A 288,358-nucleotide genomic window follows, 5' to 3' on the forward strand; every position below is an offset into this window, starting at 1 on the left:
GAAACCGAAGTACCAATTGCATCTACCGCAGAATCGGTGATATTGGAAGCAGACGAACCAAACAATGACATTGATCCCGACTCAACCTTGCCAGAAGAACCTGATATCCCAAAGAGGCGTTATCCTGACAGAATCAGGAAGCCTCCTCAAAGACTGAACTTATAATTGCTTAACTTCAACTAATGTATCTAGCAACCGTAATTGTAATTGTAATTAGTTATTATGTGGTTGTTAAATAAATTTTATGTACTGTTTATCTAAAAGGGGAGGAATTGTTGTGTATGTCCCTTTAAGGGAATAACTGGTCTCAGACTGCAGTACCGGCAGTGACCACCCCTGTATAAAAGGCCCTAGCACGCTTCTGTAGTTTCAGTTTCCAGATTGTCTCCATTCAGTAAAGACTTGTTAAACCAACTCCTGCATTCCGTGTCTCCATTAACACACGGATTTAATACCAGGGACACCCTGTATATACAGACACACTCCCAATGACCCCCTTTAAATATTGACACACTCCCGGGGACTCCCTGGAAATACTGACACACTCCCGGGGATCTCCTGTAAATACTGGCACACTCCCGAGGACCCTCTGTAAATACTGACACACTCCCGGGGACCCTCTGTAAATACAGACACACTCCCGGGGACACCCTGTAAATACAGACACACACCCAATGACCCCCATTAAATATTGACACACTCCCGGGACACCCCTGTAAATACTGACACACTCCCGGGGACTCCCTGTAAATACTGACACACTCCCAGGGATCCCCTGTAAATACTGGAACACTCCTGGGGACCCCCTGTAAATACTGATACACTCCCGGAGACGCCCTGTAAATACTGACACACTAGTGGGGACCCCCTGCAAATACTGACACACTCCTGGGGACCTCCTGTAAATACTGACACACTCCCGGGGACCCCCTATAAATACTGGCACATTCCCAGGGACCCCCTGTAAATACTGGCACACTCCCGGGGACCCCCTGTAAATACTGACACACTCAAAGGGACCCCCTGTAAATACTGACACATTCCCGGGGACCCCCGGTATATACTGACACATTCCCGGGGACTCCCTGTAAATACTGACACACTCCCAGGGACACCCTGTAAATACTGACAAACTCCCGGGGACTCCTTGTAAATACTGACACACTCCGGGGACCCCCTTTAAATACTGACACACTCCCGGGCACAACCTGTAAATACTGACAAAGTCCCGGGGGCTCCTTGTAAATACTGACAAACTTCTGGGGGCTCCCTGTAAATACTGCCACTCTTCCGGGGATGCCCTGTAAATACAAACACACTCCCGGGGACACGCGGTAAATACTGACTCACTACCAGGGATCCCATGTAAATACTGACACTCCCGGGGACCCCCTGTAAATACTGACACACCCCTGGGGACACCCTGTAAATACTGACACACTCCCGGGGACCCCCTGTAAATACTGAAGCACTCCCGAGGACCCCCTGTAAATAATGACACACTCCCGGGGACGCCCTGTAAATACTGACACACTCCCGGGGAACCCTTGTAAATACTGACACACTCCCGGGAACCCCTGTAAATGCTGACACACTCCCGGGGACCCTCTGTAAATACAGACACACTCCCGGGGACACCCTGTAAATACAGACACACTCCCAATGACCCCCTTTAAATATTGACACACTCCCGGGGGATCCCCTGTAAATACTGATACACTCCCGGGGACCCCCTTTAAATACTGACACACTCCCAGGGACACCCTGTAAATACTGACAAACTCCCGGGAACTCCTTGTAAATACTGACAAACTTGTGGGGGCTCCCTGTAAATACCGCCACTCTCCCGGAGACGCCCTGTAAATACTGATAAACTCCTGGGGCTCCCTGTAAATACTGACACACTCCGGGGACCCCCTGTAAATACTGACATACACCCGGGGACTCCCTGTAAATACCAACACACTCCCAGGGACACCCTGTAAATACTGACAAACTTCTGGGGGCTCCCTGTAAATACTGCCACTCTCCCGGGGACGCCCTGTAAATACTGACACACTCCCGGGGACATCATGTAAATACTGACACACTCCCGGGTACACCCAATAAATACTGACTCACTCCCGGGGACCCCCTGTAAATACTGACACACTCCCGGGGACACCCTGTAAAGACAGACACACTCCCGGGGACACGCGGTAAATACTGATTCACTACCAGGGACCCCATGTAAATACTGACACTCCCGGGGACACCCTGTAAATACTAACACGCTCCCGGCGACCCCCTGTAAATAGTGACACACTCGCGGGGACACGCATGAATATTGACTCACTCCCGGAGACCCCCTGTAAATACTGACACACTCACGGGCACAACCTGTAAATACTGACACACTCCCAGGGACCCCTGTAAACACTGACACACTCCCGGGCACAACCTGTAAATACTGACACAGTCCCGGGGGCTCCTTGTAAATACTGACAAACTTCTGGGGGCTCCCTGTAAATGCTGCCACTCTCCCGGGGACACCCTGTAAATACTGACACACTCCCGGGGACCCCCTGTAAATAGTGACACACTCGCGGGGACACGCATAAATATTGACTCACTCCCGGAGAGCCCTGTAAATACTGACACACTCCCAGGGACCCCTTGTAAATACTGGAGCACTCCCGAGGACCCCCTGTAAATATTGACACACTCCCGGGGACTCACTGTAAATACTGACACACTCCCGGGGAACCCCTTTAAATATTGACACACTCCCGGGGACTCCCTGTAAATACTAACACACTCCCGGGGATCCCCTGTAAATAATGGCACACTCCTGGGGACCCACTGTAAATACTGACACACTCCCAGAGACCCCCTGTAAATACTGACACACTAGTGGGGACCCCCTGTAAATACTGACACACTCCTGGGGACACCCTGTAAATACTGACACACTCCCGGGGACCCCATGTAAATACTGACACACTCCCGGGGACACCCTATAAATACTGACACACTCCCAGGGATCCCCCTGTAAATACTGGCACACTCCCGGGGACCCCCTGTAAATACTGACACACTCAAATGGACCCCCTGTAAATACTGACACACTCACGGGCACACCCTGTAAATACTGGCACACTCACAGGGAACCCCTTTAAATACTGAAGCACTCCCGAGGACCCCCTGTAAATACTGAAGCACTCCCGAGGACCCCCTGTATATACTGAGACACTCCCGGGGACTCGCTGTAGGTACTGACACACTCCCGGGGAACCCTTGTAAATACTGACACACTCCCGGGGAACCCCTGTAAATACTGACACACTCCTGGGGACCCTCTGTACATACAGACACACTCCCGGGGACACCCTGTAAATACAGACACACTCCCAATGACCCCCTTTAAATATTGACACACTCCCGGGGACTCCCTGTCAATACTGACACACTCCCGGGGACTCCCTGTCAATACTGACACACTCCCGGGGATCTCCTGTAAATACTAACACACTCCCGGGGACCCCCTATAAATACTGACACACTCCCAGGGACCCCCCTGTAAATACTGGCACACTCCCGGGGACCCCATGTAAATACTGACACACACCCGGGGAATCGCTGTAAATACTGACACACTCCCGGGGACCTCCTGTAAATACTAACACGCTCCCGGCGACCCCCTGTAAATAGTGACACACTCGCGGGGACACGCTTGAATATTGACTCACTCCCGGAGACCCCCTGTAAATACTGACACACTCACGGGCACACCCTGTAAACACTGACACACTCCCAGGGACCCCCTGTAAACAATTCACAATTCACAATTCACAATTCAAATCGCTTTATTGGCATGATAAGGTACATCTTATGTTGCCAAAGCATCAAAATACATTTATGGTTGAACACATAAACGCGGTTCTATTCATACAGTTTATAAATATACATTCGCCTTGTTTGTATATATTCTTGTCTTAGTTTACTGGTTGTCCCTCTGTTCATGGCAAGCTGTAACATAGTGTGCCGCCAGTGTTACACAGCTTCTCTCCTCCCCCAGTAGGAAAGGGAGTTTTTGGTTGTCATTCAGATTTCTGAATTCAGGGCATATTTGGGAGAATTTTTGGTAGAAATTCTCCCTGATGTCCTGATATTTTCCACAGGCTGTGAGGAAGTGCATCTCTGTCTCAACTACTCCCAGACTGCAGTGAGAGCATATCCTGTCTTCTCTTGGCAGCCTGGTTTGCCTGTGTCTGCCTTTTTCGATCGCTAGGCTATGTTTGCTAAGTCTGTACCTTGTCAAGGTTCTTCTCAGTTTGTTATCCTTTACCATGGTCAGGTAATCAGCTATGTTGTATTGTCTGTTTAGGGCCAAGTAGCAATTGAGTTTGCTTTGGGTTTTTGTTGTTTCTGCCCAATATGTCAGATATTTTTCCTTTTGCTTAGCGACGATTGTGTTGGGTCGAATTCTTTGTGTTACCCTGTCACTGTCCTGGGACTGGTTATTGTTAGTATTGTTAGTAGTTACTTCACTGAGTCCCAGGACTAGTTGACTGAGGGTATTTTTCTTTATGGTCAGCTCTTGGCATTTCAGGGCGTCGTAGTGATAGCATTGGGGGTTGCTCATTTGTAGGTGATTCCAAAATTTGGTGGCTCTTTTTTGGATAGTGATTATTAATGGATATTGGCCCAGTTCCGCCCTGCATGCATTGTTTACTGTTTTCCTTTGAGTCCGGAGGATACTTTTACAGAATTCTGCATGTAGGATCTCAATTGGGTGTTTGTCCCATTTTGCAAATTCTTGTTGTGTTAGCGGTCCCCATACCTCACTGCCATAGAGTGCAATTGGTTCAATTACTGATTTGAAAATTTTGAGCCAAATGCTAATTGGGATTTCTATTTGGATTGATTTTTTGATGGCATAGAAAGCCCTTCTTGCTTTCTCTTTCAGTTCATTCACAGCCAGTTTGAAATTTCCCGTAGAACTGATTTTTAAGCCCAAGTATGTGTAGTGAGTGGTTTGTTCAATTTTGGTTGTTCCTACTGTGAAATTTATTTTGGGTCCCTGATGTTTGGATCTTTGCTGGAACACAAGGACTTTGGTTTTTTGGGGATTTATTGTCAGGGCCCAAGTCTGGCAGTACGACTCCAGCAGGTCCAGGTTCTGCTGTAGCCCCTCCTTAGTTGGTGACAGCAGAACCAGGTCGTCTGCATAGAGGAGGAATTTAACCTTGGATTCATATAGGGTGAGGCCAGGTGCTGTAGATTGTTCAAGTAGTTTTGCCAATCCATTAATGTAAATATTAAAGAGTGTCGGTGAGATTGGCGAGCCCTGCGTCACCCCCCGCCCCTGTGGGAAGTATTTTGTTTGTTTGTCTCCAATTTTAACTGCACATTTATTGTTTGTATACATTGATTTAATTACATCATATGTTTTCCCTCCTACCCCGCTTTCGATAAGTTTCAGGAATAAACCGTCATGCCAGATGGAGTCGAAAGCCTTCTGGAAATCTACAAAGCATGCGTAGATTTTGCTTTTGTTATGGTGAACGTGTTTGTCAATTAGGGTCTGTAGGGTGAAGATATGATCGGATGTTCTATAGTTTGGCAGGAATCCAATTTGGCTTTTACTCAAGACATTGTGCTCCTCAAGGAAGTTTATAAGTCTTTTGTTTATGATGCTACAGAATACCTTCCCCAGGTTACTGTTCACACAGATGCTTCGATAGTTGTTTGGGTCGATTTTGTCCCCACTTTTGTATATGGGTGTTATGAGTCTCCCGGGCACAACCTGTAAATACTGACACAGTCCCGGGGTCTCCTTGTAAATACTGACAAACTTCTGGGGGCTCCCTGTAAATACTGCCACTGTCCCGGGGATGCCCTGTAAATACTGACACACTCCCGGGGACCCCCTGTAAATAGTGACACACTCGCGGGGACACGCATAAATATTGACTCACTCCCGGAGACCCCCTGTAAATACTGACACACTCACGGGGACACCCTGTAAATACTGACACACTCCCAGGGACCCCCTGTAAATACTGGAGCACTCCCGAGGACCCCCTGTAAATACTGACACACTCCCGGGGACTCCGTGTAAATACTGACACACTCCCGGGGAACCCCTTTAAATATTGACACACTCCCGGGGACTCCCTGTTAATACTAACACACTCCCAGGGATCCCCTGTAAATACTGGCACACTCCTGGGGACCCACTGTAAATACTGACACACTCCCAGAGACCCCCTGTAAATACTGAAACACTAGTGGGGACCCCCTATAAATACTGACACACTCCTGGGGACACCCTGTAAATACTGACACACTCCCGGGGACCCCATGTAAATACTGACACACTCCCGGGGACACCCTATAAATACTGACACACTCCCAGGAATCCCCCTGTAAATACTGGCACACTCCCGGGGACCCCCTGTAAATACTGACTCACTCAAATGGACCCCCTGTAAATACTGACACACTCACGGGCACACCCTGTAAATACTGACACACTCACAGGGAACCCCTTTAAATACTGAAGCACTCCCGAGGACCCCCTGTAAATACGGACACACTCCCAGGCACACCCTGAAAATACTGACACACTCCCAGGGACCCCCTGTAAATACTGAAGCACTCCCGAGGACCCCCTGTATATACTGAGACACTCCCGGGGACTCGCTGTAGGTACTGACACACTCCCGGGGAACCCCTGTAAATACTGACACACTCCCGGGGAACCCCTGTAAATACTGACACACTCCCGGGGACCCTCTGTAAATACACACACACTCCCGGGGGCACCCTGTAAATACAGACACACTCCCAATGACCCCCTTTAAATATTGACACACTCCCGGGGACTCCCTGTCAATACTGACACACTCCTGGGGATCCCCTGTAAATACTGGCACACTCCTGGGGACCCCCTGTAAATACCGACACACTCCCGGGCACAACCTGTAAATACTGACACACTCCCGTGGACCCCCTGTAAATAGTGACACACTCGCGGGCACACCCTGTAAATAGTGACACACTCCCAGGGACCCCCTGTAAATACTGACACACTCCCGGGGAACCCCTGTAAATACTGACACACTCCCGGGGACCCTCTGTAAATACAGACACACTCCCGGGGACATCCTGTAAATACAGACACACTCCCAATGACCCCCTTTAAATATTGACACACTCCCGGGGACTCCCTGTAAATACTGACACACTCCTGGGGACCTCCTGTAAATACTGACACACTCCCGGGGACCCCATGTAAATACTGACACACTCCCGGGGACACCCCATAAATACTGACACACGCCCAGGGATCCCCCTGTAAATACTGGCACACTCCCGGGGACCCCCTGTAAATACTGACACACTCAAATGGACCCCCTGTAAATACTGACACATTCCCGGGGACCCCCTGTAAATACTGACACACTCAAATGGACCACCTGCAAATACTGACACATTCTCGGGGACCCCCGGTAAATACTGACACATTCCCGGGGGCACCCTGTAAATACTGAAACACTCCCGGGGACCCCCTTTAAATACTGACACACTCTGGGGACCCCTGTAAATACTGGCACACTCCTGGGGACCCGGTGTAAATACTGACACACTCCCGGGCACAACCTGAAAATACTGACACAGACCCGGGGGCTCTTTGTAAATACTGACAAACTTCTGGGGGCTCCCTGTAAATACTGACACACTCCGGGGACCCCCTGTAAATACTGACATACACCCGGGGACTCCCTGTAAATACTGACACACTCCCGGGGACCCCTTGTAAATACTGACACACACCCGGGGAATCGCTGTAAATACTGACACACTCCCGGGGACCTCCTGTAAATACTAACATGCTCCCGGCGACCCCCTGTAAATAGTGACACACTCGCGGGGACACGCATAAATATTAACTCACTCCCGGAGGCCCCCTGTAAATACTGACACACTCACGGGCACACCCTGTAAATACTGACACAATCCCAGGGACCCCCTGTAAATACTGACACACTCCCGGGCACAACCTGTAAATACTGACACAGTCCCGGGGGCTCCTTGTAAATACTGACAAACTTCTAGGGGCTCCCTGTAAATATTGCCACTCTCCCGGGGACGCCCTGTAAATACTGACAAACTCCCAGGGAACCCCTGTAAATACTGAAGCACTCCCGAGGAACCCCTGTAAATACTGACACACTCCCGGGGACTCCCTGTAAATACTGACACACTCCCGGGGAACCCCTTTAAATACTGACTCACTCCTGGGGACCCCCTGTAAATACTGACACACTCCCGGGGACCCTCTGTAAATACAGACACACTCCCGGGGACACCCTGTAAATAAAGACACACTCCCAATGACCACCTTTAAATATTGACACTCTCCCGGGGACCCCCTATAAATACTGACACACTCCCAGGGACCGCCTGTAAATACTGGCACACTCCCGGGGACCCCCTGTAAATACTGGCACACTCAAAGGGACCCCCTTTAAATACTGACACACTCCCAGGGACAACCTGTAAATACTGACAAACTCCCGGGGACTCCTTGTAAATACCGACACACTCCGGGGACCCCCTGTAAATACTGACACACTCCCGAGCACAACCTGTAAATACTGACACACTCCCGGGGACGCCCTGTAAATACTGATAAATTCCCAGGGGCTCCCTGTAAATACTGAAACACTCCGGGGACCCCTTGTAAATACTAACACACACCCGGGGAATCGCAGTAAATACTGACACACTCCCGGGGACCCCCTGTAAATACTGACACACACCCGGGCAATCACTGTAAATACTGACACACTCCCGGGGACCCCCTGTAAATACTGACACACTCCCGGGGACATTATGTAAATACTGACACACTCCCGGGGACACCCTGTAAATACTGACTCACTCCCGGGGACCCCCTGTAAATACTGACATACTCGCGGGGACACCCTGTAAAGACTGACACACTCCCGGGGACACGCAGTAAATACTGACACACTCCCGGGGACATCATGTAAATACTGACGCACTCCCGGGGACCCCCTGTAAATACTGACACACTCCTGGGGACACCCTGTAAATACTGACACACTCCCGGGGACCCCCTGTAAATAGTGACACACTCGCGGGGACACGCATAAATATTGACTCACTCCCGGAGACCCTCTGTAAATACTGACACACTCACGGGCACACCCTGTAAATACTGACACACTCCCAGGGACCCCCTGTAAATACTGAAGCACTCCCGAGGACCCCCTGTAAATAATGACACACTCCCGGGGACTCCCTGTAAATACTGACACACTCCCGGGGAACCCCTGTAAATACTGACTCACTCCCGGGGAACCCCTGTAAATACTGACACACTCCCGGGGATCCCCTGTAAATACCGGCACACTCCTGGGGACCCCCTTTAAATACTGACACACTCCCGGAGACACCCTGGAAATACTAACACACTACTGGGGACCCCCTGTAAATACTGACACAGTCCTGGGGACCCCCTGTAAATACTGACACACTCCCGGGGACCCCCTGTAAATACTGGCACACTCCCGGGGAACCCTGTAAATACTGACACACTCAAATGGACCCCCTGTAAATACTGACACATTCTCGGGGACCCCCGGTAAATACTGACACATTCCCGGGGACTCCCTGTAAATACTGACACACTCCCGGGGACCCCCTGTAAATACTGACACACTCCCGGGGACACCCTGTAAATACTGACACACTCCCGGGGACCCCCTGTAAATATTGATACACTCCCGGGGACCCCCTTTAAATACTGACACACTCCCAGGGACACCCTGTAAATACTGACAAACTCCCGGGGGCTCCTTGTAAATACTGACACACTCCGGGGACTCCTGTAAATACTGCCACTCTCCCAGGGACTCCCTCTATATACTGACACACACCCGGGGAATCACTGTAAATGCTGACACACTCCCGGGGACCCCCTGTAAATACTAACACGCTCCCGGAGACCCCCTGTAAATACTGACACACTCACGGGCATACACTGTAAATACTGACACACTCCCAGGGACCCCCTGTAAATACTGACACACTCCCGGGCACAATCTGTAAATACTGACATAGTGCCGGGGGCTCCTTGTAAATACTGACAAACTTCTGGGGGCTCCCGGTAAGTACTGCCACACTCCCGGGGATGCCCTGTAAATACTGACACACTCCCGGGGACCCCCTGTAAATAGTGACACACTCGCGGGGACACGCATAAATATTGACTCACTCCCGGAGAGCCCCTGTAAATACTGACACACTCACGGGCACACCCTGTAAAGACTGACACACTCCCAGGGACCCCATGTAAATACTGAAGCACTCCCGAGGACCCCCTGTAAATACTGACACACTCCCGGGGAACCTCTGTAAATACTGACACACTCCCGGGGAACCCCTGTAAATACTGACACACTCCCGGGGACCCTCTGTAAATACAGACACACTCCCGGGGTCAACCTGTAAATACAGACACACTCCCAATGACCCCCTTTAAATATTGACACACTCCCGGGGACTCCCTGTAAATATTGACACACTCCCGGGGGAACCCCTGTAAATACTGACACACTCCCGGGGACTCCCTGTAAATACTGGCACACTCCCGGGGACACCCTGTAAATACTGACACACTCAAAGGGACCCCCTGCAAATACTGACACATTCCCGGGGGCCCCCGGTAAATACTGACACATTCCCGGGGAATCCCTGTAAATACTGACACATTCCCGGGGACCCCCGGTAAATACTGCCACATTCCCGGGGACTCCCTTTAAATACTGACACACTCCCGGGGACCCCTGTAAATATTGATACACTCCCAGGGACCCCCTTTAAATACTGACACACTCCCAGGGACACCCTGTAAATACTGACAACTCCCGGGGGCTCCTTGTAAATACTGACACACTCCGGGGACCCCCTGTAAATACTGACACACTCCCGGGGGCTCCTTGTAAATACTGACAAACTTCTGGGGGCTCCCTGTAAATGCTGCCACTCTCCCGGGGACGCCCTGTAAATACTGACACACTCCCGGGGACCCCCTGTAAATAGTGACACACTCGCGGGGACACGCATAAATATTGACTCACTCCCGGGGGCTCCCTGTAAATGCTGACACACTCCGGGGACCCCCTGTAAATACTGACATATACCCGGGGACTCCCTGTAAATGCTGACACACTCACGGGGACCCCTTGTAAATACTGACACACACCCGGGGAATCGCTGTAAATACTGACACACTCCCGGGGACCGCCTGTAAATACTAACACGCTCCCGGCGACCCCGTGTACATACTGACACACTCCCGGGGACACCCTGTAAATACTGACACACTCCCGGGGACATCATGTAAATACTGACACACTCCCGGGTACGCTCTGTAAATACTGACTCACTCCCGGGGACCCCCTGTAAATACTGACACACTCCCGGGGATCCCCTGTAAATACTGGAACACTCCTGGGGACACCCTGCAAATATTGACACACTCCTGGGGACCCCCTGTAAATGCTGACACACTCCCGGGGGCCCCCTATCAATACTGACACACTCAAAGGGACCCCCTGTAAATACTGACACACTCCCGGGGACCCCCGGTAAATACTGACACATTCCCGGGGACTCCCTGTAAATACTGACACATTCCCGGGGACTCCCTGTTAATACTGACAAACTCCCGGGGACTCCTTGTAAATACTGACACACTCCCGGGCACAACCTGTAAATACTGACACGCTCCCGGCGACCCCGTGTAAATACTGACCCACTCCCGGGGACACCCTGTAATACTGACACACTCCCGGGGACATCATGCAAATACTGACACACTCACGGGGACACCCTGTAAATACTTACACACTCCCGGGGACACCCTGTAAAGACTGACACACTCCCGGGGACCGCCTGTAAAGACTGACACACTCCCGGGGACCGCCTGTAAATACTGACACACTCCCGGGGAACCCCTGTAAATACTGACACACTCCCGGGGACAACCGGTAAACACTGACAGACTTCCGGCGACCCCCTGTAAATATTGGCAAACTCTGGGGAACCCCTGTAAATAGTGACACACTACCGGGGACCCCATGTAATTACTGACACACTCCCGGGGGGTCCCTGTAAATACTGACACACTCCCAGGGACCCCCTGTAAATACTGACACACTCCCAGGGACATCTGTAATACTGACACAATCCCGGAAACCCCCTGAAAATACTGACATACACCCGGGGACTCCCTGTAAATGCTGACACACTGCCGGGGCACACCGTGTAAATAGTGACACAAACCCAGGGGACCCCCTATAAATAATGGCACACTCCCGGGGATCCCCTGTAAATACAGACACACTCCCGGGGATCCCCTGTAAATACAGACACACTCCCGAGGACCCCCTGTAAATACTGACACAATCCTGGTGACTCCCCGTAAATACTGACACACTCCCGGGAAACACCCTGTAAATACTGACCCAATCCCGGGGACCCCCTGTAAATACTGACTCACTCCCGGGGACCCCCTGTAAATACTGACACACTCCCGGGGACTGCTTGTAAATACTGACCCACTCCCGGGGACCCCCTGTAAATACTGACCCACTCCCGGGGACCCCCTGTAAATATTGACACACTCCCGGGGACCCCCTGTAAATACTGACACACTCCCGGGGACTGCTTGTAAATACTGACCCACTCCCGGGGACCCCCTGTAAATACTGACACACTCCCGGGGATCCCCTGTAAATACTGACACACTCCCAGGGACACCCTGTAAATACTGACACACTCACAGGGTCAACCTGTAAATAATGACACACTCCCGAAGACCCCCTGTAAATACTGACACAATCCCGGGGCTCCCTGTAAATACTGACACACTGCCGGGGACTCCCTGTGAATACTGACACACTCCCGGGAAACACCCTGTAAATGCTGACCCACTCCTGGGGCCTCCCTGTAAATACTGACCCACTCCCGGGGACCCCCTGTAAATACTGACACACTCAAAGGGACCCCCTGTAAATACTGACACATTCCCGGGGACTCCCTGTAAATACTGACACATTCCCGGGGACTCCCTGTTAATACTGACACATTCCCGGGGACTCCCTGTAAATACTGACACTCTCCCGGGGACGCCCTGTAAATACTGATAAACTCCCGGGGGCTCCCTGTAAATACTGACACACTCCGGGGACCCCCTGTAAATACTGACACACTCCGGGGACCCCCTGTAAATACTGACACACACCCGGGGAATCGCTGTAAATACTGACACACTCCCGGGAACCCCCTGTAAATACTGACACACTCCCGGGGACATCATGCAAATACTGACACACTCCCGGGGACACCCTGTAAATACTGACTCACTCCCGGGGACCCCCTGTAAATACTGACACACTCCCGGGGACACCCTGTAAAGACTGACACATTCCCGGGGACCGCCTGTAAATACTGACACACTCCCTGAGACACCCTGTAAATACTGACCCACTCCCGGGGACACCCTGTAAATACTGACACACTCCCGGGGACATCATGCAAATACTGACACACTCCCGGGGACACCCTGTAAATACTGACTCACTCCCGGGGACCCCCTGTAAATACTGACACACTCCCGGGGACACCCTGTAAAGACTGACACACTCCCGGGGACCGCCTGTAAATACTGACACACTCCCGGGGACACCCTGTAAATACTGACTCACTCCCGGGGAACCCCTGTAAATACTGACACACTCCCGGGGACCCCATGTAATTACTGACACACTCCCGGGGGGGTCCCTGTAAATACTGACACACTCCCGGGGACCCCCTGTAAATATTGATACACTCCCGGGGACACCCTGTAAATACTGACACACTCACGCTGGCTCCCTGTATATACTGACACACTCCCAAGGACCCCCTGTAAATGCTGACACACACCCGGGGACCCCCTTTTAAATACTGACACACTTCCGAGGACCCCCTGTAAATACCCGGGGAGTCCCAGTAAATACAAACACACTCCCAGTGACGCCCTGTAAATATTGACACACTCCCGGGGACCCCCTGTAAATACTGACACACTCCCGGGCACAACCTGTAAATACTGACACACTCTTGGGGACCCCCTGTAAATACTGACACACTCCCGGGGACACCCTGTAAATACTGACACACTCCCGGGGACCCCCTGTAAATACTGACACACTCCCGGGGACCCCCTGTAAATATTGACACACTCCCGGGGACCCCGTGTAAATACTGACACACTCCCGGGGACCCCCTGTAAATACTGACACACTCCCGGGGACCCCCTGTAAATACTGACACACTCTTGGGGACCCCCTGTAAATACTGACACACTCCCGGGGACACCCTGTAAATACTGACACACTCCCGGGGACCCCCTGTAAATACTGACACACTCCCGGGCACAACCTGTAAATACTGACACACTCCCGGGGATCCCATGTAATTACTGACACACTCCCGGGGACCCCCTATAAATACAGACATACTCCCGGGGACCCCCTGTAAATACTGGCACACTCCCAGGGACACCCTGTAAATACTGACACACTCCCAGGAACCTCCTGTAAATACTGACACATTCCCGAGGACCCCCGGTAAATACTGACACATTCCCGGGGACTCCCTGTAAATACTGACACACTCCCGGGGTCCCCCTGTAAATGCTGACACATTCCCGGGAACTCCCCGTAAATATTGACACACTCCAGGGGACACCCTGTAAATACTGACACAATCTGGGGGACCCCCTGTAAATACTGACACAGTCCCGGGGATCCCCTGTAAATATTAACACACTCCCGGGGACCACTTGTAAATATTGACACATTCACGGGGACCCCCTGTAAATACTGACACACTCCCGGGGACCCCCTGTAAATATTGACACACTCCCGGGGACCCCCTGTAAATATTGACACACTCCCGGGTGTGCCTGTAAATACTGACACACTCCTGGGGATACCCTGTAAATACTGACACACTCCCGGGGATCCCCTGTAAATACTGACACACTCCCGGGGACACCCTGTAAATACTGACACACTCACAGGGTCACCCTGTAAATAATGACACACTCCCGAGGGGGCCCTGTAAATACTGACACAACCCCGGGGACTCCCTGTAAATACTGACACACTGCCGGGGACTCCCTGTAAATACTGACACACTCCCGGGAAACACCCTGTAAATACTGACCCACTCCCGGGGACCCCCTGTAAATACTGACTCGCTCCCGGGGACCCCCTGTAAATACTGACCCACTCCCGGGGACCCCCTGTAAATATTGACACACTCCCGGGGACTCCTTGTAAAGATTGACACACTCACGGGGACACCTTGTAAATATTGACACACTCCCGGGGACTCCTTGTAAAGATTGACACACTCCCGGGGGACCCCCTATAAATAATGGCACACATAGAAACATAGATACATAGAAGATAGGAGCAGGAGTAGGCCATTCGGCCCTTCGAGCCTGCTCCGCCATTCAATGTGATCATGGCTGATCATCCAAATTCAGTACCCTGTCCCTGCCTTTTCCCTATATCCCTTGATCCCTTCAGCCTCAAGAAACATATCCAACTCTTTCTTGAATATATTTAATGAACTGGCCTCCACCGCCCTCTGTGGCAGAGAATTCCACAGGTTCACCACTCTCTGGGTGAAGAAATTCCTCCTCATTTCAGTCCTAAATGGCTTACCCCTTATCCTTAGACTATGACCCCTGGTTCTGGACTCCCCGGCCATCAGAAACATCCTTCCTGCATCTAGTCTGTCTAGACCTGACATAATTTTATAGGTTTCAATGAGATCCCCTCTCAATCTTCTAAACTCCAGTGAGTATAAGCCCAATCGACACAATCTCTCCTCATACGTCATTCCTGCCATCCCAGGTATCAGCCTGGTGAATCTTCGCTGCACTCCCTCCATGGCAAGAACGTCCTTCCTCAGGTAAGGTGACCAAAACTGCACACAATACTCAAGGTGCGGTCTCACCAAGGCCCTGTACAACTGTAGCAAGACATCCTTGTTCCTGTACTCGAACCCTCTTGCTACGAAGACCAACATACCATTTGCCTTCTTAACCGCCTGCTGCACCTGCATGCTTACCTTCAGCGACTGGTGCACAAGGACACCCAGGTCTCTTTGCACTTCCCCTTCTCCCAATCTATTGCCATTCAAATAATAATCTGCCTTCTGGTTTGTGTCGTCTGCAAATTTGGAGATATTACATCCAATTCCCTCGTCCAGATCATTAATATATATTGTGAACAGCTGGGGTCCTAGGACCGATCCTTGCGGTACCCCACTAGTCACTGCCTGCCACTCGGAAAACGACCCGTTTATTCCAACTCTTTGCTTTCTGTCCGCCAACCAGTTCTCTATCCAAGTCAATACCTTGCCCCCAATCCCATGTGCCTTAATTTTGCACGCTAATCTCTTGTGTGGGACCTTATCGAAAGCCTTCTGAAAGTCCAAATACACCACATCCACTGGTTCTCCCTTATCTATTTTACCAGTTACATCCTCAAAAAATTCCAGTAGATTAGTCAAGCATGATTTACCTTTTGTAAATCCATGTTGACTTTGTCCGATCCTGTCACTGCTTTCCAAGTGCTCTGCTATTACATCTTTTATAATAGACTCTAGCATTTTCCCCACTACCGATGTCAGGCTTACCGGTCTATAATTCCCCGCTTTTTCTCTACCACCTTTTTTGAATAGTGGGGTAACATTAGCTACCCTCCAATCCATGGGTACCGTTCCAGAGTCTATCGAGTTCTGGAAGATGATCAGTAATGCATCTACTATCTCTAGGGCCATTTCCTTAAGTACCCTGGGATGTAGACCATCAGGCCCTGGGGATTTATCGGCCTTCAGTCCCATCAATTTTCCTAAAACCATTTTCCTACAAATACTGATTTCTTTCAGTTCCTCGCTTTCATCAGACCCTATGTTCCCCGGCATCTCTGGGATGTTATTTGTGTCCTCCTTTGTGAAGACTCCCGGGGACGACCTGTAAATACTGACACATTCCCAGGGACCCCCTGTAAATACTGACACACTCCCGGGGACCCCTTGTAAATACTGACACACACCCGGGGACACCCTGTAAATACTGACACACTCCCAGTGAATCCCTGTAAATATTGACACACTCCCGGGGACCCCATGTAAATACTGACACTCTCTCGGGGAAATCCTATGAATACTGACACACTCCTGCGGACAACTTGTAATTAATGACACACTCCCGGGCACAACATGAAAATACTGACACACTCCCGGGGATCCCCTGTAAATACTGACAGGCTCCCGGGGACCCCCTGTAAATGCTGACACACTCCCGGGGACCCCCTGTAAATATTAACATGCTCCCGAGGACCCCCTGTAAATACTGACACACTCCCGGGGACACCCCTGTAAACACTGACACATTCCCGGGGACTCCCTGTAAATAATGACACACTCCCGGGGATCCCCTGTACATACTGACACACTCCAGGGGACACCCTGTAAATACTGACACAATCCCGGGGAGCCCCTGTAAATAATGACACACTCCTGGGGATCCCCTGTAAATATTGACACACTCCCGGGGACGGCCTGTAAATATTGACACACTCCCGGGGATCCCCTATAAATAATGACACAGTCCCGGGTCCGCCTGTGAATATTGACACACTCCTGGAGATACCCTGTAAATATTGACACACTCCCGGGGATACCCTGTAAATAGTGACATGCACCCGGTGGACCCCCAATAAATAATGGCACACTCCCGGGGTTCCCCTGTAAATACTGACTCACTCCCGGGGACTCCCTGTAAATACTGACCCACTCCCGGGGACTCCCTGTAAATACTGACCCACTCCCGGGGACCCCCTGTAAATACTGACCCACTCCCGGGGACTCCCTGTAAATACTGACACACTCCCGGGGACCCCCTGTAAATACTGACACACTCCCGGGAACCCCCTGTATATACTGACACACTCCCGGGGACCCCCTGTAAATGCTGACACACTCCCGGGCACAACCTGTAAATACTGACACACTCCCGGGGACCCCTTGTAAATACTGACACACACCCAGGGACCCCCTGTAAATACTGACACACTCCCGGGGACACCCTGTAAATACTGACACACTCCCGGGGACACCCTGTAAATACTGACACACTCCCGGGGACACCCTGTAAATACTGACACACTTCCGGGGACCCCCTGTAAATACTGACACATTCCCGGGGACCCCCTGTAAATACTGACACACTCCCGGGGACCCCTTGTAAATACTGACACACTCCCGGGGACCTCCTGTAAATACTGACACACTCCCGGGGACCCCCTTTAAATACAGATACACTCCCATGGACACCCTGTAAATACTGACACACTTCCAGTGAATCCCTGTAAATATTGACACACTCCCGGGGACCCCCTGTAAATACTGACACACTCCCGGGGACGCCCTGTAAATAGTGACACACTCCTGGGCAGAACCTGTAAATACTGACACACTCCCGGGGAGCCCCTGTAAATACTGACACACTCCCAGGGAACCCCTGTAATACTGACACACTCCCGGGGACCCCCTGTAAATACTGACACACTCCCGGGGACCCCCTGTAAATACTGACACACTCCCGGGGACCCCCTGTAAATAATGACACATTCCTGGGGAGCCCCTGTAAATACTGACACATTCCTGGAGACTCCCTGTAAATAATGACACACTCCTGGGGATCCCCTGTACATATTGACACACTTCCGGGGACACCCTGTAAATACTGACACATTCCCAGGAACTCCCTGTAAATTCTGACACACTCCAGGGGACACCCTGTAAATACTGACACAATCCCGGGGACCGCCTGTAAATATTGACACACTCCCGGGGACTGCCTGTAAATATTGACACACTCACGGGGACCCCCTGTAAATACTGACATACTCCCAGCGACCCCATGTAAATACGAACACACTCCCGGGGACACCATACAAATACTGAGACTCTCCCAGGGACTCCATGTAAATACTGACTCACTCCCGGGGACCCCCTGTAAATATTGATACACTCCCGGGGACCCCTTGTAAATACTGACACACTCCCAGGGACAACCTGTAAATACTAGCACACACCCGGGGACTCTTGGTAAACACTGACACACTCCCGGGGATTCCCTGTAAATACTGACAAACTCCCGCGGCTCCCTGTAAATACTGACACACTCCTGGGGACCCCCTCTAAACACTGACACACACCCGGGGACCCCCCCTATAAATACAGACACACTCACAGCAAACTCCCTGTAAATACTGACACACTCCCGGGGATCCCCTGTAAATACTGACACACTCACAGGGATACCCTGTAAATACTGACACACTCCCGGGGACCCCCTGTAAATACTGACACACTCCAGGGGACTCCTTGTAAATACTGACATACTCCGGGTACCCCCTGTAAATACTGACACACTCACAGGGGCACCCAGTATTATTGAGAAGCTCCCGGGGACACCCTGTAAATACTGACATACTCCCAGAGACACCTTGTAAATACTGACACACTCCCGGAGAACCCCTGCAAATACTGACACAATCCCGGGTAAACGCTACAAATACTGACACACTCCCGGGGACTCCTTGTAAATACTGACACACACCCGGGGACACACTATAAATACTGACACACTCCCGGGGACCCCCTGTAAATACTGACACACTCCCGGGGACCCCCTGTAAATACTGACACACTCCCGGGGACCCCCTGTAAATACTGACACACTCCCGGGGACCCCCTGTAATTACTGACACACTCCCAGGGACCCCCTGTAAATACTGACACACTCCCGGGGACCCCCTGTAAATACTGACACACTCCCAGGGACCCCCTGTAAATAATGACACACTCCCGGGGACCCCCTGTAAATACTCACACACTCCCGGGGACCCCCTGCAAATACTGACACACTCCCGGGGACCCCCTGTAAATACTGACACACTCCCGGGGACCCCCTGTAAATACTGACACACTCCCGGGGACACTCTGTAAATACTGACACACTCCTGGGGACCCCATGTAAATACTGACACACTCCCGGGGACCCCTGTAAATATTGACACACTCCCATGGACGCCCTGTAAATACTGACACACTCCCAGGGACTCCCTGTAAATACTGACACACTCCCAGGGACCCCCTGCAAATACTGACACACTCCCGGGGACCCCCTGTAGATACTGACACACTCCCGGGGGACCCCCTATAAATGATGGCACACTCCTGGGAATCCCCTGTAAATATAGACACACTCCCGGGGATCCCGTGTAAATACTGACACACTCCCGGGGATCCCTGTAAATATTGAGGCACTCCCGGGAATCCCCTGTAAATACTGACACACTCCCAGGGACCCCCTGCAAATACTGACACACTCCCGGGGACACCCTGTAAATACAGACACACTCACAGGGACTCCCTGTAATTAATGACACACTCCCGAGGACCCCCTGTAAATACTGACACACTCCCAGGGACTTCCTGCAAATACTGACTCACTCCCGGGGACCCCTGTAAATACTGACTCACTCCCGGGGGGTCCCTGTAAATACTGACCACCTGAAAATACCGACATACACCCGGGAACTCCCTGTAAATACTGACACACTCCCGGGTCACCCCCTGTAAATACTGACACACACCCGGGGAACCCCTGTAAATGCTGACACACAACCGTGGACCCCCTGTAAATGCTGACACACACCCGGGGACCCCCTGTAAATACTGACACACTCCCGGGGACTCCTTTTAAATACAGGAAACTCTTTATTATCCGGCACCAACGGGACCGGCGTGGTGCCGGTTTATCAAAAAGTCCGGATTACAGAGAGGTATAGTAAAAGGTATGAGAGCTCCGTACACAGCAACAAATCCAGGCTTCCCTGTTGCTTAGCAACATGCGCAGGAACTCAGGCCACAGACCAAGCGTCCCTGTTGCTTAGCAACAAGTGCACGAACCCCAGTTACACAGCCACAGATCTATGGAACTGCCACTAATATGAAGTAAAACTTACCTGAACCTACTCCTGAATTTTGCCGGTTAACAGAGATTTCCGGTTATTTAGGTGCCGGTTAAAAGAGAGTTTCCTGTACTGACACACTCCCGGGGATTCCCTGTAAATACTGACACACTCCCGGGGACACCCTGTAAATACTGACACACTCCTGGGGACCCCATGTAAATACTGACACACTCCCGGGCACAACCTGTAAATACTGACAAACTCCCGGGGACCCCCTGTAAATACTGACACACTCCCGTGAACCCCCTGTAAATACTGACACACTCCCGGGGACCACCGGTAAATACCGACACACTCCCGGGGACACCCTGTAAATACTGACACACTCCCGGGGACACCCTGTAAATATTGATACACTCCCGGGGACCGCCTGTAAATCCTGACACACTCCGGGGACCCCCTGTAAATACTGACATACACCCGGGGACTCCCTGTAAATACAGACACACTCCCAGGGACCCCCTGTAAATACCGACACACTCCCGGGGACACCCTGTAAATACTGACACACTCCCGGGGACCGCCTGTAAATACTGACATACACCCGGGGACTCCCTGTAAATACAGACACTCCCGGGGACCCCCTGTAAATACAGACACACTCCCGGGGACTCCTTTTAAATACAGGAAACTCTTTATTATCCGGCACCAACGGGACCGGCGTGGTGCCGGTTTATCAATAAGTCCGGATTACAGAGAGGTAGGCCTAGAAATTCGGTAGGCTTAGCGCCGCATTTGAGGCGCTAGAGGGCCTAGCGCCGGAGTTATGGCCAGTTGAGAAATTCCCTGGGGCCCTAAATCGGCGTTGCACCGGTAGCGCTGCGCCGGCACCGATGACGTCATCGGTGTGCGCAGCGTCCCGGTTGCCGTGGTAACCCGGCCCCAAGCCGAAATTCAGTTGCGCCCGCCTCGCCCGTGGCAGGCGCAACTAAGACTCTGGCAACAGAGTCTTCCCCCAGTGTGCGCCGGCGCATAAAGGTGGAGCGGCGGCCGGCCGCGTTCCCGGCGGCCGCCTGCCTGCACCTCCCTTCCCGGACTCCTGCATTCCCCCCCCCCCGCGGCCCTGATCAGTGTCTCATGTGAGCCCGGCACTTCCCCGAGGTGCCGGGCTCAGATGTCGGGTCAATCCGCCGGACAGTTGTCGGCTGCAGGCAGCTCCTCCTTGACAGGAGGAGGAGGCCTGCAGTTCCCCCGCCTGCCGCACCGCATCGGGTGCCGCAGCGGGGGATTAGCGCCGGGAAACCCAAGTTCACGCCCGTTTTGAGGCGCTAAAGGAGGGTTTTAGCGCCCGCCGCCGTCTGGGCCCGGCGCACCCGAATTTTCGTTGCGCGCTGCCGCATTACCGCTGGCGCAAACTTTCTAGCGCTACAGCCCTGGCAAGACCAGAACCCAATTTCTAGGCCGTATAGTTTAAAAGGTACCAGAGCTCCGTACACAGCAACAAATCAAGGCTTCCCTGTTGCTTAGCAACATGTGCAGGAACTCCGGCCACAGACCAAGCGTCCCTGTTGCTTAGCAACAAGTGCACGAACCCCAGTTACACAGCCACAGATCCATGGAACTGCCACTAATATGAAGTAAAACTTACCTGAACCTACTCCTGAATTTTGCCGGTTAACAGAGATTTCCGGTTATTTAGGTGCCGGTTAAAAGAGAGTTTCCTGTACTGACACACTCCCGGGGATTCCCTGTAAATACTGACACACTCCCGGGGACCCCCTGTAAATACTGACACACTCACGGGGACACCCTGTAAATATTGATACACTCCCGGGGACTCCCTGTAAATATTGATACACTCCCGGGGACCCCCTGTAAATACTGACACATTCACGGGGACTCCTTGTAAATACAGGAAACTCTTTATTATCCGGCACCAACGGGACCGGCGTGGTGCCGGTTTATCAAAAAGTCCGGATTACAGAGAGGTTAAGTTTAAAAGGTGCGAGAGCTCCGTACACAGCAACAAATTCAGGCTTCCCTGTTGCTTAGCAACATGTGCAGGAACTCCGGCCACAGACGAAGCGTCCCTGTTGCTTAGCCTGTAAATACAGACACACTCCCGGGGACCCCCTGTAAATATTGACACACTCCCAGGGATCCCCTGTAAATACTGACACATACCCGGGGACACCGTGTAAATACTGACATACTCCCAGCGACCCCATGTAAATACGAACACACTCCCGGGGACACCATACAAATACTGAGACTCTCCCAGGGACTCCATGTAAATACTGGCTCACTCCCGGGGACCCCCTGTAAATATTGATACACTCCCGGGGACCCCTTGTAAATACTGACACACTCCCAGGGACAACCTGTAAATACTAGCACACACCCGGGGACTCCTGGTAAACACTGACACACTCCCGGGGATTCCCTGTAAATACTGACAAACTCCCGCGGCCCCCTGTAAATACTGACACACTCCTGGGGACCCCCTCTAAACACTGACACACGCCCGGGGACCCCCCCTATAAATACAGACACACTCACAGCAAACTCCCTGTAAATACTGACACACTCCCGGGGATCCCCTGTAAATACTGACACACTCACGGGGATACCCTGTAAATACTGACACACTCCCGGGGACCCCCTGTAAATACTGACACACTCCAGGGGACTCCTTGTAAATACTGACATACTCCGGGTACCCCCTGTAAATACTGACACACTCCCAGAGACACCTTGTAAATACTGACACACTCCCGGAGAAACCCTGCAAATACTGACACAATCCTGGGTAAACCCTACAAATACTGACACACTCCCGGGGACTCCCTGTAAATACTGACTCACTCCCGGGGACCCCCTGTAAATACTGACACACTCCCGGGGACACACTATAAATACTGATACACTCCCGGGGACCCCCTGTAAATAGTGACACACTCCCGGGGACCCCCTGTAAATACTAACACACTCCCGGGGGCCCCCAGTAAATACTGACACACTCCTGGGGACCCCCTGTAAATACTGACACACTCCCGGGGACCCCCTGTAAATACTAACACACTCCCGGGGACCCCCTGTAAATATTGACACACTCCCGGGGACCCCCTGTAAATACTGACACACTCCCGGGAACCCCCTGTAAATACTGACACACTCCCAGGGACACTCTGTAAATATTGACGCACTCCCGGGGACCCCCTGTAAATACTGACACACTCCCGGGGACCCCCTGTAAATACTGACACTCTCCCATGGACCCCCTGCAAATACTGACACACTCCCGGGGACCCCCTGTAAATACTGACACACTCCCAGGGACACTGTGTAAATACTGACACACTCCCGGGGACCCCCTGCAAATACTGACACACTCCCGGGGAACCCCTGTAAATACTGACACACTCACAGAGGCACCCAGTAAATATTGAGAAGCTCCCAGGGACACCCTGTATATACTGACACACTCCCAGAGACACCTTGTAAATACTGACATAATCCCGGAGAACCCCTGCAAATACTGACACAATCCCAGGGACTCCCTGTAAATACTGACTCACTCCCGGGGACCCCCTGTAAATACTGACACACTCCCGGGGACACACTATAAATACTGACACACTCCCGGGGACCCCCTGTAAATAATGACACACTCACAGGGACCCCCTGAAAAATACAGACGCACTCCCGGGGACACCCTGAAAATACTGACGCACTCCCGGGGACACCCTGTAAATACTGACAAACTCCCGGGGCTCCCTGTAAATACTGACACACTCTGGGAACCCCCTGTAAATACTGACATATAACCTGGGATCGCCTGTAAATACTGACAAACTCCCGGGGACCCCCTCTATATACTGACACACACCCGGGGACACCCTGTAAATACTGACACACTCACAGCGAACTCCCTGTAAATACTGGCACACTCCCGGGGATAACTTGTAAATACCGACACACTCCCGGGGGACACCCTGCAAATAATGACACACTCCCAGGGATCCCCTGTAAATTGTGACACACTCCCGGGGATACCCTGTAAATATTGACACACTCCTGGGATCCCCTGTAAATATTGACATCCTCCCGGGGATCCGCTGTAAATATTGACACACTCCCTGGGATCCCTAGTAAATACTGACACATTCACAGGGGCACCCTGTAAATACTGACACACTCCCGAGGACCCCACTGTGAATAGTTACACACTCCCGGGGATCCCCTGTAAATACTGACACAATCCCGGTGATCCCGTGTAAATATTGATACACTCTCGGGGATTCCCTGCAAATACTGACACACACCCAGGGACACCCTGTAAATACTGGCACACTCCCGGAGACTCCATGTAAATACTGACACAATCCCAGGGACTCCCTGTAAATACTGACGCACTCCCGGGGGCGCCTTGTAAATACTGACACACTCCCGGGGACTCCCTGTAAATACTGACACACTCCCAGGGACATCCTGCAAATACTGACACTACCGGGGACCCCTGTAAATACTGACTCACTCCCGGGGGGTCCCTGTAAATACTGACACACTCCCGGTGACCACCTGAAAATACTGACATACACCCGGGGACTCCCTGTAAATACTGACACACTCCCGGGTCGCCCCCTGTAAATACTGACACACACCCGGGGAACCCCTGTAAATGCTGACACACACCCGTGGACCCTTTGTAAATGCTGACACACACCCGGGAAATCGCTGTAAATACTGACACACACCCGGGGGACCCCCTGTAAATACGGACACACACCCGGGGACCCCCTGTAAATACTAACACACACCCGGGGACCCCCTGTAAATGCTGACACACCCCCAGGGACCCCTTGTAAATACTGACACACTCCCAAGTACCCCATGTAAATACAGACACACTCCCAGTAACTCCCTGTAAATATTGTGACATTCCCAGGGACACCCTGTAAACAATTACACCCTCCCGGGGACCCCCTGTAAATACTGACACACTCCCGGGGACTCCCTGCAAATACTGACACACTCCCGGGGACCCCCTGTAAATACTGATACACTCCCGGGGACCCCGTGTAAACACTGACTCACTCCCGGGGACTCCTTTTAAATACTGACACACTCCCGGGGCCCCATGTAAATACTGACACACTCCCGGGGATCCCCTGTATATACTGACACACTCCCGGGGACCCCCTGTAAATACTGACACACTCCCGGGGATCCCCTGTAAATACTGACACACTCCCGGGGACACCCTGTAAATACTGACACACTCCCAGGGACACCCTGTAAATACTGACACACTCCAGGGGACCCCATGTAAATACTGACACACTCCCGGGGTCACCCTGTAAATACTGAAACACTCCTGGGGACCCCATGTAAATACTGACACACTCCCGGGCACAACCTGTAAATACTGACAAAGTCCCGTGAACCCCCTGTAAATACTGACACACTCCGGGGACCCCCTGTAAATACTGACATACACCCAGGGACTCCCTGTAAATACTGACACACTCCCGGGGATCCCCTGTAAATACTGACACATTCCCGGAGACCTCCTGTAAATACTGACACACTCCCGAGGATCCCCTGTAAATACTGACACATTCCCGGAGACCTCCTGTAAATACTGACACACTCCCCGGGATCCCCTGTAAATACTGACACATTCCCGGAGACCTCCTGTAAATACTGACACACTCCCGGGGACCACCGGTAAATACCGACACACTCCCGGGGACACCCTGTAAATACTGACACACTCCCGGGGACACCCTGTAAATATTGATACACTCCCGGGGACCGCCTGTAAATCCTGACACACTCCGGGGACCCCCTGTAAATACTGACATACACCCGGGGACTCCCTGTAAATACAGACACACTCCCAGGGACCCCCTGTAAATACCGACACACTCCCGGGGACACCCTGTAAATACTGACACACTCCCGGGGACACCCTGTAAATACTGATACACTCCCGGGGACCGCCTGTAAATACTGAAACACTCCGGGGACCCCCTGTAAATACTGACATACACCCGGGGACTCCCTGTAAATACAGACACACTCCCAGGGACCCCCTGTAAATACAGACACACTCCCAGGGACCCCCTGTAAATACAGACACACTCCCAGGGACACTGTGTAAATACAGGAAACTCTTTATTATCCGGCACCAACGGGACTGGCGTGGTGCCGGTTTATCAAAAAGTCCGGATTACAGAGAGGTATAGTTTAAAAGGTACGAGAGCTCCGTACACAGCAACAAATCCAGGCTTCCCTGTTGCTTAGCAACATGCGCAGGAACTCCGGCCACAGACGAAGCATCCCTGTTGCTTAGCCTGTAAATACAGACACACTCCCGGGGACCCCCTGTAAATATTGACACACTCCCAGGGATCCCCTGTAAATACTGATGCATTCCCGGGGATTCCCTGTAAATATTGACACACTCCCAGGGATCCCCTGTAAATACTGATGCATTCCCGGGGATTCCCTGTAAATATTGACACATACCGGGGGACACACTGTAAGTACTGACACACTCACAGGGGCACCCTGTAAATACTGACACACTCCCGGGGACACCCTGTAAATACTGACACACTCCAGGGGACTCCTTGTAAATACTGACATACTCCCAGCGACCCCATGTAAATGCGAACACACTCCCGGGGACACCATACAAATACTGAGATTCTCCCAGGGACTCCCTGTTAATATTGACTCACTCCCGGGGAACCCCTGTAAATACTGACACACTCCCAGGGACACACTGTAAATACTGACTAACACCCGGGGACCCCCTGTAAATATTGATACACTCCTGGGGACCCCTTGAAAATACTGACACACTCCCAGGGACAACCTGTAAATACTAGCACACACCCGGGGACTCCTGGTAAACTCTGACACACTCCCGGGGATTCCGTGTAAATACTGACACACTCCTGGGGACCCCCTCTAAACACTGACACACACCCGGGGACCCCCCTGTAAATACTGACACACTCACAGCGAACTCCCTGTAAATACTGACACACTCCCGGGGATCCCCTGTAAATACTGACACACTCACGGGGATACCCTGTCAATACTGACACACTCCCGGGGGACCCCCTGTAAATAATGACACACTCCTAGAGATCCCCTGTAAATACTGACACACTCCCAGGGACCCCCTGTAATTACTGACACATTCCCAGTGATCCCCTGTAAATATTTACACACTCTCTGGGATCCCCTGTAAATACTGACACACTCCCGGGGAACCCCTGTAAATACTGACACACTCACAGGGGCACCCAGTAAATATTGAGAAGCTCCCAGGGACACCCTGTATATACTGACACACTCCCAGAGACACCTTGTAAATACTGACACAATCCCGGAGAACCCCTGCAAATACTGACACAATCCCAGGGACTCCCTGTAAATACTGACTCACTCCCGGGGACCCCCTGTAAATACTGACACACTCCCGGGGACACACTATAAATACTGACACACTCCCGGGGACCCCCTGTAAATAATGACACACTCACAGGGACCCCCTGAAAAATACTGACGCACTCCCGGGGACACCCTGAAAATACTGACGCACTCCCGGGGACACCCTGTAAATACTGACAAACTCCCGGGGCTCCCTGTAAATACTGACACACTCTGGGAACCCCCTGTAAATACTGACATATAACCTGGGATCGCCTGTAAATACTGACAAACTCCCGGGGACCCCCTCTATATACTGACACACACCCGGGGACACCCTGTAAATACTGACACACTCACAGCGAACTCCCTGTAAATACTGGCACACTCCCGGGGATAACTTGTAAATACCGACACACTCCCGGGGGACACCCTGCAAATAATGACACACTCCCAGGGATCCCCTGTAAATTGTGACACACTCCCGGGGATACCCTGTAAATATTGACACACTCCTGGGATCCCCTGTAAATATTGACATCCTCCCGGGGATCCGCTGTAAATATTGACACACTCCCTGGGATCCCTAGTAAATACTGACACATTCACAGGGGCACCCTGTAAATAATGACACACTCCCGAGGACCCCACTGTGAATAGTTACACACTCCCGGGGATCTCCTGTAAATACTGACACAATCCCGGTGATCCCGTGTAAATATTGATACACTCCCGGGGATTCCCTGTAAATACTGACACACACCCAGGGACACCCTGTAAATACTGGCACACTCCCGGAGACTCCATGTAAATACTGACACAATCCCAGGGACTCCCTGTAAATACTGACGCACTCCCGGGGGCGCCTTGTAAATACTGACACACTCCCGGGGACTCCCTGTAAATTCTGACAAACTCCCGGGGACCCCCTGTGAATACTAGCACATTCCCGGGGACACCCTGTAAATACTGATACACTCTCAGCGAATCGTTGTAAATACTGACACACTCCCGGGGACCCCCTGTAAATACAGACACACTCCTGTGGACACCTGTAAATACTGACAAACTCCGGGAACCCCCTGTAAATACTAACATATAACCTGGGACCGCCTGTAAATACTGACACACTCCCGGGGACCCCCTCTAAATACTGACACATTCCTGGGGACCCCCTACGTACTGACACATTCCTGGGGACACCCTGTAAATACTAACACACTCACAGCGATTCGCTGTAAATACTGACACACTCCCGGGGACCCCCTGTAAATACTGACACACTCCCGGGGACCCCCTGTAAATACTGACACACTCACGGGGACCCTCTCTAAATATTGACACACTCCCGAGGATCTCCTGTAAATACTGACACACTCCCGGGGACTCCCTGTAAATACTGACACACTCCCTGGGATCCCCTGTAAACACAGACACACTTCCGGGTTCCCCCTACATACTGACACACTTCCGGGGACCCCCTGCAAATACTGACACACTCCCGGGGACCCCTTGTAAATACTAACACTCTCCCGGGGACTCCCTGTAAATACTGACACACTCCCGGGATTCCCTGTAAATACAGACACACTCCCGGGGACACCTTGTAAATACTGACACACTCCGGGGTTCCCCTGTAAATATTGACACACTCCCGGGGACACCCTGTAAATACTGACACACTCCTGGGATCCCCTGTAAATATTGACACCCTCCCGGGGATCCCCTGTCAGTACTGACACACTCACGGAGACCCCCTGTAAATACTGTCAGACACCCGGGGAAACCATGTAAATACTGATACACTCCCCGGAACTCACTGTAAATGCTGACACACTCCCGGGGACACCGTGTAAATACTGATACACTCCCGGGGACACCCTGTAAATACTGACAAACACCCGGGGTAACCCTGTAAATACTGACACACTCCCGGGGTGACCCTATAAATACTGGCACACTCCCGGGGATAACTTGTAAATAACGACACACTCCCGGGGACCCCCTGTAAATACTGACACATTCCCGGGGATACCCTACAAATATTGACACACTCCCTGGGATCCCTAGTAAATACTGACACACACACAGGGGCACCCTGTAAATATTGACACACTCCCGAGGACCCCCTGTGAATAGTGACACACTCCCGGGGATCCCCTGTAAATACTGATACACTCCCGGGGATTCCCTGTAAATATTGACACACACCCAGGGGCACCCTGTAAATACTGGCACACTCCCGGAGACACCATGTAAATACTGACACAATCCCAGGGACTCCCTGTAAATACTGACGCACTTCCGGGGGCGCCTTGTAAATACTGACACACTCCCGGGGACCCCCTGTAAATACAGACACACTCCTGGGGACACCTGCAAATACAGACACACTCCCAGTGACTCCCTGTAAATAATGACACATTCCCGGGGACCCCTTGTAAATACTAACACACTCCCGGGGACTCCCTGTAATACTGACACACTCCCGGGGACCCCCTGTAAATACTGAAACAATCCCGGGGACTCGCTGTAAATACTGACACACTCCAGGGGACCCTGTCAGTATTGACACACTCCCGGGACCCCCTGTAAATACTGACACACTCCCGGGGACTGCCTGTAAATATTGAAACACTCACGGGGACACCCTGTAAATATTGACACACTCCCGGGGACACCCTGTAAATACTGACACACTCCTGGGATCCCCTGTAAATATTGACACCCTCCCGGGGACCCCTTGTAAATACTAACAGACTCCCGGGGACTCCCTGTAATACTGACACCCTCCCGGGGACCCCTTGTAAATACGAACAGACTCCCGGGGACTCGCTGTAAATACTGACACACTCCAGGGGACCCTGTCAGGATTGACACACTCCCGGGGACTGCCTGTAAATATTGAAACACTCACGGGGACACCCTGTAAATATTGACACACTCCCGGGGACACCCTGTAAATACTGACACACTCCTGGGATCCCCTGTAAATATTGACACCCTCCCGGGGATCCCCTGTCAGTACTGACACACTCACGGAGACCCCCTGTAAATACTGTCAAACACCCGGGGACACCGTGTAAATACTGACACACTCCGCGACTCCCTGTAAATACTGACAAACACCCGGGGTAACCCTGTAAATACTGACACGCTCCTGGGGTGACACTGTAAATACTGACACACTCCCGGGGATTCACTGTAAATACTGACACACTCCCAGGGACCCCCTGTAAATATTGACAGACTCCTGGGGACCCCCTGTAAATACTGACACACTCCCGGGGATTCACTGTAAATACTGACAGACTCACAGGGACACCCTATAAATACTGAAACACTCCCGGGGACACCCTGTAAATAGTGACACACACCCGGGAACCCTCTGCAAATGCTGAAACACACCTGGGGAATCGCAGTAAATACTGACACTCCCGGGGGACCCCCGTAACTACTGACACACACCCGGGGACACCCTGTAAATACTGACACACTCCCAGGGACCCCTTGTAAATAGTGAAAAACTCCCGAGGACCCCATGTAAATACTGACACACTCCCGGGGATCCCCTGTAAATACTGACAAAATCCCGGGGACCCCCTGTAAATACTGACACACTCCCGGGGACTCCCTGTAAATACTGACACACTCCCGGGGACCCCTGTAAATACTGACACACTTCCGGGGACCCCCTGTAAATACTGGCACACTCCCGGGGACCCCTTGTAAATACTAACACACTCCCAGGGACCCCCTGTAAATACTGACACACTCCCGGGGACTCCCTGTAAATACTGACACACTTCCGGGGACCCCCTGTAAATACTGGCACACTCCCTGGACCCCTTGTAAATACTAACACACTCCCGGGGACTCCCTGTAAATATTGACACACTCCCGGGGACCCCCTGTAAATAATGAGACATTCCCGGGGACTCACTGTAAATACTGACACACTCCCGGGACCCCCTGTAAATACTGACGCACTCCCGGGGATCCCCTGTAAATATTGAGACACTCCCGGGGACTGCCTGTAAACATTGAAACACTCACGGGGACTCCCTGTAAATATTGACACACTCCCGGGGACCCCCTGTAACTACTGAAACATTCCCGTGGACGCGCTGTAAATACTGACACACTCCCGCGGACTCCCTGTAAATACTGACACACTCCCGGGGATCCCCTGTAAATACAGACACACTCCCAGGGGCCCCCTACATACTGACACACTTCCGGGGACCCCCTGTAAATACTGGCACACTCCCGGGGACCACTTGTAAATACTAACACACTCCCGGGGACTCCCTGTAAATATTGACACACTCCCGGGGACCCCCTGTAAATACTGAAACATTCCCGGGGACTCGCTGTAAATACTGACACACTCCAGGGGACCCTTTCAGTACTGACACACTCCCGGGACCCCCTGTAAATACTGACACACTCCCGGGGATCCCCTATAAATATTGACACAATCCCGGGGACTGCCTGTAAACATTGAAAGACTCACGGGGACACCCTGTAAATATTGACACACTCCCGGGGACACCCTGTAACTACTGACACACTCCTGGGATCCCCTGTAAATATTGAACATAAGAACATAAGAACATAAGAAATAGGAGCAGGAGTCGGCCAATCGGCCCCTCGAGCCTGCTCCACCATTCAATAAGATCATGGCTGATCTGATCCTAACCGCCAATCCACTTCACAGAACCATCTCCTGAATCTAACAGAATTAGACACATGAAATAGGAGCAGGATCAGGCTACACGGCCCCTGGGCCCGCTCCGCTACCCACAGGGCCATGACCGATCCGAACCTAGACTCATGTCCAAATTCCTGCCCGCTCCCCGTAACCCTTAATTCCCTTTACTTCTAGGAAACTGTCTATTTCTGTTTTAAATTTATGTAATGATGTAGCTTCTGCAGCTTTTTGGGGCAGCATATTCCATGGACCTACCACCCTCTGAGTGAAGTAGTTCCTCCTCATCTCAGTTTTGAAAGAGCAGCCCCTTATTCTAAGGCTATGCCCCCTAGTTCTAGTTTCACCCATCATCGGGAACATCCTCCCCGCATCCACCCGATCCAACCCCTTCACAATCTTATATGTTTCAATAAGATCGCCTCTCATTCTTCTGAACTCCAATGAGTAGAGTCCCAATCTACTCAACCTCTCCTCATAGGTCCATCCCCTCATCCCCGGGATTAACCGAGTGAACCTTCTTTGAACTGACTCGAGAGCAAGTATGTCCTTTCTTAAGTATGGACACAAAAACTGCACGCAATATTCCAGGTGCGGTCTCACCAACACCTTGTACAACTGAAGCAATACCTCCCTATTTTTATATTCTATCCCCCTAGCAATGAAAGCCAACATTCCATTGGCCTTCTTAATCACTTGCTGCACCTGCATACTAACCTTTTGAGTTTCGTGCACCAGGACCCCCAGATCCCTTTGTACTTCAGTACTTTCCAGTTTCTTGCCATTAAGATAATAACTTGCTCGACGATTTTTCCTGCCAAAGTGCATAACCTCACACTTTCCAGTATTGTATTCCATCTGCCAAATCTCTGCCCACTTACTTAGCCTGTCTATGTCCCCTTGCAGGTTTTTTATGTCCTCCTCACTCACTACTTTCCCTCCCATCTTAGTATCATCTGCAAACGTTGATATGTTACACTCGGTCCCCTCCTCCAAATCGTTAATATAGATTGTAAAGAGTTGGGGACCCAGCACTGACCCCTGCGGAACACCACTAGTTACTGATTGCCAGTCTGAGAATGAACCATTTATCCCAACTCTCTGCCTTCTGTTAGATAGCCAATCCTCTATCCATGCCAGAATATTACCCCCAATCCCATGATTTTTTATCTTAAGCAGTAATCTTTTGTGTGGCACCTTGTCAAATGCCTTTTGGAAGTCTAAATACACTACGTCCACTGGTTCCCTTTTATCCACCCTATATGTTACTTCCTCAAAGAACTCCAGCAAATTTGTCAAACATGACTTCCCCTTCATAAAACCATGCTGACTTTGTCCTATTAAATTATGATTATCCAAATGTCCTGTTACTGTCTCCTTAATAATGGACTCCAAAATTTTACCAACCACAGATGTTAGGCTAACCGATCTATAGTTTCCAGCCTTCTGTCTACTGCCCTTTTTAAATAAGGGTGTTACATTGGCAGTTTTCCAGTCTGCCGGGACCTTTGCCGAGTCCAGGGAGTTTTGGAAAATTATTACCAATGCATCCACAATCCCTACCGCCACTTCCCTCAAGACCCTAGGATGTAAGCCATCAGGTCCAAGTGATTTATCTGCCTTGAGTCCCATTATTTTACCGAGTACCACTTCCTTAGTGATTTTGATCGTGTTTAGCTCCTCCCTCCCTTTAGCCCCCTGTTTGTCCAGTGTTGGGATATTCTTAGTGTCTTCTACTGTAAAGACTGATATAAAATATTCATTCAGTGTTTTTGCCATCTCCATATTTCCCACCATTAATTTCCCGGTCTCATCCTCTAAGGGACCAACATTTACTTTAGCCACCCTTTTTCTTTTTATATAACTATAAAAACTCTTACAATCTGTTTTTATATTTTTTGCTAATTTACTTTCATAATCTATCTTCCCTTTCTTAATCAATCTTTTTGTTATTTTTTGCTGTCTTTTAAAGTTTTCCCAATCCTCTATCCTCCCACTAGATTTGGCTACCTTATATGCCCTTGTTTTTAGTCGAATACTATCCTTAATTTCTTTACTTAGCCACGGATGGCTGTCTTTTCTTTCACACCCTTTTCTTCTCAGTGGAATATATATTTTTTGGAAGTTGTAAAATAACTCCTTAAATGTACACCACTGATCATGTATCGTCTTACCCTTTAATCTATTTTCCCAATCCACTCTACTCAATTCCGCTCTCATACTTTCATAGTTTCCTTTATTCAAGCTTAGCACGCTTGTTTGAGATCCAACCTTCTCACCCTCTAATTGAATATGGAATTCAACCATGTTATGGTCACTCATTCCAAGGGGATCCTTTACTAGGACAATTTTAATTAATCCTGTCTCGTTACACAGGACCAGACCTAAGGTTGCTTGCCCCCTGGTCGGTTCAGTTACATACTGCTCAAGAAACCCATCCCTAATACACTCAATGAACTCATCCTCAAGGCAGCCCTGCCCAATTTGATTTGTCCAATTAATATGATAGTTAAAATCCCCCATAATTATAGATGTTCCCTTATTACAAGCCTCAACTATTTCCTGATTGATACTCCGTCCAACAGAGTTGCCACTGTTCGGAGGCCTATAGGCTACGCCCACTAGTGTTTTATCCCCCTTATTATTCCTTACCTCCACCCAAACTGTTTCATTATCCTAATCTTTTGACCCAATATCATTTCTCTGTATTACAGTGATTCCTTCCTTTATTAACATAGCCACCCCACCTCCCCTTCCTTCCTGCCTGTCCTTCCTGATCGTTAAATAACCTGGTATGTTTAATTCCCAGGCATTGTCACCCTGCAGCCATGTTTCTGTAATGGCCACAAGATCATACCCATATGTAGTTATTTGTGCCATTAACTCGTCTATTTTGTTACGAATGCTACGTGCATTCAGATAGAGAACTTTCAAAGATGTTTTGTGACACTTAGTTCCTGCTTTTGCCCTTTTTATTACTTTACCTTTTACTCCATACCTTCTGCCACCCTCCCGGGGATCCCCTGTCAGTACTGACACACTCCCGGGACCCCCTGTAAATGCTGACACACTCCCGGGGATCCCCAGTAAATACTGACACACTCACAGGGACACCCTGTAAATACTGACACAATCCCGGGGACACCATGTAAATACTGACACACTCCAGGGAACTCCTTGTAAATACTGACATACTCCCGGAGACCCCCTGTAAAGACGAACACACTCCTGGAGACACCATACCAATACTGAGACTCTCCCAGGGACTCCCTGTAAATACTGACACACTCCCGGGGACTTTGTGTAAACACTGACACACTCCCGGGGACCCCTCTGTAAATACTGACAAACACCCGGGGACCCCCTGTAAATACTGACACACTCCCGGGGACAACCTGTAAATACTGATACACTCACGGAGACCCCTTGTAAATACTGTCAAACACCCGTGGTAACCCTGTAAATACTGACACACTGCCGGGGGCACCCTGTAAACACTGACACACTCCCGGGGATTCACTGTAAATACTTACACACTCCCAGGGACCCCCTGTAAATACTGACACTCTCCCGGGGACACTCTGTAAATAGTGACTCACTCCCGGGGACCGCTTGTAAATATTGATACGTTCCCGGGGACCACCTGTAAAGACTGAGACACTCCCAGAGACTCCCTGTAAATATTGACACACTCCAGGGGACACCCTGTAAGTACTGACACACTCCCGGGGATCGCCTGTAAATATTGACACACTCCCGGGGACTGCCTGAAAATATTGAAACACTCACGGGGACACCCTGTAAATATTGACACACTCCCGGGGACACTCTGTAAATACTAACACACTCCCGGGGGACCCCCTATAAATAATGGCACACTCCCGGGGGTTCCCTGTATATACTGACACACTCCCGGGGATCCCCTGTAAATATTGACACACTACAGGGAGCCCCAGTAAATACTGACACACTCCCGGGGACACCCTGTAAATACTAACACACTCCCGGGGACCGCCTGTAAATACTGACACACTCCCGAGGATCTCCTGTAAATACTGACACACTCCCGGGGACTCCCTGTAAATACTGACACACTCCCGGGGACCGCCTGTAAATACTGACACACTCCCGGGGACACCCTGTAAGTCGTGACTCACTCCCGGGGACTCCCTTTCAATATTGATATGCTCCTGGGGACCACCTGTAAATACTGACACACTCTCAGAGACTCCTTGTAAATACTGGTACACTCCCGGGGACTCCCTGTAAATAGTGACAAACTCCCGGGGGCTCCCTGTAAATACTGACACCCTCCCAGGGACCTCCTGTAAATACTGACACACTCCCGGGGATCCCCTGTAAATACTGACACAATCCCGGGGACCCCCTGTAAATACTGACACACTCCCAGGGATTCACTGTAAATACTGACACACTCCCAGGGGCCCCCTGTAAATATTGACACACTCCTGGGGACCCCCTGTAAATACTGACGCACTCCCGGGGACCCCCTGTAAATACTGACACACTCCCAGGGACCCCCTGTAAATACTGACACACTCCTGGGGACCCCCTGTAAATACTGACACACTCCCAGGGACCCCCTGTAAATTCTGACACACTCCCGGGGACCCCCTGTAAATACTGACACACTCCCGGGGACCCCCTGTAAATACTGACACACTCCCGGGGACCCCCTGTAAATACTGACACACTCCCGGGGACTCCCTGTAAATACTGACACACTCCCGGGGACTCCCTGTAAATACTGACACACTCCCGGCGACTCCCTGTAAATACTGACACACTCCCGGGGATCCCCTATAAATATTGACACATTCCCGGGTCCGCCTGTAAATACTGACACATTCCCGGGGATCACTTGTAAATACTGACACACTCCCGGGGACCCCCTGTAAATACTGACACACTCCCGATGACCCCCTGTAAATACTGACACACTTCCGGGGATACCTTGTAAATACTAAAACACTCCCGGGGGACCCCCTATAAATAATGGCACACTCCAGGGGACCCCTTGTAAAGACTGACACACTCCAGGGGACTCCCTGTAAATACTGACGCACTCCCGGGGACTCCCTGTAAATACTGAAACATTCCTGGGGACTCCCTGTAAATACTGACAAACTCCAGCGGACAATCTGTCAGTACTGACACACTCCCAGGACCCCCTGCAAATACTGACACACTCCCGGGGACACCCTGTAAGTCGTGACTCACTCCCGGGGACTCCCTTTCAATATTGATACGCTCCCGGGGACCACCTGTAAATACTGACAGACTCCCGGGGATCCCCTGTAAATACTGACACAATCCCGGGGACCCCCTGTAAATACTGACACAATCCCGGGGACCCCCTGTAAATACTGACACACTCCCAGGGATTCACTGTAAATACTGACACACTCCCAGGGACCCACTGTAAATATTCACACACTCCCGGGGAGACCCTGTAAATACTGACACACTCCCGGGGACCCCCTATAAATACTGACACACTCACAGGGACACCCTGTAAATACTGACACACTCACAGGGACACCCTGTAAATACTGACACACTCACAGGGACACCCTGTAAATACTGACACACTCCAGCGGCCCCCTGTAAATCCTGACACACTCCCAGGGACCCCCTGTAAATACTGACACACTCCCGGGGACCCCATATAAATACTGACACACTCCCGGGGACCCCTTGTAAATACTGATCCACACCCGGGGACACCCTGTAAATATTGACACACTCCCGGGGACCCCCTGTAAATACTGACACACTCTCGGGGACTCCCTGTAAATATTGACACACTCCCGGGGATCCCCTGTAAATACTGACACACTCCCGGTTACTCCCTGTAAATACTGACACACTCCCCTGGGACCCACTGTATATACTGACAAACTCCCGGGGACCACCTGTAAATATTGACCCACTCACGGGGATCCCCTGTAAACAGTGACACACTCCCAGGGATCCCCTATAAATATTGACACACTCCCAGGGACCGCCTGTAAATATTGACACACTTACAGGGACCCCTGTAAATACAGACACACTCCCAGGGACCCCCTGTAAATACTGACACTCTCCAGGGGACTCCCTGTAAATACTGACACACTCCCGGGGACCCCCTGTTGATACGGACACACTCCCAGGGACCCCCTGTAAATAATGACACACTCCAGGGGATTCACTGTAAATACTGACAGACTCCCAGGGACCCCCTGTAAATACTGACACACTTCCGGGGAGACCCTGTAAATACTGACACACTCCCGGGGATCCACTGTAAATACTGACACATTCCCAGGGATCCCCTGTAAATACTGACACACTCTCGGGGACACCCTGTAAATACTGACACACTCCCGGGGACCCCCTGTAAATACTGACACACTCCCGGGGACCCCCTGTAAATACTGACACACTCCCGGGGACCCCCTCTAAATACTGACACACTCCCGGGGACCCCCTGTAAATACTGACACACTCCCGGGGACTCCCTGTAAATATTGACACACTCCTGGGGACCCCCTGTAAATACTGACACACTCCCGGGGATCCACTGTAAATACTGACACATTCCCGGTTACTCCCTGTAAGTACTGACACACTCCCGGGGGCCCCCTGTAAATACTGACACACTCCTGGGGACCCCCTGTAAATACTGACACACTCCCGGGGACACCCTGTAAATACTGACACACTCCCGGGGACCCCCTGTAAATACGGACACATTCCCGGGGTTCCCCTATAAATACTGACACACTCCCGGGGACCCCCTGTAAACACTGACACTCTCCTGGGGACCCCCTGTAAATACTGACACACTCCCGGGGACACCTTGTAACTACATACACAATCCAAGTGACTCCCTGTAAACATTGACACACTCCCGGGGACCCCCTGTAAATACTGACACACTCTCGGGGACCCCCTGTAAATATTGACATACTCCCGGGGATCCCCTGTAAATACTGACACACTCCCGGTTACTCCCTGTAAATACTGACACACTCACGGGGAACCCCTGTAAATACTGACCCACTCCCGGGGACACCCTGTAAATACTGACAAACTCCCAGGGACACCCTGTAGCTACTGACACACTCCCGGGGACACCCTGTAAATACTGACACACTCTCGGGGACCCCCTGTTAATGCTGACATACTCCCGGGGACTCCCTGTAAATACTGACACACTCCAGGGGACACCCTGTAAATATTGACATACTCCCGGGGACCACCTGTAAATACTGACACACTCCCGGGGAACCCCTGTAAATATTGACACACTCCCGGGGAACGCATGTAAATATTGACACACTCACGGGGACCCCTGTAAATACTGACACACTCCCGGGTACCCCCTGTAAATACTGACACACTCCAGGGGACACCCTGTAAATACTGACAAACTCCCGGGTACCCCCTGTAAATACTGACACTCTCAAGGGGACTCCCTGTATATACTGACACACTCTCGGGGACCCCCTGTTAAAACTGACATACACCCGGGGACACCCTGTAAATACTGACAAACTCCCGGGGACCCCCTGTAAATACTGGCACACTCCAGGGGACCCCCTGTAAATATTGACCGACGCCCGGGGACTCCGTATCAATACAGAAAAACACCCGGGGACACCCTGTAAATACTGACACACTCCCGGGGACCCCTTGTAAATACTGACACACACCCGGGGACTCCCTTTAAATACTGACACACTCCCGAGGACTCCCTGTAAATACTGACACACTCCCAGGGGCACCCTGTAAATACTGACACACTCCCAGGGACTTCCTGTAAACACTGACACAATCCTGGGGACACCCTGTAAATACTGACACACTCTCGGGGACACCCTGTCGGCGGGAATCTCGAGTGGCGGAGCGGGGTTATAAAAGGCCCCAGAGACTAGGTAAGGCCTCAGAGCGTCGGCGGGAAACTCGAGCGGCAGAACGGGGCTATAAAAGGCTCCAGAGACCAGGTAAGGCCTCACAGCGTCGGCGGGAATCTCGAGCGGCAGAGCGGGGCTATAAAAGGCCCCAGAGACCAGGTAAGGCCTCAGAGCGTCGGCGGGAAACTCGAGCGGCAGAACGGGGCTATAAAAGGCTCCAGAGACCAGGTAAGGCCTCACAGCGTCGGCGGGAATCTCGAGCGGCAGAGCGGGGCTATAAAAGGCCCCAGAGACCAGGCAAGGCCTCACAGCATCGGCGGGAATCTCGAGGGGCAGAGCGGGGCTTTCAAAGGCCCCAGAGACCAGGTAAGGCCTCACAGCATTGGCGGGAATCTCGAGCGGCAGAGCGGGGCTATAAAAGGCCCCAGAGACCAGGTAAGGCCTCAGAGCGTCGGCGGGAAACTCGAGCGGCAGAACGGGGCTATAAAAGGCTCCAGAGACCAGGTAAGGCCTCACAGCGTCGGCGGGAAACTCAAGCGACAGCGGGGCTATAAAAGGCTCCAGAGACCAGGTAAGGCCTACCAGTCTCCGAACTCGGAACTCGGAGGGAAGGAGAGAGGTAAAAAGTAATCCAAGTGTGACGTCACCAGAAAGTGGGTAAGTGATTGGTTGGTAAGTATTTCTCTCTTTTTTAAGCTTAAACTCTGTGGTTTATAGTTTGTAAGGTGTGATATTCATCATCTAGAATCGGGGCAGAGGGTATTTAAAAATAATATTAATAAATTTAATTAATTACATAGAATGGGAGATCAGGTGATGTGTTGCTGCTGCAATATGTGGGAGCTGGTGGACACCATTGATGCTCACGGTGATCACATTTGCAGTAAGTGTTGGCTGCTCGAGGAATTCCGGCTCTGTGTTGAAGAGCTGGAGTCCGAGCTTCAAACACTGAGACACATCAGGGAGGGGGAGAGTTACCTGGACTCTGTGTATCAGGAGGTAGTCACACCAATTAGATTAATTAATTCAGATGTAGTCCGTGGCCAGGGTCAGGATGGTGTGACTAGAAGTGAGGCAGGTACGGGGATCCAGGAGGTAGTGTTGGAGGAGCCGCAGCCCTTGCTCTTGTCCAACAGGTTTGAGGCTCTTACTCCCTGTGAGGATGGGAACAGGGACTGCAGAGAGGATGAGCAACCTGGCCACAGCACCGTGGAGCGGGGGGCCATTCAGGTGGGGGGAGTTAAAAGAAATGTTGTAGTGGTAGGTGTTAAGTCTGTGTGTTCTAGTTGTATTTAAGATTAATTACTGACACAGACTACAAGAATAACGTTTCAACAGGTCTTTACTAGTTGGAGGTCAGGGCTATACTAACAGCAATATCACTACACAGTACTTATATACCGGTGGTCACCACCGGTATTACGTATACAGCAGCCAGAGAAAGTAGTACATCTCTTAAGGTGGAACAGGCTTAAGTTCTCTTAAGGTGGAACAGGTTACATACACCACAATCCTCCCTTTTTAGCTTAACAGTCATATCCCCATTTAACATAACATAATAACATATATAACTTCAGGTATAAACAGTTCAAAGGTTCAGTCTCTCAGGAGGCCTTCTGATTCGGGTTGGATAACGCCTTTCAGTGGTCTCTGATTCTTGTTGCTGAGGTGACTCCTCTAGTTGGTTTCCTATGTATTGGACGTCATCATCAGGTACATTCCCTGCCGAGGTAGATGCTTCAGGTTCATTAACGTCTTCCACAGTTGTCTCTGTCGCAACCATGGGTTCGACCCTTGCTCTCGATTCTACCAGTTGATCCGCATGACGCCTTATCACATTGTTACCAATATCTACTGTGTACATCAGAGGTCCTTGTCTGGCCCGAATTGTTCCGGACTGCCATTTTTCGTTTCCATAGTCCCTTGCCAACACTGGTTGTCCTACGTTGAAACTTCGAGTGGTCTTGTTATTAATATGCCGGAACTGTTTGTTTTCCACTTCCCTCCGCACATTTGGTTTTAACAAGTCCAACCTGGACCGCAACCTCCTGTTATAAAACATCATGGCAGGACTTTGGTTAGTTACTGCATGAGCGGCCATTAGGAAATTGTCCACCTTGTGTTGTAGCGGAATCTGATCATCGTTCATGGCCTTTATTGCCTTTTTGAATGTTTGGACAAATCTCTCGGCCAACCCGTTTGTCGCCGGATGATATGGGGCAGAGGTATAATGTTTCACCCCATTCTTCTTTAAGAATTTTTGGAATTCTTCCGACACGAACTGTGGTCCGTTGTCCGAACATATCTGTTCTGGCAATCCGTTCCTTGCGAATATTGTTCTTAACACCGCAATTGTCTTTTCTGAAGTAGTGGTATTCATCTTGATCACTTCTGGCCATTTGGAATGTGCGTCCACCGCAATTAGGAACATGGAGTCCATGAATGGACCAGCAAAGTCAATATGTACGCGTTGCCATGGGGCTGAAGGCCATTCCCATGGGTGTAGCGGTGCGATCGGAGGTGCATTTTGCACTTTTTGGCACCCAGCGCAGCTTTTCGTCAACTCCTCTATCTGTTGGTCAATACCCGGCCACCATACATAAGCCCTAGCAAGACTTTTCCTCTTAACTCCCCCCAGATGACCTTCATGCAGTTCCTTTAGAACTCTTTCCCTTAACTTGGGAGGAATAATCACTCTTGTCCCGTACATCAAAGTACCATGGCAGACGGACAGCTGGTCTCGCCTTGCCGAGAATGCCAGTAACAGAGGATCACCATGTGTTGGCCATCCCTTCACTGTCACCTCGTAGACTCGGGACAGTGTCGGGTTGTTCCTGGTTTCTCTTTCAATACTTGCATTGGTGACTGGTAAACACTCGATGATGGTCGAATGAAATAACTCAACAGGGTCAACTTTCATCGTCTCTTCTTCTTCAGGTAGTGGCAGGCGCGACAGCCCATCAGCATTGCCATGCTGCTTTGTACCTTTGAATTCTATTTGATATTGATGTGCCCCTAGGAAAAGGGACCATCTCTGGAGTCTCTGTGCTGTCATCACCGAAACACCCTTCTTAGGGTTAAAAATGGATACCAACGGCTGATGGTCTGTCAGAAGTGTGAATTTTTGGCCCTGCAGGTAATGATTAAACTTCTTCACTCCCCATACAAGGCTGAGAGCCTCCCTATCGATCTGCGCATAGTTGCGTTCAGCGGAGGTCAATGATCTGGATGCAAACGCGACTGGCCTTTCCGTGCCATTTGGCAACTTATGTGAGAGTACTGCCCCAATACCATATGGAGAAGCATCACAAGCCAACCGAATAGGCAGTGTCGGGTTGAAGTGAGCCAACACTTCCTCTGAGGTGATCAATTCTTTGCTTTTGCGAAATGCCTTCTTACAGTTTTCGTTCCATTCCCATGGTACCCCCTTCTGTAAAAGAGCGTTCAGCGGGTGCAGTACCGTGGATAGATTCGGTAGAAACTTATGGTAATAGTTAATCAATCCTAGAAACGACCTCAACTGAGAGACATTGTCCGGAGCAGGAGCCTTTACAACTGCCTCTATCTTGTCAGGAGACTTATGAAGCCCCTCCCGGTCAATGACATGACCACAGTACGAGATCCGCTTCTGAAAGAACTCACATTTCTGCCGATTAACTCGAAGTCCATACTCTTTCAGTCTGTTGAGCACCAGTTCCAAGTTTGCGAGGTGTTCTTCATCACCATCTCCTGTAATCAGAATATCGTCCAGGTAACATTGTGTGCCTGGAATTCCCTGTAATACCTGCTCCATGGCCCTCTGCCAAATTGCTGGAGCCGATGCCACTCCAAAAACCAGCCTATTATACCGGTACAAATCTCTATGCGTGTTGATCGTGAGGTACTGGCGTGACTCTTCTTCAACCTCCATCTGCAAGTACGCCTGCGCCAGGTCTATCTTGGTGAAGTGTTTCCCGCCAGACAACGAAGCAAAAATATCCTCAATCCGCGGAAGCGGATACTGCACCGTGTGAAGCACTGGATTAACGGTGATCTTGAAGTCTCCACAGATGTGAACATTCCCTGGTTCTCCTGGCTTGTTGCTCGAAGGACGTTTCATAACGGGAACAATGGGCGTAGCCCACTCACTCCAATCTACCTTAGACAGTACACCTGAATGTTCTAGCGCTTCCAGTTCCGCTTCTACAGCAGGTCGTATTGCATAGGGTACCGGTCTGGCTTTGAAAAATTTTGGGTGTGCATGTTCATCAATCTTGATGTTTGCCGTAATTCCTCTCAGTGTTCCCAGTCCCTGCTGGAACGCCTCTTTAGCATCATCCAATATTCTGGACAATCGTTTAGGTTTGATATTTGTTTCCCCGGAATCTACCGTTAGTGCCTTTAAGGAGTGCCAGTCCATATTCATTTTCCTAATCCACTCCCGTCCCAGTAGTGGTGGACCTCCTTCAGGTAGCACATATAAGTCCATTACTTGGCTTTCTTTGCCCTTGTGGACCACTTTTACCTCTATCTTTCTGATGGGGTACACTCTTTGCCCCGTGTATGTTTTCAATATAATCTCCGTATCCCGTAGGGGAATATGTTGGAATAACCTTTTGTAATCTTTCTTATTCATGACCGTCAATGCCGATCCAGTGTCCAATTCTATCTTTACTTGGACTCCTGCTATCTGAAGAGTGACCCAAATTGTCTGGAGATCTGCATCCTTACCAACGTTGTGTACTCTTAAGCTACCCAGTTCATTACTGCTAGCGTCTGAATCTGACTTCTGTTCGTTTGAACTGGTCTTTGTCACCTTGTGCACCTTTAAGTATTTTCCTTGCGGTGACTTTTTGTTGCTGGTCTTCTTTCCTGACCGGCATACTTTAGCTATGTGGCCAAGCCTGGCACACGTTCTGCATTCTTGGTTTTTAAACCAACACTGGTTCTGATCGTGCGTTGTCTTTCCGCAATGATAACATTTTACAGTACTCAAAACCAATTGATTTGTACTGAGTTCTGGTGACCGTAGCTGCATTACTGCCGTGCCTCTCGCTGCAGCTTCGTGTGATGCTGCCATAGTGACCGCTTTCTCAAGCGTCAGCTCATTCTCCTCGAGCAGTCGCTTTTGTGTATCTTCTTTTAATAATCCACACACAAATTTATCTCTTAGCGCATCTGTTAGTCCCGTTCCAAACTGACAGTACTTTGCTAGCTTACGCAATTCCATTAAATATTCAGCATTGCTTTCATCTTTCAGCTGCTTTCTGCTGTAAAATTTAAATCGTTCCGCTAGCATCAGCGGCGTGGGGTTTAGATGATTTCTCAGGACAGTAACAATCTCCTCGAACGTCTTCTTCGCTGGTTCATCTGGTGATAAAAGGTGTTTCAATTGCCCGTATGTCTTCGCACCCATTAAGTTTAATAAAGTTAGTGCTTTCTCATCATCTGGGATTTTATTTGCTTTACAATAATTTTGTATGCATTCTACATACGTGGCCCAATCTTCGATGTCACTATCAAAGGTATTAATGTTCCCATGTTTAGGCATCGTTGCAATTTTTTTTTTTTTTTTAGTGATTTCCCTTTTTCCAAGATGGCGGCTTCCCGCTCTTGTCTTCGTCCTCTGCCTACAAAATGGCGGTTTCCCGCGCTTGGCGGTCTTTCCCGCGCTCACCTTCTTCACCCGCTGGCTGCAATGGCGTTTGGCGTGCCGCTGCTGCTCCCCTTTCCCAGCGGTTAGTAACTCCCCCGACGCTGTCTCCGCTTCACCGAGGCTCCCTCGGGCATTCGCGCTTCCCCGATGTCGCGCCTCGCAGCCCTTCTTGCAGCCCGGTTATTAGCACCGGCTGCGTTCGCCTTCACCGCGGCTCTCGCGCCTTCAGTCGCCCCAGACGCTGCGCCTTTTTGGCCCGAATGCGGCCCGGCCCTTATCACCAGCCGCGATCGATGTCCCCGCGCTGCGCCTTTCGGCCCGAATGCGGCCCGGCCCTTATCTCCGGTCGCGATCAATCTCACCGCCCTTATTCCTCCGTCTTCCCTCCCCGTCTGTACAGCCAACGCGGCCGACTTTCTGCTCGCGTCGCTGACCGGCTTACCCACCACCGAGGTAGAAGGAAGATAGCTGACTGCCGCTGATGGAGGCTTCGAGTTCAGGATATCTTCTGCACTCCGGGTTCTTGATGCCTGCCGCGCGACGTGTCTTCCAGCAGGGTGATGAGGGTGGATGCCTCTCTTCGACGCCCGTTCTGTGGACGAAGCCGCCGTGGATATAAACTGCCGCAGGGTAAGAATCGGACTCGTCGCCACTGTTAAGTCTGTGTGTTCTAGTTGTATTTAAGATTAATTACTGACACAGACTACAAGAATAACGTTTCAACAGGTCTTTACTAGTTGGAGGTCAGGGCTATACTAACAGCAATATCACGACACAGTACTTATATACCGGTGGTCACCACCGGTATTACGTATACAGCAGCCAGAGAAAGTAGTACATCTCTTAAGGTGGAACAGGCTTAAGTTCTCTTAAGGTGGAACAGGTTACATACACCACAGTAGGGGATAGTATCGTTAGGGGGATAGATAGAGTTCTTTGCAGCCGAGATGCGAGAGTCCCGAAGGCTGTGTTGCCTGCCCAGTGCCAGGGTTAAGGACATCTCCTCTGGGCTGGAGAGAAACTTGGAGTGGGAGGGGGAGGATCCAGTTGTCGTGGTCCATGTTGGTACCAACGACATAGATAGGACAAGGAAGGAGGTTCTGCTGAGGGAGTTTGAGCAGCTAGGGGCCAAATTAAAAAGCAGAACTACAAGGGTAATAATCTCTGGATTACTACCTGAGCCACGTGCAAATTTGGCTAGGGTAAATAAAATTAGAGAGTTAAATGCGTGGCTCAAAGACTGGTGTGGGAGAAATGGGTTTTGCTTCCTAGGACACTGGCATCAGTACTGGGACAGGAGAGAGCTGTTCCGTTGGGACGGACTTCACTTGGCCAGTGCTGGGACTAGAATCCTGGCGAATCGAATAACTAGGGCTGTAGAGAGGGCTTTAAACTAATTAGTGGGGGGGAGGTTTTAAGAGAGCGAAAAATAAAAATGACAGCGGAGAAGGCAATAGAGCAAGGTAGCAGTGGGGGAATTAAAAACCAGAGCGTGTCAGGAAGGGACAGAATGTATAATGATAAAGGTAAAGTAGTAAAAGGGGTAAAAGCAGGAATAAATGGTCAGAAAACATATTTGAAAGTTCTTTATCTGAATGCACGCAGCATTCGTAACAAAATTGACGAGTTGACGGTACAAATAACTACACATGGGTATGATCTGGTGGCCATTACGGAAACATGGCTGCAAGATAATCATGACTGGGAACTAAACATACAAGGGTATTTGACAATTAGGAAGGACAGACAGGAAGGAAAGGGAGGTGGGGTTGCTATGTTAATCAAGGATGGAATCACTGCAATAGTCAGAAATGATATTGGGTCAAAGGATCAGGATAGTGAAACAGTTTGGGTGGAGATAAGGAATAATAAGGGGAAAAAGTCACTAGTGGGCGTAGTCTATAGGCCTCCTAACAGTTGCAACTCTGTTGGTCGGAGTATAAATCAGGAAATAGTTGGGGCTTGTAATAAGGGAACAGCTATAATCATGGGGGATTTTAACTTTCATATTGACTGGACTAATCAAATTGGGCATGGCAGCATTGAGGAAGAGTTCATAGAGTGTATTAGGGACGGGTTCCTTGAGCAGTATGTAACTGAACCAACCAGGGGGCAGGCAATCTTAGATCTGGTCCTGTGTAATCAGACAGGATTAATAAAAAATGTCCTAGTAAAGGATCCCCTTGGAATGAGTGACCATAATATGGTTGAATTCCAAATTCAGTTTGAGGGTGAGAGAGTTGGATCTCAAACTAGCGTACTAAGCTTAAATAAAGGAGACTATGAAGGTATGAGAGTAGAATTGACTAAAGTGGACTGGGAAAACAGATTAAAGTGTAAGACGGTACAAGAGCAGTGGTCTACATTCAAGGGGATATTTCACATCTTTCAAGATAAATAAATTCCACTGAGGAAAAAGGGGAGCAAAAGAAAAGACAGCCATCCGTGGCTTAGTAAAGTAATAAAGGATAGTATTCGACTGAAAACAAGGGCATATAAATTAGCCAAATCTAGTGGGAGGATAGAAGATTGGGAAGCATTTAAAAGCCAGCAAACAATAACTAAAAGATTAATTAAGAAAGGGAAGATAGATTATCAAAGTAAACTAGCAAAAAATATAAAAACAGATAGCAAGAGTTTCTACAGTTATATAAAAAGAAAAAGGGTGGCTAAAGTGAACATTGGTCCCTTAAAGGATGGGACCGGGAACCTAGTGGTGGGGAACATGGAGATGGCAAAGACGCTGAACAAATATTTTGTATCAGTCTTTACAGTAGAGGACACTAAAAATATCCCAACACTGGACAAACAGGGGGCAATGTGGGGGGGAGAGGAGCTAAACACGATTAAAATCACTAAGGAGATGGTACTCAGTAAAATAATGGGACTTAAGGCGGATAAATCCCCCGGACCTGATGGCCTACATCCTAGGGTCTTGAGAGAAGTGGCGGTAGGGATTGTGGATGCATTGGTGATCATTTTCCAGAACTCCCTGGACTCAGGAAAGGTCCCGGCAGATTGGAAAACTGCTAATGTAACACCCTTATTTAAGAAGGGAAGTAGACAAAAAGCTGGAAACTATAGACCAGTTAGCCTAACATCTGTGGTTGGCAAAATGTTGGAGTCCATTATTAAGGAAACAGTAACAGAGCATTTGGATAAACATAATTTAATAGGACAGAGTCAGCATGGTTTTACGAAGGGGAAGTCATGTTTGACAAATTTGCTCGAATTCTTTGAGGATGTAACATACAGGGTGGATAAAGGGGAACCAGTGGATGTGGTGTATTTGGACTTCCAAAAGGCATTTGACAAGGTTCCACACAAAAGATTACTGATCAAGATAAGAAATCACGGGATTGGGGGTAATATACTGGCATGGGTGGAAGATTGACTATCTAACAGAAAACAAAGGCCTAGAAATTGGGTTGGGGCGCCAAAGTGGCGCAAAAGTCGCCTGAGCGCAGGATTTAGTGCAGCGATTGGAGTAATACCGATCACCAGAAATTCAGTTTCAGTGCCCGTCGAGGGACACGGGGCGAGGCTCGAGGCGCTCCGCGTCCCTCTTAGGGCGCTGAAACTGATTATCGCAGCGCAACGTGCCGCAGCGCCACACTGCAGGCCTTCCTCCCACTGTTAAGGGGGAGGTGCCTGCAACAGCGCAATCCCCGCTCGCAAGTGCCGGAAAATGAGCCCGGCACCAAAGAGAAGTGTCGGGCTCTCGGGAAACAGCTGGCAATGCCGGGGGGGGGGGCGGCTCGGGGGGTTAGGAGGCCGGGGACGGAGGTGCTGGCAGGTGGCCGCCGAAAAAGGCGGCTGCTCGCACCTCCACCTTAACTTGCGCCGCTGCCGGCACAGTAATGCCCCGTGACCCGGGCGCGGGTAGCGAACGGCACAACTGTGGCGTTCGCTACCAAATATCGCGAACGGGGCACGAATGGGGCGCTGCGCACACCGATGACGTCATCGGTGGCGGCGCAGCGCAACAGGCTAACGCCACCATTAGCGCCCCTCCTGAATATCGCGGGAGGCGCAGCCAGTGGCGCTACAGCCACTGCCTGCCTCTTTAGGCGCTAACAGGTGGCGCTACTCACCCAATTTCTCCCCCATAGAGTTGGGATAAATGGTTCGTTCTCGGGCTGGCAATCAGTAACTAGTGGTGTTCTGCAGGGGTCAGTGCTGGGACCCCAACTCTTTACAATCTATATTAACGACTTGGAGGAAGGGACCGAGTGCAACATATCCAATTTTGCCAACGATACAAAGATGGGAGGGAAAGCAGTGAGTGAGGAGGACATAAAAAACCTGCAAAAGGACATAGACAGGCTAAGTGAGTGGGCAGAGATTTGGCAGATGCAATATAATGTTGGAAAGTGTGAGGTTATGCACTTTGGCAGAAAAAATCAAAGAGCAAGTTATTATCTAAATGGAGAGAAACTGCAAAGTGCTACAGTACAAAGGGATCTGGGGGTCCTGGTGCATGAAACACAAAAAGTTAGTATGCAGGTACAGCAGGTGATCAGGAAGGCCAATGGAATCTTGGCTTTTATTGCAAGGGGGATGGACTATAAAAACAGGGAAGTCTTGCTGCAGTTATACAGGGTATTGGTGAGGCCACACCTGGAATACTGCGTGCAGTTTTGGTTTCCATATTTAAGAAAAGATATACTTGCTCTCGAGGCGGTTCATAGAAGGTTCACTCGGTTGATTCCAGAGATGAGGGGGTTGACGTATGAGGAAAAGTTGAGTAGGTTGGGACTCTACTCATTGGAGTTCAGAAGAATGAGAGGCGATCTTATCGAAACATATAAGATTGTGAGGGGGCTTGATCGGGTGGATGCGGTGAGGATGTTTCCACTGATGGGTGAGACTAGAACTAGGGGGCATAATCTTAGAATAAGGGGCTGCCCTTTCAAAACTGAGATGAGGAGAAACTTCTTCACTCAGAGGGTAGTAAATCTATGGAATTTGCTACCCCAGAGAGCTGTGGAAGCTGCAACATTAAATAAATTTAAAATGGAGATAGACAGTTTCCTAGCAGATAAGGCAATTAGGGGTTACGGGGAGAGGGCAGGAAAGTGGACGTGAGTCTAGATTCAGATCAGCCATGATCCTATTGAATGGCGGAGTAGGCCCGAGGGACCGTATGGCCTACTCCTGCTCCTATTTCTTATGTTCTTATGTTCTTAATACTGACACACTCCTGGAGACACGCTGTAAATACTGACACACTCCCGGCGACCCCCTGTAAATACTGACACACTCCCGGCGACCCCCTGTAAATACTGACACACTCCCGGGGACACCCTGTAAATACTGACACAATCCCGGGGACAGGCTGTAAATACTGACACACTCCCGGGGTTATCCTGTAAACACTGACACACTCCCGGGAACCCCTCTGTAAATACTGACAAACACCCGGGGACCCCCTGTAAATACTGACACACTCCCTGGGACCTCTTGTAAATACTGACACACTCCCCAGGACTCCCCTGTAAATACTGACACACTCCCAGGGACAACCTGTAAATACTGATACACTCCCGGGGACACCCTGTAAACACTGACACACTCCTGGGGACCCCCTGTAAATACAGATACACTCCCGGGGACACCTTGTAACTACAGACACACTCCCAGTGAATTCCTGTAAATATTGACACACTCCCGGGGACCCCCTGTAAATACTGACACACTCTCGGGGGCCCCCTGTAAATATTGACACACTCCCGGGGATCCCCTGTAAATACTGACGCACTCCCGGTTACTCCCTGTAAATACCGACACACTCCCGGGGACCCCCTGTAAATATTGACACACTCCTAGTGACACCCTGTAAATACTGACACACTCCCCGGGACCCACTGTAAATACTGAAATACTGACACACTCCCGGGGACCCCCTGTTAATAGTTACATACTCCCGGGGACCACCTGTAAATACTGACAAACTCCCGGGGACACCCTGTAAATACTGACACACTCCAAGCGACTCCCTGTAAATACTGACACATTCCCGGCGACCCCCTGTAATACTGACACACTCCCGGGGACACCCTGTAAATACTGACACACTCCAAGCGACTCCCTGTAAATACTGACACACTCCCCGGGGACACCCTGTAAATACTGACACACTCCAAGCGACTCCCTGTAAATACAGGCACACTCCCGGGGACACCTTGTACCTACAGAAACACTGCCAGTGACTCCCTGTAAATATTTACACACTCCTGGGGACACCCTGTAAATACTGACACACTCTCGGGTACCCCCTGTAAATACCTACACACTCCCGGTTACTCCATGTAATTAATGACACACACCCGGGGACCCCCTGTAAATACTGACACACTCCCGAGGCCCACTGTAAATACTGACACACTCCCAGGGACCCCCTGTTAATACTGACATACTCCCGGGGACCCCCTGTAAATACTGACAAACGCCCGGGGAAACCCTGGAAATACTGAGACATTCCCGGGGACACCCTGTAAATACTGACACACACCCAGGGAAATCCTGGAAATACTGACACACTCCTGAGGATGCCCTGTAAATACTGACACACACCCGGGGATTCACTGTAAATACTGACACACTCCCGGGGACCCCCTGTAAATACAGACACACTCCCGGGGACACAATACAATACAATACAAATCGCTTTATTGGCATGATAAGGTACATCTTATGTTGCCAAAGCATCAAAATACATTTATGGTTGAACACATAAACGCGGTTCTATTCATACAGTGTATAAACACCTTGTAAATAATGACAGACTCCAGGGGACAACCTGTAAATACTGACACACTCCCGGGGACGACCTGTAAATACTAACACACTCCCGGGGATCCCCTGTAAATATTGACACACTCCCGGGGAACGCCTGTAAATATTGACACACTCACGGGTACCCCTGTAAATACTGACACACTCCCGGGTACCCCCTGTAAATGCTGACTCATGCCAGGGGACACCCTGTAAATACTGACAAACTCCCGGGTACCCCCTGTAAATACTGACACTCTCAAGGGGACTCCCTGTAAATACTGACACACTCCCAGGGAACCCCTGTTAAAACTGACTTACACCCGGGGACATCCTGTAAATACTGACAAACTGCCGGGGACCCCCTGTAAATACTGGCACACTCCAGGGGACCCCCTGTTAATACTGACACACTCCCGGGGACCCCTTGTAAATACTGACACACACCCGGGGACTCCCTTTAAATACTGACACACTCCCGAGGACTCCCTGTAAATACTGACACACTCCCAGGGGCACCCTGTAAATACTGACACACTCCCAGGGACTTCCTGTAAACACTGACACAATCCTGGGGACACCCTGTAAATACTGACACACTCCCGGGGACACCCTGTAAATACTGACACACTCCCAGGGACTTCCTGTAAACACTGACACAATCCTGGGGACACCCTGTAAATACTGACACAATCCCGGCGACAGGCTGTAAATACTGACCATCTCCCCTTGACATTCAATGGCATTACCATCGCTGAATCCCCCACCATCAACATCCTGGGGGTTACCATTGATCAGAAACTGAACTGGACCAGCCATATAAATACTGTGGCTACAAGAGCAGGCCAGAGGCTGGGAATTCTGCGGCGAGTGTCTCACCTCCTGACTCCCCAAAGCCTTTCCACCATCTACAAGGCACAAGTCAGGAGTGTGATGGAATACTCTCCACTTGCCTGGATGAGTGCAGCTCCAACAACAGTCAAGAAGCTCGACACCATTCAGGATAAAGCAGCCCGCTTGATTGGCACTCCATCCACCACCTTCAACATTCACTCCCTCCACCACCGGCGCACTGTGGCTGCAGTGTGTACCATCTACAAGATGCACTGCAGCAACTCGCCAAGGCTTCTTCGGCAGCACCTCCCAAACCCGCGACCTCTACCACTTAGAAGGACAAGGGCAGCAGACGCATGGGAACATCACCACCTACAAGTTCCCCTCCAAGCCACACATCATCGTGACTTGGACCTGTATCGCCGTACCTTCAGTGTCGTTGGGCCAAAATCCTGGAACTCCCTTCCTAACAGCATTGTGGGTGTACCTACACCATATGGACTGCAGCGGTTCAAGAAGGCGGCTCACCACCATCTTCTCGAGGGCAATTAGGGATGGGCACTAAATGCAGGCCTAGCCAGCGACGCCCACATCCCATCAATGAATAAAAAAAAAACACACTCCCGGGGATATCCTGTAAACACTGACACACTCCCGGGGACCCCCTGTAAATACTGACACAATCCTGGGGACCCCCTGTAAATACTGACACACTCCCATGGACCCCCTGTAAATACAGACACACTCCCAGGGACACCTTGTAAATAATGACACACTCCAGGGGACCACCTGTAAATACTGACACACTCCCGGGGACCACCTGTAAATACTAACACACTCCCGGGGATCCCCTGTAAATATTGACACACTCCCGGGGAATGCCTGTAAATATTGACACACTCACGGGTACCCCTGTAAATACTGACACACTCCCGGGTACCCCCTGTAAATGCTGACACACTCCAGGGGACACCCTGTAAATACTGACAAACTCCCGGGTACCCCCTGTAAATACTGACACTCTCAAGGGGACTCCCTGTAAATACTGACACACTCCCGGGGAACCCCCGTTAAAACTGACATACACCCGGGGACATCCTGTAAATACTGACAAACTCCCGGGGACCCCCTGTAAATACTGGCACACTCCAGGGGACCCCCTGTAAATACTGACACCCTCCCGGGGACTCCCTGTAAATATTGACCAACTCCCGGGGACTCCGTATCAATACTGATAAACTCCCCGGGACACCCTGTAAATACTGACACACTCCCGGGGACCCCTTGTAAATACTGACACACTCCCGGGGACCCCTTGTAAATACTTACACACACCCGGGGACTCTCTTTAAATACTGACGCACTCCCGAGGACTCCCTGTAAATACTGACACACTCCCAGGGGCACCCTGTAAATACTGACACACTCCCGGGGACTTCCTGTAAACACTGACACAATCCTGGGGACACCCTGTAAATACTGACACACTCCCGGGGACACCCTGTAAATACTGACACACTCCCGGGGGCACCCTGTAAATAGTGACAAACTCCCGGGGACCCCCTGTAAATACTGGCACACTCCAGGAGACCCCCTGTAAAAACTGACACCCGCCCGGGTACACCCTGTAAATACTGACACACTCCCGGGGATCCCCTGTAAATACTGACACCCCCCCGCGGGCCCCCTGTATATACTGACTCACTCCCAGGGACCCCTGTTAAAACTGACATACTCCTGGGGACCTCCTGTAAATACTGACACACTCCTGGGGACCCCTGTAAATATTGACACACTCCTGGGGACCCCCTGTAAATACTGACATACTCCCGGGAGCCCCCTGTATATACTGACACACTCCTGGGGACCCCCATGTAAATATTGGCACATTCCCGGGGTCTCCCTGTAAATACTGACACACTCCAGGGGATACCCTGTAAATATTGACACGCTCCCGGTGACCACCTGTAAATACTGACACACTCCCGGGGATCCCCTGTAAATATTGACACACTCCCAGGGACCGCCTGTGAATATTGACACACTCACGGGGACCCCTTGTAATTATTGACACACTCCCAGGGATCCCCTATAAATATTGACACACTCCTGGGGACCCCCTGTAAATACTGACACACTCCTGGGGATACCCTGTAAATACTGACACACTCCCAGGGATCCCCTATAAATATTGACACACTCCTGGGGACCCCCTGTAAATACTGACACACTCCTGGGGATACCCTGTAAATACTGACACACTCCCAGGGATACCCTGAAAATATTGACACACTCCCGGGGATCCCCTGTAAATACTGACACACTCGCGGGGATACCGGGTAAATACTGACACACTCCCGGTGACCCCCTGTAAATACTGACACACTCCCGGTGACCCCCTGTAAATACTGTGATGTGCCAAATAACTGCCCGAATCCGAAGTTAAAGCTTAAGACTGAAGCCTTTTATTAAATATGAATCATGGCAGAGTTAACAGAGTCCATCATCGACCGAGCCCTTGGTAGAACATACCAGAAGAGGGGCGGGGCCAGGGAGGAGCATTAGTGGTTCCCCCTAGTGGAACATTCCAGACATTACAAGTGCAAGTACAAATATCAGAACACAGTTATTTCATCACATTCACCCCCTGCTATAGATTCAGTCTGTCAGGTGGTCTGATAGTCCTCTGGGAACGACGTAACTCTTGCTGAGGCTCCTCCCGGTGTACTAACTCCGGTTCATTCGAATTCCCAGAATCATCAGTATTTTCCACACTGAGGGTTTGTGTCTCTGAAGGTCCAATACCACGATTGAAAACTCTACTCTCAGAGTCGAACTCTTTTCGAGCTCCAGCAGGTGCAAGATCTTTAATAGAGACCGTAGCCTCTCGCCCATCCGAATATTGAATATACGCATACTGGGGATTAGCATGGAGGAGTTGTACTTCCTCCACCAGTGGATCAGTCTTGTGGCCTCTCACATGTCTGCGCAACAACACAGGGCCCGTGGTCGTCAACCATGTGGGTAACGATACTCCATTAGTAGCTTTTCTTGGAAAACTAAACATCCTTTCATGAGGGGTGGCATTCGTCGCTGTACACAAAAGAGACCTTATGGAATGCAGCACGTCTGGCAGGACATCCTGCCAGCGAGAGGTCGGCAGGCCTCGTGACTTCAGAGACAGTACGATAGCCTTCCACACTGTCGCATTTTCTTTCTCGACCTGCCCATTACCACGAGGGTTATAGCTGGTAGTTCTACTCATTGCAATCCCCTTCGATAGCAAAAACTGTCGTAATTCTTCGCTCATAAAGGAAGAACCCCTATCACTATGTATATAGTTAGGCATGCCGAACAAGGAAAACAGTTGGCAGAGGCATTTAATTACAACAGCACTAGTCACATCCGGACAGGGGATAACAAAAGGGAACCAAGAGTACTCGTCTATAATATTAAGAAAATAGACATTACGGTCGCTCGATGGAAGGGGACCTTTAAAATCGAGACTCAAACGCTCAAATGGTCGAGTTGCTTTAATAAGATGAGCTGGCTCGGACGGCTTATAGAAGCGGGGTTTGCATTCAGCACAAAAATGACAGGTTCTGGTCATTGTCCGGACCTCCTCAATAGAGTAGGGTAGGTTGTGGGACTTAATGAAGTGGTTCATTCTGGTAACCCCAGGGTGGCAGAGTGTGTCGTGGAGACTTTGAAGCTTATCTGTACCTAGACTAGCACATACTCCTCGTGACAAAGCATCCGATGGCTCATTAAATACTCCAGGCCTGTACTGAATATCATAGTCATATATTGACAGTTCTATTCGCCATCTTAAAATCTTATCATTTTTGATCTTGCCTCTCTGCTTAGTGTTGAACATAAAGGCCACAGATCGCTGGTCAGTAATGAGCGTAAAACGTTGGCCAGCGAGATAATGTCTCCAATGCCTGACTGCTTCAATAATTGCCTGTGCCTCCTTTTCCACTGAAGAATGTCGAACTTCTGGTCCTTGCAATGTACGAGAGAAGAAGGCTACTGGTCTACCAGCTTGGTTAAGAGTTGCTGCCAACGCAAAATCAGATGCATCACTTTCCACTTGTGTGCTGTCTCTCTGTAGCAATTTATGTTAGTTTTCCAGTTAATTCAGGGGTTTGAGTAAGTTGGGTCGATTCCCATTGTGTGCTGCCACCTAGTGGCTATTTGGTACCTAGCAACTGCAGTAAAAGTGCAGTAAAGTGCTGTAAAGCACAGTAAGTGCAGTAAAGTAAACTACAGACCTGCAGCGGCACATGCTCTGAGAAGTTGTATTGTTCCCATGCCTGAGTCTTGGATATTATTTGTCTGTAAGTACTTGAGAATGTTATAGATGATTAGTGTACACTGTATGTTGCAGAAAATGTTTAGTTTGTAACTTTTCTCTGTAAGCAAACTTACACAGCTAGCCGTGAAGTGCTCGCTCTCTGTCTAGCTGGTTAACTAGTAGCTGTATTTTGATGCACTATGTACAGGGCTAATTTAAATAGAATGCCTTCCAGTTTGCTAAATGTATATTCACAGTAAGCTGTGTTTCCACGTGTTTGGTAATTTACATGCCAAATGTACTGTGTTGCTCAGGCGTACCTAAATTTGTGTATGCATATCAGTTATGCGCTTGTATACTAATGTGTGCTTCCATTTCTGTGTTGTATTTCAGTTTTACAATGAGAATCTTTCAGTAAAGCTTTACAAGAAAAGTCAAGCCTTGTGATTTTTATGGGAAGATATCAAGTTGTTAGCTATCTGTCTAGCTCTGCATAGGAAAGCGCTGCGAGGGCAGAAAAACTTGAAATGGGATCTTCTCATCCACGGCACATACCACTGCCTTCTCAATGTCCCGTTTGATATGAAGGAAAGCCTCCTGAGCTTCCGCCGATAGCGGAAAAGACGTCGACTTAATAAGAGGTCGGACTTTATCTGAGTAGCTAGCCACCCACTGGGCATAGTACGAGAAGAATCCCAGACACCTTCTTAAGGCTTTTACAGTGTGAGGTAAAGGTAATTCCTTAAGTGGGCGTAATCTTTCAGGGTCTGGCCCGATTACCCCATTCTCCACAACGCAACCAAGAATACACAAACGTGTAGTATTGAAGGTACACTTGTTTTCGTTGTAGGTCAGGTTTAACCTCTTTGCAGTCTCTAGGAACTTGGCGAGATTTTGGTCATGCCCACAGATGGTAACATTGTCCAGGTACGGGAATGTTGCTTCCAACGCGTATTCATCCACCATACGATCCATCTCCCGTTGGAAGACAGATACCCCATTCGTCACTCCAAAGGGCACCCGTAGGAATTGGAACAGGCGCCCATTAGCTTCGAAGGCCGTATAAGGTCGGTCTTCTATTTTGATGGGGAGTTGATGGTAGGCAGACTTTAAATCAATGGTGGAGAACACGCGGTACTGAGCTATCTGGTTCACCATCTCAGAAATACGAGGCAAAGGATAGGCGTCTAATTGGGTATACAAGTTTATAGTCTGGCTATAATCGACCACAAGTCTTTTTTTCTCATTAGTTTTAACCACCACCACCTGGGCACGCCATGGGCTACCACTGTGTTCGATGATTCCCTCCCGTTGAAGCCTTTCCACTTCCTCTTTTATAAATGTTTTATCTTCTGAACTATACCGTCGACTCTTAGTCACTATAGGTCTACAATTAGGAGCAAGGTTCGCAAACAAAGAAGGCGGGCTTACGTTTAAAGTAGAAAGGCCGCAGACTGTGAGCGGAGGCTGGGATCCACCATACTTAAGGGTAACGCTCTCATGCTGACACTGGAAGTCCAAGCCTAATATTAAGTTCACACACAACTGAGGTAATATGAGGAGTTTAAAATCCTTATACTCCGTATCCTTAACGGTCAATGTGACTTTACAATATCCAGTTACCTCCGAAGTAAGGGATTTGGACGCCATCACAATTTCACTTCGAGTAGGATACACCTTCAATGAACAGGAGTTAACAAGGTTGGGGTGTATAAAACTTTCAGTACTGCCACAGTCTATCAAACACCCAGTAGGATGACCATTAATCTTAATGTCCATCATAGATTTTGACAAGGAACACGGTATGGTCTGGTCAACCGTAGCCGAGGCTAGAGTAAAACGATAGGTGGCAGCAGAGAAGACATCGGGTACAGGATTACCCTTACACACTTTACTAAAATGTCCCCGTTTCTTACATTTAAAACAGGTAGCCTCTCTGGCTGGGCAACTTTGCCTGGGGTGTTTAGATTGGCCACAAAAATAACACTTAGACCCATGGGGCACAGCCGCAACAATAGGATTAAGTGGGGGCTCTGTAGTGTATGTAACGTTCCACCTTTAAGAGAACTATTTTAAGGGTTGCACTACTTTATCTTGGCTGCTGTATACTGTAATACCGGTGGTGACCACACCGGTATATAAGTGCTGTGTAAGGATTTATCGGGCAGTTCCGCCCTGACCTTCAACCAGTAAAGTCCTGTTAAAGTTTACTCTTGTGGTCTGTGTAGTAATTCGCAATACAACACACAGACTTAACAGGCTCCATTGGTGTTATGGATGCCTCCATACTCGGAACACACGAGGCTGAGAGAGGTGCATGGGCTGATGCATACACTTCTGAATTCTTCTGGGCTACATCTAACGATCGAGCAGCAGCGACAACCGTTTTTAAAACTAACAAGTCGTTCTCGAGGAGTCTCTGTCTAATATAATTAGATCGGAGGCCAGATATGAAAGAATCGCGGATGGCTTCTTCCTGATACACTATGGCAGAGACAGCCTTGTAGTTGCAACCCTTAGCCAAAGCCTTAAGGTCCTGCAGGAAATCGTCCAGAGATTCCTCAGGTAATTGCCTGCGAGTAGACAGGAGATACCTGGCGTATACTTCGTTAACCGACTTATGGTACTGGGCTTTAAGAGCTGCGAGGGCCTCTTCATATGTAGTAATATCTTCAATTATAGAGTAAATTTGATGACTTACCAAGTTGGTTAGAAGACCCAACTTGTTAACTGTCGGATCGGTCGATGATGCGATGAAGTGTTCAAAACATCGGAGCCAATGCGTAAATTTCTTCGACGCATCTGCCGAATGGGGATCGATATCCAGACGCTCTGGTTTCAAAAATCGATCCATCTTCCAAAAGTTGTTATTTAATAAAATTGATGTGCCAAATAACTGCCCGAATCCAAAGTTAAAGCTTAAGACTGAAGCCTTTTATTAAATAAGAATCATGGCAGAGTTAACAGAGTCCATCATCGACCGAGCCCTTGGTAGAACATACCAGAAGAGGGGCGGGGCCAGGGAGGAGCATTAGTGGTTCCCCCGAGTGGAACATTCCAGGCATTACAAGTGCAAGTACAAATATCAGAACACAGTTATTTCATCACATACTGACACACTCCCGGGGATCCCCTGTAAATGCTGACACACTCCCGGGGACCCCCTGTAAATACTGACACACACCCGGGGACCCCATGTAAATATTGACACACTCCCGGGGATCCCCTGTAAATACTGACACACTCCCGGGGATCCCCTGTAAATACTGACACACACCCGGGGACCCCATGTAAATATTGACACACTCCCGGGGACCCCCTGTAAATATTGACACACTCCCGGGGATCCCCTGTAAATACTGACACACTCCCGGGGATCCCCTGTAAATATTGACACACTCCCGGGGACCGCCTGTGAATATTGACACACTCACGGGGACCCCCTGTAATTATTGACACACTCCCAGGGATACCCTATAAATATTGACACACGCCTGGGGACCCCCTGTAAATACTGACACACTCCCGGGGATACCCTGTAAATACTGACACACTCCCAGGGACTCCCTGTAAATACTGACACACTCCTGGGGTCACCGTGTAAATACTGAGACACTCCCGGGGACCCCCTGTAAATACTGACAACTCCCGGGGACCCCCTGTAAATATAGACCAACTCCCGGGGACTCCGTATCAATACTGACAAACTCCCGGGGACACCCTGTGAATACTGACACCATCCCGGGGACACCCTGCAAATACTGACTCACTCCCAGGGGCACCCTGTAAATACTGACACACACCCGGGGACCCCCTGAAAATACTGACACACTCCCGGGGACAGGCTGTAAATACAGACACACTCCCGGGGACCCCCTGTAAATACTGACTCACTCCCGGGGACCCCCTGTAAATACTGACTCACTCCCGGGGACCCCCTGTAAATACTGACTCACTCCCGGGGACCCCCTGTAAATACTGACACCCTCCCGGGGACCCCCTGTAAATACTGACAAACTCCCGGGGGCCCCCTGTAAATACTGGCACACTCCAGGGAACCCCCTGTAAATACTAACACCCTCCCGGGGACCCCCTGTAAATACTGACAAACTCCCGGGGGCGCCCTGTAAATACTGACTCACTCCCGGGGAACCCCTGTAAATACTGACTCACTCCCGGGGAACCCCTGTAAATACTGACTCACTCCCGGGGAACCCCTGTAAATACTGACACACTCCCGGGGACTCCCTGTAAATACTGACTCACTCCCGGGGACCCCCTGTAAATACTGACACACTCCCGGGGACACCCTGCAAATACTGACACACTCCCGGGGACCCCCTGTAAATACTGACACACTCCCGGGGACTTCCGGTAAATACTGACACACTCCCGGGGACTTCCGGTAAATACTGACACACTCCCGGGGACTTCCGGTAAATACTGACACACTCCCGGGGATTCACTGTAAATACTGACACACTCCCGGGAACCCTCTGTAAATACTGACACAATCCCAGGGATTCACTGTAAATACTGACACACTCCCGGGGACACTCTGTAAATACTGACACACTCCCAGGGATTTACTGTAAATACTGACACACTCCCGGGGATTCACTGTAAATACTGACACAATCCCAGGGATTTACTGTAAATACTGACAAACTCCCGGGGATTCACTGTAAATACTGACACAATCCCAGGGATTTACTGTAAATACTGACACAATCCCAGGGATTTACTGTAAATACTGACACACTCCCGGGGATTTACTGTAAATACTGACACACTCGCAGGGATTTACTGTAAATACTGACACAATCCCAGGGACCCCCTGTAAATACTGACACACTCCCGGGGCGACCATGTAAATACTGACACACTCCCGGAAACCTCCTGTGATATACTGACACACTCCTAGTGATACCCAGTATATATTGACACACACCTGGGGACGCCCTGTAAATACTGCCACACTCCCAGATCACCCTGTAAGTACTGACACACTCATAGGGACACATTGTAAATATTGACACACTCCTGGGGACCCCTGTAAATACTGACACAATCCCGGAGACAGGCTGTAAATACTGACACACTCCCGGGGACTTCCTGTAAACACTGACACATGCCCAGGGACCCCCTGTAAATACTGACACACTCCCGGGGACAACCTGCAAATACTGATACACTCACTGTGACCCCCTGTAAATACTGTCAAACACCTGGGGAAACCCTGTAAATACTGACACACTCCTGGGGACACCCTCTAAATACTGACACACTCCCGGGGACTCCCTGTAAATACTGACACACTCCCAGGAACCCCAAATAAATACTGACAAACACCCAGGGACACCCTGTAAGTACTGACACACTCTCGGGGCGATCCTGTAAATACTGACACACTCCCAGAGACCTCCTGTATATACTGACACACTCCTAGTGACACCCGGTACATATTGACACACCCCCGAGGACTCCCTGTAAATACTGATACACTCCCGGGGGCTTCCTGTAAATACAGACACACTCACAGGCACACCTTGTAAATATTGACACACTCCTGGGGACCCCTGTAAATACTGACACACTCCTGGGGACACCCTGTAAATACTGACACACTCCCGGGGACACCCTGTCAATACTGACACAATCCCGGGTATCCTTTTGTAAATACTGATAAACACCCAGGACTCCCCTGTAAATGCTGACACACTCCCGGGGACAACCTGTAAATACTGACACACTCACGGAAAGCCCCTGTAAATACTGACAACTCCCGGGGACCCCCTGTAAATATAGACCAACTCCCAGGGACTCCGTATCAATACTGACAAACTCCCGGGGACACCCTGTGAATACTGACACCCTCCCGGGGACACCCTGCAAATACTGACACACTCCCAGGGGCACCCTGTAAATACTGACACACATCCGGGGACCCCCTGTAAATACTGACACACTCCCGGGGACCCCCTGTAAATACTGACACACTCCTGGGGACCCCCTGTAAATACTGACACACTCCCGGGGACTCCCTGTAAATACTGACACACTCCCGGGGACACCCTGTAAATACTGACACAATCCCGGGGGCAGGCTGTAAATACTGACACATGCCCGGGGACTTCCTGTAAACACTGACACACTCCCGGCGACCCCTCTGTAAATACTGACAAACACCCGGGGACTTCCGGTAAATACTGACACACTCCTGGGGACTTCCTGTAAACACTGACACACTCCCGGCGACCCCTCTGTAAATACTGACAAACACCCGGGGACTTCCGGTAAATACTGACACACTCCCGGGGACTTCCTGTAAACACTGACACACTCCCAGTGACCCCCTGAAAATACTGACAAACACCCGGGGACTTCCTGTAAATACTGACACACTCCCGGGGACAACCTGTAAATACTGACACACTCCCGGGGACTCCGTGTAAATACTGACACACTCCCGGGGATTCACTGTAAATACTGACACACTCCCGGGGATTCACTGTAAATACTGACACACTCCCAGGGATTCACTGTAAATACTGACACACACCCGTGGATTCACTGTAAATACTGACACACTCCCGGCGACCCTCTGTAAATACTGACACACTCCCGGGGATTTACTGTAAATACTGACACACTCCCGGGGATTTAATGTAAATACTGACACACTCCCGGGGATTCACTGTAAATACTGACACAATCCCAGGGATTTACTGTAAATACTGACACACTCCTGGGGATTTAATGTAAATACTGACACACTCCCGGGGATTCACTGTAAATACTGACACAATCCCAGGGATTTACTGTAAATACTGACACACTCCCAGGGATTTACTGTAAATACTGACACAATCCCAGGGATTTACTGTAAATACTGACACACTCCCAGGGATTTACTGTAAATACTGACACACTCCCGGGGATTCACTGTAAATACTGACACCATCCCAGGGACCCCCTGTAAGTACTGACACACTCCCGGGGCGACCATGTAAATACTGACACACTCCCGGAGACCTCCATGCGATATACTGACACACTCCTAGTGATACCCTGTATATATTGACACACACCTGGGGATGCCCTGTAAATACTGCCACACTCCCGGATCACCCTGTAAGTACTGACACACTCACAGGGACACCTTGTAAATATTGACACACTCCCGGGGGCCCCTGTAAATACTGACACAATCCCGGAGACAGGCTGTAAATACTGACACACTCCCGGGGACTTCCTGTAAACACTGACACACGCCCGGGGACCCCTCTGTAAATACTGACAAACACCCGGGGACCCCCTGTAAATACTGACACACTCCCCGGGACTCCCCTGTAAATACTGACACACTCCCGGGGACAACCTGCAAATACTGATACACTCACTGTGACCCCCTGTAAATACTGTCAAACACCCGGGGAAACCCTGTAAATACTGACACACTCCCGGGGACACCCTCTAAATACTGACACACTCCCGGGGATTCACTGTAAATACTGACACTCTCCCAGGGACCCCCTGTAAATACTGACACACTCCCGGGGACACCCTGTAAATACTGACACCCTCCCAGGAACCCCATATAAATACTGACAAACACCCAGGGACACCCTGTAAGTACTGACACACTCCCGGGGCGACCCTGTAAATACTGACACACTCCCGGAGACCTCCTGTATACACTGCCACACTCCTAGTGACACCCTGTACATATTGACACACCCCCGAGGACTCCCTGCAAATACTGACACACTCCCGGGGGCTTCCTGTAAATACTGACACACTCACAGGCACACCTTTTAAATATTGACACACTCCTGGGGACCCCTGTAAATACTGACACACCCCCGAGGACTCCCTGTAAATACTGACACACTCCCTGGGACACCCTGTAAATACTGTCTCACTCCTGGGGGCACCCTGTAAATACCTACACACTCCCGGGGACACCCTGTCAATACTGACACACTCCCGGGGACACTCTCTAAATACTGACACACTCCCGGGTATCCTTTTGTAAATACTGATAAACACCCGGGACTCCCCTGTAAATACTGACACACTCCCGGGGACACCGTGTAAATACTGAGACACTCCCGGGGACCCCCTGTAAATACTGACACTCTCCCAGGGATTCACTGTAAATACTGACACACTCCCGGAGATTCACTGTAAATACTGACACACTCCCAGGGACCCCCTGTAAGTACTGGCACACTCCCGGGGCGGCTATGTAAATACTGACACACTCCCGGAGACCTCCTGTATATACTGACACACTCCTAGTGATACCCTGTATATATTGACACACACCTGGGGACGCCCTGTAAATACTGCCACACTCCCGGATCACCCTGTAAGTACTGACACACTCCTGGATCACCTTGTAAATACTGACACACACCCGGGGACACCCTGATAAATACCGACACTCCCTTTTTGAAGTGTAATTTAGGAAACGCAGTAGCCAATTTGCACACAGCAAGCTCCCACAAACAGCAATGTGATAATGACCGAATAATCTGTTTTTAGTGATGTTGGTTAAGGTATAAATATTGGCCAGGACACCGGGGAGAACTCCCCAGCTCTTCTTCGACATATCACACAGAAATCACACAGAAACCCCACAGTGCAGATAGAGGCCATTTTGGCCCATCGAACTTGCACCGACACATATCCCACCCGATCCCCGTAACCCCTACATCAACACATATCCCACCCTATCCCCGTAACCCCACGTATTTAATCCCCCTAACACTAAGGGTCAATTTATCATAGCCAATCAACCTAACCCGCACATCTTTGGACTGTGGGAGGAAACCGGAGCACCCGGAGGAAACCCACGCAAACATGGGGAGAATGTGCAAACTCCACACAGACAGTCACCCGAGGCCGGGTTCGAACCCGGGTCCCTGGCGCTGTGAGGCAACAGTGCTAACCACTATGCCACCGTGCTGCCACATAGTGCCATGGGATCTTTTACGTCCACCTGAGAGAGCAGACGGGGCCTCGGTTTAACGCCTCATCCGAAAGACGGCACCTCTGACAGTGCAGCACTCCCTCAGCACTGCACTGGGAGTGTCAGCCTGGATTTTTTGTGCTCACGTCTCGGGAGTGAGACTTGAACCCACAACCTTCTGACTCCGAGGCCAGCAACTGAGGCATGGCTGATACATATGAGCATAACTTTCTATTCCTTTCTCCCTCATGTGTTTATATAACTTTCCCTTAAAGGCATCTATAAGATTCAGAGACAAGACAAATGCATTTTGGTGCCGTGGTAAAGGCTGACTATGCTTGGGCTTTGGGTGCGATGTGGCAAAGAATGATCAGCAACAATCCAACAATGTCTGGGACATCCCGTTGCGCTCTAGACTGCAGAGAAGGGGCTGCCTTCATCCATGGTCACTGAGCTGGTACACACCAGCTGCCTGGTTTGATCTCGCCCCGAGCTGTCATTCGGAGCAGTGGTGAGATTATTACAATTGGCCTGGGTCTTAAGGGAGGGCAGAAATCAGCCAAGGTTTTTACATTGAATTACACAGAACTTGCAGCACAGAAACAGGCCATTCAGCCCAACTGGTCCGTGCCGGCGTTTATGCTCCACACCAGCCTCCTCCCACCCAACTGCATCTCACCCTATCACCGTATCCTTCTATTCCCTTTTTCCCTCGTGTGTTTGTCCAGCCTCCCCTTAAATGCATCTATCCTGTTTGCCTCAACCACTCCCTGTGGTAGCGAGTTCCACATTCTCACCACTCTCTGGGTAAAGAGGTTTCTCCTGATTCTTTATTGGATTTATTAGTGACTCTCTTATATGTTTAGGTTCCTGCTCCTTATGTAGAGGCTAAAAATCTGACATATAGACTGGAAAAACCTGGCATGTCCGATGGCGTCTGAAGGGGTAGGGACTGGTTAGCGTTTTGGGTGTAGTTCCTTCATCGACTATGGGTGGTCGAAATCTGGAACTCTCTCCCTAAAAGTTATTGAGGCTGGGGGTTAATTGAAAATTTAAAAACAGAGATTGATAGATGTTTGTTAGGCAAGGGTATTAAGGGTTACAGAACCAAGGTGGGTAGATGGAGTTAAGGTTCAGATCAGCCATGATCTGATTGAATGGTGGGACAGGCTCGAGGGGCTGAATGGCCTGCTCCTGTATCTGTGGTAACAGGCTCGAGAGGCTGAATGGCCTGCTCCTGTATCTGTGGTAACAGGCTCGAGGGGCTGAATGGCCTGCTCCTGTATCTGTGGTAACAGGCTCGAGAGGCTGAATGGCCTGCTCCTGCATCTGTGGTAACAAGCTCAAGAGGCTGAATGGCCTGCTCCTGTATCTGTGGTAACAGGCTCGAGGGGCTGAATGGCCTGCTCCTGTATCTGTGGTAACAGGCTCGAGAGGCTGAATGGCCTGCTCCTGCATCTGTGGTAACAGGCTCGAGAGGCTGAATGGCCTGCTCCTGTATCTGTGGTAACAGGCTCGAGAGGCTGAATGGCCTGCTCCTGTATCTGTGGTAACAGGCTCGAGGGGCTGAATGGCCTGCTCCTGTATCTGTGGTAACAGGCTCGAGAGGCTGAATGGCCTGCTCCTGCATCTGTGGTAACAGGCTCGAGAGGCTGAATGGCCTGCTCCTGTATCTGTGGTAGCAGGCTCGAGGGGCTGAATGGCCTGCTCCTGTATCTGTGGTAACAGGCTCGAGAGGCTGAATGGCCTGCTCCTGCATCTGTGGTAACAGGCTCGAGAGGCTGAATGGCCTGCTCCTGCATCTGTGGTAACAGGCTCGAGGGGCTGAATGGCCTGCTCCTGTATCTGTGGTAACAGGCTCGAGAGGCTGAATGGTCTGCTCCTGTATCTGTGGTAACAGGCTCGAGAGGCTGAATGGCCTGCTCCTGTATCTGTGGTAACAGGCTCGAGAGGCTGAATGGCCTGCTCCTGTATCTATGGTAACAGGCTCGAGGGGCTGAATGGCCTGCTCCTGTATCTATGGTAACAGGTTCTACTCCTCGTCGCTCTCCCATTCCCCCTTCTGAAAGGTGTGTGTGTGCCCATGTCGGTTGAGGGCAGGATCGGGCCTGGCTCTGGGTGCTCCCTGCCCGCTCCCCCACCCCAGCCCACCCCACCACGGTCAACTAGCTTGCCGAGTTCACTGTGGTAGGCCCGGGCCTGACAAGGATGGCCATTTGGGCAAGCTGCCAACGGGATGCCCAGCGTTTGCGGAAGTGTTTCCCTGGCTGGTCTCCAGCAAAGGAGAAACGTGTGGGTCGCGGGAGAGAAAACCGGAAACAGTCAGTGGGGAAATATTTGGTTCCGGTTTTTGTACAAACCCCTGCAAAGGGGAGGCGTTAGCAAGACATGCTTTTCAGGCGCTCGGCATGTGACTCAAGCGCAAGTCAAATCACAAGGAGGAAAGCCCCCTGCTCACAGCCAGCTCAGTTACAGAGGAACATCTGTGCGAGCTCGGGGAGGAGGGCCGCACGCTGGGATGTATAAAGTTTGGTTAATTATACACGGGGACAGGCCAGAGAGGTAGCTGGCATTTTGTCAAGTCTTTGTCACGCGCATTCAGCCTCCAGTGGGCACGAACCTCATCAAAGGATGGCCGCCTTGCTGGAGGAGACAGCTATTAAAGCAATGTAGTTAGCGCCCATTCAACGGCAGGCTTTGCCTCATGCTTGGGTGGTTGTGCGTCTCCAGGGATGTGCCCGTGCATGCGTGCCGCCCTTGTTGTTTGTACCAGGCTCGCCAACACCGGCTCGCGCTACAGTTGGGGTGGAGAGCGGGCACAGCATGGCGCGTGTCAGAGCGAGCTGAATGGACCGAGGGTGGGTGTTGAATTCGTGATTCTTAAAGTATGATGTTTTCCAATAACTAGACGGAGGCTGTAAATTAACAATCAACAGGTGTTTACTGGAGGAGGGTAGTCTAAAGACTAACAGTACAGAGGCATGCTCAAGGCTTATATACAGGTGTGGTCACTGCCGGTACTACAGTATACAGGAGCTGTAAAAGTAGTTCTCTCTTAAAGGTACATACACTACAATTCCTCCCCTTTTAGATTAACAGTACCCATAACATTCAAATAACAGTTAACACTTTAACATGCACATTAAACTGAAATAGTCCATTTATAGATTCAGTCTTTGGGGCGGCTTCCTGATCCTTTCTGGATAGCGCCTTTCCTGAGGTTCTTGTTCTTGGTGCGGAGGCGATTCTGGCCCCCTTTCGTCGGTTAGTTCATCAGGTTCCGCTGCTACTGTTTCTGAGGTAGATGCTACCGGTATGTCGGGTTCATCCCCAGGTACGCGAGACATGGGGTTGACTCGTTCCTGTGACGCTAGTATCTGGTTGACGTGGCATCTCACAATGTTCTCTCCGACATCCACTGTGTACATTAATGGCCCCTGCCATGTGCATATCGTTCCGGGTTGCCATTTCTCTGTTCGGTAGTCGCGGGCCAAGACTGGTTGTCCTACATTGAAGCTCCTTGTCGGCATCTCATTGATGTGCTGGAATTGCTTATCCTCAACATTTCTTCGCACATTTGGTCTGAGCAAATCCAGACGAGATCTCAACCTTCGGTTAAAGAACATCATGGCCGGGGTCTGGTTGGTAACTGCATGTGTCGCATTTCTGTAGGCTAACAGGAAATTGTCCACCTTATGCTGTAGTGGAATTTCATCATCGCACATGGCCCTTATCGCCTTTTTAAAGGTTTGTACGAACCTCTCAGCCAATCCATTTGTGGCTGGATGATACGGGGCGGATGTGTAATGCCTTACCCCATTCCTTCTCATAAATTTCCGAAACTCTTCGGACACAAACTGTGGTCCGTTATCAGAGCAAATCTGCTCTGGTAAGCCATTCCTGGCAAATATGGTCCGTAGGACTGCAATCGTTTTCTCTGTAGTGGTTGAGGACATTTTTATCACCTCAGGCCATTTCGAGTGCGCATCCACTGCTATTAAGAACAATGAGTCCATGAATGGACCAGCAAAATCAATATGCACCCGTTGCCATGGAGAGGAGGGCCACTCCCATGGGTGTAGAGGGGCATGTGGTGGTGCATTTTGGACCTTCTGGCATCCTGAGCAGCTCTTTGTTAGGTCCTCGATTTGTTGATCGATCCCCGGCCACCACACATAAGCCCTAGCAAGGCTTTTCATTTTCACCCCTCCCAGATGGCCTTCGTGAAGCTCATTGAGCACTCTCTCCCTTAACTTGAGTGGAATTACCACTCGGGATCCACACATCACTGTCCCCTGGCATACTGACAGCTGTTCTCTTCTGGATGAGAATGCTGGCAACAGTGAGTCGCCATGTGTTGGCCATCCCTTCACCGTCAAATCATATACCCGAGACAGTGTCGGATCATTGCGGGTCTCCTTCTCTATATCCGCGTTAGTTACTGGCAATCGTTCAATTATCGACGAATAAAATATTTCGATAGGGTCCACTGCTGGTGCTTCCTCCACAGTAGGCAGTGGCAGGCGTGAAAGCCCATCAGCGTTTCCATGCTGTTTCGTGCCCTTATACTCTATTTCATATTGGTTCGCCCCTAGAAAAAGGGACCATCTTTGTAACCGTTGCGCAGTCATCACCGGAACGCCCTTCTTTGGATAAAGATGGAGACAAGTGGTTGGTGGTCAGTCAGCAAGGTGAACTTCTGCCCATGCAGATAGTGGTTGAATTTTTTTACTCCCCATACTAAGCTGAGGGCCTCCCTGTCGATCTGGGCGTAGTTGCGCTCGGCTGAGGCGAGTGACCGAGACGCAAAGGCTACTGGCCTCTCCAACCCATCTGGGAATTTGTGTGACAGCAGCGCTCCAATACCATAGGGTGATGCATCACATGCCAACCGAATTGGTAGTGCTGGGTTGAAATGGGCCAACACCTCTTTTGATGTGATCAATTCTTTGCACTTCTGGAAAGCTCGTTTACATTTGTCATTCCACTTCCATGGAACCCCCGTTTGCAGTAGGGTGTTCAATGGGTGTAATACTGTAGACAAATTTGGTAAGAACTTATGGTAGTAGTTCACCAGCCCGAGGAACGACCTCAGTTGTGACACATTTTCCGGTGCTGGAGCCTTGACTACTGCCTCAATCTTTTCAGGGGACTTATGTAACCCCTCTTCATCAATAACATGGCCACAATACGAGATCTGCTTCTGGAAAAACTCGCACTTGTGGCGATTAGCTCGTAGCCCATATTCCTTTAATCTAGTGAGCACCTTCTCCAGGTTGGCGAGGTGATCACTGTCATTTTCGCCCGTGACCAGGATGTCGTCCAAATAACACTGGGTCCCTGGAATCCCTTGCAGGACTTGATCCATTGCCCTTTGCCAAATAGCCGGAGCCGATGCTACCCCGAACACCAGCCGGTTGTATTGGTAGAGACCTTTATGAGTGTTGATTGTGAGGTATTGTTTCGAGGCTTCTTCTACCTCCATTTGCAGGTACGCCTGGGCCAGATCAATTTTGGTGAAGCGTTTAGCTCCAGATAGCGAGGCGAAAATATCCTCAATCCGTGGAAGTGGATATTGTAGCATGTGAAGGACTGGGTTCACTGTCACCTTAAAATCCCCACAGATGCGGACCTTCTTTGGTTCCCCAGGCGTGTTACTCAACGACCTCTTCATTACAGGAACGATGGGTGTAGCCCACTCGCTCCAGTCTACTTTGGACAGTGCTCCTGAACGTTCCAACCCTTCCAGCTCTGCTTCGACGGCTGGTCGGATCGCATAAGGCACCAGTCTGGCCTTAAAAAACTTTGGGCTTGCATTTTCCTCTATTTTAATCGTTGCTGTTATGCCTTTTAGTGTTCCGAGTCCCTCCTGGAACACTTCTTGTGCGTCAGTTAGCATTTTTGACAGTCGTCCAGGTGTGACGTCGTCATCCTTTTTGGCCTCAACCTTCAGTGCCTGTATGGAATGCCAATCTAATTGTATCTTCCGGATCCATTCACGTCCTAGTAGTGGTGGTCCTCCATCTGGCAATACATATAGGTCCATTTTTGGTATTTCCTGGCCTTTGTATATCACGTTCACCCTTATTTTTCCTTTGGGGTAGACTTTTTGCCCCATGTACGTCTTCAAGACAATCTCTGTAGCTTTCAAGGGTATATGTGAAAATAGCCGCTTGTAGTCCCTTTGGTTTATGACTGTTAGGGCTGATCCTGTGTCCAATTCCATTTTCACTTGGACTCCGTCTATCTTGAGCGTGACCCAGATAGTCTGGTGATCCTCCATTTAGATTACCTTATGTAGTTTCAGACAACCTAGCTCCTTGCTTCCGGAGTCTGTATCACTTTTCTGTTCATCTGAACTACTGTCCATCACCTTATGTACATTTTTGTACTTCTCCTGTGGAGATTTCATGCTGCTGGTTTTCTTCCCTGACCTGCAGACTCTTGCTATGTGTCCTGCTTTTCCACACTGTCTGCACACTTGGTCCTTGAACCAACAATCCTTCTGGTCATGTGTTGTTCTGCCACAGCGATAACACTTCCCTGCCCCATATGACATTTCATTGGTGCCATATTCTTGCGGTCTCCGTTGTATTTCTGCAGCGCCCCGTGCGGCTGCTTCGTGTGATACTGCCATGCTGAAAGCCTTGCCCAGCGTAAGATCCTTTTCTGATAGAAGCCGTTTCTGGGTTCTTTCACTTTGAAGCCCACACACAAACTTGTCCCTTAACGTATCTGCTCATCCCAATCCAAACTGGCAGTGTTTCGATAGCTTGCGCAGTTCCGTTAAGTACTCAGCATTACTTTTGTCTTTATGCTGGTTCCTTTTGTGGAACTTAAATCTTTCTGCTATCAGCAGCGGTGTGGGGTTTAAGTGGTCCTGTAGGATTTCCACTATGTTTTCGAAATTCTTATCCACGGGCTTCTCTGGGGTTATTAGGTTTCGCAGTAAGCCATAAGTTTTTGCACCCATGGAATTCAACAAAACCAGTGCTTTCCTAGCATCTGGCACTTCATTCGCCTTGCAGTGCACCTCAATGCGTTCCACATATGTCGCCCAATCGTCGACTTCATTGTCGAACGCAGTGATACTGCCACTCTTCGGCATCCCTGGGTGTGATTAAACTGTCTAAAATGGCGTCTCCCGCGCTCTCCCTTCTTCTCCGCTGGCACAAAATGGCGTCTCCCACACTTTCCTTTCTTCCCGCGCTCGCCCTTCTTCTCCGCTGCGGCTTCTAAAATGGCGTCTCCCGCGCTCTCCCTTCTTCTCCACGGCTCAATGGCGTCTCCCACGCTTCCTTTCTTTCCCCCGCGGATGCTGTTCAGCCCTTGAGCCCTGGCTGTGCTCTGCACGTTCTCCTGTGCGCCTCTCTCGTTGCCGCCGCTCGGTCCTGAACCCGGCTGCTGCTTTACCCTCTCTCTCTTTTTGTTTTCCGTCGACGCCGCTCGGTTTTCAACCCCCGGCTGCGCCCTGTGCGCTTCACCCTCTCTCTTACCCCGTCGACGCTGCTCGGCCTTTTCTGTGCCGTCGGTCGGCTCCAGCCGCCGCTGTCCGGGAAGGGTCTGTGCTGTACCTGTTGCCAGTCTGTTGCTGGATCGTCGTGGCTGGAGAACCAAGCCCAGCTCTCAACAGCCTCCCCTGCGATGTTCACTCTCTGCCGGATGACTGGGCGGTTGCTCGTGGTCGATGCCCGTGCTTCTGGCCTCGACATTCTTCCACCGTCCTCCCGGAGCGAATCCTCAAAAGGAAATGCAGAGTAGCAGGTAGATTCGAATCGACCTCATCGCCACTGTTGAATCCGTGATTCTTAAAGTATGATGTTTTCCAATAACTAGACGGAGGCTGTAAATTAACAATCAACAGGTGTTTACTGGAGGAGGGTAGTCTAAAGACTGACAGTACAGAGGCATGCTCAAGGCTTATATACAGGTGTGGTCACTGCCGGTACTACAGTATACAGGAGCTGTAAAAAGTAGTTCTCTCTTAAACGTACATACACTACAAAAGGCATTATATAAATTCATATATATATGTTCGGATGAAAGGTCATCGACCTGAAACGTTAACGCTGTTTCTTTCTCCACAGATGCTGCCTGACCTGCTGAGTGACTCCAGCAATTTCTGTGTTTCTATAAGTTCAAGTCTTTCTTTTCTCAGGATGTCTGATGAATAGTCAATGAATTACTTTTGAAGTGTAGTCACTTGTTTTTGGAGTTAATCAATTTGCGCACAGCAAGGTTCCACAAACAGCAATTAATGTGTTTATGATGGTGTTGGTTGAGAAAGAAACATTAGCCAGGACATCAGGAGAACTCCCTCCTCAGCTTTGAATTATGCCATGGGATCTTTCCATCGATTGAACAGCTAGACAAGGCCTCAGTTTAATATCTCCCTTGAAAAGCAGCTCTACTGACAGTACGGCACTCCCTTAATACTGCATTGAAGCTTCACCCTAGCTCATGTAATACAAAGTATTAACAGCACAGGAACAGGCCATTCGGCCCATGCTGGTGTTTGTGCTCCACACGAGCCTCCTCCCACCCTTCTTCATCTCAGCCCAGCAACATATCCTTCTGTTCCTTTCTCCCTCCTAAGGTCTTGAAGTGGGACTACGAACCCACGACCTCTTGACTCGGGGGCAAGAGTGCTACTGACTGAGCCAAGCTGGCACCTGAAAGGCACAGCAGAGGGAACCTGAGATGAGAACATACGAACATAAGAAATAGGAGCAGGAGTCGGCCATTCGGCCCTTCGAGCCTGCTCCGCCATTCAATAAGAGCATGGCTGATCTGATCTTGGGCTCAGCTCAATTTCCCTGCCCGCTCCCCATAACCCTTATTGTTCAAAAATCTGTCTATCTCCACCTTAAATATATTTAATGACCCAGCCTCCACAGCTCTCGGGCAGAGAATTCCACAGATTTACAATCCTCAGAGAGAAGAAATTCCTCCTCATCAGTTTTAAATGGGTGCCCCCTTATTCTGAAACTGTGCCCCGAGTTCAAGATTTCCCCCATGAGGAGAATCATCCTCTCTGCATCTACTCTGTCGAGCCCCCTCAGTATCTTATATGTTTCAATAAGATCCCCTCTCATTCTTCTAAATTCCAATGAGTATAGGCCCAGCCTGCTCAACATTTCTTCATAAGTCAACCCCTTCATCTCCGGAATCAACCTAGTGAACCTTCTCTGAACTGCCTCCAATGCAAGTATATCCCTCCTTAAATAAGGAGACCAAAACTATTACCCCCAACCCCCTTGAGCTCTTATCTTGTGCAGTAACCTTTGATGTGGCACCTTATGAGCACTGATGATAAAACAGTGAGACACAAGAAAAGTTGTGAGATGGAAAGGGAGAGGAGCAGGAGTTTGGAAGGCCTACCTGTGAGATGGTAAACTTGATGGGCTGTGGGTTTCTGGTAGAAGAAAGATGGTTAGATTGGAGCTGAATGGCGGAACAAGCTGAGTGGGCAGGATCGTGGATGAATTAGCTGCGCAAATAGATGTAAACGGATATGATATAATTGGGATTACGGAGACATGGCTCCAGGATGACCAAGTCTGGGAATTCAACATCCAGGGGTATTCAATATTCAGGAAGGACAGGCAAAAAGGAAAAGGAGGTGGGGTAGCATTGCTGGTTAAAGAGGAGATTAACACAATAGTAAGGAAGGATATTAGCTCTGATGATGTGGAATCTGTATGGGCAGAGCTGAGAAATACCAAGGGGCAGAAAACGTTAGTCGGAGTTGTATACAGACCCCCAAACAGTAATGCTGAGGTTGGGGATGGCATTAAATGGGAAATTAGAGACGCGTGCAATAAGGGCACAGCAGTTATCATGGGTGACTTTAATCTACATATAGATTGGGCTAACCAAATTAGTAACAATACTGTGGAGGAGGAATTCCTAGAGTGTATACGGGATGGTTTCCTGGACCAATATGTCGAGGAACCAACGAGAGATCAGGCCATCTTAGACTGGGTATTATGTAATGGAAAGGATTAATTAGCAATCTTGTTGTGCGAGGTCCCTTGGGGAGGAGCGATCATAATATGATAGAATTCTTCATTAAGATGGAGAGTGAAGTAGTTGACTCAGAGACTAGGGTCCTGAATTTAAATAAAGGAAACTACGATAGTATGAGGCACGAGTTGGCTAGGATGGATTGGGGAACATTACTTAAAGGGTTGACGGTGGATAGGCAATGGCAAACATTTAAAGATCGCATGGATGAACTACAGAATTTGTTCATCCCTGTTTGGTATAAAAATAAAACAAAAAAGGTGACTCAACCGTGGCTAACAAGGGAAATTAGGGATAGCATAAGATCCAAGGAGAGGATATATAATTTGGCCAGAATAAGCAGCAAACCTGAGGATTGGGAGAAGTTTAGGATTCAGCAAAGGAGGACAAAGGGATTAATTAAGAGGGGGGAAATAGATTATGAGAGTAAGCTTGCAGGGAACATAAAAACTGACTGTAAAAGCTTCTATAGATATGTGAAGAGAAAAAGATTGGTGAAGTCAAGCGTAGGTCCCTTGCAGTCAGAATCAGGGGAATTTATGATGGGGAACAAAGAAGTAGCAGACCAATTAAATACATACTTTGGTTCTGTCTTCACAAAGGAAGACACAAATAACCTCCCAAAAATATCGGGGAACATAGGGTCTAATGAGAGGGAGGAATTGAATGAAATCAGTATTTGTAGGGAAATGGTGTTAGGGAAATTGATGGGATTGAAGGCCGATAAATCCCCAGAGCCTGATAATCTACATCCTAGGGTATTAGGGAAGCGGTCCTAGAAATAGTAGATGCATTGCTGGTCATCTTCCAGAACTCGATAGACTCTGGAACAGTTCCCATGGATTGGAGGATAGCTAATGTAACCCCACTATTTAAAAAAGGTGGTAAAGAGAAAACAGGGAATTATAGACCGGTAAGTCTGACATCGGTAGTGGGGAAAAGGCTAGAGTCCATTATAAAAGATGTAATAGCAGAGCACTTGGAAAACAGTGACAGGATCGGACAAAGTCAACATGGATTTACAAAAGGTAAATCATGCTTGACTAATCTACTGGAATTTTTTGAGGATGTAACTGATAGAATAGGTAAGGGAGAACCAGTGGATGTGGTGTATTTGGACTTTCAGAAGGCTTTCGATAAGGTCCTGCATAAGAGATTAGTGTGCAAAGTTAAAGCACACGGGATTGGGGGTAAGGTACTGACTTGGATAGAGAACTGGTTGGCAGACAGGAAGCAAAGAGTTGGAATAAACGGGTCTTTTTCTGAGTGGCAGGCAGTGACTAGTGGGGTACCGCAGGGATCGGTGCTAGGACCCCAGCTATTCACAATATATATTAATGATCTAGACGAGGGAACTAGATGTAATATCTCCAAGTTTGCAGACGACACAAAGCTGGGTGGGCGTGTGTGCTGTGAGGAGGATGCAGTGAAACTCCAGTATGATTTGGACAGGTTGGGTGATTGGGCAGATGCATGGCAAATGCAGTATAATGTGGATAAATGCGAGGTTATCCACTTTGGTGGCAAAAACAGGAAGATAGATTATTATCTGAACGGCAATAGATTGGGAGAAGGGGAAGTGCAACGAGACCTGGGTGTCGTTGTGCACCAGTCGCTGAAGGTAAGCATGCAGGTGCAGCAGGCGATTAAGAAGGCAAATGGTATGTTGGCCTTCATAGCGAGAGGGTTCGAGTACAGGAGCAAGGATGTCTTGCTGCAGTTGTACAGGGCCTTGGTGAGACCACACCTTGAGTACTGTGTGCAGTTTTGGTCGCCTTATCTGAGGAAGGATGTTCTTGCCATGGAGGGAGTGCAGCGAAGATTCACCAGACTGATACCTGGGATGGCAGGAATGACGTATGAGGAGAGATTGGGTCGATTAGGCTTATATTCGCTAGAGCTTAGAAGAATGAGAGGGGATCTCATTGAAACTTATAACATTCTAACAGGACTGGACAGACTAGATGCAGGAAGGATGTTCCCAATGGTGGGGGAGTCCAGAACCAGGGGTCACAGTCTAAGGATAAGGGGTAAGCCATTTAGGACTGAGATGAGGAGGAATTTCTTCACCCAGAGAATGGTGAACCTGTGGAATTCTCTACCACACAAGGCAGTTGAGGCCAATTCATTAAATATATTCAAGAAGGAGTTAGATATATTTCTTGTTGGGGGGTCTGAGGGTGCTGGGAATGGCCCCCGGATGTTGTGGGGGGGGGCGTTGGGGTTCTGAGGGTGCTGGGCTATAGCTCCCAAAGTGCCAATCACCCTCTGGTTTCTAGCCCAACTGGCCAATCTCCATACATCTGCTGAGTATCAGCAGGCTATTTAATCCTGAGGGTCATCACAGGTGCACCTCACCTTATGTCCACATGTAAAATCATCGAATGATGCAGCACAGAAGGAGGCCATTCGGCCCATTGTGCCTGTGCCGGCTCTCTGAAAGAGCTCCCCAATCAGTCCCGCTCCCCCCTGCTCTCTTTTCCCCATAGCCCTGCAAATTATTTTCCTTTTTAAGTATTTCTCTGATTCCCTTTCGAAAGTTATTATTGAATCTGCTTCCACCGCCCTTCGAGGCAGCGCATTCCAGATCACAACAACTCGCTGCATGAATAAGCATTCTCCTCATCTCCCCCTCCGCCCCCCGGCTTTTTTACCAATTATCTTAAATCTGTGTCCTCTTGTTACCGACCCTCCTGCCAGTGGAAATAGTTTCTCCCTATTCAGAAACTCCTCATACTTCTGAACTCCTCTAGGTTAATGAGGGGACCACTCCCCATCATCCGTCCAGCAGCACTGAGGCTAACTGGCGCTCTCCTACACAAAGCACCACAAGGCGTTCTCCCCCCTGCTCCGGATCACTTTGTTTGAAGGACATGTTCAACGAGCATTCCCAACGGGCTGGTGCTTGGTGGATCCGTTCACTGTAGACCAATTTCTTTCTGGATGCTGTGTTTTTTGGCGCAGACATCATCATCAAGCCATAAATTAATAATTTATAGAGCCTGCGCTAAGAATTCTTCAAAAAAGAAAGGGTGAGGTGAGCAGTGTTTGGCTGCTTTTAATACAATCAATGCCTTCTGATTGTCAGCCGCGGCTCAGTGGGGTAGCACTCGCTCGCCCCTGAGTTAGACGATCGTGGGTTCAAACACCGCTCCAGAGACCTGAGTCCACAATGCTAGGCTGTCAGAGATGCCGGGTTTCAGAAGAGGCCCCACCTGCTCCCTCAGGTGGACGTCAAAATACCCATGTCCCTACTTTGAAGAAGAGCAGGGGAGTTTCCCCCCGGTGTCTATTGGATGAGACGTTAAACCGAGGCCCCGTCTGGCCCTCTCAGGTGGACGTAAAAGATCCCACGGCCACTATTGGAATAAGAGCAGGGGAGTTCTCCCCGGTGTCCTGGGGGCTAACATTTATCCCTCAACCAATATCACTAAAAAAGAGATTATCTGGTCATTATCACATTGCTGTTTGTGGGAGCTTGCTGTGCGTAAAATTGGCCTGCGTGTTTCCTACATTACAACAGAGACTGCATTTTTTTAAAAAGTACTTCATTGGCTGTAAAGCGCTTTGGGACGTCCTGAGGTGGTGAAAGGCGCTATAGAAATGCAAATCTTTCTTTCTCCTTAAGTGATGGGAAAGATGGGGGAGGGGATGATGGTTTGATACCAGAATGCTTTGCTGTCCATGGTTCAATTCTAATCAACCCATACAGCCTAGAGGAAACCCACTTGGAACAGAGTGCTACAAAATGTGGATCAAAATCTCCAGCAAGATATATAATTCATTCAGTGACTGGATTTAAACAAAAACAATCGACACACCGACAAACAACCTCAATTATACAATGAGCAGGGTGTCTATTAACACAACTGTGTTAGCCAATGACTTGAAGGCAGAACAGGACTAATGGCAGGGTGCACAGCAAAAAGTCTATTTACTGTACTCAGCAAAGAGAGTCTGTTTCAACAGTGCACTACAGCAAACAGTCTACAGAGTCTATTTAAAAAGAGTCACTACGAAATAGAGCAAACAGAACTCATGGCCGAAACTACAGCAACGTCTCCCGATAAAAGCAGGGTTATTTATCCAGCAAAATGCAGTGAGTGCAGGACAGTTACATTACACAAAGGATGTGTGTAAATTCAAACCCAGTCACTTACAGCAGTGTGGTCTCCAGGCGTGATTGACGGGGGAATTTACCCAATCATCTCCATTCTGCAAATACTGACAGACTCCCGGGGATTCCCCGTAAATACTGACACACTTCCGGGGACTCCCTGAAAATACTGACACACTTCCGGGGAATCCCCTGCAAATACGGGCACACTCCCGGGGACTCCCTGTAAATACTGACACACTCCCGGGGACCCCCTGTAAATACTGACACACTCCCGGGGACTCCCTGTAAATACTGACACACTCCCGGGGACCCCCTGTAAATACTGACACACTCCCGGGAGCCCCCTGTAAATACTGACACACTCCCAGGGACTCCCTATAAATACTGACACACTCCCAGGGACCCCCTGTAAATACTGACACACTCCCGGGGGCCCACTGTAAATACTGACACACTCCCGGGGACCCCCTGTAAATACTGACACACTCCCGGGGGCCCACTGTAAATACTGACACATTTCCGGAGATCCCCTGCAAATACTGACACACTCCCGGGGACACCCTGTAAATACTGACACACTCCCGGGAACCCCTGTAAATGCTGATACACTCCTGGGGACCCCCTGTAAATACTGACACATTCCCGGGGACCGCCTGCAAATACTGACACATTCCTGAGAACCCCCTGTAAATACTCATCTTCTCTCCTAGTAGTTGCAGCCTCAGTGATGTCCATCACTAAGGCCCTGGTTCGACTGAGGTTTTCCAAAAGGCATTCGATATGTTGCCACATAAAATGTTATTACACAAGATTAGGGATCATGGGAGTGGGGTTAATGGACAGAAAACAGAGAGTAGGGATAAACGGATCTTTTTCAGGTTGACGGGCTGTAACTAGTGGGGTGCCGCAAGGATCAGTGTTGGGTCCTCAGCTACAGGAAACTTTGGTTTATCCGGAGGTTGTATGTCCGGAATACTCGATCTAACGGCAAAAATCAGGAGCCGTTTTCTATAAGTTTTTTTAGTTCTCGTTGCTTTTTTTTCCCAGTCAGGCACTGCAAGGTCTGTAGCTATAGCAACAGCTTCAGCTAGAGACGCTTGCAGCTGCAGCCGACTGTTTAGAAGCTGTTGCTAAGCAACAGTGTTTGTTGTCAGATACGGAGATGAAAACCTCTGTATGCTTCAACAATGGCCCAGAAATTCGTGTCGGGGGCTTCCCGCGGGTGCAAGCCCCCGACCTACACTTACCTAGCGCGCCGGCAGTTGAGGCCTGGGCCTGCGTGCATTTCCTCTCTGTGGCCCGGTCCAGCTCCCGGCGCGCTGTGCTTGCGTGATCCAGCGGCGTAGTTAGTGCGATGCGTCGGCTGGGATCACGTGAGCACTGGGCAACTAATCGGAGGTTGCAAAAGTTCATTCATGAGTTTGACAGAAAGAACTGTCAAACTCATGAAAACTCCGGGCGCCCAAAACAGTACTTAACCTTAAAATAAATTTGAAAAAAAATCACACTATTTAAATCAACTATAAATAACATTAAATAACTATTTTAAACAATAATTTAAATTTTTGAAAAAAATAATTTTATAAAAAATCGGGGCTAAAAATACACTTACCTTACTGTAAAGTATTTAAAAATAATAAACCTGTGGAAAAAATGTTCTAATTTTAATTAATTGACCACTTACCTTTTAAAATGAAGTCGTTACGTCTGGTTTTTTAATGTGTAAAATGTAGAGGCGTTCACGCACGGGCAAACCTGTAAAAAAAGAGGAAGTTCAACGCGCACGCGCAGACTCCTGCGCGCACGTGTTCGACCCCTGAACCCCTTGGTTCAGAGGATCGGAAATGCCGGTTTCCCGTGCATGCGTAGTGCATGCAAGAAACCGGCACTTCCATCGGGTCCACGCGTGAGTACTCCGTCCGTACTCACGCGTTGGGACGCGAATTTCTGGGCCATTAACTTTGCATGTCCGGCAGTTTTGATAGATCGGCAACAGCTCAGTCCTGTCGGTGCCGGATATCACAAAGTTTCCTGTATTTACAATCTACATTAATGACCTAGATGAAGGGACTGAGTGTATTGTATCCAAGTTTGCTGATGATACAAAGCTAGGTGGGACAGTAAGCTGTGAGGAGAATACAAAGGGCTGGATTTTAATTCAGGGGCGGGTTGGGGTCGTGTAATCCGCATTTCGTGTTATCCACACGAATGTACATCGATGTGGGAGATTGATGCGAATTTAACTTATTTGCCCAATTGAGTTCCAACGTGTGGGAACCCTTGTCAAGTGAGTTTTTCCAGTCTGAAAGTCGCCTCCGATGACGTCATCATTGCTGCTGCACTTAAGGTCTACAGCAAGCTTCTGCAGACTGTCAACCTTTTGGCCTTGGGTGTGGGGGGGACCTGGAGGCACCATGAGCAGCGGGAGAGCTACGTCTGCTCCCAGATTTGATGATATAGCCCTGCAGGCATTAGTTGATGGAGTTAGAGCACATAAGGAGGTGCCCTTCCCTTCTACAGGGAGGAAGAAGCCTCCCCAGCAGACCAAGGCCGTGTGGATCCAGGTGGCAGAGGAGGTCAACTCCTTAGCAATGACCCGCAGAACCTGGATACAGTGTAGGAAGAGATTTCATGACCTTCTGCGCACTGAAAAAGTGAGTATGAATTTCCCATCACCCTCAATCTGATCCCCATTGCCGCTCCTCACCAGCACTCAGCTTTAGCAATCTCTTCCTCCACATCCCACTTGACACTGACATCCAGGCATAGTGGTTAGCACTGTTGCCTCACAGCGCCAGGGACCCGGGTTCAAATCCGGCCTCGGGTGACTGTCTGTGTGGAGTTTGCACATTCTCCCCGTGTTTGCGTGGGTTTCCTCCGGGTGCTCCGGTTTCCTCCCACAGTCCAAAGATGTGCGGGTTAGGTTGATTGGCCATGATAAAAATTGGCCCTTAGTGTTAGGGGGGATTAAATACGTGGGGTTATGGGGTTACGGGGATAGGGCTTGGGTGGGATGGCTGTCGGTGTAGGGACCGGGTGCTAGGGTTTGGATGATCAGCCATGATCTCGTTGAATGGCGGAGCAGGCTCGAAGGGCCGAATGGCCTACTCCTGCTCCTATCTTCTATGTTTCTATGTTTCTATGTTACCCATTCCCACTCTCTATGGTCACATTCACCTAACTGACTATGCAGCCCTCACACTCCCTATCACTGTGATACTATGTGAGAAGTCACACAACACCAGGTTATAGTCCAACAGCTTTATTTGAAATCACAAGCTTTCGGAGCGCTGCTCCTTCGACTTGACGAAGGAGCAGTGCTCCGAAAGCTTGTGATTTCAAATAAAGCTGTTGGACTATAACCTGGTGTTGTGTGACTTCTCACATTTGTCCACCCCAGTCCAACACCGGCATCTCCACATCATGACTGTGATACTATGCAGACAACTGACAACACACAGGGAGGGCCCTTGGTCATGCCACCTCACTCCATCTTTGTCTCCTTCTAAGTATCTCTATGGAATCTCTACACCCACTCTTTCATTCTCACTCAACCTCCATTTGTCTCCCTCATTGCAGGAAAAGAGAGCTCACAATAAAAGAGAACGAGCGAGGACAGGAGGAGGGACACCCTCAGTAGCCCACCTCACCCCCTGGGAGGAGGCTGTCCTGGAAATAGTTGGAGTTGAGGAAGATGCGCATGTGGGGGACGGACAGACGGATGCATCACAGCAAGCTGGTGACAGAATAGTTTACCATCTCTCTCATGGACATTGCATGAGTCGCTGATAATGATTCTGAAGCTCTAACAGATGGACTTATGAGCATCTGCAATATGCAATGTGCATGTAACCTTGGCATCACATCTCTGACTCTTTCCTTTACTCCCCCACAGAACCATCACAAGCAGCCATCCCCACTAGCCAGGAGGAACAGCCTGAGCAGCCAGACTCCTCAGAGGAAGCTGCAACCTCTGAGGGTGCAACGTCAGCAGAATTCAGCGCACCCAGCACCAGCGCAGACACTCGCACATCGGTGGGACCTTCGGGACATAGAGTAGTGTTGTCACCTGGTGTATCACAACTCACAAGTGAGCATCAGCAGATTGTGGAGACAGGGACAGCAGTGGAGAGTCCTAGTTGGAGAGCGCAGGACTCTGCCAGCTCGGCTCAGCTGCATGTCGACCCTCTGCCTCTGGGTCCATCCACAAGATCAGCGGTGCTGGAACTCCAGGAACAGATGCAGCACTCTCTGGCAGGTTTTGTCTCCAGGGTCGCTGCGAGTGTGGAGCGAATGGAGGAGTCCATAGCGAACATGAGCAGAGCCTTTGTGGAGTCATTGGCGCATGAGCGCATCACCATGGAAAGGATGGCAACCTCCGTGCAAATGATGGCAACCTCCGTCGAAAGGATGGCTACAGTAGACGAGAGGATGGCTGTGGCCATGGAGGAGATGAGTCGCCAGAGTGCAGAAAACATGGTGAGTGTTCAGAATAGAATGACATCTCTGGAGGAGCGATGGTCATCTATTGAACAGAGAAACCAGACCTTCATAGAAATCCTTCTGAGTAGGACTGCCAGTGCAGATACGGGTCCCCATGGCCCCCCTGATGTGCAGCAAGGTGCTCTCAAGCCACTTGCAGGCACTGAGGGGGACCTGGCCCATGAGAGGGAAGTTGGTGGCAGACATCAAGGAAGTGGGGGCTCCTCTCCAAGCGCTCACACTTCCATGCCACTCCAGAGCCCTCGGTCAGAGCCCCACCAGAGTCCACGCCCAACTGTGATCGGAGTCTCAACCCCTGCACAGCCGCAGGAGCAGCAAACTTTTGACGAGCCCTCGCAGGCTCGCAACCCCAGAGGACGCCCGCCAAAGGTGTCGAGACAGGAGCAGCAGGAAAGTGAGCAAGGGGCCTCCACATCTGCTGAAGCCACAGGGGAAGCACCACGTAGGAGCACGCGTAAGAGAAAGATACTGCACAAAGTCACAAGAGTAGTCACTTGGGTGAAATTTGATGTATTGTTAGAAAAAGCCATCAGATTAATAATGTTAATAAAAAATCTGATGGCTACTGCAGTAGTTGTGGCGTGTGTCATTTCGCAAATGGGTCTTTCACATTGAGGGCTTAGGATTACTTGCAATTGTCAGTATGCTGGTCAAATAGCTAGGAATCCACAGGGTCTTGGCCATTGTCGATGCTCAGGTAAGAAGCTGTGAGACAAAAGTGCTTGATCGGCTAGGCTAAGCAAATCTGGCCAAGATGAGTGCGTTCCTTGCATCCCGAGCAGCAATGTTCTCGCGTAATGCTGCCGCTGGTTGATGGGCCTCTGCAGGATGTTCGTTTTCGCTTTCCTCCTCCTGCTCCTCCTCCTCCTCCTCCTCCACCTCCTCCTCCTCCTCCTCATCATCTGAGGAGGATATGTGAGGAGCCACTTGGTCCTCAGGAATCTGCAAGCCACGACGCTGTGCCATCTTGTGAAATGCACAGCAAACCACGACGATTCTGGAGACCCTGGCTGCTGAGTACTGCAGGGCTCCACCGGATCTATCCAGGCATCTGAAGTGCATCTTCAGCACACCGATGGTTTGCTCAATTATGGCTCTGGTGGACATGTGGCTGGAGTTGTAGCTCTCCTCTGCTTCGTTGGATGGTCTTCTCAACGGTGTCATTAGCCACATCCTCAGAGGATAGCCCTTGTCTCCAAGTAGCCATCCGTTAAGTTGGTCTGGCGGACTGAATAGCGGAGGCACAGTAGACTGGCGCAGTATGAAGGAGTCATGGCAACTGCCAGGGTACTTGGCACAAACATGCAAAATTTCCTTCTTGTGGTTAAGGCTGAACGTTAAGGGAGTGGAAGCCTTTGCGGTTGACAAAAGTAACTGGATTGCGATGGGGTGCCTTAAGGGCCACATGTGTGCAGTCAACGATGCCCTGCACCCTTGGAAAGCCTGCCAGATTAGCTAATCCAACCGCTCGCGCCGTGACACTAGCTTGATCCTTGGTGAAATGGATGTGATTGTGCACGATGGCAAAGAGGGCATCGGTTACCTGCGTGATGCAAGTGTGTGCGGCCGCCTGGAAGATGCCGCTGATGTCTGCTGCTGATCCCTGGAATGAGCCTGAGGCAAAAAAGTTGAGTGCGGTGGTGACTTTGACGGCCACTGGTAAGGCTTGTCCACCTGGTCCTCTGGGCTGCAGGTATTGTTGCAGCATTGCGCAGATGTCAGTCACTACCTCTCGCGAAAGTCGGAGCCACCTTTGGCACTGCTGCTCAGACATGTTGAGGTAGCTGACCCTGTGTCTGTAGACCATGTTTGGGGGGTATCTCCTGCGCTGACGGGCTTCTAAGCGCTGGCCCCTTCTGGCCTGTGCAGCTTCAGGTGGGTGAGCAGCAGCCTGGTGCTCCTGTTGCTGCTGCTGTTGATCCTGGTTCTGCTGGTGCTGTGGCTGGTGCTCGAGCTCCTCTAATGTCCAGATGGGAAGGAAATAAATGGCTCCCATGCTTCTGGTATATGCCTCAGTTGAGGAAGCGCTGAGTGAAGGTGGCGAGAGGGGTTTCCCAGGAGGTCACACTGGAGATGTGTGTGAGGCTCCAACCTTCCACAGGTGTGGTTAAGCCTGGTAAAAGTTGCCCCAGGCCTGAAACAACAAGGTCCTGCCACCTGCAAATGATGGCTGATCAAATCTCCTCTTTAATGGTTGACCTGCAGCTGATAGTCAGCAAGCCAATTGTGCTCCCGCCAGGTTTCACCGGTGTGTTGCACATCAGGCATGTTTCATGTGGGAAAAGGGTTAAAATCGCAAAGGCCTTTCAAAATGGTGATTAAAGAGACAATTTCGTGCTTGTTAAGGGCCTTAACGGCCTATCCCGCCTCTTGGAGGTGGGACGGAGACGGGACCATTAGACACGAATGAATTAAAATTGCTCGGAGGCGGGATGGAGGCGGGGTTGGTCCCGCCCGCCAGTTTTCACGATTTTAACCCCTCACATGCCTCCAATCCTGCCTCCACGGCTCAATGAAAATCCAGCCCACAGAGTCTGCAAAGGGATATAGATAGACTGAGTGAGTGGGCAGTAAGGTGGCAGATGGAGTATAATGTAGGGAAATGTGAGGTTATTCACTTTGGTAGGAAGAATAGAAAAACAGAATATTTTTTAAATGGTGAGAAACTTTCAAATGTTGGTGTTCAGCGAGATTGGGGTGTCCTTGTGCAAGAAACACAGAAAGCTAGCATGCAGGTACAGCAAGCAACAAGGAAGGCAAATGGCATGTTGGCCTTTATTGCAAGGGGGTCGGAGTATAAGAGTAAGGAAGTCTTACTACAATTGTACAGGGCCTTGGTGAGACCACACCTGGAGTACTGGGCACAGTTTTGGTCTCCTTATCTGAGGAAGGATATACTTGTCTTGGAGGCGGTGCAACGAAGGTTCACTAGATTGATTCCTGGGATGAGAGGGCTGTCCTATGATGAGAGATTGTGTAGAATGGGCCGATACTCTCTGGAGTTTAGAAGAATGAGAGGTGATCTCATTGAAACATACAAGATTCTGAGTGGGATTGACAGGGTAGATGCTGAGAGGTTGTTTCCCCTGGCTGGAGTGTCTAGAACTAGGGGGCACAGTCTCAGGATAAGGGGTAGGCCATTTAAGACCGAATTTAGGAGGAATTTCTTCACTCAGAGGGTTGTGAATCTTTGGAATTATCTGCCCCAGAGGGCTGTGAATTCTGAGTCTTTGAGTATATTCAAGGCTGAGATCGATAGATTTTTGGACTCTAGGGGAATCAAGGGATATGGAGAGCGGGCGGGAAAGTGGAGTTGAGGTCGATGATCAGCCATGATCTTATTGAATGGTGGAGCAGGCTCGAGGGGCCGTATGGCCGACTCCTGCTCCTATTTCTTATGTTCTTATGTTTACAATGGAACAGAGAAAAAAATCGGCTGAATGATCCCAGCCCTGTGTTTCCGGCATTCGTTCTCCAAACTTGGCCCAATCCTAGCACTGAGTGCGTCACAAGTGACAGTGATAGCATTTCATTTTCCCCTCGGGAAATGATCCCAAAGCCTTGATTATAAGTTGTGAATGGGTAAACATCGCCATGAACTAAGCCTTTTATTTTCCGATTTCCTGTTGACTGTGCGAAAGAAGCCATTGGTGAGTGCAGCTGTTTGATGTAATGACAGTGTCGGCTGTGTTCCGGTCAGAGTCATTAACAGGGGCAGCGGGGAGCAGCCAGGGCTGATTGGACTCCATTACACTGATGGGGAGGGGCTACCACAGACACTGAAGTAATCGTGTTGGACTTATTCACAGTCTAAGGATAAGGGGTAAGCCATTTAGGACTGAGATGAGGAGGAATTTCTTCACCCAGAGAGTGGTGAACCTGTGGAATTCTCTACCACAGAAGGCAGTAGAGGCCAATTCATTAAATATATTCAAGAAGGAGTTAGATATATTTCTTAAGGCTAAAGGGATCAAGGGATATGGGGAGAAAGCAGGGACAGGGTACTGAGTTTGGATGATCAGCCATGATCTCATTGAATGGCGGAGCAGGCTCGAGGGGCCGAATGGCCTACTCCTGCTCCTATCCTCTATGTTTCTATGTGGATTTTCTGCCCCAAGGGAGGGGGCAGATAGGCTGTAGAGCAACAACTTGCATTTATATAGCGCCTCCAACGCAGCGAAACGTCCCAAGGCGCGTCACAGGAGCGTCAACAGACAAAAAGTGACAAGGCCAAAGACGGAGATATTAGGACAGGTGACCAAAAGCTTGGTCAAAGAGCTAGGTTTTCAGGAACATCTTAAAGGAGGAGGGAGAGGTAGAATTAGAGAATCATAGAATGGTTAGTGCACAGAAGGAGGCCATTCGGCCCATCGAGCCCGTGCCGGTGGTGAGGTTTGGCCCTGAGTAGGGCCATTTCAGTTGGCCTCAGCTCTTCTAGGCCAGGGAGGGGAATATTCAGCTCAGGTCTCGCTCCTGATCGCCAGCCATTGATAGTGTGTGTATGTGGGTGTCCAATGAGGGTAGGCTGCCTCTCTGATGCTACGCATGGTCAAAAAGCCACTGATATTCATTGTCCAGTTTACATGGAAGAGAGACCTGCTGACCAGTCCAATTAAACCTGAGCAGGAGTCTGCACCTTCAGGAGAGGGAAGGGACAACACTAACATTACAAATATTAACAGAAGATCAGATACTGCATGGCCCTCAGACACAGAGATACTAGGCCACAGACACTGAGATACTGGGCCTCAGACACTGAGATACTGGGCCTCAGACACTGAGATACTGGGCCTCAGACACTGAGACACTGGGCCTCAGACACTGAGATACTGGGCCTCAGACACTGAGATACTGGGCCTCAGACACTGAGATACTGGGCCTCAGACACTGAGATACTGGGCCTCAGACACTGAGACACTGGGCCTCAGACACTGAGATACTGGGTCTCAGACACTGAAATACTGGGCCACAGACACTGAGACACTGGGCCTCAGACACTGAGACACTGGGCCTCAGACACTGAGACACTGGGCCTCAGACACTGAGATACTAGGCCACAGACACTGAGATACTGGGCCTCAGACACTGAGATACTGGGCCTCAGACACTGAGATACTGGGCCTCAGACACAGAGATACTAGGCCACAGACACTGAGATACTGGGCCTCAGACACTGAGATACTGGGCCTCAGACACTGAGATACTGGGCCTCAGACACTGAGACACTGGGCCTCAGACACTGAGACACTGGGCCTCAGACACTGAGATACTGGGCCTCAGACACTGAGATACTGGGCCTCAGACACTGAGATACTGGGCCTCAGACACTGAGATACTGGGCATCAGACACTGAGACACTGGGCCTCAGACACTGAGATACTGGGTCTCAGACACTGAAATACTGGGCCACAGACACTGAGACACTGGGCCACAGACACTGAGACACTGGGCCTCAGACACTGAGATACTGGGCCTCAGACACTGAGACACTGGGCCTCAGACACTGAGACACTGGGCCTCAGACACTGAGATACTGGGCCTCAGACACTGAGACACTGGGCCTCAGACACTGAGATACTGGGTCTCAGACACTGAGTCACTGGGCCTCAGACACTGAGATACTGGGCCTCAGACACTGAGACACTGGGCCCCAGACACTGAGATACTGGGCCTCAGACACTGAGATACTGGGCCTCAGACACTGAGATACTGGGCCTCAGACACTGAGATACTGGGCCTCAGACTCTGAGATGCTGGGTCTCAGACACTGAGACTCTGGGCCTCAGACACTGAGACACTGGGCCTCAGACACTGAGATACTGGGCCTCAGACACTGAGACACTGGGCCTCAGACACTGAGATACTGGGCCTCAGACACTGAGATACTGGGCCTCAGACACTGAGACACTGGGCCTCAGACACTGAGATACTGGGCCTCAGACACAGAGATACTGGGCCTCAGACACTGAGATACTGGGCCTCAGACACTGAGATACTGGTCCTCAGACACTGAGATACCGGGCCTCAGACACTGAGACACTGGGCCTCAGACACTGAGATACTGGGCCACAGACACTGAGACACTGGGCCTCACTCACTGAGATACTGGGCCTCAGACACTGAGATACTGGGCCTCAGACACTGAGATACTGGGCCTCAGACACTGAGATACTGGGCCTCAGACACTGAGATACTGGGCCTCAGGCACTGAGACACTGGGCCTCAGACACTGAGACACTGGGCCTCACACACTGAGACACTGGGCCTCAGGCACTGAGACACTGGGCCTCAGACACTGAGACACTGGGCCTCAGGCACTGAGATACTGGGCCTCAGACACTGAGACACTGGGCCTCAGACACTGAGATACTGGGCCTCAGACACTGAGATACTGGGCCACAGACACTGAGATACTGGGTCTCAGACACTGAGTCACTGGGCCTCAGGCACTGCGATACTGGGCCTCAGGCACTGATACTGGGCCTCAGACACTGAGATACTGGGCCTCAGACACGGAGATACTGGGCCTCAGACACTGAGATACTGGGCCTCAGGCACTGCGATACTGGGCCTCAGGCACTGAGATACTGGGCCTCAGACACGGAGATACTGGGCCACAGACACTGAGATACTGGGCCTCAGACACTGAGATACAGGGCCTCAGCCACTGAGATACTGGGCCTCAGACACTGAGACACTGGGCCTCAGACACTGAGACACTGGGTCTCAGACACTGAGTCACTGGGCCTCAGACACTGAGATACTGGGCCTCAGACACTGAGATACTGGGCCTCAGACACTGAGATACTGGGCCTCAGACACTGAGACACTGGGCCTCAGACACTGAGTCACTGGGCCTCAGACACTGAGACACTGGGCCTCAGACACTGAGACACTGGGCCTCAGACACTGAGACACTGGGCCTCAGACACTGAGACACTGGGCCTCAGACACTGAGATACTGGGCCTCAGACACTGAGGTACTGGGCCTCAGACACTGAGATACTGGGCCTCAGACACTGAGATACTGGGCCTCAGACACTGAGATACTGGGCCTCAGACACTGAGACACTGGGCCTCAGACACTGAGATACTGGGCCTCAGACACTGAGATACTGGGCCTCAGACACTGAGATACTGGGCCTCAGTTAGTGAGATACTGGGCCTCAGACACTGAGATACTGGGCCTCAGACACTGAGATACTGGGCCTCAGACACTGTGATACTGGGCCTCAGACACTGAGATACTGGGCCTCAGACACTGAGACACTGGGCCTCAGGCACTGTGATACTGGGCCTCAGAGACTGAGATACTGGGTCTCAGACACTGAGATACTGGGCCTCAGACACTGAGATACTGGGCCTCAGACACTGAGATACTGCGCCTCAGACACTGAGATACTGCGCCCCAGACACTGAGATACCAGGTCTCAGACAATGAGATACTGGTCCTCAGACACTGAGATACTGGGCCTCAGACACTGAGATACTGGGCCTCAGACACTGAGATACTGGCCCTCAGGCACTGAGATACTGGGCCTCAGACACTGAGACACTGGGCCGCAGGCACTGAGATACTGGGCCTCAGACACTGAGACACTGGGCCTCAGATACTGAGATACTGGGCCTCAGACACTTAGACACTGGGCCTCAGACACTGAGATACTGGGCCTCAGACACTGAGATACTGGGCCACAGACACTGAGATACTGGGTCTCAGACACTGAGTCACTGGGCCTCAGGCACTGCGATACTGGGCCTCAGGCACTGATACTGGGCCTCAGACACTGAGATACTGGGCCTCAGACACGGAGATACTGGGCCTCAGACACTGAGATACTGGGCCTCAGGCACTGCGATACTGGGCCTCAGGCACTGAGATACTGGGCCTCAGACACGGAGATACTGGGCCACAGACACTGAGATACTGGGCCTCAGACACTGAGACACTGGGCCTCAGACACTGAGATACTGGGCCTCAGACACTGAGACACTGGGCCTCAGACACTGAGATACTGGGCCTCAGACACTGAGATACTGGGCCTCAGACACTGAGATACTGGGCCTCAGACACTGAGATACTGGGCCTCACTCACTGAGACACTGGGCCTCAGACACTGAGACACTGGGCCTCACTCACTGAGATACTGGGCCTCAGACACTGAGACACTGGGCCTCAGACACTGAGACACTGGGCCTCAGACACTGAGATACTGGGTCTCAGACACTGAGATACTGGGCCTCAGACACTGAGACACTGGGCCTCAGACACTGAGATACTGGGCCTCAGACACTGAGATACTGGGTCTCAGACACTGAGTCACTGGGCCTCAGACACTGAGATACTGGGCCTCAGACACTGAGATACTGGGCCTCAGACACTGAGATACTGGGCCTCAGACACTGAGATACTGGGTCACAGACACTGAGTCACTGGGCCTCAGACACTGAGATACTGCGCCCCAGACACTGAGATACTGGGTCTCAGACACTGAGTCACTGGGCCTCAGACACTGAGATACTGGGCCTCAGACACTGAGACACTGGGCCTCAGACACTGAGACACTGGGCCTCAGACACTGAGACACTGGGCCTCAGACACTGAGATACTGGGTCTCAGACACTGAGATACTGGGCCTCAGACATTGAGATACTGGGCCTCAGACACTGAGGTACTGGGCCTCAGACACTGAGATACTGGGCCTCAGACACTGAGATACTGGGCCTCAGAGACTGAGATACTGGGCCTCAGACACTGAGACACTGGGCCTCAGACACTGAGATACTGGGACTCAGACACTGAGATACTGGGCCTCAGACACTGAGATAATGGGCCTCAGTTAGTGAGGTACTGGGCCTCAGACACTGAGATACTGGGCCTCAGACACTGTGATACTGGGCCTCAGACACTGAGATACTGGGCCTCAGACACTGAGACACTGGGCCTCAGACACTGTGATACTGGGCCTCAGACACTGAGATACTGGGTCTCAGACACTGAGATACTGGGCCTCAGACATTGAGATACTGGGCCTCAGACACTGAGATACTGGGCCTCAGACACTGAGATACTGCGCCCCAGACACTGAGATACCAGGTCTCAGACAATGAGATACTGGTCCTCAGACACTGAGATACTGGTCCTCAGACACTGAGATACTGGGCCTCAGACACTGAGATACTGGGCCTCAGACACTGAGATACTGGGCCTCAGACACTGAGATACTGGGCCTCAGACACTGAGATACTGGGCCTCAGACACTGAGATACTGGGCCTCAGACACTGAGATACTTGGCCTCAGACACTGAGATACTGGGCCTCAGACACTGAGACACTGGGCCTCAGACACTGAGATACTGGGCCTCAGACACTGAGATACTGGGCCACAGACACTGAGATACTGGGCCTCAGACACTGAGATACTGGGCCTCAGACACTGAGATACTGGGCCTCAGACTCTGAGATACTGGGCCTCAGACACTGAGATACTGGGCCTCAGACACTGAGATACTGGGCCTCAGACACTGAGATCCTGGGCCTCAGACACTGAGATACTGGGCCTCAGACACTGAGATACTGGGCCTCAGAGACTGAGATACTGGGCCTCAGACACTGAGATACTGGGCCTCAGACACTGAGATACTGGGCCTCAGACACTGAGGCACTGGGCCTCAGACACTGAGATACTGGGCCTCAGACACTGAGATACTGGGCCTCAGACACTGAGACACTGGGCCTCAGACACTGAGACACTGGGCCTCAGACACTGAGATACTGGGCCTCAGACACTGAGATACTGGGCCTCAGATACTGAGATACTGGGCCTCAGACACTGAGATACTGTGCCTCAGACACTGGGCCTCAGACACTGAGATACTGGGCCTCAGACACTGAGATACTGGGCCTCAGACACTGAGATACTGGGCCTCAGACACTGAGGCACTGGGCCTCAGACACTGAGACACTGAGCCTCAGCTACTCAGATACCTGACTCTGCCACAACTATAGGCAAAACTCACTTTCAAGCTTGCTGTCACTAGGATAAATGGTGTTGCCTTCCTCTGCCAAAGTCTGCATGCATTATACCTCAGCCTGGATTCCCACCGTGTCTCCAATTGCCTCACACTGACTCACCAGTGGGAGAGAATGAGAGAGGGACAGTGAGAGGAGGAGAGAGGTAAAGAGGAGCAATGACATTCCGCTGACCTCTTTCTCCTCTGTGTGTCGAGGTTTGCGTCACTGAGCTGCCAGTTAAAGTCTCCACCTTGAATGAAATACCACCCCCTTGATGTAGAACTTGTTGAGCCTGTATGTCCTGTTCAGCCAAGCCCCCTGCCAGGCACATTGAATGAAAACCATCTGTCACAGGAACAAGAAATGCCTGAGCCAATCCTAATGAATGTCATTGTCTCAGATTCAACATAGCATGCAGAAATAAACAATCTGATGTCTGGACTATCTGGTGTCCCCACCCAGGAGCAACCTCAGCAACATTATAAACGGCTTTAGATTTTAAATAAAGACAAAAGTTGTATAATCTCGGAGTTGACCCTTTGTAAGAGGAACCTAACCTTTATCGCAGTATCATAACATGAACTAAACAAAATCTCTTCCAGGATCTGCAGGTAAAAGTCCTATAGGTAGTCAGTATGATGCGCCTCGCACAGTTTCAGGGAGCAAAACGGGCGGCATGAAGATAAATACAGGAGCGTGATGTTACGCGACGTGAGTGCGGTGTCACCATATTGGTCCAGGTGTCCGGCATCTGTCCCCGGCGGCTGCCAGGTAACAACCAAAGGCATCATTTAAATATTATAATCAGGGTCCTGCACCAGAATGAGGGCCCTTTCCTGGATTTGGTGTCCCTGTGTGCCTGGAATTTCACTTCCTTAACCCACCCGGCACATCATGAAGGCGTACAGAAAGGGTTAATTAAATTGTCTTGCAGGTCCTTTATATTAACGTTTAGCTTTTGCCTGTTAAGTGAGTTTCAGTGTTCAGTTCAGTCAGAGGGAATTAAAAGAAATACCAGGCAGAGACAGTGTTCGGCTGATAAGCAATTACTAAGGTAGGCACTTGCCTGAGAAACACCAATGATCTGAAAATCAGGGATAGTGTGAGTCAAGTTAAGGGAGTCTGATCTGTGTGCTGCAAGGACAGGATAATCAAATCAGTGTTGTGTGATAAATGTGGATTAGGTAATGTAGAAATATGTAGAAACTTAACTGGATAAATACTGTGGCTACAAGAGCAGGTCAGAGGCTGGGTTTTCTGCGGCGAGTGTCTCACCTCCTGACTCCCCAAAGCCTTTCCACCATCTACAAGGCACAAGTAAGGAGTGTGCTGGAATACTCTCCTCTAGCCTGGATGAGTGCAGCTCCAACAACACTCAAGAAGCTCGAAACCATCCAGGACAAAGCAGCCCGCTTGATTGGCACCCCATCCACCACCTTAAACATTCACTCCCTCCACCACCGGCGCACCGTGGCTGCAGTGTGTACCATCTACAAGATGCACTGCAGCAACTCGCCAAGGCTTCTTCGGCAGCACCTCCCAAACCCGCGACCTCTACCACCTAGAAGAACAAGTTTCTCCTGAATTCTTTATTGGATTTATTAGTGACTAACTTATATTTATGGCCCCTAGTTTTGGATTCCCCCATAAGTGGAAACATCTTCTCTACATTTTATGTAATGGTTTTCACTTAATACAACTTCAGTCACTCATAGTAAATAGGGAAAAGAATTAAATCATCCCACTAACCTGGTTAGTAGTCACTTTCATTTGGCCAGCCATACTTTATATTTCCTAAAATTAATGGATGGAAAATGGTCTACATTGAGCCCGTGATTTCCCCATATTGGTGACTGCCTGCTGAGGTGGCCCACCGGTCACTCAAGATCGGAAAACCATCCCCATTATCCCAAGGGAACACTAGTCTGATCGGTTGAAGGACAATCTCAAGTCAATGGTTTCGGGACTTGACAACAGGAGAGAGTAAGCACAACGCAGCCAGTGGTTCTCCCTACACTGGGCCGAGGGAGCGTTCTGGAACCTGTGACCCCGGCAGCTCACCTTGATACAGGAGTCAGCTTGCTGTCAACCTCTGAACCTTAACCTCAGGCACCTGCTCGGCCATCCGGCAAGGCGGGGGTGGGGGTTACCTACCAGTGCTGTTCCTTGACGACCTTGGCGTCAGGCCGTCGGTGATGGGCACCTGAACTGTTCCAACGTTCCCGTCACGCTCGATGTAATCCATGGTGGGGTGTCCCTGCTGCTTCAGCAGATCAGTGAGGGCTCTGGAAAGAGAAGAGAGAAAAACTCAATAGATTGCTCCGACCATGGTATTTTTTTTTTGTCCGCTCCTCTCCTGAAGTCTCTGACTCCCGGGGAATGGTTCCCCAGGTGCTGTGCAATACTACACCTTAGTGGCCAGTTCCTCATGTGCGAGACTAGACAGTGAGTGTCGGCAGACTATTCCACTGTGGGGCACAGCACAGCAGACCCTGATCTGCTCCCCACTCAAATTCCTCCTACAGCCTTTCCAGTAGGTCACTGAAAAGCCATTCGGAGTGGCGACCCTGTCTGATTTATCCACTCCCGAGGCCAAGGGCACTGATGTAGCATCCCTTACACCACCGGCAAACCCAACACAGACTGAGGGCAGAACCTGGGACACTCTTGTCTGCAAGGCTTGTAGCTACACTGGGCCGTGCCTTTACTCACCAGGCCAGTGGGACAGAGGCTCATCCAATCATTCTTAACCTGTATTAACACCACGGACAATGTGGGGTGGAATTTCCTCGTGGATTCGGCTGGCCATCATCCATAACTCCGATGGTGTTGATACCGTGGGGCACCTGTCCTTCGCCAGTGGCATTTAAATGAGGCTTGTACCAGGGGCTGTACCAGGGTCTGTACCAGGGTATGTACCAGGGGCTGTATCAGGGTCTGTATCAGGGGATGTATCAGGGTCTGTATCAGGGTCTGTATCAGGGTCTGTATCAGGGGCTGTATCAGGGTCTGTATCAGGGGCTGTATCAGGGTCTGTATCAGGGGCTGTACCAGGGTCTGTATCAGGGTCTGTATCATGGGCTGTATCAGGGTCTGTATCAGGGTCTGTACCAGGGTCTGTATCAGGGTCTGTACCAGGGGCTGTATCAGGGTCTGTATCAGGGTCTGTATCAGGGTCTGTACCAGGGTCTGTATCAGGGGCTGTATCAGGGTCTGTATCAGGGTCTGTACCAGGGGCTGTATCAGGGTCTGTATCAGGGTCTGTATCAGGGGCTGTACCAGGGTCTGTATCAGGGTCTGTACAAGGGTCTGTACCAGGGTCTGTACCAGGGGCTGTATCAGGGTCAGTATCAGGGTCTGTACCAGGGGCTGTATCAGGGTCAGTATCAGGGTCTGTACCAGGGGCTGTATCAGGGTCTGTATCAGGGTCTGTATCAGGGGCTGTACCAGGGTCTGTATCAGGGTCTGTACAAGGGTCTGTACCAGGGGCTGTATCAGGGTCAGTTTCAGGGTCTGTACCAGGGTCTGTATCAGGGTCTGTACCAGGGGCTGTATCAGGGTCTGTATCAGGGTCTGTATCAGGGTCTGTATCAGGGTCTGTATCAGGGGCTGTACCAGGGGCTGTACCAGGGTCTGTATCAGGGTCTGTATCAGGGTCTGTATCAGGGTCTGTATCAGGGTCTGTATCAGGGGCTGTATCAGGGTCTGTATCAGGGTCTGTATTAGGGGCCGTATCAGGGTCTGTATCAGGGTCTGTATCAGGGTCTGTATCAGAGTCTGTACCAGGGTCTGTATCAGGGTCTGTATCAGGGTCTGTATCAGGGTCTGTATCAGGGTCTGTACCAGGGTCTGTATCAGGGGCTGTACCAGGAGCTGTATCAGGGTCTGTATCAGGGTCTGTATCAGGGTCTGTATCAGGGGCTGTATCAGGGTCTGTACCAGGGTCTGTATCAGGGTCTGTACCAGGGTCTGTATCAGGGTCTGTATCAGGGAGCTGTATCAGGGTCTGTATCAGGGGCTGTATCAGGGTCTGTATCAGAGAGCTGTACCAGGGTCTGTATCAGGGTCTGTATCAGGGTCTGTATCAGGGAGCTGTATCAGGGTCTGTACCAGGGTCTGTATCAGGGTCTGTATCAGGGTCTGTATCAGGCTCTGTATCAGGGTCTGTACCAGGGTCTGTATCAGGGGCTGTATCAGAGTCTGTACCAGGGTCTGTATCAGGGTCTGTATCAGGGTCTGTACCAGGGAGCTGTATCAGGGTCTGTATCAGGGTCTGTATCAGGGTCTGTACCAGGGTCTGTATCAGGGTCTGTACCAGGGGCTGTATCAGGGTCTGTATCAGGGTCTGTATCAGGGTCTGTATCAGGGGCTGTATCAGGGTCTGTACCAGGGGCTGTATCAGGGTCTGTATCAGGGTCTGTATCAGGGTCTGTATCAGGGAGCTGTATCAGGGTCTGTATCAGGGTCTGTATCAGGGTCTGTATCAGGGGCTGTATCAGGGTCTGTATCAGGGTTTGTATCAGGGTCTGTATCAGGGTTTGTATCAGGGTCTGTATCAGGGTCTGTATCAGGGGCTGTACCAGGGTCTGTATCAGGGTCTGTATCAGGGGCTGTACCAGGGGCTGTATCAGGGTTTGTATCAGGGTCTGTATCAGGGTCTGTATCAGGGGCTGTACCAGGGGCTGTATCAGGGTCTGTATCAGGGTCTGTATCAGGGTCTGTATCAGGGACTGTATCAGGGTCTGTATCAGGGTCTGTATCAGGGTCTGTATCAGGGTCTGTACCAGGGTCTGTATCAGGGTCTGTATCAGGGACTGTATTAGGGTCTGTACCAGGGTCTGTATCAGGGTCTGTACCAGGGGCTGTATCAAGGTCTGTATCAGGGAGCTGTATCAGGGTCTGTATCAGGGTCTGTATCAGGGTCTGTATCAGGGTCTGTATCAGGGTCTGTACCAGGGGCTGTATCAGGGTCTGTATCAGGGAGCTGTATCAGGGTCTGTACCAGGGGCTGTATCAGGGTCTGTATCAGGGTCTGTATCAGGGGCTGTATCAGGGTCTGTATCAGGGTCTGTATCAGGGGCTGTATCAGGGTCTGTATCAGGGTCTGTATCAGGGACTGTATCAGGGTCTGTACCAGGGTCTGTATCAGGGTCTGTATCAGGGAGCTGTATCAGGGTCTGTATCAGGGTCTGTATCAGGGACTGTATCAGGGTCTGTATCAGGGGCTGTATCAGGGTCTGTATCAGGGTCTGTATCAGGGACTGTATCAGGGTCTGTATCAGGAGCTGTATCAGGGTCTGTATCAGGGGCTGTATCAGGGGCTGTATCAGGGGCTGTATCAGGGTCTGTATCAGGGTCTGTATCAGGGGCTGTATCAGGGTCTGTATCAGGGGCTGTATCAGGGTCTGTATCAGGGTCTGTATCAGGGTCTGTACCAGGGGCTGTACCAGAGTCTGTATCAGGGTCTGTATCAGGGTCTGTATCAGGGTCTGTATCAGGGTCTGTACCAGGGGCTGTAACAGGGGCTGTATCAGGGTCTGTATCAGGGTCTGTACCAGGGGCTGTACCAGGGGCTGTATCAGGGGCTGTATCAGGGTCTGTATCAGGGGCTGTATCAGGGTCTGTATCAGGGTCTGTACCAGGGTCTGTATCAGGGGCTGTACCAGGGTCTGTACCAGGGTCTGTATCAGGGTCTGTATCAGGGTCTGTATCAGGGGCTGTATCAGGGTCTGTATCAGGGGCTGTATCAGGGTCTGTATCAGGGTCTGTATCAGGGGCTGTATCAGGGTCTGTATCAGGGGCTGTACCAGGGTCTGTATCAGGGTCTGTATCAGGGTCTGTATCAGGGGCTGTATCAGGGTCTGTATCAGGGTCTGTACCAGGAGCTGTATTAAGGTCTGTATCAGGGTCTGTATAAGGGTCTGTATCAGGGTCTGTATCAGGGGCTGTATCAGGGTCTGTACCAGGGTCTGTATCAGGGTCTGTATCAGGGTCTGTATCAGGGAGCTGTATCAGGGTCTGTATCAGGGGCTGTATCAGGGTCTGTATCAGGGAGCTGTACCAGGGTCTGTATCAGGGTCTGTATCAGGGTCTGTATCAGGGGGCTGTACCAGGGGCTGTACCAGGGGCTGTACCAGGGTCTGTATCAGGGTCTGTATCAGGGTCTGTATCAGGGTCTGTACCAGGGTCTGTATCAGGGTCTGTATCAGGGTCTGTATCAGGGTCTGTACCAGGGTCTGTATCAGGGGCTGTATCAGAGTCTGTACCAGGGTCTGTATCAGGGTCTGTATCAGGGTCTGTATCAGGGTCTGTACCATGGAGCTGTATCAGGGTCTGTATCAGGGTCTGTATCAGGGTCTGTATCAGGGTCTGTACCAGGGTCTGTATCAGGGTCTGTACCAGGGGCTGTATCAGGGTCTGTATCAGGGTCTGTATCAGGGTCTGTATCAGGGTCTGTATCAGGGGCTGTATCAGGGTCTGTACCAGGGGCTGTATCAGGGGCTGTATCAGGGTCTGTATCAGGGTCTGTATCAGGGTCTGTATCAGGGAGCTGTATCAGGGTCTGTATCAGGGTCTGTATCAGGGTCTGTATCAGGGTCTGTATCAGGGGCTGTATCAGGGTCTGTATCAGGGTCTGTACCAGCATCTGTATCAGGGTCTGTATCAGGGTTTGTATCAGGGTCTGTATCAGGGTTTGTATCAGGGTCTGTATCAGGGTCTGTATCAGGGGCTGTACCAGGGTCTGTATCAGGGTCTGTATCAGGGGCTGTATCAGGGGCTGTACCAGGGGCTGTATCAGGGTTTGTATCAGGGTCTGTATCAGGGTCTGTATCAGGGTCTGTATCAGGGTCTGTACCAGGGGCTGTATCAGGGTCTGTATCAGGGTCTGTATCAGGGTCTGTATCAGGGACTGTATCAGGGTCTGTATCAGGAGCTGTATCAGGGTCTGTATCAGGGTCTGTATCAGGGTCTGTATCAGGGTCTGTACCAGGGGCTGTATCAGGGTCTGTATCAGGGTCTGTATCAGGGTCTGTATCAGGGTCTGTATCAGGGTCTATATCAGGGACTGTATTAGGGTCTGTACCAGGGTCTGTATCAGGGTCTGTACCAGGGGCTGTATCAGGGTCTGTATCAGGGAGCTGTATCAGGGTCTGTATCAGGGTCTGTATCAGGGTCTGTATCAGGGTCTGTACCAGGGGCTGTATCAGGGTCTGTATCAGGGAGCTGTATCAGGGTCTGTACCAGGGGCTGTATCAGGGTCTGTATCAGGGTCTGTATCAGGGGCTGTATCAGGGTCTGTATCAGGGACTGTATCAGGGTCTGTACCAGGGTCTGTATCAGGGTCTGTATCAGGGTCTGTATCAGGGTCTGTATCAGGGACTGTATCAGGGTCTGTATCAGGAGCTGTATCAGGGTCTGTATCAGGGTGTGTATCAGGGGCTGTATCAGGGTCTGTATCAGGGGCTGTATCAGGGTCTGTATCAGGGTCTGTATCAGGGGCTGTACCAGAGTCTGTATCAGTGTCTGTATCAGGGTCTGTATCAGGGTCTGTATCAGGGTCTGTATCAGGGTCTGTACCAGGGGCTGTATCAGGGTCTGTACCAGGAGCTGTATCAGGGTCTGTATCAGGGGCTGTATCAGGGTCTGTATCAGGGTCTGTATCAGGGTCTGTATCAGGGGCTGTATCAGGGTCTGTATCAGGGGCTGTATCAGGGTCTGTATCAGGGTCTGTATCAGGGGCTGTATCAGGGGCTGTATCAGAGTCTGTATCAGGGGCTGTATCAGGGTCTGTATCAGGGGCTGTATCAGGGTCTGTACCAGGGGCTGTACCAGAGTCTGTATCAGGGTCTGTATCAGGGTCTGTATCAGGGTCTGCATCAGGGTCTGTATCAGGGTCTGTACCAGGGGCTGTATCAGGGTCTGTACCAGGGTCTGTATCAGGGTCTGTACCAGGGGCTGTATCAGAGTCTGTATCAGGGTCTGTATCAGGGTCTGTACCAGGGGCTGTATCAGGGTCTGTACCAGGGTCTCTATCAGGGTCTGTATCAGGGTCTGTATCAGGGGCTGTATCAGAGTCTGTATCAGGGTCTGTATCAGGGTCTGTACCAGGGGCTGTATCAGGGTCTGTATCAGGGTCTGTATCAGGGTCTGTACCAGGGGCTGTGCCAGGGTCTGTATCAGGGTCTGTATCAGGGTCTGTACCAGGGGCTGTATCAGGGTCTGTATCAGGGTCTGTATCAGGGACTGTATCAGGGTCTGTATCAGGGGCTGTATCAGGGTCGGTATCAGGGTCTGTACCAGGGGCTGTAGCAGGGGTCTGTATCAGGGTCTGTATCAGGGGTTGTACCAGGGTCTCTATCAGGGTCTGTATCAGGGTCTCTATCAGGGACTGTATCAGGGTCTGTATCAGGGTCTGTATCAGGGGCTGTATCAGGGTCTGTATCAGGGTCTGTATCAGGGACTGTATCAGGGTCTGTATCAGGGTCTGTATCAGGGTCTGTACCAGGGGCTGTATCAGGGTCTGTATCAGGGTCTGTATCAGGGTCTGTATCAGGGGCTGTATCAGGGTCTGTATCAGGGTCTGTATCAGGGTCTGTACCAGGGGCTGTATCAGGGTCTGTATCAGGGGCTGTATCAGGGTCTGTATCAGGATCTGTATCAGGGTCTGTACCAGGGGCTGTATCAGGGTCTGTATCAGGGTCTGTATCAGGGTCTGTATCAGGGTCTGCATCAGGGTCTGTACCAGGGGCTGTACCAGCATCTGTATCAGGGTCTGTATCAGGGTCTGTATCAGGGTCTGTATCAGGGGCTGTATCAGGGTCTGTATCAGGGACTGTATCAGGGTCTGTATCAGGGGCTGTATCAGGGTCTGTATCAGGGTCTGTACCAGGGGCTGTAGCAGGGGTCTGTATCAGGGTCTGTATCAGGGTCTGTGTCAGGGTTTGTACCAGCATCTGTAGCAGGGGCTGTATCAGGGTCTGTATCAGGGGTTGTACCAGGGTCTCTATCAGGGTCTGTATCAGGGGCTGTACCAGCATCTGTATCAGGGTCTGTATCAGGGGCTGTATCAGGGGCTGTACCAGCATCTGTATCAGGGTCTGTACCAGGGTCTCTATCAGGGTCTGTACCAGGGTCTGTACCAGCATCTGTATCAGGGTCTGTATCAGGGTCTGTACCAGGATCTGTATCAGGGTCTGTATCAGGGTCTGTATCAGGGGCTGTATCAGGGGCTGTATCAGGGTCTGCAACAGGGTCTGTACCACGGTCTGTATCAGGGTCTGTATCAGAATCTGTATCAGGGTCTGTACCAGGGTCTGTATCAGGGTCTGTACCAGGGTCTGTATCAGGGTCTGTATCAGGGTCTGTACCAGGGTCTGTACCAGGGGGCAGTATCAGGGTCTGTACCAGGGTCTGTATCAGGGTCTGTACCAGGGTCTGTATCAGGGTCTGTATCAGGGGCTGTACCAGGGTCTGTATCAGGGGCTGTACCAGGGTCTGTATCAGGGTCTGTATCAGGGTCTGTACCAGGGTCTGTATCAGGGTCTGTACCAGGGTATGTATCAGGGTCTGTATCAGGGGCTGTACCAGGTTCTGTACCAGGATCTGTATCAGGGTCTGTATCAGGGTCTGTATCATGGTCTGTACCAGGGTCTGTACCAGGGTCTGTATCAGGGTCTGTACCAGGGTCTGTATCAGTGGGCTGTACCAGGGTCTGTATCAGGGTCTGTATCAGGGGCTGTACCAGGGTTTGTATCAGGGTCTGTATCAGGGGCTGTACCAGGGTCTGTATCAGGGTCTGTACCAGGGGCTGTACCAAGGGGCTGTACCAGGGGGCTGTACCAGGTTCTGTATCAGGGGCTGTATCAGGGTCTGTTTCAGGGTCTGTATCAGGGTCTGTACCAGGGGCTGTATCAGGGTCTGTACCAGGGTCTGTATCAGGGTCTGTATCAGGGTCTGTACCAGGGGCTGTACCAGGGTCTGTATCAGGGTCTGTATCAGTGTCTGTATCAGGGGTCTGTATCAGGGGCTGTACCAGGGGGCTGTACCAGGTGGCTGTATCAGGGGCTGTATCAGGGGCTGTATCAGGGTCTGTATCAGGGGCTGTACCAGGGTCTGTATCAGGGTCTGTACCAGGGTCTGTATCAGGGTCTGTACCAGGGGCTGTACCAGGGTCTGTACCACGGTCTGTACCGGGGCTGTACCAAGTGTATTGCTTTGTATTTGTGGGTTCAATGATGACACAATCATGAAAAAGAATGACTTTTTATCTAAAGTATGTTCAACTCAGTTAACAGCATTACAGGAGACACCATCTTAGAGATCCATGTAAAACGAAACCAAAACTAAACTGCTTGTCTCTCACATGCCCTCTGCTGGTCAGGCATAAATAATCAATCAGGCAAATATGCTGGTAAGGCATAAATAATCAAACAGGCAAATACCATCACTATTTGCTGATATCATTACATCTCCCTTTCTTAAAACAAAAGTATTTTACTTTTATCTAACAACATGTTTTCTTTGTATTACTCTGCATTTTAACTGTAACACTTAATGAACTTACATTATCATTATCATGATCAAGATTTTTTAACCTTGTTTTGGGTGTTCACATGAAATATGAAAATACACTAGAACTTGAAGAGAGAAAAAGATAACATTACTTCCTTCTATAACAAGAGTCCTTAAACTTGCTCAATGAGTCTCTCAGGAGGCTTCACATGTCTTGAGGATTTTCTGATTGATTGTCCTTGAATCTGAGTTGTTGCCTCAGATGATGATTTCTCAGCTGTGTGATCAGGTTGTTCAACAGTATCAGTCTTTTGACCTGCTGTGTGATCAGGTTGTTCAACAGTATCAGTCTTTTGACTTGCTGTGGCTGGTCCCATGAGAAGATCTCGACGATTTCTTCGCAGAACAGCACCCTCATCTGTCTGAATGGTGTATGATCTTGGTTGGACTTCACTCAGGACAGTTCCCTTCTGAGTCCATATGTTTGTTTTGTCTTTGAACCTTACTTGGTCACCAGTGTGGAGTTCAGGTAGGTTTTGTGTTCCTCTGTCATAGTAGTACTTTTGCTTTTCTTTCTGTTGTTCTTTGAACTTCCTCACTTTCTCCCCCTCTTTTGCTTTCAGGAGGTTCTCCGGGATGGGTAGGTTTGACCTTAGCAGACGTCCCATAAGGAGTTGGGCTGGTGACATACCACACTCGAGCGGCGTTGTGCGGTATACAAGCATGCTCTGGTAGAAGTCAGTTCCACTGTCTTTTGCCTTGTACATCAGTCTTTTCACTGTCTGTACCGATTTTTCCACTAGTCCATTGGACTGTGGATAGTGAGGACTTGACGTTGTGTGGACAAAGTCCCACTCTTTGGCAAAGGGTCGGAAACTTGCATTGTAAAACTGGGGTCCGTTGTCTGTGAAGACCTCGCTTGCCACGCCATGTCTGGAGAATATGGCTTTCATACATGTTATCACAGCATCTGCAGTGGTGGTGTACAGTCTACAAACCTCTGGATACAGGGAGTAATAATCTGTGACTACAAGATAGTCCTTCCCTTGACATACGAATAGGTCAGCGCCTACCTTCTGGTAAGGTCTGTCTGGCGCTGGGTGTGGCTTTAGTGGTTCTACCGGATTGCTTGCTCGATATTTCAGGCATATTGTGCAGTTTGACACCTCATTTGTCACATCTTGGTTGATTCGTGGCCAGTACATCACCTCTCGTGCTCTTTTCTTACACTTTTCAATTCCCAGATGTCCTCCATGGATCCTTTTTAGCATCTCTTTTCTCAGACTCTTTGGGATAACTATTTTACTTCCTTTGTAGATGATGTCTTCGACCAGTGACAGTTCCGCCCTGCAGTTCCAGTACTCTGCCATGTCAGGTGAGCAGTCTTACTTCATGTTGGGCCATCCATCCAAGATGCTTTTCCTCAGTTGTCTCATTGTTTCATCTTTGTTTGTCTCAGTCTTTATGAGCTCCATTTTTGCATCTGCTATGGGCAGTGCACTTGTGATCATGTCCACGTGGGCGTTCACTTTTTCATCCATTTTTGTGTTTGCGGGCTCACTTGGTTCAACAGCTCTGGACAACGTGTCTGCTGTATACATCAGCTTACCCGGTGTGTACGCAACATTCAGTGTATAGCGTTGCAGCCTGATCATCATTCTTTGTATTCTAAGCGGACAGCTATTTAGTGGCTTTTGGAACAATGCAATCAAGGGCTTATGGTCAGTTTCTACACTGATTGCTTGTCCTGCCACAAACTGGTGAAATCTTTCACAGGCGTATGTGATGCTGAGCAGCTCCTTTTCTATTTGAGCATATCGCGTCTCCGCGTCTGTCATTGAGCGCGATGCATATGCAATAGGTTGCCAGTAGTCATATTTTTGCAGAAGAACGGCTCCGAGCCCACTCTGTGATGCACCTGATGATATCTTGATGGGTCTCGCTGGGTCATAAAACCTCAGAACTGGTTCCTCTGTGAGCAGTTTCTTTAGATCGCTCCATGACTTCTCATGCTCATGATTCCATTCCCATACTATGTTCTTTTCAGTTAGTCTTCTCAGTGGCGCCGTCTTTTCTGAGAGGTTGGATATGAATTTACCCATGTAGTTGATCATTCCATTAAACCTCTGCACGTCCTTTTTGCATTGTGGCTTTGGCATATTCTCAATGGCGGACACCTTTCTGGGATCTGGTCTGATGCCCTCACTGCTAGGGATATCTCCCACGAATGTCAGTTCTGTCACCCCGAGCTGGCATTTCTCTCTATTCAGCTTCAGGTTTGTTTTCCTTGTTGCTTCCAGCACTTTATTCAGTCTCTCGTCATGCTCAGTTCTTGTGGTTCCCCATACTATGATGTCATCCATTGATGTATCAACTCCCTCCAGGTGCTCAAAGATCATATGGATAGTTTTGTGATACACTTCAGGAGCTGAGGCAATGCCAAATGGTAACCTTAGGAATCTGTATCTGCCAAATGGACTGTTGAACGTGCACAGTCTTGAACTTGCCTCGTCCAGTTTCATCTGCCAAAATCCTGATGATGCATCTAACTTGCTGAAATACTTTGCATTTGCAAACTGTGACATGATTTCCTCACGTGTAGGAAGCTTGAAGTGCTCTCTCTTTATTGCTCTGTTTAGATCTCTTGGATCCAGGCAAATTCTGAGCTTTCCATTCTTTTTGTCCACAACTACGAGGGAACTCACCCACTCAGTTGGCTCATCTATCTTCCGAATCACGTCCAGGCTTTCCATCCTGTCCAACTCTGCCTTCAGTTGCTTTTGAAGAGCAAACAGAACTTTTCTGCATGGATGTATGACCGTTGGCATACTTTTATCTACTCTGATCGTGTGTTCTCCTGGAAGGCAGCCTAGACCCTTAAATAGGTCGTTGTACTCTTTTATGAGTTCATCATAGACTGTCTCTCCTTCGCTTTCCACAACGAGGACTCTCTTTACCAGGTTCAGTCTCTCACAGGCTTTTAAACCTAGTATGGCTTGCACATCCTTTGGCACCACGATTAATGCTAGCGTGTGCTCTCTGTCCTTGTGTGTCACTTTGACAATGCACCTTCCTTTCACTGGTATATTAGTACCTGAGTATCCTGTCACTTTCACTTTTATTCCATGTATCTTTGGTCTGGGTCTAATTTTCTTAAAATCAGTCTCTGATATCACATTAACTTGTGCTCCAGTATCCAATTTAAATGGAATGTGTATGTCATTCACTTTTAGTGTCAACATCCAGTCTCTTTTTTCTTCTTTCTTGTTTTCAGACACAACATCCACATAGAACTCCTCTATCTCGCTTTCATCTACTGCATGGACCTTGCTTTGTTGCGCTTGGTTCTTACAGCAACGGGCATAATGGTTGTTTTTGTTGCAACTATTGCATGTTTTACCATATGCTGGACACTTTTTTGGTGTATGCCGTGTACTGCATCGACTACATGACTTTCGATTGCCCCTTTCATTTTTGTTCGCTGGCCTCGCCTCTTTTTTCACTTTGGCGCTCTTTTTGTTAAACGGTTTGTGTCCGTTCTTTCTCACTGCATCCACGTTGCAGCTACTGTCACTGAACAGCGCCTTTGCCTGCGACTTCACAGTCTCTGTAGCCCTACACATGTCTAGATTTTGCTCTCTTAGCAGTCTTTCCCTTAGACCATTATCTGGAATACCACACACCAGTCTGTCTTTTACCAGCGAGTCTGTCAGTCCCCCAAATTCACATGTTTTGCTTCGGTTTCTCAGTTCAGTCACATACTGATCAATAGTCTCTCCTGTTTTCTGTACACATGTAAAAAATCTGTGCCTCTCAAACGTCACGTTACATTTAGGTATGCAGTAGGCCTCAAACTGTTCCATTATTTTATCCAGCTTCATATTGTCTCCATCAGCAGCGAATGTGAAGTTATTATACACCTCCAGCGCTTCATCACCCACGACATGTAAGAACACTGACGCTTTCATTTTATTACTTTTCTCGTCAGCTCCGATTGCTGATAAATACAACTCCAAACGTTGTTTGAACCTCCTCCAATTTTCAGCCACATTACCTGTCAACTGAAGCTTCGCCGGTGGGTGTAAACCTTCCATTTTTCACTTCGTTAGCTATTGTCCAATGGTAAGTAACGATGTTCTCTTTTGGCTTGCTAATATGTGGAGAGCTGATTTAACTTCAGATTTTTCCTCTTCATCTCTTTCAATCACTTCTTCTGACACCATGTATTGATTTGTATTTGTGGGTTCAATGACGACACAATCATGAAAGAGAATGACTTTTTATCTAAAGTATGTTCAACTCAGTTAACAGCATTACAGGAGACACCATCTTAGAGATCCATCTAAAATGAAACTAAAACTAAACTGCTTGTCTCTCACATGCCCTCTGCTGGTCAGGCATAAATAATCAATCAGGCAAATATGCTGGTAAGGCATAAATAATCAAACAGGCAAATACCATCACTATTTGCTGATATCATTACACCAGGGGTCTGTATCAGGGTCTGTACCAGGGTCTGTACCAGGGTCTGTACCAAGGGGCTGTACCTGGGGGCTGTACCAGGGTCTGTATCAGGGGGCTGTACCAGGGTCTGTATCAGGGGCTGTACCAGGGTCTGTATCAGGGGGCTGTACCAGGGTCTGTATCAGGGGCTGTACCAGGGTCTGTATCAGGGGGCTGTACCAGGGTCTGTATCAGGGGCTGTACCAGGGTCTGTATCAGGGGCTGTACCAGGGGGCTGTACCAAGGGGCTGTACCAGGGTCTGTATCAGGGTCTGTATCAGGGGCTGTACCAGGGGGCTGTACCAAGGGGCTGTATCAGGGTCTGTACCAGGGTCTGTACCAGGGTCTGTATCAGGGGCTGTACGAGGGTCTGTACCAGGGTCTGTATCAGGGTCTGTATCAGGGTCTGTACCAGGGTCTGTATCAGGGGCTGTACCAGGGGCTGTATCAGGGTCTGTATCAGGGTCTGCACCAGGGTCTGTATCAGGGTCTGTATCAGGGTCTGTACCAGGGTCTGTATCAGGGTCTGTATCAGGGTCTGTACCAGGGTCTGTATCAGGGTCTGTATCAGGGTCTGTATCAGGGTCTGTATCAGGGTCTGTACCAGGGTCTGTACCAGGGGCTGTACCAAGGGGCTGTACCAGGGTCTGTATCAGGGTCTGTACCAGGGTCTGTATCAGGGTCTGTATCAGGGTCTGTACCAGGGTCTGTATCAGAGTCTGTATCAGGGTCTGTACCAGGGGTCTGTATCAGGGTCTGTATCAGGGTCTGTATCCGGGTCTGTACCAGGGTCTGTATCAGGGTCTGTACCAGGGGTCTGTACCAGGGTCTGTATCAGGGTCTGTACCAAGGGGCTGTACCAGGGGGCTTTACCAGGGGGTTGTACCAGGGCCTGTATCAGGGGCTGTATTTTGGGCATAATTCACAATTCTCAGCCATAGAGGCAGCAGCTTCAGGAGAGATGGGGAGTAAAGTAGAGAAAAGCAATCTGAAACCCTCGGAGTTGTTGGTGAAATGTGTTTTTGTGATGTGTTGGGAAGGTCACACAGCTGGAAGATTCACACAAACACAGCAAACAGCTAAATCACAGAGAACTGAGGGCTGCAGGCATCTGACTGCAATCTAAATATATGTTTACGCTGCAATGATTCACAGTGTCTAGGACAGAAAAGATTTAAAATCAAAATTCAACTCTCTTATTTACTGTGAACTGGGTAATTCTTTCCGGTCCATGGGACGGCTCTATAGCGGTTAAGAAGGCCTACGGGATACTTTTCTTTATTAGCCGAGGCATAGAATATAAGAGCAGGGGGGTTATGCTTGAACTGTATAAAACACTAGTTAGGCCTCAGCTAGAGTACTGCGTGCAGTTCTGGTCACCACATCACAGGAAGGATGATGTTGCCAGGACTGGGGAATTTTAATTGGTAGGTTTAGAGGGGAGTTGAGGACTTTGTTCACCCAGAGGGTGGTGGGGGTCTGTAACTCACTGGCCTAGAAATTGGGTATAGCCCCGCTTGAGGCGTTAGAATTGGCGTTGCGCAAAGTTTATAGCCAGACGCAACTTATCACCGCCTGGCGCGATATTGGGTTGCATCGCCCCCCAAAGGTGATTGAGGCGCGAATTCAGGCGTTGCACGGGACTCCTAAGGCGCTAAACTTCCGGTGCAACCCAATATCGGCGCGGATGGGGGCAGCACAGGTGCTCTCAATTACCGATGACCACGAAACTTCCAGGCACCGGCCGGCTCTTAAAGTGGTGGGTCAGTCAGCCTCAGCTTCCACACTCTGCGCCTTGTAGGCCTCAGAATCGGCGCAGGCCCTTCTCTGGTGCTAAAAACTTGGACCAGATGGAGAAGGTGAGACAGAGAGCAGAGCGCTTCAGCAATGAGGCTCTGGAGCAATTGGTGGCCGCAGTGGAGCGCCGTCGAGATGTTCTGTACCCAGACAATGGCAGGAGGCCGAATCATAAGGACTACCGACGAGCTTGGAGGGATGTATGCCAGAGGGTCAATTCCAGCAACATGGTGACCAGGAGCCCTGTCCAATGCAGAAAGAAATTCAACGACCTCACTCGGGTCGTCAGGGTGAGTGTTGTTTCTGCAAACTTCTGCATCCCTTCATTTGCACCTGTCTTTATGGCTACAGGGTGGCCTGTGCCCCATGGGCCATCTGCCAGCAAGCACTGATGGCCCTTTCTGGGCACACACATCCACATTTGACTCAGAGCATCATGTAAGGGCTCTTGCACCATGGGGGGCATGAGATGATCACTCAGGGCATCATGTAACATAACTTCCCCTCCTTTCCCCTGCAGTCCAAGCTGGCGAAGATTCGCAAAGACCAGCTTCGAACCGGTGGAGGACCTCCACAAGTGGTCACTCTCCCGGATCTCGAGGAGAGAGTGCACCAGATTCTTGGAGGACGTCTGAATGGTCCTGTTACCACTGCAGCTGCCGACCCCATTGTCGACAGCGATGGTAAGGTTCTCACCTTTTACAACTGTCTCCTTCCAATTGGTCCCCCCGCCAACATGCTTTCTCACTGTGGAGCCATGTCATAGCCTTGCCGCAATCTAGCATCCCTTGCTGCCAAGCTGTCCTTTTGCTAAAGCCACTCTTCCACCTCCCTGCTTTCAGATGATGCATCACCAGCTCGGGATCCGGACCCTGAAGCTGCCAGTGCCAGTGCCTCCGGGGGCGAGGAACAGGAGGAAGCCGGACCATCTGTTCTAGCCTCAGGGGAACCTACACATCTGCAGACTGGGGATAGTAGTTCCCTGGAGGGGAGGGGGGGGGTGCTCTGATGAGGAGCCAGTTGCCGGAACAAGCGGCCTGCAGCAACGCGAGGGGGGCAGGCAAGTTCGGGCACCGGCTCCCTGGAGGGCAAGGCAGGGCACGATGACTGCTGCACAGAGTGCAGAGGAGGTGCATAGCCTTGCTGAAATGAGCACCCAGGCCCGGCTCAGGCACACTGAGCTTATGGCTGCAGTGGGGAGGATGCCTCAGTTGATAGAAACACTGGCAAAGAGTGTGCTGGACTTTGGCGCTGCAATGGAGAGGACTGTTGTGTATGTAATAGGTATGTTACTTTAAACCTATGGCCAGGGCAGCACTACTTTGTAGGGCGTAGTGATACCGTAGTACCACTCCTGGCCATAGGGGTATAAATAGTACTGTGGGTACTGATCTCCCCTCAGTTTCCCGCCTGTTGGTATTAAGTAAAGACCTACGTTGAATCTTCCAAGCTGTCTCGTCATTATTGCATTAAGTATAGACACATACTTTATAAGGACTGCCCAGGGCTTTGGGGCAGCAATGGAGAGGACTGTCCAGGGCTTCGGGGCAGCAATGGAGAGGACTGTCCAGGGCTTCGGGGCAGCAATGGAGGGGACTGTCCAGGGCTTCGGGGCAGCAATGGAAAGGACTGTTCAGAGCTTCGGACAATCCCTGGAAAGGTCTGTCCAGGGCTTGTCTGAGGCAGTGGAGCGGACTGCTCCGGCCTTGTCCGAAGCAATGGAAAGAACTGTCCCGGGCTTCTCCGAAGCCCTGGCACCTGCCACACAGGTCCTCACTGCTGCCACACAGTCACTTGCTGGCCTCGTCCACACCCAGATTCAGGCAACGCGAACTCTCACTGCTGCCACCCTCTCTGCATCAGCCAGGATCACCCCGGGCCCTTCCAGTACCACAGGAGGCCATGAATCAGTGGAGCAGTCGATTGTGGTGGATGATCCGAACCGGTCCCCTCAGAGAGCCAGTGTGTCGTCCGACCATGGTGCAGGATTCCTCTCTCGGCAGGTGAGCATTGCTCATGCCACCGCTGGAACGTCTGCAGTGCAGCTGCCACCACCTGCAGTGCACACTGCTTCCAGCCATGCCCAGTTCAAACAGCCAGCTTCCACGCCCTCCAAGCCCAGAGGTCGTCCAGGCCGTCCCTCAGGGGCTTCTGCGCTTCCAGACAGTCAGCAGGCATCCCCCAGCCTTGACGCCGCCACTGGGGTTCAATTACGTAGGAGCTGCAGGGAGGGAAGGGGCCGACCGCGAAAGAGAAGTTGGTCTCCATCAAGGGGCCAGCAGTAGAGGGAGTTGCTGAGACGTTTCTTTCTCCAAATTCAAGGACGCCCTCACCTGTTGTGATTGTTTGTGATGGTTTGTTTAGTTTTGCGGCTTTGCCAGAGAGTTATCTGTTATTTTGTTAGTTATGGTTTCTGTTGACATGACGTTGTTATGCTGGAAGGAAGCACTTTTTTGACAATAAAGAATTTTTTAAATTTACAATGGTACTCCTAACTATTTACAATCATGGTGGCCTTCATAGGCTTTGTACGAGCCGAAGTGCGTGGTACGAATGACACCCATCATGCCATCAGAGGGGCCTAGAACCGAGTCCTTATGAGCCTCTGACGGACGGCCCTTCCAGTTTCAGGAGCCCACCCATCTTCCTCCTCCTCCTCCTCCTCCTCCTCGTCCGCCTGCTCTTCCTCCTCCTCCTCCTCCTCCTCGTCTGCCTGCTCTGCTGGACCTTGAGGGTCGGCTGGCATTGGCTGGGTTCGTCGAATGGCCAAGTTGTGGAGCATGCAGCAGATGACGACGATGCGACCCACTTGCTCCGGCGACTACTGCAGGGCTCCCCCCGAATGGTCTAGACAGCGGAAACACTGTTTGAGCACACCAATAGTGTGCTCCACAATGTTCCTGGTCGCCTGATGGCTGCTGTTGTACAGCTCTTCTGCCGGGGTGGCGGGCAAACGGAGTGGGGTCATGAGCCATGGGCAGAGAGGATAGCCCTTGTCGCCAAGAAGCCAGCCTCGTGGGTGAGCCGGGCCCTCAAAAAGGTCAGAAACTGAGGTCTGCCGCAGGATGAACGCATCGTGGCTGCTCCCAGGGAATTGTGCGTTGGCTGCCATGATCATCTGCCGGTGGTCACAGACCAGCTGGACATTGAGGGAGTGGAACCCCTTGCGGTTGTGGAACTCCTCAGGATTCAGTAATGGCACCCGCAAAGCCACGTGTGTGCAATCAATGGCCCCCTGCACCATGGGGAAGTCCGCAATAGCAGCGAAGCCCTGCGCGCGCTCCCCCTGCTTCTCCAGGGTCACAGGGAAGGTGATTAATTCACGCCTCCTTCTATAGAGGGCAGCTATCACTTGCCGGATGCAACAATGCACTGCAAATTGTGATATATTCGCGATGTCCCCAGTGGCTGACTGAAAGGATCCGCTGGCGTAAAAGTTGAGGGCAACAGTCACTTTGACGGCCACCGACAGAGAGGTCCTGCACCGTAGACGGGGCTGCAGATCTTCAGCAAGCAGGTGGCACAGCTCAGTCACAACCTCCTTACCGAATCTGAGCCTTCGCAGACACTGCTCCTCCGACATGGTGAGGTATGACACCTGCTGCCTGAAAACCCTCTCAGCGTATCGTCGGATTGGGCGACCTCCATTGCCCCTCCTCCTTCTGGCCAATCCCAGCCCTCTCACCCGCCGTCTCTGTTCCCCTTCCAAGTGTCCGGCCATGAGGACGTTCCCCTCCAAAGCAGCTCCCATAACTATGCCAGACGGGCAAGACGCAGTAATGTCTAGCGCTCCAACTGCTCCGGACAGGGCTGCAGGTCCCAAGTCGCCGAAGGCTAAATCAGAAAATTACTGTGCAACAGAAGGTCAGCAACTCTCTCCAGCAACGATCAGAATGAACAGGCCAGGTGGCTGCAGCTTTTATACTAGAGCTGTCCCCTTTAAATAGCGCCCCCCGACTCCGAGAAGGGCCTGGGAACGTTCCATCCAACTGTCACTAATAGCGCCAGGCGGAACGGTTGCGGGCGACACCGAATATCCGGTCAGGGGCGCCAAAAAGGCGTTGCACACTGAAATGACGTCATGATCTGCCTGCGCACGCGGGCGCGCGCAAAGAGTTAGCGCAGGCGCTAAAAGGATACTCAATATGGGAGGTGGCGCTATCCTCATTGCGCCCGCCCGAACATTGGGTAACGCCCCAATTCTCGGGCTCTTTAGGCGCTAATCGCTGGCGCAACCAACTCAATTTCTAGGCCACTGTCTGAAAGGGTGGTAGAGGCAGAGACCCTCATCACATTTAAAAAGTACTTGGATATGCACTTGAAGTGCCGTAACCCACAGGGCTATGGACCAAGAGCTGGAAAGTGGGATTAGGCTGGAGAGCTCTTTTTCGGCCGGCACAGACACGATGGGCCGAATGGCCTTCTTCTGTGCTGTAAATTTCTCTGATTCTATGGCACGGCTCCATTTAAGTGCCACTGGCTAGGTACGGGAGCAGTCAATTCGACATGGACTGGATATCAAACCTGGGACCTTCCAGGTGTGTGTGTTTCAGTATCACAATTTCAGACCATAACCTCGGCCCCGGTCTTCCTTTCATTTTTTTTTCTCTCTCCCACACGGCAGCTGTCGATCATTCTGCCATTTACACTTCATCTAGACTCATCTTTTGTTTCTTAACTTGTCCCATTACCATCTCCTTTTGCCTTGCACCATCTCTTAATGTCTCTTAATCTCTCCTGCCTTCCAGCCTATCACAGACCTTCCCTTTTGTTCTTTCCTCCCCTCCCCCCTTTCCCTGCCCCTACACTTGCTTAAAAACCCGTTCCATCTCTTAACTTTTTCCAGTTCTGACGAAGGGTCATCGACCTGAACCATTAACTCTGTTTCTCTCTCCACAGATGCTGCCTGACCTGCTGAGTATTTCCAGCATTTTCTGTTGTTATTTCAGTATCACAGTGGGCAAGGCCCAATCCACAATGCCATTTCGGGGGGCCTGCAAGGTTACAATTTAATTGGGGTTGGGGGGTGGGTGGGAGGTTGAGATGATTATTAGCTGCAATAGCAGAACTCAAGTTAGTCATGGACATTAGTACGATAGCAAAATACTGCGGATGCTGGAAATCCGAAATAACAACAGAAAACACTGGAAAAACTCAGCAGGCCAGGGCAACATCCGTGGAGAGAAAATAGAGTCAACGTTTCAGGTCGAAACCCTTCGTCAGGACTGAAAAAGCACAGGAATTGGGGAGACCAAACGCAGATTGGGTGACCGCTTTGCGGAACACCTCCGTTCAGTCCGTAAGGGTGACCCTGAGCTTCCGGTCGCCTGTCACTTTAATTCACCGCTCCATTCCCACTCCGACCTCACTGTCCTCGGCCTCTTACATTGTTCCACGGAAACCCAGCGTGAGCTCGAGGAACAGCACCTCATCTTCCGATTAGGCACTTTACAGCCTTCCGGACTCAATATCGAGTTCAACAATTTCAGATCATAACCTCGGCCCCCATTACATTTTTATATATTTTTTATCCACACCTTTGTTTTGGCCCTTCCCCCTTTTTCTCTCTCCCACATGGCAGCTGTCTCCCATTCTGCCAGCGCATTTCACACCTAATCTAGAGCCGTCTTTTGTCTCTTTACCAGTCTTATCACCATCTCGTCTGGTTTTGAATACCTCTTAATGTCTCTTCACTTCTCGTTTGTTCTTTCATCCCCATTTCCCAACCCCCAAACTGGCCTTTTAATCTGTTTCATTTCCTGCGCTTTTTCAGCCCTGACGAAGGGTTTCGACCTGAAACGTTGACTGTTTCTCTCTCCACGGCTGTTGCCTGGCCTGCTGAGTTTTTCCAGCATTTTCTGTTGTTATTTAGTTGTGGACATTGCCTGAAGCCCAAGATTAAAATGTGGGTTTATTATCACCCTGTGATATGATATAATTGACATATTGCTGCTAATGATGTGAAACTAGTGTTGATGTCAGTTGAGATCCCATGGCACTATTTGTAGAGGAGTATACCCTTCTCCCAGGGTGCTGGGTTAACGTTGCTCCCACTGCTGTTTGTGGGATATTGCTGCTCTCAAGATGGCTGCTGTATTTGCCTTAACAGTCATTGTACTCTAAAATAACCCATTGTATCTGAAGCGTTTTGACACGCTTCTTAGAACTGGTAAATCCTGGTATAAATGCAAATCTTTCTTTCTACCTGTCATTCAAACTGCTGGTGGCAATCAGAAGTGGGTATGCAATGCTGTCTGCCGAGTAAGACCCTCACACCACCCTAGCTAACACTGCATTGTCATACAGTTAGATATTAAAACCAAGTCTGCTCTCTCAGGCGGACATAAAATATCCCATGGTGCTATTTTTTTTATTCGTTCATAGGAACATAGAAACATAGCAAAATAGGAGCAGGAATAGGCCATTCGGCCCTTCGAGCCTGCTCTGCCATTCAATATGATCATGGCTGATCCTCTATCTCAATACCATATTCCCGCTCTCTCCCCATACCCCTTGATGCCTTTTGCGTCTAGAAATCTATCTATCTCCTTCTTAAATATATTCAGTGACTTGGCCTCCACAGCTTTCTGTGGTAGAGAATTCCACAGGTTTAATGAGTGAAGAAATTTCTCCTCATCTCAGTCCTAAACGTCCTACCCCATATTCTGAGACTGTGACCCCTCGTTCTATACCCCCCAGCCAGGGGAAACATCCTCCCTGCATCCAGTCTGTCTAGCCCTGTCAGAATTTTATACGTTTCAATGAAATCCCCTCTCATTCTTCTAAACGCTAGTGAATACAGGCCGAGTCGACCCAATCTCTCCTCATACGACAGTCCTGCCATCCCAGGAATCAGTCTGGTGAACCTTCGCTGCACTCCCTTAATTAGGTAAGGAGACAAAAACTTCATGGGATGTGGGCATTGCCAGCATTTATTGCCCATGAGAAGGTGGTGGTGTACTGAGTGGGCCATTTCAGAGGGCAATTAAGAGTCAACAACATTGCTGTGGGTCTGGAGTCACATATAGGCCAGACCAGGTAAGGACAGCAGATTTCCTTCCCTAAAGTACATTAGTAAATCAGATGGGTTTTTAACAACAATCCCATAGTTGTGTGGTCACCATTACTGAAACTAGCTTTTTATTCCAGCTTTATTTAACTAACTGAATTTAAATTCCCCAGTTGCTGTGGTGGGATTTGAATTCATGTCTCAGGATCATTAGTCCAGGCCTTTGGATTACTAGTCCAGTAACATAACCACTGTGCTACTGTTCCCATTATTGAACAAAGAGAAGGGAGTTCTCCCTGGTGTGCTGGACCAATAGTCATCTCTCAACCATCTCCACCAAACAGATTAACAAGGTGGTTCTCCAATTGTACTTTGAAGTGTGAAATCCATCAAAAGAGATCACATTTTTAAAATCAAACTTTAATGAGCCTCCTTCAAATTGAGTGAGATATAACACAATCCATGTGTTAGAGTGTATGGTATTTCTCTCACACACATGCATGGGGGTCAGTGAACTGTTCGATAAATTAGTCAAGCTCCCTTGACAGGCCTTCTCGAAATGGCTCCGTCCACAAAAAATTTTAATTAGTTCTGTCACAGTATCTCTGCTTTGCAGGATAGAAAGCTGAATAAAATCGCACATTTCTATAATTGAAGTACCATCTTCAATTTAGTGCGATTGTCAATAATTCATCGGTCTGTCACGTTGCACCTATTCTTGCCCGAATGACAGGCAGGATTAACAGCAGGGAAAACACACATTCGTCCATGAGCATTAGGTAACGTGTCTGGAGGACGATTCCTGAATGCTGTCCCCACCCGCCTCCCCCTACACACTGCAGAAAGTGCCACTGAGACAAGGGCCTCCCTCCCTGACTGGTGGAAATGGTTATTAATGCAACAGTTAATAAGTAAGATCTATCACTACCTCAGGATCTCCCAAAGCACTTTACAGCCCATTAAGCACTTTTGAAGTGCAATCACTGTTGTGACTTAGGAAATGTGGCAGTCAATTTGCACACAGCAAGCTCCCACAAACAGCAATGAGATAATGACCAGATAATCTGTTTTAGAGATGTTGGCTGAAGGATAAATATTGGCCAGGACACCGGGGAGAATTCCCCTGCTCTTCTTCAAAATAGTGCCATGGGATCTTTTACGTCCACCTGAGAGAGCAGACGGGGCCTCGGTTTAATGTCTCACCCAAAAGACGGCACCTCCGACAGTGCAGCACTCCCTCAGCACTGCACTGGAGTGTCAGCCTGGAATATGTACTCAAGTTTCTGGAGTGGGACTTGAACACACAACGTTCTGACGTAGAGGCGAGAGTGCTACCCACTGAGCCACGACTGGCACCCGAAGGTGGACCCGGGCTTAAATTAGGCCCCGCCCTCTCTCCTACAATGGGAGCCATTTTGACTTTGGGCGGTATCGGATCAGGCTGCCATTATACTTCTCTCCTTATTTTCATTTCTAATGAAGCCAACAGAGGGATGTATATCAGGCGGTTAATCCGATATCGCCCACACTTGTAACACACTCAACTCCAACAAGTGAGAGTCTAACCACCTCCCTATGACATTCAACAGCATTACCATCGCCCAACCCCCCACCATCAACATCCTGGGGGTCACCATTGACCAGAAACTTAACTGGACCAGCCACATAAATACTGTGGCAAAGAGAGCAGGTCAGAGGCTGGGTATTCTGCGGCGAGTGTCTCACCTCCTGACTCCCCAAAGCCTTTCCACCATCTACAAGGCACAAGTCAGGAGTGTGATGGAATACTCTCCACTTGCCTGGATGAGTGCAGCTCCAACAACACTCGAGAAGCTCAACACTATCCGGGACAAAGCAGCCCGCTTGATTGGCACCCCATCCACCACCTTAAACATTCACTCCCTCCACCACTGGTGTACCATGTCTGCAGTGTGTACCATCTACAAGATGCACTGGAGCAACTCGCCAAGGCTTCTTCGGCAGCACCTCCCAAACCCGCGGCCTCTACCACCTAGAAGGACAAGGGCAGCAGGCGCATGGGAATGCCGCCACCTCCAAGTTCCCCTCCAAGTCACACACCATCCTGACTTGGAAGTATATCACCAATCCTTCATCGTCGCTGGGTCAAAATCCTGGAACTCCCTCCGTAACAGCACTGTGGGAGTACCTTCACCACACGGACTGCAGCGGTTCAAGAAGGCAGCTCACTGCCACCTTCTCAAGGGCGATTGGGGATGGGCAATAAATGCCGGCCTTGCCAGCAACGCCCACATCCCATAAACGAATTTTAAAAAATTCTCTTCCTTTTGTATTCTGTCTGGCCTGTTCCATATTCAACTTTTTACCGTGCCGGTGACCAGCTTCACTCATGAAGCTACCACTTAGAAACAGTGATCACTTGAATGGGAGGGGTTCATTGAGTTAACATCACCCCCATTGTGTCAGAAGGTCACACGGAGGTTTGCAATCCCTGCACCGACCCCCTCCACCCCACCCCCCCCATCAGAATGGCGATCTCCCGGCTGTAATAAAGGCCCAGTAAATCCAGCCATTCATCTTGCATTCTTTCACAGGAAAGCAAGCAATTAGCAGTTGCACCCTGATTTTCATATTAAAAGGGTGGCTCCGGCGGGTAGTTCGGGCCGCGTGCTGCCGGGACTGACACACTCGTTCGCTCCCTGCCATTTTTAGGGGCGCCACCTTCACCTATTTCTCAAAATCTGCACCGTCGTGTCAGTTAAAGCAAAGTGCGGGTGTCGAGTCCATGCCTCATTGGACGGGTTAGCAGTGCAGCTACTTCAAATGAGCTGGTGATCAACGCTGCCTCCGCAAGATCCTGCAAATCCATTGGCAGGATAGGCGCACCAACGTCAGTGTTCTTGCTCAGGCCAACATCCCCAGCATCGAAGCTTTGACCACGCTCGATCAGCTCCGATGGACGGGTCACATCATCCACATGCCCGATACGAGACTCCCAAAGCAAGCGCTCTACTTGGAGCTCCGACACGGCAAGAGAGCCCCAGGTGGGCAGAGGAAACACTTCAAGGACACCCTCAAAGCCTCCTTGAAAAAGTGCAACATCCCCCACCGACACCTGGGAATCCCTGGCCCAAGACCGCACAAAGTGGAGGAGAAGCATCCAGGAAGGCGGCGAACACCTCGAGTCTCTTCGCCGGGAGCAAGCGGAAGCCAAGCGCAAACAGCAGAAGGAGCGCACATCAACCCAAGCACCCCACCCACCCGCCCCTTCAACCACCGTCTGCCCCACCTGTGACAGAGACTGTAGGACCCGCATTGGACTCATCAGCCACCGGAGAACTCAATTTTAGTGTGGAAGCAAGTCATCCTCGGTTCCGAGGGACTGTCGAAGAGAGAAGAGAGGAACAGGAGGAGGTCATTTAGCCCCTCGAGCCTGTTCCGCCATTCAATAAGATCAATTACCATTGATCAGAAACTGAACTGGACCAGCCATATAAATACTGTGGCTACAAGAGCAGGCCAGAGGCTGGGAATTCTGCTGCAAGTTTCTCACCTCCTGACTCCCCAAAGCCTTTCCACCATCTACAAGGCACAAGTCAGGAGTGTGATGGAATACTCTCCACTTGCCTGGATGAGTGCAGCTCCAACAACACTCAAGAAGCTCGACACCATTCAGGATAAAGCAGCCCGCTTGATTGGCACTCCATCCACCACCTTAAACATTCACTCCCTCCACCACCGGCGCACTGTGGCTGCAGTGTGCACCATCTACAAGATGCACTGCAGCAACTCACCAAGGCTTCTTCAACAGCACCTTCCAAACCCGCGACCTCTACCACTTAGAAGGACAAGGGCAGCAGACGCATGGGAACATCACCACCTACAAGTTCCCCTCCAAGCCACACACCATCCTGACTTGGACCTGTATCGCCGTTCCTTCACTGTCGCTGGGCCAAAATCCTGGAACTCCCTTCCTAACAGCATTGTGGGTGTACCGACACCATATGGACTGCAGCGGTTCAAGAAGGTGGCTCACCACCATCTTCTCAAGGGCAATTAGGGATGGGCACTAAATGCAGGCCTAGCCAGCGACGCCCACATCCCATCAATGAATAAAAAATAAAAAAATAAAAATGGCTGATCTGCAACCTAACTCCATAGACCCGCCTTTGGCCCATATCCCTTAATACCTTTGGTTAACAAAATCTATCAATCTCAGATTTGAAATTAATAATTGATCTAGCATCAATTGCGGAAGAGAGTTCCAAACTTCTACCACCCTTTGTGTGTAGAAGTGTTTCCTAACTTCACTCCTGAAAGGTCTGGCTCTAATTTTTAGACTCTGCCCCTAGTCCTAGACTCCCCAACCAGCGGAAATAGTTTCTCTCTAACTACTCTATCTGTTTCCCTTAGTGTCTTGAAACCTTCGATATTGGCAGTTTGGTGTGGGCTGGAGGGCAATGAGCTCAGATTTGGTCAACCAGCAGTAAGCCTTGATCTCGTGTCACCTTCCAAGCACTTCAGTGCAAGCAGGTAATTGCAGCCTGCCAGCATTTTCCCTGTCTCAGCAACAGTTTAAATACAGTTTGGCTTTGTGCTTTCTGGGTTAAATGCCGTGATTCCGTCACGCACTCCTCCCCATAACTCTCGCAGCACCTACTTATCTTGGTTAAATGTCAAGCGTTGCGCCTCAGGCGATGACTGCAGAGGCTGCGGTGACACACCGGGCTTGTTTTACGTCATCGGCGGCAGTTAGCTTCCTCAGCCAGGGTTTCCGATCTCTCAGTGAGAAGCTGGCTTTGATGCAACCCCGGAGCGAGCCTTTGGCGCAGCGGTGGCATCCCTGCCCTGTGGGTCAGAAGGTGCAGTGTTCTGAACCCCACTCCAGACAGTCCCGGTGAGTGGAGTCCGAGCTCCGGCTCGGAATTCTGGGTTAACATCCGGCGGGATACTCGCCTCCAGTGGGTCTGGGTGCCCTCCCCATCTCCCCCCACCAGCCCACCTCAGCGTATGGGTTGTGGGAGCCCATAAAACTCTCCCGCCGTACAGGACTAACCTCCCTACCGGCTGGTGTAAGGATGGTTAGGGCCATGGAGGGGGCCTTCACATCGCCGCCTGTCAGACTGTGAATCCACCTGCGAATCCTTCCACTACTTCACACTGTTCTCTCCAAGGGGAGAGCGAGAAGATACGAAATGATGCTGATGTAACCCTGTTTACAGTGAAATACCTCGGGCCAACACTCCAAGTCTCCCTTGCCTGGTTTACTTCGTGAAATTGGCCTGAAACCCATGGTGAAATTATGGCAAGGTCATTGATGGAGCAGGTGAAGATGGTTGGGCCTAGGACGCTGCCCTGAGGAACTCCTGCAGCGATGTCCTGGGGCTGAGATCACATAATCACAGAAATCACACAGTGCAGATAGAGGCCATTTCGGCCCATCGAGCCTGCACCGACACATATTCCACCCGATCCCCGTAACCCCATGTATTTAATCCCCTTAACACTAAGGGTCAATTTATCATAGCCAATCAACCTAACCCGCACATCTTTGGACTGTGGGAGGAAACCGGAGCACCCGGAGGAAACCCACGCAAACACGGGGAGAATGTGCAAACTCCACACAGTCGCCCGAGGCCGGATTCGAACCCGGGTCCCTGGCGCTGTGAGGCAACAGTGCTAACCACTATGCCACCGTGCTAGATGTGCGGGATGATTGGCTTCCAACCACCACAACCATCTTCCTTTGTGCTAGGTGTGACTCCAGCCAGTGGAGCGTTTCCCACCCCGATTCCCATTGACCTCAGTTTTACTAGGGCTCCTTGATGCCACACTCGGTCGAATGCTGCCTTGATGTCAAGGGCAGTCACTCTCACCTCACCTCTGGAATTCAGCTCCTTTGTCCATGTTTGGACCAAGGCTGTAATGAGGTCTGGAGCCGAGTGGTCCTGGACCACAATAAACGTGAGAGGAGCAAGACCAGGGGAGGACCATCCAGCCTCATGATCCTGAGGGAGCCGGAGCTGCAAATGACAATCGGTGGGCCTGCCAGAGCTGTGTACAATGGGCATTTTGGGACTGGGGGCTTCTGTGTCATCTGTGGCTCAGTGGGTAGCACCCTCTGAGTTCAAGTCGTGGGTTCAAGTCCCACTCCAGAGATCCGAGAGCACAATCTAGGCTGACACTCCAGAGCAGTGGAGAAGGAGCAGGGGCGTTCTCCCTGGTGTCCTGGCCAATATTTATCCCTCAACCACAATCATAAATAAAATATCTGTTTGTGGGTCCCTGCTGTGCGCAAATTGGATGCTGCGTTTCCTACATTACAACAGTGTAATTGGGTGTAAAGTGTTTTGGGATGTCGTGAAAGGCGCTTTATAGATCCAAGTCTTTCTTTCTTTTTTTCTATCTATCTATCTGTCTGTCTGTCTGTCTGTCTGTCTATCTATCCAAAATACTGCAGATGCTGGAAATCTGAAATAAAAACAGAAAATGCTGGAAACACTCAGCAGGTCAGGCAGCGTCTGTGGAGAGAGAAACAGAGTTAATGTTTCAGGTCGATGACCTTTCGTCAGAACTGGAAAAAGTTGGAGATGGAACAGGTTTTTAAGCAAGTGTAGGGGCAGGGAGAGGGGGGAGGGGAGGAAAGAACAAAAGGGAAAGTCTGTGATTGGGTGGAAGGCAGGAGAGATTAAGAGATGGTGCAAGGCAAAAGGAGATGGTAATGGGACAAGTTGAGAAACAAAAGGTGGTTCTAGATGAAGTGCAAATGGCAGAATGAAAGACAGCTGCCATGTGGGAGAGAGAAAAAATATAATAAATAAAATATATGGAAAAAAAAGGATAGGGGCCGAGGTTATGGTCTGAAATTGTTGAACTCAATATTGAGTCCAGAAGGCTGTAAAGTGCCTAATCGAAAGATGAGGTGCTGTTCCTCGAGCTTACGTTGAGCTTCAGTGGAACAATGCAAGAGGCCGAGGACGGTGAGGTCTGAGTGGGAGTGGAGCGGAGAATTAAAGTGACAGGTTATCTATCTATCTCTCTATCTACCTCCCTACTACAGGAAACTTTGGTTTATCCGGAGGTTGTATGTCCGGAATACTCGATCTAACGGCAAAAATCAGGAGCCGTTTTCTATAAGTTTTTTTAGTTCTCGTTCTTTTTTTTTCCCAGTCAGGCACTGCAAGGTCTGTAGCTATAGCAACAGCTTCAGCTAGAGACGCTTGCAGCTGCAGCCGACTCTTTAGAAGCTATTGCTAAGCAACAGTGTTTGTTATCAGATACGGAGATGAAAACCTCTGTATGTTTCAACATTAACTTTGTATGTCCGGCAGTTTTGATAGATCGGCAACACGCCGGTCCCGTCGGTGCCGGATATCACAAAGCTTCCTGTATCTGCGTACCTATCTATCTGGTCTTAACTATCTCTTGACCTCCTTCCATCTGTCTGTCCATTTGTCGCTCTCTATCCATTCATCGATATAACACTCCTCTTTCGTCCATTGGTTTGTCTCTACACACTTTGGTTTCTATAATGGGATGAGCCCTCCCCCACCTACAGGGATAAAACAAATGATGAAATGTGCGGCACACTTGTAAACCAGAATCCGGGTTTCAGCATGATCTGACGAAACCGATACCACCTCTCGGACCAATGCCAGAGGTCGTTGTCCCAAATCCCACAGTGAGGGCGTGCCGAGCCCTCGGCTCGAGCTCCAGCGTGGGACCTGGGTGCCAGAGAGCCCAGGGCTACCTCACTCTCAAGGATCTGGCTGCACGGTACAGGGATCGCAACAAAAATAAACTGAATTGGTGTTAATTCCACAAGCCAGGAATGTGATAATTAACTGCAGTGAAAAGATGCTGTGTCTGTGCCAGTTGGTAGCGAGCCTGTCTCTACCGAGATCATTTATTCTGTCTGTCTCTGCACTGAAAATATTTTATTAATATCCAGTTCCTTTTCTTTTATATTTAATTTCTTCTCAGCCGTCGTCTTTATTTATCTTTTCCCTCTCCTCACTCATTCCTTTTTCCTCAGCCAGGACATCTCATTATTTCCCCCCCCCCTCTCTCCATCTCCACGATTTCCCTTCTTATTTGTGCTTGTTGTGCTTGTATTTCTCTCTGTTTTACTCTTACCCTGCTCCAGTTCCTCGTTCTAACACCCTTCTCTCACTGCAATGTCATTCTATAAATCTCAGCGACATAACTGCAATCTCCTAACTCTGTCCTGGCGCTCCTAGTTCTATCCCTCTGACCTTTTGGTTGTGTTCCTCTTTGGAACGTAGGATCAGAAAGAGGCCATTCTTCCCCCCTCGACCCTGTTTTCCACCATTCAATTAGATCACGGCTGATCTGTATCTTAACTCCATCTACCCACCTCGGTTCCGTAACCCTTAATACCCTTGCCCGACAAAAATCTAGCGGTCTCAGTTTTGAATTTTTCAATTGACCCAGAGCCTCAATAACTTTTGGGGGAGAGAGTTCCAGATCTCCACTACCCTTTGTGTGAAGAAGTGCTTCCTGACATCACCCCTGAACGGCCTGGCTCTAATTTTAACATAAGAACATAAGAAGTAGGAGCAGGAGTAGGCCATACGGCCCCTCGGGCCTGCTCCGCCATTCAATAGGATCATGGCTGATCCGAATCTAGACTCACGTCCACTTCCCTGCCCTCTCCCCGTAACCCCTAATTCCCTTATCTGCTAGGAAACTGTCTATCTCCATTTTAAATTTATTTAATGTTGCAGCTTCCACAGCTCTCTGGGGTAGCAAATTCCATAGATTTACTACTCTCTGAGTGAAGAAGTTTCTCCTCATCTCAGTTTTGAAAGGGCAGCCCCTTATTCTTAGATCATGCCCCCTAGTTCTAGTCTCGCCCATCAGTGGAAACATCCTCCCCGCATCCACCCGATCAAGCCCCCTCACAATCTTATATGTTTCGATAAGATCGCCTCTCGTTCTTCTGAACTCCAATGAGTAGAGTCCCAACCTACTCAACCTTTCCTCATACGTCAACCCCCTCATCTCCGGAATCAACCGAGTGAACCTTCTCTGAACCGCCTCGAGAGCAAGTATATCTTTTCTTAAATATGGAAACCAAAACTGCACGCAGTATTCCAGGTGTGGCCTCACCAATACCCTGTATAACTGCAGCAAGACTTCCCTGTTTTTATACTCCATCCCCCTTGCAATAAAAGCCAAGATTCCATTGGCCTTCCTGATCACCTGCTGCACCTGCATACTAACTTTTTGTATTTCATGCACCAGGACCCCCAGATCCCTTTGTACTGTAGCACTTTGCAGTTTCTCTCCATTTAGATAATAACTTGCTCTTTGATTTTTTCTGCCAAAGTGCATAACCTCACACTTTCCAACATTATATTGCATCTGCTAAATCTCTGCCCACTCACTTAGCCTGTCTATGTCCTTTTGCAGGTTTTTTATGTCATCCTCACTCATTGCTTTCCCTCCCATCTTTGTATCGTCGGCAAACTTGGATATGTTGCACTCGGTCCCTTCCTCCAAATCGTTAATATAGATTGTAAAGAGTTGGGGTCCCAGCACTGCCCCCTGCGGAAGGTTCTGCCCCCTTGTTCTGGACTCCCCCCACCAGAGGAAATCGTTTCTCTCTCTCTACCCTATCAGCTCCTTTAATTAACACCTCAATTAGATCACCCCTTAATCTTCTATACTCGAGGGAATACAAGCCAAGTCTATGCAACCTGTCCTCATAATTTAACCGGTATTATTCTGGTGAATCTGGGCTGCACCCCCTCCAAGGCCCAGCTATCCTTCATATGGTGCAGAGCCCAGAACTGAACGCAGTGCTGCAGATAGAGTCTAACCAGAGCTTTATACAACTGCAGCTCTGGCTTAACAACAACAGGAAATGTTGGAAACACTCAGCGGGTCAGGCAGCATCTGTGGAGAGAGAAACCGAGTTAACGTTTCAGGTCGATGACCCTTCGTCACAACTGGAAAAAGCTGGAGATGGAACAGATTTTAAGCAGGTGTGGGGGCAGGGAGAGGGGGGAGGGGAGGAAAGAACAAAAGGGAAGGTCTGTGATAGGGTGGAAGGCAGGAGAGATTAAATGATAAAAGGGATGATGGTGCGAGGCGAAATAAGATGGTAATGGGACAAGCTAAGAAACAAGAGATGACTCAAGATGAGGTGTAAACGGCAGTGGCAGAATCATCAACATATGAGAGAGAAAAGAAAACATAGGGGCTGAGATTATAGTCTGAAATTGTTGAACTTGATGTTGAGTCCGGAAGACTGTAAAGTGTCGAATCGAAAGAGGCTTTGTGCCTCTTTGTATCCCAGCTAAAAACTTTACTCTCCTATTTCTTTTCCAGCTCCCAACTACATCCTGTTGACCGTGTGACTGTCTTTCCGTCTCCTAATATCCCACTGATCTCCTACCTCAGTCCATCTCTACCTTCTGCCAATGTTGCTCTGATTCCCCAGCACTGTTTGTCGCTGGCTGCTTTATTTACAGGACTGGGCCTTGTGCCTAAGCAGCTCAGACTGCCAGCTCTCTAAACTCGAAACGGATTTCTTCCGCTACCTTTTATCGGAACTGCACTGGGAACGGTATAACACTGAGGTGGAGGGGTCACTATCCTCGGTGCGGTAGAGCTCGCGCTGGTGCTGCGTGTGCGTAAAGGTGCATCACTGTCGGCTGTCGGTGCTAGTGTCGCCAACTCTGGTCGGACGTATACCTGGAGATTTCATCACATGACCTCCTGCCTCCAATGGCCCCGCCCCCACACTCCCACCATTGGTCGCCCGACGCGTCCATCGTCATGGCGCTCCGCCTTCCCACAGCCAATCGCAAAGCGAACAGACTCTCCATTATCTGATTCAATGATTCTTGACTGTCAGTGAAACAGCCTTTTTTTCCCCCATGTCCGATATTTTTATAACTAAATAAAAAAAATGTGTTTAAAGAAAATTTTACATTTTATTTTTACCGCCTCTGTGATTTTTCTCCCGGGTGTTGCTCGAAGCAGTGACCTGAAACATAGAAACTTAGAAGACAGGAGCAGGAGTAGGCCATTCGGCCCCTCAAGCTTGCTCCGCCATTTAATGAGATCATGGCTGATCATCCAAATTCAGTCCCCTGTCCCTGCCTTCTCCCCATATCCCTTGATCCCTTTAGCCTTAAGAAATATTTTTTTAAAAATTTTTTTATTCATTGATGGGATGTGGGCGTCGCTGGCTAGGCCTGCATTTAGTGCCCATCCCTAATTGCCCTTGAGAAGATGGTGGTGAGCCGCCTTCTTGAACCGCTGCAGTCCATATGGTGTAGGTATACCCACAATGCTGTTAGGAAGGGAGTTCCAGGATTTTGGCCCAGCGACAGTGAAGGAACGGCGATACAGGTCCAAGTCAGGATGGTGTGTGGCTTGGAGGGGAACTTGTAGGTGGTGATGTTCCCATGCGTCTGCTGCCCTTGTCCTTCTAAGTGGTAGAGGTCGCGGGTTTGGAAGGTGCTGTTGAAGGAGCTTTGGCGAGTTGCTGCAGTGCATCTTGTAGATGGTACACACTGCAGCCACAGTGCGCCGGTGGTGGAGGGAGTGAATGTTGAAGGTGGTGGATGGAGTGCCAATCAAGCAGGCTGCTTTATCCTGAATGGTGTCGAGCTTCTTGAGTGTTGTTGGAGCTGCACTCATCCAGGCAAGTGGAGAGTATTCCATCACACTCCTGACTTGTGCCTTGTAGATGGTGGAAAGGCTTTGGGGAGTCAGGAGGTGAGACACTTGCCGCAGAATTCCCAGCCTCTGGCCTGCTCTTGTAGCCACAGTATTTATATGGCTAGTCCAGTTCAGTTTCTGATCAATGGTAACCCCCAGGATGTTGATAGTGGGAGATTCAGCGATGGTAATGCCATTGAATGTCATGGGGAGATGGTTAGAGTCTCGCTTGTTGGAGATGGTCATTGCCTGGCACTTGTGTGGTGCGAATGTTACTTGCCACTTGTCAGCCCAAGTCTGAATGTTGTCCAGGTCTTGCTGCATATGGACACGGACTGCGTCAGTATCTGACGAGTCTCGAATGGTGAACAGTGTGCAATCATCAGCGAACATCCCCACTTCTGACCTTATGATGGAGGGAAGGTCATTGATGAAACAGCTGAAGATGGTTGGGCCTAGGACACTGCCCTGAGGAACTCCTGCAGTGATGTCATGTGATTGAGATGAATGACCTCCAACAACCACAGCCAACTTCCTTTGTGCTAGGTATAATTCCAACCAATGGAGAGTTTTCCCCTTGATTCCCATTGACTTCAGTTTTGCTAGGGCTCCTTGATGCCACACTCGATCAAATGCTGCCTTGATGTCAAGGGCAGTCACTCTCACCTCACCTCTTGAGTTCAGCTCTTTTGTCCATGTTTGGACCAAGGCTGTAATAAAGACAGGAGCTGAGTGGCCCTGGCGGAACCCAAACTGGGCGTCAGTTAGCAGGTTATTGCTGAGTAAGTGCCATTACTTTGCTGATGATTGAGAGTAGACTGATGGGACGGTAATTGGCCGGGTCGGATTTGTCCTGCTTTTTGTAGACAGGACATACTTGGGCAATTTTCCACATTGCCGGGTAGATGCCAGTGTTGTAGCTGTACTGGAACAGCTTGGCTAGGGGCGCAGCTAGTTCTGGAGCACAAGTCTTCAGTACTATTGCCGGAATGTTGTCAGGGCCCATAGCCTCGGTAGCACCACAACTGACCGAGCTGGCCGAGTCCTAAAGGACATAGCTGCCAGACTGGGTCTGCGACAGGTGGTGAGGGAACCAACAAGAGGGAAAAAGCTACTTGATCTCGTCCTCACCAATCTACCTGTTGCAGATGCATCTGTCCATGACAGCATTGGTGGAAGTGACCACCGCACAGTCCTTGTGGAGACGAAGTCCCGTCTTCATGTTGAGGATACCCTCCACCGTGTTGTGTGGCACTACCACCGTGCTAAATGGGACAGATTTCGAACAGATCTGGCAGCTCAAAACTGGGCATCCACGAGGCGCTGTGGGCCATCAGCAGCAGCAGAATTGTATTCAACCACAATCTGTAACCTCATGGCCCGGCATATCCCTCACTCTACCATTACCATCAAGCCGGGAGATCAACCCTGGTTTAACGAAGAGTGCAGGAGAGCATGCCGGGAACAGCACCAGGCATACCGAAAAATGAGGTGTCAACCTGGTGAGGCTACAACACAGGACTACTTGCATGCCAAACAACGGAAGCAACATGCGATAGACAGAGCTAAGCGATCTCACAACCATCGGATCAAATCAAAGCTCTGCAGTCCTGCCACATCCAGTCGTGAGTGGTGGTGGACAATTAAACAGTTAACAGGAGGAGGAGGCTCCAAAAATATCCCCATCCTCAATGATGGTGGAGCCCAGCACGTGAGTGCAAAAGACAAGGCTGAAGCATTTGCAACTATCTTCAGCCAGAAGTGCCAAGTGGATGATCCATCTCGGCCTCCTCCTGAGGTCCCCAGCATCACAGATGCCAGTCTTCAGCCCATTCAATTCACTCCACGTGATGTAAAGAAATGGCTGAAGACACTGGATACTGCAAAGGCTATGGGCCCAGACAACATTCCGGCAATAGTACTGAAGACTTGTGCTCCAGAACTAGCTGCGCCCCTAGCCAAGCTGTTCCAGTACAGCTACAACACTGGCATCTACCCGGCAATGTGGAAAATTGCCCAAGTATGTTAAGAAATATATCCAACTCCTTCTTGAATATTTTTAATGAATTGGCCTCTACTGCCTTCTGTGGTAGAGAATTCCACAGGTTCACCAATCTCTGGGTGAAGAAATTCCTCCTCATCTCAGTCCTAAATGGCTTACCCCTTATCCTTAGACTGTGACCCCTGGTTCTGGACTCCCCCGCCATCGGGAACAATAGTCCTTAATTCCTGGAGGCTCCAGGGCAATCCTGGAGGGTTGGCGACCCTATGTCTACCTCTACCTTTTATATGCACTATATTATGAAATGGTATAAAACTGAGATGGGGGTTCATTTCCTCTTGGCATTAGAGCTCGCACAGGTGCCGAGTGGGTTTAAAGCTGTAGCCATTTTGTGTGTTAGTGTTAATGGATGTCGAATCTCACTTTTGTCGTCTTTCAGATGAGATGTTAAACCCCAGACTGCCACAGTAGGAAAGTCATTCGCACGCAGCAAGAACACCCCCCCACATTTGGCCCCTGCCTGCTCTCTGACCGAGGGGTGGTGCACTGTGGGCGGTGACATCTTTCACAACCAAAGTTCAACCAAAACCCTCTCAGGCGGACTTAGAAAATCCCACGGCACTATTTGAAGAAGAGTACAGGACATTGCTTGGTGCCCTGGCCAAAATCTATCCCTGAACCAATATCATGAAAAACAGATTATCTGGTCATTATCACATTACTGTTTGTGGGAGCTTGCTGTGCGCAAATTGGCTGCTGTGTTTCCCACATTACAACAGTGACTACACTTCAAAAGTACTTTGTTGGCTATGAAGTGCTTTGGGACGTCCTGAAAAGCGCTATATCAATGAAAGTCTTTCTTTCTTATTGGTAATAAAAGCATAAAATGTATAGCAGGTCCCCCACCATCTATAGAATCATAGAATGATGCAGCACAGCACGAGGCCATGCGGCCCATCGTGCCTCTGCCGCCGGCTCTTTGAAAGAGTTATCCAATTAGTTCTACTCCCCTGCTCTTTCCCCATGGCCCTGCAAATGTTATCTTTTCAAGTATTTATCCAATTCCCTTTTAAAAGTTACTATTGAATCTGCTCCCACCGCCCCTCCAGTGCAGTGCTGAGGGAGTGCTGCATTGTCAGAGGTGCCGTCTCTCGGATGAGACATTAAACCGAAGCCCCGTCTGCTCTCTCAGGTGGACGTAAAAAATCCCGCAGCACTGTTTTGAAGAAGAGCAGGGGAGTTCTCCCCGGTGTCCTGGGGCCAATATTTATCCCTCAACCCAACATCACTAAAACAGATGATCTGGTCATTATCACATTGCTGTTTGTGGGAGCTTGCTGTGCACAAATTGGCTGCTGCGTTTCTTACATTACAACAGCGACCACACTTCAACAAAGTACTTCATTGGCTGTGAAGCGCTTTGTGACATCTGGTGGTTGTGAAAGGTGCTATAGAAATGCAAGTCTTTCGTTTCTCCTTTAAGACGCTCCTTAAAACCTACCTCTTTGACCAAGCTTTTGTTCTCCTCTCCCAGTATCTCCTGATGTGGCTCGGTGTCAAATTCTGTCTGGAAATGCTCCTGTGAGGCACCTTGGGGCGTTTTACTACATTCAAGGTGCTATATAAATACAAGTTGTTGTTGTATCTCAGTTATCAGACCTGGACACAGTAATCCAGGTGTGGTGCGACCAGGGCACGGTGCAGTTTGATCGGAACTTACTCTGAGTTACTGCTCAGGCTGTATTGTTCAATATTCTACTGGCTCAGTGTGCTAATGAAGTTGCTAATCTAGACGTTAGTGATTACGTTAAACAGGGATAGAAAGTTAATCCGTGCTCTACAAATAGTGCAGAGGGAGAATTCAACACCCCCACCGCCCCGTACAGATAAAGGGGAAACAATTCGGTTGCTTTGCGCCTCCCGTTAGCACCTCGAGTGGGTGCTAATGGGGCACAAAGCAACTAGCGCCCGGGCGCGACGCCGCTAACGCCTCCCGTGAAATTCAGCGGGAGGTTAATGGTGCTGCGCTGCTGGCGATGACGTCATCGCCCTACACGGCGCCCCGCTCGCGCCCTGGCCGTGACCTTGGTTCACGCCCCCTGACCTACCGCCGGACGCTACGTCCGACAGGGTCAGGGTGGTGTGTTTGCGGCCGGGGGGGCGGCGCAAATTAAAGGGCAGGTGCTGGGCGGCCATGTTTTTTTGGGGCTGCCTGCCAGCACCTGCCCCGTCCCGCGGGGTGCCGGCCGCGGTCGGTCAGCCCGGCGCTCCTCTTGAGTGCCGGGCTCTTTTCCCGGCACCCCACTCCCCGGTGGTCCAGCGGGGCCCCGGTGCGCACTGCGCTAGGCCCCTCCCCTTTAATCGGGGCGGGAGGCGTGCAGTGCCGCGGCACTATGAGCGGACGCGCGTGGTGCTGCTACACGTAGCGCCACATTATTCAATGGGAGCGCCCGCCTCCTGTTTGGGGCGCTACCACTCAATTTCGGGTGCGGAGGCGCCCCAGCGGTTATCACCCCAAAGGGGGCGCGAGACAATTTGCCCCTGAAAGATTTTAACCCAATAAAGTGGGGCAAAGCCTAACCTGAGATAACACAAGCTGGTTCCCTCTTGGTAGGTGCAAACCACACAGATTGTGACACACAGGCAGATGGGACAGTAGTGAATTAAAAATGAAACCTATTTGCAGTTAATTATCACTTAGCAGTCGCAGCCAAAGAAAAACATTTGTTCATTAATGGAACACATATTTCAGTGTGGCATGTCTGTGATTTGTTGATGTTTGAAAATGGTATAAAGGAGCTTTTTGTAATTCATTCTCGGGATGCTATCGTCGCGGCCTCTCAGACACGGCGCTGAAACCCCTTGCAAGGACTTCCAGTACCTTGTCTCACTGCCTTGTGTGAGGCCCCCTGAGGTCCACATCTATGTCCTGCTCAGCAGAGCTGGGAGAGGAACTTGCCCTCTGGTCAGCTCTCCCCTGGGCTGTCCCTGCCACCACTACCTGCTCCTGCCCACCAGTGCTAGGAGCCTCACCGTGTGCAGAACCCTCTAACCCAGCCGCAGTGCCAATCTCTGTGCTGGTGATTGGCAGTGATGGTGCCGCCTAAGAAGGATTCTCCTCCTCTGACATAAGAACATAAGAATTAGGAGCAGGAGTCGGCCATTCGGCCCCTCGAGCCTGCTCCGCCATTCAATAAGATCATGGCTGATCTTCGACCTCAACTCCACTTTCCTGCCCCATCTCCATATCCCTTGATTCCCCTAGAGTCCAGGGGAAACAACCTTTCAACAGCTATCCTGTCAACCCCCCTCAGAACCTTGTATATTTCAATGAGATCACCACTCATTCTTCTAAACTCCAGAGAGTATCGGCCCATTCTACACAATCTCTCCTCATAGGACAACTCTCTCATCCCAGGAATCAATCTAGTGAACCTTCGTTGCACCGCCTCCAAGACAAGTATATCCTTCCTTAGATAAGGAGACCAAAACTGTGCACAGTACTCCAGGTGTGGTCTCACCAAGGCCCTGCACAATTGTAGCAAGACTTCCTTACTGTTGCCAACATGCCATTTCCCTTCCTTATTGCTTGCTGTACCTGCATGCTAACTCTCTGTGTTTCCTGTACGAGGACACCTAAATCTCTCTGAACACCAACATTTAATAGTTTCTCTCCATTTAAAAAATATTCTGTTTTTCTATTCTTCGGACCAAATTGAACAACCTCACATTTCCCTACATTATACTCCATTTGCCATCTTACTGCCCACTCACTTAGTCTATCTATAGCCCTTTGCAGGCTCATTGCGTCCTCCTCACATCTTACTGTCCCACCTAGCTTCGGAACGGCAGCAAACTTGGATACATTGCACTCAGTCCCTTCATCTAAGTCATTAATATAGATTGTCAATAGCTGAGGCCCCAGCACTGATCCTTGCGGCACCCCACTAGTTACAGCCTGCCAACCGGAAAATGACCCATTTATTCCTACTCTCTGCTTTCTGTCCGTTAACCAATCCTCTATCCACGCTACTATATTACCCCCAATCCCATGAGCCCTTATCTTGTGTAGCAACCTTTTATGTGGCATCTTATCGAATGCTTTTTGGAAATCTAAATATACTACATCCACTTGTTCCCCTTTATCTACCCTGCTAGTTACATCCTCAAAAAATCTAATGAATTTTATTAAACACGATTTCCCTTTCATAAAACTATGCTGACTCTGCCTAATCATATTATGATTTTCTAAGTGACTTTATACCACTTCCTTAATAATAGATTGCAGCATGTGTCTTCTTTGGGGGCCTCTGGCAGAAGACAGTAATTTAATGTAGCTGGCTGAATGTGCTTTTATCCAGTGCTGAATGAAGGGATACAAGGATTTCTCAGAGACGCTACTCAGTGAGAAAGTCTTGCATTTCTACAGCACCTTTCACGGCCTCAGGGTGTCCCAAAGCGCTTTACATCCAATGAAGTACTTCTTGAAGTGTAGTCATTGTTGTAATGTAGGAAACGCGGCAGCCAATTTGCGCACAGCAAGCTCCCACAAACAGCAATGTGATAATGACCAAATAATCTGTTTTAGTGATGTTGATTTGAGGGATAAACATTGGCCAGGACACCGGGGAGAACTCCCCTGCTCTTCTTCAAAATAGTGCCGTGGGATCTTTTACGTCCACCAGAGAGAGCAGACGGGGCCTCGGTTTAACATCTCATCCGAAAGACGGCACCTCCGACAGTGCAGCACTCCCTCAGCACTGCACTGGATTGTCAGCCTGGATTTTTGTGCTCAAGTCTCTGGAGTGGGACTTGAACCCACAACCTTCTGACTCAGAAGCAAGAGTGCTGCCCACTGAGCCACAGCTGACATGTCCATGGGAAGGCGGGGGGGTTGTTGGGGGGAGGGGGTGTGGAGAGATGATTTGCGACACCTCACCTAATTGGTGATTACACATTTGCAAATCCTCAGAGCGAGTGTGTTTGATTGTGGGCGGTCCTCACTGAATGGCAGATGTGCTGCTCATTGACTGCCAAATTCACAGCACCTGTCCAGCAGGGGTCACTGGCGAGCGAGCAGGGGCAGGGGCCCTGGCTGGCTCTCCCTGCCCTAACCTGTGCACCCAGGCCAAGTCCAGCACCTCGACTGAGGTGGGCGAACCCTGGACAGGCCAGGGCATGAGTCTTCCTGCTCTGCGTGTCTCGGTTAAACTCTCAGAACCAATTCAATTTTATTTGTCATTTATGCAGCAAACGTGTGTACTGCACAATGAAATGTTGATTTTTACGAGTCCTCCCAACATTGGAATAAATATGGCAGCGCAATGATAAAAATACTAATAGAAATACAGTAATAATAAATAAAAACAATAATAAATAATAATAAATTATTCGTTCATGAGTCTTATGGCCTGGGGGTAGAAGCTGTTCCGAAACCTGCTGGTACGAGACCGTATGCTTCGGTATCTCTAACCATTCGAGGACCTCCCGCTGTTTCCCAATTTACTTCTGCTCAATTAGCCGGGCAGAGTAAATAAAGAGTGAATACGGAGAAACAGTTTTCACTGGCAGACGGGTCAGTAACCAGAGGACAAAGGCAAATGGAAACACAGGAGCAGGAATAGGCCATTCGGCCCTTCGAGCCTGCTCCGCCATTCAATATGATCATGGCTGATCCTCTATCTCAATACCATATTCCCGCTCTCTCCCCATACCCCTTGATGTCTTTGGCAAACGAGCCAGCGGTGAGAGGAGGAAAATGTTTTTTAACGCAACGAGTTGTTGTGATCTTATGAAGGGATAATCTTATGAAGAAAGGTTGAGCAGGTTGGGCCTATACTCATTGGAGCTTAGAAGAATGAGAGGGGATCTTCCTGAAACATATAAGAGTCTGAAGGGGCTCGACAGGGTAGATGCAGAGAGGATGTTTCCCCTCGTGGGGGAATCTAGAACCAGGGGGCAACATTTCAGAAGAAGGGGGCACCCTTTTAAATCAGAAATGAGGAGGAATTTCTTCTCTCAGAGGGTCGTGAATCTTTGGAATTCTCTTCCCCGGAGAGCTGTGGAGGCTGGGTCATTGAATATATTTAAGGTGGAGATTGACAGATTTTTGAACGATAAGGGAGTCGAGGGTTATGGGGAGCGGGCAGGGAAGTGGAGTTGAGGCCAAGATCAGATCAGCCATGATCTTATTGAATGGCGGAGCAGAGGGGTCAAGTGACCGACTCCTGCTCCTACGTCTTATGTTCTTATGTTCTTGTGATCTGGAATGCGCTGCCTGAAAGGGCGGTGGAAGCAGATTCAATCGTAACTTTCAAAAGGGAATTGGATAAATACTTGAAAAGGAAAAATTTGCAGGGTTGTGGGGAAAGAGCAGGGGAGTGGGACTAATTGGATCGCTCTTTCAAAGAGCTGGCACAGGGACAATGGGCCGAATGACCTCCTTCTGTGCTGTAAGATTCAATGGGCTAAACATTCAGTGGCCTGCGCCACCAGTTTGCGCCCAAAGAGGGCTTTTGTGCCACTGTGCAAACCTACCGCCATATTTAGCGGGGCGCTAATGGCGGCATTAGCCATTAGCGCTGCGCCGCCACCGATGACGTCATCGGTGTGCGCAGTGCCCCGCTATCGCCCCGCTGGCCATATTTAGTTGCTGCCGCCTCCCCCGCGCCGGCCGCAAACAGCGACCGGTACACGGGGCCTACCTGTGCTGGTACTGGGGTGAGTTAAGGTGGAGGTGCAGCCGGCCGCTTTTTCGGCGGCCGCCTGCCCGCACCTCCTTCCCCGGCCTCCTACACCCACCCCCCCGCGGCATTGCCGGCTGTTTCCAGAGAGCCCGGCACTTCTCCTTGGTGCCGGGCTTATTTGTCGGCACTCGCGAGCGGGGATCGCGCTGTTGCAGGCACCTCCCCCTTAAGACTGAGAGGAAGGCCTGCAGTACCGCAGGCTGCCGTGCCGCAGCGGGTGGCGCTGCGGCACTTTACACGCCGATATTCAGTTTCAGCGCCCCAAGCGGGGCGCCAAAACCCTTGTTTAGCGGCCAGCTTCCACTTGGGGCGCTGAAACTGAATTTCCCGCTGGCGCAAGTGGCTCCGCGCGCAGCGGTAATTCCAGCGCCCAGGCGAGCTGGGCGCCCCTAACTGAATTTCTAGGCCTATGATTCTATGTAAAGGAGGGCAAAATACACAGCACTGATGTAAGTACAGTTGATGTCAATATTTTCCAAAATGTATTAATATCTGAAAGGAAATCACAGGCCCCAGCTTCATGAAATGAAGGGAGTATAATCAGTTTTTCATTAGGACTTAAAAATACCTATTTAATTATGTAAATTAGGTTGATGTGCATATACAAATTTGGTTACTTGAATGCTATTCTTTCCCCAATAACAAATAGAATCTTACCCTCCTGAAACTCAGAGGCTGATCATTATCCTATTAGTAATAGCCTTAATGTTTAGGCTAATTACATACAAATTACATATGTAAATTCTTCTAATCAGAAGATACACTAATATGAAACTTGGTGGATTGAATGCCGTCTCCTCATGGTTCCCGAGCCTCCCCCTCGGCGAGACGCGATGCTTGCCAAGTACATGTTTTGCGAGTCTGAGAGCTGAATGGGTTCTGGCAAGGGTGGGCCAGGCGGACCCGAGCTTCAGAAGAAGGGAGTTCCCTGTTGCAGCGAACCGTAGCACGGCTGTTCCCACTCCAGCTGAGGCCGGCTCTCAACAGGAGTGGGGGGCCTTCCGGACTTGAAGTGGCCCAGTACAATCAGAGCCCGCTTCCTGTCAGCTGTGGCTCAGTGGTAGCACCCTCGCCTCTGACAACAACAACGTGCATTGATGGAGCACCTTGAATGTAGTGAAACGTCCCAAGGAGCTTCACAGGAGCGTTCTCAAAACCATCGAGTCACGAATGAGATTTTAGGACAGACAGCCAAAAGCTTGGGGCTGGATTTTTATCAATGGAGACGTGTTGGGGGCGGGACTGCTGCCTGCCGGGTTTTAGTCCCACCTCCAGCGACTTCTGGCCAACCCACGCTATTTTCCATTGATTGGCCTTGTTAAGCCCCGCCCTGCAGGCTTAGCCGGCCAATTAATGGAAAGCCGGTGACAGAGGACGTCAGCGAGTGACGATTCATCTGGCGAGATTTTTTGACAGATGAATTGTCAGCGTTTGAGAGCTCTGTGAAGCTGTCAAACACCGACAATCTGTCTTCTAAGGTGAGACCTTGGACACAGGCTCACGCAGAAATCTCTCCTGAGCAGAAAGCAGAAGGCTGCTGCATCTGAGAATGCAGTGGCCATTCTGCTTTCTCTGCCGTTGAGACGAGGCAGCTCCGCAGCCTAAAGGGTTGAAGCCTGGAGGAAGAAGCAAAGGTAAGTAAGCTTGTTAGAACACTTTACACTCACCTCACACATGTACCTCTCCACACCTGTACCCGTCACTCACCTCCACAGCGGACATTTCGGCCCCTCCGACCCCCGCAGACCCACGGCTCACCTCGCTGACCCTGGCGAGGTTCGTAGCGGTCGGGAAGCCCGCACTTCAGGGCTCAAAATAGGGAAAAGCCCCAAAAAACTGCCTGTTAACTACCTTTTAACAGGCAGTTAACTGGCACTAATCCCCTTCCCGCCTCGAGGAGACGGGTCCCTGCGCGACTCGGGGACCCGCCGCCCAGGAAGATGGCACGGAGGCAGGTTGGGAGCGGGTTGGGTGCCCGCTCCCAAATTCTGCCATTTTCCCAGCTGTCCCGCCTTCATTCCCGCCTCCCCAGGGCTGGGAAAATTCCCCCCCTTGGTCAAGGAGGTAGGTATTGAGAAGCGTCTTAAAGGAGGAGAGTGAGGTAGAGAGGCTTAGGGAGGGAATTCCAGAGCGGAGGGCCCAGGCAGCTGAAGGCACGGCCACCAATGGTGGGGCAATTGAAAGCGGGGATGTGCAGAGTTCTTGGAAGGTTGGGGGCTGGAGGAGGTTACACTTCCTCACAGCCTGCGGAAAATATCAGGGCATCAGGGAAAATTTCTACCAAAAATTCTCACAAATATGCCCTGATTTCAGAAATCTGAATGACAACCAAAAACTCCCATTCCTACTGGGAGAGGAGAGAAGCTGTATAACACTGGCGGCACACTATGTTACAGCTTGCCATGAACAGAGGGACAACCAGTAAACTAAGAAAAGAATATATATAAACAATGCGAATGTATATTTATACACTCAGGGATATACCTGTTTATACACTGTATGAATAGAACTGCGTTTATGTGCTAAACCATAAATGTATTTTGATGCTTTGGCAACATAAGATGTAACTTATCATGCCAATAAAGCGATTTGAATTGTGAATTGTGAATTGTGATAGGGAGGGGGGGCGAGACCATGGAGGGGTTTGAAAACAAGCATGAGAATTTTATAATCGAGGCGTTGTCCAACCGGGAGCCAATGTAGGGCAAGGATTTTGGACGAGTTAGGATACAGGCAGCCGAGTTTTGGATCAGCTCAGGTTTATGAAGGGTGGAAGATGTGAGTCTGGCCAGGAGAGCGTTGGAATAATCAAATCTGAGTTAGAAGGTTGTGGGTTCAAGTCCCACTCCGGGGATTTGAGCACATAATCCAGGCTGACACTCCCAGTGCAGTGCTGAGGGAGTGCTGCACTGTCGGGGGTGCCGTCTCTCACATGGGATGTTAACCCGAGGCCCCGTCTGCTCTCTCAGGTGGACGTAAAAGATCTCACGACACTATTTCGAAGAAGAGCAGGGGAGTTCTCCCCGGTGTCCTGGGCCAATATTTATCCTTCAATCAACATCACTAAAACAGATTACCTGGTCATTATCACGTTGCTGTTTGTGGGAGCTTGCTGTGCGCAAATCGGCTGCTGCGTTTCCTACATTACACCAGTGACCACAACTTCAAAAAGTACTTCATTGGCTGTAAAGCGCTTTGGGACGTCCTGAGGTCGTGGAAGGCACGATAGAAATGCAAGTCTGTCTTTTTTCCCCAATTACCCACAGAACAATCAGATGCAATGTTGCATTTATTTGAGCCAACAAAACCACAGTTTTACACGAGAAAGGACAGCAGGCCTTTCGGAAAGCACAAGAGGTCCCAAGGAGCGTGCGCAAATAAACAACCTGCCGCTAATTCTCTTCCTGCTCAGTCCTGAAGGGCCCAGTTACTCCAACAGAGTTCAACCGTATCCTCACAACAAAGCACCTGTATGGCCAGCTCTCAGAGAAGGGTTCTTTGGTTTGGGTTGAGTGAGACGGTAGAATTAATGTCTATCATCGCTCGATTCTCATCCTTGTTTTCAAATCCCTCCATGGCCTCGCCCCTCCCTATCTCTGTAATCACCTGCAGCCCCACAACCCCCCCCCCCGAGATATCTGCGCTCCTCTAATTCTGCGCTCTTGAGCATCCCTGATTATAATCGCTCAACCTTTGGTGACCGTGCCTTCTGTCGCCTAGGCCCTAAGCTCTGGAATTCCCTGCCTAAACCTCTCTGCCTCGCTACCTCTCTTTCCTAATTTAAGACGCTCCGTAAAACCTACCTCTTTGACCAAGCTTTTGGTCACCTGCCCTAATTTCTCCTTATGTGGCTCGGTGTCAAATTTTTTGTCTTATCATACTCCTGTGAAGCACCTTGGGACGTTTTACTACATTAAAGGCGCTATATAAATGCAAGTTGTTGTTGTTGCTGTTGATAATAGCAGACGTCTTCTGCTCTGCATCTCGACACAAAGACTCAACTTGCGTGGAACCTTTGCGGAGACGAGGCTGTCACCTGATTGGTCTAGATTGAGCTGACAGCCGGGTTGCCGTGGATTGAAAGCCGAAACGTTCTAAAGTGATGCTTCACCCGGGCAAAGGGAATGCAAAGTCACCTCCACCATGCAGCCACTGACAAAGTGTGCAGCAGGTTCAATCAGACTGAACGCAACTCACCCAACGTCACTCAGGTAAACTAGCCCAGGATGGAAGAGGACTACATTACTGAGTGAGGTAAGCATTTCAGTACCTCAGGCAGATTGCTGCCTTCATTCTGTTTCTTCTCCAAAGTATTTAATATTTTGGACATCAAAGTCACAGAGAGCAGACAGTACAGATCCAGCAAAAGCATGTCAGGGATGAGAATCTGTAATGATGAGAACAGACGTGAGGTGCTGCCACTGTTTCCACTAGAGCAGGGGACGGCCACGAGCAGATTTAATCGAGGTGTTTAAATTCTGAGGGGTTTTGATCAATAGGGGAAAAACTATGTCCTCTGGCTGGCGAGTCAGTGATGAGGAGTCATCAATTTAAAATGATGGCCTCAAAGAGTGGGGAGAGGGGTGAGGAGAAGCTCCTTTTAAGCAGAGATTAGTTGAAGCATGGAAAAATCTTCAGAGCAGATTAAGATGTAGGCGTATGTGGAGAGAGTGGGGCAGTGGGTTTAGTTTGAGATTGATACAGAGCTATGGGGAGAGAGTGGGGCAGTGGGATTAGTTTGGGATTGATACAGGGCTATGGGGAGAGAGCGGGGCAGTGGGATTAGTTTGGGATTGATACAGGGCTATGGGGAGAGAGTGGGGCAGTGGGATTCGTTTGAGATTGATACAGGGCTATGGGGAGAGAGAGGGGCAGTGAGATTAGTTTGGGATTGATACAGGGCTATGGGGAGAGAGTGGGGCAGTGGGATTCGTTTGAGATTGATACAGGGCTATGGGGAGAGAGAGGGGCAGTGAGATTAGTTTGGAATTGATACAGGGCTATGGGGAGAGAGCGGGGCAGTGGGATTAGTTTGAGATTGATACAGGGCTATGGGGAGAGAGAGGGGCAGTGAGATTAGTTTGAGATTGATACAGAGCTATGGGGAGAGAGTGGGGCAGTGGGAGTAGTTTGAGATTGATACAGGGCTATAGGGAGAGAGCGGGGCAGTGGGATTAGTTTGAGATTGATACAGGGCTATAGGGAGAGAGCGGGGCAGTGGGATTAGTTTGAGATTGATACAGGGCTATGGGGAGAGAGCGGGGCAGTGGGATTAGTTTGAGATTGATACAGGGCTATGGGGAGAGAGTGGGGCAGTGGGATTAGTTTGAGATTGATACAGGGCTATAGGGAGAGAGCGGGCAGTGGGATTAGTTTGAGATTGATACAGGGCTATAGGGAGAGAGCGGGGCAGTGGGATTAGTTTGAGATTGATACAGGGCTATGGGGAGAGAGTGGGGCAGTGGGATTAGTTTGAGATTGATACAGGGCTATAGGGAGAGAGCGGGCAGTGGGATTAGTTTGGGATTGATACAGGGCTATAGGGAGAGAGCGGGGCAGTGGGATTAGTTTGAGATTGATACAGGGCTATGGGGAGAGAGTGGGGCAGTGGGAGTAGTTTGGGATTGATACAGGGCTATAGGGAGAGAGCGGGGCAGTGGGATTAGTTTGAGATTGATACAGGGCTATAGGGAGAGAGCGGGGCAGTGGGATTAGTTTGAGATTGATACAGGGCTATGGGGAGAGAGTGGGGCAGTGCGATTATGGAGCAAAGAGGAGCAAATGGAGTGGAGGTACAGGCCAGCCATGACCTAATTGAATTGCGGAACAGGCTCGAGGGGCTAAGTGGCTTCCTCCTGTTCCGATGTTTTCACGATGGCCAGGCATACCTGGAAATCACCTTTGATTTGATTTGTGTCAGTAAAATGAAGGCAACCCCATTTATTTCACACCTTCCGTTCACGTCCTCAGGACGTCTCAAAGGCTTCACAGCCAATGAGGTCGTTCCTCAAGTTTAGTCAATATTTTGTAGATAAACATGGCAGCCAATTTAACACACAGGGAGGCCCCCACAATATGAGTTGAATGATCAGCTCTTTTTTGCTTAGGTGTTGGTTGAGGGATAGCTATTGGCCAGGGTAGAACACCCCGGCTCTTCCTTGAACAGTGCCACAGAGTCTATTATGTCTACATGAACAGGCAGAAAGGACCTTGGATTATCGTTTCATCTCATCTCTGACAATGCAACACATAGAAATATAGAAAAATAGGAGCAGGAGTAGGCCATTCGGTCCTTCGAGCCTGCTTCGCTGTTCAATATGATCATGACTGATCCTCTATCTCAATACCATATTCCCGCTCTCTCCCCATACCCCTTGATGCCTTTTGTGTCTAGAAAGCTATCTATCTCCTTCTTCAATATATTCAGTGACTTGGCCTCCACAGCCTTCTGTGGTAGAGAATTCCACAGGTTCACCACCCTCTGAGTGAAGAAATTTCTCCTCATCTCAGTCTTAAATGTCCTACCCCGTATCCCGAGACTGTGACCCCTCGTTCTAGACCCCCCAGCCAGGGGAAACATCCTCCCTGCATCCAGTCTGTCGAGCTCTGTCAGAATTTTATACGTTTCAATTGTTGTGTATGTACCTTTAAGAGAATAACTGGTCTCAGACTGCAGTACCGGCAGTGACCACCCCTGTATAAAAGGCGCTAGTGAGCCTCTGTTGTTTCAGTTTCACTATTGACTTCCATCAGTAAAGACCTGTTTTGTTCAACTCCTGCTGTCCGTGTCTCAATCATTCACGGACGTAATACTGGCGACGAGCAGATACGAACCTACCTACAGTCTGCACCACCTCCTGGGATCCACTCCTACAGTGAAGTGAGCAGAGGTCGAGGCCAGAAAGAAAAGAAAGTAACGGGCGTCGACCGTGGGCATCCGCCCTGTGTTTGCGGAGTTGAAGATTGCTGGAGAAGCTGTCGGAAGCGGGGCCTGGTTCCTGTCGACGGTGCTTCAGCTAATCGGGCTGGTGGCAGGTAGTGCACTGATCCTTCCTGGGCTGCGGCGGTCGCGAACTCGAGCGGGTGGTTTGCAACGGGGCTGAGCAGCGTTGTCGGGAAGAAGAGAGAGAGAGGGTGGAGCACACAGGGCACGGCCGGTGCTACGAAGCCGGGCTGCGTATAGACCCACGAAGAGGGAGGCAAGAGTCCCACAGGGTTGTTCCACGACGGGAAAATAATAAAAAAAGAAATATTAAACGCGCAAGAAACCGCGAGGAGCTGCAGGTTGCAACGGGAACCACGGAAAGCAGCGCTAACAACAGCGGGGAAGAAGGCAAAGCGTGGGAGGCGCCATTTTGTTAAATCGGGGAAGAAGGCAAAGCACGGGAGGCGCCATTTTTGATTTGCAAGATGCCGAAGACTGGCTGTATCACTGCTTTTGATAATACAATAGAGGACTGGACCACGTATGTGGAAAGAGTCGAGGTATATTTCGAGGCAAACGAAATAGCGGAGGAGAAAAAGGCATCGATATTGCTAAACTTAATGGGCGCTAGAACGTACGGCCTATTGCAGGACCTGATTACTCCAGCCAAACCGAAGGCGAAGAGTTTTAACGAAATTGTTGCTGTCCTACAGGAACACCTAAACCCTGCACCGCTGTTGATAACAGAAAGATTTAAATTCCACAGGAGAACTCAGCATAAAGATGAGAGCAATTCTGAGTACCTTACGGAACTACGCAAGCTATCAAAGCACTGCCAGTTCGGAGCAGGACTGGCAGATACCCTACGGGACAAATTTGTCTGTGGACTCCTGAGTGAAGGAACACAGAAGAAGTTACACTCAGAGAAAGAGCTGACGCTAGATAAGGCTTTCAGCGTGGCAGTATTGTATGAAGCAGCAGCCAGGGGAGCTGCAGAAATTCAACAAAAACCACAGGAATACGGCACCCACGAAATGACACGGGGATTTGCAAAATGTTATCGCTGTGGCAGAACTAACCATGACCAGAAGGACTGCTGGTCCAAAGGCAAAATATGCAGGCAATGCGGGAAGATGGGACACATTGCACGAGTTTGCAGGTCTGGGAAGAAGGCCAGCGACAACAAAAAGGCTACTAAGGAACCATACAAGAAAGTACAAAAGATGACGGACAGTAGTTCCGAAGACCAGATGAACGATAGTGAATCCGGGAACAGGAGACTAAGCTGTCTCAAACTGCACAATGTAATCACAAAAGAGGATCACCGAACCATTTGGGTCACCCTCACGATAGCAGGGTCCCAAGTTAAAATGGAACTGGATACAGGATCAGCGCTAACCGTCATGAATCGACGAGACTACGAGCGGCTATTTTCACACATACCCTTGAGAGAGACATCCATCGTCTTGACGACGTATACGGGGCAAAAAGTATACCCCAGAGGAAAAATAAGGGTGCCTGTCTATATAAGCACGGTGGCATAGTGGTTAGCACTGTTACCTCACAGCGCCAGAGACCCGGGTTCAAATCCGGCCTCGGGTGACTGTCTGTGCGGAGTTTGCACATTCTCCCCGTGTTTGCGTGGGTTTTCTCCGGGTGCTCCGGTTTCCTCCCACAGTCCAATGATGTGCGGGTTAGGTTGATTGGCTATGATAAATTGACCCTTAGTGTTAGGGGGATTAAATATGTGGGGTTACGGGGATAGGGTGGGATATGTGTTGGTGTAGAGGTTACGGGGATCGGGTGGGATATGTGTCGGTGCAGGCTCGATGGGCCGAAATGGCCTCTATCTGCACTGTGGGGTTTCTGTGATTCTGTGATTCTGTGAATACAACAGCAAGAAAATATGGAAATTGTATCTCTACATACTGCCAAATGGTGGACCACCGTTATTGGGACGGGAATGGATCAGGAAGATAAACTTAGATTGGCACTCCATTCATGCAATGACGGTGGACGGTAAAAAAGATGAAGACGTCACTCCTGGACGATTGTCAACAATCTTGGCTAACGCCAAAGAGGTATTTCAACAAGAACTGGGCACGCTTAAAGGCGTAACCGCCTCGATAAAAATAGAAAAGAATGCAGTTCCCAAGTTTTTCAAAGCAAGACCGGTACCATATGCAATTCGCCCAGCCGTCGAGGCAGAGCTGGAGAATCTGAAGAAGGCAGGCGTGTTGTCTAAGGTCGACTGGAGCGAGTGGGCGACACCCATCGTTCCTGTCATGAAGAAAACGTTAAGCAATAAGTCCGGGGAGCCAAGGAAGATTCGCATCTGTGGGGATTTCAAGGTGACGGTGAACCCAGTCCTTCACACAGTACAATATCTTCTTCCAAGGATAGAAGACATCTTCGCCTCACTGTCTGGAGGGAAGCTTTTTACAAAAATTGACCTAGCACAAGCATATTTGCAGATGGAGGTTGAAGAGTCCTCTAGGAAGTATCTCAGGATAAACACTCACAAAGGTCTTTACCAGTATCATCGATTGGTATTCGGAGTAGCATCGGCTCCGGCGATATGGCAAAGAGCGATGGAACAAGTCCTGCAAGCGATTCCGGGGACTCAGTGTTACTTGGACGACATCCTTGTGACAGGTGAAGATGACAGTGAACACCTTAACAACCTAGAACAGGTGCTCACTAGACTACGGGAACATGGGCTGCGAGCCAACCGCCCCAAGTGCGAATTTTTTAAGAAACAGATATCGTATTGTGGCCACGTGATTGATGAAGAGGGGTTACATAAGTCCCCTGACAAAATTGAAGTGGTTGTTAAGGCCCCAGCGCCTGAAAATGTGTCACAACGGAGGTCATTCCTTGGATTGGTGAATTACTACCATAAGTTTTTGCCGAATTTGTCGACAATTCTGCACCCACTGAACGCCCTGCTACGAACGGGGGTAGCATGGAAATGGAGCGATGATTGTAAGCGGGCCTTTCAGAAGAGTAAGGACTTAATCACTTCAAGGGAAGTATTGGCTCACTACAACCCAGCACTGCCGGTCAGACTGGCGTGTGATGCATCTCCCTATGGCATTGGGGCGGTACTGTCACATAAATTCCTTGATGGTTTAGAAAGGCCGACCAGGAGTTTTAAGATAGGTCAACCAGTTTTGGCCCGGGACTACCGCACTGAGAAATGGCAGCCAGGAACGATTTGTACATGGCAAGGACCTCTCATGTATACCGTGGACGTTGGAGAGAGCATTGTAAGATGCCATGCTGACCAGATTCTAGAGTCACTGGAAAACGTCAACTCCACACCACAATCTGATACACCTGGTAATGAAATCAACGTACCAATTGCAGCTACCGCAGAACCGGTAATATTGGAAGCAGATGAACCAAACAACGACATTGATCCCGACTCAACATTGCCAGAAGAACCTGATACCCCAAAGAGGCGTTATCCAGACAGGATCAGGAAGCCTCCTCAAAGACTGAACTTATAATTGCTTAAACTTAACCAATGTATCTAGCAACCGTAATTGTGATTGTAATTAGTTATCATTTAGTTGTTAAATGAATGTTATGTACTGTTTATCTAAAAGGGGAGGAATTGTTGTGTATGTACCTTTAAGAGAATAACTGGTCTCAGACTGCAGTACCGGCAGTGACCACCCCTGTATAAAAGGCGCTAGTGAGCCTCTGTTGTTTCAGTTTCACTATTGACTTCCATCAGTAAAGACCTGTTTTGTTCAACTCCTGCTGTCCGTGTCTCAATCATTCACGGACGTAATACTGGCGACGAGCAGATACGAACCTACCTACAGTCTGCACCACCTCCTGGGATCCACTCCTACAGTGAAGTGAGCAGAGGTCGAGGCCAGAAAGAAAAGAAAGTAACGGGCGTCGACCGTGGGCATCCGCCCTGTGTTTGCGGAGTTGAAGATTGCTGGAGAAGCTGTCGGAAGCGGGGCCTGGTTCCTGTCGACGGTGCTTCAGCTAATCGGGCTGGTGGCAGGTAGTGCACTGATCCTTCCTGGGCTGCGGCGGTCGCGAACTCGAGCGGGTGGTTTGCAACGGGGCTGAGCAGCGTTGTCGGGAAGAAGAGAGAGAGAGGGTGGAGCACACAGGGCACGGCCGGTGCTACGAAGCCGGGCTGCGTATAGACCCACGAAGAGGGAGGCAAGAGTCCCACAGGGTTGTTCCACGACGGGAAAATAATAAAAAAAGAAATATTAAACGCGCAAGAAACCGCGAGGAGCTGCAGGTTGCAACGGGAACCACGGAAAGCAGCGCTAACAACAGCGGGGAAGAAGGCAAAGCGTGGGAGGCGCCATTTTGTTAAATCGGGGAAGAAGGCAAAGCACGGGAGGCGCCATTTTTGATTTGCAAGATGCCGAAGACTGGCTGTATCACTGCTTTTGATAATACAATAGAGGACTGGACCACGTATGTGGAAAGAGTCGAGGTATATTTCGAGGCAAACGAAATAGCGGAGGAGAAAAAGGCATCGATATTGCTAAACTTAATGGGCGCTAGAACGTACGGCCTATTGCAGGACCTGATTACTCCAGCCAAACCGAAGGCGAAGAGTTTTAACGAAATTGTTGCTGTCCTACAGGAACACCTAAACCCTGCACCGCTGTTGATAACAGAAAGATTTAAATTCCACAGGAGAACTCAGCATAAAGATGAGAGCAATTCTGAGTACCTTACGGAACTACGCAAGCTATCAAAGCACTGCCAGTTCGGAGCAGGACTGGCAGATACCCTACGGGACAAATTTGTCTGTGGACTCCTGAGTGAAGGAACACAGAAGAAGTTACACTCAGAGAAAGAGCTGACGCTAGATAAGGCTTTCAGCGTGGCAGTATTGTATGAAGCAGCAGCCAGGGGAGCTGCAGAAATTCAACAAAAACCACAGGAATACGGCACCCACGAAATGACACGGGGATTTGCAAAATGTTATCGCTGTGGCAGAACTAACCATGACCAGAAGGACTGCTGGTCCAAAGGCAAAATATGCAGGCAATGCGGGAAGATGGGACACATTGCACGAGTTTGCAGGTCTGGGAAGAAGGCCAGCGACAACAAAAAGGCTACTAAGGAACCATACAAGAAAGTACAAAAGATGACGGACAGTAGTTCCGAAGACCAGATGAACGATAGTGAATCCGGGAACAGGAGACTAAGCTGTCTCAAACTGCACAATGTAATCACAAAAGAGGATCACCGAACCATTTGGGTCACCCTCACGATAGCAGGGTCCCAAGTTAAAATGGAACTGGATACAGGATCAGCGCTAACCGTCATGAATCGACGAGACTACGAGCGGCTATTTTCACACATACCCTTGAGAGAGACATCCATCGTCTTGACGACGTATACGGGGCAAAAAGTATACCCCAGAGGAAAAATAAGGGTGCCTGTCTATATAAGCACGGTGGCATAGTGGTTAGCACTGTTACCTCACAGCGCCAGAGACCCGGGTTCAAATCCGGCCTCGGGTGACTGTCTGTGCGGAGTTTGCACATTCTCCCCGTGTTTGCGTGGGTTTTCTCCGGGTGCTCCGGTTTCCTCCCACAGTCCAATGATGTGCGGGTTAGGTTGATTGGCTATGATAAATTGACCCTTAGTGTTAGGGGGATTAAATATGTGGGGTTACGGGGATAGGGTGGGATATGTGTTGGTGTAGAGGTTACGGGGATCGGGTGGGATATGTGTCGGTGCAGGCTCGATGGGCCGAAATGGCCTCTATCTGCACTGTGGGGTTTCTGTGATTCTGTGATTCTGTGAATACAACAGCAAGAAAATATGGAAATTGTATCTCTACATACTGCCAAATGGTGGACCACCGTTATTGGGACGGGAATGGATCAGGAAGATAAACTTAGATTGGCACTCCATTCATGCAATGACGGTGGACGGTAAAAAAGATGAAGACGTCACTCCTGGACGATTGTCAACAATCTTGGCTAACGCCAAAGAGGTATTTCAACAAGAACTGGGCACGCTTAAAGGCGTAACCGCCTCGATAAAAATAGAAAAGAATGCAGTTCCCAAGTTTTTCAAAGCAAGACCGGTACCATATGCAATTCGCCCAGCCGTCGAGGCAGAGCTGGAGAATCTGAAGAAGGCAGGCGTGTTGTCTAAGGTCGACTGGAGCGAGTGGGCGACACCCATCGTTCCTGTCATGAAGAAAACGTTAAGCAATAAGTCCGGGGAGCCAAGGAAGATTCGCATCTGTGGGGATTTCAAGGTGACGGTGAACCCAGTCCTTCACACAGTACAATATCTTCTTCCAAGGATAGAAGACATCTTCGCCTCACTGTCTGGAGGGAAGCTTTTTACAAAAATTGACCTAGCACAAGCATATTTGCAGATGGAGGTTGAAGAGTCCTCTAGGAAGTATCTCAGGATAAACACTCACAAAGGTCTTTACCAGTATCATCGATTGGTATTCGGAGTAGCATCGGCTCCGGCGATATGGCAAAGAGCGATGGAACAAGTCCTGCAAGCGATTCCGGGGACTCAGTGTTACTTGGACGACATCCTTGTGACAGGTGAAGATGACAGTGAACACCTTAACAACCTAGAACAGGTGCTCACTAGACTACGGGAACATGGGCTGCGAGCCAACCGCCCCAAGTGCGAATTTTTTAAGAAACAGATATCGTATTGTGGCCACGTGATTGATGAAGAGGGGTTACATAAGTCCCCTGACAAAATTGAAGTGGTTGTTAAGGCCCCAGCGCCTGAAAATGTGTCACAACGGAGGTCATTCCTTGGATTGGTGAATTACTACCATAAGTTTTTGCCGAATTTGTCGACAATTCTGCACCCACTGAACGCCCTGCTACGAACGGGGGTAGCATGGAAATGGAGCGATGATTGTAAGCGGGCCTTTCAGAAGAGTAAGGACTTAATCACTTCAAGGGAAGTATTGGCTCACTACAACCCAGCACTGCCGGTCAGACTGGCGTGTGATGCATCTCCCTATGGCATTGGGGCGGTACTGTCACATAAATTCCTTGATGGTTTAGAAAGGCCGACCAGGAGTTTTAAGATAGGTCAACCAGTTTTGGCCCGGGACTACCGCACTGAGAAATGGCAGCCAGGAACGATTTGTACATGGCAAGGACCTCTCATGTATACCGTGGACGTTGGAGAGAGCATTGTAAGATGCCATGCTGACCAGATTCTAGAGTCACTGGAAAACGTCAACTCCACACCACAATCTGATACACCTGGTAATGAAATCAACGTACCAATTGCAGCTACCGCAGAACCGGTAATATTGGAAGCAGATGAACCAAACAACGACATTGATCCCGACTCAACATTGCCAGAAGAACCTGATACCCCAAAGAGGCGTTATCCAGACAGGATCAGGAAGCCTCCTCAAAGACTGAACTTATAATTGCTTAAACTTAACCAATGTATCTAGCAACCGTAATTGTGATTGTAATTAGTTATCATTTAGTTGTTAAATGAATGTTATGTACTGTTTATCTAAAAGGGGAGGAATTGTTGTGTATGTACCTTTAAGAGAATAACTGGTCTCAGACTGCAGTACCAGCAGTGACCACCCCTGTATAAAAGGTGCTAGTGAGCCTCTGTTGTTTCAGTTTCACTATTGACTTCCATCAGTAAAGACCTGTTTTGTTCAACTCCTGCTGTCCGTGTCTCAATCATTCATGGACGTAATATCAATGAGATCCCCTCTCACTCTTCTAAACTCTAGTGAATACAGGCCTAGTCGACCCAATCTCTCCTCATACGACAGTCCTGCCTTCCCAGGAATCAATCTGGTGAATCTTCGCCGCACTCCCTCTATGGCAAGTATATCCTTTCTTAGATAAGGAGACCAAAACTGCACACAGTACTCCAGGTGTGGTCTCACCAAGGCCCTGTATAACTATAGTAAGACATCCTTGCTCCTGTACTCAAAATCTCTTGCAATGAAGGCCAACATATCATTTGCCTTCTTAACTGCTTGTTGCACCTGCATGTTTGCTTTCAGTGACTGCACTCTCTCAGTACTGCACTGGCGTGTCAGCCTAGATTAGGTGCTCAAGTCTCTGGAGTGGGGCTTGAATCATCTGACTGAGCGATGAGAGTGCATCGAATCTTAAGTTCACAGCTTAACCACGACCATTCTTACGTCCAAATGAATCATGTCCTTGCTCACTGCAACACTAAATGAACCAAACAATATGCATCCAACCGGAAAAACAACAGACGAGGACTGTTGCCTTACACATATTAGGAGTGAGACTTGCTCAATCAGGCTTTAAAGAAGGTGACCTATTTTTAATCTCTGTCACGCCTTCGAGACACTGAAGTTTAAGAACTAAGCATCGTTCCTGGCTTCTGTAAGTGTCCAGTGGGTTTTGACATTATGTTGGACATCCTGGAGATTTGTACGTTGGACATTTTGGGGAGCTAAAGGTTAATAATCGAACTTCCTTGTGAAGGTCATTCATCACAGCCCCAGGACATTGCTGCAGGAGTTCCTCAGGGCAGTGTTCTAGGCCCAACCATCTTCAGCTGCTTCATCAATGACCTTCCCTCCAACAGAAGGCCAGAAATGGGGATGTTCGCTGATGACTGCACAGTGTTCAGCGCCATTCACAACACCTCAGATAATGAAGCAGTCCATGCCCACATGCAACAAGACCTGGACGACGTTCAGGCTTGGGCTGATAAGTGGCTGGTAACATTCATGTCACAGAATTGCCAGGTAATGACTATCTCAAACAAGCGACAGTCTAATCACCTCCCCTTGACATTCAACGGCATTACCATCACCGAATCCCCCACCATCAACATCCTGGGGGGGTCACCATTGACCAGAAACTTAACTAGACCAGTTACATAAATACTGTGGCAACAATAGCAGGTCAGAGGCTGGGTATTCTGCGGCGAGTGTCTCACCTCCTGACTCCCCAAAGCCTTTCCACCATCTACAAGGCACAAGTAAGGAGTGTGATGGAATACTCTCCACTTGCCTGGATGAGTGCAGCTCCAACAACACTCAAGTAGTTCGACACCATCGCTTCTGTCATCTCAACCTCACCTGCCATCTATTCCATCAGCATCGGTGCCCTTGAAAATATCTCACCTTGGTCCTCAGAATCCCACCACCATCAGCCCCAACACCAGCAGCACCAGGCACACCAGCAGCACCAACAACAACACCAACCTTCTCCGCAATCACCTGATGCTGCACAGGACACAGGGCATCAGCACCCGACCATGTTGCTGCTCAGCAGACCAGGGATGGCCTCACCATGGCCAGATTTACTTCACTTGATGCTGCACACCTTGGCAGCCACATGATGCACCAGGTTGGACCACCCCACACCAACACCATAAAGCATCCCTACAATGACCAAGCCATTCCTTTCACACTCCATTGCAGGGGTTACTGTTATGTCCCACCATTCACTGCAACTCACTAAGCCACTCCCAAAGATGCACACAAATCTGTCCAAGAACGCAAAGTGCTGAAAATAAAGGTTTCAATGTTTGACGGCACATTACCAGAAACTTCACATGAACATTGGCTAAACCACCCAATTGCCTACCTTTGTGTGTTAGTTGGTATGCTTTCAGTAGCATGAGAGTGAGTGTGAGGGGTGGTTAGTGAGATGGGGAAGTGATAATGTAGATAGAGAGGGATGGGTGGAGGTGTAAGGTAAGTTGGTGTGAGTAAGGATGTGCAGGAGTAGGGTAGAGAAGGCAGAGTGATGGGGATGTGATGAGAGGCACAGCAGGATGAGGTTGAGTGTGTCTTTGTACTAACGTTTCCTGATTTACTGAGATCATTGAAAGGTTTGTGCCACTGCAGCCTGGTCCTCCTGACCACATCCCTGCTTGTGTCCTCCTCTGCAATGTTCAACCAGGCTGTGTTGATCTTCTGGGGAGGTCTCTTCCTCCCATGGGAAGGGAAGAGGACCTCCCTGCATGCTGTGACTCCCTCCATAAGCATATAGAGGGAGTCATGGGAGAGCTTGGGTGCAGCCCTGTGCCTTTGTGCAGTGCTTGTCAGTGTTTGCAGCACCTCCATGTTGTAGAACACTGACAGCACAACTGTCAAAATTAATTTTGACATGGTCCCTTTAAGGAAACCGGCTGATGACGCGTCATCAAATGACGTCATCAGACCTGCTTCCTTTTAATTGGCCGGGAACCTCACAGGGCGGGCTTAACAAGCCCCATCAATGTAAAATCACTTGGAGAGTGTGGGCTGCAGTAGGCAGCGGGCTGGGACCGCGACACCGACCCTGGCCACCTTGGTCGGTGAAATCGCGGCCACTGGGCTGGATTTTACCAGCCCTGAGGAGGTGGGTCTGGAGGCGGGACTGCTGGGAAAATCCCCAAAAATGGGAGCGGGTCCCAAACCTGCTCCCAACCCACCTCCAACCAATCTTCCCAGGAGTTGGGTCCCCGATTTGCGCAGGGTCCTGACTCCTAGAGACGGGAAGAGGATTACAGCCACCTAACCCCTGTTAACAGGCAGTTAACAGGCAGCTAACAGGCTTTTTCCAATTTTTCGACTGCTGTTGCGGGCTTCCCGATGTCGGGGAACCTCACCAGGGTAAGTGAGGTGTGATGTGGGTCTACTGTAATTTTTGTGTATAGATGACAGCTGCAGAAGTGGTTTAAAGGATTCAATGGGACACTGGTGAGTATGAGAGGTAAGGAAAAGTTATGAAAGTAATTTTTAATGTGGTTAGATGTTTCTGCAGGTGACACGCTGTGAAGTGTTTGTGTAGCCACATCTCATTGGGAGAAGTGGCAGGTGGCTTCTGCAATCTCAGCTGCAGCTGCCATCTGTTTTATCCTAAGGAGAGAGTAATTGGAGATCCTGGGTGCAAGGGCTCACCTATGGACAGTGATTGTCAGTGTTTGACAGCGCCTCAATGTTGTCAAACACTGTCAAATCATCTGTCAAACAAGTGTGCTGCATATGCCTTTCAGAAAACCGGCAGATGAAGCGTCATCAACTGACGTCATCTGACACCGGCTTTCCCTTAATTGGCCGGCAAGCCCGCAGAGCGGGGCTTAACAAGGCCAATCAGGGGAAAGTAGCCTCAGCTCGTCAGACGTCGCTGGGGGCGGGACTGGAACCTGAAAACCAGCAGTCCCGCCTCAGGCTCGGCCTTCCAGGTAAGATTCCGCCCTCTGTGTCTAGTAGGGCCGATCACTCAAACTAGACATCACTGAAGTCTGTTCCATATACTCCACCATCAAGGGTCTCATGCTTACTCAAAATGCGTTGTTATGAACCAGAGGAGGAAGGAGATCGAATGCTAACACACTACAACGTTCCCCACCCCGCCACCCTCACCCAGTGTAGTACTGAGCCATGTGCATCGAGAGGTCCAACATTTGATTCCCGGCCGGTGCTAAGTTAGTGTAGTCGACGAGGAATCGGTGGTGGTTCCAGCTTCCTGATTACTATCCAATGATGACCCCCAACCGCTCGAAAGCGCAGGCGGGTTGGACATCAGGCACGTCCCGGGTTTGGCTGAGCTGTGATGCTTTCATAGTCGAATAGCCTACCAACACTCGCACGCCGAGGGACGGCCACTCGAGTGAGGTGCTGGAAGGCGGCTGGTGCCTGTGTGATGGCACCCCAACAAATGCTAATAGCTTTGGGGCGTAGAGGGTGGGAGGGGGGGGATTGGGGACGAGGGTTGGAAAAAAAAATCTGTCCTTTTCAAAAGTTGCACCGAAGCACCATCTTGCAACTACAGCTAAGCCTTCTCTTACTTCCAGCTCGAGAAGCGTCAGCCAGCATGGGAATGGTGAAGCCAGGGGCTGCTGCTGATACTGAGTGCACCTGGCTGAAGGGTGGCCACAGGTGACTCTGGGCTGCAGCCCAGTAATTATTGGGCCTGTGAGGAGGGCCAGGCAGTCTCGTCTGCCACGGCTACTTAAATAAACTGTCCATTAAAAGTCTGATCATCCTGAAACGTGCAGAGGGTAATTACCACAGCATTAGTGAGAATGTGTAAATTAGTCATGTCAATTGTGTTAATTGTTAAATAAACTTCCTCCCAAGCTGCTATATATATGTATATAGACAGATAGAGATATCCCATAGCTCCAACATTCTGGGGTCAGGGACGACACCACATTGCATTGAACTTCATAGAATTTAAACACAGAAACAGGCCATTCAGCCCAACTGGTCCGTGCCGGTGTTTATGCTCCACACCAGCCTCCTCCCACCCCCTCTTCACCTCACCCCGTCAACATACCCTTCTATTCCTTTCTCCCTCATGTGCTTATCTGGCTCCCCAATAAATGCATCTCTTCCTAAACTACTCCTTGTGGTAGCGAGTTCCACATTCTAACCACCCTCTGGGAAAAGAAATTTCTCCTGAATTCCCTGTTGGATATATTGGTGACTGTCTTGTATTTATGTTCCACGGAAACCCAGCGTAAGCTCGAGGAACAGCACCTCATCTTCCGATTAGGCACTTTACAGCCTTACGGACTCAATATCGAGTTCAGCAATTTCAGATCATAACCTCGGCCCCTATTACATTTTTATATATTTTTTATCCACACCTTTGTTTTGGCCCTTCCCCCTTTTTTTCCCTCCCACATGGCAGCTGTCTCCCATTCTGCCAGTGCATTTCACACCTCATCTAGAGCCGTCTTTTGTCTCTTTACTAGTCCTACCACCATCTCGTCTGGTTTTGAATACCTCTTAATGTCTCTTCACTTCTCTTTTGTTCTTTCATCCCCATTTCCCAGCCCCCAAACTGGCCTTTTAATCTGTTTCATTTCCTGTGTTTTTTCAGTCCTGACGAAGGGTTTCAACCTGAAACATTGACTCTGTTTCTCTCTCCATGGATGCTGCCCTGGCCTGCTGAGTTTCAATGACCACCTCTCCATCATAAGGTCAGAACTGGGGTTGTTCGCTGACTGCACAGTGTTCAGTTCCGTTCACAACTCCTCAGATAATGAAGCAGTCCATGCCAGCATGCAGCAAGACCTGGACGATATTCAGGCTTGGGCTGATAAGTGGCAGGTAACATTCGCGCCACACAAGTGCCAGGCAATGACTTATCTCCAGCAAGCGAGAGTCTAACCACCGCCCCTTGACATTTAACAGCATTACTGTCGCCGAATCCCCCACCATCAACATCCTGGGGGGGTCACCATTGACCAGAAACTTAACTGGACCAGCCATATAAATACTTTGGCAACAAAATACTGCCGCTTCTAGCCTTCCTTTCATAAGATTATGTTTTTTTCTTCCCTCCTTTCCTGAAGTTAAATCCAGCTAAACCTGTGGTTCCACAACCACTGCTACTCCCATCACTCAAGGAGCCAGTATTTAATCCCTAGATTTTACATCTATTAAGGTAAAGGGATCAAGGGATATGGGGAGAAGGCAGGGACAGGGTACTGAATTTGGATGATCAGCCATGATCTCATTAAATGGCGGAGCAGGCTCGAGGGGCCGAATGGCCTACTCCTGCTCCTATCTTCTATGTTTCTATGTTTCTATGTTTTCCAGCGTTATTTCGGATTTCCAGCCTCCGCAGTATTTTGCTATTGTATTTATGGTCCCTAGTTTAGGTCTCCCCCACAAGTGGAAGCATCTTCTCTAAGGTCTACATGCGTCGCCGCCATTGTCCTAGGGGTTCCCTCGGTCTCCCGGAGACAGGGGAATCCTCGGCGGAACCTCGGCCCTGAGGAGTGCCGGCCAGGTGCAGCCTTCAGGTGAAGCGATGTTTGAGGGTGGCTACACTATTTGGGAAGCGGTCGCGTTGACTGGAGCACGAGAGTCACTTTCCAGTTCAGGCTGGGAGACTCAAAACTGAGGCATTACAGCAGCGGCAATGGGCGTAGCTCCAGCGCGATAGGTTTACAGGGGCAATCCCTATTAGAAATTTGGCCGGAGGGAATTAGAATGGGAAAAAGTTGACAGAACAATGGGTTGGATTTTGCCAATGGGGAGCTTTTGGAGGCGGGACTCCCACTTGTCGGGTTTTAGTCCCGCCTCCATCAACTTCTGGCCAACCCACGCTATTTTCCCTTGATTGACCTTGTTAAGCAGGCCAATTAAGGGAAAGCCAGTTACAGAGAACGTCAGCGTATGACATTTCATCTGTCAAAAAATTTTGACAGATGAATTGTCATCGTTGGGCAGCTCTGTGAAGCTGACAAACAGCGACATTCTCTGTAGTTTGATGAGGTCTTGAATTCAAGACCTCATCAAACCTCTTTCTTTTGCAGAAATGAGATGGTTGTTGCATTGGAGAATGTAACGGTCATCTGTCATCTCTACCGCAGAGGTCCGAGACTCTCCGCATCCCCACCGACTGAAGCCTGCAGGAAGAAACAAAGGTAAGTAAACTTTTTCTAACACTTTCCACTTACCTCACATACTCACCTCTCCACACTTGCACCCATCACTCACCTCCACAGCGCACAGACCCCCGCAGACCCACTGCTCGCCTCGGTGACCCTGGCGGGTTTTGGAGCCTTCGGGAAGCCTGCACTTGTGAGGGTAAAATGGGGATAATCCTCTTATCTGGCTGTTAACTACCTGTTAACAGGCAGTTAATAGGCTTTAATCCCTTCCCGCCTCCAAGGAGACGGGACCTGGCGCAGGACGACTACCCGCCTCCTGGCAAGTTGGCATGGAGGTGGGTTGAGGGCGGGATGGGCACCCGCCCCCAAATTCCGCCATTTTCCCGGCAGTTCCGCCTCCAAACCCGCCTCCCCAGGGCTGGCAAGATTGCGCCCTATGGGCTGGAGTTTGTCATTGGGGGCAGGCTGGGGGCGTGTCAGGTGGTCGGTGAGTCAGGACACCGCCTCCGATGTGAGGCGGGACAGAAGTGCGATCTTGCCCTGATTGGGTACTTGATTTCCAGCGTGTAGGAACCCCTGGCCCAATGGGTCTTTTGATACAGAAACTCGCCTCCGTTGACGTCTTCTATGCAACTGGATTTAAGGCCTGCAAGCAGCCTTGGTTCTTTTTCAGCCTTACAACTTTATCAACACACTTCTGAGGGATTCCTACTGCTACTATGTCCAGCACCAGGCCAAAGTGTGCATCCAGATTCGATGAGGCCTCCCTCCAAGCTCTGGTGGAGGGAGCAAGAGCAAACAAGGAAGTGCTCTTTCCTTCCTCAGGGAGGGAAAAGCCTCCACAACAGACCAAAGCTGTGTGGCTGCAAGTGGCTCAGGAGGTGAATGCAATTTCAATGTGCAGCAGAACCTGACTGCAGTGCTGAAAGAGGTTTCATGACCACCTCCGCACAGGAAAAGTGAGTATTCCATCCCCATGACCCTCAATCTGATCCCCATCGCCTCTCATCACCAGCACTCTGCTTTGTCAACCTCCTCCTCCACATCCCACTTCACCCTTACATCCCTGCACCCTCTCTCTGTATGTTCACATTCACTTAAGATTGACTATGCAGCCCTCACATTCCCTACCACTGTGATGCTATGACAACAACTTACAACACACAGGGAGGGGCCTTGGTCTTGGCACCTCACTCCATCTTTGTGTCCCTCTAAGCATCTATGCTCACTCACTCCTTCATTCTCACTCAAACTCCACTTGTGTCCTTCATTGCAGGTAAAGAGAGCTGACAATAAGAGGGAGAGGGCGAGGACAGGAGGAGGGCCACCCTCAGTAGCCCAGCTCACCACTGCGGAGGAGGTGGCCCTGGAGATTGTGGGAGTGGAGGAGGATGCGCAAGTGGTGGACGGACAGATGGGCACATCAGAGCAAATTGGTGACAGAATAGTTTTTCATCTCTCTCATTGACATTGCATGAGTGACTGATATTGATTCTGATGCTCTAACAGATTGACTTATGATCATCTGCACAATTCAATGTGCATGTAACGTTTATCTCACATGTCTAACTCCTTTATTCCGAGGTTATCCACTTTGGTGGGAAAAACAGGAAGGCAGATTATTATCTGAATGGCAATAGATTGGGAGAAGGGGAAGTGCAACGAGACCTGGGTGTCCTTGTGCATCAGTCGCTGAAGGTAAGCATGCAGGTGCAGCAGGCGGTTAAGAAGGCAAATGGTATGTTGGCCTTCATAGTGAGAGGATTCGAGTACAGGAGCAAGGATGTCTTGCTGCAGTTGTACAGGGCCTTGGTGAGACCACACCTTGAGTATTGTGTGCAGTTTTAGTCGCCTTATCTGAGGATGTTCTTGCCATGGAGGGAGTGCAGCGAAGATTCACCAGACTGATACCTGGGATGGCAGGAATGACGTACAGGAAACTTTCGATTAACCGGCACCTAAATAACCGGAAATGTCGGTTAACTGGCAAAATTCAGGAGTAGGTTCAGGTAACTTTTATTACTTGCTTTCCTCCATGTGTTGCTGTGCAAGGGTGTGGCTGCAGCTGTTGCTAAGCTACAGAGACGCTTGAAACTTGTGGCCATTGTTTTGAAGCTGTTGCTAAGCAACAGGGTTTGTTGCTTTATACGGCGCTCTCAGCTCTCAGCTCTGTATCTTTTACTATAGCGTTCGGTTATCCGGAATTTTTGATGAACCGGCACCACGTCGGTCCTGTCCGTGCCGGATAAAAAAAAGTTTCCTGTATGAGGAGAGATTGGGTCGATTGGGCTTATACTCGCTAGAGTTTAGAAGAATGAGAGGGGATCTCATTGAAACTTATAAAATTCTAACAGGGCTAGACAGACTAGATGCAGGAAGGATGTTCCCGATGGCAGGGGAGTCCAGAACCATGGGTCACAGGCTAAGGATAAGGGGTAAGCCATTTAGGACAGAGATGAGGAGGAATTACTTCACCCAGAGAGTGGTGAACCTGTGGAATTCTCTACCACAGAAGGCAGTTGAGGCCAATTCATTAAATATATTCAAGAAGGAGTTAGATATATTTCTTAAGGCTAAAGGGATCAAGGGATATGGGGAGAAAGCAGGGACAGGGTACTGAGTTTGGATGATCAGCCATGATCTCATTAAATGGCGGAGCAGGCTCGAGGGGCCGAATGGCCTACTCCTGCCTTCTATGTTTCCCCCACAGGACCATCGACAGCCCCCCTCCCCACTGTCCAGGAGGAAAGGAAATAAATGGTTCTCATGCTTCTGGTATATACCTCAGTTGAGGGAGAGGGGTTTCCCAGGAGGTCACACTGGAGAGGTGTCTCAGGCTCCAACCTTCCACAACAATGAGTAGGCCTGCTAAAAGTTCCCCCAGACCTGAGGCAACAATGTTCTGCCACCTGCAAATGATGATTGCTGAAAACTCCTTTTTAATGGTGGAGCTGCAGCTGTTAGTAAGCAGTCCACTTGTGAGGCCGCCAGGATTACCTGGCGTGTTCCAGAGGAGGCGTGCAGCACGGGGGAAAAGTGTTAAATTCAGAAAGGCCTCACAAAATTGGATTATAGAGGCAATTAACTGGTTGTTAAGGGCCTTAAGGGCCTATCCCGCCTCTTGGAGATGGGATGGAAACGGGGTCTGAAACCCCGATTCAGGGAAAATTGCTCGGAAGCGGGATCGGAGCTGCCCGCCATTTTTTGCGATTTTAACACCTCACACGCCTCCAATCCCGCCTCCTCGGGCCTGGCAAAATCGAGCCCAGAGTGTCAGAATTGTAAGTAAGCTTTTGTAAACAGGATTTGGAGTGTGACTTGGAGGGGAACTCGGAGGTGGTGGTGTTCCCACACACCTGCTACCCTTGTCCTTCTAGGTGGTAGAGGTCACAGGTTTGGGAGGTGCTGTCGAAGAAGCCTTGGCGAGTTCCTGCAGATTTGCAGGCATTGCTTGGGAGAGCGTAATAATTACAAGGGGACATTGAGTCAGAGGATATACTTGCAGAGGATACCCCAGATTATGTCACTATTTAAAGGGTGTCCCGGAAGGGTGTTAATATTTACAGGGGGTCCCAGGAACGTGTCAGTATTTACAGGGTGTTCCCCCGGGAGGGTGTTCATATTAACAGTGGGTCCCGGGAGTGTGTTAATATTTACAGGGTGTTCTGGTAGGGTGTTAATATTTACAGGGGGTGCCCAGGAGTGTGTTAATATTTACAGGGTGTCCTGGGAGGGTGTTAATATTTACAGGGGTCCCCGGGAGTGTGTCAGTATTTACAGGGTATCCCTGGGAGTGTGTCAGTATTTACAGGGGGTCCCCGGGAGTGTGTCTGTATTTACAGGGGGTTCCCGGGAGTGTGTGAATATTTACAGGGAGTCCCCGGGAACACTGGATAAACAGGGGGCTAAAGGGTGGGAGGAGCTAAACACGATCAAAATCACTAAGGAAGTGGTACTCGGTAAAATAATGGGGCCTAGAAATTGAGTTGACGCCGCGCCAGGGCTTTAGCGCCGGAAATTTAGCGCCGGCGCTAATTCCCTTGCGCGCGCCAAAAATTCAGTAGCGCCGCGCCCAGACGGCTGCCGGCACTACTGGCGGGCGTGAGCGCCTCCCAATGGGCGCTGAGTGCCGAATTGCGGCGCTAATCCGGCGCTGCGGCACCCGATGCGGTGCGGCAGGCTGGGGAAGTGCAGGCCTCCTCCTTCAGTTAAGGAGGAGCTGCCTGCACCCGCCCGCTGTCCGTTCAAATATTGAAAAAATGAGCCCGGCACCTCGGACAAGTGCCGGGCTTGCAGGCCAGACGCATCTGTTCCGCGGGGGGGGTGGATGAGTCCGGGGAGGGAGGTGCGGGCAGGCAGCCGACGGGAAAGCGGCCGGCCGCCACGCGACCTTAATGCGCCGGCGCTAACTCGGGGAAGACTCGGTTGCCAGAGTCTTAGTTGCGGCTGCCACGGGCGAGGCGGCCGCAACTGAATTTCGGCGCTGGGGCCCGTCGGCATGGCAACCGGGACGCTGCGCACACCGATGACGTCATCGGTGCCGGCGCAGCGCTACCGGCTTAACGCCGACGTTAGGGACCCACTCAATTTCCCAACTGGCCATAACTCCGGCGCTAGGCCCTCTAGCGCCTCAAATGCGGCGCTAAGGCTACTCAATTTCTAGGCCTGGGACTCAAGGCGGATAAATCACCTGGACCTGATGGCTTACATCCTAGGGTCTTGAGGGAAGTGGCAGTAGGGATTGTGGATGCATTGGTAATAATTTTCCAAAACTCCCTGGACTCGGCAAAGGTCCTGGCAGACTGGAAAACTGCTAATGTAACACCCTTATTTAAAAAGGGCAGTAGACAGAAGGCTGGAAACTATAGACCGGTTAGCCTAACATCTGTGGTAGGTAAAATTTTGGAGTCCATTATTAAGGAGACAGTAACAGGACATTTGGATAATCATAATTTAATAGGACAAAGTCAGCATGGTTTTATGAAGGGGCAGTCATGTTTGACAAATTTGCTGGAGTTCTTTGAGGAAGTAACATATAGGGTGGATAAAGGGGAACCAGTGGACGTAGTGTATTTAGACTTCCAAAAGGCAGTTGACAAGGTGCCACACAAAAGATTATTGCTTAAGATAAAAAATCACGGGATTGGGGGTAATATTCTGGCATGGATAGAGGATTGGCTATCTAACAGAAGGCAGAGAGTTGGGATAAATGGTTCATTCTCAGACTGGCAATCAGTAACTAGTGGTGTTCCGCAGGGGTCAGTGCTGGGTCCCCAACTCTTTACAATCTATATTAACAATTTGGAGGAGGGGACCGAGTGTAACATATCAAAGTTTGCAGATGATACTAAGATGGGAGGGAAAGTAATGAGTGAGGAGGACATAACAAACCTGCAAGGGGACAGAGACAGGCTAAGTAAGTGGGCAGAGATTTGGCAGATGGAATACAATACTGGAAAGTGTGAGGTTATGCACTTTGGCAGGAAAAATCGTAGAGCAAGTTATTATCTTAATGGCAAGAATCTGGAAAGTACTGAAGTACAAAGGGATCTGGGGGTCCTGGTGCACGAAACTCAAAAGGTTAGTATGCAGGTGCAGCAAGTGATTAACAAGGCCAATGGGATGTTGGCTTTCATTGCTAGGGGGATAGAATATAAAAATAGGGAGGTATTGCTTCAGTTGTACAAGGTATTGGTGAGACCGCACCTGGAATACTGCGTACAGTTTTGGTGTCCATACTTAAGAAAGGACATGCTTGCTCTCGAGTCAGTACAAAGAAGGTTCACTCGGTTAATCCCGGGGATGAGGGGATGGACATATGAGGAGAGGTTGAGTAGATTGGGACTCTACTCATTGGAGTTCAGAAGAATGAGAGGCGATCTTATTGAAACATATAAGATTGTGAAGGGGTTGGATCGGGTAGATGCGGGGAGGATGTTCCCGATGATGGGTGAAACTAGAACTAGGGGGCATAGTCTTAGAATAAGGGGCTGCTCTTTCAAAACTGAGATGAGGAGGAACTACTTCACTCAGAGGGTGGTAGGTCCATGGAATATGCTGCCCCAAAAAACTGTAGAAGCTACATCATTACATAAATTTAAAACAGAAATAGACAGTTTCCTCGAAGTAAAGGGAATTAAGGGTTACGGGGAGCGGGCAGGAATTTGGACATGAGACTAGGTTCGGATCGGTTATGGCCCTGTGGGTAGCGGAGTGGGCCCAGGGGCCGTGTAGCCTGATCCTGCTCCTATTTCATGTGTCTAATTCTGTTAGGTTCAGGAGATGGTTCTATGATAGTGGATTGGCGGTTAGGATCAGATCAGCCATGATCTTATTGAATGGCGGAGCAGGCTCGAAGGGCCGATTGGCCTACTCCTGCTCCTATTTCTTATGTTCTTCTTATGTTCTTATGTGTCAGTATTTACAGGGTGTCCCGGGAGCATGTCAGTATTTACAGGGAGTCCTCGGGAGTGTGTCAGTATTTACAGGGAGTCCCTGGGAGTGTGTCAGTATTTAAAGTGTGTCCCTATGAGTGTGCCAGTTTTTACAGGGGGTCCCCAGGAGGTTAAAATCATTTTGATTGATGGCGGGATGCGATTCCACCGTCAACCCGCCTCCAAACAATCCCTGATTTGTTAATGGACCTGACACCTAGCGGTGGGAAGAGGATTAAAGGCAATTACCTGCCTATTAACCGGTAGTTGCCAGTAGTTGACAGGCTAATTTTGAATTTTGCCTCTTCTGGCTCGGGTTTCCCAACGTCCGAACACTACGCCAGGTAAGTGTGGCGTGTTGTGAGTCTGCTGCAATGTTTCTGGATTGATGACAGCTGCAGAAGTGGGGTGAAGGATCCAATGTTGCACATGGTGAGTCTCAGAGCAAAGAAAATGTTGGCTGCTGCATTTTTAATACATTTTCACATTTCCTTAGGTTACAACTTTTTAAATCCATGTCCAGTGCCACCTCATTGGGAGAACCTCTCTCACCAGTGACAGATCGCTTCTGTCACCTCACCTGTAGCTGCCATCAGTTCCAGCCTATGGAGGGAGTCATTGGAGAGCCTGGGTGCAAGAGGTCACCTTTGTGCAGTGAATATCAGTGTTTTCAGCACCTCAATGCTGTCAAACACTGAGAAATGAACTGTCAAAAAAAAATTGTGCGTGGTCCCTTTAAGGAAACCGGCAAATGGCGAGTCGTCAAATGAAGTCATCTGACTCGCTTCCTCTTAATTGGCCGGATGCAGCTGGGGGCGGGACTGGATGCCGGAAACCACCTGACCCGCATGCAAGCCGCCTCCATTGATAAAATCGCGGCCTGATGATTACAGGGGGTCCCCGGGAGTGTGTCAATATTTACAGGGTGTCCCTGGGATTGTGTCAGTATTTACAGGGGGTCCCCGGGAGTGTGTCAGTATTTACAGGGGGTCCCCGGGAGTGTGTCAATATTTACAGGGGGTCCCCGGATGTGTGTCAATATTTACAGGGTGTCCCCGGGATTGTGTCAGTATTTACAGGGGGTCCCTGGGATTGTGTCAGTATTTACAGGGGGTCCCCGGATGTGTGTCAATATTTACAGGGTGTCCCCGGATGTGTGTCAATATTTACAGGAGGTCCCCGGGAGTGTGTCAGTATTTACAGGGTGTCCCCGGGATTGTGTCAGTATTTACAGGAGGTCCCCGGGAGTGTGTCAGTATTTACAGGGGGTCCCCGGGAGTGTGTCAGTATGTACAGGGGGTTCCCGGGAGTGTGTCAGTGTTTACAGGGTGTCCCGGGAGTGTGTCAGTATTTACAGGGTGTCCCTGGAAGTGTGTCAGTATTTACAGGGGGTCCCCGGGAGTGTGTCAGTATTTACAGGGTGTCCCTGGAAGTGTGTCAGTATGTGCAGGGGGTTCCCGGGAGTGTGTCAGTATTTACAGGGTGTCCCGGGAGTGTGTCAGTATTTAGGGAAGGAAATCTGCCTGGTCTGTGACTCCAGACTCCAGACCCACAGCTTTGTGGTTGACTCTTAACTGCTTTCTGAAATGGACTTGCAAACCACTCCGTTGTACGCAACCGCTGTGAAAAACCATAATAAGAATAAAACCGGACAGACCGCCCGGTACTAGCGACAACGGCACACTCAGCCCAGTCCTCCTCACAAACTTCTGGGAACTTGTGCCAAAATTGGGAGAGCTGTCCCACAGATTAGTCAAGTGACAGCCTGACATAGTCATTCTAACAGAATCATACCTATCAGCCAAGGTCCCAAACTCCTCCATCACCATCCCTGGGAATGTCCTGTCCCACCGGCAGGACAGGCCCACCAGAGGTGGCGGCACAGTGGTATACAGTGGGGAGGGAGTGGCCCTGGGAGTCCTCAACATTGACTCCGGACCCCATGAATTCTCATGGCTTCAGGTCAAGCACGGGCAAGGAAACCTCCTGCTGATTACCACCTACCGCCCTCCCTCAGCTGATGAATCAGTACTCCTCCATGTTGAACACCACTTGGAAGAAGCACTGAGAGTAGTAAGGGCACAGAATGTACTCTGGGTGGGGGACTTCAATGTCCATCACCAAGGCCGCGATTTTGCCGACGCTCAGAGGGCGGGTTTGGAGGCGGGTCCGCTGTCAAAATCACAATGATTGACGGCGGGGTTGGAACCCGCTGCGAACCCGCCTCCATGTAAGTTTCCAAAGCGTCGGGTCTGCGATTTCAGAGCAGACCCGACACCAAGCGGCGGGGGAGGCATTTAGGATAGTTAACTGCTCATTAAGTGGTTGTTAAATACTATTTTGGTAGCCTTTTTGTATTTTCCCACATTTTCAATGGTGTTCACATCGTTGGGAGATCACGTCAGGTAAGTTGGCCGGGAGTTCAATCGAGCTGAATAGTTCTCAGCTGCAACTGCAGTATAAAATCTAACCTTTCACATTTGTTCACTTTTCAATGTCAGAAGTTGCTGATTTCAGGATTGGGAAGACACATTTGATCTGTATTGAGGCTGTAAGTGTGTGGTGTAAACTCTATATGCACTATCACCTCCTTGGAATAACCTCTCTCCCCATTGACTGATTGCTTTTAACATCTCATCCTCAACTGCGATATATAACAGAAGAATGGGAACCATTTATACTCTCTCACCCTGGTCCTCCGAATCTGATGATGATCAGCCGCGGCAGTAGCAGAACCAGGCTCAGCAGCAGCACCAACAAGAGCGCCAACCTTCCGCTCAACCACCTGATGCTGCACAGGGCAGAGGCCATCAGCGCAGGGCTGCACCGCGCCGCAGGAGATACCCTCAACACAGGGTGTACAGACAGAGGATGAGCTTCCTCAACATGACTGAGCAGCAGTGCCAAAGGTGGCTGAGACTTTGGCGTCAGGTAGTTGCAGACATTTGCCCAATGCTTGATCAAGACCTGGAGCCCAGAGGAACGGGTGGACACCCCTTACCAGTGGCTGTCAAAGTCACCACCGTCCTCAACTTTTTTGCGCCAGGCTCCTTCCAGGGATCAGCAGTAGACATTAGCGGCATCTCCCAGTCAGCCGCCCACAGATGCATCACGCAGGTTACCGATGCCCTCTTTGACAAGTCCGCCAATTACACCCACCTTTCCACTGATGAAGCCAATGTTACCGAGCGGGCGCTCGGCTTTCTCAATCTGGCTGGCTTCCCACGGGTGCAGGGCGTCATCGACTGCACACAGGTGGCCATCAGGGCACCCCATCATAACCCAGGAGTCTTTGTCACCCGCAAGGGCTTCCACTCCCTTAACGTACAGCTGGTCTGCAACCATAGGAAGATCATCATGCATGTGTGCGCCAAGTTCCCTGGCAGCTGCCATGACTCTTGCATCATCCACCAGTCCACTGTTCCTCAGCTCTTCGCACCGCCAAACAAGCTTTCCAGCTGGCTCCTTGGAGACAAGGGCTATCCCCTGAAAACGTGGCTAATGACACCATTGAGGAGGCCCTCAAACGAGTCTCAGGAGCGTTACAATCAAAGCCACATTTCCACCAGAAGTCTCACAGAGCAAACAACAGGGTTGCTCAAATGCGCTTCAGATGCCTGGACAGATCTGGTGGAGCCCTACAATACGCACCAGCCAGGGTGCCCAGAATCATCGTCGTCTGCTGTGCCCTCCGCAACATCGCACTGCAGCGAGGGTTAGCGCTGCAGGAGGAACAAGGCGCAGAGCATACAGCCTCTTCAGAGGAGGAGGAGGAGCAGAATGAGGTTCAGCATGAGGAAGGCCTGGAGGAGGCGGCTGGCCCAGTGTGACCAGCACGGGAGCACATTGCTGCCCGTGATGCCAGGAATGGCCCAATCCATGCCAGATTCACCGAACTTTATGCAGCACAGACATGTGGCTGCCACATGCACATGAAGGTTGGCATCACCCCACTGCCACACCATAGAGCATCTCTACAATGATCTGTGCATTCCTTGCACTGTCACCACCATTGCTGGACATAAAAGGCAGCCTTACCCTTCACTGTGCCACTTCAAATTGTGAGCACACATATGGCAACGAATTCAAACATTCAGAAAACATTCAAACATTCAGAAAACATTACTGAATTACAACAAAATAAAAGAACTGAAACTTAGCATTCATTTATAGCAAATCACCCAAGTGAGTACCCTTGTGACTATTTATGTGGCAGCTTTCTCTTATGCGTGCTTCTACGTGGTGCTACCCCCGTGGCTTCACCAGATGTAGAGGCAGTCTGCTCACTTCCCTGCTGCGCCTGCTTAGATGCTTTTGACGGTTGTCCTCTGGGCTTTGGAGCCTTTGATGGCCCCACCAAAGTCTGCTCCCCCTGCGGCTGTGCAGGGGCAGACTCGGCCATCAGTGTTCGGGGAGGCATCTGGGGCTCTGACTGAGGGATTGGCAAGAGGGGGGGGGAAGTTTGAGCGCTTGGAGAGGAGCCCCCACTTCCATGTCCCCTCCCACCATCATCCCTCTCATGGGCCACCTGCACTTCCCTGCTAGCAAGTAGCTGGAGAGCACCTTGCTGCACTTCAGTGGGGCCATGAGGACCCATGTCTGTACTCAGATTCCTCATAACAAGGATGTCCATGAACCTTTGGTTTCACTCCTCGATAGATACCCATCAATCCTCCATAGCTGACCATCTATCTGGAAGAGTCACCATGTTGGTTTGAGTCTGGCGATTTATGTCCTTCATGGAGGTTGCCATCCATTCCATGGTGGGTCCTACATTCGCCATTGTGTGCGCCACAGTATTGCTCATATTTGAGATGGACTCCTCCATTCTCTGCACACTCGCAGTTACCGTGGTTGCTAACCCAGTCAGAGCGTCCTGCACTTGTTCCTGGAGTTCCAGCATCGCTCTCTTCCTGGATGGCCCCTGAGGCTCAGCGTCTACATGCACCTGAGCAGAGCTAGGAGCGCCCTGTGGCCTCCCACGAGGACTCTCCACTGCTGTCCCTGTCTCCACCATCTGCTGATGCTCACTTGTGAGCTGTGATACACCAGGTGACAACACTACTCTATATCTCGCATTGTACCCACCGAGGTGTGCGTCACTGTGCTGGCATTGGGTACGCTCATTTCTGCTGACACTGCTCCCTCAGAGGCTGGAGGATCCTCTGAGGAGTGCTCCTGCTCTTCCTCCTGGAAAGTGGGGCGCCGGGCTCTTGATGGTCCTGTGGGAGAGTGAAGACATGAGTTAGACATGTGATATGTAGATTGCAGACACATCCCATTATGCACATGATGAACATTCAATTTTGATTGACCAGATCCCAATTGATTCACTGATGAATGCCAAATAAGATGTACGGAGAGTAATTCTGTCACCAGGTTGTTCTAATGGGCCCCTCTCTCAGTCCCCCACTTCAGGCTGGTCAACTACTCCTGCGACGTCCAGAGCTGCCTCCTCTGCGTTGGTGAGCTCAGCCAAGGATGGTGGTCCTCCTCCTGTTCTCTCCCTCTCCCTCTTATTGTGGGCTCTCTTTCCCTGCAATGAGGGAAAGAAGTGCAGTTTTAGTGAGAGTGATGGAATGAGTGTAAACAATGGATAGGATAGATGTTTAGAGGGAGACTATGATGGAGTGGGCTGCCAATACCAAGTTGCCTCCTTTGGAGTTGTTAGTTGTTGTCATTGCATAACATTGCGGGTGAGTCTGCAAAGGGATATAGATAGACTAAGTGAGTGGGCAGTAAGGTGGCAGATGGAGTATAATGTAGGGAAATGTGAGGTTATTCACTTTGGTAGGAAGAATAGAAAAACAGAATATTTTTTAAATGGTGAGAAACTTTCAAATGTTGGTGTTCAGAGAGATTTGGGTGTCCTCGTGCAAGAAACACAGAAAGCGAGCATGCAGGTACAGCAAGCAATAAGGAAGGCAAATGGCATCTTGGCCTTTATTGCAAGGGGCTTGGAGTATAAGAGTAAGGAAGTCTTGCTACAATTGTACAGGGCCTTGGTGAGACCACACCTGGAGTACTGTGCACAGTTCTGGTCTCCTTATCTAAGGAAGGATATACTTGCCTTGGAGGCGGTACAACGAAGGTTCACTAGATTGATTCCTGGGAGTGGAGGGCTGTCCTATGAGGAGAGATTGTGTAGAATGGGCCGATACTCTCTGGTGTTTAGAAGAATGAGAGGTGATCTCATTGAAACATACAAGATTCTGAAGGGGATTGACAGGGTAGATGCTGAGAGATTGTTTCCCCTGGCTGGAGTGTCTAGAACTAGGGGGCATAGTCTCAGGATAAGGGGTAGGCCATTTAAGACTGAGATGAGGAGGAATTTCTTCACTCGGAGGGTTGTGAATCTTCAGAATTCTCTGCCCCAGAGGGCTGTGGATGCTGACTCTTTGAGTATATTCAAGGCTGAGATCGATAGATTTTTGGACTCATGGGGAATCAAGGGATTTGGGAATCGGGTGGGAAAGTGGAGTTGAGGTCGATGATCAGCCATGATCTTATTCAATGGCGGAGCAGGCTCGAGGGGCCGCATGGCCTACTCCTGCTCTTATTTCTTATGTTCTCATGTGAGGGGTGCATAGTAAGATGGAGAAGTGATTCTGTACATAGGGAGACAGGGACGATGTCGCAAGGGATGCTGGGGTGAGTTATGATGTGCAGGGGGAGGGTTGGCAATGCAGAGTGATGGGGATGTGGTGACAGGCACAGCAGAATGAAGGTAAGTGTGCTTTTATACTCAGTTTTCCTGAACGCAGGAGATTATTGAACCTTTTCCTGCCTTGCAGCAGGTGCGAGCAACAACAGACCTTGCAGTGACCTCCTCAGCTATTTGCAGCCAGGTTGCCTTTGTCTGGTGAGGAGGTCTCCTCCTTCCATCTCCAGGGAACAGAACCTCCCTGCGTCCTCTGACTCCCTCCACAAGAACATGGAGGGAGCCATCGGTGAAACGTGGTGCAGCACTTTGTCTCTAAGCTGTCATTTTTCAAACAAGCAGCGCTCAGGAGTATTAAATCTGATGTGAGAGCAAATGTGGACATGGCCCCCTTAAATACACCGGCAGCAAACGCGTCATCAGTGGAACTCAACAGACCCGCAGCTTGTAATTGGGTCGGGTCTCACGCACGGCGGGCTTAACAAGACCAATCAACGCAAAATTGTTCCTGCAGAGCGGCTGGAGCCGGGAGCGGGACCGGAACAGGAACCCGGCAACTACCTCTCCCGCCGCGAACCCGCCTCCGCTGGCAAAATTCAGCCCCAAGAGTGGCTCGGTAGCACCACTACTGATCGAACTGGCCGAGTCCTGAAGGACATAACTGCCAGTCTGGGCCTGCGACAGGTGGTGAGAGAACCAACACAAGGGAAAAAACCTACTTGACCTCGTCCTCACCAATCTACCTGTCGCAGATGCATCTGTCCATGACAGCATTGGTAGCAGTGACCACCACACAGTCATTGTGGAGACGAAGTCCCGTCTTCACATTGAGGACACCCACCATCGTGTTGTGTGGCACTACTGTAGTGTATGTACCCGTCTACCTTTAAGGGAACTATTGAATGTAACCGTTCACCTGTAAGAGGACTACTTTCGGGTGGCACTATTTGTTTGGCTTCTGTATACTGTAATACCGATAGTGACCACACCAGTATATAAGTGTTGTGGCATGATTGCTGGGGCAGATTCGCCCGGACCTTCGAATAGTAAAGACCTGTTTGTTTGTTACTTCTGAAGTCTGTGTATTTATTAACTGCACAACCCACAGACTTTACAGTGGTGACGAGTCCGATCGTACCCTGCGGCAAGATTACCAAAAGCAACGAAGAGCGTCGAAGAGAGACAACCGCCCTCGTCGTGCTACCAAAAGAAAACACGAGGCTGCAACAACAGAAAGCAGGAAGACTAACAACAAAAGCTGTATCAGCAACAGGCACTGACTACCCTTCTGCCACGGTGCGGAGTGAGCCGACCAGCAAGAAGCAAGGCGGCCGAAGAGACTGTGAGTAGGGGAAGGTGTAGAAGTATCCGGAGGATAAGGGCAGAGCACTCGACCTCGGTCGAGGGGGAGCTGTGCCGGCCAAAAGTCGGGTCCAACGGCGTCGGGTGACAGCCAGACCGCGATCGGCGGGAAAAATCCGGGCAGCAACCGCAGCCACGAAGCGCTGAGCCTGCGAGTAGGCGCGGGAAGAGAAACCCAGCCGCAGCCGGGGAGGGAAACACCGGTCTGCGAGAGGGCTGGGGAGGCGAACGGGAACCGTGCGGGTGAGAGCCGGGTGCGGAGAGAGAGACTGCGAGGAGCCAGTCCAGCGGCTGAGCTGTTCTCCACCAACGGGGTACTCAGAGCCGGCAAAACCGAACGTGCGGGAGTGGGAGAGAGACACAGCCGAAAACGGGGTGAGAGACTGCGCGAGAGCCAGTCCAGTGGCTGAACTGTCCTCCGTTAACGGGGTGTACCCAGCGCCGGTAGAGCCGTGCGGGCAGGAGGAAAAGACAGAGTCGAGTAAGGGGAGCTGTGCAGAAGCCAGCCCAGCGGCTGAACCTGTCCGCTGTGGGGAAAGCGTACCCCTTCCACCAGGGAAGAAACGCGGGAAGCCGCCATTAGGCGGGGAAGACGATTGAAGTGGGCGGGGCGAGAAGGAAAGAGCGGGAAACCGCCATTTTCGCGGGAAAACCGCCATCTTAGAAATAAACAAATAAATAAGAATACTTGAAGAAATACTTGTGTTGTACCCAAGGAAAGAAAGATGCCTAAGCGGGCGGACATCAACGAGTTCAATTCGGAGATAGAAGACTGGGCCATGTACGTAGAACGTATTGAGATACATTGTAAGGCTAACAAAATAGCTAAGGAGGAAAAAGCTTTAACCTTACTTAACATGATGGGTGCGAAAACATTCGGGGTGTTGAAGAATCTTCTCTCACCAGCTAAACCGGCAGATCAGACTTTCGATGATATTGTAGCAGCGCTGAAGGATCACTTGAACCCCACACCGTTGATGCTGGCTGAACGATTCAAATTCTACGCAAGAACGCAGAGGAAAGACGAAAGCAATGCGGAATACTTGGTCGAACTGCGTAGGATAGCGAAATACTGCCAGTTTGGAGGGAATCTGACAGAGGCACTGCGTGACAAGTTCGTATGCGGATTGTCCAAAGAAGGAACGCAGAAGCGACTACTGGAAGAAAATGACCTCACACTGGACAGGGCTGTCCTCATAGCTGCATCGCATGAAGCCGCAGCGAAAGGAACGGCGGAAATGCAGCTAAAGGCGGCGGCACTAGGGGTGGACCAAATTACTTCGAGCACAACAAAATGCTACCGTTGTGGGAAGACAACACACGACTAGAATCAATGCTGGGGTAAAACCCAAGAATGCAGGAAATGTGGCAAGATCGGGCACATAGCTAAGGTATGCCGATCAGGAGCAACGTACAACAATAAGAAGTCACCACAAAAATGGTACGGAAAGGTACAAGACGTGACTAAGAAGAGTCTGAGGGAACAGAAGTCGGTCTCACACTCCAAATGCAAAGGACTGGACAGTCTGAGAATTCACAACGTGAGCAATGAAGCTGACCGACAAACTATCTGGATAACGCTACAGATTGCAAAGGTCCAAGTAAAAACGGAAGTGGACACCGGATCGGCGTTGACGGTCATGAATAAGCATGACTATAAGAAATTTTTCAAGCATATTCCACTACGGGATACGGAACTAGTACTACAGACATACACGGGGCACAAAGTATTCCCCATCGGAATGATAGAAGTCAAGGTGAGATACAAGGATAAAGATCATCACCGGTTGGACCTGTATGTATTGCCTGAGGGAGGACCACCACTTCTGGGACGGGAGTGGATCCGAAAAATAAAATTGGACTGGCAGTCACTAAACACCATGACAGTGGATTCCGAAAAAGAGGATGTCAAACCTGAACGGTTGTCCAGAATATTGGACGAAGCTAAGGAGGTATTCCAGCAAGGACTGGGAACACTGCGAGGTATTAAAGCAAAGGTTAAGATTGCAGAAAATGCAAGCCCAAAGTTTATTAAGGCCAGATCAGTACCTTACTCAATACGACCAGCTGTGGAGGCAGAACTGGAAGAACTTGAACGATCAGGGGTTCTGTCAAAAGTGGACTGGAGTGAGTGGGCCACGCCCATTGTTCCCGTCATGAAGTCCTCACCGAGTAATAAGCCAGGGGGACCGGGGAAGGTCCGTATCTGCGGAGATTTCAAGATTACTGTGAATCCGGTGCTTCACACGGTACAATACCCGCTTCCGCGGATTGAAGATATCTTTGCTTCGTTGGCTGGAGGGAAACATTTCACGAAAATAGATCTGGCTCAAGCATATCTACAGATGGAGGTCGAGGAAGAGTCACGCCAGTACCTCACCATCAACACTCACAGAGGCTTGTATCGCTTCAATAGACTGGTCTTTGGGGTAGCTTCGGCGCCAGCAATTTGGCAGAGGGCCATGGAACAGGTGTTACAAGGAATTCCAAGCACGCAGTGCTACTTAGATGACATTTTAATCACAGGAAAAGATGAGGAAGAACACCTCACGAATTTGAAACTGGTACTCACCAGGTTGAAGGAGTATGGCCTTCGGGTTAATCGCAAGAAGTGTGAGTTCTTCCAAAAACGGATCTCATACTGCGGTCATGTCATTGACCGAGAGGGACTGCATAAGTCACCCGAAAAGATAGAGGCGGTTGTGAAGGCCCCCGCTCCAGGAAACGTATCACAGTTAAGATCATTCTTGGGGTTGATTAATTACTATCACAAGTTTCTGCCAAATTTATCCACGGTACTGCATCCGCTGAATGACCTGTTGCGGAAAGAAACACCATGGAAGTGGAGTGAAGAATGCAAAAAGGCTTTTCGCAGAAGCAAGGAGTTGATTACCTCTGAAGAAGTGTTGGCTCATTTCAACCCAGCATTACCCCTTCGTCTAGCTTGCGATGCTTCCCCGTACGGAATTGGGGCAGTACTCTCGCACAGGCTACCAAATGGCTCGGAAAGGCCAGTGGCTTTCGCGTCCCGATCATTGACACCCGCGGAGCGAAATTACGCCCAAATAGATAGGGAGGCCCTCAGTCTTGTGTGGGGCGTGAAGAAATTCAACCATTACCTACAATGTAAAAAGTTCACATTGCTGACAGACCACCAGCCGTTGGTGTCCATATTCAACCCAAATAAGGCCGTTTCCACCATGACAGCACAAAGGTTACAAAGGTGGTCCGTGTTACTTGGGGCACACCAATACGAAATTGAGTACAAAATGTCTAAACAGCATGGAAATGCTGATGGGTTGTCACGCTTGCCATTGCCGATGGTAGAAGAAGCGAGTATAGTGGACCCAGTAGAGTTGTTCCACTCATCCATAGTGGAGTGTCTACCGATAACAAACTCAATGATTGAGAATGAGACAAGGAATGACCCGACTCTTTCACGAGTCTATGATGTAACGGTGGAGGGATGGCCAGCACAGAGCGAACCAACACTGCAAGCATTTGCACAGAGGAAAGAACAACTGTCAGTGTGTCGAGGAACCCTGATGTGTGGATCTAGAGTGGTGATTCCACCCAAACTCCAAAAGAAGGTGCTAAAGGAGCTGCACGAAGGACATCTGGGGGGAGTAAAGATGAAAAATCTAGCAAGAGTGTTTGTGTGGTGGCCAGGCATTGATGGAGACATAGAGGAGATCACGAAGAACTGCCTAGGATGTCAGAGGGTTCAGAACGCGCCACCCCAGGCTCCTCTGCATCCATGGGAGTGGCCCTCATCACCTTGGCAAAGAGTACACATCGACTTTGCTGGTCCATTTATGGACTCGATGTTTCTAATAGCGGTGGATGTCCACTCCAAGTGGCCGGAAGTAATTAAGATGACCACCACCACGACGGAAAAAACCATCGCAGTGTTAAGGACTATGTTTGCTCGGAATGGCCTGCCGGAACAGATCTGTTCTGATAATGGACCACAATTTGTGTCCGAAGAATTCAAGAAATTCTTAAAGAGCAATGGGGTTAAACATTACACGTCAGCCCCATACCATCCCGCCTCCAATGGATTGGCTGAAAGGTTTGTCCAGACCTTCAAGAAGGCCGTAAAGCCCATGAGTAATGAAAATATAAGTCTGCAACATAAGGTGGATAGCTTTTTGTTGGCATACCGAAATGCGACACATGCGGTCACAAATCAAACTCCCGCAATGATGTTCTGTAATAGACGCCTAAGATGCCGGCTGGATTTACTAAAACCAAACGTCAGAAGAGACGTAGAGAACCGGCAATTCCAGGGCATGAACGACAGGGTCACTAGATCTTTCCAGATCGGTCAACGAGTTTTGGCCCAGGACTACCGTACTGAGAAATGGCAGCCTGGAACTATTGGGAAAAGGCTGGGGCCATTGATGTACACCGTGGACATTGGAGACAATATAATAAGGCGCCATGTTGACCAAATCATAGGGTCCGCCACAAATGGGCAACCGACTTCACCACCTTATCCGGGTAATGTTGAAACTGAGATACCCAGAACACCTACTTCCGATCTAGTGATACTGGAGTCAGCTGAACCTGACACGGCTTTTCAAGCCGAATCGACCTTGCCAGAAGCACCTCCTAGCCCGCCTGAAATGACGACACCACTGCGGCGTTATCCGGACAGAATCCGGAAACCCCCGGAAAGACTGAATCTATGAACTGTCTTACATAAACCTGTATATATGTTAGAATGTATGTTCACTATGGACTTAGTAAGTAATAAGCTAAAAAGGGAGGATTGTAGTGTATGTACCCGTCTACCTTTAAGGGAACTATTGAATGTAACCGTTCACCTTTAAGAGGACTACTTTCGGGTGGCACTATTTGTTTGGCTTCTGTATACTGTAATACCGATAGTGACCACACCAGTATATAAGTGTTGTGGCATGATTGCTGGGGCAGATTCGCCCGGACCTTCGAATAGTAAAGATCTGTTTGTTTGTTACTTCTGAAGTCTGTGTATTTATTAACTGCACAACCCACAGACTTTACAACTACCACCGTGCTAAATGGGATAGATTCAGAACAGATTTAGCAGCTCAAAACTGGGCATCTGCAGCAGCAGAATTGTATTCCACCACAATCTGTATCCTCATGACCCGGCATATCCCTCACTCTACCATTACCATCAAGCCAGGGGACCAACCCTGGTTCAATAAGGTATGTAGAAGAGCATGCCAGGAGCAGCACCAGGCATACCTAAAAATGAGGTGCCAACCTGGGGAAGCTGCAACACAGGACTACATGCATGCTAAACAGCGGAAGCAGCATGCTATAGACAGGACTAAGCGATCCCACAATCAACGGATCAGATCAAAGCTCTGCAGTCCTGCCACATCCAGTCGTGAATGGTGGTGGACCATTAAATAACTAACGGGGGGAGAAGGCTCCATGAATATCCCCTTCCTCAATGATGGTGGAGCCCAGCATGTGAGAGCAAAAGACAAGGCTGAAGCGTTTGCAACCATCTTCAGCCAGAATTGCTGAGTGGATGATCCATATTGGCCTCCTCCTGAGGTCCCCACCATCACAGAGGCCAGTCTTCAGCCAATTCGATTCACTCCATATGATATCAGGAAACGGCTGAGCGCACTGGATACAGCAAAGGCTGTGGGCCCCGACAACATCCCGGCTATCGTGCTGAAGACTTGTGCTCCAGAACTAGCCGCGCCTCTAGCCAAGCTGTTCCAGTACAGCTACAACACTGGCATCTATCCGACAATGTGGAAAACTGCCCAGGTATGTCCTGTCCACAAAAAGCAGGACAAATCCAATCCGGCCAATTACCACCCCATCAGTCTACTCTCAATCATCAGCAAAGTGATGGAAGGTGTCATCGACAGTGCTATCAAGCGGCACTTACTCACCAATAACCTGCTCACCGATGCCCAGTTTGGGTTCTGCTAGGACCACTCTGCTCCCGACCTCATTGCAGCCTTGGTCCCAACGTGGACAAAGGAGCTGAATTCCAGAGGTGAGGTGAGAGTGCCTGCCTTTGACATCAAGGCAGCCTTTGACCGAGTGAGGCATCAAGGAGCCCTAGTAAAACTGAAGTCAATGGGAATCGGGGGGAAAACGTTCCACTGGCTGGAGGCATACCTAACACAAAGGAAGATGGTGGTGGTGATTGAAGGTCAATCATCACAGCCCCAGGACATCGCTGCAGGAGTTCCTCAGGGCAGAGTCCTAGGCCCAACCATCTTCAGCTGCTTCATCAATGACCTTCCCTCCAACATAAGGTCAGAAATGGGGATGTTCGCTGATGACTACACAGTGTTCAGCGCCATTCGCAACTCCTCAGATAATGAAGCAGTCCATGCCCGCATGCAGCAAGACCTGGACGACATTCAGGCTTGGGCTGGTAAGTGGCAGGTAACATTCACGTCACACAAGTGCCAGGCAATGACCATCTCCAACAAGCGGGAGTCTAACCACCGCCCCTTGACATTCAACGCCATTACAATAGCCGAATCCCCCACCATCAACATCCTTAACTGGACCAGCCACATAAATACTTTTTGCACCAAGAGCAGGTCAGACATTAGGGATTACACAGGATTACATCGGATTACACAGGATATACGGCACAGAAACAGGCCATTCGGCCCAACCAGTCCATGCCGGCGTTTATGCTCCACTCGAGCCTCCTCCCGTCTTTCCTCATCTAACTCTATCAGCGTAACCCACTACTCCCTTCTCCCTCATATGCTTGTCCAGCCTCTCCTTAAATGTATCTATACTATTCGCTTCAACCACTCCCTGTGGCAGCGAGTTCCACATTCTCACCACTCTCTGGGTAAAGAAGTTTCTTCTGAATTTCCTGTTGGATTTCTTGATGACTATCTTATATTGATGGCCTTCAGTTATGTTCTTCCCCACAAGTGGAAACATTCTCTCTGTATCCACTCTATCAACATTTTTCATAATTTGAAAGACCTCTATTAGGTCACCCCTCAGCCTTCTTTTTTTTAAGAGAAAAGAGACCCAGCCTGTTCATCCTTTCCTGATGTGTATACCCTCGCATTTCTGGTATCATCCTTGTAAATCTCTGCACCCTCTCCAGTGCCTCTATATCCTTTTTATAATATGGCGACCGGAACTGTACGCAGTACTCTAAGTGTGGGCTAACCAAGGTTCGATAGAGGTTTAGCATAACTTCCCTACTTTTCAATTCTATCCCTCTAGAAATAAACCCAAGTGCTTGGTTTGCTTTTTTTATTGCCTTGCTAACCTGTGTCACAACTTTTAGTGATTTGTATCTTTGTACTCGGAGATCCCTTTGGGGTGATTGTGGCGAGTGTCTCACCTCCTGACTCCCCAAAGCCTTTCCACCATCTACAAGGCACAAGTCAGGAGTGTGATGGAATACTCTCCACTTGCCTGGATGAGCGAGGCTCCAACAACACTCAAGAAGCTCGACACCATCCAGGACAAAGCAGCCCACTTGATTGGCACCCCCTCCACCACCTTAAACATTCACTCCCTCCACCTCCAGCGTATCGTGGCTGCAGTGTGTATCATCTACAAGATGCACTGCAGCAACTCGCCAAGGCTTCTTCGGCAGCACCTCCCAAACCCACGACCTCTTACACCTAGAAGGACAAGGGCAGCAGGCGTATGGGAACACCACCACCTCCAAGTTTCCCTCCAAGTCACACACCATCCTGACTTGGAAATATATCACCGTTCCTTCATCGTCGCTGGGTCAAAATCCTGGAACTCCCTCCTTAACAGCGCTCTGGGAGTACCTTCAACACACGGGGTGCAGCGGTTCAAGAAGGCGGCTCACCACCACCTTCTCAAGGGCAATTAGGGATGGGCAATAAATGCATGAACGAATAAAATAAAACCATCCTGGTGTGCTTGACAATGGGAAAACGTATATTATGAGAACTCTGAGTTTTACAGGTTGCAATAGATATGGACAATGGGTCGTGGGACTATCCCTAACTGTCCCAGTGTCCTGTGACTTTTGCTCTTCTGCTGGTAAGTTGAATGTATTAATGAGCAAATTCTTGGTGATTCCAGGTAAACACTTGCCTGATCCAAGGACAGAATTCCAACAGAGTCTTCCCATGTGCTGTCATTGCATAGAATTCCAAAGGTTCAAACCCCTTCCCATTCACTCCCATCACATCATATTCCAGTATTATACACCCATCATTGCAGCTCAAACATGTCGAGCTGTTAGGATCTCGAAAAGCACATATTTGGTCCGGCCTAGGTGCAACTCCAGAGACTTGAGCAGAAAATCTAGGCTGACACTCCAGTGCAGTACCGAGGGAGTGCTGCACTGTCAGAGGTGCCGTCTTTCGAATGAGACCTTAAACCACTCAGCTGGACATAAAAGATCCCGCGGCACTATTTCGAAGAAGAGCAGGAAAGTTTTCCCCGGTGTCCTGGCCAATATTTATCCCTCAACCAACATCACTAAATCAGATTATTTGGTAATGATCACATTGCTGTTTGTGGGAGCTTGCTGTGCACAAATTGGCTGCTGCATTTCCTACATTACAACAGTGACTACACTTCAAAAAGTACTTCATTGGCTGTAAAGCGCTTTGGGTCGTCCTGAGGTCGTGAAAGGCGCTATAGAAATGCAAGTTCTTTCGTTTTCACAACTAACCTGTGGTGGTCCGTGTAACATCAGCGGAGGTGAGGAGAAGATCAGACACGCAGTAGGCTGATCCTAGCCACCTCCTTCTGTCAGTGAGAGGGCGGGAAGATGTCAACGCTGTCTGGGAACACTGGCATTTCAGGTTCCTTACACGTCTGTCTCAGTTTCCTGCCTGCAACCAGGGAGAAAGTAGAATGCGGTGTGCAGTTTCCAAACACCGTGTCAACGCACAGCTTGAGCTGAGCTCATCCTTGGCAGTGTACCTTGTTTTGTGCCGTCACATCACTCAGGGGGCAAACACGTTCACCTTGCGATGCTGCCTGTGTATCAGAAACACACTGTTGCTATTGCAAACGGCCTTGGTTGTTTCCATAGGAACACAAAATGTCTAAGATAGCCTGCAGGACCATACTATGCCTTTAACCATAGCTGGATAGTGAGTGAATGCCAAGAACCCACCACAGCATTGGTCAGTGGGAGAGCTATGCCTGTCCAGTGTCGCGGTTAAAGAAAGAAAGACTTGCATTTCTATAGCGCCTTTCACAACCTCAGGATGTCCCAAAGTGCTTTACAGCCAATGAAGTACTTTTTGAAGTGGAATCACTGTTGTAATGTAGGAAACGTGGCAGCCAATTTGCGCACAGCAATCTCCCACAAACAGCAATGTGATAATGACCAGATAATCTGTTTCAGGGATGATGGTTGAGGAATAAATATTGGCCAGGACACCAGGGAGAACTCCCATGCTCTTCTTCAAAATAGTGCCCATGGGATCTTTTCCATCCACCTGAGAGAGCAGACGGGGCCTCGGTTTAACGTCTCATCCGAATGACGGCACCTCTGACAGTGCAGCACTCCCTCAGCGCTGCACTGGAGTGTCAGCTTAGATGTTGTGCTCAAGTCTCTGGAGTGTGACTTGAACCCCCAACCTTCTGACCCACTGAGGCAGTGCTGACGGCTATATATCGCACGTGTTTTGCTTTCCCTTGCTCTTTTGAATCTATACTCTGATGCTCCTCCCTGGGTCCTCCCTGAATTTCTAGCGGGAGGGGGGGGAACTTTAGCTTCTGAGGGGAGGGGGTGTGGGGGGTGGGGGGCAGCTGGCGTAATGGCTACCTGTGGCTCAGTTCAGTTGGTGGGCCAGGCCTGGGGTTGCCAAGTCTGGTTGGACGTATTCCTGGGGGGGGTTTCATCACATGACCTCCCGCCTACCACTGCCCCGCCCCCACACTCCCGCCATTGGTCATAGAAACATAGAAGATAGGAGCAGGAGTAGGCCATTCGGCCCCTCGAGCCTGCTCCGCCATTTAATGAGATCATGGCTGATCATCCAAATTCAGTACCCGGTCCCTGCTTTCTCCCCATATCCCTCGATCCCTTTAGCCTCAAGAAATATATCCAACTCCTTGAATATATTTAATGAATTGGCCTCCACTGCCTTCTGTGGTAGAGAATTCCACAGGTTCACCACTCTCTGGGTGAAGAAATTCCTCCTCATCTCAGTCCTAAATGGCTTACCCCTCATCTTTAGACTGTGACCCATGGTTCTGGACTCCCCGGCCATCGGGAACATCCTTCCTGCATCTAGTCTGTCTAGTCCTGTTAGAATTTTATAAGTTTCATTGGTCAGCCCACACTCTTTGTTAACCAATTGGGTGAGGCATGACTGTCAGTCAAACGGCCTTTTTTTCCCCATGTCCGGTAGTTTTACAACTAATAAACAGAAGTGTTTATGAGCAAAATGAAAGTGGAAGAAAGAACACCATTCTATTGAATGTCCCTATGATTTTTCTCCTGGGTTGCTCGCAGCAGTGACCTGGAAATAAATCTGCAATTCCTGAAGACCCCGGGGCAACCCTGGAGGGTTAGCGACCAATGCTCCCTTTAAGTCGCGCGGCCGCTCAGCTCTCGAGACCTCCGCGCGGCCGACTCGCCGGCTTTCCAACGCGAATAGCCGCACATGCGTTGAATGGGCCGGCAACCGTGGCCAGGCTTCGTTAACACGCAGCTCGCTGGCTCCGGGTGTTCCCAATAGCGGGAAACCCGGAAGCTGACCTTGTGAGGAATAGCCATGATTCAGAGAAATACATGATACTATGAACAGAATTCTGATATTAATAATAAAAGACATACTGGGTTTAAAAGGCACAAGTCTCAGCAGACAAGGCTGTAAACAGAGAACAGGCTTCTGAGGTAAAGATCAGTTGTAAACAGGCTTTGAAATGGGAAAGGGATATTGACCAAGAAACTAAGACCCAATTGAAAAGCAAAGACTTGGGGTCGATTTTCCTGGAGCTGTCAGGCGGGGTTTCAGGCGGGTGGGGGGGGGGGGGTAATCCCGAAATCAGGGGTCCCGACACCATCCCGTCCAAAACCCGCCTCCACGTAAGTTTCAGGGGAGGCGGGTACCCACCCCGCACTGGGACCCGCCGACCCGAGGCGGGAAGGGATTAGTGCCAATTAACTGCCTGTTAACAAGTAGTTAACAGGCAGTTTTTAGCCTAATCCCTATTTTGAAGGGTGTCGTGCGGGATTCCCGATGGCTGCAAACCACACCAGGTTAGAGCAGGCGGGCTGTCGGGTTGAAGGACTTGGAGGGGTCGCGATGTCGGTGTTCAGGTGAGTGATGGGTGCACGAGTGCAAAGGTAAGTGTGTTTGGTGTGTCTAAAGTGTGTAAAGAAGTTTAAATTACCTGTACTTACCATAACAGCCTTTCTTCCTCTAAGTTTCGGGAGTCCATCACTCAGCCGGCACAGAAAGCAGAATGGCTGCGAGCTGTCAAAAGTGACAGCCTTCAGCTTTCATTGCCAGTGAGACTTCTAACTGAGTCTGTGTAGAAGGACTAAGTCAGACTGTCAGTGTTTGACAGCTTCAAACAGCTGTGAAACACTGATATTTCATCTGTCAGGACCTCTTGACAGATGAAATTTCAGTCTGTGACGTCGCCTGTTGCCGGGTGGCCCTTAATTGGCCTGCTGAGCCCGCTGGGCGGGCTCAACAAGGTCAATCAAGGGAAAATCGCGTGGATCGGCCGAACGTCGATGTAGGCGGGACTAAAACCCGAAAGTTTTAGTCCCGCCTCCTTCCCGACAGCTTAATGAAAATCGACCCCTTGCTTCTGAAAGGTCTACGGTTTGCAATGAACACAATGAAAATGCCCAGTTTAAGGTGTTACAAACTAACACGTTGAAACAGAAATACAAACATTAAAAGAGTAAAAGAGGCATGTGCCTTTGAAAACATGACATCAAGTAAAAGAAACATCTGCTGGTCAAATAGTTTTATGTTAAACTTGGAAAACAGGAACCATAAGATTAAATATGCAACTAATTGAGATAACTAGAAATGCATGAACCACCCTGGTCAAAGTGTCTTTAATTTAGATATAGTAAAAACCATACCAACAAGACTTTGAAGATATAACTTCAATAGAGACACCAAGCAATTGCATTGTGTTTGTATTAAACTTGGATCACCACGGAGTCAAAATGTCTGCTAAAAAGCAGTTAAGCCAATATTAAGAATTGAATGAATCTTCGGTAAGAATGACATCAAACAAAAACCATAGCTGTCGTTGTTTTTATGATGGTTTTTGGAACACCTAAAAGGTAGAGAAATAATTATGCATGCAATAGTTGAATTGACAGTAAAATAGAAAGCATTCGAAAGAGGTATCAATAAAGACAATTAGCTGACATCAGCAGAGAACATCAAAGAAGAAACCACTGCCAAAAGAGTATAAAATAAGACCTTTTTTAACAGAAGTCAGAACACACTGAACGGGCAGGACGTTTCTCAACTTTCAAGAGGCATCTCTGTAAGCCTTTAACTATGAGTCTCGGGAAGTCAGATTGATTTTGATGGATGTTCTGGATTTAGAAATAAGTAAGAAATAAGAAATGTAACGAAGTAAAGATTTGAAAATAAGGATCTCTGAGAAATAAGAAATGTAAGCGAATTGTATTTTGAATTGTTAATGTTGCGACTGATTCAACAGATGTTAACTGAAGTCGGCTCTTAAATAAAACTATATTTTTAGAATTGTCTCAAAGAGTAATTCTGTATAAACTCACAAATCCACAAATTCTGTACACTCTTTTGTAAGGAGTTGCAGAATTCTGGGGGGTATTCTGGACCCTTATAATATCCGGAAGGTTATAGTCTAGTTCAATTTATTAAAAGTACTATCCGGAGGATGGTAACATCTTTAGTCATTCCTTTCCTTTAGGGAGAGATAGCCTGAACTTTTAGACCCATTTAAGTGTCTTATGGAATTCGGCTGTCTCTAACTTAAGTTGAAGGTGAACGTCTGGGGAATACGCCTGATCTGGGATAGCCCAAAAGGGCTAGGACTGTAATTATCCCTTCAACCTGGCCGAGGAAAAGGTCAGTCTGGGGGCGGGGGGCAGTGGCGGCGGGGTGGCGGGGGAATGGGAGGGGCTATAAAATTGCCTCTCGTTCTATCTTTCTTTTCTGTAAACATTTCAGGCGTAGACACTTTGTCAGAAGCGCCCTGGTGGTGGTGATGATCTACGTCCAAAACGTTGCGCCGTATTTGGCGACCCCCACGGGTGCGTATGAGGTGCGCATGCGCCTGTAGGGGCCGCGCAAGCTCTGGGTTTAGGCATGCGCTAAAACCCGGAACTTGCGATCTGTCAAGAATCCTCTTGACCTCCCCGGGAGATGGGCCTCTGCGGGTGGAGAGTTGCGTTGTTTGCCCAACTTCTGCCCGCTGAATGCCCGTGAAATTCTTATGCCTGGTAAAAGCAGTGTGCTCGTGTATTTTTTAAGTGATCCCCATTCATACGTACGCAACACCCATAAGAATGAATGGGGATTCCCTTCTTTTATTGGTCGGGCCGGCCCACGTGATCCCAGGGGCGCTCGCGAACCGCCTGCGCCCCTGGGATACATGGGCCTCTGCCCGCGCGGACCCGGGGAGGCCCAGGATCGCAAGCCTCCGTATCTCCCGGGCCACCAGGTAAATGCGTAGATTTTTTACAGGCCGGAGGCGTCCGCCCGCGGGAAGCCTCCCATCGCAAATTTTGGGCCATTAACTTGTCTTTTCGCTTTCCTGACACTGACTGACCTACTGAGCATTTTGCCTCCATCTCTTAATGTCTCTTAATCTCTCCTGCCTTCCATCTAGAGCCATCTTTTGTTTCTTAACTTGTCCCATTACCATCTCCTTTTGCCTTGCACCATCTCTTAATCTCTCCTGCCTTCCAGCCTATCACAGACCTTCCCTTTTGTTCTTTCCTCCCCTCCCCCCTTTCCCTGCCCCTGCACTTGCTTAACAACCTGTTCCATCTCCAGCTTTTTCCAGTCATCGACCTGAAACGTTAACTCTGTTTCTCTCTCCACAGATGCTGCCTGACCTGCTGAGTGTTTCCAGCATTTTCTGTTTTTATTTGAGTATTTCCAGCAGTTTGTTTTTTAACTTCCAATCTCCAGCTTTTGCTATTTCTTGATGTCTCTATTGCTTCATAACAGTCCATCGGGAGGTAGAACATATCGAAAGTAGAGCACAGAAACAGGCCATTCGGCCCAACTGGTCTGTGCCGGTGTTTATGTTCCACTCACCCTCCTCCATCTCACCCCATCAACATGTCCTTCTATTCCTTCCTCCCTCATGTGTTTATCCAGCTTCCCCTTAAGTGCATGTGTGCTATTCGCCTCAACTACTCCCTGTGGTAGCGAGTTCCACATTCTAACCACTAAAGAAGTTTCTCCTAAATTCCCTCTTGGATTTGTTAGTGACTATCTTATATTTATGGCCCCTAGTTTGGTCTCCCCGACAAGTGGAAACATCTTCTCTCTGTCGAGAGAAGCGAGTGGCCTGAAGTGAAGGCACTGCCATTTTCTGTGGGGAGATGAGCTACTGATGCTCGGCGCAGCTGAGCTCAGCGTGTTGAGGATCTGCCTCGTAGCGCTCGAGTTCCCATCTCCTGCATGACTGCACCTCTCAGCTGCAGCATGGATCCCTTCCCTCCACTTGGTCTCTCCCCCGAAGGCGCTTGCCTTCTGGTGAGCACAGCCCCAGAGAGAGAGAGAGAGAGAGAGAGAGAGACTGGCACCTCTCCAGCACTTCCCCCAAGCGGCCGTTCTTCATGCTCAGACAGCGAGCATTGGCATCAAAGGCATCATACCCCAGCCTGATCCTGGCCTCATCTGATGTGGCGATCGATAGATTTTTGTTGGGGGGAAAGGGTATCAAGGGATATGGAGCAAAGGCGGGTCAGTGGGGTTGAGGTGCCAATGAGCCATGATCTGGTTGAATGGCGGAATGGGCTCAAGGGGCTGAAAGGTCTACCCATGTTCCTATGTTCATATAACCTGCTTAAAGGAAAAGCGACAGATGGAGAGGATCTTTGCATCAGACAATGGAAGCATTAAATAAATTAGAGAAACATTAAGAAAAGAAGAAATAGGAGCAGGAGTCGGCCCTTCGGCCCCTCAAGCCTGCTCCACCATTCAATAAGATCATGGCTGATCTTCGACCTCTACTTCATCTTCCCACACTATCCCCATATCCCTTGATTCCCTTGGTGCCCTAGAATCTATCGATCTTATTCTTGGAACAAAGAACGGATGAACAGATGGGGCAATCCAGGTCACACCCAAGGAAGGGAGGAGAGGATTCAAGACTCTGAGAGTAGATTAGGTGTGAGGTTACCACAGAAGCTGGTATAATCTGGTGGGGGGGCCCTTATCCTGGAAGAGAAAAAATCAAGTAACATAGGCCGCGATGTCGCCTAGCCGGGCAGCTTCATGGCGGGAGAGGGTGGTGGCGGGGGACCACTCTGCAGCTGCATTGATCCCGCTGAAAAAAAAATCTTTCCATAATGGGCCTTGTTAATCCCGCCCTGCGCGTTTCCCAATTAAAAGGTGCGGGTCTGGCGACGTCAGCAGATAGAAACATAGAAGATAGGAGCAGGAGTAGGCCATTCGGCCCCTCGAGCCTGCTCTGCCATTAATGAGATCATGGCTGATCATCCAAATTCAGTACCCGGTCCCTGCTTTCTCCCCATATCCCTTGATCCCTTTAGCCTTAAGAAATATATCCAACTCCTTCTTGAATATATTTAATGAATTGGCCTCAACTGCCTTCTGTGGTAGAGAATTCCACAGGTTCACCACTCTCTGGGTGAAGAAATTCCTCCTCATCTCAGTCCTAAATGGCTTACCCCTTATCCTTAGACTGTGACCCCTGGTTCTGGACTCCCCCGCCATCGGGAGCATCCTTCCTGCATCTAGTCTGTCTAGGATGACGCGATTCTTGTCAGTATATTTAAAGGGGCCATGGCCCCGTTTGCTGTCAGTTGTAATTTCACAGAGTTCAGTGCTGGGAGTGTCTGTAGGTGTGCACAATGTGCTCCCAGGGCCAAAGGGCAGCGCCTCGCTTCAGTGATGAGTCCCTCCATCATCTTGTGGAAGGAGTGAGGGCACGTAGGGAGGTTCTCTTCCCTACTGATGGTAGGAAGAGGCCTCCCCAGCAGACGAAGACAGCGTGGCAGCAGATTGCGCAGAAGGTGACAGGCATGTCAGTAGTCGTTCGGACCTGGGTGCAGTGCCGGAAGAGGTTTAATAATCTTCTAAGATCAGGAAAAGTGAGTATAAAGCCAGACCTGCTGTGCCTGTCATGACATCCCCACCGCTCTACATTGCCAACCCTACTCCTTCACAACGTTAGACACCCCAACATCCCTTGGCCCTTCATCCACCCCTCTCTCTCTATCTACATTATCAAGTTCCCAGCTTACTATGCACCCCTCACACTCAGTCTCATCATAATGCAAAGACATCAACCAACAACACAAAAGGATGCTACTCGATATTGGCACCCCGCCGCATCATAGTCTCCCTCCAAAGCTCTACCCCATTCCATTCCTTACACTCATTCCATCACACTCACTCAACCTTCTCTTCTTTCCCTCCTTGCAGGAAAAGAGAGCCCACAGTAAGAGGGAGAGGGAGAGAACCAGAGGAGGCCCTCAAGCCATGGCCTTTCTGACTACTGCAGAGGAGGCAGCACTGGAGATCGCTGGAATGGTCGACCGGCCGGAAGTGGGGGACAGAGAGAGGGGCTCATTAGAAGAACCCGGTGACAGAATTATTTTGCATACACTTGGCTTTCATCAGTCTGGGGTCTGATGTCAACAGAAAATGAATGCTCATCATGTGGATAATGGTATGAGGCTGCAGTCGACAGCTCATATATCTAACTGAGGTCTTTACTCTCCCACAGGCCCATCAAGAGCCTCCCCACCCCATCCCGCCCCACTGTCCAGGAGGAAGAGCAAGAAGATTCCTCAGAGGAGCCCCCTGCCTCTGAGGGCGCAGTGTCACCTTATACAAGGCGAGCCAGCACCAGCGCAGAGGCGCACATCTCGGTGGGTCCCTCGCAAGATACAGCAGTGTTGTCACCTGGTGTCTCACACGTCACAAGTGAGCAAGAGCAGATGGTGGAGACGGACAGCAGTGCAGACTCCTCGTCGGAGGGCGCAGGACGCTCCCAGCTATGCTCAGCTGCCTGCAGATGCTGAGACTCGGGGGCCTTCCAGGAAGAGGGCGATCCTGGAGCTGCAGGAACAAGTGCAGGAGGCTCTGACAGGTGACTGTGAGTGTGTAGAGAAAGGAGGAGTCCCTCTCAAACATGAGCAGCACCGTGGCGCACTCACTGGCAGCTATAAGTTCCTCCATGGACAGGATGGCCACCTGCATGGAGGACATAACGTGCCAGCCTCATGAGAACATGGTTTCACTTCAAAGTAGTTGGGCATCTATGGAGGAGAAAAAACAAAGGCTCATAGACGTCCTTTCTAGGAGGGTTGTCAGTATAGACATGTGTCCTCATGGCCCCACTGATGTGCAGCAAGGTGCTCTCCATCTCCTTGCTAGCAGAGCAGTGCAGGTGGCCCATGAAAGGGGTGATGGTGGGAGGGAACATGGAAGTGGGGGCTCCTCTCCAAGCGCTCAGACTTCCACCCCATTGCCAGCCGCTCACTCAGAGCCCCAGATGCAGGAGGAGCAGACCTTGGCGAGGCCCACACAGGCTGCAAAACCCAGAGGGCAACCGCCAAAGGCGGCTAAGCAGGCGCAGCAGGGAGGTGAGGAGGCTGCCTCTACCCCTGCTGAAGCCACAGGGGTAGCGCCACGTAGAAGCACCTGGAAAAGAAAGATCCCACACAAATAGTCACAAGGGTAGTCACATAGGTGTGTTTTTCACTATAATTGTGATGTTTAAATTCTATGAATTAGCTGTAATAAATCATTTATTTGTAACACTTTGCCGTCCTTGCTAAATGTGTGCGCTCAAATGGAAGTGGCAGAGTGAACGGTCAGGGCTCATTGACCTCCAGCAATGGTGGTGAGAGTGAAAAGAATGGAATGGTCATTGTTGGACTGTACTATGTTGTTGGTGTGGGGTGATGCCAACCTATGTACGCCTAGGGCATCCCTGGCATAATGGGCAGCAATGTGGTCACATACTGGTCGCAATGGCAACTCCGGCTCCTCCAGGTCTTCCTCATCCTCGTTTTCAACCTTATGCTGCTCCTCCCCCTCAGAGGCTGTGCGCTCTCCGCCGTCTTCCTCATGCAGCGCTAATCCTCGCTGCTGCGCTATGTTGCGCCGGGCGCAGCAGACCACGACTATTCTGGAGACCCTGGCTGGTGCATACTGAAGGGTTCCTCCCGATCTGTCGAGGCATCTGAAGCGCATTTTGAGCAAGCCTATTGTTTGCTTAATGACACTTCTCGTGGAGATGTGGCTTTGATTATAAAGTCCCTCAGCTTCGTTTGTTGGCCTCCTCAAAGGTGTCATGAGCCACGTCGTCAGGGGATAGCCCTCGTCTCCAAGCAGCCGGTCGGAAAGACTGTTTGGCGGTGCGAAGAGCTGAGGGACGGTGGACTGGCGCAGGATGTACGAGTCATGGCAGCTGCCAGGGAACTTGACGCACACATGGATGATAATCTTCCTATGGTTGCAGACTAGCTGCACGTTGAGGGAGTGGAAGCCCTTGAGGTTAACAAATACTACTGGGTTATGATGGGGTGCCCTGATGACCACATGTGTGCAGTCGATGAAGCCCTGCACCCATGGGAAGCCAGCCAGAGTGACAAAGCCAAGTGCCCGCTCATTGACACTGCCTTCATCACTGGCAAAGTGGATATAATTAGCGGACTTATTAAAGAGGGCATCAGTGACCTGTGTGATCCATGTGTGCGATAACAAAATACTGCGGATGCTGGAAATCCGAAATAACAACAGAAAACGCTGGAAAAACTCAGCAGACCAGGGCAACATCCGTGGAGAGAGAAATAGAGTCAACGTTTCAGGTCGAAACCCTTCGTCAGAACTGAGAAAAAAGCAGGAAATGAAACAGATGAAAAAGCAAGTTTGGGGGCTGGGAAATGGGGGAGGGGATGAAAGAACAAAAGGGAAGGTCTGGGAGGGGTGAGGAGACATTAAGAGATATTCAAGGTGAGACGAGATGGTAATAGGACAGGTAAAGAGACAAAAGACGGCTCTAGATGAAGTGTGAAATGCGCTGGCAGAGTGAGAGACAGCTGCCATGTGGGAGAGAGAAAAAAAAAGGAAAAGGCACAAACCAAAAGTGTGGATAAAAAATATATAAAAATATAATAGGGGCTGAGGTTATGATCTGAAGTTGTTGAACTCGATATTGAGTCCAGAAGGCTGTAGAGTGCCTAATCGGAAGATGTGATCCATGTGTGGGCGGCCGACTGCAAGATGCCGGAAATGTCTGCTGCAGATGCCTGGGAGGAGCCTGAGATGGAGAAGCTGAGGGCAAGGGTGACTTTGACAGCCACTGGTAAGGCGTGTCCACCCGCTCCTCTGGGCTGCAGCTGTTGCTCATGTCTGCGATGACCTGGCGCGATAGCCTGAGCCTCCTTTGGCACTGCTGCTCAGTCATGTTGAGGAAGCTCATCCTCTGCCTGTATACCCTGTGTTGGGGGTATCGCCTCCGGCGCGGTGCAGCCCTGCGCTGATGGCCTCTGCCCTGTGCAGCATCAGGTGGTTCAGGAGAAGGTTGGCGCTCTTGTTGCTGTTGCTGCTGGTGTGCCTGGTTCTGCTGCTGCTGCGGCTGATCGTCATCAGATTCTGAGGACCAAGGTGAGAGAGTATAAATCGTGCCCATTCTGATGTTATATATGGCAGCTGAAGTTGAGATGACAGAAGCAATCTGTCAGTGGTGAGAGAAGTTGTTCCAAGGAGATGACACTTCTAAACTGCTCAAAATTGTGTTCCAAATCCTGAAGGCTCCAACTTCTCAGATTGGAAAGTGAACAGCTGTGAAATGGTAGCTTTTATACCACTTTTGCAGCTGTCAACCATTCACAGCAATGGAGAGTCATTGAGAACCCGACCTACTTACCTGACGTGATCCCCGAGCGCTGGGAACCTTGTGAAAAAGCTGGTAAAATGGTAAGTACATGGTAAAATGGTGTTTAAGTACCTTTTAACAAGCTCTTAAGTATCTGAACTGGCTCACCCGCCGCTTGATGTCGGGTCTGTAAAGCGCAGACCAGACCCGACACTTGGGAAACTGACGTGGAGGCGGGTTGACAGCGGGAATCCCAACCCACTGTCAATCTTTTTGATTTTGACAGCGGAGCCGCCTCCGAACCCGCCCTCTGAGCGCCGGCAAAATTCCGGCCCTAGTGTTTACAGCACAGAAACAGGCCCTTTGGCCCAACGGTTCCGTGCCAGTGCTTATGCTCCATGCCAGCCAACAGTAACAATGCGTTGAGCAGGTTAAACAAAAATGTGGTGTATGTAACCTGTTCCACCTTAAGAGAACTACCTTAAGAGATGTACTACTTTCTCTTAGCTGCTGTATACTGTAATACCGGTGGTGACCACACCGGTATATAAGTGTTGTGTAGGGATTTGCTGGGCAGTTCAGCCCTGACCTCCGAATAGTAAAGACCTGTTAAAGTTATTCTTGTGGTCTGTGTCCAGTGATTTATAATAAGCATAACTGGGACACACAGACTTAACAAAAAACACACTGGGAGAGGTCATTTTCTGTTTCTCAAAAGGCTCCTTCAGTGGTCTCGATGAAGAATGGCCACTTATCATAGAATCATCGAAATTTACAGCACAGAAGGAGGCCATTCGGCCCATCGGCTGGAATCTTCCGGGAGAGTCAGCGGGCGGGATTGGTGGTGGGTCGGGTGGGAAATTTGATACTTTTGACCCGCTGTCAACTCGCTCCCACGTGCTTTTCCTGATGTTGGGTCTGTCAGTGCTGAGCAGACCCGACAAGCAGTGGCGGGGGACCCAATTCAGGTAATTAGTGGCTTGTTTGAGAGCCACTTAAGAATGATTTTCAGCTCACCTTTTGCATTTGACAGCTCGCTGGTCATGGACCACGTCTGTCAAGCTGAGGCGGGAGTTCAGTGGCCATTGAATCAGCTGTTGAGTTGACAGCTTCAAATGTAAAGTCAAAGCTCCCACCTTACAGAGATATCTTCCCTCAGCCACAAGCTGTTCCTCACTGCATTTCCACAACAGATTCACCATGCTGCAAGTCTTTACACAAGTCTTCATCCAGACTGACCTCATTACCTCTCTCACCATTGACAGATCGCTTCTGTCATCTCTACTTCACCTGCCATCTATTCCATCGGCATGGGTGCCCTTTATACTCTCTCACCTTGGTCCTCAGAATCCCACCACAATCAGCCCCAACACCAGCAGCACCAGGCACACCAGGAGCACCAACAACAACACCAACCTTCGCTGCAATCAACTGATGCTGCACAGGACACAGGGCATCAGCAACCGTCCACACTGCTGCCCGGGAGGACAGAGATAGCCTCACCATGGCCAGATTTACTTCACTTGATGCTGTCATATCATGTGCCAGGTTGGCACCACCACATACGAACACCATAAAGCATCCCTACAATGACCAAGCCATTCCTTTCACACTCATCACCATTGCCGGGGGGTACCGTTATGTCTCACCATTCACTGCAACTCACTAAGCCACTTCCAAAGGTGCACACAAATCTGTCCAAGAATGCAAAGTGTTGAAAATAAAGGTTTCAATGTTTGACACCACATTAACAGAAATTTTACATTGAACATGGCATAAAACACCCAAGTGGCTACCCTTGTGTGTTGTTAGTTGGTATGAGTGCAGTAGGATGAGGGTGAGTGTGAGGGGTGGTTAGTGAGATGGGGAAGTGATAATGTAGATAGAGAGGGATGGGTGGAGGTGCAAGGTAAGTTGGTGTGAGTAAGGATGTGCAGGAGTAGGGTAGGGAAGGCAGAGTGATGGGGATGTGATGAGAGGCACAGCAGGCTGAAGGTGAGTGTGGCTTTGCAGTAACGTTTCGTGATCTAATGAGATAATTGAAAGGTTTGTGCCACTGCAGCCTGGTCCTCCTGACCACATCCCTGCTTGTGCCCTCCTCTGCAATGTGCAATCAGGCTGTGTTGATCTCCTGGGGAGGACTCTTCCGCCTATGGGAAGGGAAGAGGACCTCCCTGCGTGCTGTGACTCCCTCCATAAGCATATGGAGGGAGTCATGGGAGAGCCTGGGTGCAGCCCTGTGCCTCTGTGCAGTGTTTGCAGCACCTCAGTGCTGTAGAACACTGACAGCAGAACTGTCAAAGTCAATATTAACATGGTCCCTTTAAGGAAACCAGCTGATGACGCGTCATCAAATGACTTCATCAGACCTGCTTCCTCTAATTGAGCCAGCTGTGGCTCAGTGGGTAGCACACTCGCCTCTGAGTCAGAAGGTTGTGGGTTTAATTCCCACTCCAGGGACTTGATCACATAAATCCAGGCTGACACTCCAGTACCGTACTGAGGGAGTGCCGTCTTTCGGATGAGATGTTAAACTGAGGCCCCATCTGCTCTTTCAGGTGGATGTAAAAGATCCCATGGCACTATTTCGGAGATGAGCAGGGGAGTTATCCCCAGTGTCCTGGCCAATATTTATCCCTCAACCAACATAACGAAAAACAGATTATCTGGCCATTATCACATTGCTGTTTGTGGGAGCTTGCTGTGCGCAAATTGGCTGCTGCGTTTCCTACATTACAACAGTGACTCCACTTCAACAAGTACTTCATTGGCTGTAAAGCGCTTTGGGACGTCCTGAGGTCATGAAAGGCGCTATATAAATGTAAGTCTTTCTTTCTAATTGGACCAGGAAACGCGCTGGGTGGGCTTAACAAGCGAGGGAAATTCATTTTACAGAGCGGGCTGGAGTCAGCAGTGGGGTTGGGACCCGCCACCGACGTCGCCCGCCATGGACCCACTGGGGTCAGCAAAATCCCGCCCATCGTGCCTCCGCCGGCCGAGAAAGGGCTATCCAGCCCAATCCCACTTTCCAGCTCTTGGTCCGTAGCCCTGTGGGTTACGGCACTTCAAGTGCAAATCCAAGTACTTTTTAAATGTGATGAGGGTTTCTGCCTCTACCACCCTTTCAGGCAGTGAGTTCCAGACCCCCACCACCCTCTGGGTGAAAGAGGTTCCCCTCATCTCCCCTCCAATCTTTCTACCTTCTACCTAAATGAGGCAGCAGAGAGTAATTCGTGCCCTTGAGTCATACTCCAGCGCCTTCAAAAGGGGAAGGAGCAAGACAGGAGAAATCAGGAAATGACATCCCAGCAATCGATGGCTCCTATTTCGAGACAGGGAGACGCTCTTCTCACACAAGGTAGACAATCCCAGATGTTGTCCACCAACCAACATTCTGCACTGTCGTTTCATGCGCAGCACGTTGGCCCAGAAATTCGGGTCTCCACGGGTGAGTACGCACGGGGTACTCACCCGTGGGCCCAATGGAAGTGCCGGTTTCCTGCATGCACTGCGCATGCGCGGGAAACCGGCACTTCCGTTCCCCTGAAAGCAGGGGTTCAGAGGTCGAAGGCGTGCGCAGGCGAGGCTGCGCGTGCGCATTGAACTTCGTTTTTTTTTTAACAGGTTTTCCCGGGAGGGTAAGTCTGCAGAAATTACACATTTAAAAAGCAGGCGTAAGGCCTGCTTTTTCCAAGGTAAGTGGTGAATTAATTAAAATGAAAACATTTTTTCCACAGGTTTATTATTTTTAAATACTTTAAAGCAAGGTAAGTTTATTTTTAGCCCCGTTAGAAAATAACATTATTTTTTTCAAAAATTTAAATTATTGTTTAAAATAGTTATTTCATGTAATTTATAGCTTATTTTAAAAATGTGATTTAAAAAAAAAATTATTTGAAGATTTAGTGATGTTTTGGGGCCCGTAGTATTTCTAAGTTTTGACAGCTCTTCCTGTCAAACTTATGAATGGAGCATTCCCTGCTACCATTGGCTCCCCATGACCCACGTGATCCCAGGGGACGCATCGAACTAACTGCGCCCCTGGGATACGCAAGCACTGCGCGCCGGCAGCTGGAGCAGGCCCAGGATTGGAATTCCACGGGGACCCACAGCTCAACAGCCGGCGCGCAAGGTAAGTGCAGGTCGGGGGCTTACACCCGCGGGAAGCCCCCGACCCGAATTTCTGGGCCGTTATGTTTGAAGCCATTACCCGATTTATCCTCCCTCAATCGCCCCTCTCCCCCACCCACACTCAGGCCCATGAATGTTGCCTTTGGATATCAGAGAGCCCAGCAACATCTAGCGAGAAGATGCTGCAAAATAAAACGTGGCGTGCGCGCCTGAGGAGTGAGCTGGGCTCAATGACATGCAACAGGCCCAGTTAGCGACAACCTGGCTGCTGGATGTCAGTGCTTTTTGTCTGCTTTGCACCTGCATCGCTCCCACGGCTGTCTCCTGTGATCTGTAGAAGAGTTCTCCCATTGATTATTGTTAACTGTGAGCTCAGGTTTCGAGGCGAGTGTTCTAGGGCACGTATAAAGGCAATTCGACACCTCCGCCAGTTGCTCAGCCAGTCAACGACTGCCGAGCGTGGAGCTGAGTCACACGGAGCAAGTGCGCGAGGTGTCAGCCGTGGCTCAGTGGGCAGCGCGCTCGCTCCTGTGCCAGAATGTCGCGGGTCCAAGTCCCACTCCCGAGACTCAAGCACAAGGCTGACTGGGCAACTGTTCCCAGTGGCAGAAGGCTCGGTAACCAGAGGACACAGATTTAAGGTGGATGGCAAAAGAACCAGAGGCGACACGAGGAAACATTTTTTTTACGCAGCGAGTTGTTGCGATCTGGAACGCGCTGCCTGAAAGGGCAGTGGAAGCAGATTCAATAATAACTTTCTAAAGGGAATTGGATAAATACTTGAAGGGAAAACATTTGCAGGGCTGTGGGGAAAGAGCAGAGGGAAGTGGGACTAATTGGAGAGCTCTTTCAAAGAGCCAGCACAGGCACGATAGGCCGAATGGGCAATGTCATAAATCTCATCCTCATAAAGAAACTACTCATGAAATAACGCTGGGTGGCCAGCTGGTGGCGCCGTCCAAGGAGTATAAATACTCGGGCGTGGGCCCAGCTTTCCAGGGACATTTTGTAAGACAAGGTACTAGTGAAGTACAACTAGACCTCCATGTTCTGAAACAAGTTGATTAAAGCCTTGCTTTATACTCAAACCAAGTGCATAGTGAGTTTTATTACGTTAGGCTGCTTCTATGACTCTATGATGCCAAGACACTCCCGTTCAGTAGTGTGGGAGTGCAGCACTGTCGGAGGTGCCATCTTTCAGATGAGATGTTAAACTGCTGGGGATGGTCCCTGGCAATCACGAAGATCCGGGAGTGGTGGGCGGGGGGGGGGCTGCTCGGAGCACGGCAGCGAGGAGGGAGGGAGGGAGAGAACATGGGGAGGAGATGGAGATCGCAGGGAGGGAGCGATCACGGCAGAAGGTTAGATGAGGAGGCCAGGGGTGGGGGGGGCGGGGGCAGGGGGAAAGCACGCCTGCTCCTCCTGGCACACAAGCAGCGCTGGAAAAGAACTTCCCTGCTGGATCTGGCAGCTCCTGCCTCCCTTCAGCTGCCGGGTTTCCCGAACCCTGGGAAACCTGGGCCGGTCCCTGGTAAATTCAAATGGCTGCTAACATCTGGGGAACTGAGCCTCATTAACATATTATAACCACGACCCGCCCCTCCAGTGTGGGTTATTCAGAAGCCCCCAAACCCGCCGCGGGTAAACTGGAAGTAGGCGCGTTGACGCGGATTTCACGTTGTTAACAATTTAACCCCCCACCGACCCTCTCCCGACTGTCGCGGGGGTGGGGGTTAAAACTCCCCACAAGTCTCTGTATTTAAACCTGGGAAGTTGGCATCCTGGGGGCAGATATGTTTAAATTCATTCATGGGATGTGGGCGTCTCTGGCAAGGCCGGCATTTATTGCCCATCCCTTATTGCCCCTTGAGAAGGCGCTGGTGAGCCGCCTTCTTGAACCGCTGCAGTCCGTGTGGTGAAGGTGCTCCCACAGTGCTGTTAGGGAGGGAGTTCCAGGATTTTGACCCAGCGACGATGAAGGATCAGTGATATATTTCCAAGTCAGGATGGTGTGTGACCTGGAGGGGAACTTGGAGGTGGTGGTGTTCTCATGCGCCTGCTGCCCTTGTCCTTCTAGGTGGAAGAGGTCGCGGGTTTGGGAGGTGCTGCCGAAGGAGCCTTGGCGAGTTGCTGCAGTGCATCTTGTAGATGGTACACACTGCAGCCACGGTGCGCCGGTGGTGGAGGGAGTGAATGTTTAAGGTGGTGGATTGGGGTGGGGAGCAGAGCGATCGAGTGGGCTAATTTGTCCTGGATGTTCTACGTAGAAGGCTGAGTAAACAAGCCTCAAAAGAAAAACGAAATCAAAGATCAGCCGTCCACTTGCTTCGAAAGCATTACCTTTTTAAAGCTCGCCCATAAGGGCACACTGCTACTAGCAACTACAGACCAGTGATTAATGGGAAGTGGGAAGAGATGGCTCAGAGTGTCGACACTGGTAAATGGAAGCTGCTGTGATCATTTTCCAGGCTTGTTATTGTCAGAGATTGTCTCTAAGTTCCATTGTTGGATTCCACTAGTGCATCATTACATAATGACTCGAAAACTCCCTCGCCTACGGTGATGCATGTCCACAGTCTTGCTGGAAGGTGACTTTATTCCTACCCCGCTCCCCCTCCTCTCCACCTCCGCCAAAACCAGTGGCAACTGAAATTGATCAATGCCATTTGAAGGTCATCGCTTCTAGTCTCAATGACAGCATTTCTTCAAAAGCTAAATACTGCGGATGCGGGAAATCTGAAATAAAAACAGAAAATGCTGCAAATGCTCAGCAGGCCAGGCAGCATCTGTGGAGAGAGAAACAGAGTTAACGCTTCAGGTCTGGGACCCTTCATCTGACAAAAGGTCCCAGACCTGAAACGTTGAGCTAGATTTTCGGGGAGCCGTCAGGCGGGGTTTCAGGCGTGTGTGGGGTCCCGACACCATCCTGCCCAAAACCCCGCCCCACATAAGTTTCAGGGGCGGCGGGTACCCCCCCCCCGCATTGGGACCCACCGACCCGAGGCGGGAAGGGATTAGTGCCAATTAACTGCCTGTTAACAGGTAGTTAACAGGCAGTTTTTAGCCTAATCCCTATTTTGAGGGGTTTCGTGTGGGTTTCCCGACGGCTCCAAGCCACACCAGGTTGGAGCGGCAGGCCGTCAGGTTGAAGGAGTTGGAGGGGTCGCGATGTCGGCGCTCAGGTGAGTGATGGGTGCATGAGTGCAAAGGTAAGTGTGTTTGGTGTGTCTAAAGTGCGTAAAAAACTTTTACTTACCTGTACTTACCTTAACAGCCTTTCTTCCTGTAGCCGTCGGGAGCGCATCACTCAGCCGGAACTGAAAGCTGAATGGCTGCGATCTGTCAAAAGTGACAGCCTTCAGCTTTGAGTGCCGGTAAGAGTTCTAACTGAGTCTGTGCAGAATGACTCAGCTTAGAACTCAGAGTGTCAGTGTTTGACAGCTTCAAACAGCTGTGAGACACTGATATTTCATCTGTCAAGAACTCATGACAGATGAAATTTCAGTCTGTGACGTCACCTGTTGCCGGGTGGCCCTTAATTGGCCTGCTGAGCCCGCTGGGCGGGCTCAACAAGGTCAATCAAGGGAAGATCGCGCGGATTGGCCGGACGTCGAAGTAGGCGGGTCAAAAACCCAAAAGGGGAAGTCCCGCCTTCTTCCCAACAGGTTCGGCAAAATCTACCCCGTTAACTCTGTTTCTCTCTCCACAGATGCTGCCTGACCTGCTGAGTATCTGCAGCATTTTCTGTTTTTAACACCATTTCTTCATTGCCTGGGAGTTTATTGGAATTTATTTATCTCGCGTATCGGAGTGCCACTTAATGACTGCTTTAGCCAGAGAGTGGCGAGAATGTGGAACTCGCTACCACAGGGAGTAGTTGAGTCAAAAAGTATAGATGCATTAAAGGGGAAGCTGGATAAGTACGTGAGGGAGAAAGGAGTACAAGGATATGTTGATGGGGTGAGATGAAGCAGGGGTGGGAGGAGGCTGGTGTGGAGCATAAACACCGGCATGGACCAGTTGGGCCGAATGGCCTGTTTCTGTGCTGGAAACTCTATGAGATTCTGCAGGATTCCTGACAGTGATCAAAGCTGTTCGGTAAGTCAGGGTGACTCCAAGTGGCCTGGCTCTGTGCTGTAAACTCTATAAGCTAGAATGGGAGAATGGTAGAGGGTGACAACCCAGCTTGGCTTCTGGACTTTGCTGCTGATGAAAGTTTATTGTCAACCTCAGTAACCGTGATAAATAAAGCCGCCCATCACATGGCACCATGGGAAAAATGGCCTTTTTTCGAGTGTCCGGAAACAAGGCAACTACATTTAGGGATCTAACTAATTTCTGATGCAGTTATTCAGAGTATAGCGAGTGGTGGAGAAAAATGGTAATAATATGATCTTCAAATATCTCTTGTCATTTTCCTACTCTGTCAACCGTGGCTCTGTGGGCAGCATCCTCACCTCTGAGTCTCAAGGTTGTGGGTTCAAGTCCCACTCCAGAGACACAAAAATCGAGGCTGACACTCCAGTGCAGTGTTGAGGGAGCGCTGCACTGTCGGAGGTGCCGTCTTTCGGATGAGACGTTAAACCGAGGCCCCGTTTGCCCTCTCAGGTGGACGTAAAATATTCCATGGCCACTATTTCAAAGAAGAGCAGGGGGGAGTTCTCCCCGGTGTCCTGGGGCCAATATTTATCCCTCAATCAACATCACTAAAACAGATTGTGTGGTCATTATCACATTGCTGTTTGTGGGAGCTTGCTGTGCACAAATTGGCTGCTGCGTTTCCTACATTACAACAGTGACTACACTTCAAAAGTACTTCATTGGCTGTAAAGCGCTTTGGGACGTCTGGTGGTCGTGAAAGGCGCTACAGAAATGCAATTCTTTCTTTTTGTCTGGCAATTTTCCCGATCCCATGTGCCAGTGTAGCGAGAGGGCAGGCCCTCAGCCCTCAGCACTCAGCCCTCAGCCCTCAGCCCTCAGGCTCCTGCCATTGCGTTGACTGGTAAAGAAAGCGTTGAAGCGTACACACAAGGCCCATTGAGGCTCCCATGCACCTCAGGTTCTGCCCCGGACAGTTGCCGGGCAACCTGCTCATCGGCCTCTGGAACTACGGGGTGAAATGGGCCTTCGCCGGTAGCACAAAAATGGCCTCACATGCGCCGCACCCGATTTTATCCAATCGAAAAGAAAACTGGGTGCGGGTGTAAAACAGGCTGCTGATTCGCTGTATCGTCTCGCACTACTGGCGAGGACCAGGTTCACCCCTTACCTCTCTTGAGCTGTTCAATTGTGATCCAATTGAAGTGTTTCAGATGATTAAAGGATTTGATCGGGTAGACAGATCGGGTATTTCCTCTGGTGGGGGGGAGTCCAGAACAAGGGGCATAACCTTAAAATTAGAGCCAGGCCGTTCAGGAGTGATGTCAAGAAGCACTTCTTCACACAAAGGGTAGTGGATATTCTGGAACTCCCCCCCCAAAAATGTTGTTGAGGCCAGGGAGTCAATTGAAAATGTCAAAGCTGAGATTGATAGATTTTTGTTATGCGAGGGTATTAAGGGGGACGGAACCAAGGCGGGTGGATGGAGTTAAGGTTCAGATCAGCCATGATCTAACTGAATGGCGGAGCAGGCTTGAGGGGCTGATTGGCCTCCTCCTGTTCCCATGTTCCGCGAGGAAGCCTGTGAGAAAACTTTTTGAAAGGGGATATGATTGGCTCCCACGCCAACCGAGAAAAGGAGGGAAGACTGACTGACAAGCCTTGAGAAAGCTGGCCCAGGCTTAGAAAAGCTGACCGCGCGAAAAACAGCCCTGAATCTAGGCCTGCGACGTGTGAAGACACGGAATTGGATTGAAAGTGCAGCGGGACATAGGCTCACCACGGATTAAACTGCCGGTGTACTCAACTTTCCACTATCTTACGGCGGGGGAAAAGGATGCAGAATCACAGTTGGCAGCTGTGGTGGTCTTACAAATATCTCCTGAAGGTCCATTTTCTATATATGAAATTAAGAGAGGCTAAAGTTCAAAGTCGCAGAACGTAAGGAGGTGCTGCGGGCTCAGACACAATTCCAATGGCTACAAAGCATTTTGCGACATCCTGTGGATGCGATAAGGCGTTCTTTCTGCCTATTCTTTCTTAATGTGGATCGACCGTGGACAGAGACTCCTCCGTCCATTTACGAGCGCTTAACATCTGTGGGGGTATTGTAAGCGGTGACGTGAATAACTGGTAGAACTTTAATCATTTGCAATCCCCGGGCCCGAGGCAGTCATTAAGGCCCACTTGAAAGCGTCAGATTCAGCTCGCTGTTGAAAAACCAAGTTGGTGGGCAGGGTAGGGAATTCAGAAGTGAGCCAGTAAGTGATCCTCCATTATTTACGGCAGCAGTCATTTCTAGTCCCCTGTTGCTCTTCTGAACCTGTCAGAAAAGCTTATTTTCTTTTATTGCAAATAAAAGTGGCTTCACACTACAAACACTGAATCATAGAAAGTTACAGCACGGAAGGAGGCCATTTCGGCCCATTGTGTCCGCGCCGGCCAACAAAGAGCTCTCCAGCCTAATCCCACTTCCCAGCTCTTGGTCCGTAGCCCTGCAGGTTAGAGCATCCCAAGTGCACATCCAAGTACTTTTTAAATGTGGTTAGTGTTCCTGCCTCTACCACCCTTTCAGGCAGTGAGTTCCAGACCCCCACAGCCCTCTGGGTGAAGAAATTTCCCCTCAAATCCCCTCTAAATCTTCCACCAATTATTTTAAATCTGTGCCCCCTGGTTTTTGACACCTCTGCGAAGGGAAATAGGTCCTTTCGATCCAATTTATCTAGGCCCCTCATGTTAGATCCGTGATTCTGAGAGTATGATGTTTTTCAATAACCACACGGATGCTGTAACTTAACAATCAACAGGTATTTACTGGAGTAGGGTAGTCTCAAGACTGGGGGTACAGAGGCATGCTCAAGGCTTATATACAGGTGTGGTCACTGCCGGTACTACAGTATACAGGAGCTGTAAAAGTAGTTCTCTCTTAAAGGTACATACACTACAATTCCTCCCCTTTTAGATTAGCAGTACCCATAATATTCAAATAACAATTAACACTTTAACATGTACATTAAACAACAATAGTCCATTTATAGATTCAGTCTTTGGGGCGGCTTCCTGATCCTTTCTGGATAGCGCCTTTCCGGAGGTTCTTGTTCTTGGTGCGGAGGCGATTCTGGCCCCTTTTCGTCGGGTAGTTCATCGGTTTCCACTGCTACTGGTTCTGAGGTAGGTGCTACCAGTATGTCGGGTTCATCCCCAGGTACTCGAGACATGGGGTTGACTCATTCCTGTGACGCTAAGATCTGATCGACGTGGCGTCTCACAATGTTCTCCCCGACATCCACTGTGTACATTAATGGCCCCTGCCTTGCGCATATCGTTCCGGGTTGCCATTTCTCTGTTCGGTAGTCACGGGCCAAGACTGGTTGTCCTACATTGAAGCTCCTTGTCGGCTTCTCGTTGATGTGCTGGAATTGTTTATCCTCAACATTTCTTCACACATTTGGTCTGAGCAAATCCAGACGAGGTCTCAACCTTCGGTTAAAGAACATCATGGCCGGGGTCTGGTTGGTGACTGCATGTGTCGCATTTCTGTAGGCTAATAGGAAATTGTCCACCTTATGCTGTAGTGGAATTTCATCGTTGCACATGGCCTTTATCGCCTTTTTAAAGGTTTGTACGAACCTCTCAGCCAATCAATTTGTGGCTGGATAATACGGGGCGGATGTGTAATGCCTTACCCCATTCCTTCTCATAAATTTCCGAAACTCTTCGGACACAAACTGTGGTCCATTATCAGAGCAAATCTGCTCTGGCAAGCCGTTCCTGGCAAATATGGTCCGTAGGACTGCAATCGTTTTCTCTGTAGTGGTTGAGGACATTTTTATCACCTCAGGCCATTTCGAGTGAGGATCCACTGCTATTAAGAACATTGAGTCCATGAATGGACCAGCAAAATCAATGTGCACCCATTGCCATGGAGAGGAGGGCCACTCCCATGGGTGTAGAGGGGCATGTGGTGGTGCATTTTGGACCTTCTGGCATCCTGAGCAGCTGTTGGTTAGGTCCTCGATTTGTTGATCGATCCCCGGCCAACACACATAAGCCCTAGCAAGGCTTTTCATTTTCACCCCTCCCAGATGACCTTCATGAAGCTTATTTAGCACTCTCTCCCTTAACTTGGGTGGAATCACCACTCGGGATCCACACATCACTGTCCCCTGGCATACTGACAGCTGTTCTCTTCTGGATGAGAATGCTGGCAACAGTGAGTCGCCATGTGTTGGCCATCCCCTCACCGTCAAATCATATACCCGAGACAGTGTCGGATCATTGCGGGTCTCCTTCTCTATATCCGCGTTCGTTACTGGCAATCGTTCAATTATTGACGAATAAAATATCTCGATAGGGTCCACTGCTGGTGCTTCCTCCACAGTAGGCAGTGGCAGGCGTGATAGCCCATCAGCGTTTCCATGCTGTTTCGTGCCTTTATATTCTATTTCATATTGATTCGCCCCTAGAAACAGGGACCATCTTTGTAACCGTTGTGCAGTCATCACTGGAACGCCTTTCTTAGGATTAAAGATGGAGACAAGTGGTTGGTGGTCAGTCAGCAAGGTGAACTTCTGCCCATGCAGATAGTGGTTGAATTTTTTTACTCCCCATACTAGGCTGAGGGCCTCCCTGTCAATCTGGGCGTAGTTGCGCTCGGCTGAGGTTAGTGACCGAGACGCAAAGGCTACTGGCCTCTCCGAGCCCGTCTGGGAATTTGTGCGACAGCACCGCTCCAATACCATAAGGTGATGCATCACATGCCAAACGAATTGGTAGTGCTGGGTTGAAATGGGCCAACACCTCTTTTGATGTGATCAATTCTTTACACTTCTGGAAAGCTCGTCTACGTTCGTCATTCCACTTCCATGGTACCCCTGTTTGCAGTAGGGTGTTCAGTGGGTATAATACCGTGGACAAATTTGGTAAGAACTTATGGTAGTAGTTTACCAGCCCGAGGAACGACCTCAGTTGTGACACATTTTCCGGTGCTGGAGCCTTGACTACTGCCTCAATCTTTTCAGGGGACTTATGTAACCCCTCTTCATCGATGACGTGGCCACAATACGAGATCTGCTTCTGGAAAAACTCGCACTTGTGGCGATTAGCTCGTAGCCCATATTCCTTTAATCTGGTGAGAACCTTCTCCAAGTTGGCGAGGTGATCACTGTCATTTTCGCCCGTGACCAGGATGTCGTCCAAATAACACTGGGTCCCTGGAATCCCTTGCAGGACTTGATCCATCGCCCTTTGCCAAATAGCCGGAGCCGATGCTACCCCGAACACCAGCCGGTTGTATTGATAGAGACCTTTATGAGTGTTGATCGTGAGGTATTGTTTCGAGGCTTCTTCTACCTCCATTTGCAAGTACGCCTGGCCTAGGTCAATTTTGGTGAAGCGTTTACCTCCAGATAGCGAGGCGAAAATATCCTCAATTCGTGGAAGCGGATATTGTACCGTGTGAAGGACTGGGTTCACTGTCACCTTAAAATCCCCACAGATGCGGACCTTCTTTGGTTCCCCAGGCGTATTACTCAACGACCTCTTCATTACAGGAACGATGGGTGTAGCCCACTCGCTCCAGTCTACTTTGGACAGTACTCCTGAACGTTCCAACCCTTCCAGCTCTGCTTCGATGGCTGGTCGGATCACATAAGACACTGGTCTGGCCTTAAGAAACTTTGGGCTTGCATTTTCCTCTATTTTAATCGTTGCTGTTATGCCTTTTAGTGTTCCAAGTCCCTCCTGGAACACTTCTTTTGCGTCAGTTAGCATTTTTGACATTTGTCCAGGTGTGACGTCATCATCCTTTTTGGCCTCAACCTTCAGTGCCTGTATGGAATGCCAATCTAATTGTATCTTCCGGATCCATTCATGTCCTAGCAGTGGTGGTCCTCTATCTGGCAATACATATAAGTCCATTTTAGGTATTTCCTGGCCTTTGTATATCACTTTCACCCTTATTTTTCCTTTGGGGTAGACTTTGTGCCCCGTGTGCGTCTTCAAGACAATCTCTGTAGCTTTCAAGGGTATATGTGAAAATAGCCGCTTGTAGTCCCTTTGGTTTATGACTGTTAGGGCTGATCCTGTGTCCAATTCCATTTTCACTTGGACTCCGTCTATCTTGAGTGTAACCCAGATAGTCTGGTGATCCTCCATTTTGGTTACCTTATGTAGTTTCAGACAACCCAGCTCCTTGCTTCCAGAGTCTGTGTCACTTTTCTGTTCGTCTGAACTACTGTCCATCACCTTGTGTACCTTTTTGTACTTCTCCTGTGGAGATTTCTTGCTGTTGGTTTTCTTCCCTGACCTGCAGACTCTTGCTATGTGTCCTGCTTTTCCACACTGTCTGCACACTTGGTCCTTGAACCAACAATCCTTCTGGTCGTGTGTTGTTCTGCCGCAGCGATAACACTTCCCTGTTCCATAGGACATTTCATTGGTGCCATATTCTTGCGGTCTCCATTGTATCTCTGCAGCGCCCCTTGCAGCTGCTTCATGTGATACTGCCATACTGAAAGCTTTGTCCAGCGTAAGATCCTTTTCTGATAGAAGCCGTTTCTGGGTTCCTTCACTTTGAAGCCCACACACAAACTTGTCCCTTAACGTATCTGCTAGTCCCACTCCAAACTGGCAGTGTTTCGATAGCTTGCGCAGTTCCGTTAAGTACTCAGCATTGCTTTCGTCTTTGTGTTGGTTCCTTTTATGGAACTTAAATCGTTCTGCTATCAGCAGCGGTGTGGGGTTTAAGTGGTCCTGTCGGATTTCTACTATGCTTTCGAAATTCTTATTCACAGGCTTCTCTGGGGTTATTAGGTTTCGCAGTAACCCATAAGTTTTTGCACCCATGGAATTTAACAAAACCAGTGCTTTCCTAGCATCTGGCACTTCATTCACCCTGCAGTACACCTCAATACGTTCCACATATGTCGCCCAATCTTCGACTTCATTGTTGAATGTAGAGATACTGCCACTCTTCGGCATCCCTGGGTGTGATTTAACTGTCAAAAATGGCGTCTCCCGCGCTTTCCCTTCTTCTCCGCTGGCACAAAATGGCGTCTCCTGCGCTTTCCTTTCTTCCCGCGCTCGCCCTTCTTCTCTGCTGTGGCTTCTAAAAATGGCGTCTCCCGCGCTCTTCCTTCTTCTCCGCGGCTCAATGGCATCTCCCGCGCTCTCCCTTCTTCTCCCCGCGGACACTGTGCAGCCCTTGAGCCCTGGCTGCGCTCTGCGTGTTTTTTTTTCTGTGCGCCTTTCCCGTTTCCGCCGCTCGGTCCTGAACCAGGCTGCTGCTTTACCCTCTCTCTCTCCGTTTTGTTTTTCCTCGACGCCGCTCGGTTTTCAACCCCCGGCTGCGCCCTGTGCACTTCACCCTCTATCTTACCCCGTCGACGCTGCTCGGCTTTTTCTCTGCCATCGGTCGGCTCCAGCCGCTGCTGTCTGGGAAGGGTCTGCGGTGTACCTGTCGTCGGTCTGTTGCTGATCGTCGTGGCTGGGGAACCAAGCCCGGCTCTCCACAGCCTCCCCTGCGATGTTCACTCTCTGCCGGACGACTGGGCGGTTGCTCGTGGTCGACGCCCGTGTTTCTGGCCTCGACTTTCTTCCACCGTCCTCCCGGAGCGAATCCTCGAAGGGAAATGCAGAGTTGCAGGTAGATTCGAATCGACACTCGTCGCCACTGTTAGATCCGTGATTCTGAGAGTATGATGTTTTTCAATAACTACACGGATGCTGTAACTTAACAATCAACAGGTATTTACTGGAGTAGGGTAGTCTCAAGACTGGGGGTACAGAGGCATGCTCAAGGCTTATATACAGGTGTGGTCACTGCCGGTACTACAGTATACAGGAGCTGTAAAAGTAGTTCTCTCTTAAAGGTACATACACTACACCTCATAATTTTATACACCTCAATAAGGTCTCCCCTCAGCCTCCTCTGTTCCAAGGAAAACAGACCCAGCCTATCCAGTCTTTCCTCATAGCTCAGATTCTCTATTCCCGGCAACATCCTTGTAAATCTCCTCTGTACCCTCTCTAGTGCAATCACAACTTTCCTGTAATGTAGTGACCAGAACTGCACGCAGTCCTCTAGCTGAGGCCTAACTAGAGTTTTATACAGTTGAAGCATAACCCCCCTGCTCTTGTATTCTATGCCACGCCTAATAAAGGCAAGCACAGCGCGGGTTTCAGCAGCAAGCTGAATCTGATGCTATCAAGTGGGCCTTGGGCCTTGGACTCAGGGATTACAAATTATTAAAGTTCTACCAGTTATTCACGTCACTGCTTACATTGCCCCACAGATGTTAAGCGCTCGTAAACGTACGGAGCAGTCTCTGCCCACGGTCGATCCACATTAAGAAAGATAAGACAGAAAGAACTTATATAATGCCTTACCTCGAGGGAGTGCAGCGAAGGTTCACCAGACTGATTCCTGGGACGGCAGGACTGTCGTATGAGGAGAGATTGGGTCGACTAGGCCTGTATTCACTAGAGTTTAGAAGAATGAGAGGGGATCTCATTGAAACGTATAAAATTCTGACAGGGCTAGACAGACTGGATGCAGGGAGGATGTTTCCCCTGGCTAGGGGCTCTAGAACGAGGGGTCACAGTCTCAGGATATGGGGTAGGACATTTAGGACTGAGATGAGGAGAAATTTCTTCACTCAGAGGGTGGTGAACCTGTGGGATTCTCTACCACAGAAGGCTGTGGAGGCCAAGTCACTGAATATATTTAAGAAGGAGACAGATAGATTTCTAGACACAAACGGCATCAAGGGGTATGGGGAGAGAGCGGGAATATGGTATTGAGATAGAGGATCAGCCGTGATCATACTGAATGGCGGAGCAGGCTCGAATGGCCTACTCCTGCTCCTATTTTTCTATGTTTCTGTGTTTCTATGTTATCACATCCACAGGACGTCGCAAAGTGCTTCGTAGCCATTGAAGTTGTGTCTGACTCGCAGCACCTCCTTACGTTCTGAGACTTGGAAAACTGTTCTCAGTTTGTTTCTATATGCATTGCGAAAGGCGTTTCATTGGCGTCAGCCTACCCTCAGTGGCGCACAAGCCAGACTGATACTTCAGTGCAACACTGAGGGGGGTGAGACGTTAAATTTTAGATCAAATGTCCTGTCGGCCCTCTCAGGTCTACATTCAAAAAAAAAATCTCAATCTCTATTTGAAGAAGAGCAGGGAGCCCTCCCGGTGTTCTTGGCAAGAATTTATTCGTGGAATCATATAGCGCGGAACATAAGAAATCAGAAGGAGGCCATTCGGCCCATTGTGCCTCTCTGAAAGAGCGGTCCAATTAGCCCCACTCATAAGAATTAGGAGCAGGAGTCGGCCATTCGGCCCCTCGAGCCCCATTCAATAAAGTCATGGCTGATCTACCTGATCTCCACTTTCCTGCACTATCTCCATATCCCTTGATTCCCTTAATATTCAAAGATCTATCGATCTCTGTCTTGAATATACTCAACGACTGAGCCTCCACAGCCCTCTGGGGTAGAGAATTCCAAAGATTCACCGCCCCCCGCTCTTTCCCCATAACCTTGCAATTTTTTCCCCTTCGAGTATTTATCCAATTCTCTTTTTGAAAGTTACTATTGAATCTGCTTCCACCGCCCTTTCTGGCAGCGCGTTCCAGATCACAACAACTCGCTGCGTAAAAAAATAAATCCTTCTCATCTTCCCTCTCTGGTTCTTTTGCCAATTATCTTAACACTGTGTCCTCTGGTTACTGATCCTCTTCCTGCCAGTGGAAACGGGTTCCCCTTATTTACACTACTCATGATTTTGAATGCCCTCTATTAAATGCCCCCACTTTAATAACACCGCACTGCAGGGATTGCACGCACACTTACACACTCGGGTGACTCAAATACACTCATGAGTGCGTGAACCGGAGCCAAGGTCGAGAGTGTGACGGTGATCTGCACAGAAGCAGAGCAGCTTTGCCTTGCACCATTCTGGGCGGCCTGGGGTGAGGGTAGGAAGGTTAAAGCCCGCGCTGATTTTTTTTGCCAGCGAGCATTGACCAGCGGACAGCAGGGTCAAAGCCCTCCAGTGTCAGCCTGAAGCGCGAATGGTTGGCACGTCCGACTGGGCCGCCCTCCTCAGTGGCGCAAGCAAGGCTTGGAAACGTGCCACCTGAAGTGCCCCAAGGCGTGCGAGCTCACATCCTCGTGCCAGGGGCTCGAGCACATAAATCGAGGGCTGACGGCCTGAGCTGCTTACCCGGTTGGATGTCAGACTGAGGCCCTGCCTGTCTGTCCAGGTGAATGTTGAAGAACCTACAGCGCCGTTCCAAGAATTGCAGGGAGTTCTCCAAGCGTCATGACCAACATTCCTCTCTTGGCCAACACCGGCAAAAAAAAACAAAACCAAAGGATTTCACTGATTGCTCAGCGCCTTGCTGGTTCTTTTGGGGGATCTTGCTGTGCACAAGATGGCTGCCATGTTAACATAAGAACACAAGAAAACAGGAGCAGGAGTCGGCCCCTCGAGCCTGCTCCGCCATTCAATAAGATCATGGCTGATCCAATCTTGGTCTCAACTCCACTTTCCCGCTCTCTCCCCATACCCCTCGACTCCCTTGTAGTTCAAATTTCTGTCAATCTCCGCCTTGAATATATTCACTGACTCCGCCTCCACAGCTCTCCGGGGTAGAGAATTCCAAAGATTCACGACCCTCTGAGAGAAGAAATTCCTCCTCATCTCCGTCTTAAATGGGCGACCCCTTATTCTGAAACTATGCCCCCTAGTTCTAGATACCCCCACTAGGGGAAACATCCTCTCAGCATCCACCCTGTCAATCCCCCTCAGAATCTTATACATTTCATAGAAACATAGAAACATAGAAGATAGGAGCAGGAGTAGGCCATTCGGCCCCTCGAGCCCGCTCCACCATTCAGTGAGATCATGGCTGATCATCCAAATTCAGTACCCTGTCCCTGCCTTCTCCCCATATCCCTTGATCCCTTTAGCCTTAAGAAATATATCCAACTCCTTCTTGAATATATTTAATGAACTGGCTTCTACCGCCCTCTGTGGCAGAGAATTCCACAGGTTCACCACTCTCTGGGTGAAGAAATTCCTCCTCATTTCAGTCCTAAATGGCTTACCCCTTATCCTTAGACTATGACCCCTGGTTCTGGACTCCCCGGCCATCGGAAACATCCTTCCTGCATCTAGTCTGTCCAGGCCTGACAGAATTTTATAGGTTTCGATGAGATCCCCTCTCACTCTTCTAAACTCCAGTGAGTATAAGCCCAATCGACACAATCTCTCCTCATACGTCATTCCTGCCATCCCAGGCATCAGCCTGGTGAACCTTCGCTGCACTCCTTCCATGGTAAGAACATCCTTCCTCAGATAAGGCGACCAAAACTGCACACAATACTCAAGGTGTGGTCTCACCAAAGCCCTGTACAACTGCAGCAAGACATCCTTGTTCCTGTACTCGAACCCTCTCGCTACGAAGGCCAACATACCATTTGCCTTCTTAACCGCCTGCTGCACCTGCATGCTTACCTTCAGCGACTGGTGCACAAGGACACCCAGGTCTCTTTGCAGTTCCCTTTCTCCCAATCTATTGCCATTCAAATAATAATCTACCTTCCTGTTTTTGCCACCAAAGTGGATAACCTCACATTTATCCACATTATAGTACATCAATAAGATCACCTCTCATTCTCCTAAACTCCAATGAGTATAGGCCCAACCTGCTCAACCTTTCGTCATACGTCAACCCCCTCATCTCTGGAATTAACCTAGTGAATCGTCTCTGAACTGCCTCCAATGCAAGTATATCCTTCCTTAAATATGGAGACCACAACTGTACGCAGTACTCCAGGTGCTGTCTCACCAGCACCCTGTACAGTTGCATCAAAATTTCCCTACTTGTATACTCCATGCCCCTTGCAATAAAGGCCAACATTCCATTTGCCTTTCTAATTACTTGCTGTACCTGCATGCTAACTTTTTGTGTTTCACGCACAAGGAACCACGATAGGCACCACTTCAAAGTAATCCATGGCAAGTGAAGTGTGCTGAGACAGCCCTGGGAGACCTGATGATGCTCTATCTAGAAGCAAATCTATTGTCTTTTAAGCAATCAGTAGCACAGGTGGTTGCCGTGCCAACATGCTGCACCATTCAATCTACGGAGTAGGAGGTCAAGTTTTGGCCAGTTTTTTTACTTTCAGCCGAGTGATGCTACAACACAAGTCACGTTGAAAGATATTGTCATGTGAGATGAATGATGAGTACACCTTCGCCCTCCTTTAGCAAGAACAGATACTTACCGCCCGCTCCCACAGGTTTGAGGTTTCATTCCACAGACACCATTTGCTTGCAGATGAATACCGCTAGTGCTGGCCAAATATTTCACCGCGGGGAGCAGTGCAAGTGAGCCTCGTCGCTCCGTGTCCAACCAGGCGTATTTCTCCTGCAGTGGGCACCGGACAGCGATCACAAGTGAGATTCCCGGTTGATTTTTTGATACCGGGGTACTGAGGTAAATTGTAGTAACAGCCCCCGCCCCTGCCCCTCCCCTTCAGCTGCCTTTGCTAACTTAGCACAGATCAAGGGTCTAAGGTCAAACCAGAGACCTTCTGCTCTGTGTAGCTTGGTTGCCACGCCAGGTAGTGCCCTTTGGGCGACGATGCCAAAAAAAAGCAGTTTGCCCTACGTTTTTCTCATGAAGGTGGTGCCTCTTTACTGCGAAGGAGTCAAATAGACAGCAGGGTCTAATGAGCTATTGGCCTTTGTCCAAAGGTGGTTCCACTATCAAAACCTCAAAGTCACAGGCAATTCATCGATGCTCCACTGATGTCTGCAGGGCTCAGTAACAGACCTGGCTGACCTCCAGCAAGGTTCTCTGGGTGGATTTGGTCCCAGTGTCCATGGAGTTGGACTTTGGGTTCATAAGAACATAAGACGCAGGAGCAGGAGGAGGTCATTCGGCCCCTCGAGCCTGCTCCGCCAGTCAATAAGATCATGGCTGATCTGATCATGGCCTCAACTCCTCTTCCCTGCCCACTCCCCATAACCCTTGACTCCCTTATCGTTCAAAAATCTGTAAATATATTCAATGACTCCGCCTCCACAGCTCTCTGAGGAAGAGAATTCCAAAGGTTCACGACCCTCTGAGAGAAGAAATTCCTCCTCATCTCGGTCTTAAAAGGGTGCCCCCTTATTCTGAAACTATGCCCCCGAGTTCTAGATTCCCCCACGAGGGGAAACATCCTCTCTGCATCCACCCTGTGAATCCCCCTCAGAATCTTATATGTTTCAATAAGATCACCTCTCATTCTTCTAAACCCCAATGAGTATAGACTCAACCTGCTCAAACTTTCAACCTTTCCTCATAAGTCAACACCTTCATCCCAGGAATCAACCTCGTGAACCTCACATCTCCCCCCCTGCATGTGGTGGATTCCTAGTCTGATGTGCGCTGCCCCGAGGGAGGCAGCCAGTGGAGGCCGGGCCATCCCACGGAAGGAGTGGGAAGCGCCGGGGGCGAGTCACCCTGGGCTGCTTTCGCGCACCTTCGCGAGCAGCGTTTGGCACGGCCCGGAAGGGCAGGCCGGCAGCCTGCCCGCAGAGCCACGGAAACAGTGCGCGGGAGGCGGGAAGAGGAAAAAAAATGAATAAAGCGAGAGCCACCCCTGCACTGTCTCGGAAAATTAACCGGCCAGTACGGAACAGAGCCTAATAGACCAGGGAGGTTCCAGGCTTGATTCCTGGCCTGAGCTGAAGCAGCTGAACTTAGTTATAAAGAAACGAAAGAAACATAGAAACATAGAAGATAGGAGCAGGAGTAGGCCATTCGGCCCCTCGAGCCTGTTCCGCCATTCAATGAGATCATGGCTGATCATCCAAATTCAGTACCCTGTCCCTGCTTTCTCCCCATATCCCTTGATCCCTTTAGCCTTAAGAAATATATCTAACTCCTTCTTGAATATATTTAATGAATTGGCCTCAACTGCCTTGTGTGGTAGAGAATTCCACAGGTTCACCACTCTCTGGGTGAAGAAATTCCTCCTCATCTCTGTCCTAAATGGCTTACCCCTTATCTTTAGACAGTGACCCCTGGTTCTGGACTCCCCGCCATCGGGAACATCCTTCCTGTATCTAGTCTGTCTAGTCCTGTTAGAATTTTATAAGTTTTAATGCGATCCCCTCTCATTCTTCTAAACTCCAGTGAGTATAAGCCCAATCGACCCAATCTCTTCTCATACGTCATTCCTGCCATCCCAGGTATCAGCCTGGTGAATCTTCGCTGCACTCCCTCCATGGCAAGAACATCCTTCCTCAGACAAGGCGACCAAAACTGCACACAATACTCAAGATGTGGTCTCACCAAGGCCCTGTACAACTGCAGCAAGACATCCTTGCTCCTGTACTCGAATCCTCTCGCTATGAAGGCCAACATACCATTTGCCTTCTTAACCACCTGCTGCACCTGCATGCTTACCTTCAGCGACTGATGCACAAGGACACCCAGGTCTCGTTGCACTTCCCCTTCTCCTGCAAAGACTTGCATTTCTATAGCGCCTTTCACAACCCCAGGACATCCCAAAGCACTTTACAGCCAATGAAGTACTTTTTTAAAGTGGAGTCACTGTTGTAATGTGGGAAACATGGCAGCCAATTTGCGCACAGCAAGCTCCCACAAACAGCAATGTGACAATGGCACGGTGGCATAGTGGTTAGCACTGTTGCCTCACAGCGCCAGAGACCCGGGTTCGAATCCGGCCTCGGGTGACTGTCTGTGTGGAGTTTGCACATTATCCCCGTGTTTGCGTGGGTTTCCTCCGGGTGCTCCGGTTTCGTCCCACAGTCCAAAGATGTGCGGGTTAGGTTGATTGGCTATGATAAATTGACCCTTAGTGTTAGGCGGATTAAATACGTGGGGTTACGGGGATAGGGTGGGATATGTGTTGGTGTAGTGGTTATGGGGATCGGGTGGGATATGTGTCGGTGCAGGCTCGATGGGTGGAAATGGCCTCTATCTGCACTGTGGGGTTTCTGTGATTCTGTCAATGACCAGATCATCTGTTTTAGTGACGTTGGTTGAGGGGTAAGCTTGCAAGGGGAAATGTTACTCTTATGGTGGGAGCTGCTGTGCTATAATTGACCTCAGCATGCCCGGCCTAGGGTCGCCAGCCCTCCAGGGTTGCCCTGGAGTCTCCAGGAATTAAAGGTTTATCTCCAGGACACTCAGCACCAGCATTGCTGGGGAAAAATCCCCTCGCCTCGGAGTCAGAAGGTTGTGGGTTCAAGTCCCGCTCCAGAGACTTGAGCGCAAAAAATCCAGGCCGGCACTCCCAGTGTGCGGTGCTGAGGGAGTGCTGCACTGTCGGAGGTGCCGTCTTTCGGATGAGACGTTAAACCGAGGCCCCGTCTGCTCTCTCAGGTGGATGTAAAAGATCCCACGGCCACTACTCGATTAAAAGCAGCGGAGTTCTTCCCCCCGCTGTTCTGGCCAATATTTATCCCTCAATCAACATCACTAAAGCAGACCATCTGGTCATTAACTCACTGCTGTTTGTGGGATCGTGCTGTGCGCAAATCGGCTTGCTGCGTTTCCCACATTACAACAGTGACTGCATTTGAAAAGGACTTCTTCATTGGCTGTAAAGCGCTTTGGGACGTCCTGAGGTCATGAAAGGCGCTATAGAAATCAATCCTTTCTTTTTTAGATGACTGACATTTGCATTCCAAGCACTGGTGACAAAAGGAAACACTAAGGCACTCATGGGCTGTAAACTCAAAGCTTCGTAGAGTCACTCTTGTCAACACATAACCGATGTGACTCTATTTAATTCCTGTAACTGTGTCCAGAAACATTCGCATACTTTACTGCAAGGGGAAGCTGTCTGAACAAGCTGAAACCACAGGACGTTTACTACTCAGAGTTATTTACAGGCAAAGTAATCCAAGCAATCTGTTCATAAATGCTTGGGGCTGCATGCATTTATAATGCGTGTGATAATTCCTAAAATAAATATTTTTTTAACGTGTTCTGTCAGATTATAGAGATCAGCTTGGCTCGATTCCCTCCTCTGTGTTGAGTTGGCTGATCTCATCCGGGTTGGGGGTTTGTGGGGGGAGGGGAATCTGGAAGTTTGCTTCAGTGCCTCTGAGCTGGGGAGAGAGGGATAAAAAAACACAATCATTCAGGGCTCCTGGCTCTGATCGGTGTCCAGAGCCCCCTCTGTAAATGGATGGACGTCGGCTGAGGAGAGGGCTGTGCTCAGCTGTGATGCCTTTCATAGAAACATAGAAGATAGGAGCAGGAGTAGGCCATTCGGCCCCTCGAGCCTGCTCCGCCATTCAATGAGATCATGGCTGATCATCCAAATTCAGTACCCTGTCCCTGCTTTCTCCCCATATCCCTTGATCCCTTTAGCCTTAAGAAATATATCCAACTCCTTCTTGAATATATTTAATGAATTGGCCTCAACTGCCTTCTGTGGTAGAGAATTCCACAGGTTCACCACTCTCTGGGTGAAGAAATTCCTCCTCATCTCTGTCCTAAATGGCTTACCCCTTATCCTTAGACTGTGACCTCTGGTTCTGGACTCCCCAGCCATCGGGAACGTCCTGTTAGAATTTTATAAGTTTCAATGAGATCCCCTCTCATTCTTCTAAACTCCAGCGAGTATAAGCCCAATCGACCCAATCTCTCCTCATACGTCATTCCTGCCATCCCAGGTATCAGCCTGGTGAATCTTCGCTGCACTCCCTCCATGGCAAGAACATCCTTCCTCAGATAAGGTGGTCGAATAGTGTGGCAAAACACACAACCTCGAGCCTTGCGCTTGAAGAGTAGCCAATCAGGAGGCGTGCTGCCCTGTACTACCGTATGTTAGCAGTGATCAGTGGGGGAGGGGGGAGAGTGGGGGGCCGGGGGCGGGGGGAGGCGTAGGATAGACAAAATGATGCGGTCATTGACCTTATATGGAGTTAGAGTGGGAGGAGGGCTGCCTCTGACCCATGCTGGGCCTGAGGGGGGTCGGAGAGTGCTGACACAGATTTCGGGTACTGAGGCACTTCACCTTAGGAGATGCGGGATAAATCCAGATTGGGAGAAATCGCGCAGTTTTACAGTGAGAAATTGGGGAGGGTTTGGGGTTCCGAGTACACTGGGTGGAATTGGAAGATGGCTTTAGATTTTCTCCTCTACACACCACCACCTCTCACCCCCAGCGTCCTCTCCCAATCTCCACAACTGTTGCTGGCAGGTTTCCATGAGCAGTACGATAGCAAAATACTTCAGATGCTGGAAATCCGAAATAACAACAGAAAATGCTGGAAAACTCAGCAGGCCAGGCAACATCAGTGGAGAGAAATTAGAGTTGACGTTTTGGGTCTAACCCTTTTCAAAACTGGAAAGGAAATGAAATAGATCGAAAGCAGGGCTGGGATAGAACAAAAGAAGTGAAGAGGCATTAAGAGGTATTCAAAACCAGACGAGATGGTGATAGGACAGTGGAGACAAAAGACGGCTCTGGATTAGGTGTGAAGTGTACTGGCAGATGAGAGACAGCTGCCATGTGGGAGAGAGACAAAAAAAGGAAAGGGGGGGGAGGGAAAACCCAAAACAAAGGGGTGGAAAAAAATATATAAGTAAAAATGTAATAGGGGCCGAGGTTATGATCTGAATTGTTGAACTCGATATTGAGTCCGGAAGGCTGCAAAGTGCCTAATCGGAAGATGAGGTGCTGTTCCTCGAGTTTACGTTGAGCTTCCATGGAACAATGCAAGCGGCCAAGGACGGTGAGGTCCGAGTGGGAATGGAGCGGTAAATTAAAATGACAGGCGACCGGAAGCTCGGGGTCACCCTTACGGACTGAACGGAGGTGTTCCGCAAAGCGGTCTCCCAATCTGCGTTTGGTCTCCCCAATGTAGAGGAGACCGCATCGTGAGCAGCGAATACAGTATACTAGATTGCAAGAAGTACAAGTAAATCGCTGTTTCACCTGGAAGGGGTGTTTGGGGCCCTGGACAGTGGGAAGGGGGGAGGTATAGGGGCAGGTGTTACATCTCCTGCGCTTGCACAGGAAGGTGCCAGGCGAAGGGGAAGGGCTGTTGGGGGTGATAGAGGAGTGGACTAGGGTGTCTCGGAGAGAGCGGTCCCTACGGAATGCTGAAAGGGGAGGGGAGGGGAAGATGCGTTTGGTGGTGGGATCACTTTGGAGGTAGCGGAAATGGCAGAGGATGATCCGTTGAATGTGGAGGCTGGTGGGGTGAAAGGTGAGGACAAGGGGAACCCTATCATGGTTCCGGGAGGGAGGGGCAGGGGTGAGGGCAGAAGTGCGGGAGATAGAACGGACACGGTCGAGGGCCGTGTCAACCACGGTAGAGGGGAATCCTCGGTTGAGGAAAAAGGAAGACATGTCGGAAGCACTGGTGTGGAAGGTGGCATCGTCGGAGCAGATACGGCGGAGACGGAGAAACTGGGAGAATGGAATAGAGTCCTTACAGGAGGCGGGATAGGAGGAAGTGTAGTCCAGGTAGCTGTGGGAGTCGGTGGGCTTGTAGTGAATATTGGTCAATCACCTATCCCCAGAGATGGAGACGGAGAAGTCGAGGAAGGGAAGGGAAGAGTCAGAGATGGACCATGTGAAGGTGAGGGAAGGGTGGAAATTGGAGGCAAAGTGAATGAAATTGTCTAGTTCGGGGCGCGAGCAGGAAACGGCACTGATACAGTCATCAATGTACCAGAAAAAGAGGTGAGGGAGGGGACCTGAGTAGGACTGGAACAAAGAGTGTTCCACATATCCCATGAAAAGGCAGGCATAGCCAGGACCCATGCGGGTACCCATAGCAACACCTTTGATTTGGAGGAAATGAGTGGAGTTAAAGGAGAAGTTGTTCAATGTGAGAACAAGTTCAGCCAGGCGGAGGAGGGTAGTGGTGGATGGGGACTGGTCGGGCCTCTGTTCAAGGAAGAAGCAGAGTGCCCGCAGGCCATCCTGGTGGGGGATGGAGGTGTAGAGGGATTGTACGTCCATGGTGAAAAGGAAGCGGTTGGGGCCAGGAAACTGGAAACTGTTAAAGTGGCGGAGGGCGTCCGAAGAGTCGCGGATGTAGGTGGGAAGAGACTGGACAAGGGGAGAAAAGATAGAGTCAAGATAGGAAGAGATAATTTCCGTGGGGCAAGAACAGGCTGAAACGATGGGTCTACCAGGGCAGTCCTGTTTGTGGATCTTGGGAAGGAGGTAGAAGCGGGCTGTACAGGGTTGGGGAACTATGAGGTTGGTGGCTGCGGGGGGGAAGATCTCCAGAGGAGATGAGGTCAGTGACAGTCTTGGAAACGATGGTTTGATGTTCAGTAGCGGGGTCATGGTCCAGGTGGAGGTAGGAGGAGGTGTCGGAGAGTTGGCGTTCAGCTTCCGCTAGGTAGAGGTCAGTTCGCCAAACAACAACAGCACCACCCTTGTCAGCAGGTTTAATGACAATGTCAGGGTTTCGATCTATTTCATTTCCTTTCCAGCTTTGAAAAAGGGTTCACCCAAAACGTCGACTCTAATTTCTCTCCATGGATGTTGCCTGGCCTGCTGAGTTTTTCCAGCATTTTCTGTTGTTATTTCCACGAGCAGTATGTTGGATTTATATGGGATATTGTGCACAGTTTTGGTCTCCTTATCTGAGGAAGGATATACTTGCCATAGAGGGAGTGCAACGAAGGTTCACCAGACTGGTTCCTGGGATGGGGGGATTGTCCTATGAGGAGAGATTGAGTAGACTAGGCCTATATTCTCCAGGGTTTAGAAGAATGAGAGGTGATCTCATTGAAACGTATAAAATTCTTACAGGGCTTGACAGGGTAGATGCAGGGAGGATGTTTCCCCTGGCTGGGGAGTCTAGAACCAGGGGTCACAGTCTCAGAATAAGGGGTCGACCATTTAGGACTGAGATGAGGAGAAATTTCTTCACTCAGAGGGCGGTGAATCTTTGGACTTCTCTGCCCCAGAGGGCTGTGGAGGCTCAGTCGTTGAGTATATTCAAGACAGAGATCGATAGATTTTTGGATATTAAGGGAATCAAGGAATATGGGGATCGGGCAGGAAAGTGGCGTTGAGGTAGAAAGTCAGTCATGATCTTACTGAATGGCCTACTCCTGCTCCTATTTTTTATGTTCTTATGCTCTTATATATCCCTACTGCCCTTATGTAGAGGTATTATAAGATATTGTCACACATCCTTTACCTCTAACACAAGCTCAAGGACTAGGAAACATTGTAACATCTGGTTAATACTCTTTATTAAATCAGGTCAATGAAATAATAGAACACAACCCCTTGCATGCAGTAATTTGAGATATGATACCAATACTCACATTGCAAGAACTCCCCAGGAGGTCGCAAGCGTGTCATCTTACACGATCCACAGCAAGACTAGATTGAAGTTCCCCAGGAGCCCCAGTGTGTTTAATTATAGGTTTAATCATGTAGGACAAGTGTGCGTACTGTTGTCTAGAGGTGAAGTGAGCTGCTGCTGTTTGTTGCGAATGCCTTTGGTGTTTATTACACGCCGCACATTCCACTCGCGAGTGCTCCGTCGTTCCCTGTACCATTCAAAGTCGCATCCCTTCCCAGTACGTCCACAACACAACCCCTAAGTCAAAGCTAATGACTTCCCTACAGCCTCCTCGACTGATTTACGATCCGTCGATTCTGTTTCTTCTCTCTTCTGATGAATGGGCCATGAGGAAATGTCTCCCACATGCCAGGCCTGACCTTGTACGGCCATTGCATGTTAAGTATTTAATATATTTTAAAAGCTGAATAGCGTCGATGCATTTAAGGGGAAGCTAGATAAGTACATGAGGGAACAAGGAATAGAAGGACGATAGCAAAATACTGCAGATGCTGGAAATCTGAAATAACAACAGAAAATGCTGGAAGCTCAGCGTAAACTCGAGGAACAGCACCTCATCTTCCGATTAGGCACTTTACAGCCTTCCGGACTCAATATCGAGTTCAACAATTTCAGATCATAACCTCGGCCCCCATTACATTTTTACTTATTTTTTATCCACACCTTTGTTTTGGCCCTTTTTCTCTCTCCCACATGGCAGCTGTCTCCCATTCTGCCAGCGCATTTCACACCTAATCTAGAGCCGTCTTTTGTCTCCACTAGTCCTATCACCATCTCGTCTCGTTTTGAATACCTCTTAATGTCTCTTCACTTCTCTTTTGTTCTCTCCCAGCCTGGCCTTTTAATCTGTTTCATTTCCTGTGCTTTTTCAGTCTTGACGAAGGGTTTTGACCCGAAACGTTGACTCTATTTTCTCTCCACGGATGTTGCCTGGCCTGCTGAGTTTTTTCAGCATTTTCTGTTGCTATTAAATAGAAGGATGTGCAGATCGTGTGTAAACACCAGCATAGTTGGGCCGAATAGCCTGCTTCTGTGCTGTAAAATCTATGTCGTTCTATAGCTTACTATGGCTATTCCACCTGGTACACCTACACTTACACAGGGGCACTCCTCAGAGACCCCATCCAAGCCACACACATTGGCCCATCTTAGCTCATCCAGCAAGGAAAATGTTACAGTTCCCCGCCTCCCTCCCCCCGCACCCGTCCTCCCGTCATAAATCTCAAATGTTTTCCCCCTCCACTCCCCTAGCCAAAAGTCCTTTTCAAGGGCCAGCAGCATATTGAACTGTGGGGAGCATCACAGGCGAGCCCAATCCCAACCCCACCCTCTCTTACCCGGGGGACTGAACTCCAACTGCAGCACCCCAAGCCTTGCTCTGGTGAGTTTGGGTTTCTCTGCACTCGCTGCCATTGACCTCCTGGCCCTTAGTGAAGGCGACACTTGGGCCCGCAGAGAATCTCTGGGTTTCAGTCTCTTTGCACTTACAAGATATTCAACTACAAATGGGCTCGATAAAAAGGAATTTATTGAGATAATTACTGCATAATTTTTTTATTATTCATTCGTGGGTGTTGCTGGCAAGGCCAGCATTTATTGCCCATCCCTAGTTGCCCTCGAGAAGGTGGTGGTGAGCCGCCTTTTTGAGCCGCTGCAGTCCGTGTGGTGGAAGTACTCCCACAGTGCTGTTGGGGAGGGAGTTCCAGGATTTTTGCCTATTATACTTTGTCGTAGTGGTTTTGGTACAACTGAGTGGCTTGCAAGGCCATCTCAGAGGGCAGTTAAGAGTCAACCACATTGCTGTTCGTCTGGAATCACATATAGGCCAGACCGGATAAGGGCGGCAGATTACCTTCCCTAAAGGGCATTAGTGAACCAGATGGGGTTTTTCAGCAATCTGGTAGTTACATGGTCACCATTACTGATACTGATCCTTTATAAAGCGCTGGTTAGGCCACAACTGGAGTATTGCGTCCAGTTCTGGTCACCACACTTTAGAAAGGATGTGAAGGCACTTGAGAGGGTGCAGAGGAGATTTACCAGAATGGTTCCGGGGATGGGGGATCTTAGCTACAAGGACAGGTTGGAGAAGCTGGATTTGTTTTCATTAGAGCAAAAGAGGTTGAGGGGTGATTTGATCGAGGTGTACAAGATTATGACGGGTTTGGATAGGCTAGACGGGGAAAGGCTGTTCCCACTAGTTGATGGCACAAGGACTAGGGGACACAGATTTAAGGTTTTGGGCAAGAGATACAGGGGGGACGTGAGGAAAAACTGTTTTACACAGCGAGTGGTGAGGACCTGGAACTCGCTGCCGACGGAAGTGGTGGAAGCGGAGACACTCAATGTTTTCAAGGGGAGACTGGATAGGCACGTGAGGGAAATAAACTTGCAGGGCTACGGGGATAGAGCGGGGGAATGGGACTGACTGGATCGCTCTACAGAGAGCCAGCACAGACTCGGTGGGCCGAATGGCCTCCTTCTGTGCCATTATGACTCTATGGCATTTTATCCAGATTTATTTAATTAACTGAATTTAAATTCCCCAGCGTGGTGGGATTGGAACTCATGTCGCTGGATTACTAGTCCAGGCCTCTAGATTACTAGTGAGGCAACCTCCATGCTACCGTTCCCAAAATATGTCGTGCTGCTGCAGACTGCTTGTAGGGCTGAGTGTGGCTGTCCAGCATTTACACAGTCCTGGTACTGAGTGAACAATGATGTGTGGATCTTAACAGGGCGACCAGCAGGTTAGTGTAACCGGGTCACAGCGTAAAAGCTTGTAGTAAGAAGCACACACATTTGAGTCGGCCACTGTTGTCCAGTACATTAGCAATTAGCCACATGTGGCTAATTGCATTCCTGATTAGTAAATTAAAAATGAGTAATTGAGAGTCGGTGGGCGGGTGATCTCTATATTCATTCTCACGGCGTATGCGTGTGAAGCTTAACCTTTTTGTGCATTTGTTGGCAACATGGTCAAACAGAAAGCAGAGTGCGCGAGTGTTTTTTGATCATTGTGAGTGCTTTACTTCCTTGGTTACTGAACGGTGGCAAATGTTTGTGAATTAGATTAAGGGGTCGGCCATTTAGGACTGAGATGAGGAGAAATTTCTTCACTCAGAGGGCGGTGAATCTTTGGAATTCTCTACCCCAGAGGGCTGTGGAGGCTCAGTCATTGAGTATATTCAAGACAGAGATCGATAGATTTTTGGATATTAAGGGAATCAAGGGATATGGGGATAGTGCAGGAAAGTGGAGATGAGGTTGAAGATCAGCCATGATCTGATTGAATGAGGGGCCAAATGGCCTGCTCCTGCTTCTTATGTTCTTATGTACATACGTGAAGTACATTTACCTGCATTGTGTGAGAGTATGGCTCGCATGTTCTGCCAAAATTAGACATAGACATAATAAATGAGTGGGCAAAACTGTGGCAGATGGAGTTCAATGTGGGGAAGTGTGAGGTCATCCACTCTGAAGCCAAGAATGACAAACTGGAATATTTTCTTAATGGTGAGAGACTAGATACTGTGAAGGAGCAAAGGGATTTAGGTATCCATGTACACAAATCACTCAAAGCTAATGCACATGTACAAAAAGTAACCACAAAGGCTAACAGGATGTTGACCTTTATCTCAAGGAGCCTGGAATACAGAGGGGAGGAAATGGTGCTCCAGTTGTACAGTGCCTTGGTCAGACCCCATCTGGAGCACTGAGTTCAGTCCTCTCAGGAAGGATATATTGGTCTTGGAGGGGGAGCGGCGCCGATTCACCAACATGATAGCGTGACTTAAAGGGTTAACTTAGGAGGACAGGTTGCACAGACTTGGGTTGCATTCCCTTGAGTTTACAAGGCTCAGGGGTGATCTAATTGAGGCATTTCAAATGATTAAGGGATTCGATAAAGTAAATGTAAAAAAGCTATGTCCTCTGGTGGTGGAATTCAGAACAAAGGGGCACAGTCTTCAAATTAGAGCCAAGCCGTTCCGGAGTGAAATCAGGAAGCACTTTTTCCACAGTGGAAGTCTGGAATCCTCTCCCGCAAAAGGCTGTGGATGTTGGGTCAATTGAAATTTTCAAAACTGAGATCGACAGATTTATATTAGGTAAAGATGTGGATCAAAGGCAGGTAGAATCATAGAATGGTTACAGCACAGTAGGAGGCCATTCGGCCCCTTGAGCCCGTGCTGGCTCTCTGCAAGAGCACCTCAGCTAGTCCCGCTCCCCCGCCCTTTCCCCGTAGGTAAATGACGTTGAGGTGCAGATCAAACATGATCTAACTGAATGGCAGAACACTGCATTGCGCTGCCTGAAGGGGCGGTGGAAGCAGATTCAATAGGGACGTGGGTGAACACTTGAAAAGGAGAAATTTGCAGGGCTATGGGGAAAGAGCAGGGGAGTGGGACTAATTGGAGAGCTCTTCCAAAGAGCCGGCACAGGCACGATGGACCGAATGGCCTCCTTCTGCGCTATAAGATTCTATAAAAGGCTCAAGGGGCTGAATGGCCTACTCCTGTTCCTATGTGGCTAAAACAGCGTTGCCTTGGCCACACTTGTGGCTAGTCTGCGATTTCTACTGGTCAACCCTGGTCTAGGGGGATGTACACAAGGGAGATCAGAGAGAGAGAGGAAGAGATGACTGGGGAGAACGCCAGTCCCCGCAGCCTTACTCTTGTCCTGCCCAGAGATGTTGGCAACCATCCCGACATACAGTATCAGAAGGTACTCGCGCAGCACAGCACTAAAACAGCCAGTTCAAACCCAGTATTGTTGAGAAGGCGGGAGCCGAGACAGCGGGTGGTGAATTTTTGCAGGGGGGGAGCTTCAGTGGAAGAGCTGCAGAAACACCAGGAAGGCCGCCCCATCTTCCTGGAGTCTTCCGTGACTCTCCCGCTGAAGTTACGGCGGATGAGCAGGTGAGCCCCCAAAGGAAACTCACCCCTATGATTCTGTTGCGTGAGTCCGACTACAAATAACTCCGGACTCAACCCGCCTGTTAACCCACCCTTCTTAAACAGCCAAGACTACAGATTTCTGAAGCAAAGATTTGGACAGAAGTTTCAGTTCGTCTACAGGCACCTGGAATAGATTCAAAAGTCTTACGTCTGCACGCACTTCCTGTCAACATTTCCCATTATAAATTCCCACATTTATACTTCAAACTTCCTATGTAAACGGGTCACACCCTCACACCAGTGGCTGGCACTGCAGCGCCACCACTGGTAGGAAGTGTAATTACAGCATGACATGTTTACATAGCCAACTTTCATTACTGATCTGCGCAGAGAAATTAAGATTGGAAATACATAAAAATAGTAAAGCAAAAGCAAAATACTGCAGATGCTGGAAATCTGAAATAAAAACAGAAAATGCTGGAAATACTCAGCCGGTCAGGCAGCATCCGTGGAGAAACAGAGTTAACGGTTCAGGGCAATGACCTTTCGTCAGAACTGGAAAAAGTTGGAGATGTAACGGGTTTTAAGCAAGTGTAGGGGCGGGGGGAGGGGAGGAACAAACAAAAGGGAAGGTCTGTGATAGGCTGGAAGGCGGGAGAGATTAAATGACACAAGGGATGATGGTGCAAGGTGAAAGGGGATGGTAATGGGACAAGTAAAGAAACAAAAGATAACTCTAGATGAGGTGTAAATGGGAACAACAGAATCAGCAACTGCAGTCCAAAAAAAGGAGGGCAGAGGTTATGATCTGAAATTGTTGAACTCAAAGTTGAGTCTGGAAGGCTTTCGATCCAGCACTTTACAGCCTGCCTTCCACCCTATCTCACCCCCTCCTTTCCCTGCCTCTGTACTTGCTGAAAACCTGTTACCAGTTAGGACCTTTCATCAGGACCTGGCAGCATTTTCCAGTTCTGACGAAAGCTCATCGACCTGAAGCGTTAACAATGTTCCTCTCTCCACGGATGCTGCCTGACCCGCCGGGTATTTCCAGCATTTGCTGTTTTCATTATAAAAAGAGTAACCTGACTTTTAAACGGGGGCTGGATTACACCTGCGGCCCCCTGGGCCAATTGTTCTCCACTCCACTTGGCCTTGAAGCCCCGAATGCAATACCACGGGAGATTGACGAGTACAATTAAAGACCCCGACATATCAGAGCCAGGTAGACCGAGGTATGCTCTTACCTGGACATGTTCATCTCGGTTTGAGGACCCCGGGCCTTCTCCAGTCCCAGCTTGGTGAAAATCCCCACCAGCACCATGATGGCCACAACACCGCAGATGATGTAGACGATCATGTTGGTCTTGTCCTTCGCTGGGTCTTCGATGGTGTCGTCCACCTTGACCGGGGGCTTGCCGGTGTTGGCCCAGTTTGGCGTGTCGTAGTTGGTGCAGGTGCTCTGGTCCAAGCGGTCATGTTTGAACTCACAGCAGAAGCGGTAGCCGCATGTCCCACAGCAATAAAGGTAGGTGCCCGCGTTGCAGTTGAACGGGGGGTCCCACTGCCCCATCACGTCGTAGTAGCCTCGACACCTGTCCGAGTTCAGGGGGAACTGTGTTGAGCCCGGGGTGTCCACTGAAGGGGAGACCTTGGTGCCATTGTCGGACTGCAAGACGACACCTTCCAACTGTTCCACCTTGCCACTGTGCGCACTGGCCCAGATCAGCACCTGTCCCATCAAGAAGTAACCCCAAAGCCCAACCATTAAGCCTGCGTCCAAAGCAAGCGCTCGGAGATCAGTCAAGCGCTCGGAAGCTGGTGCAATGCAAACGGTCGTACAGTCAAAGGTACGGCGAAGTTTTCTGGTAGGCTGCACCTTCAACACTCTGGAGGTTGCAACTCAAGGTGCTCGGGCAAGCTTTGAAGATGACGACGGAGGCGGCAACATGTAGCTTCGACAAGCAGTCCAACACTCAAGCCAGCCTCCCCGAAGCCCTTTTCTTTTTCTCTGTGTGTGTGAGTGAGGAACCTTGGACAGCTGCCAATGCTCCAGGTCTGCTGTTGCGATGAGCCGGAGGGAGAGACGGTAAATCACATCATTGCCCGAAACCTGCAGGAATTAGGACAGACACAGACCCATAAAATCTCACCGTCATACTCAATAAACACCGTGCCATTAACTCAGGATTAATCACAGCAAACAACACTGGAGCATTTTGACTGCGATTGTCTTTGGACATTTGATCCACTATTTAGTTAAAAGCTATTCCTGTTGCACTATACATTTTTTTTAATGTGTTTATCATGTTGGACACTTTCACCTCCTCCTCCTCCTCATGCTGTCTCCCTTCAGGGAGCGCTGGCTGCGGACATTCTGCTCTGTTGTGTTCACCACAGTTACTGTCAGCGTGACTTTATATAAGTTGAGGGGGAGAGATGCTCTGTGAAGGCAATGGGTGAGGTCCCCGTGGTGAGTTCCCTTCTCCCTTGAGATGGATTACTTTTGCACTACAAGTTACATAGAATGACATAAAATGTACAGCAACAGGCCATTCGGCCCAACTGGTCTGTGCCGGTGTTTATGCTCCACACCAGCCTCCTCCCACTCTATTTACTTCATCTCACCCTATCAGCATAACCTTCTATTCCTTTCTTCCCTGTGTGTTTATCTAGCTTCTCCTTAAATGCATCAATGCTAATCGCCTCAACTACTCCCTGTGGGAGCGAGTTCCACATTCTCACCACTCTCTGGGTAAAGAAGTTTCTCTTGAATTCATTAGTGACTATCTTATATTGATGGCCCCTAGTTTTGGTCTCCCCCACAGTGGAAACATTTTCTCTACGTCTACCCTACTGAACCCTTTCATAAACTTTAAGACTTCCATCAGCCTTCTCTTTTCCAGAGAAAAGAGCCCCAGCCTGTTCAATCTTTCTCAATAGGTATAACCTCTCACTTCTGGTATCATCCTTGCAAATCTTTTTTCGCACCTTCTCCAGTGCCTCTATATCCTTTTTGTAATCTGGACTGTGCACAAGTGGTTCTGAATCATGCAACAGCTAAAACCTGGTGCAGCTACCCTGAGCAAAGAGTTGCATTTGAACCTGATTTCCTTTGGACTGGACTGCCTGTTACGCCATTTAATATTTCAACTGTTACAAGGATCTATGGCAAACTTTCGCATTGGTTGTGACCAATGGCACTGATTTTATTCTTGAATATTTTGAGGTGAATTGGAAAAGCTCATGATAGCAAGAGAGTTTGGAGACTTTGTTGGAGAGAGAGTTAGCGGGGCGGAGAGGTTTAGGGAGGGAATTCCAGAGCTCAGGGCCCAGGCAGCTGAAGGCACGGCCGCCAATGGTGGAGCGATTAAAATCAGGAGATGCTCAAGAGGCCAGAATTGGAGGAGCGCAGAGATCTTGGAGGATTGTAGGGCTGGAGTAGCTAACATAGATTTGGTGGGGGGAGGGGGGGAGGCGCGTGCTGATGGGGAGCAGTTAGCGAATGGTGCAATGGGGCTGAATTAACATCAGTAGTGGCCAGGTCAGAACCTCTGTGCAGTGTTAATTCAGCTGCTGCTCCTGTCCAACACAGCCAGTTCCGTGGGTAAAATGATAGAATCTTAGAATTGTACAGCACAGGAGGCCATTCGGCCCATCGTGCCTGTGCCAGCTCAGGGCTGATGTCAGGAAGCACTTCTTCACACAAAGGGTGGTGGAAATCTGGAACTCTCTCCCCCAAAAAGCTGTTGAGGCCGGGGGTTCAATTGAAAATTTCAGAATGATTTGAGATTGATCGATTTTTGTTGGGCAAGAGTATTAAGGGTTACGGAACCAAGGCGGGTAGATGGAGTTAAGATACAGATCAGCCATGATCTCATTGAATGGTGGAACAGGCTCGAAGGGCTGAATGGCCTCCTCCTGTTCCAAAAATGAGGCTGGTGGGGCGATTTCTCCAGGCCTCATTGAGCGCGTGCAAAGAGCGCATTACCGGGACCGCGCACCTGTCCAGACTGATGGGCTCGTGAGCCAGTTACTGGTTGGACCTGTGATTTGGCGGCCAGAATTTAGCAGGTGAAAAGGAGGGGGGAACTTGGGGGGGTGGTAACGATTGTTTCACAAGCTGGGTGGGGGTGCCACAGCGCTGATCAGGGAGTGCGCTCTCCTTGGCTGGCTATTTCCCAAATGTCCCTACCTCCCGCTCACAGAAATTCTGGAACTCGATTCATATTAAAACAGCAAGAAGGGCACAGCTGCTGTAATAAGCCGCTAGGAGCTGAGAACGTCGGTAAAGTTGACACAAAATATGTCATGCTGAAGGATTATCGGGGAAATATTTTGTCAGATCTGCAGTTACTCTTTGTCTGTGCATTGCACAAGCTTAGCTTCTGTGTAGCCTACTGTGCAGCGCCTTGGGTGTTTTACTACGTTAAAGGTGCTATATAAATGCAAGTTGTTGTTGTTGATGGGTACAATCCTAAAAGAGGGTGCATGAACAGAGAGACCTGGGGGTATATGTGCACAAATCGTTGAAAGTGGCAGGGCAGGTTGAGAAAGTGGTTAAAAAAGCTTACGGGATCCTGGGCTTCGCGAATAGAGGCATAGCGCACAAAAGCAAGGAAGTTATGATGAGCCTTTATAAACCACTGGTTCGGCCTCAACAGGAGTATTGTGTCCAATTCTGAGCACCGCTCTTTAGGAAGGATGTGAAGGCCTTAGAGAGGGTGCAGAAAAGATTTACAAGAATGATTCCAGGGATGAGGGACTTCAGTTACGTGGATTGACTGGAGAAGCTGGGGTTGTTCTCCTTGGAGCAGAGAAGGTTGAGAGGAGATTTGAGGCATTCAAAATCATGAGGGGTCTGGACAGAGTAGATAGAGAGAAACTGTTCCCATTGGCAGAAGGATCGAGAACCAGAGGACACAGATTTAAGGTGATTGGCAGAAGAACCAAAGGCGACGTAAGAAAAAACCTTTTTACGCAGCAAGTGGTTATGATCTGGAAGGGTGGTGGAGGCAGACTCAATCACGGCTTTCAAAAGGGAATTGGAGAAGTAACTGAAGGAAAAAAAATTGCAGGGCTACGGGGAAAGGGCGGGGGAGACTACCTGAAGTGTTCCTGCAGAGAGCCGGCACTGGCTCAATGGGCCGAATGGCCTCCTTCTGTGCTGTTACCATTCTATGAGCCTTCTGACATTCACTTGAAGAGACTGCAGCAGAGGACAAGCAGCTGACTGCCAATCTAGTTGGTGTGGGAATCAGAGGGGGGAGAGAGGGAATCGGAGGGGGAGAGAGGGAATCGGAGGGAGGGGGAGAGAGGGAATTGGAGGGGGAGAGAGAGGGAATCAGAGGGGGGAGAGAGGGAATCGGAGGGGGGAGGTGGTCAGGAACTCGGCAGGGGGGGGTTGTAAAGAGCACAGAGAGCACAGTGGAGATGGGGGAAGAACGTGATCCAGGTCTAAAGGGGGCGGGGAATGAGAACAAGAATGTGATCCAGATGGTAAGACGGATCACGTTCTTCCAACCCCACCCTCTTTACACCCGCACCATGGTCACCCTCTCCCCCCACCTAGACCTGGTTGATTTCTCCGAAAGCTCAGTGCATGTGTGGCAAGTGATATCATTGGACAGGACGAAATCTGGAAGTCACGACACTGTCATTATTCACTTCATACCCAATAAACCTGTTAACAACCCGTGACCCACACACAATGCCCCATCTATGGGGGGTGGGGAGAGGGGGGAAGGTCAGGAACTCGTTGGGGAGGGAAAAGGTCAGAAACTCGGGGGGTGGGAGGAAGGTTAGGAACTTGTTGGGGGGCCAGGAACTTGTTTGGGGGGTGGGAGAAGGTCTTAACCCGTGCGAGTGAACCCTGTCTGTTCCCAGTGAGCTCTGTTCTGTCTGGTGCCTGGCAGTCAGCATAGCTCAAATTACACATTGTAAAGTAATTGATTACTTAGGCAGGCACATTCCAGAGAAACACCAAGGGGACCAATCAGAAATCAGGTGTTGCCTTCAACGTGACCAAACAGAGATCTGGCATTGGAAATAAACCCAACCAATCTGGAACACTCTCCCTTAAAAAGCTCTTGAGGCTGGGGGTGGATTTGAAGTTTCAAAACAGATTTTTTGTTAGTCAAGAGTATTAAGGGTTATGGAACCAAGGCAGGTAGATGGAGTTAAGATACAGGCTTGGGGGGCTGAATGGTCTACTCCTGTTCCTATGTTGCTATGGGGTGCGGAGATTGGCTAGTGATGAGGAAGGGCCAGAGATTTGCCGCAATAGTATCGTAGTCACATCCCCGACACTTGCTCTGCCAGTGACAGATCCCACGGTTCTATTCAAAGAGGACCTCCCTGCCTCCTGGGCCAACATTCACCTCCTCTCAACCAACAGAAAAACCAGACTGACTGGCCGCCATCTTAAAGCTGTGTGTGAGATGTTACAGGCACAAAATGGCAGCTGCTGTTTTTTTAAACAGACGCACCAACAACAACACTCACTGCCCTTCAAAAAGTGATCACTTATATAAAAGAGGTTTGAGACAGTGCAGCCTGGAAGGGAGCTCTGTATGGAAGTGGTGTTAACGCAGAGATCATGGTGTGCTTAATCAGGACTGGCAGCCGGAAGTGACTCTCTCTTGCTTGGCACCACGATTAACGTAGCAAACAGCTGCCACCCTCACCCAGAACCCCAGGAAAGGCTGACATTTAACAACAACAGCAACAACTTGCATTGATCTAGCGCCTTTAACGTAGTAAAACGTCCCAGGGCGCTTCACAGGAGCGATTATCAAAACCAAATTTGACACCGAGCCCCGTGCGATATTAGGGCAGGTGACCAAAATCTTGGCCAAAGAGGTAGGTGTTAAGGAGCCTGTCTGGAAGTCAATGTAAGTCAGCAAGCACCGGGGTGATGGGCGAACGGGACTTGGTGCGAGTTAGGACACGGGCAGCCGAGTTTTGGATGACCTCAAGTTTACGTCGGGTAGAATGTGGGAGGCCAGCCAGGAGTGCGTTGGTATAGTCGAGTCTGGAGGTAACAAAGGCATGGATGAGGGTTTCAGCAGCGGATGAGCTGAGGCAGGGGCGGAGACGGGCGATGTTACGGAGGCGGAAGTAAGCGATGGATATGGGGTCGGATCAGCTTCATCTCAGGGTCAGATAGGACGGCAAGGTGGTGGACGGAGTGGTTCAGCCTCAGACAGGTGCCAGGGTGAGTGTCTAAATCCTGGCCAGGGGTGAGAAGAAACTGAGGCAGGAGCAGGGTGCGAGGTATAAGAACTGGATTTTATATTCATGGATCTAACTTATATGAGAGTGTTAGGTCCTGGCCTGATCTACCCACCGGGCAAAATATGTCTGTCAGCCCCCAGTCCAGCTTCTCAATGCCCGATAGCAAAATACTGCAGATGTTGGAAATCCGAAATAACAACAGAAAATGCTGGAAAAACTCAGCAGGCCAGGCAACATCCGTGGAGAGAAATTAGAGTCGACGTTTCTGGTCGAAACCCTTCGTCAGGACTGAAAAAACACAGGAAATGAAATAGATTAAAAGGCCAGTTTAGGGGCTGGGAAGTTCTCAATGCCCTGCTCGTATTGTAATTAAGACTAATTACTAGGTGGCACCCTGGCTCGGTACCTGCCCTTCCGGGGCGCTGAACTGGGCGCAGACCAAGGTTCAATCCCTAGTCGGTGACTGAGTTAGTTGCTTTGGTTTCGGGGCACTCCAGCTGGCCTCAGCATTGGGGGTGGGGGTGGGGGGGGCGGAATCAAACCAGTCGCCAGCACTGCTCCCCTGCTGGCAAGTGGGTGCGTTGTGGAGCTGGGACGAGAACAGGGCTTGTGCCGGTCTCTGTAGTCGAATAGCCAGCCTCCGCCGACCGTCGGGGGCACACACGCGCGCACGGATGGGGCAGCCACAGAGCCGAAAATCCCCCTCCTCCCTCCGGGCAGGGATTCGGCAGATCCCGGGTGAGGAGTGGAGAGAATTGGGGAAAAATACAGAGAGATAGAGAGAGACGGGGCTCTTGCGAAGTCTGGAAGGGTTAAGCCCCTCCAAAAAAATGACCCAATGGTTCGTTTTCACAGAAATGTGAGCCTTAACGACCTGATGAAAAGCGCCTGCTGGAGTTTAAACAGGAATATCGGGATCCAGAGCTTGGAGCGGAGGTGTCTGTAACAGTCTGTAAGCTGAGGTGACGGGACAGTGCCTGCGGGGAATCCATGAAAACAGACTAACTGGGAACGTTGAATTAAAGCATTCATTCCACCCGATTAACTGCTCGCTCTCAGAGCGGACCCCAGCTGTTCCCACAAAAAAAACCAAAAGGCCAAACCAAAAAAAAAAATCCTGGCTTTATTAATCCCCCGTTTCTTGCTGCTGTTTCACTGTAAGCGAATCCTTTTCCTCCGACCCAAGCAAATGCCATTTAATCTAAAAACAAATACTGTCCCAGTCGCCCCTCCCTCCCCACTCCCACTGTGGCTCGGCTGTCCCCAGTTGTGGTGCTGACACACACGGTGGAATTTCCGCAGCTGAGGTGTCCCTGGGGGGGTCTTTTAGGGTCTGGTTGGAGCTATTCCTGAAGGATTCCAGCCTGCAACAACCTCACCCAGCCGAATAGCCAATTCTTCCCACACACCACCCCCTCATCTCTAACATTTTCTGAACGAATAAAGGAAATTTTGAAAAGAAATCCCAATGATTTTTCTCCTGAGTGGCTCGCCCTGAGTCTCCAGGAGATTAGTTCACAGCTGGAGGCTCCCCGGGGCATCTCATAAGAACATAAGAAATAGGAGCAGGAGTCGGCCATTCGGCCCTTCGAGCCTGCTCCGCCATTCAATGAGATCATGGCTAATCTTCTGCCTCAACTCCATTCACCAGCCCTATCGCCATATCCCTTGATGCCCTTACTAGTCAGAAATCTATCGACTTCTGTTGTGAATATACCCAATGACTGAGCCTCCATATCCCTCTGGGGTAGAGAATTCTAAAGATTCCCCACCTCTTTCCCTGGCCTCAGCTGAGTTAGCCTGTGCGAGGGTGCTACGATTGGCCGCAGCATTCCTCCGTTGGGAATGTGGGGGGAGGGGGGAAAAGTCTCCAGGAATTGAAGATTGAAGCCACCCCAGCCACAACCTCTTCGCCCTGCTCCCGTCCGGTAAGATACCCCGAAGTATACGGTCTCATACCAGCAGGTTTCGAAACAGCTTCTACCCCCAGGCCATAAGACTCATGAACAAATAATTTATTATTAATTACTGTTGTCTTATTTATTATTACTGTATTTCTATTAGTATTTTTATCATTGTTGTGCCATATTTATTCCAAAGTTGGGAGGACTCGTAAAAATCAACATTCATTGTGCAGTACACACGTCTGCTGCATATATGACAAATAAAATTGAATTGAATTGAATTAATCTCCAGGGCGCTCACCGCCGGAGAAAAATCTTACAGGCATCAAAAAAAATCTTGAGTCTTCTTCATTTTTGTTTATTTAGTTATAAAAGTACTGGAGGTAGATTTTTTTTTTTAGAAGGCTGTTTACCTGCTTGTGGGAGGTTATGTGAAGAATCCTCCAGGGATTCATCCAACCAGAGTTGGCAACCTTACCCATCGCCCTTCCCCCCATGGTTGACCGTCATGTCGACACTCACTGTCCAGTCTCGCGCCCGAGGAGTGGCTGCTTGGCTGAGGGACCATCCAGGACAAAGCAGCCCGCTTGATTGGCACCCCATCCACCACCATAAACATTCACTCCCTCCACCACTGGCGCACCGTGGCTGCAGTGTGTACCATCTACAAGATGCACTGCAGCAACTCGCCAAGGCTTCTTCGGCAGCACCTCCTAAACCCACGACCTCTTCCACCTAGAAGGACAAGGGCAGCAGGCGCATGGGAATGCCAGCACCTCCAAGTTCCCCTCCAGGTCACACACCATCCTGACTTGGAAATATATCGGCCATTCCTTCATCGTCGCTGGGTCAAAATCCTGGAACTCCCTCCCTAACAGCACTGTAGGAGCACCTTCACCACACGGACTGCAGCGGTTCAAGAAGGCGGCTCACCACCACCTTCTCAAGGGTGTTTAGGGATGGGCAATAAATGACTCCCACATCCCGTGAATAAATAAAAAAAATACAGCCACTGCCTGTGAAATCTGACCCCAATTGGGAGTCAATGCTTTTAAGAGGAGGTATCTGGGGAATGCAAGCAGGGGGAGGGGGAAATCCTGTTAACCACCAGGAACATGAGAATTTGAAACATTTTAGAGGGGAAGTGAGGAGAACATTGTTCACCCAGCGGATGGTGGGGGTCTGGAACTCACTGCCTGAAAGGGTGGTAGAGGCAAAAACCCGCATCACATTTAAACAGTACTTGGATCTGCACTTGAAGTGTCCTAACCTACAGGGCTAAGGACCAAGAGCTGGAACGGGGGATTAGGCTGGAGAGCTCTTTTTCAGCCGGTACAGACACGATGGGCCGAATGGCCTCCTTCTGTGCCGTAAATTTCTATGATAACGAAATCATTTTGTAACTCCATCCTTGTTAATCCGATACAATTAATTCCACTGCGAGCTCTCGACACCGAAAGCATTCAACAACACTGTTGTTCTGGTTGAATCCTCCTCGTTAGCTTCGAGGGAATTCTCTCCACTCGCGATCAGCTCAAGATTCTCCCCTACCTTCACGTTGACTCACAACGTTACACCACTCGTGAGCGGTGACTGAGGTGTAGGTGATTCTATTAATGGTTATCAGGATAGGAAAAAAAACAACCAATCACAAGACCAAATAGAATGCACAGAGATAAGTTCATCAAAGTTCCCTTCCTCCTCTTTAAGGTGATTGGCAAAAAAAACCAGAGGCGACATGAGGAACCATGCTTATACGCAGCGAGCTGTTATGATCTGGAATGCGCTGCCTGAAAGGGCGGTGGAAGCAGATTATATAATCATTTTCAAAAAGGGAATTGGATAAATACTTGAAGGGGAAAATTTGCAGGGCTGTGGGGAAAGAGCCGGGGAGTGGGACTAATTGGATCACTCTTTCAAAGAGCCGGCACAGGCACGATGGGCCGAATGGCTGTGCTGTGTCATTCTATGATTCTGAAGTTCAGACTTAATGCTGATCTAACAACCTCTCCAGACCTCCCTGCTGAAAGGGTTAAGGAAGCAGATCAGAAATCTTTCTGTTCAGGGAAGGAGTTTAAGAACCATTCCCTCTTTCACTTTCTCACTCACGCTCTCCATCCCCTTATTTCTGTCTCTCTGTCCATTTCCTATCCTTCATGGTCAGCCGATCTCTTTCTCTTCCATCGAATGTCCGTCTGTCTCTCCCTTCAAATCTCTTTCACTGTTGCTTTTCCTTGCAGTCTCTCCCCTTTTGTCCCATTGTCTCTTGCTGTCTTCTGTTTCCCCAGTGCTGCTGGTCTCTCTCACTCAATTCAATTCAATTCAATTCAAATCGCTTTATTGGCATGACAAGTTACATCTTATGTTGCCACACTCTTTCTCTTTACCACTCTCCACCTGTTCTTACTTTCTCTCCCGCACTTTCCCTCTTTTCCCCTCTGTTTCTTTCACTTTTGTTCCACTGTCTCTTTCTGTTTCTCTCCTTGCCTTCCTTCCTTTCTGCCCCCTCTTCCCATCTCTCTCCCCCTCCAGTCTGTCAGTCGCTCTGCCGCTGTCTCTCTCATTATCTTCCCTTCCCCTCACCGTTTCTCCTCTCTCTCCTCTCTCCTCGCCTCAATCTCCTTTTCTCACTCACTGTGTGTCTCCTCTCCCCCTTTTCTGTCTCCCCTTCTTTCTCCCTCTGCCCCTTTCTCCCCCCCCCCCCCCTTCTCTCTTGTCTCCCTGTTAAACTAAGATCCCCTGCGGTACACAGCTACCGTTAAAGTTTTAATCCATTTCAGCTTATTCTCCCTGCGTACGAAGCAAAGATAAACAGTCCATTACCGGAGAGAGAGACCAATAAAAAAAGTGTCTCGACTGTTACGCTGCCATCCGGTGTTATGTGCTTCAGGTAGTTCAGGGGAGTCAATGAAATATCTTTACATCAAACAGCCACCAATAACAGGAACCGAGTCCATAGAACAGAAGGATTAAATCCTGTCGTTAAAGATTAAAATAAAAAAAACTTACCAGAAATTGATTAAAGCAACAAGGTTGACTCCGATTCACGAGTTTATTAAGCTTGTTGGTGTTCTACTGTTAATCCAAAGCTTTCAGCTGGGCATTGTAGCTACTTAGCTTGTTATAGATGAACTCCTGCAGCTTGTTGTCGAGGGACAGTCTCTTGTTTTTTCCTCTATCTGTGTATCTCTCTCGCTCCCTCTCTCTCTCGCTCTCTCTTTCTCTCTCTCTCTCTCTCTCTGGTCTATTGAGTGCCGGAATTAATCTGGCATTGCAGTTCTTCGCTAAGCGCCACTGATCGCAGAGCAAGCAATGAGATGACAGCTCCGCGAGTGAGCAATCAGCAGGCAGACGAAGAAAGCTCCAGCCTGATCTCTGACAGGGTTTAAGCCGCTGTTGTAAAAGAAACCCCATTAGTGTCATCAGCGACTTGGGATGAAGGGGCGCTCTGTGGGGCCTTTTGAAATCAAAGGGAGATTACAAGTCGACGGCGCGTCCTATTTTGAATCGGGGCTGTGTTTAACCCTTTTGGCGAGTTTGAACTTGAAAACGAATTCCTGACACCACTCATTGTCCCCCCACCCCCTCCTCCCCTTAATTCAGTTTCATTCCCGTTCGACGTTTCTGGGATCATGCTGTGCACCCGAAGGGGAAGGCGTGCCAGAGAGTCCATCACCGAGGAGGTGCAGAGTGAGGCTCCATCTACTGCCTTCCTCCCTCTCGGGAGAGTGTCCCCCTACAGCCGCAGGCCTGACATTGCCTCATCGCCCGCACCAGCCATCTTGTGGCCTCTCTGAGTGAGATTAGCAATTTGATGCCAACTACTGGCCCGGCACTGAGCAGACAGGAGACTTTCCTCTCACCAACCTGTGTCAAAAAGCCAGTGTTTAACCCAATGCATCGCTCAGTTCCACCATCATAGGAACATGAGGAGGCTATTCAGCCCCTCGAGCCTGTTCCGCCATTCAATGAGATCATGGCTGATCTGCGACCTAACTCCATATACCTGCCCTTGGCTCATATCCCTCAATACCTTCGGTTAACAGAAAGATATCAATCTCAGATTTACATAGAAACATAGAAACATAGACGATAGGAGTAGGAGTAGGCCATTCGGCCCTTTGAGCCTGCTCCGCCATTCAACGAGATCATGGCTGATCATCCAAACCCTAGCACCTGGTCCCTACACCGACAGCCATCCCACCCAAGCCCTATCCCCGTAACCCCGTAACCCCATGTATTTAATCCCCCCTAACACTAAGGGTCAATTTTTTCCATGGCCAATCAACCTAACCCGCACATCTTTGGACTGTGGGAGGAAACCGGAGCACCCGGAGGAAACCCACGCAAACACGGGGAGAATGTTAAAATTAACAATTGACCCAGCATCAATTGCCATTTGCGGAAGAGAGTTCCAAACTTCTACCACCCTGTGTGTGTAGAAGTGTTTCCTAATTTCACTCCTGAAAGGTCTGGCTCTAATTTTTAGACTCTGCCCCCTAGTCCTAGAATCCTCAACCAGCGGAAATAGTTTCTCTCTATCTACCCTAACTGTTCCCCTTAATATCTTGAAAACTTCGATCAAATCACCCCTTAACTTTCTAAATTCCAGGGAATTCAACCCTAGTTTGTGTAATCTCTCCTCGTAATTTAACCCCTGAAGTATCAGTCCAAGTCTTTCACCTCATCAGTCTGACTTGATGCTCATTTTTGTATTTTTAGTTCCTTCTGGTTAGTTATTCCCAATCTTTGGTCCACCTGAACAGGGAAGCTCTGTTGCCATGGGGATAATGGGAGCAGATAGCCAAATAATGACCTGTCTGGCTGGCTGGTTAGAGAAGAAAGAAAGATCTTGCCTTCATACAGCACCTTTCGCGATCTCAGGACATCTCAAAGCACTTTACAGCCGGTGAAGTACTTTTTAAGTGTGGTCGCTGTTGTGATGTGGCAGCCAATTTGCGCACAGCAAGCTCCCACAAACAGCAATGAGATGATGACCAGATAATCTGTTTTAGGTGATGGTTCAGGGACAAATATTGGTCAGGACACTGGGGAGAACTTCCTTGCTGTTCTTTGAAATAATGCGATGGGTCCTTTATGTCCACCTGAGAGAGCAGACGGGGCCTCGGTTTAACGTCTCATCTGGAATCACAGAAACCCCACAGTGCAGATAGAGGCCATTTCGGCCCATCGAGCCTGCACCGACACATATCCCACCCGATCCCCGTAACCCCTACACCAACACATATCCCACCCTATCCCCGTAACCCCACGTATTTAATCCCCCTAACACTAAGGGTCAATTTTTATCATAGCCAATCAACCTAACCCGCACATCTTTGGACTGTGGGAGGAAACCGGAGCACCCGGAGGAAACCCACGCAAACACGGGGAGAATGTGCAAACTCCACACAGACAGTCGCCCGAGGCCGGATTCGAAGCCGGGTCCCTGGCGCTGTGAGGCAACAGTGCTAACCACTATGCCACCGTGCTGCCTCGGTGCACCTCCGACAGTGCAGCACTCCCTCAGCACTGCACTGGGAGTGTCAGCCTGCATTACGTGCTCAAGTCTCTGGAGAGAGGCAAGAGTGCTACCCACTGAGCCAAGGCTGATCCAAGGGCCTGTCTAATTGACACTCGAAGCTCAGACTGGGAAACCAGCAGAGCAGAGAGTGAAGCAATATCTACTGGCCGCTCCTTACAAATGCCATGGTTCCACCACCAACTTGGCCACTAGACATTACGCCTGACTGAAAGCGTGGGCTGCCCATCCTCTGCCAAGATGATACGTGATGTCTGCACTGGTCTTTCCCCAAATCTTTTCACGGCCCCCCCTGGCTGTGGGACTCGCAAGCATTTTCTCTTGAATTCACTCACTGAAGTGCGAAAGAGCACAATGGAGGCAGGGGAATCCCAGCAGTCACAGCAGCAGTGAAAGTCCTCTATTAAAACTATGTGGCCTGCACTTTTCACTGAGGGCTTGCACGGAATACTCCACTTCCACACCGTTCTCTTGCTTTCTCTCACTTTCCAGGGAGAGAACGACTTTGAACTCCTGCATGAAACACCTGCCACGGCGGCCTCCCTGCGTAGGCCGCTGGCTAAAATGGCAGTCGGGCCCTGATGGTATAGCCGGAGTTCTGAGCTGCCTATTTGCAGAGGGACCCGTGCATGTCTCGGGTGGTGGGGGGGGGGGGGTGGATTTCCTCTGGCCGGCTCAGAGGTAGCAGGTTACAATCTGAGCCCTTGGGAAGAGGGTGGGAGCTCGGGGGGGTGAAGTGTCAAAATGAACTGACGCGAACAAACCCGCAGGAGTAAGAAAGATCTGCATTTCTATAGTGCCTTTCACGACCCAAAGCGCTTTACAGCCAATGAAGTACTTTTTTGAAGTGTAGTCACTGTTGTAATGTAGGAAACGTGGCAACCAATTTGTGCACAGCAAGCTCCCACAAACAGCAATGTGATAATGACCAGATAATTGTTTTTTTTGGCTTTTTTTATTCGTTCATGGGATGTGGGTGTCGCTGGCAAGGCCAGCATTTATTGGCCATCACTAATTGCCCTTGAGAAGGTGGTGGTGAGCCGCCTTCTTGAACCGCTGCAGTCCATGTGGTGAAGGTGCTCCCACAGTGCTGTTAGGGAGGGAGTTCTAGGATTTTGACCTTGCGATGATATATTTCCAAGTCAGGATGGTGTGTGACTTGGAGGGGAACTTGGAGCTGGTGGTGTTCCCATGCGCCTGCTGCCCTTGTCCTTCTAGGTGGTAGAGGTTGCGGGTTTGGGAGGTGCTGCCGAAGAAGCCTTGGCGAGTTGCTGCAGTGCATCTTGTAGATGTTGATTGAGGGATAAATATTGGCCCCAGGACACCGGGGAGAACTCCCCCTGCTCTTCTTCGAAATAGTGCCGCGGGATCTTTTATGTTCACCTGAGAGGGCAGACGATGTTGTTAATCCAGCGGTGGAGGGCACAATGGGTGACTCAACCCGAGCAGATTGCCCTGGCAAGATCACTTTTATTGCTCATGCCTAGTCAGTGGCCTGTTTGGCCACTTTGAAGGATGGTATGAGTCATTCACATTGGGGCGTAACTTTGACGAAATTCGGAAGAGATGTACAATGGACGGCTGATCCGATATCGCCCGTTTCGCCCTATCGCCATGACCCAATAAGTGACCAGATCATCTATTGGTTGAGGGATAAATATTGACCAGGACACTGGGGAGATCTCCCCTGCTCTTCTTCGAAATAGTGCCATGGGATCTTTTTACATCCACCTGAGAGAGCAGACGGGGCCTCGGTTGAATGAGCTGGGGCTCAGCGGTTCCTTATGATCACTGTTCCTGAGCATCACAAGGGCATTTTTGATGGGGGAGGACAGCCTCCCAATACGTAGAGGAGGAAGCAAGTGTCATAGGTGTGGTCCGAGACTAGCAACCTAGAGGTTGCAAGTTCAAATCCCGCTATGCAATGGAATTCGTTAAATCTGCTGGCTTGCAATGAACACCCAAGTGATTCATTAATGTGAACTGTCTCTACCCAGTCTGGCCTACTTTAGCTCACACAATACGGGTGATTTGGGCTTTGAGGCAATAGTGCAAAATGAGCGATATTAAAGAAAGACTTGCATTTATGTAGCGCCTTTCACAACCACCGGACGTCTCAAAGCGCTTTACAGCCAATTAAGTAGTTTTTGAAGTGCAATCACTGTTGTAATGTGGGAAAGGCAGAAGCCAATTTGCGCACAGCAAGCTCCCACAAACAGCAATGTGATCATGACCAAATAATCTGTTTTTGTTATGTTGATTGAGGGATAAATATTGGCCCAGGACACCAGGGATAACTCCCCTGCTCTTCTTCGAAATAGTGTCCTGGGATATTTCACATCCAACTGAGAGGGCAGACATCTCATCTGAAAGACGGCACCTCTGACAGTGCAGCACTCCCTCAGAACTGCACTGGGAGTGTCAGCCTAGCTTTATGTGCTCAAATCCCTGGAGTGGGACTTAGAACGCACAACCTTCTGACTCAGAGGTGAGTGTGCTACCCACTGAGCCACAGGTGACAATAACTGCAGCTTGTATTTATATAGCGCCTTTAACATAGTAAAACATCCCAAGGCGCTTCACAGGTGTGTTATCAAACAAAATTTGACACCGAGCCACATAAGGAGATATTAAGGCAGAAGATAGGTAGGTTTAAAGGAGCGTCTTAAAGGAGGAAAGAGAGGTAGCGAGGCGGAGAGGTTTAGGGAGGGAATTCCAGAGCTCAGGGCCAAGGCAGCTGAAGGCACGGCCGCCAATGGTGGAGCGATTAAAATCGGGGATGCGCAAGTGGCCAGAATTGGAGGAGCGCAGAGATCTCGGAGGGTTGTGGGGCTGGAGGAGATTACACAGATAGGGAGGGGTGAAGCCATGGAGAGATTTGAAAACAAGGATGAGAATTTTGAAATCGAGGCGCTGCTTAACCGGGAGCCAGTGTAGGTCAGCGAGCACAGGGGTGATGGGTGAACGGGACTTGGTGCGAGTTAGGATACGGGCAGCCGAGTTTTGGATGACCTCAAGCTTGCGGAGGGTAGTGATTGAGCCGTTCGTTATACATTTCTCCCGAATTTAATTGACTTCAATAGAGATGAACGCAGGAGAGATGTATAACTGCACACAAGAGGGTACAAACTCCCTGGGCTACTACACATAGCGTTGTTGTCAATGGGGGTCATTTTGACTTTGGGCGAGAGGGGGAAACTGGTGATATCGGATCAGCCGTCCGTTGCACAACTCTCCCGAATTTCCATCAGAGTCAAAATAATCTCCCAATGTCAATGGCTCGCACTGCCCTCAGGTGGCCAACAGGTTACCAACTTGTCATGGGCTGAACTTCTCAGAAAAGTATTTCAGTGGCCGCAAAGTGCATCGGGGCATCCTGAGGCCGTGAAAACGCTATGGAAATGTAAGTCTTCCTTCCTTTAAAGGTTGGCGATTGGCGCTTTCTGCCAGCATCACTCATGTTGACATTGTGCTGGAGTTAGGTCAGTATTTGGGCCCTTACTGTACGGGTGGATATACATGAAGAACAGGCACTGGGAACAATGTCCTTGAGTCGGACTCAGCATCTTCAGGACATGGACGGAGAAAGGGGGTGAAAATTGCGAATAGGAGAATAAAACTAATCTTTTGTATATTTGATTTCTTAGTTCCTTTCCTTATGTTCCTTCCTCTGTGTCTTGGCTTCCTCTGATCATTTTGACCAATTTAGCAAAAAAAGAAAGACTTGCATTTAAATAGCACCTTTCACGACCACTGGACGTCCCAAAGCGCTTTACAGCCAACGAAGTACTCTTGAAGTGCAGTCACCGTTGTAATGTAGGAAACGCGGCAGCCAATTTGCGCACAGCAAGCTCCCACAAACAGCAATGTGATAATGACCAGATAATCTGTATTTAGTGATGTTGGTTGAGGGATAAATATTGGCCCCAGGACACCGGGGAGAACTCCCCTGCTCTTCCTCAAAATAGTGCCATGGGATCTTTTACGTCCACCCGAGAGAGCAGACGGGGCCTCGGTTTAACGTCTCATCCGAAAGACGGCTTTTTTCGGGGCTTTTGATTGGCTGGCAACTAATTCCAAACATTGGCTTCGTAGCCAATCGAAAGCCAAAAGAGTGAAGATTGACACGACCGGTCCCTGCAGCAAAGGCAGGAAGAGAAGCTGTAGGATGATTGGCACAGCCAAAGGATTAAACTGACCACAGGGTTAGTACACCCACACCAAGAGCGAGCGCAAGTGTCAGCCGTGGCTCAGTGGGCAGCACCCTCGCCTCTGAGTCAGCAGGTTGTGGCTTTTAATCCCACTCCAGGGACTTGAGCACAAAAATCCAGGCTGACACTCCCAGTGCAAATACCAAGGGAGTGCTGCACTGTTAGTAGGTGCCATCTTCCTGATGAGATGTTAAACTGAGACCCTGTCTGTCTCTTCAGGTGGATATAAAAGATCCTGATCCCATGGCACAATTTGCAAAAGAGCAGGGGAGTTTTCCCTGGTGTCCCAGCCAGCAGTTTTCCCTCATTTAACAGCTCTAAAAAATCTGGTCATTATTACATTGCTGTTTGTGGGAGTTTGCTTAGCACAAATTGGCTGCCACATTACAACAATTCAAAAGTATTTCATTGGCTGTAAAGTGCTTTGGGATACCTTGAGGTGGGGAAAGGTGCTATAGAAATGCAAGTCTTTCTTTTTCTCCGTTGGTGAGTTCCGCACTGTTCACAATGCTCGCAGTTCAAAGTGTCTCTCTGGTCTTTAGTGCCAAGTATCAGCGCTGGGCACCCTCGGGTCATGTGCAACACGGGCTGGGTTCAGAAAGCTGTCGCTACTACATGCCATTAACATCATCTAATGCCAGCCAGCTTCACCACCACCTGCTGCAGTAACGTGGCTGGTCCATTTCCCACACATGCTGCACTCGCAGCCTATCTGCAGGAGATATCCTAATAAATACTGAAATATGGTGAGCCTTTATTCAACAGACCTGTTCCCCTCTGTCACCCACTACCCTCCTCACCCCCTCACCCACTACACTCCTCACCCCCTCACCCACTACCCTCCCTCACCCCCTCACCCACTACCCTCCTCACCCCTCACCCACTACCCTCCCTCACCCCCTCACCCACTACCCTCCTCACCCCCTCACCCACTACCCTCCTCACCCCCTCACCCACTACCCTCCTCACCCCCTCACCCTCTCACCCACTACCCTCCCTCACCCCCTCACCCACTACCCTCCCTCACCCCCTCACCCACTACCCTCCCCTCTCCCCCTCACCCACTACCCTCCCCACTCCCTCACCCACTACCCTCTCTCACCCCCTCACCCACTACCCTCCCTCACCCCCTCACCCACTACCCTCCCTCACCCCCTCACCCACTACCCTCCTCACCCCCTCACCCACTACCCTCCCTCACCCCCTCACTCACTACCCTCCCCCACTCCCTCAACCACTACCCTCCTCATCCCCTCACCCACTACCCTCCCTCACCCCCTCACCCACTAGCCTCCCCACTCCCTCACCCACTACCCTCCCTCACCCCCTCACCCACTACCCTCCCCACTCCCTCACCCACTACCCTCCCTCACCCCCTCACCCACTACCCTCCCCACTCCCTCACCCACTACCCTCCCTCACCCCCTCACCCACTACCCTCCCCACTCCCTCACCCACTACCCTCCCTCACCCCCTCACCCACTACCCTCCTCACCCCTCACCCACTACCCTCCCTCACCCCCTCACCCACTACCCTCCTCACCCCCTCACCCACTACCCTCCTCACCCCCTCACCCACTACCCTCCTCACCCCCTCACCCTCTCACCCACTACCCTCCCTCACCCCCTCACCCACTACCCTCCCTCACCCCCTCACCCACTACCCTCCCCTCTCCCCCTCACCCACTACCCTCCCCACTCCCTCACCCACTACCCTCTCTCACCCCCCTCACCCCCTCACCCACTAGCCTCCCCACTCCCTCACCCACTACCCTCCCTCACCCCCTCACCCACTACCCTCCCCACTCCCTCACCCACTACCCTCCCTCACCCCCTCACTCACTACCCTCCCCCACTCCCTCAACCACTACCCTCCACATCCCCTCACCCACTACCCTCCCTCACCCCCTCACCCACTAGCCTCCCCACTCCCTCACCCACTACCCTCCCTCACCCCCTCACCCACTACCCTCCCCACTCCCTCACCCACTACCCTCCCTCACCCCCTCACCCACTACCCTCCCCACTCCCTCACCCACTACCCTCCCTCACCCCCTCACCCACTACCCTCCCTCACCCCCTCACCCACTACCCTCCTCACCCCCTCACCCACTACCCTCCTCACCCCCTCACCCACTACTCTCCCCACCCCCTCACCCACTACCCTCCCTCACCCACTCACCCACTCCCCTCCCTCACCCACTACCCTCCTCACCCCCTCACCCACTACCCTACCCACCCCCTCACCCACTACCCTCCCTCACCCCCTCACCCACTACCCTCCTCACCCCCTCACCCACTACCCTCCTCACCCCCTCACCCACTACCCTCCTCACCCCCTCACCCACTACCCTCCCCTCTCCCTCACCCACTACCCTCCTCACCCCCTCACCCACTACCCTCCCTCACCCCCTCACCCACTACCCTCCCTCACCCCCTCACCCACTACCCTCCCTCACCCCCTCACCCACTGAAATAAGGAATAGATTTGCCTTTCTAATCTAGGCTTTATTAACTTAAAAATCCGGTAGCACATCTTCAACACCCAGTCCCAACTAAAGGCTGGAAAGAACTGAATTTAAGATGGCCACCACAAATCACATGACATCAACTACCAATGAGATTACAGCATATATCCCAAGGCAGGAAACAAACAACCAATCACAATACTTCTTACTAAACATAAAGAATAATCACCACATTCACCCCTCCTTTTAAAATATACTCCAACCTAAATAACCTTTACAATTTATAATTAATTATTTACAACTAAAACTATGCACAGACAAAATAAAACTATTCAACATGACACAATACTAAGTGAGCAACAACAAATAGTAACATTGCACATAAATATTAAGTATCTCTCAACTAAAACAATATAATATAATATTTCAACAATTTTAAAACATTACTATCAATTTAAAAGTCCATTTTCAATCGGTCGACCGGATATCTTGTTCGTGTCGACCTTCTTAACCTTGGTGAAATTCCTTGCCCTCCCACACCAGGAGACACAGAAGTATCTTCTGCAGGAAGGCTATCCATATCCCGATTTTCAACGGTTTCCGGATTAGAAATCCCATCAGGAGGTAAACTGGGACGGTCATGAACATCCATCGAGGGCTGACTAATAGAAGTATAATTATCTGCAGTCGGATTGGAAATATTCGTAGTATCTGTAACAGCATCCACATTATCTGAATCATGACTATTGTTAATATCCTCAGAAGAGGGCTGGCCACCACAAGGAGCCAAGTCTTTAATTGAAACGGTACTTTCTTTCCCATCTTGGAATCGAATATGAGCATATTGGGAATTTGCCTCCAACAGCTCCACCTCCTCCACTAAAGGATCATATTTTGACAATCTAACATGGCGTCGAAGCAGCACAGGTCCCTGCATAGTAAGCCATGAAGGTACCGAATATCCTGTCGTAGATCTCCGCGGATAGTTAAAGAGCCTTTCATGGGGGGTCACATTAGTAGCCGTTGAAAGCAATGATCTAATGGAATGCAGGGCATCAGGCAGTACCATTTCCCACTGTGTATTCTTAAGGTTCCGGGATGTCAAAGCCAACATAACTGCCTTCCAGATCACCCCATTGTATCGTTCGCACTGTCCATTGCCCTGGGGATTATACGGGGTAGTTCTACTAGTAGAAATTCCCCGACTCTGAAGGTATTCCTTCAACTGGGAAGACATAAAAGAACTTCCCTGATCCGAATGGATATACGCAGGCATCCCAAAGATGACAAAATGTTGAGTCAGACATTTGATAACTGTAGCAGCTGATACATCTGCGCAAGGAAAAGCAAAAGGGAACCTTGAAAACTCATCCACAACAGTAAATATATATCGGTTTTGAGTAGTTGAAGGAAGAGGCCCCTTGAAATCGACGCTCAAACGTTCAAAAGGAGAAGTAGCCTTTATAAGATGAGCTCGTTGAGGCTTAAAAAAATTCGGTTTACACCGAGCACAGATAGAACATGATGAAGTCATCCGCTTGACGTCTTCAACTGAAAAGGGCAAATTCTTACTGCGTACGAAGTGTATCATCCTCGTAACCCCAGGATGGCATAAGGCATTGTGAAGATTAATAAGCGTATCTCCGTGAAGCACAGAACAATAAGCCCTCAACAGCGCATCAGCAGCAACATTATCCTTCCCCGGATGATAAACTATATCAAAATGGTAACATGCCAACTCAATCCTCCACCTCATTATTTTATCATTCTTAATCTTTCCAAAATGTTTGACATCAAACATAAAGGACACAGACTTTTGATCAGTTACCAACGTAAAATGTCGCCCCGATAAATAATGTCTCCATTTACGCAGTGCTTCTACTATTGCATACGCTTCTTTCTCTATTGAAGAATGCCTTTTTTCACTATTGTTCAAGGTACGTGAGAAAAAGGCCACAGGTCTTCCATTTTGGTTCAGAGTAGCCCCAATTGCAAAATCAGAAGCATCCGTCTCAATCACAAAAGGAACCTGCTCATCAATAGAATGCACAACTGCTCCAAGGATATCCTTTTTAAAATTATCAAAACACGTCCTGGCCTCCCATGATAGAGGATATGTCGTAACCCGAATAAGAGGCCGGATCTTCTGTGAAAAATTTGCAATCCAATTAGAATAGTAAGAAAACAGTCCAACAACTCGTTGCAAAGCCTTAGAATTAGTAGGACAAGGTAAATCAATCAATGGTCGCAGACGTTCTGGGTCTGGTTTAATCTTGTTTCCCGAGATAATGTACCCCAGTAGATTTACCTCAGTGGTCGAAAAGGTACACTTCTCTTTATTGAAAGTTAAACCAACTTTTTCCGCAGCTTGAAGGAATCTTTCTAAATTAGAATCATGCTCCACCCTTGATTTGCCACACACCGTGATGTCATCTAAATATGAAAAGGTGTCAGAGAGAGAGTTATCAGTTATTAAAGCATCCATTGCCCGTTGAAAACAAGCAACAGCATTAGTAACACCAAATGGTATTCGGCAAAACTGATACAGCTTTCCACCAACCTCAAAGGCCGTATATGGTTGATCCTTCTTAACAATAGGAATCTGATGATAAGCACTCTTTAGGTCAATAGTGCTAAAAACCTTATACTGAGATACTTTATTGATAAGCTCATCAATCTTAGGCAAAGGGTACGCATCTAATTGAGTATACCTATTAATAGTTTGGGAATAGTCTATCACCATTCATTTCTTATGTCTCTCGTTAGTCGTGACAACTACCTGTGCCCGCCAAGGCGAACAACTAGGTTCAATGATTCCTTCCAATAAGAGACGTTGAACTTCAGAATTAATACATTCTCTATCCTGACTGCTATACCTTCTTGACTTGGTAACAATTGGCTTACAATCCGGCATCAAATTGGAAAAGAGTGATAATGGAGAAATGGATAAAGAGGGTAATCCACAAATAGATAAAGGTGGCTTAGTCCCTCCAAATGAAAGACTGAGACTCTCGTGTAACTGAAGCACATCATGACCAATCAAAATATCCGCACAGAGATTAGGCAAAACAGATAGGCGTATATCAGTATACGTATTACCTAGACGAATCAATTTCACAAGGCAACAACCAGCTACTTGTGAAGTGAGAGTTGTCTGAGCCATACACACCTGATAGGAAACAGGCGAAATTTTCAAATGCTTCTCCTTTGCAAACTGAAGACTTATAAAACTCTCGGTACTGCCCGTATCTATAAGGGCCTTCACTTCCAACCCATTAACTTGGGCCGTAACTATAGCTTTGTTTAGGCCATGAGCAAATGCAGCAGAAATTGATGCAATAAACGCCCTATCTAAAGGCTGAATAGTCACAGAGGAGGTAATTGAACCTGATGATTTACACACACGTGCGTAATGACCTCTCTTGCCGCATTTACTACACACAGCCTCCCGAGCAGGACACTTCAGACGAGGGTGCCGGACGTTCCCACAAAAATAACACTTCTGAATCCTAGAGGCAACAGCCGCTGAAGTAGAAACTGTTTCAGAATCTAGTAAACCACGCCTATTAAGTCCACATAATTCCTTTTCATCCGGGACTGCCGAAACCACAGTCACAGGCTGATTAAAAAGAGCATAAGAATCCGAACTTCTCTGAGCCACATCCAATGTAGAAGCTTGCTCAAAAGCACTCTTAAGATCCAAAGTCTTATTTTCTAACAACCGCTGACGAATTGATCTAAACAGTAATCCATTAATAAAAGCATCCCGTACCGATTCTTCCTTATATTCTTCAGCCGTCACGGCCTTATAATTACAGTTAACACTAAGGCACCAAAGTGCTTGTAAATAAGTATCCAAAGATTCTCCCACCTGCTGCCTACGGGCAGATAGAAGGTGACGTGCAAATACCTCATTCTTTGGTTTAACAAAAATCTTTTCCAATGTAGAAATAGCCACTTCGTAAGTTTTACAGTCCAAAATATACTTATACACATCCGGAGCAATGTAGTTGATCAGCATATTCAGCTTATTTAGAGACTCTTGATCCAACACGCCCAAAAAGTTTTTAAATGTACAATACCAATGTTTCCATTTATCATCCACTCCTGCAGAATTAGAGTCAGCATTGAATCGTTCTGGTTGAAGATATCGCTCCATTCTGACATAAAGTTAATAAATTGAAATAAGGAATAGATTTGCCTTTCTAATCTAGGCTTTATTAACTTAAAAATCCGGTAGCACATCTTCAACACCCAGTCCCAACTAAAGGCTGGAAAGAACAGAATTTAAGATGGCCACCACAAATCACATGACATCAACTACCAATGAGATTACAGCATATATCCCAAGGCAGGAAACAAACAACCAATCACAATACTTCTTACGAAACATAAAGAATAATCACCACACCCACTACCCTCCCTCACACCCTCACCCACTACCCTCCCTCACCCCCTCACCTACTACCCTCCCTCACCCCCTCACCCACTACCCTCCCTCACCCCCTCACCCACTACCCTCCCTCACCCCCTCAACCACTACCCTCCCTCACCCCCTCACCCACTTCCCTCCTCACCCCCTCACCCACTACCCTCCTCACCCCCTCACCCACTACCTTCCCCACTCCCTCACTCACTACCCTCCCCACTCCCTCACCCACTACCTTCCCTCACCCCCTCACCCACTACCCTCCCTCACCCCCTCACCCACTACCCTCCCTCACCCCCTCACCCACTACCCTCCTCACCCCCTCACCCACTACCCTCCCCACCCCCTCACCCACTACCCTCCTCACCCCCTCACCCACTACCCTCCCTCAGCCCCTCACCCACTGCCCTCCCTCACCCCCTCACCCACTACCCTCCCTCACCCCCTCACCCACTACCCTCCCCACCCCTCACCCATTACCCTCCTCACCCCCTCACCCACTACCCTCCCCACTCCCTCACCCACTACCCTCCCCACTCCCTCACCCAATACCCTCCTCACCCCCTCACCCACTACCCTCCCTCAACCCCTCACCCACTACCCTCCCCACTCCCTCACCCACTACCCTCCCCACTCCCTCACCCACTACCCTCCTCACCCCCTCACCCACTACCCTCCCTCTCCCCCTCACCCACTATTCTCCCCAATCCCCCTCACCCACTACCCTCCCCACCCCCTCACCCACTACCCTCCCCACTCCCTCACCCACTACCCTCCCCACTCCCTCACCCACTACCCTCCCCACTCCCTCACCCCCTCACCCACTACCCTCCCCACCCCCTCACCCACTACCCTCCCTCACCCCCTCACCCACTACCCTCCCCACTCCCTCACCCACTACCCTCCCCACTCCCTCACCCACTACCCTCCCCACTCCCTCACCCACTACCCTCCCCACTCCCTCACCCACTACCCTCCCCACTCCCTCACCCACTACCTTCCCTCACCCCCTCACCCACTACCCTCCCCACTCCCTCACCCCCTCACCCACTACCCTCCCTCACCCCCTCACCCACTACCCTCCCCACTCCCTCACCCACTACCCTCCCCACTCCCTCACCCCCTCACCCACTACCCTCCCTCACCCCCTCACCCACTACCCTCCCCACTCCCTCACCCCCTCACCCACTACCCTCCCTCACCCCCTCACCCACTACCCTCCCCACTCCCTCACCCACTACCCTCCCCACTCCCTCACCCCTTCACCCACTACCCTCCTCACCCCCTCACCCACTCACCCACTACCCTCCCCACTCCCTCACCCCCTCACCCACTACCCGCCCCACTCCCTCAGCCCCTCACCCACTACCCTCCTCACCCCCTCACCCACTACCTTCCTCACCCCCTCACCCACTACCCTCTCCCACTCCCCTCACCCACTACCCTCCCTCACCCCCTCACCCACTACCCTACCCACTCCCTCAACCACTACCCTACCCACTCCCTCACCTACTACCACTCCCCACTCCCTCACCCACTCACCCTCCCCACTCCCTCACCCCACTACCCTCGCCACTCCCTCACCCACCACCTTCACTCCCTCACCCACTCACCCACTACCCTCCCCACTCCCTCACCCCCTCACCCACTACCCTCCCCCACTCCCTCACCCACTACCCTCACTCACACCGCTCACCCGCTACCCTCCCCACTCCCTCACCCACTACCCTCCTCACCCCCTCACCCACTCACCCACTACCCTCCCCACTCCCTCACCCCCTCACCCACTACCCACCCCACTCCCTCAGCCCCTCATCCACTACCCTCCCTCACCCCCTCACCCACTACCCTCCCTCAACCCCTCACCCACTACCCTCCCCTCACCCCCTCACCCACTACCCTCCCTCAACCCCTCACCCACTACCCTCCCTCACCCCCTCACCCACCCACCCACTACCCTCACTCCCACCCCTCACCCACTACCCTCCCTCACCCGCTCACCCACACACCCACCTACCCTCACCACTCCCTCACCCCCTCACCCACTACCCTCCCCACTCCCTCACCCACTACCCTCCCTCACCCGCTCACACCACTCACCCACTAAGCTCCCCACTCCCTCACCCCCTCACCCACTACCCTACCCACTCCCTCACCCACTACCCTCCTCAACCCCTCACCCCCTCACCCATTACCCTCCCCACTCCCTCACCCCCTCACCCACTACCCTCCCCACTCCCTCACCCACTAACCCTCCCCACTCCCTCACCCCCTCACCCACTACCCTCCCTCACCCGCTCACTCCCCTCACCCACTACCCTCCCCACTCGCTCACCCACTACCCTCCCTCACCCGCTCACCCACTACCCTCCCCACTCCATCACCCACTACCCTCCCTCACCCGCTCACACCCCTCACCCACTACCCTCCCCACTCCCTCACCCACTACCCTCCCCACTTCCCTCACCCCCTCACCCACTACCCTCCCCCACTCCCTCACCCCCTCACCCACTACCCTCCCCACTCCTCACCTCCCCTCACACCTCACACCTCCCCACTCACCCACTCCCCCCACTCCCTCACCCCCTCACCCACTACCCTCCCCACTCCCTCACCCCCTCACCCCACTACCCTCCCCACTTCCTCACCCCCTCACCCACTACCCTCCCCACTCCCCTCACCCCCTCACCCACTCACCCCACTACCCTCCCCAATCCCTCACCCACTACCCTCCCCACTCCCTCACCCACTACCCTCTCTCACCCCCTCCCTCACCCCCTCACCCACTACCCTCCCCACTCCCTCACCCCCTCACCCACTACCCTCCCCACTCCCTCACCCCCTCACCCACTACCCTCCCCCACTCCCTCACCCCCTCACCCACTACCCTCACCCACTCCCTCACCCACTACCCTCCCTCACCCCTCACTCCCCTCACCCACTACCCTCCCCACTCCCTCACCCACTACCCTCCCCACTCCCTCACCCCCTCACCCACTACACCTCCCCACTTCCTCACCCCCTCACCCACTACCCTCCCACTTCCTCACCCCCCTCACCCACTCACCCACTACCCTCCCCACTCCCTCACCCCCTCACCCACTACCCTCCTCACCCCCTCACCCACTCACCCACTACCCTCCCCAATCCCTCACCCACTCACCCACTACCCTCCCCACTCCCTCACCCACTACCCTCCCCTCACCCCCTCACCCACTACCCTACCCACTCCCTCACCCCCTCACCCACTACCCTCCCCACTCCCTCACCCCCTCACCCACTACCCTCCCACTCCCTCACCCCCTCACCACTACCCTCCTCACCCCCATGTCCCTCACCTCCCTCACCCCCTCGCCTACCTCCTCACCTCCTCACCTCTCTCAACCCACCCCTCCACTCACCTCCTCACCCCCCACTCCCTTACACTCCACCCCCACCACCCTCACACCTCGCCCCACACCCTCTCCCCACATCCCCACCTCCCATACCCAGTCCCTGAATGCCCCCAACCCTCACTTCCCCTCACCCCGCCACCTTCACCCCCATTGCCCTCTTCACCCGTCTCACCTCCCTCCCAACTACCCGACCCATCACCCCATCTGCCTCATCCCCTCACTCCTCACCCCCACTCCCTCACTCCTCACCCCCTCATTCCCTCACTCCCCCTCATCCCCCTCACCCACTCACCCCTCATTCCCTCACCCCTCACTCCCTCACCCCCTCACCCCCTCACTCCCTCACCCCTCACTCCCCCTCATCCCTCACTCCTCACTCCCTCCTCAGCCCATCAGCCCTCACCCCTCACTCCTCACAACCTCACCCCCTCATAACCTCATCCTCTCAGTCCCTCACTCCCTCTCTCCTCACTCCCTCACTCCCCTGCACCCCCTCACCCCTTCACGCGCCCTCATGCCTCACTGCCCTCACTCCTCACCCCCTCACCCTGTCTCTCCCTCACCCCCATTCATCACTCCTTACCCTCTCATTGCCTCATCCCCTCATCCCTCCATCCTCACTCCCTCAACCCTCTCTCCTCCATGTCCCCTCAACTCAACCCCCTCACTCCCCACCCCCTCATTCCTCACCCCCTCACTCCTCATCCTCTCAGTCCCTCACTCCTCACCCCCTCACCCCCTCACTCCTTCACTCTGTCACTCCTTCACTCTGTCACTATTCAGACCCTCTCCCTCTCATCCCCTCTCACGTCTCACTCCCCCCATACTCCCTCACCCCTCACTCCCTCCTCACTCCCCCTCACCCCCTCACTCCCTCACACCTCACCCCCTCACTCCCCTTCACCCCCTCACTCCCACACCCCCTCACTCCTCACCCCCTCACTCCTCACCCCCTCACTCCTCACCCCATCACTCCTCACCCCATCACTCCTCACCCCCTCACCCCCTCACTCGCTCACATCGCTCACTCACTCACTCCCTCACCCCTCACTCCACACTCCACACTCCTCACACCCTCACACCCCCTCACTCCCTCACTCCTCACCCCTTCACTCCTCACCCCATCACTCCTCACCCACTCACTCGCTCACTTGCTCACTCCTCACTCCCTCACCCCTCACTCCTCACTCCTCACTCCTCACTCCCTCACTCCTCACCCCTCACTCCTCACCCCTCACTCCTCACTCCTCACTCCCTCACTCCATCAGCCCCTCACTCCTCACCCCTCAGTCCCTCATCCCCTCACTCCACACTCCCTCACCCCCTCACCCCCCACACTCCCTCACACCCCTCACCCCTCACCCCCTCACTCCTCACTCCCTCCGCACTCCCCCTCACCCCCTCACTCCCTCACCAATCACCCCCTCACTCCTCACCCCTTCACTCCTCTCCCCATCACTCCTCATCCCTCACTCGCTCACTCTCCTCACTCCCTCACCCCTCACTCCACACACCACACTCCCTCATCCCCTCACTCCACACTCCCTCACCCCTCACTCCCTCATCCCCCCACACTCCCTCACACCCCTCACTCCCTCAACCCCTCACTCCTAACTCCCTCACTCACTCAACACACTCATCTCCCTCACTCCCTCCTCACTCCCTCACTGCACACTCGCTCACCCCCTCACCTCCTCACTCGCTCACCTCCTCACCCCCCTCAACCCCCTCACCCCTTCACCCCCTCACCCCTCACACCTCACTCCCCCTCATCTGCTCAACCCCTCCCCCTCACTCACTTACCCCTCCTTCATTCTCTCACTACTCAGACCCTCACTCCCTCACCCCCTCACCCTCTCACCCTCTCACACCTCACTCCCCCTCACTCCCTCACCCCCTCACTCCCTCCTCATCCCCTCACTCCTCACCCCATCACTCACCCCCTTACTCCTCACCCCCTCGCTCACTCACTCTCTCGCCCCCTTGCCTTCTTTAGCCCTCACTCCCTCACTCTTCACCCCCTCATACCCTTACTCCCTCACCCCCTCGCTCCATTGCCCCCCACCCCTCATCCCCTCACGCCATCACTCGCTCACCCCTCACCCCCTCACTCCCTCATCCCTCACTCCACACCCCCTCACTGCACCCCTTCACTCCCTCGTCCCTCAATCCTCATCCTCTCACTGCTCATCCCCTCATTCCCTCAGTCCTCAATCCATCACCCCCTCACTCTGCACCCCTCCCTCACTCTTCACTCCTTAATCCCTCACTTCCCATCACCCCTCACACCTTACCTCCTCACCCCCTCTCACTCCCTCGCCCCCTTGCCCCCTCACCCCCACTTCCTCACTCCTCATCCCCTCATTCCTCACTCCTCACTCCATTCCCCCTCACTCCACACCCCTCATCCCCTCACTCCATTACTCGCTCACTCCTCAGCTGACCCCGTCACTTCTCACCCCTCACTCCTCACCCCTCACTCCTCATCCCCTCACTCCTCATCCCCTCACTCCCTCACTCCCTCACACCCCACTCCCCCTCATCTGCTTAACCCCTCACCCCCACTCCCTCACCCCTCACTCCTTCCTGCTCTCACTACTCAGACCCTCGCAACCTCACCACCTCTCACCCCCTCTCACGTCTCACTCCCCCTCATCCCCTCACCCCCTCACTGCTCACTCCTCACTCCCTCCTCACCCCTCACTTCCTCAGCCCCTCACTCCACCTCACTCCTCACCCCATTACTCCTCACCCCATCACTCCCTCACTCCTCACCCCTCACCCCCTCAACCCTTCACCCCCTCATCCCCTCATCCCCTCACTCCACACTCCCTCACTCCCTCACTCCACACTCCCTCACCCCATCCCCCCTCACCCCCTCACCCCCTCATCCCCTCACTCCACACTCCCTCACTCCCCCTCACCCCGACCCCCTTACTCCCTTACCCCTCATCCCCTCACTCCCTCACCCCCTACTCCTCAATCCTTCACACCTCACCTCCTCACTCACTCCCTCACTCCCTCGGCCCCTTGCCCCCTCACTCCTCATCCCCACACTCCTCTCCCCCTCACCCCCCACTTCCACATCCCCTCACTCCGCATCCCTCACCCCTCACCTCCTCACCCCCTTGCTCCCTCACCCCCTAACCCCCTCACCCTCTCACATCCTCATTCCCTCGCCCCTTCACCCCTCACTCCCCACCACCTCACTCCCTCACCACCTCACTCCCACACTCTTCACCCCTCACCCCCTCACTCCTCACCCCCCACTTCTCACTCTTCACCCCCTCACTCCCTCCCCTCCTCACACCTCACCCACTCACTCCCTCACCCCATCACTTCTCGCCCCCTCACTCCCTCACCAGCCTCACTCACTCCTCATTTCCTCACCCCCTCATTCCCTCACTCCCTCACGCTTAATTCCTTACACCCTCACTCCTAACTCCCTCACTCCTAACTTCCTCACCCCTCATTTCCTCACCCTCACTCCCTCACACCCTCACTTCTTCACTCCCTCACCCCTCACTTCCTCACACCTCAATCCTCACTCCCTCACTCCGTCAGTCCTCACCCCCTCACTCCCTCACTCCCTCACTCCCTCATCCCCTCACTCCACACTCCCTCACCCTCTGACACCTCACCCATCACTCCCTCACCCCCCTCACCCCCTCACTCACTCACCCCCTCACTCCGCACTCCCTCACCACTCAACCCCTCACCCCCTCACTACTCCCCCCTCACCCCCCTCATGCCACTCACTCCCCTCACCCACTCACACCCCCTCACCCCTCATTCCCCTCAAACCTCCTCACCCCTTCACCCCCTCACCCCTCACTCCCTCACACCTCACTCCCCCTCATCCGCTCAACCCCTCACCCCTCACTCCCTCACACCTTCATTCTCTCACTACTCAGACCCTCACTCCCTCACCCTCTCACATCTCACTCCCCCCTCACTCTGCCTCACCCCCTCACCCCCTCAACCCCTCACCCCCTCACCTCCTCACTCCTCACCCCCCCTCGCTCACATCACTTTCTCACCCCCTTGCATTCTTTACCCCTCACTCTTCATCCCCTCACCCCTCACCCCCTCACCCCTCACACCCTCACCCCCTCACAACCTCACTCCCTCACCCCTCACCTCTCACTCCTCACTCGCTCACTCCCCCTCACCCCCTCACCTCTCATCCCTCACTCCCACACTGCCTTACTCCGCACCCCTCACCCCCTCGTCCCTCACTCCCTCAATCCTCATCCCCTCACTCCCATCCCCTCACTCCTCAGCCCCTCTCTCCCTCACCCCTCACCTCCTCACCCCCTCCCTCACTCCCTCATTCCCTCACCCCCTTGCCCCCTCAGCCCCCACTCCCTCACTCCTCTCCCCTCACCCCCCACTCCCACATTCCCTCACTCCACATCCCCTCACCCCCCCACCTCCTCACCCCCTCACTCCTTCATCCCTCACCCCCTCGCCTCCTCACTGCCTCATACCTCACTCCCCCTCATCTGCTCAACGCCTCACCCCTCACTCCCTCTCCCCCTCACTCCTTCACTCTCGCACTACTCAGACCCTCACTCCCTCACCCCCTCTCACCCCCTCTCACGTCTCAATCCCCCATCATTCCCTCACCCCCTCACTCCCTCCTCACCCCCTCACTCCCCCTCACCACTCACCCCCTCACTCCCTCACTCCTCACTCCTCACTCCCTCACTCCCTCACCCCTCACCCCTCACTCCTCACCCCCTCACTCCTCACACCCTCACTCCTCACCCCCTCACTCACTTGCTCCTCACCCCCTCACTCCCACATCCCCTCACTCCACACTCCCTCACCCCATCACTCCTCACCCCCACACTCCTCACCCCCTCACCCCCTCACCCCCTCACTCGCTCACTCCTCACTCCCTCATCCCCTCACTCCCTCATCCCCTCACTCCCTCACTCCCTCACTCCCTCACTCCACACTCCCTCACCCCCTCACTCCTCACCCCATCACTCCCTCACTCCCCCTCACCCCTGACCCCCTCACTCCCTCACCCCCTCACTCCCTACTCCTCAATCCCTCACACCTCACCTCCTCACTCACTCCCTCACCCCCTTGCCCCCTCACTCCTCATCCCCTCACTCCTCACTCGCTCACTCCTCTCCCCCTCACCTCCCACTCCCACACCCCCTCACTCCACACCCCCTCACCTCCGCACCCCCTCACCTCTGCACCCCCTCACCTCCGCACCCCCTCACCTCCTCACCCCCCCTCACCTCCTCACCCCCTCGCTCACTCACCCCCTTGCTTCCTCACCCCCTCGCTCCCTCACCCCCTCGCTCCCTCGCCCCTCACCCCCTTGCCCCCTCATCCCCTTGCCCCCTCATCCCCTCACTCCATTAACCACTCACTCCTCACCCCTCACCCCTTCACTCCTCACCCCTCACTCCCTCATCCCCTCACTCCACACTCCCTCACCCCCTCACTCCCTCACCCCCTTGCCCCCTCATCCCCTCATCCCCTCACCCCCTTGCCCCCTCATCCCCTTGCCCCCTCATCCCCTCACTCCATTAACCACTCACTCCTCACCCCTCACTCCCCCTCACCCCTTCACTCCTCACCCCTCACTCCCTCATCCCCTCACCCCTCACTCCCTCATCCCCCCACTCCCTCACTCCCTCACTCCACACTCCCTCACCCCCTCACTCCTCACCCCATCACTCCCTCACTCCCCCTCACCCCTGACCCCCTCACTCCCTCACCCCTACTCCTCAATCCCTCACACCTCACCTCCTCACTCCCCTCCCTCACCCCCCTTGCCCCCTCACTCCTCATCCCCTCACTCCTCACTCGCTCACTCCTCTCCCCCTCACACCCCACTGCCACACCCCCTCACTCCGCACCCCCTCACCTCCGCACCCCCTCACCTCTGCACCGCCTCACCTCCTCACCCCCTCGCTCCCTCACCCCCTCGCTCCCTCACCCCCTCGCTCCCTCACCACCTTGCCCCCTCATCCCCTCACCCCCTTTCCCCCTCATCCCCTCACTCCATCACTCACTCACTCCTCACTCCCCTTCACCCCTTCACTCCTCACCCCTCACTCCCTCATCCCCTCACTCCACACTCCCTCACCCCCTCACTCCCTCACCCCCTTGCTCCCACATCCCCTCATCCCCTCACCCCCTTGCCCCCTCATCCCCTTGCCCCCTCATCCCCTCACTCCATTAACCACTCACTCCTCACCCCTCACTCCCCCTCACCCCTTCACTCCTCACCCCTCACTCCCTCATCCCCTCACCCAACACTCCCTCACCCCTCACTCCACACTCCTCACTCCTCACTTCCCCTCACCCCCTCACTCCCTCACACCTAACTCCCTCACACCCTTACTCCTAACTCCTTCACTCCCCATTTCCTCACTCCCTCACCCCCTCACCCCCTCACCTCCTAACCCCCTCACCCTCTCACCCTCTCACCTCCTCATTCCCTCACCCCCTCACCCCTCACTCCCCACCACCTCACCCCCTCATCCCTCAGCCCTCACTTCTCACTCCCTCACTCCCTCCCCACCTCACCCCCTCACCCTCACTCCCACACACTTCACCCCTCACCCCCTCACTCCCTCACCCTGTCACTTCTTGCCCCCTCACTCCCTCTCCCTCACTCCTCACTCCCTCACTCCTCACTCCCTCACCTCACTCCTCACTCCCTCACTCCTCACTCTCACCTCCTCACTCTCACCTCCTCACTCTCACCTCATCACTCCCTCACCTCCTCACTCCCTCACTCCTAACTCCCTCACCTCCTCACTCCTCACTTCCTCACCCCCTCATTCCCTCACCCCTCACTCTCTAACCCCTCACTCCCTCACTCCCTCACACCCTCACTCCTAACTCCCTCACACCCTCTCCACTCTCACTCCCTCAGTCCTCATCCCTCACCCACTCACTCCTCACCCCTACCCCCTCACTCCTCACTTCTCACTCTTCACCCCCTCGCTCCCTCACCCCGTCACTTCTCGCCCCCTCACTCCCTCACTCCCTCACTCCCTCACCACCCTCACTCACTCATTTCCTCACCCCCTCATTCCCTCACCCCTCACTCCTAACTCCCTCACTCCTAACTTCCTCACCCCTCACTCCCTCACACCCTCACTTCTTCACTCCCTCACCCCTCATTTCCTCACACCTCAATCCTCACTCCGTCAGTCCTCACTCCCTCACCCCCTCACCGCTCACCCCCTCACTCCCTCACCCCCTTACTCCTCTTCCCCTCACCCCTCACTCTTCACCCGCTCACCCCCTCACACCCTCACTCCTAACTATCCTCGCCCCATCACTCCTCTTCCCCTCACCCCTCAATCTTCATCCCCTCACCCCCTCACTCCCTCACTCCCCTCATTACCTCACCACTCACTCCCTCACCCCCTCACTCCCCTATCCCTCACTCCCTCATTCCTCACCCCCTCACTCCCCTCACTCCTCACACAAATATTTAAACATGAAGAGAAAATATTTTCACGCTTTGCTAAAGAGATTTTCCCTTTTGGCTCGGAGAAGATTAAAAATAATCTTTGTTTGACTGGCAGACAGAAAGTAGGCCATTGACACCTAAAGGTTTTCCATCTGTCCTTGGCAGAAAGAGCAGTAAATTGTATTGGATGCAGGGCGGGGGGATGGGTAAGGTTTATATCCCTGTCACTCTGTACAACATATCCTGACGGAATTAGCTGGATCCAAGCACTTTATCAAATGAGGCTGTAAAATAGGAATGAGGAATTGTTGGATGAAAAAAGACCCAGGTCCAACTCGTTGGCCTTCTACCATCCTGGTACTCACACTATGCAATGATAATGGAGTTCTTGACTAATCATGGCAAGTGATCTCTACCAATGAGTCCGCAACAGACCCAGACATGACACGAGGAAAACCCCCAGTGGTGGCTTTTGGAACCATGGACTGGATTTTGACTGTCTGCAGCCCGTTTTACATAGAATCTTACAGCGCATATGAGGGCCATTCAGCCCATCATGCCCGTGCTGGCCCTTTGAAACAAGAGGCAGGGTGGGGGTGGGGGGGGCGGGACGAGGCTGGGGTGGGGGTTGGGGGGCGGGTGCCGGGGTGGGGGATGGGGTGGGGGGTGGGAGGTGGGGTGGGAGAAGGCTGGGGTGGGGGTGGGGGAAGGCTGGGGTGGGGGTGGGGGAAGGCTGGGGTGGGGGTGGGGGCCAGGGTGGGGGGCGGGGGCAGGGCCGGGGTGGGGGGCGGGGGCAGGGCTGGGGTGGGGGGTGGGGGCCGGGGTGGGGGCAGGGCCGGGGTGGGGGGTAGGGGTGGAGGGTGGGGGCCGGGGTGGGGGGCGGGGGGGCGGGGGCCGGGGTGGGGGGCGGGGGCAGGGCCGGGGTCGGGGGTGGGGCTGGAGGGCGGGGGCTGGGGTGGGGGGTGGGGGCCAGGCTGGAGCACAGACACTGGCACGGACCAGTTGGGCCGAACGGCCTGTTTTCTCTGCTCTCAATTCGATTCGATTCTAATCTCCAGCTGACAACTGAGCCTTCAACCCACATTATTTCCGCACTGCTCCTGCCTTCTTCCTGCTGGGCCCCAGCATCAAAGGCACTGATTCAAAAGACGCACACGAAAAGGAATTCAGTTATCTGTCGGAATCATCAGACGACGCCTCTATGCTCGGCAAAAACAAAATAGAGCTCCATTCCGTGATGCTAAATATACCCCGGAGATTTGAACTGAATCACCGCTGTCCTCCCCTGGTAACACACGCAAGCCTGGGGAGTGCTGCCCACCGTCTGCATCTATAGCGTCACGTCTGAGGGGGCGGGCAAGCTCGGCACAGAATGCCAGCGCCTTGCCTGCCTCTAACCAGGCATTAAACGCAGCAACACAGGCGGATGATGCTGGCTTGATGATTTCGAGGGCAGCATTCCGCTGACGTGGCTCTGTCGCATGCTCGAGATCCCAGTGCTGTGGAACTTCTTCACTCGGAGGCTGGTGAATCTGTGGAATTCTCTGCCCCAGAGGACTGTGGAGGCTGAATCGTTGAGTATATTCAAGACGGAGACCGATTGATTTTTGGACTCTCGGGGAATCGAGGGATATGGGGATAGTGCAGGAAAGTGGAGTTGTGGTCGAAGATCAGCCATGATCTTATTGAATTGCGGAGCAGGCTCGAAGGGCAAATGGCCGACTCCTGCTCCTATTTTAAAAATATTTTTATGCTCTTATATACCCCTGCTGCCCTTATGTATAAGATATTGTCACACATCCTTTACCTCTAACACAAGTTCGAGGACTAGGAAACATTGTAACATGTGGTTAATACTCTTTATTAAATCAGGTCAATGAAATAATAAAACACAACCCCTTACATGCAATAATTTCAGATATGATAGTAACAATACTGTGGAGGAGGAATTCCTGGAGTGTTTACGGGATGGCTTCCTGGACCAATATGTCGAGGAACCAACCAGAGATCAGGCCATCTTAGACTTGGTATTATGTAACGAGAAAGGATTAATTAGCAATCTTGTTGTACAAGGCCCCTTGGGTCGGAGCGATCATAATATGATCGAATTCTTCATTAAGATGGAGAATGAAGTATTTGACTCAGAGACTAGGGTCCTGAATTTAAATAAAGGAAACTACGATGGTCTGAGGAGCGAGTTGGGTAGGATTGATTGGGGAATGGCACTCAAAGGGTTGACGGTGGATAGGCAATGGCAAACATTCAAAGACCGAATGGATGAGCTACAGAATTTGTTCATCCCAGTTTGGCATAAAAATAAAACAAAAAAGGTGACTCAACCGTGGCTAACAAGGGAAATTAGGGATAGCATAAGATCCAAGGAGAGGACATATAAATTGGCTAGAAAAAGCAATAATCCTGAGGATTGGGAGCAGTTTAGGAGTCAACAAAGGAGGACAAAGGGATTAATTAAGAAAGGGAAAATAGAATATGAGAGTAAGCTAGTAGGGAACATAAAAACTGACTGTAATAGCTTTTATAGAAATGTGAAGAGAAAAAGATTGGTGAAGTCAAGCGTAGGTCCCTTACAGTCAGAATCAGGGGAATTTATAATGGGAAACAAGGAAATGGCTGACCAACTAAATACATACTTTGGTTCTGTCTTCACAAAGGAGGACACAAATAACCTCCCAGAGATGCCGGGGAACATAGGACCTAATGAGAGGGAGAAACTGAAAGAAATCAGTATCTGTAGGGAAATGGTGTTAGGAAAATTGATGGGACTGAAGGCCGATAAATCCCCAGGGCCTGATGGTCTACATCCCAGGGTACTTAAGGAAGTGGCCCTAGAGATAGTAGATGCATTGCTGGTCATCTTCCAGAACTCGATAGACTCTGGAACAGTACCCATGGATTGGAGGGTAGCTAATGTTTCCCCACTATTCAAAAAAGGTGGTAGAGAAAAAGCGGGGAATTATAGACCGGTAAGCCTGACAGCGGTGGTGGGGAAAATGCTAGAGTCTATTATAAAAGATGTAATAGCAGAGCACTTGGAAAGCAGTGACAGGATCGGACAAAGTCAACATGGATTTACAAAAGGTAAATCATGCTTGACTAATCTACTGGAATTTTTTGAGGATGTAACTGGTAAAATAGGTAAGGGAGAACCAGTGGATGTGGTGTATTTGGACTTTCAGAAGGCTTTCGATAAGGTCCCACATAAGAGATTAGCGTGCAAAATTAAGGCACAAGAGATTGGGGGCAAGGTATTGACTTGGATAGAGAACTGGTTGGTGGACAGAAAGCAAAGAGTTGGAATAAACGGGTCGCTTTCTGAGTGGCAGGCAGTGACTAGTGGGGTACTGCAAGGATCGGTCCCAGGACCCCAGCTGTTCACAATATATATTAATGATCTGGACGAGGGAATTGGATGTAATATCTCCAAATTTGCAGACGACACAAAGCTGGGTGGGAGGGTAAGCTGTGAGGAAGATGTCGTGAAACTCCAGTACGATTTGGACAGGTTGGGTGATTGGGCAGAAACATGGCAAATGCACTATAATGTGGATAAATGTGAGGTTGTCCACTTTGGTGGCAAAAACAGGAAGGCAGATTATTATTTGAATGGCAATAGATTGGGAGAAGGGGACGTGCAAAGAGACCTGGGTGTTATTGTGCACCAGTCGCTGAAGGTAAGCATGCAGGTGCAGCAGGCGGTTAAGAAGGCAAATGGTATGTTGACCTTCGTAGCAAGAGGGTTCGAGTACAAGAACAAGGATGTTTTGCTGCAGTTGTACAGGGCCTTGGTGAGACCACACCTTGAGTATTGTGTGCAGTTTTGGTCACCTTACCTGAGGAAGGATGTTCTTGCCATGGAGGGAGAGCAGCGAAGATTCACCAGGCTGATACCTGGGATGGCAGGAATGACATACGAGGAGCGATTGTGTCGATTGGGCTTATCCTCACTGGAGTTTAGAAGATTGAGAGGGGATCTCATCGAAACCTATAAAATTCTGTCAGGCCTGGACAGACTAGATGCAGGAAGGCTGTTTCTGATGGCTGGGGAGTCCAGAACCAGGGGTCATAGTCTAAGGATAAGGGGTAAGCCATTTAGGACAGAGATGAGGAGGAATTTCTTCACCCAGAGAGTGGTGAACCTGTGGAATTCTCCGCCACAGAGGGCGGTGGAGGCCAGTTCATTAAATATATTCAAGAAAGAGTTGGATATGTTTCTTGAGGCTAAAGGGATCAAGGGATATGGGAGAAGGCAGGGACAGGGTACTGAATTTGCATGATCAGCCATGATCTCATTGAATGGCGGAGCAGGCTCGAAGGGCCGAATGGCCTACTCCTGCTCCTATCTTCTATGTTTCTATGTTTCTATGATACCAATACTCAGCCATGATCTCCTTGAAAAACATCCCCACTGACACCTGGGAATCCCTGGCCCAAGACCGCACAAAGTGGAGGAGAAGCATCCGGGAAGGCGCAGAACACCTCGAGTCTTTTCGCCGGGAGCAAACGGAAGCCAAGCGCGGGCAGCGCAAGGAGCGCACGTCAACCCAAGCACCCCACCCACCCACCCCTTCAACCACCGTCTGCCCCACCTGTGACAGAGACTGTAGGTCCCGCATTGGACTCATCAGTCACCTGTGAACTCATTTTTAATGTGGAAGCAAGTCATCCTCGGTTCCGAGGGACTGCCTAAGACTGAGGCTGGAGACTGATGATCTTATTGAATGGCTTGAAGGGCCGAATGGCCTTCTCCTGCTCCAATTTTTTATGTTCTTATGAATTTTCCCCCCTTTAATTGTGAGGTGGATCAGGCAGACCCCGAGGAAGGGTTACGGTTATTTTGAAAGTCACAGTTGCCGGCCCCCTTTGATCTCATTTAAGCTCATAAAATTCTAACAGGACCAGACAGACTTGATGCAGGAAGGATGTTCCCGATGGCGGGGGAGTCCAGAACCAGGGGTCACAGTCTAAGGATAAGGGGTAAGCCATTTAGCCATGATGTGGAGATACCGGTGTTGGACTGGGGTGGACAAATGTGAGAAGTCACACAACACCAGGTTATAGTCCAACAGCTTTATTTGAAATCACAAGCTTTCGGAGCACTGCTCCTTACTTCACCTGACGAAGGAGCAGCGCTCCGAAAGCTTGTGATTTCAAATAAAGTTGTTGGACTATAACCTGGTGTTGTGTGACTTCTCACATTAAGCCATTTAGGACTGAGATGAGGAGGGACTTCTTCACCCAGAGAGTGGTGAACCTGTGGAATTCTCTACCACACAAGGCAGTTGAGGCCAATTCATTAAATATTTTCAAGAAGGAGTTAGATATATTTCTTGAGGCTAAAGGGCTCAAGGGATATGGGGAGAAGGCAGGTACATGGTACTGAATTTGGATGATCAGCCACGATCTCATTAAATGGCGGAACAGGTTCGAGGGGCCGAATGGCCTACTCCTGCTCCTATCTTCTATGTTTCTATGTTTTCCTCTTGTTAGTGTACTTCCACGGACACCAGCAGCCCTCGCCGCAGATGCTCTTCCTCACCCATGGGCAAGGGGTGTGAGCGGGCAACTGCCACAGTATCAGCCGTGGCGCAGTCGGTCGCACTCTCACACCTGAGTCAGAAGGTTGTGGGTTCAAGTCCCACTCCAGAGACTTGAGCACAAAAATCTAGGCTGACACTCCAGTGCAGCACTGAGGGAGGTGCCGTCTTTTGGTTGAGACATTAAACCGAGGCCCCTCTGCCCTCTCAGATGGACGTAAACGATCCAGTGGCACTATTTCGAAGAAGAGCAGGGGAGTTCTCCCCGGTGTCCTGGGACCAATATTTATCCCTCAATCAACATCACTAAACAGATTATCTGGTCATTATCACATTGCTTTTTGTGGGATCTTGCTGTGCGCAAATTGGCTGCCGCGTTTCCTATACAGGTTGAGCGTCCCGAATCCGGCAACCTCGGGACCGAGACCGAGCCGGTTTTCGGGTTTTTCCGGACTTCGGAACGTGTATCTGATGTCCGAAGTCCAGAAACGCCCAAGCCCAGGTTGCGATATTTCCGGACTTCGGACATCAGAAACACGTGCCGAGTCCGGAAATGCCTGGGCCCAGGTTGCGCTATTTCCGGTTTTTGGTAAGCCTCCCTCAGGGTGTCCGGATTCCGGACCCCTGCCACCAATCGTCCCAGAGTCCGGAATCCGGAACATTCCGGAACTCTGGATTTGGGATGCTCAACCTGGAGCACAACAGTGACTACACTTCAAAAAGTACTTCATTGGCTGTAAAGCACTTTAGGACGTCCAGTGGTTGTAAAAGGCGCTATAGAAATGCAAGTCTTTCTTTCACGGATGCCTCTTAGCCTGGCCTCACCCTCTCCTTGTCCAATGGTGAGGCAAGTGTTGAGTTTTAATTACAGAACTGTTTCTGCTTGAAGTGTATCTGTGACCTGTTGGAGCTCAAAGTGCAGTAAACTATGTCCCGTTTACATTACAGAACAGCTCATAGAATTGTAGAAGCAGGCCATTCGGCCCATCATGCCTGTGCCGGCTCCTTGAAAGAGCTACCCAAAGAATCCCACTCCCCTGCTCTTTCCCCACAGCCCTGCAATTTTTTTCCTTTTCAAGTATTTATCCAATTCTCTTTTGAAAGTTATTATTGAATCTACTTCCACCGCCCTTCCAGGCAGCGCGTTCCAGATCACAACAACTCGCTGCGTAAAAAAATAATTCTGCTCTTCTCCCCTCTGGTTCATTTGCCAATTATTTTAAATCTGTGTCCTCTGGTTACCGACCCTCCTGCCAGTGGTAACAGTTTCTCCCCATCTACTCTATCAAAACCCTACATAATTTTGAACAGCTCTGTTAAATCTCCCCTTAACCTTCTCTGCTCTAAGGAGAACAACCCCAGCTTCTCTAGTCTTTCCACATAAGTGAAGTACCGCATCCCTGGCACCATTCTAGTAAATCTCCTCTGCACCCTCTCCAAGGCCTTGACATCCTTCTTGAAGTGTGGTGCTCAGAATTGGACGCAATACTCCAGCTGAGGCCTAACCAGTGATTTAGGCTGCTGACTCCTGGTTGGTGTATGGTGTATTGATTTGTATGTGGGTTCAATGACGACACATTCATGAAAGAGAATGACTTTTTATCTAAAGTATGTTCAACTCAGTTAACAGCATTACAGGAGACACCATCTTAGAGATCCATCTAAAATGAAACCAAAATTAAACTGCTTGTCTCTCACATGCCCTCTGCTGGTCAAGCATAAATAATCAATCAGGCAAATATGCTGGTAAGGCATAAATAATCAAACAGGCAAATACCATCACTATTTGCTGATATCATTACATCTCCCTTTCTTAAAACAAAAGTATTTTACTTTTATCTAACAACATGTTTTCTTTGTATTACTCTGCATTTTAACTGTAACACTTAATGAACTTACATTATCATTATCATGATCAAGGTTTTTTAACCTTGTTTTGTGTGTTCACATGAAATATGTAAATACCTAGAACTTGAAGAAAGAATAAGATAACATTACTTCTGTGGTGTATGTAACCTGTTCCACCTTAAGAGAACTACCTTAAGAGATGTACTACTTTCTCTTGGCTGCTGTATACTGTAATACCGGTGGTGACCACACCGGTATATAAACGTTGTGTAGGGATTTGCTGGGCAGTTCAGCCATGACCTCCGAATAGTAAAGACCTGTTAAAAGTTATTCTTGTGGTCTGTGTCCAGTGATTTATAATAAGCATAACTGGGACACACAGACTTAACAGTGGCGACGAGTCCGATCTTACCCTGCGGCAGTTTTACATCCAAGGCAGCTTCATCCTCAGAACGGGTGTCGAGAAGAGGCATCCGCCCTCATCATCCTGCTGAGCACCATCGCACGGGAGGCATCGCGAACCCGGGTTAAAAAGAAAAATTCTGACCACGAAGCCCTCTATCAGCGACAGGCAGTGATCATCCCTTCTACCACGGTGGTGGGTAAGCCGATCAGCGACACGAGCAGAAAGTCGGCCGCGTTGACTGTGGAGTGGGGGAGGGAAAACGGAGGAAAAAGGGCGGAGAACTCGACCACGGCCGGTGAAAAGGGCCGGGCTGCAATCGAGGCCGAGAGGCGCAGCGACTGGGGCAGCTTAAGGCATGAGAGCCGCGGAGAACTCAAACGCAGCTGGTGTAAAGGACCGGCCTGCATACGGGGCTGAGAGGCGCAACAGCAGGGGAAGCGTGAATGCCCACGGGAACCGCGGGGGAGTAAAAGCAGTGTCGGGGAATTGAGAACCGCTGGGGAGGTGAGAACGGCAGCAGCATGGCAATCGCCATTGCAGCCAGCGGGGGAAGAAGGCAAACGCGGGAATCCGCCATTGTAGTCGGCGGGGGAAGAAGACGAGCGCGGGAAAGACCGCCAAGCGCGGGAAGCCGCCATTTTAGTAGGCGGGGGAAGAAGACAAGCGCGGGAAGGCGCCATTTTGAGAAAAAGAAAAATTTTAAAACTTGCAAGGATGCCTAAACATGGGAACATTAATACCTTTGATAGCGATATCGAAGATTGGACCACGTATGTAGAACGCATGGAAGTTTATTGTAAAGCAAATAAGGTACCAGATGATGAGAAAGCACTAACCTTATTAAGCTCAATGGGTGCGAAGACATACGGGCTATTGAAGCACCTTCTATCACCAGATAAACCGGCGGATCAGACTTTTGCGAATATTGTTACTGTCCTGAAAAATCATTTAAACCCCACGCCGCTGATGATAGCGGAACGATTTAAATTTTACAGAAGAACGCAGCTGAAAGACGAAAGCAACGCTGAATTTTTAATTGAACTGCGTAAGCTATCAAAGTACTGTCAGTTTGGAACAGGACTAGCAGATGCGCTGAGAGATAAATTTGTGTGTGGATTGTTAAAAGAAGGAACACAAAAGCGACTGCTTGAGGAGAATGATCTTACGCTTGATAAAGCTGTCACTATTGCAGCATCGCACGAAGCCGCAGCGAGAGGCACTGCGGAAATGCAGCTACGGTCACCGGAACTCAGCACCAATCAAATGGTCTTGGGTACAGTAAAATGTTATCGTTGTGGAAAGACAATGCACGATCAGAACCAGTGCTGGTTCAAAAATCAGGAATGCAGAAAATGTGGCAGGCTTGGTCACATAGCTAAAGTATGCCGGTCAGGAAAGAAGACCAGCAACAAAAAGTCACCGCAGGAAAAGTACAGAAAGGTACACAAGGTGACAGAGAACAGTTCGAACGAACAGAAGTCAAATTCAGACTCCAGCAGTAATGAACTGGGTAGTCTAAGAGTACACAATGTTGGTAATGAAGCAGACCTCCATACAATCTGGGTCACACTTCAGATAGCAGGAGTCCAAGTGAAGATGGAATTGGACACTGGATCGGCATTGATGGTCATGAATAAGCAAGATTACAAAAGGTTATTCCCACATATTCCCCTACGGGATACGGAGATTGTATTGAAAACATACACGGGGCAAAGAGTATACCCCATCGGGAAGATAGAGGTAAAGGTGGTCCACAAGGGCAAAGAAAGCCGAGGAATGGACTTATATGTGCTACCTGAGGGAGGTCCACCACTACTGGGACGGGAGTGGATTAGGAAAATAAATATGGACTGGCATTCCTTAAAAGCACTAACGGTAGATTCCGGTAAAAAAGATGTCAAACCTAAACGATTGTCCAGAATATTGGACGATGCTAAAGAGGTGTTCCAACAGGGACTGGGAACACTGAGAGGAATTACGGCAAACATCAAGGTTGAAGAACATGCAAACCCGAAATTTTTAAACGCCTTATGCGATACGACCTGCTGTGGAAGCTGAGCTGGAAGGGCTAGAACGTTCAGGAATACTGTCTAAGGTAGACTGGAGTGAATGGGCCACGCCCATTGTTCCCGTCATGAAGCGTTCATCGAGCAACAAGCCGGGGGAACCGGGGAAGGTTCGCATCTGTGGAGATTTCAAGATCACTGTTAATCCGGTGCTTCACACGGTGCAGTATCCGCTTCCGCGGATTGAGGATATCTTCGCTTCGTTGTCTGGCAGGAAACACTTCACCAAGATAGACCTGGCGCAGGCGTACTTACAGATGGAAGTTGAGGAAGAGTCACGCCAGTATCTGACGATCAACACGCATAGAGGCTTGTACCGGTATAATAGACTGGTTTTTGGAGTGGCATCGGCTCCAGCAATTTGGCAGAGGGCCATGGAGCAGGTATTACAGGGAATTCCAGGCACACAATGTTACCTGGACGATATTCTGATTACAGGAGATGATGACGAGAAACACCTTGCAAATTTGGAACTGGTGCTCACCAGATTGAAAGAATATGGACTTCGAGTTAATCGCCAGAAATGTGAGTTCTTTCAGAAGCGGATCTCGTACTGTGGTCATGTCATTGACCAGGAGGGGCTTCATAAGTCTCCTGACAAGATCGAAGCTGTTGTGAAGGCTCCCGCTCCGGATAATATATCCCAGTTGAGGTCGTTCCTAGGGTTGATTAACTATTACCATAAGTTTCTGCCAAATTTATCCAAGGTGCTGCACCCGCTGAACGCTCTTTTGCAGAAGGGAGTACCATGGAAGTGGAGCGAGGACTGTAAGAGGGCCTTTCGCAAAAGCAAGGCATTGATCACCTCAGAGGAAGTGTTGGCTCACTTCAACCCAACGCTGCCTATTCGTTTGGCTTGTGATGCTTCTCCATATGGTATTGGGGCAGTACTCTCACACAAGTTGCCAAATGGCCTGGAGAGGCCAGTTGCGTTCGCATCCAGATCATTGACCTCCGCTGAGCGCAACTATGCTCAGATAGATAGGGAGGCTCTCAGCCTTGTGTGGGGAGTAAAGAAGTTTAATCATTACCTGCAGGGCCAAAAGTTTACGTTTCTGACAGACCAACAGCCGTTGGTATCCATTTTTAACCCTAAGAAGGGTGTTTCGGTGATGACAGCACAGAGACTCCAGAGATGGTCCCTTTTCCTAGGGGCACATCAATATCAGATCGAATTCAAAGGTACAAAGCAGCATGGTAATGCTGATGGGCTGTCCGCCTGCCACTACCTACAGAGGAGGAGGCACCGACGGTTGACCCTGTTGAGTTATTTCACTCGACCATCATCGAATGTTTACCAGTCACCAATGCAAGTATTGAAAGAGAAACCAGGAATGACCCGACACTGTCCCGGGTCTACGAAGTGACAGTGAAGGGATGGCCAGCACATGGTGATCCACTGTTACCGGCATTCTCAGCAAGACGAGACCAGCTGTCCGTCTGTCAAGGAACATTGATGTATGGAACAAGGGTGATTATTCCTCCTAAGTTAAGAGAGAGAGTTCTAAAGGAACTGCATGAAGGTCATCTGGGGGGAGTCAAGATGAAAAGCCTTGCTAGGGCTTATGTGTGGTGGCCGGGTATCGACCAACAGATAGAGGATCTGACGAAAAGCTGCTCAGGGTGCCAAAAAAGTGCAAAATGCACCTCCGATTGCACCGCTGCATCCATGGGAATGGCCTTCAACCCCATGGCAACGTGTACATATTGAATTTGCTGGTCCATTCATGGACTCCATGTTTTTAATTGCGGTGGACGCACATTCTAAATGGCCAGAAGTGATTAAGATGACTACCACTACCTCGGAAAAGATGATCGCGGTGCTAAGAACGATATTTGCAAGAAATGGATTGCCAGAACAAATATGTTCAGACAACGGACCGCAGTTCGTGTCAGAAGAATTCCAGAAATTCATGAAGAAGAATGAGGTGAAACATTATACCTCTGCCCCATATCATCCGGCTACAAACGGGTTGGCCGAGAGATTTGTACAAACGTTCAAAAAAGCAATAAAGGCCATGAGCGAAGATCAGATTCCACTACAACACAAGGTGGACAAATTCCTACTGGCATATCGAAACGCCACTCATGCAGTGACAAACCAAAGTCCTGCCATGATGTTCTATAACAGAAGGTTGCGGTCCAGGTTGGACTTGTTAAAACCAAATGTGCGGAGGGAAGTTGAAAACAAACAGTTCCAGCATATAAATAACAAGACCACTCGGAGTTTCGAAATAGGACAACCAGTGTTAGCCCGGGACTATAAAAACGAGAAATGGCAATCTGGAACAATTCGGGCCAGACAAGGACCCCTGATGTACACGGTAGATATTGGTGAAAATGTAATACGGCGTCATGCTGACCAACTGGTAGAATCGAGAACAAGGGTTGAACCCAGGGTTACGGCAGAGACAACTGTGGAAGAAGTTAGTGAACCTGAAGCATCTACCTCAGAAGTCAATGTACCTGAGGATGATGTCCAATCCATAAGAGATCAACTAGATGAGTCACCCCAGCAACGAGAATCAGAGACCCCTGAAAGGCGTTATCCAACTCTAATCAGGAGGCCTCCTCAGAGACTGAATCTTTGAACTGTTTTGCATGAAGTTGTATATATATATATCTATATGTTATTATGTTATGTTAAATGGGGATATAACTGTTAAGCTAAAAAGGGAGGATTGTGGTGTATGTAACCTGTTCCACCTTATGAGAACTACCTTAAGAGATGTACTACTTTCTCTTGGCTGCTGTATACTGTAATACCGGTGGTGACCACACCGGTATATAAACGTTGTGTAGGGATTTGCTGGGCAGTTCAGCCCTGACCTCCGAATAGTAAAGACCTGTTAAAAGTTATTCTTGTGGTCTGTGTCCAGTGATTTATAATAAGCATAACTGGGACACACAGACTTAACAACTTCCTTCAAAAACAAGAGTCCTTAAACTTGCTCAATGAGTCTCTCAGGAGGCTTCACGTGTCTTGAGGATTTTCTGATTGATTGTCCTTGAATCTGAGTTGTTGCCTCAGATGATGATTTCTCAGCTGTGTGATCAGGTTGTTCAACAGTATCAGTCTTTTGACCTGCTGTGTGATCAGGTTGTTCAACAGTATCAGTCTTTTGACTTGCTGTGGCTGGTCCCATGAGAAGATCTCGACGATTTCTTCACAGAACAGCACCCTCATCTGTCTGAATGGTGTATGATCTTGGTTGAACTTCACTCAGGACAGTTCCCTTCTGAGTCCATATGTTTGTTTTGTCTTTGAACCTTACTTGGTCACCAGTGTGGAGTTCAGGTAGGTTTCGTGTTCCTCTGTCATAGTAGTACTTTTGCTTTTCTTTCTGTTGTTCTTTGAACTTCCTCACTTTCTCCCCCTCTTTTGTTTTCAGGACGTTCTCCGGGATGGGTAGGTTTGACCTTAGCCAACGTTTCATAAGGAGTTGGGCTGGTGACATATCACACTCGAGCGGCGTTGTGCGGTATACAAGCATGCTTTGGGAGAAGTCAGTTCCACTGTCTCTTGCCTTGTACATCAGTCTTTTCACTGTCTGGACCGATTTTTCCACAAGTCCATTGGACTGTGGAAAGTGAGGACTTGACGTTGTGTGGACAAAGTCCCACTCTTTGGCAAAGTGTCGGAAACTTGCATTGTAAAACTGGGGTCTGTTGTCTGTGAAGACCTCGCTTGCCACGCCATGTCTGGAGAATATGGCTTTCATACATGTTATCACAGCATCTGCAGTGGTGGTGTACAGTCTACAAACCTCTGGATACAGGGAGTAATAGTCTGTGAATACAAGATAGTCCTTCCCTTGACATACGAATAGGTCAGCGCCTACCTTCTGGTAAGGTCTGTCTGGCGCTGGGTGTGGCTTTAGTGGTTCTACCGGATTGCTTGCTCGATATTTCAGGCATATTGTGCAGTTTGACACCTCATTTGTCACACCTTGGTTGATTCGTGGCCAGTACATCACCTCTCGTGCTCTTTTCTTACACTTTTCGATTCCCAGATGTCCTTCATGGATCTTTTTTAGCATCTCTTTTCTCAGACTCTTTGGGATAACTACTTTACTTCCTTTGTAGATGATGTCTTCGACCACTGATAGTTCCGCCCTGCAGTTCCAGTACTCTGCCATGTCAGGTGAGCAGTCTTGCTTCATGTTGGGCCATCCATCCAAGATGCTTTTCCTCAGTCGTCTCAGTGTTTCATCTTTGTTTGTCTCAGTCTTTATCAGCTCCATTTTTGCATCTGCTATGGGCAGTGCACTTGTGATCATGTCCACGTAGGCGTTCACTTTTTCATCCATTTTGGTGTTTGCGGGCTCACTTGGGTCAACAGCTCTGGACAACGTGTCTGCTGTATACATCAGCTTACCCGGTGTGTACGCAACATTCAGTGTATAGCGTTGCAGCCTGATCATCATTCTTTGTATTCTAAGCGGACAGCTATTTAGTGGCTTTTGGAACAATGCAATCAAGGGCTTATGGTCAGTCTCTACATTGATTGCTTGTCCTGACACAAACTGGTGAAATCTTTCACAGGCGTATGTGATGCTGAGCAGCTCCTTTTCTATTTGAGCATATCGCGTCTCCGCGTCTGTCATTGAGCGCGATGCATATGCAATAGGTTGCCAGTAGTCATATTTTTGCAGAAGAACGGCACCGAGCCCACTCTGTGATGCATCTGATGATATCTTTATGGGTCTCGCTGGGTCATAAAACCTCAGAACTGGTTCCTCTGTGAGCAGTTTCTTTAGATCGCTCCATGACTTCTCATGCTCATGATTCCATTCCCATTCTATGTTCTTTTCAGTTCGTCGTCTCAGTGGCGCCATCTTTTCTGAGAGGTTGGATATGAATTTACCCATGTAGTTGATCATTCCATTAAACCTCTGCACGTCCTTTTTGCATTGTGGCTTTGGCATATTCTCGATGGCGGACACCTTCCTGGGATCTGGTCTGATGCCCTCACTGCTAAGGATATCTCCCACGAATGTCAGTTCTGTCACCCCGAGCTGGCATTTCTCTCTATTCAGCTTCAGGTTTGTTTTCCTTGTTGCTTCCAGCACTTTTTTCAGTCTCTCGTCATGCTCAGTTCTCGTGGTTCCCCATACTATGATGTCATCCATTGATGTATCAACTCCCTCCAGCTGCTCATAGATCATATGAATTGTTTTGTGATACACTTCAGGAGCTGAGGCAATGCCAAATGGTACCCTTAGGAACCTGTATCTGCCAAATGGACTGTTGAACGTGCACAGTCTTGAACTTGCCTCGTCCAGTTTCATCTGCCAAAATCCTGATGATGCATCTAACTTGCTGAAATACTTTGCATTTGCAAACTGTGACATGATTTCCTCACATGTAGGAAACTTGAAGTGCTCTCTCTTTATTGCTCTGTTTAGATCTCTTGGATCCAGGCAAATTCTGAGCTTTCCATTCTTTTTGTCCACAACGACGAGGGAACTCACCCACTCAGTTGGCTCATCTATCTTCTGAATCACGTTCAGGCTTTCCATCCTGTCCAACTCTGCCTTCAGTTGCTTTTGAAGAGCAAACGGAACTTTTCTGCATGGATGTATGACCGTTGGCATGCTTTTATCTACTCTGATCGTGTGTTCTCCTGGAAGGCAGCCTGGACCCTTAAATAGGTCGTTGTACTCTTTCATGAGTTCATCATAGACTGTCTCTCCTTCGCTTTCCACAACGAGGACTCTCTTTACCAGGTTCAGTCTCTCACAGGCTTTTAAACCTAGTATGGCCTGCACATCCTTTGGCACCACGATTGATGCTAGCGTGTTCTCTCTGTCCTTGTGTGTCACTTTGACAATGCATCTTCCTTTCACTGGTATATCAGTACCTGAGTATCCTGTCACTTTCACTTTTATTCCATGTATCTTTGGCCTGGGTCTAATTTTCTTAAAATCAGTCTCTGATATCACATTAACTTGTGCTCCAGTATCCAATTTAAATGGAATGTGTATGTCATTCACTTTTAGTGTCAACATCCAGTCTCTTTTTTCTTTTTTGTTTTCAGACACAACATCCACATAGAACTCCTCTATCTCGCTTTCATCTACTGCATGGACCTTGCTTTGTTGCACTCGGTTCTTACAGCAACGGGCATAATGGTTGTTTTTGTTGCAACTATTGCATTTTTTACCATATGCTGGACACTTTTTTGGTGGATGCTGTGTACCGCATCGACTACATGACTTTCGATTGCCCCTTTCATTTTTGTTCGCTGGCCACGCCTCTTTTTTCACATTGGCGCTCTTTTTGTTAAACGGTTTGTGTCCGTTCTTACTCACTGCATCCACGTTGCAGCTACTGTCACTGAACAGCTCTTTTGCCTGCGACTTCACAGTCTCTGTAGCCCTACACAGTGCTATGGCTTTTCCCAGGTCTAGATTTTGCTCTCTTAGCAGTCTTTCCCTTAGACCATTATCTGGAATACCACACACCAGTCTGTCTTTTATCAGCAAGTCTGTCAGTCCCCCAAATTCACATGTTTTGCTTCTGTTTCTCAGTTCAGTCACATACTGTTCAATAGTCTCTCCCGTTTTCTGTACACATGTGAAAAATCTGTGCCTCTCAAACGTCACGTTACGTTTAGGTATGCAGTAGGCCTCAAACTGTTCCATTATTTTATCCAGCTTCATTTTGTCTCCATCAGCAGCGAATGTGAAGTTATTATACACCTCCAGCGCTTCATCACCCACGACATGTAAGAACACTGACGCTTTCATTTTATCACTTTTCTCGTCAGCTCCGATTGCCGCTAAATACAACTCCAAACGTTGTTTGAACCTCCTCCAATTTTCAGCCACATTACCTGTCAACTGAAGCTTCGCCGGTGGGTGTAAACCTTCCATTTTTCACTTCGTTAGCTATTCTCCAATGGCAAGTAACGATGTTCTCTTTTGGCTTGCTAATATGTGGAGAGCTGATTTAACTTCAGATTTTTCCTCTTCATCTCTTTCAATCCCGGTTCTGACACCATGTATCAACTCAGTTAACAGCATTACAGGAGACACCATCTTAGAGATCCATCTAAAACGAAACCAAAACTAAACTGCTTGTCTCTCACATGCCCTCTGCTGGTCAGGCATAAATAATCAATCAGGCAAATATGCTGGTAAGGCATAAATAATCAAACAGGCAAATACCATCACTATTTGCTGATATCATTACATATGGTTCACCAGGCATTGGCTGCCAGCTGGTATCTTGGCCAAGAGACAAGTCTTCATGCATAAGTCCACACAGTGAGCACAGGCTATGCTACTAGGGAGGTCATCTTGCTCCTCACCTGGTCTCCATACACATTTTGTACAATAACGCTCCTGTGAAGTACCTTGGGAGGGTTTACTACGTTAAAGGCGCTATATAAATGCAAGTGGTTTTTGTTGACTTTCCGTCACGCTTCCGGTGAAGTTACGATGCCAGATTGGGAGCGGCGTGGAGAAATTTCCTGCAGTCCAGGCTATGGAGCTGGATGGTGCAAAAGTGAGGTACGAAAGCACCACCCCTGGCAAGAAGGTGTAATTACAGCGTGACGGGTTTACATAGGCAGGTGGCATCATAAAGGTGGACTTAGGAATTTATAATGGGAAAATGTTTATACAAAAGTGTGTCATAAATGTGATAACATGAAGTAAGGTCTTGTAGATAGAAAGTACACATAGATGTAAGAATTTTAACATATCATGGATGTAAATATTTTTAAAATAAGTTACACAACGAGATGAATTGTCGGTTTATGAGGTCTCATGGAAACAAATTGTTCTCTGCCGCACTGTACTGAATGAACAAACCAATCATTTGTAGCCACAACGTGATGACATAGGAACTAAATAATATTTTTTTATTCTGGTAGTTCTGACAGTCTCACCGAAATAACTGTTGCATGTTTGAGTGACTTCCTATCTCCTGCCTCCCCCCCCACTCACCAACCAGCCCATAATCTGGCGGGTCGAGGAGCTGCTCCATGAAGCACTGGCCTGAAGGTTCCTGGCCTGGGCCAACATCGCAGGGGCCAATGGTTGGGATGCTACGATCGTCTTCAGCAAAGTAGGTGGGAAAAAAAAACAGTCTGGGTTTGTGTTCCTAATAAGAACATAAGAAATAGGAGCAAGAGTCGGCCACACGGTCCCTCGAGCCTCCTCCGCCATTCAATAAGATCATGGCTGATCTTCGACCTCATCTCCACTTTCCCCATATCCCTCAATTCTCTTAGTGCCCAAGAATCTATTTATCTCTGTCTTGAGGCTACAAAGGGATAGAGATAGGTTAAGTGAGTGGGCAAAGATCTGGCAAATGGAGTATAATGTGGGGAAATGTGAAGTTGTCCATTTTGGCAGGAAGAATAAAAAAGAAGCATATTATCTAAATGGTGAGAGATTGCAGAGCTCTGAGATGCAGAGGGATCTGGGTGTCCTAGTGCATGAATCGCAAAAGGTTAGTATGCAGATACAGCAAGTAATTAGGAAAGCTAATAGAATGTTATCGTTTATTGCGAGGGGAATTGAATACAAAAGTAAGGAGGTTATGCTTCAGTTATACAGGGCATTGGTGAGACCACATCTGGAGTACTGTGTACAGTATTGGTCTCCTTATTTAAGGAAGGGTGTAAATGCGTTGGAAGCAGTTCAGAGAAGGTTTACTAGACTAACACCTGGAATGGGCGGCTTGTCTTATGAGGAAAGGTTGGACAGGCTGGGCTTGTATCCGCTGGAGTTTAGAAGAGTAAGAGGTGACTTGATTGAAACATATAAGACCCTGAGGGGTCTGGACAGGGTGGATGTGGAGAGGATGTTTCCTCTTGTGGGAGAATCTAGAACTAGGGGTCACTGTTTAAAAATAAGGGGTCGCCCATTTAAGACAGAGATGAGTAGAAATTTTTTCTCACAGAGGGTCGTGAGTCTTTGGAACTCTCTTCCTCAGAGGGCGGTGGAAGCAGGGTCTTTGAATATTTTTAAGGCAGAGGTAGATCGATTCTTGGTAAGCAAGGGGGTGAAAGGTTATCGGGGGTAGGCGGGAATGTGGAGTAATCAGATCAGCCATGATCTTATTGAATGGCGGAGCAGGCTCGAGGGCCCGAGTGGCCGACTCCTGCTCCTAATTCGTATGTTCGTATGAATATACTCAACGACTGAGCCTCCACAGCCCTCTGGGGTAGAGAATTCCAAAGATTCACCACCCTCTGAGTGAAGAAATTTCTCCTCATCTCAGTCCTAAATGGCCGACCCCTTATTCTGAGACTGTGACCCCTGGTTCTAGACTCCACAGCCAGGGGAAACATCCTCCCTGCATCTACCCTGTCAAGCCCTGTAAGAATTTTGTATGTTTCAATGAGATCACCTCTCATTCTTCTAAACTCTAGAGAATATAGGCCTAGTCTACTCAATCTCTCCTCACAGGGCAATCCTCTCATCCCAGGAATCAGTCTGGTGAACCTTCGTTGCACTCCCTCTGTGGCAAGTATATCCTTCCTTAGGTAAGGAGACAAAAACTGTACACAGTACTCCAGGTGTGGTCTCACCAGGGCCCTATATAATTGCAGTAAGACTTCGGTAAGTAATCACCAACCAGTGGACACCTAAGGAAGGTCTGCGTGTCGGTGAACATTTAGGAGCTGGCAGAGGAGCGTCTCAGGAGTTGCTGTGGTCCCCCCTCCCCCCCGCCCCCCGCCGTGATTTACACATGAAAAACGGCCACACGGGTGCGGCACCAGAGTGCTGCCATTGCCCGTGGCGCTGCACCGCAGGAGGGCAAGAATGTTGAATAGTAAATGAATAAAATCAGACAAGTACGGCCTCCTACATTAAAGTTTCTAACTGCACGCTTACCCGTAGGAACTTGGATTTATTTTGAAGTAGCTTTCTACATTATTATGAAATACAGAGGATGCACGCAGGGCCATTCACAGGATGCACCCTGGAGGGAGGACGATGTAGAAACTTCATTAGAATGTTTAAATGAGCGCCCTAGGTCGGTTGTGGGAGCATTACCATCGCTGAATCCCCCACCATCAACATCCTGAGGGTCACCATTGACCAGAAACTGAACTGGACCAGCCACATAAATACTGTGGTAACAAGAGCAGGTCAGAGGCTGGGTATTCTGCGGCGAGTGTCTCACCTCCTGACTCCCCAAAGCCTTTCCACCATCTACGAGGCTACACTTGCCTGGATGAGTGTAGCTCCAACAACACTCAAGAAGCTCGACAACATCCAGGACAAAGCAGCCCGTTTGATTGGCACCCCATCCACCACCTTAAACATTCACTCCCTCCACCACCGGTGCACCGTGGCTGCAGTGTGTACCATCTACAAGATGCACTGCAGCAACTCGCCAAGGCTTCTTCGGCAGCACCTCCCAAACCCGCCACCTCTTCCACCTAGAAGGACAAGGGCAGCAGGCGCATGGGAACACCATCACCTCCAAGTTCCCCTCCAAGTCACACACCATCCTGACTTAGAAGTATATCGCCGATCCTTCATCGTCACTGGGTCAAAATCCTGGAACTCCCTCCCTTACAGCACTGCGGGAGCACCTTCACCACACGGACTGCAGCGGTTCAAGAAGGTGGCTCACCACCACCTTCTCAAGGGCAATTAGGGACGGGCAATAAATGCTGGCCTTGCCAGCGATGCCCACATCCCATAAGCGAATTTCCATGATATTGGGCTGCCCCAGCGTCTGATTCGATCAGCAACTCATGGCGCTAACAGGCTGCGCTATTTAAAGGGTGCCCCCCACCCCCACACTCCGTACAGTTGAGTTGCTGGTTTGTCCTCTCGGGCTGCGGGTCTCTTGCTGGGCCTTTGTTTCAGGCTGTTTCCTCCTGTTGCACAGCTGACCTGTGAGCCCAGGGATGAACTAGTGCTGGACCGCTTGTCCGCCTTGCAGATGTTTGAATGCCCTCACGGGCGGTCTGTTTGGGCTGCCTTTGGGGCTGGTGGGGGAGGAGGAGCAGCGAGCAGCAGGGAGAAGAGGGAGGAGGAGGAGGGCACTGTGCAGGATGCCAAGACCCACAGTGGGTCTTCAGGCAGCACCTCCCCTGCCTCAGCCTGGCAGAGATGCAATGTATAAGACAAGGTGTAATATTTTGACCTTGTACAAGACCTTGTTCAGGCCTCAGTTGGAATACAGTGTCCAGTTCTGGTCTCCTCACACGGTGGGTGATATTGAGGCTTTGGAAAGGGCACAGAGGAGGAGCCACTCGACTAATTCCCAGTTTAAAGCATCTTAGTTATCAAGATAGGCTCAAAGAGTTGGGACTCTACACTTTAGAGAAGCGTAGACTTGGGGTGATCTGATCGAGGATTATAAGATGATGAAAGGAATAGATTGTGTTCAAGTTGACAATCTGTTGCAGTTAAACAGGTGCGGGAGGACCAGGGGTCACGGTTTGAAGTTGTGTAAGGTCAGATCGAGGTTAGATGTCAGGAGGTGGTTCTTTGCCCAGAGAATAGTGGACCTCTGGAACAAGCTGCCGGCTCGTGCGGTGGACGCCGACTCGTTGAATTCCTTCAAGCGAGAGCTGGACCTGTTTCTGGCTGGGGCGGAGATCACCTCTTACAGAAGGTGGGCACTGCAGGCAATTCAGGGGCAGAGTGATCTCCTGGACTAGTTTCGATCGCCTAGATGGGTCGGAGAGGAATTTCCCAGACTTTTTTCCTCCTAAATTGGCCTGTTTTTTTTATATCCGGTTGTTCGCCTCTCCCAGGAGATCCCATGGTTTTGGGTGGGGTGGGGAGTGTGTATATTGTGATACACAAGGTATCGGAGTTTGTGTGGGACACAGGCTGGATGGACCAGTGGGTCTTTACCTGTCCGTCACTGTTTGTCTGTCTTCGCTTCACCAGGGAGGTTGTCATCGAGCTATGTCACCTGCTGCAGCCACAACCGGAGCCTCACACCAGGGCCTGGCCAGCACTGTCTC

General features: G+C 50.1%; 1 protein-coding gene across 1 annotated transcript; it reads right to left on the minus strand.

Moving 5' to 3' along the window:
• Window positions 1-97,905: 97,905 nt before the first annotated feature.
• Window positions 97,906-242,564, minus strand: LOC147099023 (protein shisa-9-like). The gene is made up of 3 exons (XM_085969573.1): window positions 242,039-242,564; window positions 231,137-232,002; window positions 97,906-98,682 (listed from the first exon to the last, which is right to left on the minus strand). The coding sequence occupies exons 2-3, from the start codon at window positions 231,655-231,657 to the stop codon at window positions 98,544-98,546; spliced, it is 660 nt and encodes a 219-aa protein (XP_085825699.1). The 5' UTR covers window positions 231,658-232,002; window positions 242,039-242,564; the 3' UTR covers window positions 97,906-98,543.
• Between the last annotated feature and the right edge of the window lie 45,794 nt (window positions 242,565-288,358).

This window comes from Somniosus microcephalus, chromosome 28 (genome assembly GCF_052327205.1).
Source record: "Somniosus microcephalus isolate GS21.2 chromosome 28, FLI_Smic_1.0, whole genome shotgun sequence".
Lineage (NCBI taxonomy): Eukaryota > Metazoa > Chordata > Chondrichthyes > Squaliformes > Somniosidae > Somniosus > Somniosus microcephalus.

Excerpts from the sequence above, each read along its gene's own strand:
- LOC147099023 (XM_085969573.1), bottom strand. The coding sequence starts at position 231,657 with ATGGTTGGGCTTTGGGGTTACTTCTTGATGGGACAGGTGCTGATCTGG. Across the intron at positions 98,683-231,136 it reads ACCGAGATGAACATGTCCAG|AGCCCTCACTGATCTGCTGA; the intron begins GTAAGAGCATAC and ends TTCTCTTTCCAG.